The sequence below is a fragment of the Oreochromis niloticus genome, linkage group LG16, assembly GCF_001858045.2.
Source record: "Oreochromis niloticus isolate F11D_XX linkage group LG16, O_niloticus_UMD_NMBU, whole genome shotgun sequence".
Classification (NCBI taxonomy): domain Eukaryota; kingdom Metazoa; phylum Chordata; class Actinopteri; order Cichliformes; family Cichlidae; genus Oreochromis; species Oreochromis niloticus.
In genome coordinates this window covers 5,968,926-6,257,283 of record NC_031987.2, presented here as the reverse complement: position 1 = coordinate 6,257,283, position 288,358 = coordinate 5,968,926, and the positions used below count along the sequence as shown (strand labels likewise).

The window sequence follows — 288,358 nt, the reverse complement described above, 5'->3', positions numbered from 1 at the left end:
CTCTACTTGAGTAGAGAATGAATGAGTACAGTCAGGGGTTAAAGTGGGATTTGGCAGGTGGTGCAGTGTGGTGAAAAGAATGAGTAAAGTACATTAATTTGTATTTCCTCCTGTAGATTTTATGTATAGGCTGTGATCGGCTAACATGTACTGCTACTCTGTGCGGATTTATACGGCTGAATACAACAAGATACAAACAGATGTTCCATGATCCATCATGGCTGATTTCCCATCGCTAAATAATATAAAACACAAAAGTCAAATTCAGTGAGTGAATCTAGTCAACAGGAGCTTAAATTTAATTTGACTGTTTGTTAGTCTTGGTGTAACCAAACATTAACCATGAACACCGCAGGTGCTCTGCACCAGTCCAACAGTACTGTAAGCTAACCAATGTAGCCTGCACTAAACTGCCTTGTAGTTTCAACCTTTAAATTACAAGAAGTTGGAATCAGTTTGTTTTGCAAGATGTATGACAATAGGAAACCCCCCCCCCATAATTTCAGCAACAGATCATGTATAGATACTTATATTATTGTGTATTACACACATCCTGAGTAGGTACTCTTAAACTTATGTCTATTTTTATCTTCTTCTCCTGTCCTAAAAGAATCTGAATGTAAATTTACATGCTGCCAACGGAGAGATGCCAAACTGTGTTTCATTGTTCTTGTAACAGTGACAATAAAGATCTATTCTATTCATTTCAATTCGATTTGTTCAAAAAAGAAAAGAGAGAAAAATTGTTTGCTGATATTTTTTGAAATTGTTAGAAACATTTATCCTGTCAATTAAAACACATTACTCCCATTATTTTCACTCCTCCTCTGTAGAGTTAGCTAGATATTGAAGTATAGCAACCACAAAGTACTGAGCTACACAGTATCTCTTTCTAAAGTGCTGCTCCAGATTATTCTGGTGCTCTTTAACCCCATAGTGCATTTAATGATGCATACATCTTTTTGCCTCTTACCTCACTTTATGTCCAGTGGCAGACAAACAGCAGGACTGTCATTTGTGCATTATTGGTACCTTCATTTAGGTACCTAAAAATTATAATTAAGTACAGTACATAAGTTCCACTCCTGGTGCAATGTCCCAGCTGCTATGTCTCCATAAATCCACAAATTGAAAACGATTACCTGCTGCCATGTGATGAATTGCCTATCAAATAGCTTTGATTTGTGTTTTCATTACCAAAATCCAGACATTGTATATTAGACATGCCAAATGTAAAAAATAAATAAATAAAAATTAAGAAAAAAAAGCAAGCTTTTATTTATAATACAAGAAAAATCTAACAGATGAAGGCTAACATACAGCTAATTATTTCTATGGGGAGAAAACTCCATTTCACTCAACAGTAAAAGGCTTTGAGGGAAAAAAACAAAACTATCAGGCTCTAGTCGAGGCTTTTGCCATTCAAAATGTTTCTGGTCCCACTTAACGGCATACCAGAGAACATTCCACATCATCCGCATACCTAATGATAACAAATAGCCTATTATTACAGACATATAAAGACACTAATGATCTGTCAAGAAGTAGACAGACATGCAATTAAATATGCTGCCTAGCATTTTACTGCAAGCACAGCAGACGGTGTGGTCGTAGTCCTGGGCTATCCAGTCTCCACAGGGGTGCTGCCATGTTTCCTCTCACTGAACCGTGTCAGTGGTTAGCCTTTAAATGCCACCACGGCTACAAGAGTACTTTGTACCTGATGCTGGTAGCTCAATAAGTGGGTCATAATTACCAATAAAAGGAATGTTGATAAGAACTGATAATAAGCAGCACAGTGATGCAGAAAAATTGCTGGCGTTTTCAATACAGGTGTGGATTATAGATTTTTTTAATGATATATGCAGTTACAGAGTCCAGTAACTAAACAGGAAAACTTGTATAACAATTGGGCAAGGGTAAGATATATGGTTTTACAAAAAAAACAAACAAACAAAAAACTATTGGCACTTAAAAAAGGAGTGGGAATAATGCGAGAATATTGAATATTCAAATGAACAATTCCTATAATACAAAATGAAATGGTACCCAACTGTCTCTTAATGTGGCCCCATCCTTAATTGTACATAACTCCAAGACTAGAACTGAGTTAGGGTCTGTGTCCACAAGCTGTGAGTTTCAGACTGGAAGCAAGAGCGTTCTCAGTCGGCTTGTTAAGTCTGACATCATTAGCCATTTCCCGATTCAAATGCTCCTTCAGCTTCCAAAAGCGCCACTGAGAAATCTTCCAATGTGGCTTTGATCCCACAACATCAATGGATCAATGGAAATGAGGACAATTGAACAGTTTTTTCAGGCTTATGCAGTATTTGTAAAAGAGACGAGCTTCATCCAAAGTAGTAGATACTTGGGCCTGGAAACATCTCTGAACATGGTGGAGGATTGTAATAAACTGCTGTTTTTGGCACTTTTGTGAGTGGCTTCATTATTCATTTCTAAACATCTCTATTTATGATATATATTTTTTAATTTATCCAAGACTACACGTTTCTTTGGTAATCATGAACAAGTTATTTTCCTGCAATGATGCGTTGCCAGCAACCAACTAAACTTCCACTTTTGCAGTGCCGTATGTCAGAGTCAATACAGGGAAGCTTTAAACTACAATAAATACAATAAATGAGAATTTGTCAGTGTCACAGATTTGCTCAGATGCCCTAGCTTTAGGGCTGACCTACGATTTACCCCACACTGTATAACCAGTCAAGCTGTGATGTGGCCATTGTTTAATGGCCTCTTCATAACAGTACCCTACAAAAGACCGGTTGACACAGAAACCCAATAGCCACAGTACTTTTTGACAGCGCCAGCCTTTGTTGGAGTGGGAAAAGTTTAGGATCCCGGAGGATGGCGCTTCTTCGTCACATACTTGCTGCCTCTGTACGTGACAGACACACCAGGCCAAAAGGCCAGCGGAGAATGAGACTGTGGGGGAAGAAAGGCGAGAGCTGGAATGAGGTAGAGTGATGACAGACTGGGAAATGAGGGCATAGGAGAAAAAGACTGGAACTGGATTCTTTAAGTCGGAGCGATAGTGTGCGCTGAAATGAAAACCCTTCTCTTCCCTCTAAAGGATGCACACGCACGGGGCTGCTTTATTTTGTTGTTTTGTTTTTTTCCATTTTAAACTCCCATGCCATGAGACCCTGTCATGCCCTCACCGTATGAGCACCAACATCTATAATTAGCTTAACGACACACCTACTTGCCACCCACGTAACAAGAACAAATGATCCAGCATAATTGCACATTGGACATGTTCAAACAAAGTGCTCCGCACTGAAAGTTCTCCTTTTCTCATGAGGCAGAGCATTTCTGTACCCACAGGGAGGCAAAAATTACAAAAGGCAATCCGGCAGACCAAGTGGACGTAGTTGGCCTTGCAGACGCAAATGCAGGGATAACCTAAAACCTTCTTGTAGCACAAGACATAATTATAATGAGGTGAGAAGGATATAGGGTGGATTATTGAAAGAATGGCAAATTCACACATGAAAAGAAGTGACGTGTAGCGGAGAAACTAAGTGATGAGACAAAGAAAGAAATGAAACTGAAAATTGGATGGGAACAGTGTGTTTGGAAGAGATGTCACGACAGATTAAGAGATAACAAGAAAAAATAACCACACAATTTCTCCTGTTAAAGACAGTAGCCTTCATGGAAAATCCCCAGTAAAATTCCCAAAGCCATCCACACATATGCACTGTCCCATATACATATATATATATTTTTTTCTTTTGCTTTCACTTTTGTTTTTATTAATTTATTTCAGGGAAATCCATTCCAAAAGTACCAAATATTTTAGGGGATGAGATCCAAGCCCGAGCAAAACGCACATAAAAACCCCCCAGAGTAAATACACATAAGCTGTTTTAGCTGACAGTGTGGTTGTTTATTAGCTTATATTTAATTGTTTAAAAGGTCCCACAATTTATGCATCTCAAAATATATTACACAGTACTTGTAGTGGGAATGCCACTGGCTTTATTATGAAACACACACAAACACAAGCTAAGTCTGTGGTGTTGCAGTTGGCACAAATACCATCATCAGCAGCCAAGTATTGGCCAATTACATGTCAAATGATACCACATGTAGCCTGGCTCAGACGTCAAGAATGGTCGTTAGTAGTTACACCAAGCAGTCACCTATATTTCACAAATTTACACTTGCAGGGCGTATTCCAACCTAGACCACAGTCTTTGCCTAAACCTAACCAAGTAGTGTTTGTGCCTACCTAACTAAGTAAAAACAAAGCTCCCAAACAGAACAGTAACCGCAGTCTGCTGGGATTTTGACACAAGCTAAGCATATCCAGGATATTATCCTGCTTCAGCCTAACATCGGTAATCAGGCTAAGCAGTCACACGAAGGTGGTTATCAACTCTATAAGGGTTTCCCAGGTAGATCAGACTGCAATTACAATTGTGTACTTGATTAAATCAGTGTGTTGCTTAGGCAAAGTTGGTTCTAGGGCAGAGATGGGTGAGAACCAGACCTGGAAGGAGAGTAGCACCAATACACTGAACTCAGTCCTGCTCAATATAAACAAAACTCAGTAAAAGTCTTGGAAACAAGTAAAAACAAATATAGAAACTTAGTTTAAAATGGTATGTAAGCTAGTCCAAGGTGTGGCTTTTTTTTAAGATTATAGTACTGTGCAGAAGACTTGAGCAACCCTTTATTTGTTTATATTTTGCTAGATTGGATAGATGGGAATACAGCACATAAGGCAAAAACAGTGGTTGTACAATTCTAACAAGTGGCAAAGTCAAAATTTGGTGTAACCAGCTTTATTCTTCAACACAGCCTGAACTCTTTAGTAGAAACGTTCTACTAATTTCTTCTTCAGGAACAATTCTCAGAGTTTCTTAAAGGAGATTCTTTGAAAGCTCTTCTTTGGATGTTGGTGCCTTTTGTGCCGTTCTCTGTCAAGATGATCCCACACTGCTTCAGTAACACTACTCTGTCACACCAGCTCCATCGCACGTCCTCCTTCACCACATCCATAAACCTTCTCTCTGTTCTTCCTGTCTGGCAGCTTCATACTCCTACCTTTCCGTTCTCTCTGCTCCTCTTTGCCACCCAGAAGCACAGTCTCTGTTGCACCTTGGTGTTCAACAGCACAAGTGTTGTAAACCCAGGCCTCAACAAATCCAGGTATTCTCCATAATCTGCATATTTGATTTGTCAAGCATTTTACACCAGATGCCCCTCTTGACAGCCTCCTCATTACTCCAGGCTTGAGACCAGCATCAGGAGCACGCTAGCATCTGGCCCCTGCATGGGGCTAATTATATATGCAAAACTTCCTTTCAACAAGTTTTGATATAAATTTTTCACCTCCCCCTCTTGGACCCTTTGTGCCACCTCATTTAAACGCCCCTTATAACTAAGCCTTACCCTGGTTGGCTTACTTATAATTATTCCCCTTGGTCTCAGGACAGGAAGAGACTTATGTCTGTGTACTCTGTGCACTTCATGTTTCCTGTTTCACTTGCACTTAACCTGCAATAGCCTGGCACAAAAGGCATTCTTATAGTTCACTTTTTTTGTCCTTATATGTAGAAGTGTCGTATGAGTCAAGCCTGTAGCCGACAGCATTTCCAAAATGACACGTTTCAAAGCCTGTTTTCAGTAATTACAGTGTATATAATTTCCCAAGTATCAATCCATCTAATGTATAGACTTGCGATATGAAAACAACAAATGCCGGAAGGGTTGTAAAGCTGGAAAGCGATGGAAGATTTTTGGTCGTTGCCTGGATAACACCGGCTTTATTTATATTTGGGCTTTAAGCTGACAGCTGTGCAATTGCTTACACGGCTTTCATGACCACTGACAAAACGCAGCATGACAACAGAAAGCCTCACATTCACATAAAATCTTTCACCCTTCCACAGTTAAAAGCCAATGTGAAGTAAACCACTGTACACTTACAGTGTAAACAGTCTGAGAGTGAAGTGCCACAGAGAGTTAAGATAATGACATCTAAGCTGGGGTCATTATTTTCAGGAAGTTGTAACATACTACATCTGCCCCTGGTCACATCATCAGCCTCGCACTGCTCTCAGTTACTGACATCTGTTATTAATGCTGAGCAAGCATATGGGAAACTTTGAAACTGAAAGATTTGGATTCGCTAAAAATGAAACCGCCAGCATCTCTAATTGGCTTTTAAGACGGGTAAATCCCCTGACAGAAATCATGCTGACGTATCGGAAAAACCTCCCGAGTGCCACAATCGCCTGGAAGCAGATTCCAAGTTTGCATGCTTAACTTGGACGCACTTTGTATCCATTCTGCTGCAATCTGATTGTGCAACCATATTTGTCATCAGGGGTTCTTGTGCCCAGAGCCAATGATAACACCGAGCTAACGTATTGCATGCAGGGCAATTGGATGGAAAATGCTAAAAACCAGTTCTGGCAATCACACTTTACTGCTCTGATATTGGCCTTGTTGACTGTGGTCTCTAAGAGATAATCTCTCATTGTGATCAGCATTTGTCAAAAGGAGGTAGATGGAAGCTATGTGTGTGTGTGTGTGTGTGTTTGTGTAGTGTGTGTGAGAGAGTTCAAGGGTTGACTATGGTACAGAGCTAAACAACACTGAAACAGTCTTGAGACAATGAGACGGGTCAAGCCACGGCCCCGCAGTGCCCGGCCTTTTGAAATAACAGCCTCAAATGCAGTAAATATTGACTTTGCGAAGCCAGTGTTTACCTTGAGGCTTCATGGAGAAACTACAAGGCAATTCATTTTCAATTTGGGCCAATTTCATTGGTTTTTAGACAGTGTGAGATTGTAATGTTGTAAAGCTCAGAGAGTAATTTGACGTGTTTGCGTGAAGTAATTGCCTACAAAGCTTTAATTGCACTGTATCGGGGACGTTTTGGACGTGCGAAGACTGCAATCTCATGATGCTGAATGCAGGGAGGGATACTTTCCATTGTGCTTCTCACAGTAAACTCAGACTTACTCAATGTCTGATGCTTGTCCCCTCCTCCTCCTACCATTGTGTAAACCCAGTCCAGAACAGATAACGGGTGGCAGCCAAAAAGACAGCTCAGCACAATTATCCTAATGTTTGCTTCCTGTTCAGATACTGTCATGTTCCACATATGCTAAAATGACAACACTGGATCCCTTTGTTTTTTCAACTTTTAAAGGTGGAGCAGTGATTTTGTTAGAATCTCAGGGGTAAGAGATTTAGACACTCATTGAAGCCCTTTATCTTTAACATTATATAAGTACACATACACACACAATGCTCTATTTGCCTAGCATAGAGAAAATGTGCTTGATATTTAATTTAAAGGGAGGTGCCATGATAAATGAAAAGAAATCAGAGGGAATGTTGGGTTGTTATTTACCTGTCATCTTGAACAAATACATACCTGGGCATGTGATGTGGAGTTTCAAGACAAAAATATCACTCCAGAGGTCTGACTCATAGCTTGATGGCTATTTCCATCTAAACATTACGAGAGCCAGCCCTGTCATCGCTAAACAATTTCACAGATGACGTATTGCCTTGTTTGTTTCTATCTGTTTACAATCTGTTTTTTATTGATATGCTTTAACTCAGAGTGACACAGCAGAAAGGCTAAAAGCTACAATCTTTTAAATCACTTTGAACTCTCCAAGTCTCATTTCATTTTATTTTTTCGGATCACACCCTTGCCTGAAAACATTGCTAGATTCTTGGAAGAGCTCACAAACACAAAAGAATCCATATAACCAGGTTTCAAGCTAAACATGTGTAGCTGAGCCATGGTGGTTTCATCTATAGGTGTGTTTTTGTTGTGACGACAGTTGTATGACAAAGGTGTAACCTACCGAAGAGGTTAACGTCAATGCTTTTTAAGTTATATCAGAGCGTGAAATGATACTGAAGGCTTTTCCTCAGCCCGAAATGTTTTCCCAACTTTTTCCAAGCTTCAGCAAAAGTCTGATTTGCCAACTTACTTCTGTTGATTGATCCGTTTAGCTGCAGGGGGTTCAATCATTTACCTGCCAAGTACTTTTTGAAAGTTATTGCCAGTTTTCAAACTGTTACCATAGTTGACTTCCCCAGTGTTAGGGTCATAATTCAGAAAGAATATCTATCTGCCCAACTGGCCATAATTGACTGCCTAACATGGGACTTCCTAAATCGTTCTGTGTAAACGACTATAAGGTACACCAGAAGGACAAGCCATCAAGGTGTCTTTGAAAAAGGTAAATGAAGCCTTTAATGTTAATATAACCAAAACTAATTCAACTGGGGAATGTGGAGCTTTCTGAAAGCTCCACATTCCCCAGTTGAATTAGTTTTGGTTATATACTTTTTTGTGTGTTTTGTTTTTTTGCATTTTCATTTGACTTCTTTATTTTCTAATTAATTAATTTTTTATGCAGTGGACTTTTTCACAGTGTGGATTACTGTGTGATTATTGGGAGAATTGTTTGAAATGTTTAAAATGAAGAAATACACAGTGTTGTCATTATTTAATTGTTTTTTGCCATTACTTTTTTCCAGATAGTGTTCTTACAGTGTTCCTAGCTCACCCACAAGAAGCTCACTAAGTGCCAGAAGGGGGGTTCTTTGTGTACACCCCAAAGTTTAGCAAATTTTAGAGAGCACAGCACACAACGAGAAGAACCACTTCAAGCCCTTTTTGGTCCACTGTGATGAACAGTGCATTTTTTAAAGGTTTAAGCCATTTTATAGTTTGTGCCATCAAGAATACCCTTTTTTGGAGTGGGCGTGCAAGCATCACCTTACAGTACATCTATAATTCTGTAAATGTCACTATGTTTATAGATAAATATTTGAAAAGAAAAGTAGTTCATTTGACCTGGGTCCTGGAGAAAATGAGAAGGCCCAGCATGACTAGTGGTCAGAAGAAAGCAAAAAATGTATACTGGGCACAAATCGAGCCAATTCTGCTATACCTGCTGCGGGGGGGAAAACGATCAATATGCTTTTTGTGACATTTTTGTTTGGTGGTGTGCCGTGTCATTTTCTTAATGTGAAATATGTGCTGTGGCTCCAAAAAGGTTGGGAAACACTGGACTCGAGACCTGCTAGGACTCACTGCAAGCTCAACTTAAAGAGGTTGGAACCCCCATGTTAAAATTTTGGTTGGGAAATTAAGAGTTTTGTTTATTCCCAATGTTAGAAAGCGATTTAAAAAAAAAGAGGCTCTACTGCAGCTGATGGCCAAGACAAGTGGAGCCAAAGTAAGTGACTAACAGGAAAGCATAGTGAAATATTTCATAGTTGAAGAGCCACATATTTGGCGACTATATGGGGGAATCCAAAACAGATAAAATAAGCAGGAACACTAAACACACATGTGGCAGACAGAAGGCTACACTTCACAAACACCTTATTAATATTTACCATATGCTCTATTACCCTGTAGGGGTTAGCTGATGTAAAAAGACCATTCCTGTTGCATGCAAAGAGCTATTAAATACATTTATTCTTCAAACTATTTAATATTGCAAATACACAGCAAAAAGCTAGAAGTGAGAGTCACAGCCATTAACAATGTGTAGAGCGCACTGTTAATGTGTGCTCTACACTTTTCAGCTTTCATATACCAGGTGCTAAACTTTCACAAGCACTGCAGAGCAATCCATAAAGGTCTTGTCATACTTGAATAGAACATTTATGTAACATCTGTGTAATAGAGACCTTTGTTTAAATGCCAGAAAGGCACTACATTAAAAGACCTCATGAGAGGTGCTTAGATACTGTACAACTTCCTCCTTTCTCCCAATGGAAGCCCTACAGTATGTTTAGTGATAGAAATATATGGCAGCAATAAATCATATTGAAATTCCATTAATATGAAGAACTGATTTGCTTTGTCAAGGAGATTGTGTTGTGGTGTGTTGAACGATTCCAAAGACTTCATAAATACCCTGGGAGAAAGGCACTAAGGCTGGGACAAACGCCCAGGATCCACTTAAAGAATCAAAAAGATTTATTGTCCGGAAAGAGAAAGGGAAAAGCCATGGACAAACTGAGAGAGAGGACAAGAGAAAAGAAAGTGACAGATTTTTCTGGCAGTATGGTGTAAAATAAGCTACAATTGCATCATACGCTTTCTTAAACATAGCCTATTAATTGCAAAAGACATTTTAACATGTTTCATTGTTTATAAAATACAGGGCAACACTGAGCCTAATGGATTTCAGGTGTAGCACTGTGAATGACCTCAAAGGCTATATCATCACAGGTGAATGGAGGAGTGTGTTGCTGTGGGAACAGATGTGAAAAATTAAAGAGGATGTTCCATCTCTTTCAACACTGACAAAGGAAATTGCAAATTTGCTACACATTTCATGGTGCACAAATATTTACGCCTGAGCTTGGAAACAGTAATTGAATAAATGTACTAAAAAGGAAAAAAAAAGGAAAACTGTCTGATCTGGCGCAACAACTCAACAGGGTTGTCATCCTCAATACGTCAGTCACAAATGATAAGGGACTATAATTATAGTAATGATGGAAATGCAATCACCAAAAAACTTTATAGGTCAGATTCCCGGACAAGCCCCTAAATATGTTACAGTTCCTTAATCCGTGGCTCAAAAGAACCCAACATATGAGATGCCATCAAGTTGTTTGTATTCAGAGTTTTTAGATTAAAAAGTATCCAGAAAAAGGCATCAGCAATAAATTTCCACTCAACTAATAACAAAAGCTTTTTCTGATTGGCCACTTATTTGTGAGGGGTTGCTACGCTAGATGAATCTGCATATATAATTAAGCACAGATTTTTATGCCAGATTACCCTCCTGATTTCCAACTCATCTCAGTCTTAAAATGCACACCTTTTGCAGGTAAAAATGTATATTTTTGCCTCACAAATTAATTTATTGTTGGAGGTTACTGGCGGTCACGGTGAAAGTCATTGCTAAAGCCTCAGTCATATATCCCCAAAGACTGATCAGTGTCCTCATGTCAAGCACCTGCCACTAAGGAAAACATATATTCTTCAACCGTTTGCCAAAAAATACCTTGTGATTGCTTTGGTCACTAGCATATTGCTATGGTTGTAGTTTAAATGGAACTTTTCTACGCACACTGTCCACCTCATCGCTGAGCTGTCGTAAAACTGTGAAAACTGTGACATAAAATGGAGAACGTTCACCTTCATATTAAAAGTTATGTCTTAGAGCTGCATATGTTTCAAAAGGGGTAAATTTTACTTTGAGGGCAAACCTTTTCCATGTCTATATAAAGCTATACACCAAAAACCTTCTAGCTTCATCCAGTGACAACCAGAAACTTTCAAGAACCATTACCAACCAATCAGAGAGTACACGTCTTTTCATAACAACTGGTAGTTGTATCACCTTTAATATGGCAGACAACTCTTGACCAAAGTGCAGATGATGTCACATGAGCAATCTTAATATGCACGTGATCCTCTGCTCATAATCAGGATGAGTAATCAGCCATGGAGAGAGGAGGTTAATGAGGACCAAAAGAAACAACAATAAGAGCCATTTATACCTGCCGATGCATCCTATATGCACTGAACTTTTTGGATAAGAGGAAACATTAATTTAATATATAATTGTACACAAAACACACGGGGACTGAAATATGATCAGATTGGCCAACCGCATTGTGAGGTAATCTGGCTCCCACTGTAATCGCATCTCAGTGTGTGTAAATTAAATTTGTGTGCGACCACCTTCTAAAGAAGAAACATCACTCCCACAACATGAATAGACATCTAAATCTGCTTCTTCCTGCTTTCTCAAAGAAACCCCACAAAAGCTTAAGGCTGTAGGAGTAATGTTGACTCAGGAATGGAGAAAAATAAAGCCCATAAAGCAGCATTTCCCTTGATGTGGGAAGTTCTATGTTTGGATAATGAGATCAGATCAAAACGTGAGAGCAATCAAGATAACAATAAAGTATTTTAATAGCAGGTGTAAATGGCTGGGTATATATGATGTGATTTGGGGCTGTCATAGAGAAAAGATTTATGTTGATATCTTCAGTTATTGATGGTCCTACATTGTGCAGTGAGAGAGGATCAAAGTAAGCTGTTGGAATAGTCTTGCAACCAAAGACAGCTTGACAGCACTGGAAACTTACGATGATCTTACGTGACTGCTGCTACGACCTAAATCTGCAGCACTGAATTGAACTAAACGACGGATTAATTTGACACGAGGACTTGTGGAAAAAACAAAACAAAACAAACAGATGGAAGTAAAAGGTGCAAAGCAAAATGCCTGGGATTCCAACAAAGAAGAAAGTCAAGTCAAGCTTTGGCAACAGAAGCTTGTTTGCAATGATGTGTCTCCCATCTGTTATCATGACCGCGCCAAAGAAGTCATAGGATGGAAACAAGAAGTCAGGGACGTGCAGCCTTATGATTCAGGCATTTTTATCACCTAGCCTACATAGAAGAAACTTAATGTAGTACCCGACGTTTTTTGATCTATGTGGCTGGCCTTCAGTAAATTTATAAAAATGCTGAAATATCTGTCTAAAGACACCTTTAGACATTGGCACACCATTTAGCACAATGGAATGAGCAAACTTTGAACACCTAATCACATATTAACATGTATAAGTTACATGAAGCGGTTTTAACATCCAACATTATTTCACATTACAGAATAAACAGCCTTTCATTATGTCATATGTAAGCCACAAAGACAAAGTGTAATGCTCTTATGATTTTTTAAGCAACAAGAAAAAATTGAGTCCCCTTGGTTTCAGGTTTGAGAAACCAAGTCCATCTAGCAAGTGTCCACTGAACTCCTCACAAGCTGGCTATAGTGAGAACAATAACATACATTCACACTAGCTGTATTACTGGATGTCCATGGCTAGTAGAGTGTGATATGTTGTGTCGCAGAGTTCAAAACCTTCAACCTAAAATACCTCCTACACAGCTTAAAGGCTTGTGTGCATATGATGCATTTTCTGTGCCTGCTCTGTTTCCCATCCTAAATCAAATGGAAACCCCACAGCTCTTCTGCACAATAACAGGCTTCAGCACCCAGCAGTAAATTAGCCACTCCACAATGTTCAGGGAGCACGGCATCCTAATGAAGCATTCCATTTTCTCATTACTCGGTCCTCATGTTCTCCCCCCGTTGTAGAAATCAGGGCAAAATGAGGAGAGAAGTAACAAAGAGAATGGAGGAAAAAGACAGCAGTGAACTATACTAAGGGTGTAAACGGGTTTCACATTTACATTCTCAAAGTGAGTCAAAACTCATTAGACAAATCATATTAAGTGCTCGTTTTTTTCCTCTGAGGTAAAGAGTGGTAAAGTAACATTGAGGCGTCATATAGCCAAATGGATGTGTGGGTTGGAAGACTTTTCCTGGAATCCAATTCTGTGATTCAGTGTGGGAATGTTGGATACCTTTTTATTGCTCTTCTAGAAAAATAATTTAGTTGCCTAATAGCTTTTGATGCTTTTGGTGTTCTTTCCCTGGTTTTCCCCCCCCTTACTTTCCCTTCATCCACAAATCCTTTTGTAACTCTGACTTCACCTTTCCTGGAATGTCAAAGCCTCCACCCCGCTTTCCGTCACTGTTCTCTGTTTGTGCTTGATACTGAGAGGGATTCCCACACCTGACCTCAAATTGGCTTCACTCTAGGATCTTTACTATACCCATTGCATGGTCTTAGATCCCCCTTGGCACTTTGCAAATTATCTTTTTGCAAGTCTATAAAATGGTCACGAGAACTGAGATAGCTTCATCAGGAGATTAGGACATATTGTGCAACACTAAGGAAAAACTGGGCTGATATGGTGCTCACTTACACCTAATTTTAGGAGAAAAACCTTAACTTAAATCCCTATTCAAACCATCATCCAATTACATCGTCTGATTACTCTGTTCTTCTGCTATAATATAATTCCTCTAAAAGACCAGATTAGGTAGAGCACCCAGAGAAAACAAGGAAGAACTTGTGTTTGGAGTAGTATAAAAAAATCAAGGGTAAGTAAGAGTGCTCTGAATGTTTTTAAACTTTCACAGATATAGAGTTCAATGTGTTGGCAATTACTATGTTTTCACTGTGACAAAGCACGATTATTTTTTGGGGGAAACCGTTTCCAACAGTTTTTTTTCTCTCCATCTGCTGGAATCATTCCACAAACATATTGCCACCACAGATATCATGAAACAACATTTTGATTGGGCAATCAAAACATCCCCACATGTGGCTGTTTGTAAAAACAAATGTGGCATTTCTTTGTATTCGGTCTGAATTTAATTTACAAGCATGGGATTAAATCCAGTAGTTTTCCTCAGGCCCATGGGATGTGTTCGGGGTACTTCTAGGAACTGAGGCTCGATGACTGTTTAAGCAACTCCAGATCTGCCTGAGTGATCATTCTTACCATGCAGTGGGCTGTAAGTTGTTACAAGACACAGATTTTGATTGCATTTCATTAGATTGAGAGTTGAAGCTGACCCTGACCTGCTCTGTGGCCGGCAACTTAGCAAGACCAAGGCCAGTTTAGCATCTGAGTTGAGTACACGTTAAACCTATCTATATTTATCTATCTAATGTATGTGTGTGTGTGTGATTATATATATATATACACTGTAAAAACTGTGATTCGGGTTAATTAGTATCTATTAGGAAAGTAATAGTAACTATTACTTAGTAAAAATGTGTATGTGTCGTTTTAATTAAATCTAAGCAAAATTCAACGTGTTTCAGATGTTCAGTTATTTAAATTTACACACTTTCGTTTGAGGTAAATTAAGCAATGGTTTGTTGAGTAGATTTTAAAAAAATGTATGAGTACCTAGAAAAATTAAGAAATCTGATAGATTCAACTGATGAAAGCATTTTCATTTTAATCATTGTACACTTCCGCCCATAATCCTTTGTGCCACGTGCAGGACACACAGCTTCATGAGCGGACGTTCTCCATTTTGTCAGAGGTAAGACTTCTTAATTTGTTCGGATATAGGACACGGTTTAAACAATAACGTATATCGGTTATGAGTAAAGGTTTTAAACAGTATAATACGTCAAAATTAGATTAATAATGATCACTGTAATGATAGTATCATATTTTTACACAAATGACAGTTAGTGGACTGCTAGCACAAGGTCACTTTCCAAGCCTTCACGACTGTGTTACTGGACAGCTTTAACTAACCAAATGTTTTACCGTATTAAAAAGTATATCAACGATAAATTCCGATGAGTTTTAACGTCTTTCATCCACTTTTAAAAGTTGATGAAAAGTTTTGCGCTCAGTGGTAAGCGATTTAGTTAAAATCATTTGTGCCGGATTTTGTCAGCCACAGTCAGTTTTGCGAAGCTTTTGTCTCGACGCAGTTGTTTTCAGTTTTGGTTAATGAAGCTAAAGTGGCTCAGTCCAGCGACATAACTGTTTTTTTCGCGTCATGCTGTCGGAGCCCCGTGACTTTATGGCGTTATTTTTGTGCCACTATTCTGTGCACACGTAAAAGAAATTGCAGGTGCAAGTGTTGCATTTTGAGGAGAAATTTATTTTGGGCGAAGAAAAGCTAAATTTGAGTGAACAAAATTAATTGCTGCGTGCAAAAAATGTATTTCAGTGTTTGCTATTATCCACACACACACACATAGCAGACCTGTTCGCTCAGTTTTTGCATTTGCGCTTACTCGCAACGGTCCTCCTGAGGACCTGGCCTTCGCGGTCTACGTGGTCCGGGTCCTCAGGTCGGGTAGGCTGGAAGTAAATGGCTGTGAAATTGGACGGTCTAGCCTTCTGATTAGCGTCACCGCTGTATCGGTGGAGTTTAATAAATTCGGCCGTTGCTATGTAAAATATAACAGGACACTGGTATAAATTCTCGACCATCTCATATTCCTGTTTAATCAGTTTAATCAGTTTTCTGTTTGACGCTTAGTCAGCTGTGTAAAAACCAAGGAGGAAAATAAAGTTTTATTTTTATCTAATCGAATCTAATAACTTTAATCTCAGCCAACCCGATTTACTCAGGAACAAACAAAACACAGAACAAAGCCTAACAATAACATTTTAGGTTGTCCAAGTGACTTATATATTACGTTTAACCCGAGTAAACGTCCGCGGTGATCTGAAAATGATGTGCCGGGAGTTGTGCCGTTCTCGGCGGCTTCAGGGACCCTCGAGCTCTCGGCTAGCTATAGAGCTGGTGGGTAGCAGACGTCTCCGAAAACGACGAAGCACTTTTGCAAATATGCGATATCTTGATAAACTGAGCAGATTTTTGATGTTTACACAGTTACTTTCTCGCCTGAAAATATGTTAAAAGTTTATTTTGTGACCCTGAAACATTAGTAAGAGTAATTTTAAAACTTAGTAGCGGCCGCCATTGTTGGAAACTGGAGTTTGGCTGGGCCGCGCTATGAATTCTGGGATATGGTGGGCCACGAAGTACACACCCGATCCATCCTTCAAATTCGGGGAAAAGGAGGACTCATTTGTCAGCTGCATTCGGAGGAGTCCATGAATTTGGACAGCCTTCGGCGCGTCGCTGTGACGTAATCGGTCTACAAATGCGGCCTCAGGAAGATGCAGCCCATGAATTTGGACACGACCTCTTTCTGTACACCGTTATATTTGTGCCACAAAACCAGCCAATCACAGACTTGGATGCAAAAAAAATCTGATTGGATGTTTTGGTCTCCAATCAGCTCGAAATGACGAAATGCAATATCCCAGAATCAATTTCGTCAAAAACTCAAACGAGGCAGTGGCGGAGTTTAAAATATTACTCTTTCTGGGTCGCAAAATAAACTTTTAACATATTTTCAGGCGAGAAAGTAACTGTGTAAACATCAAAAATCTGCTCAGTTTATCAAGATATCGCATATTTGCAAAAGTGCTTCGTCATTTTCGGAGACGTCTGCTACCCACCAGCTCTAACTTTTAAGATATTTTATTGCAAGAATGGTGCTGTGTAAACTTTAAATATCTGCTCGATTTATCAAGACATCACATATTGCATAAGTGCTCTAACGTTTTGTGTTCGTTTAGAGGCGTTAAGCCAGTGTCAGTGACTTTGTATTTACTGTTAAGAATAAATATCTCACCAGAAAATTTGTAGAATCATTATTAGAAAATAACAGTAAATATCCTTGTGTGTTTTGAAATGTGTTAATCTATTGGAATGACTGCATATCAAGTGCTCACATTTGCAATAATAAAAAAATGGATTTAAGAATTATCTTAAACATCTTTAGTCAGAGATTTTATTACTTTACCTATCACTGTTTAACAAATCTGTGATCTAGACATCTAGACTTATGTCTTATTTCATATATATATATATATATATATATATATATATCTCTATCTATCTATCTATCTATCTATCTATATATATATATATATATATATATATATATATATATATATATATATATATGGCGGGGTTATTTCATGTTGTGATCTGTCACCAAATTGCTACAGAAACCAGGGCTTATCCCCTTTTTACTCTAATAAAGAATTTCCTTGTGTTATATATGTACCTCACCTTTAAAATTTTAGCATTAATTTAAATATGTCTTTAACAATCTGCGTGTGTTTGTGTATTTTTTATTTTATTTTGGAGACTGCTATTAATGATAATGTTGCTTTCCTTTCAGGTATTGGAAGATCCCTCAACTTAAATCCAGCTGATCGGTATGTAGACTGTGCATTATAAAGTAAGTTGTGATACCATGTTGTATTAAATTAAACTAATGGTTTTGAAATTGAAGCAGCAGAAAATTACCAAGTTGACCCCACTTAATCTAACTCATTTGTTTTTGTAAAAATAAGTAGAAAATAATTGCTTATTATTTGTAGGATTTTTTTCTTCTTCTCTATAATCTCAACGTCAAATGTGTATAGATACCCATGCTCTTACATTTGTCATGAAAAACTATTTAGATTCTTAGATATTTATTTTCCCATCACTTTAGGACCTGGCAAATGGGATGGCAGTGTAAGATATGCAAATCTTTTTCTACTACAAAGGGGAATCTACTACGTCATTACAGATTACAACACGCAACATTTGGTCGTGGACAGCACCAGCCATGTCTGTATGGCAGTTGTCCTTGCACATTTAAAACTCAAGGAGCCCTTCGCACACATTTGTCCAGATACCATGCTGCTGAAGAGAGTCCAAGGCCTGGAGTGATCACTGCATTTAAGTGTTTGGCTTGCACTGCTTTTTGCTCTACTCAGAAGGACTATTTTCAGCATATAGGAAATCACTTGAAGAGACACGAAACTGTATTTTGCGTTTTTAATGGATGTGACTTTCGCACAAATATATACAATACATTTCTAAAGCACAAAGGCAGGAGACATACATCTTGTTCCTTAACTGATTTTAAGAAAGAAGTCTTGGAAAGTCATCCTAGTCAGAACACTGACCATTCTGATGTCCCTGAACTCAACAATGATGAATGCTCTAGTGATGTTGATCCAGAAAGTGCATCTTGTACTGTTCTTCAAGGACTTGGCTTACTTCTACTCAAGTTAGAAAGCACTTATAATGTTTCAGTGAGGTGCATTGATGCTTTGGTTGAAGATCTTTTCTATATTTCTTCTTCAGCATCTGTGGAGGCGGTTAAAAATATAATTGATTCAGCACTGAAATCTAACAAATGCACAGTTGACCACACTATCATAAAGGACTTGGCTGAACAGTTGTGCAGCTCTCATCCCATTAGCAGAGCTCTTGGAGCAGGTGGGCCACTTGGTTCAGCTTTTAAGAGAAATAAGTATTTTAAGAAGCATTTCCAGTTTGTGGATCCTATTGAATATATTCTTGATGCTGAGCAAAAAAAGAGCTTTCAATATGTACCAGTTCTAAAGACCTTGCAAGTAGTACTAAAGAACAAAGATATTGCAGTGGAAGCCTTTTCGAGGTGCTCAAGTAGCACTGGGCATTTTAAGTCCATTTTTGATGGTACGTGTTTTAAGGACAATGACTTTTATGCTGTAGAAGAAACAAGACTCTCTATAATAATTTATGTTGATGAATTTGAGGTGTGTAACCCATTAGGAACCTCTCGGAAAAAACATAAAATAACTGCAGTTTATTGGGTTTTGGCCAATTTGCCATTGAGATTACAGTCTGCTTTAACATCAATACAACTAGCTTTACTTTGCAAATCTGTTGATGTGAAACAGTTTGAATACAAAGTAGTATTGGATCCACTTTTGAAAGATCTTGTCACTCTTGAACAGGAGGGGGTTTTTATTTCATGTTTAGGGAGAAATATTAAAGGCACCCTACACTGTGTTGTAGCCGATAACCTTGGTGCTCATGCAATTAGTGGACTTGTTGAAAGTTTTAATGGGCCATATGTTTGTAGATTCTGCCTTGGACATTCTTCAGAGTACCAGACATATGAAGTACGGTCTGGGGTCTTCCCACTTCGAAAAAAGGATGACTATGTTTTACACGTACAAGCTGTCAAAGAAAATCCAAATTTAGTGCCTCATTTTGGCTTAAAGCGGTCATGTCCATTAACTGATCAACTTAATCATTTTCACTTTGTGTCTGGATACCCACCAGATGTCCTTCATGACCTTTTTGAGGGAATAGTGCCAAGAGAGTTAGCATTGTGTTTTCAAGTTTTTTTGAAGAAGCACTACTTCAGTTTGACTGAACTGAATAATATAATCACATGTTTTCCATATAAGGGCTCAGACAAATTGAACAGTCCACAAACAATCCCTCCAAATTTTGCTGGTCGCAAAACTATAGGAGGAAATGCTCATGAAAACTGGGCCCTAATACGTTTGTTGCCTCTCCTTGTTGGTTTACGTGTACCTGAAGGTGATCCTGTTTGGCAACTTCTTCTGACTTTGAAGGACATTGTTGAGTTAGTGGTTGCCCCTGTTCACACAACACAAAGCATTGCCTACCTTGAATTTAAAATATCTGAACATCGTGTCAGATATTTGGAAGTTTTTCCTGATCAAAGGCTGACACCAAAACACCATTTTTTGGAGCATTACCCTGCGTTAATAGAAAAATATGGGCCATTGGTTGGAGTATGGACAATGCGCTTTGAGGCGAAACACAGATTTTTTAAGCAAGTTGTGAGACATACTAACAATTTCAAAAATGTGTTGCTGACCCTTTCTACAAGACATCAAATGATGATGGCATACCACATGCAATCAAAAGAGGTGAAACCTGCCCTGCTTGTCACAAAAATATCCAGAATGCCTGTAGATGTGCTGCATCCAGACATACAGGCAGATTTAAGAGCAAGATCACCATCTCTGACTTGTGTGCAGCTTGCCACCACTGTCACCTACAGTGGAACAAGATACACTGCTGGGATGATCCTGTCTAATGGTTCAACATGTGGACTACCAGACTTTGCTGAGATAATACAGATAGTCGTTTTGGACAATTCTGTATATTTCATTGTGAAGTTACTTGCTGCATGGTATGTAGAACATCTGAGATCTTTTCAACTGGAGGACACTGGCAAGATCAGTCTTTTGGAGCAGCAAAAACTTGGTGACATGTGGCCCTTGGCTTCATACAATGTGGGAAGAAAACGCTTGGTAACCCTGAAACGTTACATCTGCGCTGAATAATAGGTAAAAAAAACCAAAACGACAACAACAAAAACTCGATAACATGTACATCTCCCAAGTATTTGTTTTTTGCAGCATTTGGTGTGTTGAAGTGTGCTTTTTGTTTTATAGTTTTATATCTCAACTATTGTATGAATGCAAAGTAATGACTAATTTTATTTAATTGAAGGGAAATTTAACTCTGCCCATTTACATTTTATTGTAGGTTGAACGAGATGGAGGCAAAGCTTCGTGTAATTATTGATGACCAAATCGAGAAGTTGGTTCTTCCATCAGGGATCCCACCAACAGTGGAGGAGCTGCAGAGTGTTGTGAAGGATACCTTTAAGATTTCAAACGACTTCAGTCTTCAGTATTTTGACCCAGAATTTCAGGACTACTTCACTCTTCACAGAGCTGACCAGATAAAAGACAGATACACTGTGAAGGTTGTTGGCATCACCCCGGTCATCCTAAGCTTGACTCCGACTGATGACAGTTTTGGGAGCACCTCTGGTCAACTGTCAACTGACTATGACTCCTCATATTCTGAGTCAGTTGTATCCAGTGCAGACTCTGCTGCAAACACATCTTCTCAGGACACCATTATTCTCAAAAGCCAGAAGACCACAGAACGTTGTGAGCCCTGGCCGAAGCAGTTCCTCATTCCACAGTTTGCATATGAAACTGAGATGTACCTGGAAAGAGCCACTGAGGAGTATAAAAAGAATGGAAATCTTCTGCCCACATCCAAAGTAAAGACTGACATTCTCGAGAAGTTGGCTGAAACTATATTTACATTTACAGCCTATCCTTCTAGTGCACAGGTTAGTTATGTTGCTGAGGCACTTGTGAAAAAATACCCTTGTCTCAAGGAACCCGGCTCTTTCTCAGGTTATTACGGTTGGCAACAAAGCATCAAATACAAGATGGCCAATTATCGTACAAAACTTAGAGGGTTTGGTGTTCCTGAGTTGACATGCAATGCCATGAAACACAAGAGTCCAGGTGACCAGAAGTCTGCAAAGAAAGTAAAAAAGCCTCGGAAAGCAGAGGTAAATTACCTTCCTCCATATCCAGCAGGTGAAGATGAGGACAGTCAAGAAGAAGAGAGAATCCAGTTGCTTACTGAAGTCAAGAAAAGAGACAACAACAAAGTGATAAAAGAAAAAATGGCAAAAACATTTGCACATAGACGACATGAAATCGTCAACCTGTCCCCCAGCATTGAGGACATCAAAGCCAGATGGCCAGCTTTGTTTGAGGCATCTCATGTGAGTTTCAAATTAATTTTGGGTAGGCTTTTGTTTTGTTTTTTATGTAATGTTTCAAGTTTCAAATAAATTGAGGCTGTATCATGGGGTTTTTTTGTCATTCAGCTGCAGGATGAGTTCTACAGGATCACCCTGGTACACCTTGAAACCAAATTCATGTCCATGTTGGATGAATACACTCCCAAACTGTTGGCCCTTTTCCATTCCAAGGGGGGAGCCATGGGATTGAAGTTGCAGGCTATCATAGCCAAGGTATTTTCCACAGACATTTCAGTTTGGAATTTTATTTAAAGAATTTTGTTGTCAAATTTCAAGACTCATTTGCATGGTGCATAGCTCAACTAACGTTTTTGCATGCTTTTGTCAGTGCAAGAGGACGTCAGGAAATGTTGGAACATTGATATAATTAACAACACACTTATGGTTTTCATGTTTTAGCTGTATTATAAATACACGTCTGTTCTTAGTAAAAATACTCATACAAGTACTGGTATTGCTCTTTCTTACCAACAGTAACTAAATTAAATTAAAAACTAAATTAAATTAATTTACTAAAAAGATTCATTTAAAGATTTCAGACACAAAAACTTGGAGATATTAGTCATAAATTTAATTTAGTTAAAAGCTTGAAGGCAAGCACACAGTTGCAAATGAATGCAACCTGAAGAATATCAGCTCGGAATTGTCTTTACCTATATAAAGTTGACAATACCCTTGTGTTGACTGTCTGTCAGCATCCACGCATGTGCATTAACATCAGCTAATTATCCCACATAATGTTCCATATGATCATAATTTGATATTTAACAGTTTATATTAACACTGCCAATTCTCACAGTTTGTCTTAATAAATGGTCACATATATGATGGTAACTTTTGGATTTCTTGGTCATTTTCAGTCACCAAGCAATCCTAGCAATAACATAACCAGAAATCTGGTCATTCAGTGCTTGATGGTGTACCTTGGGGAGTCCATTGATCAACTGATCAAAGAGTACAGTGTAAGTGTTGAAATAGAAAAATGTTTCTGTTTTTGTTATTCATATGTGTTAGTCAAAGTGGGAAATATTTCATGTGTGCAATTACAGTCAGAAAAAAACATGTTTTTGTTGTTTCAGGATGCTGATGGGGATAGTGTGTCACAAGATCTTTCTGAACAGAGGATGAAAATCTACAAAATCAAGGCTGTTGGATCTGAGGAGAATGACATTGGCATTGTGCTGGAGGGTGTGAGAGTTATGCCTGCTCTGGGTAATTTTCCAAGAGCATGTGCAATGCTTGTTGGATTGACATATGCAGTCGATCTTGCCTATCCCAAAGAGCTAAAATACACCTTGGAAGTATTCCAGAAACTTTTCCTTGAACTGGATTGTGCTAAACTCTCACCAAAAGTGAACAGCCTCAAGAATAAGTTAATGGCTTAAACAAGGACTCTGAAAGAATGAAAGGGAAGTAAGCTCACTGAAAACCTTTGGTTTGTCTTTGTTAGATGCAGCTATCTTTTCAGACCTGCAATGTGTCAGGCTGTATTTGTGCTCTTTATTTTAATGTTTGTTTTTTATTACCTACAAGTTTCGTAGGAATGTTCTGTTTGAAAGGCAACAAATAGGAGGAATCACTAGTGAAGCTTTCCTTTGTTTATAGTGTATGTTACTATAAAACATTAGTTTAAAACAACTTTAAAATTTAACAGAATTGCAGTCCTGTAGCTGTAGAAATGTTACTTCATCTTACATGTGTCTTAGATTTTCTCAGGTTAAACATCCAAATTGGGATAAAAGGTTGATTTACATTATTGATATACCATGTACATGAGTGATAAACCTTTGTTCTACAGTTATATTGAGTGATTCAATTACAAAGTTTTTGTTAGTCAATCATAAATAAGTAACAGAGATAAAGGAAACAGAGTAAAGAATATTCAGATTTCAGGTTCATTTTGATATTACAGTCTAATCTAATGATTCATTTCTTTTTGACAAAACTGGTTTACATTCTTATAGTTTCTTTATGTTGCTGTTGCTCTGTGTACAGAGCTGTGTGATAAACTGTTTATCACACTAAAATTTACAGCAGGGGAATATATTTAGGAGATCAGAAGATTGTTGATAAGAATTCAGTGAATAGAAAAAGAAAAATGTTACATTATAAATTACCGTGTTTAATTTTCCACAATAAAACAAATTACTGCTTTGATGTTTTCTTTGTGAAATTGATTCATTTTACTCAGAAAATAAGTTAAATTCTTTTTATTTTCTCTTATTATTCAGTCATTATTTATAAGGTTTATTTGGAAAATTATTGAATCCAATTTGAGTTTTACTGAAAAAACAAAAAATCTTCATTTCTTTGTAATGGATATTTTAGGAAGTTTTTACTAAACCTTTGCCAGATAGTTAGTAAATTCAAAGTAATTTTTCTCAGAGAATTATTTCATATCAATTATTTTTTTTGTTGAAGTTGGGCAATTTTAACCTTCAGTTTGAGATTTTGTCCCTAAATCCAACGCACATTTACAGCTTAATTCTATTAATATCTACTTTTGTTTTCTGTTTGAATTTAATTAACATTTTCTCTACATTTTACATAAATCTTTCGAAATTAAAATCTACTTAATTATTTTAAGTGTCACTTTGTTGCCATAGGTTTTTTAAGTAACCTCTAGTCACAGTTTTTACAGTGTATATATATATATATATATATATATATATATATATATATATATATATATATATATATATATATATGTAAGATGAATAGAAAAGATGAATACAGCTGTTGTGACATCGCCCATTGCTTCTTAAAGCCCTGTTGAGAAGTGATCAGCCAGTGAGCATCCCCTGGATAATTATCCTTTCTGGCTCCAATAATGACCATAAATTCCAAAGTAGAATCATGCTCCTATTCAGTATGTTCACAAACTAACACTTAAACCTATGAGGTCATCAGGAAAGTGTTTACAGAGAACAGGAGTTAAAGGCCCCTTTCCTAACCTAGATGTCTATACATCTAGAAGTGTTTTTACAACCAGACATGTGGCTCCATAATCTTCATTAATGTGAATGCAAATTTAAAGCAGTCTCATGTTGGCTTCATTTAAAAAAAAACCCCCCAAACTATATTGGTGTTTGACACTATCCACGGGTGAGTCCTAATTAAAAGTTTGAGTTATTTTAGTAACCAGTGGCTCCAAAGAGTAATGTTTAAATGCGCCCTAATTTTGTCAGTTTGAGAACAAAAAAACCCTGTGGAAAAATTACTACTTGAACACTAGCATTACTATTACTACTTCAATTCAATTCAGTAAAACTTTATTGATCCTGAAGGTTGACCCCGAAGAAAATTGGGGTTCTTACTTGTACTTAATTCTTACTTATACTTATAGAAAAATAAACGATTCAAAGTAATGTTGAAGAAGAAATACTGTTGCTAAAAGCCCCCCCAAAAAGATCGGGTCTATACTGCAACGGCAACAAAACTGATATCTTTCCCCAAAACATATTCATAGCCAAAATGCAATTTATCTAACCAAACATGCAACAATCAAATCTGTCAAAACTCAGAAATAATTATCCATTTTAGCAAACACCTTACATCACACCTCAGTTTATGAGCAGACCTAATTTATTTGCTCGGGGAAAAAGCCCCATTAACATGAAGTGACGGGACCCACAGCCATCTGCCTATGATTGCAGCTTGGGAGAAACACTACAACAATGGTTGGTTTGGCATGGCAAGAAAGAAGGGAAGAGCCCAGCAATGATCCAGCACAACAATTACTGGAGACCCAAATCCCTCAAGTCAGCTGTTTGTAGAAGTGAAACAGAACAGGCAAACCAGAGGCTGTGAGGGATCCAGAATGCAACTGAGGCCAACCAACACACTCCCAATCAGATCAGCTCCATGTGTGGTAGGCCCTAACCAAAGCCATTTCTATACATATATTCAATCAAGGCCAGATTAAAGGGGAAAAAGGCTCCCAGAACAGCCAATTATCTGATTTTACAGTGCCAAGTGTTTCGAATCCAAAATCACCAATAGGTCTTCTGATGAGTCACATAAGTTTCATATTTGAACCATTCTGTGACCGCTGTACTTTATAGGGGGTTTTCATACTGTAAGAGGCTGTTCCCATCCTTATGGAAATGTTTTATTACAGGATAAAGATCACACACAAAAACGTTTTATTGATTGACATGTAGCTCCAAACCATTCAACCAAACAATGACATATCCACCCAATAAATCCTGGGATCAAACATTAATATTATTATTATTTTTAAATGTTTTACCTTGTTATTATGTTGTTGTATTTCCTAAAAAATAATCAATCCAATCGGTCAGGTGGAGCATCTTGGCAAAATTGGTGGAATACATCAAATTTACAGGGCAGGTATACTTTAAAGATTAAGCGGTAAAATATTATTGTGCATAATACTGTAGTTCAATAACCACCAGTCTTTTGGATTATTTGGCATCTAGAGCATTAGCATGCTGCTATTAAAAATTGATTACTTACCCAAATAAACTTGACATTTTTTTCCCAATATAAGCTAAACAAACACACACACACACACACACACACACACACACACATAATGGGAACCTAAGAAACATGCTCCCCACCGCTGTACTGGCGTGCCTATTGTGGGAAATCTGGTTAGGGTAAAATAAATACTTTAATTTGAAATTTAATTTGAGTTTGGTCAAATGTGACCAGAATGTAATAATGTGGTCACTGTGAAACAATAAAAAAAGTGATATGGGGAACACTGGTGACTGAGAACAGAAAGCAGATATCCCACTGTGGGATATGCTTGTTGCTGAGTGTCCTCTCTAAACTGTTTTGCCCCACAGTATGTTGTTGGAACAGTTACATGAACACAGAGGTTTAACGTGTTTACTGATAGATGTCATCCATCACCTAACAAAGTTATCAGTGACTAAACTGACAAGCAAAGTGTGCATTTCTAAATTTATTACCCTCTTTTCTTCATAGGGTCTCCTGCTGTACAGCAGGTCAGCCTTTATACAGAGTACAGTTTAAACAGAGCCTTTGAGTTTTCCAATAAGTGAAAAGCATGATTTCTTTTATTTGTTTCTTGAAAGTCAAGATCCAATAAACAGCGGCTGCAACTCTTATTTTTGTTGACCTTGACATTTAAATGTACTCACCTTGGTGGAGTGATGCTAAAGGTGAAACTCCAGGATGTGGGTGTGCACTGTGACATCACTACTGGGTGTGGTAAGGTTGAAACTGTGAAATAGAAAAGGTATTGAAACTGTTTTCAGCCTCCTCAAAGGCCTTTAAGCTTGTTACTTAGTTTCAGGGTCACTCCTAATGAACAATCAAGTAAAGCCAGAGGGAATTCCTTTTGGATTATTTTCATGTTATAAATGAGAAAGTCTGCATCACACAGCTTCTGACAGCCTCTTTGAGATAACAGAGATTTCAGTTTTATTTTTAACAGCACCATTTAATAGGAGTGCCAGAAACTGTCGAAGCCACCCTGGTAGAAGAGAGCTCGAGGCAACAAAAGGAAAAGAAAAAACACATCAGGTTTCAGAATATAATGTAATTAATCTTCATTATTCCTATCAAGATGATGATTTCACCTTTTCCAAGTTCAGTTCAGTTGTGACGCTTTAGGGCATTACAAGAATAGCTCAGTAACGTGGATGCATGTTAAAGCATCTTGCTGTGTTTGGAATGGTATATGTATGGAAATTTTGATGTTTGCAAATATGTGTATAATAATCATCAATGAACAGAAGCTGCTAACTCAGTAGCAGAACCTAAAATCACTGCTTTAAAAATGCCACTAAAACCAGTGAAAAAAACTCCCCAAAAGTGGATTGGCATAAAATAACTGATTCGAAGCAGCAGACAGGATTAAATGTCTTGATGCTTTGGTATGTCTGTAAGCAGACACACACCTCAGCACAGCCAAAAAAGGGACTTCCCCACAAATCCTGGAAGTAGAGTGTTCTCATACTTTAAATAAATGTGTATACATCATGCTGTCATGGGAAAAGACAGAAACCCTGTTACCCAAGTGTTTTACATGTATATTAACAAAAAAAACCCCAAAACAAAACGGTGAAATATATGTAAAAACAAATGAGATACAGTGTAGCTAAACCCAGGAGGAAACATAGCCTGATTGGTTTATATGTGTTAACTGCCAGCATGAAAATGGCCTCTTTATTGTAATCACTTACACGACAGGGGTTTTGCAAAATAGGTCCAGTCTGGACTTTAATGAGCACTGAAGGCGATATGACTTATGACATATTTTACCACCTGTTTCAATATGTGATTTCACCCTCAGTGGGAAAATTAAGGTATGACTGATCATCATCAGATTATAACTACAATATTTATGAGACTCCAACCAGGCCAGTAATGACATGTACATCTGTGGCTAATTGTAGATGATTTGTGGTTATATTGAAACATTAAAAATTGAGGATCACTATGAGCTTTATTGTTTCACAAATTTCACAAATGGCAACACTTCATTAGGTACAGCACTGTGGGTGTTTATGAGAGGAAAACCTGCTTGAATGAGTAAGTCGTGGTTTGGGAGTAGATATTTTGCATTAATAAATAAATGAATCACACTCCACACACTCACCTTCTTGCTGTGAGGGGCCACTGCTAACAACTGTGTCAATGTAATAATATGTCATGTATAATGAAAGTTCAATGGATGTACACATACATACAAGTTTTTCTTTATTTTCATGACTATTCACATTGTAGATTCTCACTGAAGGCATCAAAACTATGAATGAACACATATGAAATTATGTAGTAAACAAAAAAGTGTGAAATAAATCAGCCACCCTTTGGCTTGATTACTGCTTTGCACACTCTTGGCATGTGCTTCATGAGGTAGTCACCTGAAATGGTTTTACAATGGTCTTGAGGGAGTTCCCAGAGATGCTGAGCACTTGTTGGCCCTTTTGCCTTCACTCTGCAGCCCATCTCAACCCAAACCATCTCCATTTGGGTTAGGTTAGATGACTGTGGAGGCCAGGCCGTCTGACACACCCTTCCACCACACTCCTTCAAATAGCCCTTACACAGCCTGGAGGTGTGTTTGGCATCATTGTCCTGTTGAAAAGTAAATGATGGTCCAACTCAATGCAAGCCAGATAGGATGGCATGTTGCTGCAGGATGCTGCGGCAGCCATGCTGGGTTCAGTGCACCTTCAGTTTTGAATACATCTCCAACAGCGTCACCAGCAAAGCACCCCCACACCATCACACCTCCTCCTCCATGCTTCCTGGTGGGAACCATGCATGTAGGGAACATTTGTTCACCTTTTCTACCTCGCACAAAGACACGGCAGGTGGAACAAAAGATCTCAAATTTCGACTCTTCAAACCAAAGCACAGATTTCCACTGGTCTAATGTCCATTCCTTCTGTTTCTTGGCCCAAACAAATGTCTTCTGCTGGTTGCTTTTCCTTAGTAGTGGTCTTAGCAGCTATTTGACCATAAAGGCCTGATTCGTGCATTCTCCTCTGTGAAACTCCGTGACATTTATCTGGGCTCTAATCTGAGGTGCTGTTGCGATTTCTGAGGCTGGTGACTCGGATGAATTTATCCTCAGCAGCAGAGGTGACTCTTGGTTCTCCTGTCCTGGAGCGGTCCTCGCGTGAGCCAGCTTGACTGACCTTCAGTTCTTAAAGTAATGATGGACTCTTGTCTGTCTTTACTTAGCTGATTGGTTCTTGCCTTAACAATGAATTCTAACAGTTGTCAAATAGGGCTGTCAGCTGTGTACCGACCTGACTTCTGCACAACACAACTAATGGTCCCAACCCCATTAAGAAGGCAAGAAATTCCACAAATGAACCCTGACAAGGCACACTTGTGAAGTAAAAAAACATTTCAGGTGACAAAGGCCAAGGCTTTGCAGCGCTGTCAACAAAGCAAAGGGTGGCTGCTTTTAGGAATCTAAAATATTAGACACATTTAGAGTTATTTATCAATTTTTTCTTTGCTACATAATTCCATATATCTTGCTTCATATATCTGATGTCTTCAGTATGTATATACAATGTAGACAGTGGTAAAAAGAAAAAGGCAGGTAGTGTACATTAAATATTGCTGTTCACAATGCTTTTATAAAGCATAATTTTTTTTATTTTGAAGGTGTTATAGGTACATAAAAACCAAAAAAGGACAATTTTAGTCTGTTGGTAGGTGTTTGCTAGGAAAATTGATGATTTTCTATACAATATAATATCTTGTATAGTCAAGAACCTTCAGTGGCTTAAGATGGAGCAATTTGGTTGCTCATCTCCTGATAATGTAGGACATCGATGTCAAACTCATTTACATAGTGGGCACCATACAACATATTTTTTATCTTAAGTGGGCCGGACCAGTGAAACTCTCCTTTTTCCCCTTTTTTTCTAAACCAGCATTTCTATAGAAGATAGTGAAAAAAGTGGAACTTCTCTCTCATTTAATATCTGTTACTAAACTACTATGGTGTAGTGTGAATTATGAAAATACAATTTGAAGTCCAAACTCTATGGCTTCCACATTCATTTCTTTCATTTTATTTTGCAAAGATATCTTGTAATATAGGGTGAAGACATATTTTGATTTTTTCCCATTGATCTACAGCAGGGGTGTGGAACTCCAGGCCTCGAGGGCTGGTGTCCTGCAGGTTTTAGATCTCACCCTGGGTCAACACACCTGAATCAAATGATTAGTTCATTATCAGGCCTCTGGAGAACCTCAAGACATGTAGAGGAGGTCATTTAGCCATTTAAATCAGCTTTGTTGGATCAAGGACACATCGAATACCTGCAGGACACGGGCTCTCGAGGCCTGGAGTTTGACACCCCTGATCTACAGTTATAATTACAACAAGAACTGAAAACATGTTTATAGAATATTCTAGCTGTATTAAAAGTCAAACTTTAAGACTTAATTTGAGGTATTCATATTCTAATTTAAGTATTCAGTAGCAGCAGTTAGAGCTTTAAGCATTCTAAGTCTCTCCAGCCAAATTCAGAGAGGTTTTTTTTCCTGTTTTGATAATTAGCTCCCTATCCCAGCTAATGAGAAACAGTGCCACATCATGATGGCACCTCTTTCTTTTTGGGAATATCAACAACTATTAACATGCAATCTTTCAGAATCTGCCCTTTGGTGAATGGCTTTCCTGCTTTGGCAAACAATTCACTAACCACATAACATCCTTCAACGGCAGCATCAGTGTCCTTACCAGCTTTGTGGAAAAATTCTTGCTGGGATAGTAGTCCACTTTGCAGCTACTTGGCTAGTTTTTTTGATGTCATCCATTATATTCCTTCAGAGGTTTCTCTTTATATCTAAGGCAGATCACATTTCCACCAAACTCAACAAAAAAATACTGCAATGTCCATCTTTGTTTTTGTAATTTAATTATAAATTGCAAAAGAAATTGTGGAAAAAGCTAACCAAAAATGTAACTTCAAGGGCAAAATTGCATTATTTTTTGCATCAATTCATGGGCCGGAAGTAGGGGTGGTGTGGGCCAGAGGTTTGAGACACCTGACGCAGACAGACACCATTATATGCATAGGACATCATGCCAGCAGCAAGGAATATGTGGATATGATATCTTACAATCTAAAAGGACATTTCCCCCTTTTTTCCACTGCTCCCCCAAACTGATGGCTGTATATGAGGATAGTTTTACATTGTTTGACATTCTCCTAATCCTTTTGAAATGCTCCACGTCTGAGAAGCTGTGGGTACCTACCTGAGCTGTACTCTTACTGACACACACCTTGGCAGTGCAGAACAAGCGTCCATTCTCCTTCTCTGCAGACCATGAAGTAAATACATGAGTGGTGTAACAGAAACGCTTTAGATGATGAATTGCTGCAAGTTCATTGGTCAGACTCTGACTTCATGTCTGAGTGAATGACATTTCCTAAGAGCTAAGCTTTTCAGCTTGCACTGGGCTTTACAATAGCCACCCACAAATGCCACTTGAAACCCAAGCCAACAGTTTCCATCAAACAAGCTGCCCAATCCTTACCCTACTTCTTGGTTAAAATGTTCTGCTATTGATGAACAGCCTTGTTGTATTGTAGTTGTCAGTTACAGTCGTGTGAAAAAGTTTTTACCCCCCTTCCCGATTTTCTATATTTTTTGTATGTTTGTCACACCTCAAACAAATTTAAATATTAGACAAAGTTAACATAAAATGTTTACTGTGAAATAAATTGTTGTGAAATAAAAGTGTTAATTATTAACAGGGAAACAAAATCCAAACCTACATGACCCTGTGTGAAAAGTGATTTCCCTCTAAACCTAATAACTGGTTGGGCCTCCCTTAGCAACAATAACTGCAATCAAGTGTGTGATAACTGGCAAAGAGTCTTTGACAGCTGTGGAGGATTTTTGCAATCACTTTTTCACACAGGCCCTTGTAGGTTTGGATTTTCCCCCCTTAATAAAGATAAACATCTTCATTTAGAAACTGCATTTTGTGTTTACTTGTGTTATCTTTGCCTAATATATAGTTTTTTTTGATGATCTGAAACAGTTAAGAGTGACAAACATAAACAAAAATAGTAAATCAGGAAGGTGCAAACACTTTTTCACATCACTGTATAATTGTCTTTATAAAAGTAAAGCCTAACAGCTCCATTACATCATAACTGTCATATAACTAATCACAACTAATGTCAAAAATGACTGTATCTGTTTAGAAAAATATACTGCACATTGTGGCTTTTTCTCTAACTTTACAAGCTGTCAATTTGAAGAAGTCCTACACGAACAAGTAGACAGAGGCATGTGAAAAAGAAAGCTTTCACTTCAATACTGCATATAGTCCTGTGAAAACAAATTACTATTGCTTCCATGAGAATTAAGAGGGTAAGTAGCTTCTCAGTGCTGCTAATCATATAAATTTGATTAGCGGATGATCAAAGAGTGTGACCACCTCTATAAAAGTAGAGATCTTTAGAGTTTTCTGGTCTGGTGTATTTAGGTGTGTATTGCACAATGCCTACAAGGAAAAACATCAGCAGTAATCCTACAGAAGCAATTGTGTCTGCTCATCAATCAGTCAGCCTGGGAATTAGTCAGTGAATTTGGGAGGGGTTAAAAAGCCAAGCTGGGAAACTTTCAAAACGGTGTTCAATCTTCCCAGGAGAGGATCTTCCAGCAAATTCACCCAAAGGTCAGACCATCTTGTGCTCAGACATATTCCAAAAAACCCACATCTTCAAGCCTTACAGGCCTCAGTAAGTCTGTTAAATATTAAAGTTCATGACAGTAAAATTTTTTAAAAAACTGAGCAAGTATGGATTGTTTGGAAGTGTTGCTGGGACTCTTCTCCCCAAAAAGAAAAGCGGATCAGATTATGTTATTTTAAGATTAGGTTTATAAATTTGCATCTAAACAAACCACAAGTCCTCTGACCAATGTCGTTTGGACATAGGAAAGAAAAGTGGAAGTGATACACAGCCCCTCATTTGTTGAAAACCAAGCAGGACCTCATACCAACTGTCAAGCACAATGGTGGAGGGGTGATGGTTTGGGCTTGTTTCCAGTCAGTGAGTCAATCAGGATCTTCTCTGTATACTGAAGTATTTTAGAGTCAAACTTGAGGCTATGCATGAGTCTGTCCAACACATATTTATATATATTATTTGAAATTAATCCACCAGGTGTCTTAATGTCTTGATATTAACACTGCGTTTTGCAGTTTTCTTTTAGTTTTTTAACCATAGTTAACTTAACCAAATCTGATGAACCAGATTGGGCATTTTCATATATAACTTAAAAAATTATTTCCTGTAGCACTGTACCTGATGAGAAAACTGTGTTTTGTGAACAGCAATGCAGATAGACTCATAATTAGACCTGTAATTGAGTATAATGTGGCCCTTTATACTTCTATACTGTTTATTTTTTGAAACTGTTAAGTGAAAAACAACATCTTGGACATGCACTCTGTCCTCATAATTAAATAACTGAACTCATGTACATTACTTTGTTACTGGCAAATCACTTTAGTGTTCTAAAATTCTGCACAAGCCTCCCTTTTCAGGCACAAACTGCTTTTCTTTACGTCAGATTTGATGGAAGATGCTGGGGACATGCATGTATGGATAAATATACTGTTATGTTGTCTGGCTCTTGTAGCATAATGGACAAAATAAGCTGGCTCCTAAAGAGTAGAGCTATACTCGTGGTCTTGACTACAAATCTCTACAGAGTCTCACACAGAAGTTCAGTGAAACACAATCTTTACTGTAAAGCAGCCCATACTGTGTTTGTGTGTACATCTGCTTTATTTGTGCGCATGTATACATGTTCAGACAGCTTGAATCCAAAGTGCCATAGTTCATGTCAGTCAAGGTGGGTGTTTATGGCTGTAATGGAACACAGTGGCTCGTGCTTCCAGTGAAGAGAAAGGCGGGTGGATACACATCCCATGCATTTATTACTTGTATGTGTATACTATACTAATTCTCCTTTAAACGATTTACTGTCACGTTGACAATGGCTGAAAAGATAGATCATTATTTTATTTAAAGTGGTACCTGAATGGCTTTAGACATTAACGTTAGAAACCTTACCCCAGTCTACCAGTAGACAAATAATATTTCACTGTCCCTCTGAGTGCAGTCTAACACACCCTGCCAGATATTTCACCTCTTATAGACTATGACATCATTGCTGAATGAATAATGAATAAAGTAGGCAAGATGGAGACAGACACACCAGTTCAGAAAAGTGTTTGTGCTGAAGAGTCCATTTATCTGCATTATGTTTCTATATGGAATTCTACCCTTTTTTAGCCAAGTGACAGTAAAATTACAATTATAATAATTATAATACAAAGACAACCAAAAAAATACCCAAAACCAACCCTCAATTTAAGGTGCTTGCTGATAAAATGTAAATGAAACAGAAGCATTTTCACTGTTGATCTAAATAAGAGTGCTAAATAATAATAATAATAATAATAATAATAATGTGTCAACCTCATTTATATATAGCTTTTTTGTATCTTTAAGTCAGTTTCATTAATTATCATAATGACATGGATACCTAGACTTTTTAAACGTATCAACTATATGTTAATTAGATTAATTACTCCATGTTTCACTGATTTTCTAAAGTAAGCTACAAATGAACGAGACGGATAACTTAAATTTTATAGTAACAGTGGTTCATATAATAAAATGCAGTGTCAAAGGTGTTGGACACCACCAATGAATACAGTGCACAGTTTGTGACCCAGACCTTTAGCTGTAAGACTTTTGTACACAGTAGTGATTGCCAATGAGCACAACAGTAAGTTGGTGATCATAGTATGGCATGTAGCCACTAACAAGTCCGAGTGAAGCAGCTGGTGGAGACCAAAACAGAGCTAAAAATTACACAGAGCTAAAAGTGATTGTCAATTCAATTATAAAAATCTATTAATGCCTATTTTAATATCCTCAGAGGTGTATTACAATACTGCTTCTTTATGCAGATGGTAAACCAAAGCAGAGATACACTGTTAGGTATTAATTTTTATCCCTCAGCCCTGAAAGGTTGATTTGGGTATTGATGTCACCCTGCCGGGTGGGAGGGCAGCCAGCCAGGCGGTGTGGACACCCAACTTTGTGAACACGATAACTTGCAAAAAGAGGCCAAGTAGGATTTTCAAATTGATGCCATAGGTGCTTCTACTATAAATCTCAGATGAGTTTGAATCTCAGTGACCCCGAGGTCAAAGTCAGAGGTCCAGTTTTCTGAAAATCTTCTAAATGCAATGAGTCAAGAAACAAGACACCTTGGATTTGTAGCACTGACGGCCACCAGTGTTTTTTACATTGTAAAAACCACTCATAATATATACATTTTTAGTTAATACCACTAATTCATATATTGAACATTTGAGAATATTTGTTTATTTGATCATCCTGTAAAAATGTTTTTTTTAAATAATATTCCACTAAATTGTTGTGAATATGTGTGAATTGTTTAAAAATGTGCAATAAAATACAGCACATTTTTCACAAAGTGGGGTAAAAAAGTGTGTATCCAAATACAGGACAAGGATTCCAACAGAAATCCAAAAACATGAAAGGCAAAATCCCCCAATAGGCTTCACATGAAGAAGGTACACAAGAAACACAACAGATGCTATATATCGGGGAGGCAGGACTATTTATACACAGAGGGTATGATTAGGGAAGGACAAAAAGGAAGGGAATAGGACAGATGAAAGTAATCACAAATGCAAGGGTAAACTGTCAAGATAAAACAGGAAAAGAATAAACAGTTGTTACTGAATCAAGGAGACATGAAACATGAAAATAAATACTAAATCTGAGTCTGAGCTTCTTACTTAAGCCCATCTGTTCCACCCTCTCTCTTGTTTGAAATAAAGTCAAAATGACAGTAAGCAAAAACAAAGGACACTGGTTATGAAATTAAAACAAAAACATAATCATTAGTAATTAAACAAAAATCTAAAAAGTCCAACTCAAAGCTCTTGGACCATGACCACATCTTCTATGGAACATCTGCTTTCATAGTCTGACTGAAAAAGACACACAGTTAAAGTGGTGGAGCAGCTACACAATCCAAATGATTGGAGGCTCAAGTGTTTTGTTAATCATGAATCTCCATTTGCAGTTCTGGAACAAACATCTTCATCTTGCTTATTTATATAAACCTAACTAAATAGGAAAAACTCAGTTGTTGAAAAATGTATGCATGCACTAATGCATTTTTCTTCAGCACCTTCACTGGTTCAGTTCATACAAGTCTGGTTTTGTGTGGGCCTATGGGATTTTTGAAAGGAGAACCAAATAAGTGGAGGTATGTGCAAACAGAAGACACTATTGTCTGCAGCTGGTTGCAGAGTGCAGAATCTTGTTAACCTTTGGAATCTGGCTCTGTGTCAGGCTGACAGTGAAACAAGTGTTGGCACCTGCTGCTGATATACCTGGAAAGGAAGGAATGTGGGTAACCTTGTGTTGTATATGTTTAATCTATTTAAATTTATAATATTTAAATAATTATAATTATATTATAATTAAATAATAATAATTATTTATCATTATTAAATTTTTCTCATTTTATTTTTAGTTGTATTATTTTATTTGACTTTGTTCTATCCTATATCCATTGGAAAATTGCGGTACAATAAGTTAATGCAACTTGAAGCTTTCTCTGTCAAGGTTGAATTCTATATGCAAAAATAGGTATTCCAGCCAGTCAGCAAAAGCCAATCTGCGTCTATGGTTTAACCAGTCTGTACCAATATCCTGAGAGGGATCCAGTTTTCTTTTTACAAGGTAAACGGATACTGCTTATGTCACACGCATGCCACACATATCCCCAACTCAGTGACAAACAATACATCTGCTCCATGGAATCTGAGGAACTCAAAAGGCCATATATGCATACTGGTTATATACCTATGGTGATGTCTTGGTGAGTATCAGGGTCAGCTGTTCTGTCTGGAGCAATACCTGTAAAAATAAAACATGTAAGGTGAAGAGATAGTCTCTTCACTCAGAGAACCTAGGTTACAGTATAACCCACCAATATATATTTTCTAGTCTGGTAGAATTTCATGGTCTGCTGCGTTAAAAGCAGTCCGAGTGGCCCCCCACGGGGGAGGGGCAGTTTTCCAGTCACACTCAAGCGCTGAGGCACGCTCATTTTATCACTGACTGACCTGAAACAACCCTACACTGATGTAATTGCTCACCAGCCTAAAAACGAGACCAATTCTCTTACACCGTGGTTGCTCCCTTGTACTCTTAGATTTGTTGCTTTCACTTTGATACAGCGCCAGTTCCCCTTAAAAAACTTTCTTTGGCCCAGTGCCAGACACTCTCGACGTGCCCTCAAATGGCCCCTGGCACGGCACAACCGGCTCATCCCAAAGCTGCAGGTGTTCCCACTGGCTGGCCATGTCCTCACCCCCTACTGCCTATAAATGGGCAATTGCCAGAGGATTCACACGCCCAGGGGGCCTGCATGAGAATGGTTGCACTTGGGCCAGAAATTGGACTCTGGGAGGGGAGCTCTTTATCGTGAGGCCAAAGGCATAAAACTGTAGCATTGTAGTCATCTGATAACAATGACACAACAGAATCAATCGACATCAGGAGCAACTTAGACACAGCTGCAGCTACTGGCCACAATGACACAGCATGCCACTTCGGAGGGGACATTTTCCCCTCTCGAGAGAGTTTTATCCAGATGTCTCTGAATATGTTGTTGCACTTGATATTTTTTGTGACTTTAGACTTTCCAAGCTTTACAGTTAAAGGGAACAAATGAGTAATTGGAAACATTTTTTTCTTAAAAAGCAAACAAACCAAAAAAAGCCAAAACAGAAGCAATACCTGCTGGGCACGGTGGCAGAAACCCTTAAAGTGTACTAAGAGAAGTATCCACATTTAGATCATCCTAAACAGCAGTCTGTATTAATTGCAGTAATCAGTAATTTAGTCTGATTGCTGACTTTAAGTTTGATGACTCGTGTCGTTCTCTGTGAGTCTATGTATGTACATATATGTGTAATATGCATGACGATGCCAAGGCTTAAGTAAGATGCCAAATTACAGTTGGCAGAGACCTCGTTCTGTAACGGTTGATGTGCCATCTCTTTTTAAAAATGGAGACCCCACTCAACCACAAACAGCTTCAGTGATGTACTGGCTGGCAGGCGCAGCTTGGACCCCAGTGTGCCATTGATCATCATTATTTCTCTGTTTTTCTTCCAGTTTTCACTTAGCCTCCCGCATAGAGGAGCACAATACACTGATGGATCAGTGTTGTCTCAGTTTGACAGAATTACAGCCACAAATGAGGCCATGAATTTCAAAAAGAAAAATTCTGCTGTAATTGAATAGCTTTAACAGACACATGACTGATGGTACAGTACATTTAGCATGGTCAGCATTTGTCTATCTGTGTTTTATATAAGATAATTATGGAGATGAGTCAGGATAGAGTTCCCATGACTCAGAATTTCCAGACTGGCTGTATACGGTAAGAAAAAGAAAGAAAAAAAGGAAGAAAATCCCATTCCAGCTGGGGCCTCTAATGTGCTCTAAGCTGTTCAGGGATAAGTGGTTAAAATATGAGTGTAATCTGGAATCACATTAATGGGTCACACACAAGACTTTTAGCCTACAAGCTGACTGGTATTTACAAAGCATTTGCATCTTATTGACTCTCCAAAGTGCTTTTTACATCTTTACAGGGGTGTGTTTTCAGCCTTTTTTTCCCCACCATGGTTAATTTATTCCTTCAGAACAAAATACTAACTTCGGTATAGTTGATGATTAAAGTTTGGGGCTTGGCTTGTCTGATTACTAGTTTTTTTTTACTTTGTCTTACATAGCACTAATTAGCAAGCCTCTTTGTCTCAGTTTTGAATGAAAGTTGCTAAGGAAGCTAACACTAACATGCCAGTGGCCAAAACGCTAATGCTAATGCTTTAAAATACATTGTTCAGATGACTATGTGCATCATACATATATTAGACTCTTTATTCTGTTTCCAGTGCATATAAAGCATGGCTGTAGCTTATGTGTTTAAAAGCCTTAATACTTCATTCTTTAGCTTCAGGTAATACTGAACAAACCAAATCAGGGTCATTATTTGAGTCATACAGGGGTATGATCCAGCGTAGGGTTCATGGGTTAGCATGAGCAGCCTGCTTGCTTGCCTCTCAGTTTTGTGGACTCTGTTTATGTGGCTTGGTTTACTGATTGTTCTGATGTAGTAGTACTTCTTGTGTGTTGTTAACGACACGACTTATTTTGCACTTGTACTTAACTTCTGAATGTATGTGAAGACTGAACCAGAGGCTGGATTTCATATCCACAGAAATATTTGAAAACACTAGCTAACTGAACACAACTAGATTAAGAGACTGGCTCTTGGTCTTTTTGTTGTGTTCATTGTTTTATTTAATAAATTACTCCTACTTAAATTGTCACCCATTGAAAGACTAATGGAGTGGTGAGTAGGTGATGGAGGGAGGTGAGTAATTCACACTCTCAGCTCCCAAATCCAGACTGGTCAGGGACTGACGCCAATACTGATTGTTAGGGTGTGTAAAACCCTGTTTCATTTATACAGTACATGCACAGGGGCCATAACAGAGTCATTACTTTTCAGCAGTGCTAATTAAAAACCAGTTGAATCTGCGCCAATTGCTCTGATTATGTCACACGTGATGCTCGGTCAGGACTAGTTTGTATTACATGCTCGTACCCTTGCATGTCATTTCTCAACATGCAGGGTTAATGTTTGAACATATATTTGTTTGGGGGTATTTTAGTCGATAAGACAATCTTTAAGCCTCGCCAAGTGGCTTTAGTGATACTTACCGAAACTAAAAAAAAATGAACTTTTGACACCAACCAGCACTGGTTGCTGATGCATAATCTCATATATGTGTTACAGGCAGTGCCGACAGTATTGTAAACAAAGAAGTTTGGGCTGCTCCACTGGACTCTAACAGTTATTTTTCCAGTTCCAATGAACTATAAAAGAACATTTTTATTTCTGTCATATTGGGCATAAGACCAACATATATGTGAGAGACCAAATAATCTATTTGTTATTTGTGACTTTACTGCAAACAGTGCCTGATATAATCCTTAAAACTTTATCAATATCCTTACTGATGGCTAAGCTGATCCTCACTTGTTAAACTGATATATCAACCCCTGTCTGTAATATACTTACACATCTATATTATTGCTAATATATATTGTAATATATCTATATCACGGTTAAAGCACTTTCTGGATGGATGCAAACTGCATTTCGTTGCCCTGTACCTGTGCATGTGCAATGACAATAAAGTTGAATTCTATTCTATTCTATTCATTTATGTGACGGATGGATGATGGACAGAAAGATATTTTAATAAGTTTTGCGTGAAACAAAAATAGAACCACTTCTTAGTTTTGGCATTGAAAGAAAAGCTGATGAGGACCACAAGTGAAAAGGACCTTTTTTGTGCATGCTGTTTATTCACACTATGAATTTAAGTGGAGCTCTGGACAGCATCGATAGCCCACAAAATGAACCAAACTTCTCCTTAGACAGTGATGTAAACCAGACCTCTCATACTGTCAAATCACTAAGAGTTATAGCATATCGCCGACCTCCCAAGAACACAGACTTTGAGCCCTTTAGGAGAGGAATATCATACTGATGCATTTATTCATTCTTGCTTGTAGTCGTACAATTTCACGTTTCACTTTTTGTGCCACAAAAAGAAAAAAAAAAATGGACAAACAGCAGATGTGAAGAACTTTAAACCCAGCTAGAAAAACATTTCCAATGTAAAGTTTCATCTGAATTTAAATGTTTTTCTATCCTCTGTTGTTGCAATGTTTTCAGAGATGACACAGAAAGATGGCTATAGAGATTAAAAAATATATGTATATTAGTTAGAAAATATATATGAAACCAGACTTCAACATAGCCAGGCTTTCTTTGCATTAGCTGTCTTGATTTTTTTTTTAAAAAGGGCATGAAGTCATCAGTCATATGAGTCTTCTGCGCAAATTGATCTCTATTCATGCCACCTACTCAAACCAGAGCTGTTATGAGATGATGACAATAAAATGGTGATAAAAATCTATAAAGAGCATAAAAATCTAACAGTAAAATGCAATACTCTTGCAAATAAGACAAGAGATTAATGCTGCAGAAAATGGCAAAAAAAAAATTTTCAGTGTGATCCCAGTGCTACTGGTTATTTTTAACATGACAGCTGCAGATTAAAGCTTGGAAAATTTAAACTCGAGCCATTTAAACATTGAAGGTTATTTTCCCAAAGTCGAATACAGGAGATGTGGAAATCACTTCAGTTTGACAGAATGAAGTGAAATTACTTTCGCTGATTGAATAGTTATTCTTGGTGTTCTGGGTTCTAGTAGCTGCACTTCCATCAGTGTTAGAGAGACTTAGAGCAGCGACTTAGAATCAAACATAATAACATTTTCTACATCACTAAATGAATACATGCACACACCTGTGACAATGTTACATGTGCTGCTGTAACTCTAGAGCTGGGTGATGCTAGTAACAACTTTCAGGTATAAAATGTATTCACCCCTAGATGAATAGAAGTATCGAATTGAATAGCCATTTATTGTCATTGTACATGTACAATGAAATTATGGAAATGAAATAAAAGAATTGGGGAGAATGTGGTGTTTCTAACTGATTTAAAGAACCTGCACCCAACCTTTAAGTTTAATCCAGATAAGAAGAGACACAGAGAACTGTGACTTTAAGCTCAACATAGCTTACTACACCACCTGTACCTCTCTACACACCTCAAGAATTTTACAGAATATTTGTGAAGTTTAAAAGTGAAGTTTCATTCAAACATTAAAAAATCAACTGGAAATATCAACATCACAAAATGAAGAATAGTCTTGACATCAGCTGTGTATCTATGTATGTTGAGGTATAAAACTCACAACAGCAGCCAAGAGATCAAATGTACAAACAGGTAAAGAGAAAGAAAAGGAACATTTTAAAGTATATTTGTGAACTGATTACCAGGATTCAGTAACTGCATCGTGGTGTCAGTGTGTCAATACATGCTGAAGTAGTAAATTTAGGAGGGGGATGGTAGCAACTTTCATATTGAGAAAATCTTATTTTATGTACCAAGTTAAAACCTTAAAATTGTCTCACAGTTAGGTAATGTCTGTACTACTGCTTCTAGTATGCTTTTGTGTTTGAGCTCTTCTGGCCATTCGACTCAGTTTTGAATGCCTTATCTTCTAACTTGTACTTCTACATTTTTTCTATAAACAACTCCAGTAGGTCACAAGTGAGGACACTAAAATAATAGATAGGTTCTGCTTCTCAAGCGATGACACTTGCGGCTTACAGTACGCCTTGGATTGGATTCCACAGGGGAAAACTGGAGAAAAAACAAAAAGGTTTATGTTGAGAAATACTCAGCTTGGCCTCTACTGTCCTTTTTGGTAAATGTGTGAAAGAGTATCTGAATGGTAGTTTCAGGGTATTTAAAGAGAGACTCAAAGTCTACTTCAGTGGTGTCATCATTGGCAAGCACAGAAGCAGCAGTGAATAGAGAACAGAGAATAACAGGATTTCTGTGGTCTGTCTGTTCATGGCATTCTGCTAAATGTGTTGCATGCTAACACGCTGATCTGGAAAACTGATTGAGTCATTCTCCTGTATTGTTAATGTACCTTGCTGTGTAGCTGCCTAATATAGAAGGATGAGCATGAGGAATTCTGCATCTCAGTTATGGTTTCCACTGAGCACATTTAAAATTTTCCTCTCAAACAAGCAGTACAATTTTTTTTCTCTCTAAGCTAAAGCCACTGGGATATTCCAGTCACAAATGTAAGGCACTGTTTAGTCAGCATTTGTTGTGAGACAACGGTAAAAGACCCCCAGCCCCCCAAGGAAAAATGTTCTTATCAAAGAAAAAAAAATGTTCAGGATTTCACTCAGAATGTAACCGAAGCAAACAAAGCCTACATTTCACCACTGGAAAAACAAAGTGTTTGGTCTACAAGCTAGCACGTATGAGGTGTGCTGAAAACCTGATTTAGCAAGCAAGAGACACAGCATGTAAACAGTATGACAAGGTCCTGCACTCCCAAAGAAAGACTGTTGTTCCAGTGTGGACAGGTTCTTGGCTCGCTCCCTTTGAATGACTGATTGGATTCTAGTCAGGGCTCTTTTTCTGGCATGCCTTGCAGAAAAACAGAACAATATCAGGTGCTGTCAATTTGTCGGGATATTCCATTACGTTATGATAGCGTGGATCAGATGTACGGTAAATATGAGCTGAGTCACTTGACTTTACGCACGAAACTGCAATATTTGTTTGGCAAAGTCAAACCTGATGCTTCTCTGGGTTGAGCAAACACAGAGAGAAAAGGCTTGTCAGCCGCTGCCATTGTTTAGAAATATTCTTTCAACTAGGTTGCGACTATGGTACTAACTGGCAAAACTGGCAACTGCCCAAGGGCTTTGGACTCCCAGGAACTCTGTACCCTGAAGGTATAAAGGCTTTGTCACTTAAACTTTTCACACTTCATCATGTCTTGTGATCAAAGGGAACACATCCATAAAATCGGATCTAGTAATGTGAATCTCATTCATGGTTTATTTTATAGTGGAACTGTTACATGGTTCCTCATTCTCTGTAACATATTGTACATACTGGGCAATGAATGAAACTGGGACTGTTGTGGAAGGCCTTAGTAATAAGATAAACTCAAATCTACTCAAACCAGTATGAATTTTTCCTTTTATAAGCTGAGTTTGATAAGCCTGGAGGTTACAGTTAGGCAATTAAATCTAAAATAAAAAAAATCCTCAGTTGTAAACAAAATACAGACGTTTTTCAACATTTCAAAGACTTGTTAACAAATGGTACATGCTAATACAAAGAGCTATTGTTATAATAATAGTTTGATTACTATTAGTATTGTTATCTCCGCTTTTTTAGTTTTTTCATTGAGAGAGAAATGCTTTGAAGAAATGCATTAAAGTCGGTTTCTATGACTGCGGTGGAAATGAGGTTAGTCACATCAATAGCAAATGCAAGGTCTGGCTTCTATTCTCCATCTGAGAACGTTCTCAATGTCAGTGTCACAAAACTTTAGAATTTCTGCTTTCAGGTCCTTCTCTTCAGGCTCACGGTCCTCAAAAAGTGCAGTAAACTGTCTGTGATTCAATGCTGTCGCTCTGATGAAGTTAACATCAACATCACGATTAAGTTTTAGCAGTACATAGACAACACTTCCTGCTGTGTAATACAATGTAGAAATACCCACTTCAGCTCAGGTTTCATGTGATAAAGTGACTTTATCACTTTGTGGTGATAGTGATTCTGGTTTTGTTATGATGGTGGATGCTTACATTAAACATGATCAAAGTTTCAGTCAATGAGAGCAAATGTAGCCAATGTGCCAGGCTGTGAGCACAGAAGCCACACCCACCTGTCAAAACCTGTTTACAAAGGGTCACCAATCAGGTTGTTTCAAACAGTGGATTAATTAAGGATCCACAATGGAAAATATTTATTTACCATTGCAGCCAAAATTGTATAATGAAAATTTGATTTATTTAATTAGATAGTGCTAGAAAATAATTTAGAGGTAGAGGATTTATTGCATATTCTTACAGTTTGAAGCTACTCCAAAGTCTGGTGGTACAGCAGCAGATAATTCTCAGTCACTGTCTGATGACTGTAGTTTGGGTGGGTATTGTTCTTTTAATTACCTGCTGCAAATCATCCAAATACTGCATTGTGCTGTCTCTAAGCAATGTTTCATGGGGAATTAAGTGTTTTTATACTGTAAATGCTCAGTTCTCACAGACCCAGCACAGCATTAGCACTCACTCTCTTGTGTGTAAGATCAGAATGGACAACTGCTGAACCACACTGTGCACTGTAATTGATGAGTAATTATAAACACTGTAATACTGTTCTGGCCCCAAGCGCTCCCACGGTGCTGCTGTCTCTGTTCGTGTTGCAGGGGTTCCTACAGTATGTGACACTGAACGGCAGTGGTGGAAATGCAGAATGCCTTTGCACGCCTCAGCTCTTTTTTTGTTGTTTTATCATTTGGTTTTGTTTTATGTTTTACTGACTTTTAAACTGCTTTAAACATCTTGATTCATTTGAAATTAAATCAATATTTTGTTAAGTTTTGGAAATCTGGCTGTGCATCTCACTATTTTGTCAAAACTACCAGTCATAATAGTTAACAATAACTCACATTCATTATATAACAGTGCATAATGATATTAGTTGATGTTGACTGCATGGAACATCAACAGAATTAATGAACAGAGTAAAAGCTATTAAAAACAAACAAACAATATGACCAGGGGAGCAGGTGCCACACACACACGAGCTAAACACATGACATCTTTTTTAACCTAGTTTTTTTTGGTTATTATTATTGTGGCTCTTATGAGAGCAGTTAGTGTTTTTTTTTCTTTTTTCTTGATACCTTCCTGAATGCAAAACCCTATTCTTGTCATGATCCTGGGCCTTTAATTGTGTTTTGGACTTTTGGACCTTGTTTACTTATTGTAGTGATGCATGTTTCTTAGTCTTTATTTGGCATTGTTTAGTTTCCTTGTGCTTCCTAGTTTAACCATTTGTATTTCTAGTACTTAGTTACTTATTTGGTCTGTTCCCTTTGGTGTCCTGGTTGTCTTGGTCCCGTCTGTGTTCTCACCAACCCATCACATCTCCCTCGCTCTCTGTCTCTGTTGGATTTACGGTTTTATTTTGGTAGTCCGTGTCTCGCATGCACTGTGTTCAGTTTTGCTTCCACTGATTTGTGGAAGCAAAACTGGAAAAATACTGGAACAAATACTGACTGACTGATTTGTTCCTTCTATGTTCCCATCTGTTGCCCATCCCCTCATTATCCTGTATGTGTGTATTTAAGTTGTCAATCTCCCTCTGCTTGTTGTCTTGTCGTCCCTGTTTGCTGCATTATTTCCTCGTGTGCCATGTTTTGAGTTTTGTGTTTAGGCTTATAAAGCTGCCTACCTTAGTTGTGTTTGGGTCCTGCCTCTGTCTGCCACACTGTAGCACATGACAATTCTTTCATTAAGAAGAAGAAAAAAAAAACTTGTTATGTAAGAAAAGCAAATGTTTTGATAAAATTGTTTTTTAAGCTGCTTCACATTCACAATGTCTAACTTTAAAATTAACAGCCAACTGAACCTGTAGTTGACCATGTTAATGACAGTATATAGAGCACTGTTTTCTGGTGGAAGCTGAATTAAGGCTTATTTAGATCTACATTACAGTGCCAGGATTACAACAGGTTACAAAGTACTGTTATCTGTAATCATAGTACTGTTTTTGTTATGCATAATTATGTCATTGCTCGCATTACTTTTCTACAATCTGCACAGATAACTGTACACAACCATACCATGACTGTTTCTATCTGTGCGTGCTACAGTTAGCTGATTTCACTTTGAAAATGGTGGCACAGTCTATAACTTTTAAATGGTGGACATTTTTAATGCACCGAGGAACATGATTGCATTGGTGAAGTGCAAAACACAAGAGTTTTGCTGTGTTAGGAGTATATTGCTGACACAGCAGCGGCTCCTCATAAACATCTACACAGCCAGCATGCTAACGCAAAGCTAACAAAGAGCCCAGAGTGACGTTAAAGCTGAGCAGAAGCAGTAAGACCCTGAACTTCAACAGGTAACACACGCAGTAGCCTCCATTACTACCTCTACACGTCTACTCCCACAGATCGCTTGTTCGATATGTTTAAATTGCTTTTGTGCAGCTTCTCGTGTTCTCTGTGTTAACACTAAATGATAATGAGTAATAAGTGTCAAACCACATTTTACATCTTGCTGTTGACTAAACTGCAGAGTGCGTATCAGGGGAGTAGTGGAAGAGGAAGTGAGGGATATTCCACACAGCTGACAGGTGGTGCGTGTGTGCATTGGCGTATTCAAAAGTAAACATATGCAAGCAGATGATCAGAAAAACATAATTGCTAACACAGTTGTAACTCAAAGCATGAGCAGCATTTTGGGTGAAAAGTCAGGAAGTTCCTGCATATCTTCATTTATTTGTGGCCTAATTAGACATTATACCTTTTGTATTGTTCCAGTTTTTCTTTTATACTGATCAAGCATGGGACAACCTGTCCACGTCACACATATTAGATATAAGTGATGATAAATCACTTATCTTGTATAGACACACTTAGGTTGCAAATTATGCAGTTTAGATTTTAATAAATAGAGCCCACTTCCAAAAGTCAGCTCTAAACCCCCAACTTATTCCAGGATATTGGAACAATGTAACAGATGTTGCGCTGCATTGTGCAATGTGAGCCATATGTTTTTCTTCTTTTTTTTCCATGATTCTGTCTATGGGGAACTAGATACAAATGGACACTTTTATCACCATGTTTGAGATTCCATTTGTTTCCCTCAAGATATCATCTTTGAGGCAAAAAATACTCACTTCTACATCCCTGTTGACAATACGTTGCACCGTTCTCCTCTTGAAGCCACTCAATCCCCCCGTAATTAATGAACAGACATTGTTAGTTGCTCTTTGTGTTCAGTTTTTTTTCCATGTTTATACAAGAACAAAAACACGAGAAACTGTTGTTGTGAATTGAAATTGTTTTTGGATACTTTGCTTTTCTCTCAATTAAAGAATTTTTTTTTTTAAATCAGGAAGCTCATGTGTGGGGGGGGGCGTCATTTCTCACACGCTCTTCTGTGAAGTTATGTATAGAAGTTCAGGGCTTCGGTTCATTTGTGAAAACAGCTAAACATAGGTTCCTCGGTGATCCTGCTTGATAAATACAGGTCCTGCATTCTTTTAAACTCCCGTTGCCTTCTCGTTCGTGTCAAACACATCGTTCAAGTTCACCTCTAAAATTCAAACGGTCATCTTAGTGTTCTTTTGTATACACGATGTTGCTATGATATCTTTTTTGTTATGGGAAAAGGATGACTAACAATCACACAAACAGAAACCAATGTCAAAAGTGCGTTGCCCTTTGAGGCATGGTATTAACAATACCAGGTTTAGCATGCTGCGTGGAACTCAAGCTTCAGGCAGTTAGTGATGATCATCAGTATTTATTGTAAGGAAAACATCTCCACCTGCCAAGTGAACCATTAATCAAAAAGATGATTGGCATTACATAATCTGCTGTTTTTGTTGGATTGAGGTTTTTCTCTCAATCTCTCTCTACCTCCTATCACACCTTGGCTCATGTGATGACACAGATTTTTAACGGTGGGTCAACCACCACCTTCTAAGGGATAATCCTCACTAAGTTCTGAATACCCTGGGCACCTTTTGGTTTTAGAACCAAAGAAAAACCTCTTGGTGTGAGGTGAAATGTCTTCAACAAACTTAAAGAAGTACAGTCACCTTTTTTTAAGCTCCAAGTTATTGATTTGGCCTCCAAATCTTCCACAATCTTCAAAGTTGTTGTTATGCTCCTAAAAGCTACTCCTGAAACATTTCTGCTTTGTGGCAGTGCGTATTAACCTGCTGAAAGAGGCCACAGCCATGAGGGAATACCATTTCCATGAAATTATGTACTAACGTTGTTGCAGACAAAGTAACTTGGATGGCATGGATGCCAAAGTGCATCCCAAGTGACGCACACGCACCCGGCCATCCAGAAAACATGATTCATCACATCTGGCCAACTCCTTCCGTGGTCCAGTTCTGATGCTCATGTGCCCATTGTTGGCAGTTGCAGGACTGAAGGGAGGTCAGCATGGGCACCCTGACTGGTTTGGAGGTATGCAGTGTACACAAGAAACTGTGATGCACTGTGTAATCTGAAATTTTCACCAGCATTAACTTTTTTGGCAATTTAAGTTACAATAGCTCATCTGTTTTAGCCTTTATTCCCCACGTGCATCAGTGAGCTTTCACCGCTCATGACCCTTCACAGCTCTTCCTTTCGTGGACCACTTTTGATAGATACTGACCCCTGCAGACCAGAAACACTCCACAAGAGCTGCACTTTTTGAGATGCTCTGACCCAGTCCTCTAGCCATCATAATTTGGTCAAACTCGCTCAAACTCTTACCCTTGTACATTTTTCCTGCTTCCAATTTTAGGTCAAAGTGTTCACTTGCTCTCGAATATGTTGCACTCACTAAACGCTGCCATCATGAAGAGATAATCAGTTTTATTCACGTTACCTGTCAGTAGTTGTCCCATCTGCTCAGTCAGAGGTTGTTTGGTTTCCCCCCGATAAGTTACAGCAATCCTCCTGGCACTTAACAGTGTACACTATATTACTGTTTGTGACGATGAACCTGACCCTTGGGGTGTTTTGGGGTTTGAAAGCCACAAAGAGGTGGTGTTTAGAGAAAATGCATCTTTGCCCTGGTGGGTTCCAGAGTGTGGGGGTGCCTACTGGGGTCAGCGGGGGAGCTGGCCCCAGGGAGGGGCCGCTTGCCCCTCCCTTTCTTCCCTCCCCATCCTCAGCTACCTCCCTCTTCCCGCTCTACCACACCCACCCACACACGCAGGGCTTGGTGTGCAGATATGTCACCAGGGTGCAGGGGGAGGCACTCCCCCTCTGTCCCCTTCTGGCCGCCTGTGCCTCAATTTTATTCTGCAACCTAGACATCCACATTACTCACACTCTCACATAACACATACATATAGGGCCTTGGGGGTGGGCACGTTTTACAGCATCCAGAGGATGGTCGGTGTATTCCAACCCACCTCTGGCGCTGGTGCCCTACCCTCAATTTTAATGCATATAGACACTGAGGGTTTTCGGGAGGAGCCGTGCTGCTCTCTGGCAGGAAGCACCATGCCCTCCTGTGTTTTAAATGCACTTTAGAACAGCACACAGCAACACTACATATGAGCGGGCGGAGGGAGGTTTGGGGTCTTCACTCACCCTGGTTCTGTTAGCCGTCAGGGCTGGGGGGTGGGGAGGAGGTGCTGGCCGTCAGATTAGGGTCTGGGATGCGGGGCCTCCCTGCTACTGCAGATAAGTAGGCGGTCCGCTTGCCTCCACCCCAGAGAGAAGGAAGGGTTACACCTCCTGGGTCTAGGTGCGGCTTGCCCCTCTGGGGGCGGGGGTACCTGGACCTGGGATATAGAGTATGTTTGGGGAGTGTGATTGTCTGTGCAGTGTCTATTTGTGTCTGTCTACACGTTGGGTAAGTGCCGAGTATTTGGTTGTGTATATGGGGGTGGCAATGCACGTTTGAGTCTGCGTGCGCCTGTTCGTCTGTGTCTATATGTCAGGTTGGGCCTTAAACTTGACCTCTCTGGGAACATCTCAGGCACTCCAAAGTACGGAGGCCTATCTCCCCTCACCACACTCCCTGCCGGTGGCTGATGCCCTCAGACGTTGGTGTGCTGGTGGTTCTTGTCGACTGGGGCTGGGCGCTCATGTATGCAGTGTTGGGAAGGTTACTTTTAAAATGTATTCCATTACAGAATACTGAATACATGCCCCAAAATGTATTCTGTAACGTATTCCGTTACGTTACTCAATGAGGGTAACGTATTCTGAATACTTTGGATTACTTAATATATTATCGTGCTGTTTACAACTACGTGAATGTACTATTGCTGTGATTTATTACTGATACTGAAGGTCCGCGGCTCCGAACCGTAGTAAAGGGACCTCTGGCTAATACGGTGGGTTCATGTCGGGCTCGTAGCTGAAAACTAGCTTTACTTTGTTGTTGGGTCAACTTTGCTAGCTAGAGACAGAGAGAGGCGTTGAAAGGCTGCTCCAATGGAACTTATTTACACGAACACAGTGTACAGTTCAGTCTTAATAGCTTACTTACAAATGGGCTCGTCAGGCACTCTTCTTGGCTGCAGTGGTTATTATTATATTTACATGCTTCCAGCTCCCGTTTTTGCTCCGTGACAGCTCGGACTTTTCCTTTCTCTCCCTCCCTCGCTCACAGACACATAACGTGTATGGCAGTCCATTCTCGCTGCAGCACGGACTACACTGCCCATGAGGCTACATTCTTTAGGGCCATGCCTGTAGCATTCTGCCTTTTAGCTTAGCACAACAACAACAACAAAAAAGCGCTCTCTCACCCAGGAAACACGCAGAGAGAGAGAGAGCGCGTCACCCTGTAACCATGGCAACCGTAACGCTGCCGCCTGGAACAACAGAGCGTAGCTGTCAAACAAACCCAAACAGTCCTGACCCGCAACAATATGAAACAGGAAAGTACCGCCGTGTAATCCATTTATTTCAACAAAGTAACTGTATTCTGAATACCACCTTTTTAAACGGTAACTGTAACGGAATACAGTTACTCATATTTTGTATTCTAAATACGTAACGGCGGTACATGTATTCCGTTACTCCCCAACACTGCATGTATGTACCGGCTCACTCCTGGTGGCCGATTGGTGGGGCCTGGCGCCTGTGGCCCGGCTGGGCCCCTTCCGGGGGGTGGGGTGCCCTCAGGCCTCTGGGCCTGAAGCTCGGTCCTCTCTGGCGCAGCTGGCTGCCGGCAGAGCCCGCGGGCACGCCACCGCAACCCCCTCTGGCCTCTGCTCTGTGGCTGCTGGGTGACCTCTCGTTTGGGGCTCTACTCAGCTCTTCCCAGGAGGGTGGCACGGTTCCCCCCCTTTGGTGGTCCTCCTTGGGTCCTCGTACTCTGGGGCCTCTGGATGTCTGGGGCCTGGATCTCCTCCATACCTGCTTCATGCCCTGGGGGACGGGGCTATGGCTCCCCACACTCCCTAGCAGACCGTTACATGGAGAAACCTTTGGAATACAAGCATGCTTATCCACACAGGTGTACACACAGGTGTGCACACAGGTGTACACACGGGTGTTCACAGACACCAACTACACTTTTCTTGGCTGCTACCTCAAAGCACATTGTGCGCTGTCCATCTTGCGTGCTGCAGAACAACATTTAATATTTAGTATCTACTGTTATCTACTGCTAGCTAGTTTATTGTGACGGTGCTGTATGTATTATGTTGCTGTTTTTTGTTTGTTTGTTTTCTCTTCTGTTTTTTTTTCTCCATACAGGTGATCCAGGTGTTTTGTTTGTTTCCTCTTTCTTTCTTCTCCCCTTTCTCACCATCTCTTCTCCCCTCTATTTTTCTTTCTCTCCCTCTCTTTCTTTCATTCTTTCTCCCTGTCCTATCCCCCAGTCATGTCTGTCCCGACTGTAACAACCGAAAATAAAATAAATACATAATTATAATAAAGGTCAATCAAATGGACCAATATGGCAAGGCCATGATGATCCACTTGGTAAAGTAAATCCGCTTGGCATCTCTCTTGGCCTTAAGACAACAATTCTGATGGCTAAAGATCCAAACGGGACAGGGGAAAAAAAAAAGAGAGAAAATGCATCTTAGCTGTTCCGATACTGTGACACATAAGGGAACACCAAAGGTTTTTGCTGAGGCAGCAATTGTCCTTCTTCTGTTGTGGATCACCTGGAGCTTTCTTTAGGTGCCTTCCCAGCTTTGACAAATGTCCAGCTTGGATAACCACATTTACTCAGGGCCTTCTTGATAAGATATTCTTCTGCTGCCCTGGCCACTCTGTCTGTGGGGATGGCGTTCACTCTGTGTTGGAGTGTCCTGATAACACCCAGTTTGTGCTCCAGTGGATGATGAGAGTCAAACCTTAAATACTGATCAATATGTGTTGGTTTACAGTGTACAGAAACGTTTAAATATCCCCCATCACTGATGGAAATCTCAAAGTCTAAGAAGGTTAACATGGCATTTTTCATATTTTTATGTGTTTGTCCACCAAGTCTATGTGATCAGTGAATTTTGGTACGTCCTAAGACTTGATTTTCACCCAGGTGTCATCCACATACCTGAACCAAAGACTTGGTGATGTTCCAGGGTAGGATAACAAAGTTCTCTTATCCAGTTCTTCCATGTACAGGCTGGCTAAAATGGGTGAAACTGGGGAACCCATGGTGCTCAACACACTCAGCAGCAACCACGTGTCCGCTCATAGAACTGTGTCTTCTTTCCACATATTTCATACAAGGGTCAGTACTACAGGCAGAAACATGGGTGTGCCATGGGTTCCCCATGTTAGCCAGTGGTGCTAGTTTCGATCATTATGCAGATGTACTGCCTATAAGGTTGGGGAAACCTGCAGTCAGCTGAGACTGAAGAGGTGACTTGGATAAGTCACATTTCTCCGACTGGAAACGTTACCTCCAGATGAACAGAATGAACTTATTGGGAATTTGGAATAGTCTACTGTAATCAGTCCAGTCCAAAGGACCATACTTGGCTCTTCTGTGTTGCACTTCTCACTTCTTGTTTCTTATAAAAAAAAAAAAAAACAACAACAACAAAAAACCCCAAAACATCAGGATATGGTTTGAAGTGATGAAATGAAATGGATATAATTTGCAATACTGGTTAAGCAAATGCTGCGAACCTAAAACAAGGATAAACTGTTTTACTAAACTGTATTACTAAAATGAAAAAATATGCACCCGTTCATTCGTCACCTTGAAATATTTTACAGTTCGATAAGAGAAGAAAAAGGACAGAAATTTGAAGGTACCCCTATAACATCTGGCCTCTTTAAAAACATCTTACAGAAAGAAAAAGGCTCATCATACCTCCATGAACTTCACCTGCCACCTATTGTTTGTCTCCTCACCCTGACATTTACGGGTCCATCCTGAAGTTTATTGCCCATTCCCATTCACTTTGAAAGTATAGACAGACATTGAAAGCACTCATGTGGCTTTGATTTCTCTACTTCCTTGAGTTTCTTGTCCAACCATGAGATTCTAGTCCATTGTGAGAAGTGCACATACACCTATACTGTAAAGTACTTCATGTACATACATACATGCATACTGGATGGATGTAGGCAAGTCATTTGTGAGCATCACTGGTGATCTTTGCAGGAAAATGTCCACATGGCAAATACTCTTGTTCAAATAGAACTGATAAAATATTTGGCAAGTAACACCAAGAGAATTATTCAAGATACCCATTAGCTAAAACACAGACAGTGAGTGAGAGACTGAAAGAAAGGAAAATCAAGTACAGAGGAACATCCCTCTCTGGGTAAACAGAGAGGCCAAGCTATTTTTATTAGTCAGCTCAATCTCTATGGAGACTTGGGGTGGGGATGGAACCTCCTTTATCGAAACCTGGCAAGTACTGATCAGAAAACTGTGGGGATTTCTCTGTCTAAAAGACAGAGCTCCCATAATGACATCAGGCATCTCTAAGGGGTGAGGTCATCAGTACAGGGAAAACTGTCCCATTGATTTGAATCCTTCCAGATATGTTATTGGGTGGGAATCTGAGATCAGAATGACCTTCTTACGTTGCAGGGACAGAAAATATACCTCTTTATCTGTAGAAACCAAATTTAGTTTGCTATACAACCTTCAGACATGTTTGTTTGCGTTTTTTTCAACAGCTTTAAAATACAGGCGTTTGAAGAACAATAGTGCAATCGTATGGCAGAGCAAAGCCATGAGTACTTCCCATTGCTGGTGAGTCAAAAAGTCCACAACCAGGCATGACAACGTGCCTAAAAAGAGAAAAATTAACTAATTTCAGCACGGAAAAGTTGCAGCATCAGGCCGGAAAGATCACAAGTCAAACATTTACTTAAAGAATATGCAGGAATGATTGATGAGAAAGCTGTCACATGTGGGGCCCCGGGATCATGGCCCCTCTGTATCAAGCTCAGAAGCTATCTGACATTCATAGCAAGCTGTCTCTCAAACTTCCCCACACAGGAATTTTGGAGCGCATCCCTTCTTATGTTGTTAAACGTTATTCCACTGTGGACTAAAGGAAAATGTGAACTATTTATACGCCACATAAGGCTATGCACATACTGTTGGGCAGATTTGCAAACTGGGAAGACCGAGATGAATTCTTCCGCAGTGCACATTTCGTTACACGAATCTTACGTTTATGATTCTAAAAGCATCTCCTGTTATTTAGAATCAGAAGTTTTTGATTTTATTTGTCAGTTAACATCCACATTTTGGTGAAATATAATTATTCACTTTCTTGTATAGTCATCTCTGTATGCTCACAGTAAACCTCCAGCTAGCAAACAGTTAACTGAGAACATCACAAAAAATAAAAACATAATAAACAAAAGATTTAGCCCAGCTGTGATTGAAAGTGACAGAATCCTCTTTGCAGGTTTTTAAAGATAATTAATTCCCCTTCACAGGCAAGAGTGAAGGCAGAGTTATGTGTTTTTGTGCTGTTTATTTCTGGGAATCTTTTCAGTGTTGTTTGTCTTTCTGTCAACAAGATTATACTCGGCCAAACTGTATGATTCTCGGTACAAGGTGGAGCATGGGCAAAGAAAGAACCCGTTAAATTATGGTGCAAATTTGGATGACTTTTTTTTTTTATTGGTCTTGCCAGAGCACAGTATTTTCTGGGTCCTCTCTTAATTAAAGGAATGGTTTGACATTTTTTGAAATGCTTCTGGTGGGAAGTAACCTGTCTCCAAACAGTACAAACACATTCCCAACATGTTGCAATCAAGCTGAGTCAGTCAGATGAGTGCAATAGGGAATTGTATTCTGGTTATTTTCCTATATAAAACCAAAACAGCAACTGATTGAAAGTTGTCACAGAGCTGGTCCCTGTCTTTAAAGCAACCATTTCTAATTGTGATTGTGCTACGGTGGCCACCCATGGTAGTGTAACTTAGTTACAAACAGAATTAAAAATGTTTGAAAAAAGTCCCTAAAACACATGGTAACAGATAAAGTTGCCATTTTTGTGGAAGTTCTTTCCTTAACTAATTTCAAGTGGGATTCCAAGAAAATATAGTGTTGTGTATTAGGCAGACCACTGCTAGCCATTTACCGGATTTCACTGTTTGTATTGAGCTAAGCTAAGCTAACTAGGGGCTAGTTAAAGTGTTAGTGAACAAGGGAATGAATATTATTAGTCTGTGCATCATTATTCCTCATACCTCAATCCCCCCCTTTAATCCCTTGATATTTTCATCAGCCACGGTACATTGGGGCAACTCAGCGTTCAGTATTTTGCCCAAGGATACTTTGACATGCAGACTGGTGGAGCCGGAAAGCAGTGTATTAACCTTCCAACTAATGGCCTACTCACTCTACTTCCTGAGCCACAGCTTCCCCAAGTGCAGTGAATGTTACACAAGGTGCTTCTGTAAAGAACAAAAATGCTTGTATGAAGGTGTGAGTAATTGGGTGATTGAGGTTTGTAGTAAAAAGTGCTTTGAGTGTTCAGTTATAGTAGAACAGCTTTATATAAGTATCTGTCCATTTAAAACAAATACTGTAAGCCCATTTTCCAAAATATCAAACATTTCTTCAACTTCATTTCAGATCTAAGAGACCCACATTGTATCCTCTCAAAATGGATACAGAAAATGTATCGTCATGTCAATTTTATTGTCATCTGTGACTCCTAGGAAATCTGTGTTTGCCATTCTCTAGCAGCAACATGCCTGAAAATAAATGTTTCCCAGCTTTGGTTGCAGCTCTGCGGGCATTCCCTCGTGTCCCGTTACCTTCCTGTGTCACAAGAATGCTAATATGCGCGTACGACTCCATGCAGGGGATGTTATAGATGCCAGCTTGAGCATGAATAGGGTCCCCACGTGGAATGTTTTCCTAGGTGTCATTTTCTCATTCCTTCCAATGTCTTTGAGTGCAGGAGTTTAGTGAGGCTCAAGAACACTGAAATAGAATTGGGATGAGCAATACAGAGCAAACACTATGATGCCTTTGGCCTGAGTCCACTTGACCTACAGCTTTAAACTCTTCACTGACCCATTTTGTTATTGTAGGTGATGTTTTTTTTTAATGACTGCTTCAGACATGTGCCAGTACTTTGAGTTACAAGGATAAACAAAGGGATTTAAAAAAACAACAACAACCTAAATACCAAACTTGACAACTTTTGAAGTGGTACCCATTTTTTAACATTGCTGTAAAAATAGACACACTGAGTCCATCCATCTATATTCGTAACTGTTTATTCCATTTGGGATAACTGGTTTAGGCCTATGCCAATTTTTATAGAGTACGAGATGGTCACATCCTGGACAGATCACCAGTGTATGACTGGACTAGCAAAGAGAGTAAACCACATACTTCCACATCCACACCTATGCCCTATATTAGAAACACAAACTGACCTGATCTGCATAGGCACAGGCAGGATATGCTAATGGATAAATAATACTAGTTCCTACAATTGAGATTTGAATTTATAATTTTTGATAATTTTTGGTAAATTCTGGGGACTGGAAACTGTTATCCAGCTTTGTGCTTCACTATATTCAGTTCTGTTAATAGTAATAGTGATTTGCTAAAAAAGAAAAATCAAGGAGATCAGCTGCAGTTTTATTGTCAAAATAAACTTCTGGGTTCAATGTATTAAAGCAGGAACATTGAGGAAACCACAGTTGCTAGATGGATGACTGGACGATCAAAACAAATACCTGACTGTCCAGAACCTTAAAGGATTCACCACAAGATGCAAACCAGATGCAATGTATGCTGCACTTTATAAGAAACATACAAAAATAAGTCAGAGTCCTAAAAAAAGACAGAATTGATGAAAATCAACTTCTATCAAAATGATGGAAAGAAGAAAATCGTATAATCTAGAGCAGGGGGGTTCAACTCAGGGCCTCAAGGGCCCATGTCCTGCAGGTTTTAGATGTGTCCTTGATCCAACACAGCTGATTTTAATGGCTTAATGACCTCCTCAACATGTCTAGAAGTTCTCCAGAGGCCTGGTAATGAACTAATCATGTGATTCAGGTGTGTTGACCCAGGGTGAGATCTAAAACCTGCAGGACACCGGCCCTTGAGGCCTGGAGTTGACCCCCCTGCTCTAGATTATGTGATTATACGACCTTATCTGTCAAACACAGGTGCTGCTGTTCTTCCTAGGCATGTAAAGCTACCAATGGAGCTGGGATTTATTGACAATTGCATTCATGAAGGAAGCAACAGAACCATACAGGAACATTCTGTGGCTAAAGCTGCGTTCACATTGGAAGTGATTTATTTGTGATGAGTTACTTTTCGGCTCCAGGCACTGGTTGGCTTGGTAACCCTATAATGTATTTACTGCCTGGTGAAATGTCAGTCACTTCAGTCTTCACTCGCATTGGCAGTCACTTTAATCCCTTGCCAGGAAGTTGAGAAAAGTTTCTTAGGTCTCGCCCATTTCCCATCGCCAGCAACTGTTTTGCTTGTATTGCTTGAAGTCACATGTCATTCACTTTCTATGGTCTCTGGCTGCCATATCACTTCCAGTGTGCATGCTTCTTGAGATTCAGTCAAATGCATCAAATATAACTGGACTACAGTAAACATACCAGCAGGACAATCCAGAACATGTTGTCAGTGCAATCAAATTTTTCAGGGTAAAGAGGGTTAAACGTTCACAGAAATTATATCATTTCAATTCAGCTGCAACTAGGGCAGCTTAGGAAAAATTGGAAAAAAAATGTCAACACAAATGTTTTTCTTATTCCATGTGCAATTTTCTTTCAGATGATTTTAGTTTTGTAACTTCTAACAACCATGGCACACGCTTACTTGGATCTACTAAACAAAATACAAAAAAATCCATGAAACGCTCCTCCTCAGAAACTGTTCAGTATCTTAGAAGGTGTTATGTTTTTTACCAAGACTGGGAGATTCACTTCTGAATGTACAGATATGGTAAATTTCTACATTGCCTTACCACTCAAAGCACTTTAAACAATATGAACAACATGCCTCAATCACCCATTTGCACAAGCCCTTTTTAGTATTCTTTTCTAAAGTTCACATACAATCACACTTCAATGAATGCATAAGAGAGCAACTTTAGCTTCAGTATCTTGCGCCCAAGGATACTTTGGGATGTAGACTGGAGCAGCCAGGGATCAAATGACCAACATTCCAATTATTGGATGACCTGCTCCATCTCCTGAGCAACAACCACTCTAAAAACAGAGGAGATAAAGGAACAGAAGAAAACCTAAACAGGAGAGCAAGACGCTGAGGTGATGACTGTTGAGAAGATTCACAATTGGTAACTTGGAAAACACTACAAGAGATAATGAGTGACACTAGGTTGCCTGGATAATACTAACAAATGAGTGGGAGTGGATGGGAAAACTCCTTCAATACTGTTGTTAAGTGATAACCAGTAGGTAGGCATAAACAGAGAGATCCAAAGAGAGAAAGGCAGGTTAGCACCGCAGGTAAACAGGGATCATAAGACAAAGTGTCAGTAATAAAAACATATTAGCTTAATAGCCCTATATGAGTTCAATCAAATTCTGAAAATAAAACCTCTGGACTCATATTTTTTTCCATAAGTCAGCCAACTGAGGCATATCACCCTAATATCTTCATTTGGATCGCTTAAGCATAAATTACTATTACATTTTTCCAGTATTACCAAGCAATTCATATAACCCTAACCCTTTTATAGTCAAGACACAAGCAGCTGCCCTGCAGGCCAGAAAACACATCACAGACCAGATGGGGGTAAAAGTCACAGTGTGAGGTCTCAGAGGGTATGTGGTTGTATGGTTTTCAGTGTGTTTGTACATTCTGCTTAAACTATGTTTAAAGGATAACACGGGGTAGCTCAAGACACCATTCCTCCTTCCACCATGTGTAATTCATCTACTGCCAGACACAGTTTAAATCCTGGAAGTCACTTAGGCCCACTATTGTCTGAGAAAACTGTTGACCGCATTGGTCAGCGTTACTCAACATGATAGTGAACAGAGACATTGTTCTTTGTCCTGAAACAACATAATTAAGGCCCAGCAACTGGTCTTTCAGTCTATTAAAAGTAGGTCCTTTTTAGGGTAACATAAGTGTAAACAAGGCAAAGTGGATACGTGGGGATTTCCATATTTTACTTCTTTGCTGTAGTTTCGCAGCATGAAGTACTATATATGTGTGATACTGATTAACATGAAAATAAGGCCATATTATTTAGATATTAAAGAGAAGATGAAAGGCAAGAAAACAAGGGACTTCTAATGAGCTTTGGCTATAAAATTACAACATTTCTGTTTTTATAATACACACACTTCTTCAGGGTATCCAGCAATTTCAGTCTGCAGCTTTGTTACTCAAATACATGCAGAAGTGCATGCGGTAAATTTCTAAATAGATGATGTTTTGAAACCCAAACATAAGACTAAGATGGAGATTTCTAAGGTTATTAAGTCTAGCTTTTAAAAAAAGCGAGTGGAAAATTGATATTTATCTTGAAACATCCAATCTTTATAATTTTACCTCTTTATTTAGAATTAACTGGGGAATAGGGCAAACCTTTTGTTTTCTGGCCTGGCCATTTAAGTTTAAATGTTAATAACAACAACACTACAATCCAGTGAGGTGCTATGACAGAAACCTCAACATCTGGAAAGCAATCAACACAAACACATGAGCCGTGAGTGTGAATGCTTACATGCTGACTGCCAAGATTTCTTTTCCATTATACACCAATTGTCTCAAATAAATATCAAGTTTTATCATGTTTTATGGTGTTTAAATGATCATATTCAGACATCCCAAAGACCCAAAAATAGACCTAGGACTTTCTCAGTGATCCCAGCATTACTGTTCAAGCACATGTTGCTTCTATTTTAAGTGAGCGCTTGGCCCGACACAGCATCGAGCCTGGATTATATGATATTTACAAATGGGGACCACAGAGTGCAAGCTGTTACCTGAGCGCACACAAAGACTAAGCAAGTACTGGTTTGAGCAACAAACTGGAGAAAACCATGGAAATGCATGCCAAAACTGAAACAATCAGAAGAAACCAAACCATCCAGTGCAGGGACTATAAAAGCACCTCTCAAGTCCTTGTCTGACCATAGCTGAGACACCAGGTTTAAACATCTGATGAAATAGTTGGATGACCTTAAGACAACTCTCAGTGGACCCTGGAGAGCAGCTGAGGTCGCCTCAGCCCACATTTGACTTCAGCCAATCCAACCAAGACTGCATTCGTAAAACTGCTAAAAGGGGGGAAAAAAAAGTATAACGATAGTTGTAAGGTCAATTCACATTTTATTGTTGACTCCTGTTGATTATGTGATTTGTGTGTTAATGATTGTTTATCTGAAAAATCCCAAAAAAAAAAAAATCAATTACTGGCACAGCCAAAAGCTTTTAAATACCGATATTGGTGCACGCGAATGCCCATCTCACAGAGAAAACCATTCTGGAGCCACACGGTGAACTCTGCAAGACTACTGGTGATGATATCTTGATGCATCTAGCAAATCTTGACATTTTGAATTAAACGCTTTCATGTAATGTGACAGAAATGCATGCACTGTGAAATCAACTCCCAGTCTGCAGCATTGCTTTCAACCGCATCCATCACAATGATGTCATTCTCCCCCCATACAAAACCATGGGTACCTGCTGCTTGCACACAATCTCAATAAAGCTGATAATATCAGACAAAATAAACACATGAGTGGTGCAGATAGTCAAGCATGTATGGAGACAGACATAGTTCTCAGGAGTAAGCAGACCAAACCGCAGTGATTATTGTACTTTATTGTGCTTTCTGTCCCCCTCATGTGATGTAAGGCAACTTAAATAAACACAGTATTACCAGCATTACTACAAATATCACCTGGCACCATTTTGTAGTCAAAATAGGGCAACTCTACTTCTGTTAACATTCCTTCACCAATGAAACGATACCTTTGGAACCTGATTTAGGTTTTTGATTGTGTGTTACACACTTTTTGGATGAGGTATGGTTGCCACCATCTTCAGTGATAATGTACACAGATTAGGGTCTTACCCTGACTGGCGCATTGTTGACTGCTGGCGTGTGGAAAATGGTGGCTTGATTGAATTGTGCCTTAAGATTGAAACTCCAGGAAAAAAATGACTCGGAATCTGAGTCACAGAAGAAATCATTTTATCTATCCTCTGCATGTAACCTCACAGGAATGCCTTCTGAATGAATGTCCCAGTGGGTAACATAGCACGGATTTTTTAGTTGTTTTAGGGACAAAGTTTAAGAATAATAAACACTTGATTAAGGTAATAAACGCTATTGGGTCTGGAACTGATCTTTGTCTCAATAATTCTGACTCCATCGTATCGTCAGGTCTGGGTAATGATCTAGAACTAGGTCATAGATATAAGTGACCAAAATGACTTTCTTTCTATAGATTGAGCTCTGGAGGTAGAGCAGGTCATCTATTAGCTTGGAAGGCTGGTTGTTTGGCATACAGACTGTCTTTGGTATCAAACTCTCCTTTGACAAGATAATGAACCCTGATGAATTCGTTGGAGTGTGAAAGTGTATGAATGTTAGACAGAAAGCACTTAGATATAAAAACAAAAAATGCTCATATGAAAGAGCGTGTGACTGGGTTATTGGGACATGCATAGCATACTTCGAGTGCTCAAGTAGAGTAGAAAAGGGATATTTGAGAACCTGTTCATTTACCATTGGCTATGCTTGGGCTTAGAGATGGGGTGACAAGCTTAAACCTCCACAGGGAGCTCAGAGTAGATTTTCCTTTCATTTGCATTCAGGCGTGCCAATTTATGTGGTTTGGATATCTGATCAGGGTGTCTTGTGTGCCTGGCACACAGTCCAAGGAAGTGTGGTAGAACCAGAACTTGGAGAGATTATATGCCTGCCTTGAGAACACAAGGGCTTACCTCCTTGGTGATCCCAAGGGAACTTCAAGGAGGAACTGGAAAATGTTGATGGGCAAAATCCACAGTGACATGTCTATGGATAACTTAACATAAACTAAAGAATAAAGGAATAAAATGCAGATTCTCAGCGTTGATGACAACTCTTTAAGAGCTAATTTGTAATCTCACTGGCATTTCTTGGTTCAGGTTTTTGGCGGTTTTTCAAATTCAGTTGTTATCAGGGGTTAAGTAGGATTTGGCAAGTGGGAGAACCCTAAGACCGGAGTAGCATTGCCGTGTGGGGGAAAGGATTTATTTAGAAGTAACATAATAACCTTTTTAATCAATTTTAGTTGACTTTTCTTTGAGTATGGGCTCTAATCAGCTGACCTCCTGCTACTCTGATATTCACTGCTCTTTGTGGATTTACCAATTGAATTCGACAAGATATAAGCAAGTGTTATGTTCCTAAACTCAACAAAGCAGGTACAAAAGATAAAATTCAGATGTGAATAACTAAACTTTATCACAATACTTTACCACAACTTTCACCACAACTATACCTCTGCACCATGAACACTTCGCAGGAATGACAAGAAAAAGTATGTGTTGAGGCTGTAAGGAGGCTATGGGATGCTATTATTTTCTTTTTACTGAACAAGTATCTCCATGCCATCTCTGGAAGCAACAGCTGGCTGAAGCACATGAAAAATGAACTCATTCAATAGTTATAAATGCATGAACCTGTCAGATTACTCACTAACTGAGCATCCTGGAATGCCTTTCTGGCCCACTTTGAGCATCTTGAACTGGCTTATCCCAAACTGGCTCAGTGATATTGAGATCGGGGCTCTGTGGAAGCCATAATCTTTCTCTGCATTCCTGTGTATGAAGATAGGTATCATTTGAGTTGTTTCCATCCAACAGAATAAATTTTGGTTGAGGGGGAGGAAAGGTGGGGGGTAGAGGTTATGAAGGATGAGGAACTTAATGAGCTCCAACTAATCCAAAGTTGAAGCGGAGCTTGACCTGCTGTACTTTTACCATCTCTTTATATTGTTATATTACTACCTTCCTTCCACTGCAAATTTCCTTTCCACCCACCCACTCCTTTCTTCCTTCCTTCTTCTCTTCCCCTTCCAATTAGACATATTTACTTCCCAAATCCTAATCTCTAAAACATCGACAGAGGCTTTAGCCCTGGCTCCCTCGAGGCAGCTCTGCTTCTTGCAGCCACCTCTCCCCCTTTCCTCCCCTGCTTCACTCTGCCTTTTGTTCTGCATGATGAGGTCATGTTCGAACCATTTCTCTTTGGGACTTCGTGTGATACAAGCCCAAACAGAGGGAAGCCAAACCTCTGTTCACACATGAGATCAAGATAGTCAGGGGCATGTTTCCACACATTGCCTTTGGGTCTGCAACTGTATAGGTGTGTCTGTGTGTGAAGGAGCCAGAGGTTCACTCACGAGACCTGATCATTAGCTTGTTATTTTAATGATGGTAATGATAATGGATATGTAATAACTCTTTCATTAGATACTCGTTTCAGTTGTGTCATGCAAAAGGAATCCTAAACATACTGTAAAAGGACTTTAATTAAAGAAATAAGGCGCATGATTATGCGATGTTTTAATGCAAAGGATACAGAACACCACGCTCTACAAGTTAATTTGTTTCTAATGATTGTTTTGTTTTCTCACAGTGATGCTGTGAGATGTAAGAAATGCTCAACCCATGCTACAGATGTGAGGAGAGTATTTACTCTACTTTAGCTTATTCTACATTGGTTTACAGTTATTCTCATTTTCTTTGGAACAAGATGAAATGACGTTTAACTCATTTTTTGTGTTGGAAGTGTGCTACTGGTTCTCTTTGCCTTTGTGACATTGTTGCCTATGACAACAGTTATGTGCTGTCACAGGCAACTATGAAGTTATTATGCAGAATAGCTATAGATGGTCAGAATTGCATCATATTGCAAACTCAACCCAGTCATGAACTTGAACTGAACTATGTCCACATACCGTAGAAGTCTAAAAGGTTTTCTGTAATTTTCCCATGTAACAAAAGACTGTCTTGAGTAACTCCTGAGATAATTTATCCAAATTCCCAGGGCTGATTTGGTAACTTATCATCAGCTTGTAAAGAACGATCGGCTATGAACTCATAATCAACCTGATTTTTGAAGTGCAGCTAGATTATAGATAGCTGGCTAACTATAGCTTTCTTGTTACAAACTGTATCGGTGTGATTCTTAATAATAAACTTGAAAATGTCAAGTGGTATTGTTTTTGGCAGTTAGTTCATCATGTGATGGCACAAAGCAAACATTTGGTTTTTACAGTAACAGTCAACATGGGATTAGCTATGCAGCATGTACATTATATAGAAAGGCTTTACAAACATTTGTGAAAGAGCTGGTCATCATAAGATCTCACTGAATTTGAGTGTGATACTGTCAATTCATGAAATTCCCTCCTGGATAGTCTACAATCAAAAGCCAAAGTAATATCATTGCCAAGTGGAAGTGTTCAGAAACCACAGCAACTCATCCATGAAATGACAGACCACATAAAGTCACAGACCAGGGTCACTGAGTGCTGACATAAAAGTCACCAACGATCTGCAGACTTAGTGACAGCAAAGTTCTAAACCTACCTTGGCATTAACATCAGCACAAAAATAGTGTGCTGTGAGCTTCAAGGCATAGGTTTCCATATCCAAGCAGCTTCTGTAGGTCTATTGTATAGTATATGTATCTGGCATTGGTTTTTTTGGGCCATCATAGTGAATATATACGGTGCACACACTGGTCTCCCAGTTGTTAAAATACATGACAGAATTTATAGAATACTGTAACATAGTAGTGCAGGACAGTCCTCAGAAGGTACAGCTCATGGTGGGCAGGATATAAAGGCAGCATTGTAATGCTGAATTCTTTCAAAAATGCCAAAATACAAAAGTCCAAAGTAATAGCAGACTAGGAGCAAAGAATCCAAACACTAAGAATCTTTGGAAAAACATAACAATAGGACACACAAGATGAAGGATGACTAAGCGTGGACAAGGGGGAGAGTAACACGGAGACAATAGCTCAAACTTACCAACCTGACACAGAAATCAAACAAGATAAAAACAGTGATAAGACTGAAGGAACAGAATGGGATTAAAAATGGGAACTAACAAATCTTTCATCATCTAATGTGAACTAAAGGCACAGATAACAAAAAATGAATAAGTAAAAATAAATAAGACCATTAACAGGAGACCATAAACAATGCAGAGCTTGAACTTAAATCCCCTCTCAAAACCAAAAGAAATGACAAATCCACAAAAACTCACAACTCTGGGTCCAAGAGACCAGACTGACATCACTGATTTGGTCATAAACTAAACATTTCCAAGTTCTAACCCCCATTAACATACAATATGTACAAAACTCACCTGTTCTATTTTTTCTTTAACCCTGCAGAACATTCACAAGATTCAAGAAGGCCTTGAATGCCACAAAGAGCCCTCACAAGCCACTCACAGATTCTCCACCTTGCATCAAACCCCATGTGTCTGCATGTTCAAAGTCCTTCGATTTTTACATTTTTGGGGGGAAAGAAACATGCTCAAGTAGTATACAGAGCAGTCGAGACAAAAATGATGCAGCGGCAGTGATACTGACTACTCACTGAACAGCTTTGTGAACGTAACATTTGTGTGTAACAACACACAAATGATGAATCATCAACAGAGACACTCTGAAGTACCTGCGTCATTGTTATTAATTTTCTTGAGGGCCTGGAGCCTTTGTATACAATTCAGTGATGAGTTTGCCTATGGAAGGAGGAAAATATTAAGAAGCATCTATGAATGTTGATTGTCTTTTTTTTCAACAGTAAACAGTGGTGTGGGCCTAATGCTGCTAGTACACTTTTCAACACCACAAAGCGGCCAGTCTTAGTCTTGTAACACTGTAACTTGTCCGTCTATCCCGGCACACACCTAATAAAGCAGACTGCTCTCTTTTGTTGTGCCCTTGTCCTCCACCCCCACGTCCCACAAGGCCACTCACTGGGACCCATAAACACTTGGTAACACATGTAGCTCTTGAATGAAGTGCAAAGTCATTGCCTCTGAGTAATAGGTGTTCTCTCTCACCCTCTCTCTGTGGCTGCCTATAACATTTCGTCAAGTCTTTACTGTGGTTTATTTGCTGTGACTTTCTTCCCGCAGCAGAAGGAATTAGGAGAAAGGGTTTGTCATCTTTACATTTGGACAGTCTTAGGGATGACAGCATGGATCGCTGCGATTGTTTAAAATTAAGGGCGAAAATGCAGTTTCTTTGCTTTGTCGACACATTTCTAGCAAGCTGTAGCTTGTAACGCTACATAGTGTGCAGGTGCAGTAATTTATTAACTATTCAACCGTTCTCTTTTTTTAGCAGCATATCTTGATAAGAATGGCAACAGACTGACAGGGAAACGGTAAATATTTACCTATTTGTTATTTAAAGAAAAAGATTGGTGGAGTAATGTCAGCACCACCCACTTCTGATTTATACTATTTTTACACATGTAACCATGGGGATAACATTTTTGTGTATCAGCCTCTACGTGCGTTGCTGATTTTGTTTTGGTTTCTACTCTGGGCAAATGAAACACACCTCAACAGCTGAGGGCTCCTGCTGCAGAAAGAATGAAGAGGGTTGAATGACTAAAAAAAGCTTAACAGTAATGAGACACGAGAATCGCTTTAAGCTAGACTCACCTTGAGTTGAAGACTCTGATGGGTGAAAACAGTGAAGCTGTTTCTGGGCTGCGTGCACCCTGACAGAGTCTTCTATTAAGCTTGAGGCTTTCTCTTGTGGCCCCTACTTGTTCTCCTTTTTTTTTTTTTTTTTTTTTTTTTTTTTTGGAACTGGCATCTCATCCTTGGAAGCTACAAAGATTAAAAATGCATGCCTCTGCCTGTCTCTTGTAAGAGCAAATACATGTTAGCAGCACAACTTTATTTCACTTTAGGCGATCACCATTTTCATATCACTGACACTTAACGCATTAATGAGATGTTGGAAGCGTTTGGGAGCTGTGGATGACTGCATGGGTGTTAACGCCTCCCCTTAAATCCCTGATGTGGTGCTTGGCGGAGAGCTGAGACAGCGCCTGTCACGTCATTTTGGATGTGCTGGCGGGTGGTCCGCCAGTGTGTGCAGGTCAACAGAGATGTGGACTGCTGTGTGTCCTTTCACACTGACTCTCCAGCACTCCACCGGGAATTCTCTGAGTTCTGATTCAAATGCTTCAAACTTAAAATGACGCAATAACACAAATACATCTTTGCCATCCAAAACCTTGCTATTATCGAGACAGACATAGGGTCATTTTTTATTTAGCCTCTGATTCTGAGACAGACAAAATCATTTTTTATTCAGCGTCTGAATCTAGAGCAGTGGCTAGACCAATAGACCACCACACTTACAGCCTGGAAGAAGGAAGATGCAGAAAGTGACTCAAGTTACACTTCCTTCACGTGTCTTGGGTGGGTTGCATAGCTACCCAGTTTCTGGATTTCTAAAGCAAACCACCTCAGGTACAGTTATCAAAGAGCTTTAGGCGCACCAATCACGGCTGTGATCGTCCCAGCTGTCGGGATTATCAAGAGATGCTGGACTAGTTATTCTTTGGCACTGGTGACTTGACATACTGGTGATACTGAAAATGGACTAGCATTTTTATATCTTTTTTCTAGCCTCACTGATCACTCACAAGAGGTTTTAGACTTCATGCCACACATACACATTTAAATTACTGGTTAAACAATTATGTATGACTGTGGGAGAAAGCAGGATTACCTGGATGAGACACAGAGACAAGCAAATTCCACACTGACCCAGTCAGTCTTTGAGTTTACAGCGCTAATCACTGCATCACAGTGCAGTCCAATAGACCCCTATAAACGGTAACTTTTTAAAAGCGACAAAATCCATAATTGGAAACTTTGTAAGAAAGATAATAGAGTAACTCAGTATGCCAGAAGGCTGCTGTTCATGTTCAGTTTTTGATGCTTTGTGTTTGTTTCACATAGTTTTCACTTGCTGATTCGGTTTGCTTTCACCCACTGGTTATGCACTAAAGCTACTTGGTTAGGTCTAATAAAAGACTTTTTGTTTTTTGTTTTTTTACACACATTAATACATCACTAGTAGTGAATGAGAAATCTGTAGTCTTAGATGTATTATCTTAACCCTTGTATGTAAGAGCACCTTGCTCATATCTGTGACACATCAGGGACTTTGTCAAAAGGGCATATTTCTTGCCCTGGGAATGAGCACAGGCGGATCTGGATGTGACTGAAGGCAGATCTAGATGAATCAGACTACTGATTGTGTCAGCACACAGTTATACAATGTAAATGAGACAACAGCTGAATAACTGATGATTGCCTCGTATGAGCACATTCACAGCTCATATCAGCTTGATTGTTGTCATTCTCTTCACTATCAAATGTAATGTATCCAGGTGACAGTCATTTCAATTAAAAAGTGCTACAGAACAAGAGACGAGATAACAACAATCTGTCAGCCATTGATATATAATATTAAAGAGAGCAATAATAAAGATGCTTTTTGCCATGAAGTGAGCTGGGCAGTATAAGAGTGGAGAAACGAGCTTGGTATTTCAGAGTGGGGAAGGGTTTGGGTATTCGTCAAGTTGGCACTTAAGCGCAGACAGCACATATCTCCTTGTCAGCAGTGGCAGTGTTTGTTTTGGATACTGTCCATATTAAATAGATATGTCCAGCAGCCAGATTTTCTTGACAATTAGTGACATGTACGAATTTTCTTTGGCAGTACACCAACTATTTTTGTTTTTGTAACCTCAACCGAAAAAGCACACAGATTTCTTCTCAATCCTCCCCATAAAAAGATAGGCTGCTTTGATAACAGCGTGCAAAGCAGTACAAAGTTTCATCCTTTGTGAGAGCTAATCCTTATACCAGCACAGTTGCTCCGTCTCACTGCTACATCAGTCGTAACTCAACACACCCAATAAAAAAAGGCTCTGCTAATGTTTAAAGGCGCTGTCTGGAGACAATGGTAATATAATACCAGCAGTAACATGGATGCTGGCATTGCTGGAAGTGGTGCCAGAGCGGATAAACTGCCTCATAACTGCTGGGAAAAGCCATTCATCTCTAGGGCTGGCAAAAGGATGCTGCTTTTGACCATAGGGCGGAGGATGGAAACCATGCAGGAATTTCAGTCAGTAAACTGGCAAGATGGACAGTGGTATGCTCTCTAAGGGCAGTGCCCCTGAGGAATCCAAGGGTGATGGTCAAGAGAAGAATGCAGAGGTTGTGCCAAGGAGCCTTGGTGGCGGCGAGGTTTCCACACCACAAACCTCTCCAGGCATGTATACAGATATGTCTGTTGGGGGTGAGAGTGGCCTCTTATCCCTTTGTTGACCATATATTAAATGGGCATGTGAAATCAAAGACTATCATGTCCATTAAGACAGATTACGGTAACATCACTGCTGTACAGGGGTCATAATATGTATCTGAGGGTTTCATATCATTTGTCATAAACAGAAATACACACTGTGGAACTATTTCCATACGCTTTTCTTATTTTCAATATGAGGAAATCACTCCGGAGGTACTTTGATATCACACACACAGCTAAATGTCATCATCAGGGGTGAAGGAAGTTATTATTTCCTGGAAATAATATCAGTGTTTTCCTGCGAGAGTTAGGATTCTCACAATGAAGGGCATGTGGGTTGTTTTCTTTTGACAGCTATTCATAATGTAGCTGTCTTTTATTCTTATTATTGTGTGTGTGCGCGCTGTGTGCGCATATTGTTTTAGTATAACTTTTTTCCTAATTGAATTCAGTTGAATTAAGACTTATTCATAACAGGAAGAAACATTTGGAAAAAGGCTAAGGAAGGGCAGCCAACTGCCCTGGCTGGTTAAAATGAGGACAGAGTCAATCAAAGAGCAGGCCAGTAAAAAAAGGCCAGTAACCACAAATCAGAAACGTGCAGCTAGAGATACCTGCAGAAAGGCACATGCAGAGATAAGATGGAGGGGAAAAGGCTCTGTACACCGCAAGACCAAGTGAATGATATGCAATGATTGTATCAGTGCAAGGACAGGGAAAAGAGAGTTCTGGGAGGTTTCCCAGGAGCCCGTGTCTCTAGCAGCATACCTAAGAGGTGTTCAGGGTCACATCTGCAGTTACGCGTTCAACAGAAGACTACAGCTATGTCACACTTGTGATGAGTAAACCGTTACATTAAGCATTTAACGGCCGGTCGTCAGTAATTGAGTATGGAGTTGAAGTATTTTCAAATATGTCAGCAATTAATGTACTCAAATCCATGTATAAATCCTCGATTCTTTTAGTATTCTTTGAGCAAAAGATTTAATGAAAAGACTCAGGAAACCCTGAAATCTCCTCCTGATTTTTTTTTCCACAATTCAAGGCTCGTCACAAGCGAAGATGAATAAATCTATGTTAAGTATAGTCTAGATCCTAATATGAACAGACTGCCATGACATTCAACCGCCACTGTTGGGTAAAGGTCAGATGGTATCTATTTTATTTTCACTGAGTCAGCAGATCTGATTCAGATCTCAGCTGGACTTGAGTCATGAGGAACAGGATCCTGCCCTTTCCCAACCTACGTCACAGGATGGACTGAGCAAGTGCGTCCAAACACGTCTCTGTTAACACAGGACATCCCTGGGTGACCTAACAGTCTTATCGACATAAGTCACATGGTGAGATCTTCTACCACAACGACTAGCTACATTGTTTTAAAAAGCCAGAGAACATACTAAACTTATGACCCTTTGGTTTCTTTCTTTTTTTTCCTTTCTCGACATCGTAAATCGAGTAGCACGGTGGCGCAGTGGTTGGCACTGTTACCTCACAGGAGGAGAGACTCCACCCGAGTTGGACTACAGGGCCTTTCAGTTTGGAGTTTACATGTTCTCCCTGTGTCTACATGGGTACTCAACCTGTCCCTACAATATGCCTTTGGACTGTAAAGTGGTGATTCTAAATTACCCATGGGTGTGAATGTGAGTGTTAATGGTCGTCTGTAGGACAAAATCCAGCCACCTGCAACCCTGAATTAGACAATGGGAAGGAAATGGATGGATGGAACATTGTAAATCCAGATAGTAATAAAACCCAAAAATAATAGAAAAACTGAAGAACTGCAGTTTGAAATTTAAATGAAGATGATGCATCTTTGTATGACTATTCACAATTTTTATTTTTAAGCTAAAGAGGCTAAATTCAGGTGCTGATCAAAATGATACCAAGGTTTGTAGCAGGTGATCTGATGTTATTAGCGAGGGAGGTGATGTACAGACTAAATTCCTCAGAGAAACTGTCTGGGTCAAGCACTAGAATCCCAGTTTTACTGAAATTGAGATGGAGGAAATTAGAATACATCCAGAAATCCAGAACATTCACTGAAGCAGGGGAGGCTGTTCTGATTGTTGGGCTTGACAGAAAAATATAATTGTGTGTCATCTGCATAGCACTGGTCGGAGATTCTATTAAAACATTTATTAGTTGGCCTAGGGGTAACATATATGAAGAAAACAGAACTGATCGAAGGATTGAGCCCTGGGGGACTCCAAATACGGGCAGTGCAGATGACGACATACATTGATTAATATGAGTTCTGAAATATCTGTTTGATAAGTATGAAGAAAACCATTTGAGAGCAGTACCAGTGATGCCAACCCAGTTTCATAGTCTGCTAATAAGAATAGCATGATCAATAGTATCAAAGGCGGCAGAATAGACAAGCAGGACTAAAATGGAATGTTCACCTTTATCCGAACGCAAGTAATTTTCAGTAACGCTGTTTGAGTGCCATAGTCCTGTCCGTAACCGGATTGGAGTTTATCGAATATATTGTTTCCTTCAACAATCTGAAGGAGCTGATGAGCAACAACTTTCTCAAAGATCTTGGAAATAGATGGGAGTTTGCAAACTGGACCTATAATTATATAAAACAGTGGGATCTAAGGATGGTTTTTAATAGAGGAAAGACGATGGCTGTTTTAAACTTATCTGGACTACAGCCAGATGAAAGGGGACTAACTGAAACTATACAGCGGGCACTGGGCAGCGGGAAGTGGTGAAACTATATCCAAAAGATTTGTTAAAGAAATTGGTTTGAACTTGGACAGGAGAGCTGGGTAAGAGATTTGGGGTGGTTGACGAGGTACAGACTTGAGCTGTGACCTCATACTGCTGATCTTGCCAGAGAAGAAATCTAGAATTTTTTGGACACTGGAAGACATGGGAGTCATAGCAGACTGAGAAGGATTAAGAAGCAAAGCCAGGTGCTTTGTTTGTGCGGTGGCCACAGATGAAAACACAAGCTCATCCTTCTTCCTAAAGTCCCGCTTCTGTCGGCAGATATCCTCTTGTAATTGTGTATATGCCGGTAGGCAATGACCACAAACAGCCAAGATTGAGGGCAGCAAACCGGTGACAGACAGGCTCCTTCCTGAGCCTGGTTCTGACAGAGGTTTCATCCTGTTAAAGGGGAGTTTTTATTTCCCACCGTCACCAAGTGCTTTCTGATAGAGGTGTCATTTGATAGCTGTGTTTTTGGGGGCCTTTAACTTACACTATAAAGTAAAATGTAAATCTTCAGGTGACTGTTCTTGTGATTTGGTGCTATAGAAGTAAAATTAAATTGAATTAAAATAAATAATCCAGGACTTTAATTATGCTTAAAACATCCAACCTTGGTGGGTTAACTGTTGTTTAGCACATTCATAAAACTGATTTGAGCGTAGATAAATGAATATGATTGCTATTTTAACCAAATAGAGCAAAGAGGTAAAAAAACCCCCAAAAAACAACTAGTGTAAAGTGAGCAAAAGGCAATGTTAATGTCAGTCCAAACTTTAACTTGTCTGAATTCTGTATAATATTGCAATTAAGAACCACTGGAAACAGAGCTCCAGATTATATCATAAAGTTGCCATTTTGTTTTCTAGCTCCATTCAACACTGCAGGCTTACCTAGCGCTTTCAAAATGGCATATTGCATTACTAAACATCCCCAAAAGGTGTAATTACAAGATAATTACATGCATTACATCAAGACCAACCCAGTATGTAATTGAAGTCAAACCAGAGAACAAACAGCTAGACAAGCATTCCCGTCCTTATCACAACAGCAGTCCTTTAATTAGATTTACTGTGATCCAAATCTCTGAGGTATTTTCTTTTCTTCTGTTACAGTGGAGCATAGTCATTGCGTGCGTCTTACCCCTCCACCCACGCACACCTCCGCCGCTCATGTGAGACTTTTGCACCTCAATTAATTGGGTTAGAGTAACAAACTTTTACTAATGTAAACACTCCATCCACGCAATAATTTCCTGCTCCTGTCCTATGACTAAATTAACTGGAGACTTCCCTTTGTGATTTCAGCAGTTTCTCCACTGTAGGCACAGCCATGCAGCACACCTGTCAGCATCATGCGGTTTGTTTCGTTAAGAAAGCTCTTGATACGTCTGCGAGCCAAAGGCACTGTGGCTTGTTTTGTTTCTTTGATTCAAGACATCTGAAAATGTAACAACTGAATCGTGTTTTAATGAGGACTCATACTACATGAACAGCTTTTCTTGACGAGGTAGTAAATTGATTAATTGCATTTATAAAAACGCATTCTGAAACCTTGTTCTCCTTAAATGCACATGGTGCAAGGGCCAGTTTATTTTGTCAAAACAAGATGATAAATCTATTGTGCTGAAGTCAGTTAACCATGGTTACTTCTACTTGTAGTTGATATTTATTGAAAAAAAATAAAAATAAAATAAAGCATCACGTTTGCCCCACAAAGGGATGATTATGCAAGGACTGGGATCTGATTCTGAAAAGGTGACAAACTGCTTTTCCACCCCAACCTACAAAGTTTACTTTATGACTATAATCATTGTTATTATGCCACTTGTCAAGAACGCATTTTCTTTGTTATGGGAGGATCGTTTCCGACAGTGATACCTTGAGGAGAAGATGATGTGTATATGTATGTATGTTGCAATTAGGTTCAAGAAGAATGTGGTATTTAATAAGAGGATCGCACTGAAAACATTGCACCAAGTCAGTTATGGTGGAGAGGTTAGCCCTAAGGTTGTGGGAAGTACTGGGGGTGCTGTTTCTTAAGAGACCTGATAGTTGGAAAACTTGTGTGCTTTTTACGGTTTCGTAATGAATTTGTTCACCTGTGTATATGCCTGACATTTGTGTCCTGTGAAGCGTAATTACTGCTGCATCTGTGTTAAAATGTTATGTGTAAGCCAGTATATTTTTCTCAGCTGTGCAGACCAGTTCAGTTCAGTTTTGCATGCACTTCAGCACCCTCAGCTTCAACTCCCTTCCCACGCTCTGGTCAGCCTTGTTGCCTCACAGTAAGAAGATATGGAATCTACTGCCCAGCCTTTCTGTGTGGAGTCTGCCTGTTCCCCTTGTGCAGTGTGGGTTCTCTCTGTGTACTTCGGCTTCTGCACACAGTACGAATATATGCACATTAGTTTAACTAGTGATTCTAATTCCACGGTTGCCTTTTTCTATATGTATATGAGTTCTTGTATTACTGTGTGTACTCCAACATAGGGTGAAGTGCAAAGTAAAGTTCAAAAACACTGCATGAGTCTGGTAGCAAGAGATCTTGTGGGCTTATCTATTTTTTATAATGTAAGACGTAAAATGAGATTTGGAAAAAAAATCCCTCCTGCTGACACACAAGAGGATGAGTTTGGGAAAGTGACAAAAAGTCAAAAAAGGAAGAGTTTCATTTATAAGGGGAACAACAACTCAAACAGAGGAAGAAAGCGTTGGAGAGAGTGAGAGAAATGATGAGTGAATGATAGAACAAGAAAGATTTTGGATAAAGCACATGAGCTTCCCTGCGGACCCCGAGTTCGGCCGCGTTGTATGAAATGACTTCACACAAAGCACCTGAATACACAGATTTACACACAAGCCTGGCTGGAGCTTCTGAGCCGGAATATTCGACACACTGCCTGCTGACATCACTACAGCTGGTGTGAATTTAGCTGAAGGTACTCTACGGCTGCCTCAGGCAATCTGAATAAAGTTTACTCTCGTAAACTAATGCAGTATTAAATGTACAACAGTTTTTCCTATCAGGGATAATGTGTAGGGTTTTATAATTAATTTTTTGCCACCAAAGAGCGAAATCTCATTAAATATTCATTTTATGTTCAATCTTTCCATTATTTTATACAAAATCTTGCACTTATCACTACTTGGACATGTCAAATATACATATCATTCACTAAAAATATTGGCAGAGCACATGTGCCTCATTTATAAACAAACTTTATTTTCCCTCGCTCTGTCAGACGTTTTCCACTGCAGGGATGGATGGTTATAATGAGAGTTCCAGCATCCAGCTATTTTTAAGGTTGGAGACAGGCTGTTATTGCACTGGAGGTAGCGAGGCCTTTGGGGTGGTAGATTATTCCACAGACCTGCACTCCAGACTTTATGGGTCTGAAAATAACTGTCCTACCTATCCCTCCCAATGCTTCCCCCCGTGGTAATCACAAAGTGCAGCCATCCATAAACAAATGTGGTATCTGCTTAAACTGTCATCTCACCAATATTCGGTGAACTCAAGTTCAGATAGAACAGGGAAAACAAGTCAGATGTCTGGCAGCGTCATCTAAGAATCTCCAAATCTAATTTGTTATTTTCTGCCTCACTTATATGTGCCTTAATGGAAAAAAGGTGTAAAATTGATAAATGTGCACTTTGGTTTTTGACCAGATGAATGATTCATCAGAAGAACCTTTTGCATTCTTCTTCTACCAGGCTTATTGTTTGCAGTAGCCCTAACAACATTAGCAGCTTAGTGACATCCACGGTCACTGGTGACATCAACCAATATAATAAAGACTGGAATAAATCAAATAAGCAGAGGCTCTTACCAAAGTGCTATAGCATCAAGAATCTCCGAAAGACTTACTTTCCATCGTGTACAATTCATAGTTAAATCTCAAAAGTTGTGAAACAGTCTTGAGACCCAAGAGTAATATCAATTAGGCATACCATTATGGATGAAGCGAACAACACTGATTATCTTTTTATTGTGGCACCAGTTTGGCTGGGGTATATTTGGGAGCAAGTGAACAGTTTGTCAGACTTGCTCAAATCCTTACACTTGGCTATTTTTCCTGCTTTTTACTTTCAGGACAAAGAGCCAAACTGTGATGACTAGACGACCGAGTCAAAGCAAAAACTGCAGCTCTTGTTGGGTGTTCCCAGTCTGCAGTAGTCAGTATCTTTCAAAAAGCATCCAAATGGATGTTTGTATTTGTGTGTGCCTGTTTGTCTGTGTCTATATGTCAGGTCAGGTATTAGATGCCACTTCTCTAGGGACATCTCAGGCCCTCCAAGGTATGGAGGCCTATCTCCCGTCACCACTCTCCCTGCCGGTGGCTGACGCCCTCAGACATCGGTGCGTTGGTGGTTCTTGGTGTCCGGGGGAGTATTTCTTGTGCCCTTTATCACTTTTCCTCTTCCCTGCTGTTTTTCTTTCCCTCCCCCTTTTTCTTTCTCCCTTTCCTTTCCCCCAGTCATTCCTGTTCCATATGTAACAACTGAAAATAAAATAAAAGAAATAAACGAAAACAAAGGTCAGTCAAAGGGACCAATACGGCAAGGCCGGGATGGTCCACTTGGTATAGTAAATCCGTTTTATCATCTTTCTTGGCCTTCAGACAGTAATTCTGGTGGCAAAAGAACCAAATGGGACAGGCCGCAAGAGAAAAAAAAGAAGCATCCAAGGAAAGAACAGTGAAGAACCAGGAATAGGATCATGGGTGGCCAAGCCTCAGTGTGGCATGTGCAGAGTGAAGGCTGGCCTGTGTGGTCCAATCCAGCAAGCGACCAGCAATAGTTCAAATTGCCAAAAAAGTTAATGTTGGTTCTGATAGAAAGGTGTCAGGACACACACACATTGCAGTTTGTTGTCTATGGGGCTGCATAGCTACTTAATATTGGGTAACGTTCTGCTGGGAAACCTTTGGTCCTGCCATTCATGGGAATTTTTACTTTGACACCAATGGTATTCCCCGATGGCTGTGGCCTCCTTCAGCAGGATAATGCACAGTTTGAGGATCACAACAACAAGTGTGAGGGGTTGACTTTGCATCCAAATTCCCCTGATCTTAATCCAATTTAGCATCTGTGGGATGTGCAGGACAAACAAGTCTGATCCATGGATGCTCCACATCACAACATATAGGACTTAGAGGATCTGTTGCTAACATGCTGGTGCCAGAGCTAGCAGGAGGGTCCATGTCTTGACAGGTCAGACCTGTTTTTGCAGTGAAAGGGGGACCAAAAAAAACTATATATTAGACAAGTGGTTATAAAGTTATATTCTTGGTATATAGCTCTTTTCCAGCAGTGTGGGCACATTTCAGTGTGTTTTGAGAATAGAAAGTAATGTAGTGTTATTCAGAAGAAGTTAGGGTAATTTTTGATGCAAATCATCACATCAACTTATACTGACATCAGTGATTACAACTGTGTGGACTCCACTCATCTTTCTGCAAGAAGGTAATATAGCTATAGCATATTTCCTTACATCTAAGGTTAGTTTGTTAACAGGTTATTTTGTCTTAAGAGTAAGACCAGAAAGGCAAGTGATACAGGAGGGTTTACGAAGCAGAAATGAATGGAAATAACGATTGTTACAGCAATTTAAATGAAGATACATGTAACTCCTACTGTACCTGATCATTTTACCAAGATACTATTACTAATCCAATCACTCTATTTATGCTATTTGACTCATATTTGATACAGATAGAACAAATTTTTTTTATGTTAGATTAGATTAGATAAGACTTTATTAATCCCTCGGGTGGGTTCCTCCGGGAAATTCGGTCAATCGGTTATTATAGATATCAACAGTATTTTTTTTTTTATCAATTATCTTCCAAGATTGCGGCACAAAAACAAGCACCCCAAGCTTATGCTACATGTGTGGGTTATGTGCATCAACTTTTTGGCAAAAGCTTTAGAAAGCACAAGCGGAAATCTATAAAGTCCCATGTTATATTGGTATAATGAGCCTGACCATTTATTCAAACATTAAGCAAGGACAGAGACTGTAGGAGACCCCCCTCGTCTGCCTGCTGCTTGCAGAGTAACAATGGAGTAAACAAAGGAGGTAAATGACATACACCTGTGCAAGTTGACCAGTTCATGACAACACACACGTCAGAAGGCCAGTATGTTCAGGAAAGTTCCTCAACAAAGTTGGAGCCAAAAAAGAAAGAAAAAGCATTACTTAAAACTTCTTGTTGTGTAAAGACAAGGAGTGAAAAGGTTTACAGTAATGCAGAAATAATTTTTAGTATTTGCAGTGTCGCTCTTGATTGAGGTGTCAATGACATACTCTGGGTGTTGTATAACTTGCATAGATCTGAAACAGTCAAGCAGTTAGAGAGTAGCCTCAAAAGTCTCTCCAGCTGGTGTGGTCTGAGCATTCACAAAGGATGATGGGAGAACATGAAACCAGCAGGGCTCTGATACCGTCTCTTTGAAATCTTTCCAGCTGCCTTGTCGTGCTGATGGCCATCAGAGTGAAACAAAGGCCTTGCTTCTGTGTTTGCTTGCGGGAAATGGCACCTGCTGTTTCTCATTTCAGATGTAATTCACGTGCTAGATTCAGAACCAAGCCCATCCCATTACTTTGGTTTATTTTAGGAAAGCCTCAGGAGTTTGACCCCAAATCACTTGAGTTAGGTTCTGATTATATGACCCTTTTTATTTAGCAGGCTGAAAGGTAGAGTGTCTTAAACAGATGTTTGTCCATCACTTCATTAAACGAGGATACCAGTCAGATTAACCTTTGTAATGGTATGTTGCTGAAGGTCAAGGAATAAAGAGGCTTATTTTAGAGGCTTTAGCGCTACAGCTGCGAAATTCCCTTTTCCTTACCTTTGCATTCAAAATTTAACATCATTACTGACAGGTGACTGTATCCTCATTACAAGAAAACATCATGTATACAGAGATTCCTTAAGTTTGTTTGAGTCACGTTATAAACAACATAACGGCATAATTATGCATCCGGCCTGTTACCTTGAAAACTAATCAACAAGCTCCATTTTCCGCCATTCGTAGTGGGGAAGAGATTCTCTTTGTTTGTATATGGAACTGGCAATTTAAACAAACAGGTAACTGACCACTGTCTCCTTACCCTTGAAATCTGTTCAGCATTTAAAGGTACTTTCAGTAATGTCTTCCACCTGCAAACTCGGGCTTTATAGAACATGTGCCTTAACAGATCAAACCTTTATACAGTGCAGTACACGTTATACAAATTTAGGAGAGCTGTTAGAAATCTGCTCTATAAGCATTTTTAAGACATTTTATTATTTTTAAGAAATGTTTTAAAAGTGATCGCATATTAAAAACTGTATCCAAATTAAACCTAACAATTCATAAATCATTCACTGACATAACAATATACTGGTTGGCAAGTTCTGGAAAAATAAAGACAATTAAAGGTCCTTTTGTTTTTTCACCAACCTGTTTAAACTGCATTGGAGCTTAAAATTTGCATTATTTGGAGAACAGTCAGAGTGTCAAGTGGCAGTTTGCAGTTTTACAATATCTTTGTTACAAGTAAATTTAAGAACAGCTTCAATACATGGTTATTAAAAAATAAAGCTAAAGCTGAGAATAAAATGTATGACAGGCCAAAAAAAGACCACTTTTTCCTGTGTTGAACAACACAGCTGATGAGTACATGCTGTTTTAAGCATGGAAGTCAATATTCCATTTCATAGAAGAGTAAATAATGGGTGCACCTTGCTATCTACCAAGCTAGCGCCACTGATATTAACTCACAGCTCAGTCTACCAATTAGGGTCCTGTCCAGGTAAAAACATAACCCCAAAACAGACCTCAAAATGCCAAATTCCATGCTTCAAAGCATACACCTACAAACACGCAGATCTATCCTTAGTCCGTTCCATCATGTTCGTCTATTTGCCATAGTGTAGACTAGCCTTATTTTGGGTGCAGATAAAACAAGTGAGCACTGTTAGTTTAAAGTATCCCTGTCCTGACAACAAATCTCATCTATGGAGTGTACTACCTAACTGTTATTCCACTTGTGTTGCTCACTGAGCTCTGTCAACCGAGAAACCAACGGTCACCATGACCATTCTTTTTGCAGTTTAAGCAATCAATTTGAGTGACTACCAGCAAGTGGTCGGTGAATACAAAGATGCTTTTCAATGAATGTATTGTCACCGTGTGACTGAAGCCTCAGAGAAACAGATTCAAATATCTCAATCCAAGCCATTTAGGCCAGTCCATTTTCTGACCACATAGGAATTTGTTTTTTTTATGGGAAATAAATACATTTAAAGTAAACTGATGGCTTCGCCTTGGTGTGTGTAAAAAGTCAATAAGGATCTATATGAACCTGCCACCAGATGTCCATGTGCAGCCTCAAATTTTGACTGCATAGACTTTACAGATGTGCCAGTATAGGATACTGTATTCATGCAAAGCACACGTACACTATTTCCTTCCCTCTTTGTATTATTCTTCTATATTGGTATCACATGCTTTTCCATGCATCCAGCCAAAGAAAGGAAGTTGTCTTCTTGTTGCCAGGAGGTCTACATCATCTTTTCTAGTGCATAAGTGTGGATTATGCATACACACATTTAACTGAGGTTAACAACTGTAATAAAAAATGTGTGCATTCTGCAGGTATTGCAGACTTCAACAACTGTCTGTAACTAGTTTGACTGTGTTGGGCTATCCATCCATTAGCTACCTCAGCTATTAGTCAATTGCATATCTATACACTGCCGTCATCTCCTTTCCTTTCCTCCTCTTTCTGTTTCTGCAAGAGTTTTTAGTGAAGAAGCTGTAGTTTGCTTTAAAAGACCAAAAGTAAGACTCCTCCCGGCAGCCTACAGGCTACCCTAGTGATGGCTTCACTGCACTGGGCTCCAATCAAAATTTAGCAGAGTTTAAAATCCTTCACTTTATCTAATAGGCTTTACACAACTTGGCTCTACCTTTCATCTGTGAATAGCTGATCTCTGATAAGTCCACTAAGCCCCACAGCTCAGAGAATGGCCTCTTGGTTGCACTGCACTTATGTTTGAAATCAAGGTGACTGTTTTTACTGACATACAAAATCAAGTTCAGACTGAAGACATTATATTCTCATTTATTAAGCCTGAACTCTTTTACCCTCTGTTATATTTTTCTTTATTTGTATTTATTTCTATCGATCACAAAAGACTCCATGATGGCATTACTGTTTTATGTATGCTCTGTTTGTGCAATACAGAGCATACATAAAACTGTTTGTGTTGTCCAAATGATGTGTTCTATCAGTATCTATCAGCCTTTCGCTGATGTTTGCCACCTTAGTCATTGAGTAAAAATAATCTTTTTCCTAATTGTCAAATACACTTGACTTACATGTCATGCATATGTACAACAGATTTGCTCTTGCCCTAGCTGGGCAGGAAGCTGAAGAAAATGTGATGTGCATTAAAGGGGAAAGATGCTTACATCACTGGAAAATGAGCAGTGTGAAACTGTTTAACAATTTCATAATTTTATAAACAGACAAGATAATCCTTTACAGTGCAAGGCAATCAGGTCACAGAGGACCGTTGAGCAAGAGGAATTTCAGACAAACACAGGTGGTTTCCATCCCAGCTTTCCTGTTCTAGCAAAGCTTTTATTTTCAGTAAAACAGCTAAAAATACAAAAGTATCCAAGATCATGTCATGTGATTAAATTATCTAACGCGCAAGTATATGATAATTCAGAATATTACTTTTTTGGCGTGCAGTTAAACTGTCTGTTTAGTTCAAATAAAAAATACAGAAGAGGTAATAAAATAACTACTTCACAATTCATCTGGCATTTAAAGTGTTGTTTTAAAATATACTGTTCAGGGCACATAAGGACTCTCAATTTAAAATGGGAAACAAAACAATAGAGCCCTGAAACAGGAGACAGCTTTGCTTACTGGTTGCTATAGAGGCAAAGGAAGCAGGCTCCATCAAGCTGGAGACCCTGGTGGCATGAACCCACATGAAGGAGTTGCTGGCTGTTTGGGTTGATAATTGTTCAGCTAATCATAACAGACCATTAATCTAGCATTACAATATGCATTTCCTTCTTCATGTATTTTTCAGGGGATACCTGCTGTGTGAATCCTGTGAATGACTTTTGCAGAAGCTGAAATATCCTGACAACAACCTAGTTCCCTCCCGTGAAAGCATAAAATGAACAAGTCTCCAAAGAGTCACATAGCAACTGGTTTGACTTTTCTCTGGCAGGTGACTGTATTGCAATGAGAAGTGGAATGCTGGTTGATTAACCCTTAAGATACTTTCTGGGTTAAAGTTGGAATTCTGGCAGGGACGATTCCAGATTGTTCTTGTCATTTTCACTTTCAATAAAATACCATCATTGGTTAGGTTTCATGTCTCAGGTAGAACAAGACATTAAATTCTGTGATAATAGATGTTTTTCTCCAAAAACAAGTGTTGTCAAACCTGCACTTTGAACCACCATTAAAGATTGTCTATTTATTAATGTGAGATATGTTATTTATAATTCTAAATTGATCAATTTCTGTGTAGGAACTTATGAGGGAATCCATGGCATGTGTCAAATTGGCCTAAAACATATTTTCAAATTTTGTCACCTTGTGCACCTTGGAGTTCTGAGGGGACGTTTGTGCTCCAGTGATCGATATTTTGGACTTCAGTGTTGCTTATTTAAGCTTTAAAACTCTGTTACACCGCATGGCAGAAATGTACAGTCATGTGCACAATTCTATGCAGACCTTTGAATTCCATGACTCATCATTATCATTGTCCTGTTGCATGTCTGTTTTTGTCATTTTTATCGCACTACTAGCAGCAGCAATCAGACAAAATGTTGATATTTAAGGAATCAAAAATAAAAATACAGTCCCTAAGATAAGCCTTTATGCTGAAGATGTATTACTACAGAACACAAAAACATCTTTACTTAAGACAATCACAATCATAGGTACGTTCTCATTCATATAGGACTACTTCATTAACTGGAGTAAATCAACAGTCCTGGCCCTGAATGCTAAATTTGAGAACAACTCCACCACTCCATTGCAGTCACGTAGCATTAGATATTTAAGTATAATTTTTTCTATCAAACTTAGCACAATTGAATCCTATTCCTCAACTAAAATTGGTAGATGATCTCACACATTGGACTATGTTACCTATATCACTCATAGGAAGAGTCACCACAATTACAATGATGGTTAATTTTAGACAAAAAAAAAAAGTTTTGTCCATAACATTTTGAAATTATGGCAAGTATTGATCATATTTTTTGAGTTTCTTTAGCAATCCATAATCCAGAAGACATTTAATCTCAGTAAACTGAATTTAGAAATACCTACTTGGGTAACCGAGTTTTTAAATTTCAGTACCCCTTAATTGTTATCAAAAATTTATAAGTTCATTTTATATGTAATAATATGTAATAACAAATATGTAATAATTGAGGAACCTTCAAAATGACTAAAAGCCCCAACTTACAACTCCTACAATACAAAACTTTCCACAGAATCCACTATACAGGACAAAGGATTTTCTGAATGGGTCTTGAAGACTCAAACATGCGCACCTACTGCACAGGCAATTCGTTGAGAGCTGTATGCACCTTGTATACCTGTCCAAGGGTATTGGCAGGTGATATGTGAAGACCTATCCATATGGTTTAGCTTCTGTATCACATGCTCATCTAAGCTGTGCATCTTAGGTGACACAAGTGAATTAGATATGGAAACAAATACATCACCTAAAGTTCCCACTGCCCTATGCATTGCTAAGAAAATCATCTTCATGAATTGGAAATCCAAAAAAACAGTTAATATAGAAATGGAGAAAAAGTCAGACTCCTCAAAAAAACAGTTGGATGAAATTATTGCTCTCTGGTCCCCACTGATTAATTCCATTACTAAGCTGGGGGTGGTCAGCTGTAGACCCATCTCCCTGTGTGTCTTTCAGGTTACTGGGGTTTAACTGGGTCTGCAGAAGTGTAGCGACCTCCTGGGGGGTGGTGGACCGCAGCCGCCGTTTTGGGGCATCTGTGTGTTTGCCTCGGTTGATGTTGTAGGTGGGAGGCTGGGGTGCTACCTTGCAGTCTTGGGACGTGGCAGCAGGTGATGGCCCCTGGGCGTGGGTCTGGGGGCCTGGGACTTTTCTGGTTGGGTCCATTCTTGCATGGAAGTGGTCTGTGCCCCTTTGGCCCCTCCACCACGTGGGCTCTTGAGTCAGGCTGTCTCAGGCTTGTCTCAGACTCATACTAGTCTGTCTTGTTCTGTTTTGTCTTCATTGTTAGCTGAGTGAAGTGCTGGTGCTGGAGCTTTAAAAGGTCCAGCTGGGAAGATGGTTACCGGCCTTTGGGGCGGGTTTGCCCTGGGTAGTGGTCACCTCGGGTCCTGAGTCTGCTTTACCTCTCCCTGGGCAGTGTGTGTGTGAAATCGGGGTGTTTACTGAACCCCTCTCTTTCTGGGGGTAGCCTTCTTCTTCTTGTTTTTTGGGGGGCAGGAACATGAGGTGCACAGGGCACAGTTGGTTGGGCTATTCACCTGGTTTTGCTGGGTGTGCTGTGCAGTCGTCTGTTTCTCCCCTTTTAATTACACCATAGTCATTACATCTCACAACACATCACCATACACGCAGGACCTTGAGGGGCAGGCACGCTACCCAGAAGTAGGTAGGCAGGGCGGCCATGGCATCCACAAGACAATAATATGAATAACAAAATAAAGTAAATACATAAAACAAAAACATTAACAAAAGGAGCCTACAGAGAGTCCATGATGCTCTTCTGGGAAAGCAAATATATTTGGCACAACAAAGCATTCAGACCATAATTCTACTTGCTACAACTGCTGAACAGAACAGGTTTAAAAAAAAAAAATGATGGAGAACTAGACTTCCATGACCAAGGTTTTCCAGAGTTTCAACACAATACTGCAGAAATACATTCTAATAGTTAGATAAATCATTCCTCCTCCCCATACCAGTTCCGACCTAATCCCGGACTCCATCTTACTGTTCAGAAATGCATTTAACACCACTGTTTAACCTTCTATTGGAATTTATTGCTTGTCTCATGTCAAAGCCAGCTTCCTCTTGGAATAATGCGTTTCCCAAAGATTTCCACTTCCACAGAGGCAGGGAGTCTTCACTGCTGCCCTACATGCCAGCTGGCATTCTGGTCATGAAATAACTAAGTAAGGTTGGGTGCAGGGCTTTCTTAAGGTTTTGCACAGCAATGAGACTGTGCTATCTCACGTGGCTACCAAGAAAACAAAACAAAACAAAACAAAACTAGGGCACAGTTCAGAAACCGGGTCAAGGCAAAAAATAAATAAATTTGATGTCATACTAAAAGACACCCACACAGTTATTCAAACAAATGTGGAACATTGGAATTGAAAGTTCATTAAGGTCCAAAAATACGTATTCATATTTTGGGAAGTATAAATTATGTTTACAGCGAAAAGCCTTAGGGGTTGCTTCTTTGCCAGTGTGGGCTGGAGGAAGCCTTTACATGCAGAATGAGTATTATAATACTCACTTTACGGTGAGTCAAGATAGTTAGGTCCAAAAGTATTTGTACAAAGAAAAGGGTGTTGAAATTTTTATCTCTACACACCACCGTAAATTAAGATGTGATTGAAGTATAGACCTTTAGCTTAAATCAGGGGCTTTAACAAAAGTATTGTATATAGCAGGGGTGGGCAACTCCAGGCCTCGGGGGCCGATGTTCTGCAGGTTTTAGATATAACCCTGGGTCAACACACCTGAATCACATGATTAGTTCATTGCCAAGCCTCTGGAGAACTTCAGGACATGTTGAGGAGGTTATTTAGCCATTTGAATCAGCTGTGTTGGATCAAGTACACATCTAAAACCTGGAGGACACCGGCCCTCGAGGCTTGGAGTTGCCCACCCATGGTATACGTGGGGTTTTTTTGTTTTGTTTTGTTTTTTTAAAAAACAAAACAAAGTCCCCTATTTCCAGAGACCGAAAAAACACTGGACAATTGACTAAGAATTAATGTGACTGACTGCTGAGGCATGTTCCTTTGTTACTCCATGTCAAATTGGGTGTTGAATGTACATTTGTTTTGCACTTGCTTCATTGGAACTCCCAATAGGCCCAAGGAGATGTTGATGTAAGTGCATTCTTAAAAAGATGGAATCCACTGTCCAGCTTAGCCATATAAAAAGACTGAAAGGCCACACAAGACAACAAAATGAAAGAGTTATTTCTATGGTTAAGAATTTTTTTTTTTTTTTTTACAACATTGGGCCAATTCAAGAACATTCAACATAAGGAGTTAGTCAAGGTCTACAGTCAGGACACCTCTTCATGAATGCAAATAAAGAGAGTTTATAACAACTCAAGAATGCGAAGCCAAATTAGACCAGAAAACAAATGGAATCAGTGACCCAAAGCACACTGCCAAAGCTACACAAGAGTTTCTTAAACCAAAATCAGAACAGAGCTTTTCGGTTACTGAAGACAAAACTGAAGGCAGAGAGACCCACAACAAAGCAGCAGCTGCAGGAAAAGCCTAACAGAGGAAATAAGGGAGGAAACAAAGCATTTGCTGATGTCCATGGGCTCTAGACTTCAGGCAGGCACTGACTGGAAAATTGTTTAGTTTAACTACTAAAGCTATCCATATATTTAAATGTATTCTAGTTTGTTACATTTGAACATCCGAAAGCCGGGGGATATGTATAAAAAAGATATGAAAACTAGATCTAACATCCACTTTAGTGAGGTACAGAGGTAAAACTAAAAAACAAAACATGTTTCATTGTCCAAAGCCTTCTAGATGTAAATGTATATTTTAGTAATCTAATTTAGATAGATGATAAGGAAAAGCATTATAGATCCCCTTTGACCAAATTGAAAAATGGTAAACGGTGAGTGTGAATGTATACAGAGTTTGCCTAACAGATTATATATATTATATTATATATAAGTATATATTCTTGTGTCCAATTTCACTTGGATTAAAATAAGATAGCATAAATCTTTACCCCAATACCAACGAGCCTGCCTTCAATCTCTGCAAAAAAAAAAGAAAAAAAAAAGACAAATATCCGTATTTGACCCTTTCGAGGTAAACAAGCCAAATTTGGGTCTTATACCTCAGTTTGATTAAAGTTTCACAAATAAACCTAATTAGATACTTCTCTTGCCAAAATGATAAGATCTCATGTAATACTCCCCTCCAATAGATTAATGAACTATTGGAAGAGTATTGAGAGGATCACAGTACTGCAACTGGCAGTGTTTCATGTAAGTTTAGTTACACACAAACCTCTGTTCCCTCTCCAGCTTAATTAGAGGGAGTCAGAATTTTCTGATTAAAACAAAGCCAGTGCCAGGAGTGCTGGTCTTACATCATGAAAGGATTTTGCTTCATGAAAGTCCTTGCAGGGATTTGAAAGGATTTAAAGGTACAAAATCTCAACGTAGTTTCACATCACTGGCTGAAATACACAATTAGTAAAGTATGTGTTGTTTTTTTTTTTTAATTCTATGTTACTGTATAGAATCACCTTCAACCCTAACACAAATATTGGATTATATTGCAGTAGAACAGTAAATGTACTGTACTGACCTAAATGATGAATGAAAAGGGAACATCTCTATCCTATTAAGCTACTAAAATTCCATTATAAGAACTGTTCAAGTTCAACCAAGTTGTGTGCTCGTGATTCATACTACAAAATAGTTGTGGTGCTTAAAAAAAAAAAGAAAAGGTGCCGTTGACATATGTCTTTAGTCTCACACACACATTTAATTTGCATACTGTATTTGCATACTGTAGCATTGCATTAGTTAGTTTCATGCACAGCTGGTACCACATTAGCATTTCCCATCATGTTACACACAAGAGTCCTTTCAGTGACGACAGCAAGCAATACCTCAAGCTGAAGCCAGCCAAGTGAGACTAATACAGGAACACAATAGCACATCACCAACAGTAACAACTTTATAAAAGGGCGCACCATGATTGGCTGTGCTAAGAAGGAAACCTTGTTCCCCTATTTCGTCACTGGAAATCCCCCGCTGAGCACCGTACCGTTCCACCAAGGAAAGCAAAACAAATCAAAATAAAAGAGGCCAAAAAAAAAAAAAAAACCTCTTCACAATAACAGTTATGCTTTTGGATGTGTTCCCAAAAACTGTTATCAAGCTCCCGGTTTTCACACACTTAAGCCCCAGCCAGCCAGGCCCTGTCACTCGCCATCTTGTCCTGAGTGCTGAGAGGCCCGTGCTTCTGGTTTCCAAAATAAGTCATCAACAGGAGCCTCTCTGTGGGATGAGACAAAGGGAGGCTGATAGGAGCCCGGAGCTCTCACATTATGGACCCCAAACAGCTGAAGACAACCGCAACAGGCTGAAGCTCCACTGGACTATGGCATTTGAATAGGGATATTGGACTCTTAAAGCGCTTCTAACCATGAAAAAGCCTTTAAGTGCTAAGCATCAGGCCAAAGCAAGTACAGTACATTTTGTTCCCAAAATATTCCCCATTACCCCAACAACACACACAAGTACACACACACACACACACACACACACACACACACACACACACACCAACCATCCTCCTACTCATGTCTGTGGATGGTAGGAAAAATGGTACTGAAAGTACTCCTCATTTGAGATCACTCTTTTTAACTATTGATTCCTGCCTTTTTATGAAATTTCTTCCTCCAAAAACCTTTTGTTTTGTAGTGTAAATGGATATAAGGCTGAAAAAAAGTTTGTCTTTTTACACTTACACACTAACTCAGATACTGTTTTTGCATAACTCACCTCTGAAGAGGCAAGTGTATAGATTTCCTGTTATGCTAGCGGTATAGGAACACATTGACTCTGAAAGTCTTTCTTATCACTGGAGGATATCAAAATACATGAAATGGATCAATAAAATTTAATTGAATCATCTGCACCCACAACATGAGGACTGTAATTTAAACCACAAGATTATACAACAAAACAATCTAATTTCCCAATATGCCACTGCTTTCCTATCAGATACAAATCTAGCTGTAGCACATCCACCATGTTTAGGGGACTGCCATTTTATCATTTGGGAGTGAGATTTTGGAAGTCAGATTTCCTTAAAAAATCTGGCTTAAAAATTGTTCCCTAAAAGTTGGCTACAGTGTATTTTGATTTATGCAGTCATAGTCTTTTCAACCTATTCAGGGTGTCAAGCATTTCAGTGCTAGTCAAAGCCACCAGCATCATGAAGGTATGCACCAGACGCGTTTTGGCATTAGTGCCTTACAAGCAGCGAAGTGCTGAGCTGAAAAATTAGATCTGAGTGTAAGTACCAGAGGAGGACACATTGAGCACCTCTGAACATTGTAAGATTTATATGTAAAAACTTTATGGAGCCAGTATAGTTTAAGGATTACCTTGTGTTTGAAAGTGGAACAAACACCATCAGTTGAAGGTTTTAGACTTCTAGCCACTGTAGAAGAGTAAAGCAGCCCATTACACAATGAGCAAAGGAAGACACGGAACTAGGAAACTTAGCTGGACAACCAACACAAAAGGGAAATTCATGCTTTATTTAAAAGTGTTTTCAAATTGTCAAGAAAAAAAAAGACTTAAACAATGAAGACTGACTGGTTGTTCTGGCAATTGTACGTCTGGCTGACTTCCTCACCTCCATTAAAAAGCAGCACACAGCTGCTTCCCAAAGCTTTTCTATGGGAACCTGTCTCCCAAGACGAAACTGCTCAAAATTGGGCCGTTGTAACGGGTAATGAAAAGCATGTTCTAATGACCTTTTAACTGTAATTTAGAATACATGAAAAATAACCTTTTTAAGCAGGGGAATTGATTTCTTCCACTGTCAGTGCACTTAGTCTGGCAGCCAAAGGGAAAGACTCTTGGATACAAAGAAAGAGGAAGAAGCAGTCAAGAAAAGCAGGGGTGGGGGTTGGGGGTACATAATGAAGAAGGAGACGAATGGCAAGTCCTGAAGGAATCTCAGGACAACTGCTTGGAGAGAAACAACAGCACCTCTCACAGAGTGACTTTTTGCTGCGGTACAAATCACTGCTAGGACCCAGAGGGCCTGCCGGTTTCCAGATGGCTTCAGGAGCAGACTGAGCTGGTCCGTCTTCCGTTGACCCACCCAGCCATCTCATCTGTCCAACTCAAGCAACCAAGTCACCACTGGCTCCAAATATTTGGGACTGGGAATTTAATCCCAATCCTCCTATTGAGACCAGTTTGTTAGGTCTTGGCCTGTACCTGGCAAATACAATTGCCCAACAGTTACCCAAGGAGCATGTGTTTCAGTGTAACACAGCCACTCTTGGAGTAAAAGTTAAATGCTGTAAACATATCAGGATATATTAGTTATACATGTTTTTCAAATTGACTGATCTGCCAGGGATAAATGTTGATGCCCACTGCATATATATTGAGTTGCAGCAAAAAATAAATATAGATTAGGTGACTCAAATCAATGTAGAGTTGCATATAAAAGTCACCACTGACACATAAGTAGATAAGCATACTAAATAATATATATCTACAGTGTACACTCATGCCTAATTAGAAACAGCCAATATCTCTACTACTGTTGAAAAAAAGAACATGCCAGAACTGCGTATTTTGGCAAAATTTCAAATTCCTTCTAACAAGGCTCAGATAGATCAAGAGCGTGACCGATTCACTAGGCTAACGTAGTACAAATGTAGCTCAGTGATCCATATTATATAGATTTTAGTTCATAGTGTAAAAATATCAGTATAATATAGAGAAAAATGTATGAAATAAAGCTACATTTAAAAAAAGAAGCTGATTCCACTTTAAAGGGTATGACTTTACCAACACAAAGGGGACTTGCTCTGCCTTATTCACGCAAGTTGTTCCAAAACTACCCGTTTTTTCATCTTTAGGGGTACTTATGTGACCAGACTGATCTTTTGTCATATCAAATGTCAAGCACTCTCAAAGGAATCATTTGTGTATTTTGCAGTAAAAGGCATAATTACAAATTCATATCTTGTCTTGTAATGTCATTCCTTTTTTGTGGTTCAGGGTCTTGACAAAAGCAATAACTATCAGAGTGACATACTACATAGAGGAATGATTGTGTCACAAATGCTTAATTGAGACATCCCCCACTCTGCATGCAAGGACATTTGAGACTATTTATTGAGGCTAGTGGGCCTCTCAGTTTCCACCAGCTGAAAAGGAAAGATGGGAGCTGGATGGAAAACACAGCCAAGTAAGAGCCAGGTTTTGGACTCCGGGCCAAAAATTTCCCCAGCTGCTTCCACCAAGCAATATGCAGACCCAGGTGTTCAGGCAGGACCTGAAACCGAAGCCCAGCAGTTCAAATGTTGCACATCCCCCAATCCCATATCATCGCTCGGTTTAGCTCCCAGATAAAGGACTATAGTCATCCAACTGCATACGTGTTGTATGTGACACCTTACAATATATAATGTTAATTAATTTAAAATTTTCTTACATCTGTATTTTATTATAGACTTCTTTTTTTGTCAACTATAATAGAAGAAGGTGAAACTTCATGCATAGCTGAAAACTGGGACCTGTTCCAGTCTTTATGTACCGTAGGCAATCTTGTGATTAGGTGTGTCTAACAGATCACCTGTTTAAGGTGTGTTAAAAAAAAAAAAAAGAAAGAAAGAAAGAAAAAAAGCAGCATTTACAAGAAGCCCGGAGACATACTAATTTTGGGTAAGGAACAGATAATAGTTAATAATAATTTGTGAAGTTAAAGCCTCAAGCTGGTGTACGTCTACTGCTAATTTCAAGCCAGGATAAATGGAGAGGGTTACATTAGGAAAGCTATTCATTGAATGGAACATCCAAACATAGGAGGAGAGCTTATGAAGTGACCATTGTTGTGCAAACGCTGAAAGCAGACATCTCGCAGATTCTGAAGCAGCAAGTTTCATCACTCTCCAACCAAAATTCACTGAACCAGCAGCAAAAGAACGCAAAAACTACACTTTACATTTGAAAAAACATTGTAATGGATTCAGTCCTACTTTTGGCGTCTTACTTCCATCACCATAAAATTGTACATTCTACACAGCGCTTCGAGAACCGTTTTGCATCAAAAATCTTCATTTTCTACTGTTATATACAGCGTTATCAGCCACTGCCACCTCCCCTGCCAAAAAAGAAAAAAAGACCTTTGACAAGAAAGCCTAATTTCTGCCATTTAGTAGAAGAAGAAATTTCAACTTTCACAAATTATTTCAAATTCTGTCAAATTGCAAAACACTTAGCTATGTCTCTAATAAAACCTCTGTAACTTTGATGCTTCTGAAGTGAAGCAGAACAATCTTTGCACCGGTAATGTCCTTAAGTCTTCAGTTTCTGGTGCACTGCAAAAACTCAAAGTCTTACCAAGTATATTTGTCTTATTTCTAGACAAAATTATCTCATTACACTTAAAATAAAACAAAATCAGCTACAGAGCAACATTCCAGTAAGATATAGGAACATGTTTCAACACAGTGAATCTTGAAACTAGAGAATTTTCACTTGTTTTATTGGCAGATTTTTTTTTTCCACTTAATACAAGATATTTTAGCTTGAAATAAGGGGAAAAAATCTGCCAATGGAACAAGTGAAAATTCTCTAGTTTTTCTCTAGTTTCAAGCTAAAATATCTTATATACTTGGTAAGATTTTGAGTGTTTGCAGTGTGGTTATACCCTATGAAAGACCAAGCCAGGAAAAACGCCTTTATATTTTTCTGTGTTTTATCCTCAGTTACCTGGACACAATGGCATCTGCTTTGATGCTTGCAACTCTGAAATCTCACAAGAGTTAGTTTTGTTTTGATACCAGTGTAGTTTACACAGAGTTTCTAATTGCAGAGAAATAGTCACTTCACTTTGGGCATACTATTTTCAAGCAGGAACCTCAAAGAAATCTGGGACTTAACAGGTTAAGGGTGCTCACAGGGATCCTGCTGTTGCTCTAAGTATTCAATAAACATAGGTAGAAGACCTCTATAAGCAGCTATAAGCAAGAAACACAACTGAAACTCTCTGATAAACATAACCTCGCCTGATTCAGTTAAAGCCTTGTGCTATAATATTGTACCAATAGAATAATATTAGTAGATGGCAATACAACTTTATGTGATTCTTCTTAATTTAACTTTATGTTGAATTTTAAAAAAAGAAGGGTAATAAAAAATCTAGCTCTATTGTCTGTTGCTTCTAAACAGCAAAGAGAGATTAACGTGGATTCAGCAGGTGGAGGAACCCTAAAAATCAGCTGTAGTGGCTCAGTGTGGGGAACAGAATCACAGCTCACAACAATTTCTATTGAGACTTCCAGCAGATTTTCTTAGTGTAAAGGCTGTGATTAGCTGTCCTGGTCTACTGCTGCTGCTGTACTCTACACTGGCTGTTTATGCTGTCTTTACATTAGACAGTATACAGTTGGTATCAATGAATTAATCTCAGCATAATCAGCTTAACTTCAGATTAATCTCTGCTACACTTGATGTAACCTAACTGACTGTGAAACTACAACCACTGTGCACCAGTCGCACACTGTTCTTTACTTTAAATCCATCACAGCACAGCAAACTAACCTGTATATTCTGCACTAATCTGTACAGCAGAGTTTTTTTTTTATGTAGTCTTTAAATAACACTGACTACCTCTGTTTTGCAGCTGGTTTCACAATATGAAAAAAACAAAAAAAACAATGTCACATGTAAAGACCCAATATCTGATTTAAAAACACAAAGACTTACATCAAGGCTTTAAATGAGCAGTCATTGCCTTTAAATCTAACCTTTCTTCTTTCTCTTCTGTCCTGTCGTTCTTATCTTTCTCCATCTCTGAGTGAAATTAGCTCCCTTTTTTTCAGTTCTTTTGTCTCACACTGTGAGACAAACTGCAAACAAACAGTTTGTGTGTTTGCTGATGTTTGTTGAGCTCATAGAAACGCTGCATTTGAAATTACCCACCACAGTGACAAAACCTCACTTCCTTTGTGCTCGCTTGTCTTCTGTGGGGCTAGCTAGATGCAACAACCGCAATTTCTGAACTCCTGCAGTCGTTCCGATATTGTGCTAAAAGCAAATAAATAAAAACAATAGGCCACTTTCAACACATACAGAGGCACACAGTTTGTTTTGCATCTTTCATATCTTTTTAAGCCACATCTCATGGCTATTACACAAACAGGGCTCTCTTTCATGTGACGGTTTAGGATCAAATTGGTTTGATGCTTGAAGGCCCGCTGTGTTCTAAAATAATAACTCCCCTCAAACAAAATGTAATGAGCCCGTTTTGAAAATATAAGGAGTAGAAAGTACAGATTTGTTTAAAAAATCCAGGGAATAAAAGTAAAAAGTTGTCAGAAAAAAAATCTACTCAAGTACAGATACCTGAAAATTCTACTTAAGTCCAGTAACAAAGTATTTGTACGTTACTTCCCACCTCTGTCTTGGTTGGACACCACCATAGCAGCAGATTTACTTCAAGTCAGCTTGAAATAGCTCAGTTTAGAGTGAGTTCACTGATTTTATTTATTTCAGCTTAATATGAAAGTAATACTTCAGTGATTTTAATAAGTAAAAGAAAAGGTGGGGATAATGTTACAGCCTGAGCAAATGCACCTATCACTCATGGTAGCCCAATAAATATTAATTTGTCATTTAAAACATATTTAATATTGAACGTGTTGGCTCAGTGTCACACTACCATACCTTATTGTTAATTGCACCTCATGTATTATTTATCACATTCTGTGAAAGACATGTATGCTCATTATAAGTTAGCCAAAACTACATGGAAAGGCAAATTTATGTGATGCTGAAATCAGCCACCTATTATCAAGAAAAGAAAGAGTAACAAGAACAAATAAAGTACATTAAACCAGTTTTAATTGTATAAAAAAAAAAAAAAAAACTTACACTGAAGATCAAAAATCATGACACCAGTTCAGTGTACCCCATGTTAAACATTGTACGTTACTACTGAATTTTAAGGGGACAAGGACAAAGGGAATAAATATAGTAGTTTAAGTATGCTCGGAAGTAACTAAGATGTAAGAATTTCTACACTGAGACACAGGTGCTTAGAAATTAATTAAGCAGTGCACATAAATTAAGTAGTAAATGAGCAAGAATCATTAATTATAATACAAGACATTTTTTGTACGTATTACATGTGTGTTGCATAATGGAGGTAGGAAAATTTAAGTGAACAAGCATGTATATGTTAAGAGGGGAATTAGGTTAATGAGAAAAGTTCACACAAAGTCCAACCTCAGTGATTCTGTCTTTAGCTTGTAACAAAAGACAGGCAGAGTTCACATGCACTTGCAGGGAAGAAAGACGAGGTGACAGGTTCAAAAGTTCAGGCACTGCTTTAGACTTACTTTGCATGCCACTACCATTCGGCACACCCTGATACTTTGGAGATGTCGGGGGAGCAGTTCTGTATTAAGCTCTGGGTGGCGAGTTCCTCCACTGGGGAATACCAAAAATGTGATTAAGAGGAGAGGGGCCCTGTGGTGAAAAAGAGCTCTGGATCGTCCATGTCTTTCTTGAGGAATCTCTAAAACAGATTTACAATGTCTTACTGAAGACAAGTTATATCATGGCCCCTTTTCAAATTTGACAATCTCTGAATGTTTGTTTTACTAATCCATGAAATACCATGAAATCAGTTCCTTCATCTGTGACCTCCAAATTCAATCGGATAAATATCAAAACTTATTTAAATTGCAATTGAAGCAGATTGAGTATTGTAAACTCCTAATTGAGTAGTTTAAAAATGTGAATGTTTGGCTCAAATGCAAAACTTCTGAAAGGGTTCATGCAGGTTTGTATTTAGATATTAACGAAGCATTTAGAGTCTCGTGCAGGTTTAACTTGACATGCTAAACACTCAAAGTATTTCAGAGATAAACAGACCAAAAGACTTGCTACTGTAGCTATCTTAGAAACACTGGGCGTTAATTATAAACAGTGTGTACACACAAATGTGTGTGTAAATCATGCGTACAAGCATTTCATATGTCTCTAAAATAAATACTACTACTGCTACTACTAATACAATAATAGTATTCATGTATGACTATTCAGAATAATGCCTAGATTCATGACTTGCGCTTGGAAACACAGTGAGCGAGTCAGGACTCTTGGCATGATTTTAGATAGGGATTTCAGTTTTGATAATCATATTAATGTCACCGCAACTGCCTTCTACCACTTAAAATATATCAAAAGTCAGAAAATCTGATCTCAAACTGAAAAATGGTTCAGTCATTTGAAATAAGCTGGACTACTAATGTAATGTTCTATTTGCATAATAATCCAAATCCACATTATCAGTAGGGCGACTTGTTGAGAAGGCAGCAGCCTGATTCCTTGCACGTACATGGAAATTTGAACATTTTACCACAGTAATGAAGTCACTTCACTGGCTCCCAGTTCAGTACAGAATTACCCTCAAAACTGGTTCAGAAAGCAATCAATGATTTGGCTCCCAAGCACATCTCTGACTTGCTCACCCAGATCAGACCTCTCAGGTGCAGATGTTTGAACTGTTCCCAGAATTAGACGTAAGGGTGCTTTCAGTTACTGTGGTCCTGTTCTTTGGAACAAGCTGCCTGCTGACCTGAGATCAATTACAAGTCTGTCTGCATTCAAAAACGGACTCAAAACCTTTTTATTCTCACAGACCTACATTCAATAGCCATGTGAAAGTATGCTAGGATATTTTCCTGTTTTACAAAACACCATGAACAGCGAAATGCATGTAAAGAAAACAAAATACTAAATGAGAACCTATAGCATTTTAAAAGAAACACATTACGGTATACTTCACCTTTTAATGAATATACCCCAGTGTCCTGGGGGGACTTGATCCTATCTCAGCTGTCAAAGGACGAGAGGCTGGGTACACACTAGACATGTTGTCAGTCTGTCGCAGGGTTAACCCCTAATGCATAACTGTCTGGTCTCTTAATATACAACAACCACCTTTGTTTAGAATTATTTCTTTCAAGGATAGAAATCTTCACACACACACACACACACACACACACACACACACACACACACACACACACACTTCAATTCTTTTGTCTGAGGTGTTGCATTAAAGCATTAAGGTGTTACAATTGTAAACTTAAAAACCTTCCTTAATTGTAGTTTATTAAGTATCTAATCATCTTCAGAAATAATCCATCAAGTCAATAGAGGCAATGATAAGGGCAGCTGTATGATTTTTTTGTTTTTTGCAGATGTAGTATACATGAACATCTGCATCTGTCTCAGTGTGACTCTGTGCAGCTGTAGCTCAGGACTCAGGAGGTAGAGCAGGTCATCTACTAATCCGAAGGATGGTGGTTTGGTCCCCATCTGCTCCAGGTTTGGGCAAGACGCTAACTCGAAGTTGTGTTCTGATGCATCTATCAGAGTATGAATGTGTGTGAATGTTAGATAGAGAAAAAAGGATAGAAAAAAGTGCTCTATGAATGACACAAGTTGTATAAAGTGCTTTGAGTGCTCAGGTAGAGTAGAAAAGTGCTATAAGAACCAGTCAGTGCATCTTTACATGCGAGAGAATTACATGGAGCAATGGGGCGAGGATAGAGAATAGATCAGCGTGAGGTTTCCATTACTGTGCACCTCGCAGCACAGAGCGGCCTTGCCACGTCACGGAGCTGTTGCCGTGTGGCAGGTCAGGAGCCTTGGCCGGTCTCCACCCTCCTGACAGCCTGTGTGTGCCTGCAGTGGCTCCCTGCCCACCAGTTCACTTTAAATTGCGCACTCTGAAGAAGTCCAAGAGCGTACTATCAAAACCTTCTGGAGGTTTTATCCCTTAAATCTCCTCTTTGCTCGCCTTCAGTGAGTCCTACAAAGTGGTGTTCGTGACATTCTGCTCTGCATGAAGTTCAGAATTATTAAACACTTGTGCATCAAATCTTGTCTCCATTTTCCTAAAGTTCCCAACTGCGAGATTTTCTCAATTGCCTCTGGTTGGATGGACAACATGCGGCTCTTAAAGAAGAATGTTGGAGTAAAACTTGTACATGGATTTATGATGTGAAATGTGACTTGACATTTTTAGCAGAGTGCTACTGTCAGAGTGCCATGGTCATTAGGCAGCAAACTCAGTTCACTCAGTCAGGCTTGCAACACTCCCTCATATCTGCCTACTATCAAGCTACGTCAAACGGACAACTCCATCTGTTGTGTTTTATGTAAACCCGCAAGATCCAGTGCTGTAGAATCTGTAAGCGATTAGAAATGCCCCGTATCAGAGCAAACAAGATTTACTTGAAGCAAAGTGGTGCAGATTTAAATACACAGAAGTAAATCTACAATGTGTTTTTTTGCGTGTTCTGTCTTCGATCCGGGTGACAAAATGAATTCTTGGCACGTTTTTCTTTAGGATATATTTCTCTTGCTTTTAAACCAACATTTTGAAAATAAGATAAATGAATATCAGAAGTTTGGACTGTTGGTTACTCAGTCACGAGTGCTTTTCGCTCACCAACAGCAACAAAGAACGTGCATGTGGCTTTTTAGCATGTATTTGAAATCAGTTGCCTTAGCATGCAACAGGGAAAAACAATTTGAAAAGACAAAACAGGAAAAATAAGGCAAAAAAAAAAATTAACCTCCAAAGCAGAGAGCTCTTCTTTATTGTTAGCAACTGCTTTTCATTGAGAGAAAAACACATTATTAATAACTCCCCATATTGTTTTGTTGACAGCATAGAGCCCTGAGGGGGAAAAAACACCAACTATTTTAAGTGCTTTGGTATGTGGTCAGAAGGCCAGTTGGACTACATGTTTCATATGCTGAAATCAAGCAGCTGCAAAATTACAGTAGCGTGCCCTCACCGCAACCGACTGGAGCTGTGCAATTAATCAGAGGTTAACCCCATAACCCCACAAACCTGTGCATAATCTTTAATTTACGTACCATCTCTCTTTACATGCACAAACATACATACATAGACACATGCAGACTGAGACACCGAAGCCTCAAACGTATTTGCAGACTCCCAAAAGAATGTGAGTAAACATGTCCTAGACGTCATATGTTCTATAAATGGAGATCAGGGCACCATGCGAGGTAATAAAGTGTTTTGAGCTATGTCATGCAGAAAATAATAAGTTTTGTTTTCATACATGCATACCTCACATTTATGCAAGAATTCTTAAGTGTGAGGTTTCAGTCCAGCGACAGATTCACAAATAAAATGCAGAAATATCAAGAGGGACGTCCTCTATTCATTTTTGTGTATTTGACGCTCAGATTCCTTGCACAGGGATCCGACAGTTAATCATCTTTGGTTTAATAGCTTTGTTATCCGAATCTCACCTTCCTGTATACTTAAACCTCTGATTCGGAGGCAGGAAACTTCTGGGCAGTACCTCACGGCTCCACGCAAAGCATCTGAAATTATATTAACACATGTCACTAACACAACACAAGTGAGCTGTCAGGAGGGAGTTGATCCACAGGGTCTGCGTTTCTGTTTGGGTTAGTCAAAAACTGCACCAGTGCTTAAAGTGCACTTTCCCTGTTACACTATTGGGCATGTATATTAAATATTTTTAACTAGGTTTGAGATGTAGTGCAGTAAACTCAGGCGTATGCACGCTCAGGGTGAGATTGGCTCGTCAAAGATATCTTTATATTGCCAAATGCGCTAAGAAAGGCCTTCTTGATAACTTTATGTGTTGCATGTGCATGCTGTTTGATTACTATAATATAATTTTAATGTACTCCAGTAAACAAAAGCCATGGTTGCTGATGGCAGAGGTTTTCCACTTTCAGTCTGCATGATGTCCCATTTTAAACCAGTACACCTGTTAATTGGGAATAAATAGAAGAGTTTTCACTTCTTAGGATTAAAAGACCAAATCCACTGTTGTGTAAGACAACAGCCAGGTAGTGAGGGAAATATTTACCAAAGAGACATCCTGCTGTAATGTTTTTAGTCACTGTCCACTCCCATATCCTATTTGCGTCAAACATGTACAACAGGATGCAAAAAACTGCCATTTCTTATCAACATTGAGAAATTGCTTCAGTAGGTTTTTAGTTTTCTTTTGTAACCTCTGTACAGACAAAAGGATGAGGTAGTGCCCTCAAGTTTGCAGGACCTTAGCGGGCTTCTGCAAAGACTTTAAGTGGAAAATGCATTCAAACCTCTGACCTAATTTTGGATGTTTTAGGTATGAGTTAGAGTGAGTATTGGGATAAAGGATGCATTTTTTGTTGAGCTGGTAGTCATGCAAACCTTCCCTAGTAAGTCACAGAATAAAATATAGAGCTGGACATGAGCACGATACAGCGTATTCTCTTTAGTAAGATGAGAAAGATAAGATTTGAGCCATTTTAGAAGGAGATGGATGCTTCCATTTAGCAAACAGATTTAAAACACTGTTGAGTAAAACGTTTAAAAATGCTGATAGATTTTAAAAAAGCTTTCTCGTTATCAGATGTAGCCTTTTAGTTAAGCTGGACTGTTTACCAGCATGTGGCCAAAGCTTGCTCAGACATCCCTGGTTAAGTAAAACAATCAAATCTTGCTCCTTATTTAAAGATTATAAACAGATATATATGCATAAAGATTATATTGTATGTTTCAGAACTGCAGATGTGTGTTTATCGCTTGTGCCAGATTAGATCAGGACTTCTCCATAAACCTGTGCTCATGGTATTACCTCACATGGAGAATAATTTGATTAGTTGACATTGCCCCTTGGAAGGACTCACACCAGCCCATCAGCACATGAAATATTGCCACCTACGAAAGCTTATAGCAGTCAAAATGAAGAGCCTGCTTTGTGAGCAATGACCTTCCATTGTTTTGGCTTGGTGGTGTGCGGCTGTGTTTGTACGAATTGCAATCAGTCCTTCCTCGTCCTTGGAAGTAGCCTTGTTTGAGTCGAGGATTCTTTCAATTCCTTCGTCCTCTTTGGAAGAAAAAGGTAATCTCTCTTTTTGGTATAGTGATGGCCCTTTATTCTTTTTATTCTATTGCAAAGAAAGAAGAAAGGAGAGATCCTTCAACATCCTGGTCATGGATTAGGTTCTTAGTGGATGACATCAGTTTTTGGGGCTTTGCCCTGCTATCTAGCATTGTGCTGCTACTGGATGGCTGTGTGAGCGAGGGGGGGATTCTGGCAGGGATTCCCATACCATCAGTTGGGAAAATGCCACCTAACAAATTTTCCATTTTCATTTCTTTTTCCTTTCTGAAAGGACCATCAGTTTCCTGTTGTTTTTAGCATGTCTCTTCACTGTTGTTCTTCAGGCTAATTTGCCAGAAAAAATAGAATATTAGTTCACTTGAAAACCCAATTATGAGTAAAGGACTGGAATAGCATAATAATGAATTTTCAACTGTTTGACACGTTTTGTATATGCAACAAACAAACAAAAAAACAAACAAACAAACTTGGTATTATTCAAGACAATCCTGTGTTTCTTTGAGTTTCCCCTGTATAAATCAATATTTAATATAACAACTAACAGACAGAAGTCGGCTGATTTCTGGTTTCCCACTACAGGGAGTCTGGATTTCACCAGAGGAAATGCAAAATCAGACAATCTGCAATTGTAGGATTAACATTAAGCCATTTGTGAAATCCAGTTGTGCTGAGGAGCGTGTGTTTTACGGTTAGTGTAGCAAGAAGTAGCTACACACACAGAAGAGTCTGAGTCAAGAGTCTGCCTTAAGTTAGCGCCACTGACAGATTATGTTATTACTGTTTTGTATATGAATTTTTACACATGCATCGCATAGCTGCATGTGTATATAGATGCATATGTGAGCAAATGTAGTCATGGAGTGAGCTGTAGGTACTGGAAATGAATATATTGTAAGGGAAGATATTCTTTCTCATCTCCGAACAAAAGGGGAGTCGCTAGCTAAAAGTATCATAAGGACTATAAAAAAAGAGAAAAGAGTGGATATAACAGATTAGACAAAGATGTTTCAGTAAGCACAGAAAAACACAATTCTTAAATAAGGATATAAATGGATGCGTAATGTGAAAGCAATTTTGGTGTAATTTGACGCAGATCAGGCTCACCTTGAGAAACTAAAGGCTCCATAACTGTTCTTATCTGTCATGGCTGAAACACGTCTTCAGTGCTATTTCACTGGACATGTCTGCTCTGGTGATCACTCTCTTTACTCTCCATCGGAAAGCTCAAAACATCATTCTGGTCCTTAGACTTCTGCCTTAGATTAATCACTGAAGGATTTGCATGTTTCTGATTTTGTGGAGCCCATTTCATGGTGGAAGTGTTCTTTCCAAAGGAAAGTGTTGCTTTGTTGCCTGTTTTCTGTGTGATTCTCATGGGCAGTAATTCAAGGTACAGCTGAGGTCTGACAAGCTATGACTAAGCCTTCAAGTTTGGTTCTTCTTTGTACTTTGCATTGCTTCACAGGGCTAATCAGCCTGTGACCTTAACTCTGCTATATTCAGGGATCAGGTTTAAAAATTCTGCTGCAGGCTGGTGGTGGTGGTGTGGTTCAGCCAACATCCAAGACTCAAGCGCCAAGATCACATATTTTTTGATTATATGTCTTTACTTGCTGTTTATTTTGGGGTTTATTTGTTTGTACAGAGCTGATTAGTTGTCGGCTTTAAGTCCAAAAGTGAATTCGTTGCATTATTATCATTTTGTTTATAACATTAGAGTCAAAGAGGTTTTAGGAAATTAAGTTTTACTGTTTAATTTTCCCCTAATTAAAGTAGAACATTTGCATATTTAAACATACAATAGAGCAAAACGTCTTGGAGCCAAGTCCAAACATCTGCATTTGTTTGCACACGGGTGCTATTTCTAACAATTTATTTGATATACTCCAGTATATTTAGGGATTTATATTTGGTCAATTCTGGATTAATCTCTGTTGTGGAAAACACATTGTGGCTATGAACCTCTTCCAAACATGGGAGGGAACTGCGGGGATTGTAATTGCACGTATGCTGTGCCTAACCAAGCACAGAAGAGCTCACATAAATTCAAACTTGAAGTTTAACACATGGCAGATGAGGAACTTCACTTCCAAATCTAAGTTCATTAAGAAATGATCATCTTGTTTAATTCCTGGCAGGAAAAATGCTTTACATGACTTCCACACGGTTGCCACTGCAATTGCAAAATAGCATCTGAGCTGGAAAGGAGCCCTCGAGACACATATGTAAGAGGTTCAAGTTAAAACCACGTAGTGGTTGGATGGGGGCAGGGAAGACCGAGTTGTGAGGTTAAAGAGAAGTGTCCATGTGTGTGCCTGAGTCACAGACTGGGCGAAGCGAGGACTGAAAGAAGTGTGCGTCTGCATGTGTGCGCATGTTTGTGCCTGAATGCCTGTGATTGTGTGTTTGAGATAGAGATAGAGGGATCAGATGGTATTCATTGAGACACAAGAGGTCAGAGACGTGGAGAGAGAAAGTGCACATTCAGCATTTCCCAGAGAGAGGGTGGGAGGCAAATGGTTAGACAGTTGGAGAGTGAGAAGATGCAGGTGCTGAACGTGCTGGGAAGCAGCAAACTTAACAAGTCTAATCAGGTCTTATCTGGCTGTGCTACAATTTCATGGCTGTTTGAACCAAGTGGGCCATGTTCCTCAGATCTTTCAGGATTTTATCTAAGAAAAAGTTTCCATAAAGCATTTTGCAGCGACGTGGAGAACACGGGTAGTGTGTATGAAAGAGATATTATTTCTGCAAGGGTGACTCAAGGCTTTATTTTCAAAAGCCTTGCACATCAGATATGACAATGACCCAGTAATATTGTAAGACTGAAAAAAGATAAAGCACAAAAGGAACATGATGTCAAATGAGATCAAAGAGCGCTTTATTATTTTGAATATCAAAAAGAGTACATGTATGAAATTAAATGAACAATTTGCATATGTTATGTATTCTTTCAAGCCAAAGTGCAAGACTGGCCAGCATCAAGGACATAATCAGTTAATTCTGTCTTAAACATTACCAGCTTGTGGTTAAAAACATCATTGACAGGAAGTTCATGTCTATCTAACAGGCTACCAGATAAAAACGTGTGGCTGTTTGGGTTAATGTTGAACAAGGTCGGCCATCTGCATGTTACAATTTCATGACCCATATTTTAACACAGCTTCTCATTAAATATTGTTTTTTGGTGGTTCCCTCTACAGTGAATCATTTCCCTTCATCTCACCCAATCCCTAGCATCCTTTTCTGTCACACCAACCCTCTGAATGTCTTCTTTTGCTATATCCATCAATCTCCTCTGTGGTTTTCTTCTAGTCCTCCTGCCTGACAGCTCCATCAGCATCTTTGGTCCAATATGTCTACTAACCCTCCTCTGCACAGATTAGGTTAATTATCTCAGCCTTGCCTCTATAACTTTGTCTCCAAACTGCTTAACCTGAGCTGTCCCTCTGTCGTCATTTCTAATCCTGTCTATCCTGGTCACTGCCAATGAAAATTTATCATCAGTGCCACTGTCTCCAAATTATACATCAGAACAGGTCTCACTGCCATCTTGTAAACCTTCTCTTTCACTCCTGTTGCTTTCACTCTCCTTCTGTCACAAATCCCCCCTGACACTCATCTCCACCTGCTCAACCCTGCCTGCATGCTCTTCTTCATCTCTTTTGTGCACTGTCTGTTCCAACCAGGCATCTACCTTCAGTAATAACTCTCCAGCTCTGCATCTCCCTCCCTTTCATTCTCACTTACACATATGAATTATGTCTTGCTTCCACATACCTGCATATCTCAACTTTTCCAGAATTTCTTTCCACACGCCCTCTTACTCTCACTACAGATCAGTGTCATCTGCATATAATTGTGGATGCTCACAGTAAACATGGATAAAGCATCAGATTAAAAGGGCAGTCTATGCATATATAATCTACCCAATATCAAAAAGAGCTATAAGATATCCTTCATATGGTCTAAAACCCAAACTATGTGTTTGCAAGGGGTAGCCAGAGTATGACCTCACCAGTAAAAAATAAACAAGGATTATTTTTTAACTGTAAATCATTCAAAACTCAAGTATTAGCGTCCAAGACTAAAAATATGACATTCCAAATTAGAATATTAGGTCCCTCGTATTAAATATTATTCAGTTTTTCAGATTAGTTTGAATGTTCACCATTATTCACTATGCAGGTGCTTCATGTCTCTCTCCCAAATTAAGCAGTTGCATCACTGTTCAAAGGCATATTTTAATGTGATGAAGAATGAATTTTTAATTAGTTTAACATGTTTATAGTGAAGAAATAATGTGATTGTGAATCACAGCTTAAATGCTTTCAGCTTTGGGAGATGAAGTTTCATTTGTCAGTTACCAACTGAGTCAAAGACATTTGTTCAATCATGCACTGAACTTTTAGCAAACAGGTGTTTACAGTTATCAGGAGTCATATTTTCTTGCTTTGTAGCCATCTTTGGTCTCTAACAAGCAAAATGACAAGCTATTGGACTGAAACAGTAAGTCCTTCATATATAGCAGGCACATTTTTTACTCTTTTAGAGACTTTTCTTGCATGTTAGCTACATGTTTACTTACTTTGCATTGGAAATTAACATTAAGTTAGACAACACCAAAACAGATTAAGTCACATTCTGGACTTGCGCCAACCTACAGTGACCAAAAACAACATGAAGTAAAGATCTTAGAATTACACTTACAATGAAGCTCAAGGTTACAATGTTCCAAATACCTCCTCACCTAGCAAAAGCTACATCTTACAGTTTCTCCTACATGATTAACATCCATGTTACTGGTTCACAGAAATCAAAAACAGGCTATCCTCAGCCATCTCAGTCATCTTTAGTTCTGTAATGCCAGTAAAAATCCCCTTAAAAACCACATATGAAATAACAATCTAAGCTGTTTTGGCTTATTTCATCTCTTGCAACCAAAACTGCTCAATGTGTAACTCTATTATATGTTTTTCTAACTAATTTGAACCTTCAAAAAAATCCAAAAATCCATATACAGTGTGATTCTTGGTAAAGTATGGTTACTAAAGGATCGTAGAAAAGCCCAAGCAGTGCTCTGTCTTGTGTGCTCAACTGAGTATTAAAAGACCAGAACGATGTGTTCTGACTGTTTGCTTTTTTAACTTGAATAGAGGACCTTGGATTATTCTTGAGGTTTGCCTCGTCATTTTTCAAACTTAAGCTTACACATAAACTAACCCAAACTACACGAACCGGTTGACTTCAAATGTTCAAGGGCCTTTTGCTTTGTCTGACAAACTGCATTCATATTTGGAGGTCAGCTCAATAAATATTACACACATTCACATACTCCCTGAACTTTTTAACAAACCAAACAGAGAATTAATTGCCTTCTTGTGCAACACCAGCTTTGCAATAAAGTATTCTGTGTCTCTGATGAGTGCATAAGTGAGTGCATAAGTCTTGTCCTCATGTGTTTGCACTAAAAATTCATGACCTTGTTCCCTAGTGCAGTCTTCCGACAACCTTCTGACATCCTCAATAAAATGTTCACATGGAAATGCATGTATGCATACTCATATTTTCATTGCTGCCTGCTCCAAGTGGGACTCATAACCACACCCAAATCTATAAAGCTGTAAATACTCTGTTCCTGGAACCCAAATGGAATAGAGGTACAAGCAACAGGTGCTTCTCCGGAGCAGCACTGGGTTCAATCTTGGGAACATATTTGTGCAATCAAGCAATATTTCATGACATATTAAATAATGATGTGCTTAGAATGCAGCTAAGAGCTCTCACAAGGGCCATAAAAATGGCACACTGTGCTCTTGGCAGAATTCGCATTTCAAAACAAATACCCTACTTCCTGCACACGTTCTGCCAAAGAAAGGTCAGTTTTACATAACAAAAAAGATACCAAAGCCTGATGCACCTCATATTTTCAGGAAACTGGAACCACTTTTCAGATTTTACATTTCGTTGCGACTACATTTTGCTGTAGTGGTCACAGATAGAACTGCAGGTTACATGATGCCCTGCTGGCCCAAAGGCCCTTTGACTCAAAAACATTTCAGCTTGACTGTTTTTCCATTTCTCCAAGTCAAGTATGTTTGGGGAGTAACAGAGCTCAGTTATAGAAAGAGATGAATGCATTTTAGGACCACAGATGTGACAGTTTGAGGAAACCCAGAAAAAAGGTATTCTTTGTGGATGATTTAGTGAGGGGCTGTCACTGAAGTGCATTGAAATGTGTGCTCAGTAGGATTTGGTAATATGTTAAAATTTTCCGACCAGTCACAGACACTACATTTGCTAGTCATACACTGTGAGAATGTCTGTCAGTGTCTGCATTGGTTGGATTTGCAAGAAAGGAGGCAACAGAATTAGTCAAATAAATCAAAAACAACAGCAACAACAACAACTTCTTTGGTGGTTTGATGGTTTTCAATCACCCCATCCAGAGCAGGCAGAAATTAGCTGATTCCAAGCCTCATGATAACCACTAAAACATGAGGATCCTAGCTTGCACTTATGTAATACGCACAATTAATATTAAGCCAGCATATTAAGGTATAGCTATCAGTAACACAGTAATGTAATGAATTACTGTACTAAAATTAGTAATGGCATTACAGTTATTATTTAATTAATTGCATTTTCTGCACACTGTGGCCAGAAAGAAGAAAGTGTGAGCGATATTAAAGCAGAGTGTATTTTTCTACAGTCACAATGGCTTTAAAGTGTCTTTGGGCTGGTTTTCAATTGTGTTCAAAATTCTGCAACATATTGCATTAGTAATGTGTAATATGGCAATGTTGTGTAAATGTTACTCAAAAAAAAAAAAAAAAAAAAAAAAGTAACCCCAACTCTGCTCCCCCCCTCAGGCTGAATTTAAAACTAGTCTTTATAGCTTACAATACAGATTGAGCCAGGATATAGTGGCCTAGGATAGTCAGAGTTACATACTGGGTCCAGGGTTTACCCCATTTCCACACCAGTGCCTACATCTGTGTTTGTGGTTTTTCATCTTTAGTATTGCATACAGATAAGATGTTTGGGAAGCTAGCTGTAGAAGTATCTTGGATATAGCTGACTGCTGTAAACTGACCTAAAAAACAACCCAAAACACTGATAATTTCTAGCAAGGGCCACCAAAGATTAACCACTGAGTCAAATTACTTTAGTGGGATATATATCTAAATGATTGTATTAGATACACATATGTGGTTCAGTTGATGTGTAGTTGGAATAATTGCAATGAAACGTATCAGTGCTGTTATACTTCATTACTACATTTACTCATGAGACTCTGTACAATTCTGATAAGATATCAAATAATAAAGCTTTCATTTTTATCAGCCTTGGACTCCTGACTTCAATTAAGCAACAAAAATGATCTGTTATGGGAGAGTGACAATAGTAATGCACTATGTTGGAGGTCTCTTTTTAATAAATGTTTGCATATTTTTTCCCCCCTCAAACCTCCAGCAAGCAACACTGTTTATGAAGGTGACTTCATTATATAACAAGCCAAAGGAAGTAACTCATTAATGCCAGCAAAACCACATAATATTCTAAAAAGGACAGGACATGGTTTACAAGGCAGTGAAGGGAGGGCTGGAAAGCCTGTTAAAATCCAACCCGTCCAGATAAGTAATTGGTGCTCATTTTGCCAAAGAAATAACATCATAAAAACAGCATCTATTTAAAACTGACTTGGCCCACAAACACTACCTCCCTAAAATGAGAAAGTCAAATGTGGGTTTCCAGGACTTTAATACATACACCAGGTGGTCTCTAATGAATAGGATGTACTGTTTAAAAGACAGGACATGGATTCAGCAAAAACACACCGCGTGTAAATAGCAAACAACATTAACAGCTTAATTCTCATAACTGTGTTTCCACAGGTTTGAATTAATTATCAACATCATTTAATAAACTGAAAATGTAAAGCTATCTGGAAATCGCTTATGTCTCTACATGTTACACTTAGTGGAAGATAATGGTTACATTTTTTGTAAATAAGATCTAAAAGGCATATCTTTATACACTAAAACATGAAGAATTTGTTGTGATATCCCTGAATGAAACTTCTTGCATAAACTGCAGAAGGTACTAGGATTAGCAACATCTGTATACCTTTTGAGAATTATTTTTATATCACAGCACTTTGTCATTGCACATGCACAATGAAATTGTGGAGATAAGTGGAAATAATGTATAAATAAGTGTTGATCATACATACATACATACAGACAGACTGCCCATTGATTACTTTGTCTTATACAATGAAAGCAAAATGAAAGCAATAAATATATTATTGTCACGCAAATACATATGCGTTAGCCTGTCATTGTGCCTGTAAACAGGATAGCTCAAAAAGGTTTGAATGAATTCTAATAAACTTAGAATAATAAACAAACAATCCATTAAAATTTGGCTTACACGCACATAGGTCTTCAAGGTCAACTTAATGATTTATTGGTCGAAAAAGCCTTATAATTTAGAAAATCAGATGTTTTATCTTACTATGCTTTAAATGAGATGTCGAATTACTTAAATATAAACTGTGGTATATTATTGTATAATAACCTAAAATAATAGCTAGTATAATAATAAGTCCGGTTATTAACAAATCAGTACCTAATATCCATGACCTACTCCTACATAATGTTTGTGTGATCAAAGTAAGCATGTCCCTGTCTCTCTACCATCAAGAAAACTTGATGCTTGCTGGAAAAAAAAAAAATTCTTTTCAGTTGTCTGTAGGTGCATGTACTTGTGGAATCACAATGTACTGCACACAGGTTTTGCAGCATTCAGGAACTTGAGTCCACAACTAAAGAATTTATATTCTGATTATGCCAAAATGTCAACATAACTGATCTAATAGGATAAAATGAAGTGATAATAAATTACACCAAAAAAGCATCAAAAATAAACTTTTCTATGACATAATAATTTTTTGCAAAAACATTTTTTGAAAGAGACTTTTTTTTAAAAAAAGTCTCTGAATGATGATTTTCATACTTAGCATTTTAGCTTTCTTTCCACTTGGAAATATTCACTAGAATTATATAGTGGCAATTACCGTAGATAGAAAAAAGTCAGACTCAGACTGTTTGGCTGAAAAGTTTATGATACTTGGTCTCAAGGGAACATTACATAGTTTGTTTCTATTTGTATGTTTTGAAGACTGTCCTCTTTATTTAGTTTAATGTTTTGGAGTTTAGTTTAAGGAGTTTAAATTTGAACAGTGACGCCTAACAAACATCTCCACACAATTAATCTGATTTGCAGCTGGTCCCAAAGGCACTCCACTCAAGATGCTGTTCAAATGTTTCTACTGTATGTCAGAATGTTTGTAACAGCATCAAACCCCCACCAGAGACGTATCACGTTAACAGGCTGATGCATTTGGCTTTTTATTGTTGCGGTCTTAAAAGAAAAGGAATCTTTGGTTATAGAGAGACTGGGAAAGACAGCCTTTCTGTATCATTTACTTCAATTTGCTCTCATCTACTTGGGATTTTACCCTTTTCAGACCAAAAATGACTCTTCATTTTTTGAAGCCAGCAATCTGTCAGGAGCTGTCTTGATGTTCTGTCACATTCAGCAGGCCTTTTTGAAAGATCCAATGATGGATGGGAGCAACCAGCAGAAACAGACAAAATGCCTCATGCTAAAGTCTGTTTCTTGTAAAAGCTTTATGAGCGTGTCCTCTCCCTCATGGAAGTTATGTCCAGTGACTCAACAATGCAAAATCCACAGTCAATCACGTGACACCTATCTAAAGCAGGTTGACACGTTTCGAAAAATGGGAAGCATCAGAGTGGACATTGACGCTACACAGATTACATTTTAAAAGTAGTCTGGGAAATATTGCTTGTGATCTCAATCCTAAGGAGAGAGAAGAAAGAGACAGTAAAGTGAGCACATCTGTATTTTGCATCATGATGGCAGCAGTGCATTACATGAACAGCTGGAGAAAGGGGAAAAAACTAGCAACTCTGAGATAAAAATACATTTCAGTCATGACCACTATAGTAAAAGGAAGGTTGCTATGTCCATCTGCTGTAATTAATATTTGGTGATATGGCTCCACTCTAGAACTTTCATGATACAAATCCAGAGGCTAGAAGAGCAGCGGCAAGACCCCCATGCATGAATGCAGCAAGCATTAATGACAACAGACAAACCACATGGAAAAGAGGAGCTGGTGGTGGGTTGCAAAGTGGCTTGCAGATGTTCAGCAAATGTAGGCTGGCTACAGTGGCTTACTGTTAACAGAGCCAATACTTTTGAAAATTGTTAATGACTCAAATGACCGCTTCACTTGTATTTACTGACCTCGACTGATGCTATGTTTCATTTTGTATTCCAAAGACAAACATTTCAGCATGTAGAAACAATGGAGCTCTCTTATAGTGAATGGACCAATTATATAACAAAAACACATTTTGAACATTGCTGGTGTTTGTTCAAAAGTCATACACCCTTCCTTTTATATAGGGTTGTTTAATAAAGCAGAATATATGGGCTTTAGCTTTTGTTAGAGGATATTATAAACTAGTGGTGACAATTACTGATTCCAAGTTGGTGCCAGACTTTCTTGCAAGAGACCTTTTCTGCCTCTGAGTTGGCAATGTTAAAATGCTTCCCAAATGAGTGGGAAGTCTATTAACACAGACGGGTGGATCTGAAGGCCTACATAGCCATGCCCTCACCACAGCAATTCAAACTTTAAATGTAACAAAACATCATCAGTGTTTCACAGAAGTCACAAGAGCGAGTCCACTGTGTCTGAACGTGGTCCCCACTTAACAGCGGTGGATGACATGCAGAATGTTCGAATTTGTCGCTGCCCTGCTTTGCCTAAGCTTTCTTTTCTTGCACCCCTCCCTCGGTTAGAGCTCGTTAATTCTTGCAGGCTGGTTCCACATTGCCACACCACCAGTTGAACACAAAAACATCAAGGCACCCTTCAGTGTGAGGGACATTTTGGAGGTCTCTGTGGGGGCTGGGTGGTCAGCTTAGCGCAACGCTCTCTCTTTAACAACATTTGCAAATTTTATGCAACTTTGTAGAACTAGGCCTCATTGTGTTCATTAGTCCTTTGTGCTGTAGTTCCTAAAGAAAAGCAATGCCTTGACATTGCCTTAATGAGCAAACCGTAGCCATGGCATTTGCCATTTGCTTTGTCAGGCTCTATTGCCACATTGTGGTGAGCATAAATGTCAAACAATAGCCCTTTTTGAGTCACATTGCCCAAACTGTAAACCTATGAATCACTGTGGCTTTTCTTGTCCTTCAAGGCGTCATCTGGGCACAAGGAATTCAGGCTTTGGCAGCTCATTTTTTAACAAAAGCTGACACTTTAAGAGTAGCTCTGCATTAACATTTGTGCTGATCACAATGCAAGTTCTCTTATGCACACCCAAACCTTCGTCACTGCTAGATAATGGCAATCCTGTCTCCACCTGTTTATCTTTGCTCCATCTCTTGATTTGCTCTCAGTCTGGTATGCACAATGTGTCGTTGTGCACACAGTGAGCCAAGCAATCAGGAGGCTTCTTTCTTTCACAGCAGATGCCAAGTCTAATTCACACTCAAAGATGTCAGCCCTAAATCTTATTTACTGCTTGTTTTTCTAACGACACATGGCCATGCCTTTTTGGCTTCTTTTCAAGAACTTGTTTGTACGAGCAATCTGCTCTGAAATGAAGTAAAGAATTCATTATGCTTAAGCTACCTATTAGCTTATTTTTGCATATCTTGCACAGCTGAAGTTGAATACCAACAGTTGCTGGAAAGATAAAGGTAGAATCCATAGGCAAATTTGTTTTCCCTATTATAAATTGCCGGCTATCCCCTCCAAGGTTTTCTCCTCCTAGTACCGTCAGTGCTTTCAGTGATTCTGCACAAATCTGCACAGAACACAGACATCAGCTTTTGTGTTGAATTGATCAAACTTCATGTCCACAGTCATCAGTGGTGATGAGACCTGGGTGTCCAGCTACCATGTAGAGAGAAAGAGAGAGAAAATGAAACAATTTGAATGAAAGAGTGTCCAAGCCTAACCAGGAGTGCGCTCCTAATATTATTTCTTTATGATTATGATTATTATTATTTTTTTGCATTCACAGTGTTGTTGCCATTAGTTCAGAGATTTTGGACAGTATTCTTCAAAATGTTTGTGCCCACCCTCCTGAAGGCTACTTACACCCCAGTCCAGCTGAAGTCATGAGGCAGAATTCATTCATTTCTCCTCATCTTTCATTTTAGTGGTTGTTTTGTTGTCTTCCCTACACAGGAAACTGATCTGTTTATCTCCTCACTATGAGTCAGGGCACTTGATGTGTACAAATACAGGAAATTCACATGTTCATTTCATCTTTTGTTAGTAAAATCCAGGCACACCTAGAGTTGGCTCAAGCCATGTGAGCCTTGCCACACCATTTGCGAACCTCTGGTTTAGACTATCCATAAAGGCTGTAGCTCACAGTGCATTGAAAAGGCAGGCATTTTTGGCCACACAAAGATACATTTTGCTCACCATATGTATGAGTGGTCAGAACGAAGCATTTAACTACATCATCACCGTTAGCAATACCACCTGCTTTATAGGTAACTCCACAAGGAGATGACCTAGAAAGGGAGATCAGCCAGCTTTAAACCAGGTATAGTTTTTATTTCGTCTGGGAGGGGTTGCTGAGCATTGGGCTGCAGGCAGCAGACAGTATTAGTTTCACTAGAAATCACTAAACAATCACAGGGCTGAGACTGAGAGAAAGACAACAATGATTATACCTAGAGCTGGGCGAAATAAGGATAACGATATTTATTGCGAAATAACTTTTTCTCGATAGAAAAATTAAACTATTGCGATAGGCCTCATCTCTCTTGTCCTCTTTAAAAAAAAAAAAAAAAAAAAAATATAAGAACAGCCAATCCAAATTAAGTAGCGCAGAGCCGAACCAATCACAGCCGCAGCGTCACGTCACGTGACTTGTTACGTACAGCACAAGCGCCAAGGCGCACATGTGTATTTGTTTTTGCAGCCGGGCCGCCCAGGTAATGAAGGAAATGAGTTTGCCGACTAGAGAAAAATCAACCGAGAGCGTGAGCGAAGGTTACCGAAGAAAAAACAGATGATGGTTCCAATGCCGGAGAGCTTGTCGAACGGAAGGGCCACAGAAGTTCCGTAGTGTGAAGGTATTTCGGCTATTTCAAGTCTGACAAAAAAACAGAGTAGCGCGCACTGTAAATTGTGCCGAAAGCAAGTCTGGAAATACAATAAAGCGGTGCATGCTCAATCTCTGACTGAAAGCGCTAATTCGTCATTCGGCTTTTGTCAGACTAAAGTAACTGTTAAAACTGTTTGAAAAGCTAAGCTATACAACAAGGAGAGATTGAGAATTTCCTTTTAGTTCTCAGTTTATTTGATATTGACAAAAGTTAGTCAATTTTGTCTGTTCTTCTGTAAAACGACCTAAGATTTATTTTTAGAATTAATATTTTGTTTCTAAGTGGAATTGACAATTTAGTAGTCTGTTTTGTTTGTTCTAGTTTGAAACTTAAACGCTTTAGCGGCTGCCTTTTGTGTAGTTTGCAATATTTGCCTTTATTTATCTGAAACTGAAGTCTCATGTTCCTTAAGTACATCTACCCTGTTGAACTTATTATGGGAAATAAATATTTTAATTAAAACAAGCTGCTAATTATTTCACATTTTACTTGTGAGCAACGGCACATTTAAATCTTACAAATATAGTTATTTGGCTTATATCGTGATATATATCGTTATCGCCTGAAATGAAAAAACATATCGTGATATGAAAAAAATCTTATATCGCCCAGCTCTAATTATACCTATGTAGCCCGGAGATGTTTAGAGGGCCTTGGTTTTATTTCTAATGTACATGTATATATGAATAGTTCTATTTGTTCATTTTTGTATATCCATATTAGAGGAATTAAGTTTGTTGTTAAGGTGCTTTAATTTTGGAGGAAGATGCTGCAAAGAGATGAGAGAGAGGGAAGAGTGAAGCTACAAGGGACCCGAGTGAGATGGAAGAGCGTATGGTTGGATATGGCTAGCATCAATTAGGACACTTGTGAGGGATGGCGAGGATAAGCCATCCGCCATCTATGGCCAAGGAATGGAGCAAGAGAGAATGTGGGTTAGTGCAGCTTGGACTAGCTTTGTATTTCTGCCCAGAAAACCACTTAGCAGCTAGCTGGCTAGGCTAACAGAGTTAGCTCCAATGGCGGACTCCACAGATTACAGCAAGAACTGTACAGGACTTAAGACCGGCAAGGCTGAAGGCCCAGCTGGTTAGATTTGCTGCTCTGTGGGAGTAAGCTTGCAGCTCTTCTTACGGTGCGACTTGCTTGAACTTGACCAGGTACCTTAGCAGAGGAGAGGCACCATTTTGCTTTGCTTTCAGGCCCATTGGTTCCCACAACCACGTGCAGCGATCCAGGCCTGTAACGATGGGACTTGGTGATTCGGGGTTGGTGTATGAGTGGGGCCCATTAAGGTAAAGTTGTGAAGCATATCATAAAGTACTCTGGGTCTGTAGTTTACTGAATTTTGATACTGCAAGTGACTGTTTGATTTAATGATTTCATTTTTGTTTTATTGCACGTCACTCAGTAAACAATTTAAGTTGAACTTGAAGATCTTGTTGCTTCTTAATATTTCCTATTTCCAGCTAAAGGTTCACTAACTCGGCCCGTGTCCCCCTTTTAGGTTTGATAGCATTTTTAGTAGATAAAGGCGAATAGCTTAATCAAGGAATGAGCTGCGGTTTGGGGAAGGCCTCGATGGGGACTGGTGGCGGCTCCCAGGCCTGGCAGATCCCCATGTACTAATGATAAGTGAAGAAGTGAAAGAATTGGGGGGAAAAAAAAGGGGGAAGGAGGGTGGACTGGGGGGGGTCATATGTAGATAAGACCCAGAAGAGGCGTGTTTGGAGGCATGGTCCTGCTCCTGAAATTCAGATCATTTATGCCCAAAGTGTGGCAAAAGGTATGACGCTGAAGTTACCAGTAAAGTGTTAAACTACAAGGAATTTTCTGAAAACTAAGGGAACAGGAACTGATAACAAACTGGTAATATAAGGTAAAACAAACTCAGGGCGTACCTAGCCATTTCAGAGGGCTGAAGCCACCTAGGACCAAATTAGCAGTCCTCCTTAATAAAGCTAAATTTGAACGAAATTTGCTTGTGACTACATTTTGCCATACAAAAAACTCAAAACTACATTCATTGTTAACTAACACAAGGCACTACAACCCTCACCAAAACAGGGAGCACAAGGGTGAAATGTTGCCCCTTGTGGTCCGTGTTCTGGCTGAGCTACGCGAAATATGGGGACCTTCTTTTATGTGCAACATCCCTTAACATCTTCAAGCGATCACGCTGTGTCCCTCGTCAAATCCACTCACAAATGTTCATACTTATGCTTGTGCACAGCCTGCTCTGCATGAGTCAAACATGGACCTACGCAGACAAAACTATTTCAACTGCTTGCCAGTAATAGCTAAAATGGCATTGTGTGACAGGTCTTCACTTCTTTATGCCAAGATTTATTCATCTTACATGCATGTACCCTTGTTGTTTTATGAACTTTGATTGCTGCAGAGTGAACTAAAACACATCTGATAAATGCTGAAAGGGGAACGAAGGGTCTTGGCCGTATTTCTTTGTGGCAGTTTCCCTAAGGGAGGAGATGGGAGAACGCCCAACTTGACTTCAAGGAAAGACAACATGGTTTCTCGCACCGCATCGGCGGGATGCAGATGCATGGTCTCCTAAAACAATACTGAGGAGCAGTCAGCTTCATTTACCGTGATAAAGAAAAACAGCTTTTTTCCTCTGAAGCCCTGGTGGGTGAATACTCTTCAGAGAATGTTGTAGTAGATATTTCCATTACCAGTCCTAATGACTAACAGTGGTTTAAGGGTGTCAATGTTGACATTTGCTTGACTTTGACTGGGCTGTATTGTTGTGTTTCTTTGTCTCCCGATTGTCCAAGTAACCTTTTCTATTGCCTACATGCTCTTCTGGTTTTCTCTTCAGTAGCCTCCCCATCTCTTCATCTATACAGTCCTTGTGCTCACCCCATCTTTCAAAATAGACGCTCGTTATTCCCTGTGGGTAAGAGTTAAAACTGATTTCTGAGCCAAGGTCAGCCTCAGCTTCTGTTAAGAAGCACAAGTGTTAGAGTCATAAACAAGAGTCAGAACTGTTCTTTTAAATTGTGCATGCCTTTAAATCACACTACAATTGGTTAACTCCAGGGTTTTTCCTGCACTCATTTGATCCAAAGCCAAAAAATTATAACCATCTTTGGGGTGATGAAATGTTTTTATTTGATTTAAAAGCCACTCATTTGTGTCTTGCATATTACAATTTCATCATTCATTCATGCAAGCCTTTATTAGCTCTTTAATTCAAAAATGGACATCATGAATATAATCCTGTCCAGAAGCTTTTTATTAGAAGACATAATTTATAGGTATGCAAGAATACAAGGTTACTTCAGCCATCAATTTTGTGCCACTTATCTGGACACGAGTCACCAGTGAAAGATGCCTGGATCTTCCTCTCTCTCCAGCCACCCACTCCAATGTTTCCAAGGTGTTCTGAAGCTAGCTGAGAGACAAAGTGTTCAGTGCGTCCTGGGTCTGCCCTGGGGCCTCACTTCACCTAGGAGGCAACCAAGACAGATATCCGAACCACTTTAATTAGGTCCTTTCATTGTGTTGGAGTAGCAGCTCTATTCTAAGCCTCTCCTGAAGGACCAAGCTGCTCACTCTTTCACTAAGGGAGAGCCTAGACACCCTTCAGAGAATGTTTATTTCCACTGCTTGCATCAGCAGTCTTATTCTTTCAATCACACAGCTCGTGGTCATAGGTGAGGGCTGTAACATAATCGGCTGCTTTACTTTCACAGTCAGCTCTCTCTACAACAGATTATCCATTTATCTTTTTTTTTATTTTTTAAAACAGGCAAAATTATCAGACTTTGATGTAACTGGCTGAGTTTTGATGCTTAACTACCTCAGTGAAAAATGATGAGACAGAATAAAATAAAATAAAATAGAATCGAATTCAACTTTATTGTCATTGCACATGCACAGGGCAACGAAATGCAGTTTGCATCCATCCAGAAGTGCTTTAGCCATGATATAGATATATTAGAATAGAATAGAATAGCTTTTTATTGTCACTGTTACAAGAACAGTGAAAGGCAGTTTGGCATCTCTCCATGTGTGTGGAGTACACAATAGCGTAAGTATTTACACAATAACAGACAAATTTACATTTACACAAGAAAGATATGTACAAGTTATATATTAGCAATAATATAGATATGTAAGTATATTACAGAATGGCAAACAAATGATTTGCCTTCAGAGTAAGGATACCAACTACAAAAACACTTCATTTCCCCCCAGCTCTGCATGGGCTGACCTGTTAGTTCATCAGAATGAATATAGTGATTTCTACTTTTCGCCCCACATACACCATTCTGCCACTGCAAAAGCTCACTAGACCACCAAAAGTGCATTCATCTACAGCTGAAAAGACTCCCCAACAATTGCAGCAGTCTTGAGTAATGTTAGCTACTTGCCCAGGTGTTTTAGAAAATTGCAGAGCAATTATGTACATTTGTAATCATATTGAAAAGAGTAGAAACAAGTGGGTTTAGGGTGGAGTGCCATAGACAGGCTAAGGAATTTGAGAGCCAGATTAATGCATTTTGTTCTGAATTGTTTAAGCATAGTTTTGGCTTTTCTGTGGGATTCATTTACAATAACAAAAGTCTAGAATAACAGCAGTCGTATTGTTTAGGGTTAGTGGACAGAAAGGCCATGTGCTGTGATGCCCTTTTCTGTGCTGTGTCACTGGTGTGTGGTCTGACACAGCAAAATGTGTCCCTGAACACCAGAAGCTATACACTATATTTAAAAAAGAATAATTCTGGACCCCGATACTTTTACAGATTACACATTTTTTGAATCATTATTTAGAGCAATGTCTGCTCTTCAGTTTAGTATGCAACCAGTTTACCTTAAAACACAATTTGTACGAGAGACTAACTTTTTCCACTCTTGGTTTCCTGTGCCTGCTCTGGCAGCATGTGACTTATGTAAAAGCACACAAAGGAAGCCAGGTTACATGTCAGATACTAGGCCCTGCAACCTGAAGAAGCTCCCGCTATGCTGAGTCAAGAGGAACGAGTGTCCAGAGAAGCAGGAGGTGAGTCAGAAAGGTTTCTTGAACAAAGTTAGAGGTTAGCACATCTTGTTGACTGTTAGTTCACCATTTCTGGCCTTACTTTTGCTCTCTGGACAACAAATTAGACACATGTGCCGAAAACATTTTCTCAACGTGCACAACAGTGTTTCCATTAGTTTTTGATTTAACTCATGCTTCAAGGCTAGCTGCACATGCTAATGAATGACTGTTTTTATTCCAAAGAGTCAGATGCTTAGTTACTTCTGTTGCTGCAGATGCACTAATCTAGCAAACATTTTGACACCGAATATTTTTTCTGTCAACTTCTAGTCCTGGTTTAAGAATTGTTCCAAAATTAAAGCTGAACGTATGTCATGGATGTTTCACCAGGATTAGTTGTAGGTATAAAAGTGGTCCCTCGCTACAACGCGGTACACCTTTTGCAGCCTCACTGTTTCGCGGAATTTTTTTTTGTTGTTTTTTTTGTGCAATTTTGCATTCTTTTTAAAACAAAATAAAAAGAGTGCATTGTGTTCTACGTCCTGATCGGCTGTAGACCAGTCTCCTCTGTGCCGTGTCTCCTGTACAGTACAGAATGTGTTCATCTTGTCACATTTACATAAATCTTCGATCGCTAGCAGTGTGACTCTAAAGTGCTGTACTGTGTGTTTGTAAGTTTTCTCCCCAACAAACAATGTTGATGAAACATATTGCACCGTCAAAGGCACCTGCGGTAGCACTGAAAAGGCAGAGGAAAATTGTAACCATTGCACAAAATTTGGACTTCTGGACATGCTAAAGAAAGGTAGAAGTTACCATATTTTTCAGACTATAAGGCGCATTAAGCGAAACAAAACAGGTAAGTCAAACTTTACTCAACTCATTCTTCTTGCTTTCACTACTTCCGTACCATTGATTCTCTCGCAGCTGCTCCATTCCCATGTTCTGGACCTGAAAACAGGGTTTGATCTTTGGTTTCATTCTATAATACTGGACTTATTTTTCTACAAAGGTTTGAACTTTGAGAGTGTTTAAACAAGCGAGAAAAATGTGAAAATGTTCATGCCTGTCCAAGAAAAGTGTATAAAGTGTGTAGTCAGGGGTTTTACAGCCTTAAAACATCTATAATAATTGTAAAAAAAATAAAGCTGGCTACTTCGCGGATTTCACCTATCGCGTGTTATTTTTAGAACGTAACTCCCGCTTTAAACGAGGGACCACTGTACCTTCATTGTTGCCTTGCGTTAAGCTTTCTAGCAAGAAAGTCTGACCAAAGCATCTCTCACAATCTAAGAGACTGGATTATTGCACAGATTTCTTTTCTACATGGAAAAAGTGTCAACATGCATCCATTACATTATTAATTCAACAATTTACAGGGTGTTTTTTTGGTCACTCTGAGTATAATCATGTTCAGCATCTAATGTCTAAATAATTACTCATGCTTTGAAGTTTTTAAATGACAAATTGTGACAAATTATTTTGAAATTAACTGCACTGGAAAAATCCATTTCTATAAATCTGCCAATGTGTCTGAAATTTGTTAAAAACAAAGTTGTAATTGAGTGGTGGGATGTTACATCTGTCTGTATACACGATGTATCATGTTCTGTCTATTTTTGTGGCATAAATGTGACAAGAATGTGACATTTAACTCCACACAATGAAAGATTGGTTTTCAGAGACAAATTTGCCCTCAGACACAGAAACACAATCCGGGAATGTCCGACCTGGTGAAAAGAACAAGAGACAGAACGGACCATAAATCTGCTCCCGATAATAACCTTTTCTGAAAACCTGCTGCATAAGATCCTCGCTGGCTTGAGTTGCATTGTGGAATCTGCGTGTTCAAAAACATGACTTCTTATTTGGGTGTGTTTGTACATATTTTACATACTTTGCCGCACACCTCCGCCAAACATACAGAGGCAGGGAAGGCAATGAAAGCCACATATGGAAACAGGGAGTGGCGGACTGTGTTTTACATTTCCATGCTTGGTTGTGGGGCACATGAGCATTATCAGATTGAGATTACCATCCATCCCCAGCTGTTCCCTTTCACACTGGGCCCCGTATTCAACCTACTATCAACTTTACTGCCACCAACCATCTGATTCCTTTCTGTTCTTTCCTTTAACTGAAAAGCAGAGAAGCTGAAAGGGCCACTGTTGTCAGCAATGTGTTGCCTTATCATCATGGCTCAATCGCTGTCTCACTAACATGGCGAAAAGATTCTATCCACAGCGTGTTTTAGCACGTTCTTTACATTTTACTCGACCTCAGAGTAGAATGCACATCAACTATCCATCCATTCATAGAAATGGGAAAAATGAGTTGCAATTTTCCCATTTTTGCTTACCCTACAATGCCTACAGATTCAAACGGTCCACCAGTTCTATTAAGAAGAAAAACAATGTGTAATGTTATGTTTGAGAACCTTCCTGTGTGTTAGTTGGTTCATCAAGACTGAGCCGTGTGTTCAGTTTTGTGATTTTGCATCACTGTTTTTGCAGGTGATGTTTTCCTACCATTGCAAAATGCTCTCTCATAGACTTTATGGTCTTGCCTCTGATAAGCATGAAATTTGTGAGTTTAGCGTCCATCTTTCTGATGCTAAAGTCAAAACATGGAACTACTGGCGCAGAACTATGAAGCTAATTTTGTAACGCAATTTCTCACATCATTTTCCTCATTTGAGGCTCTTTGTTGAAGGGCAAAGCTGCGAAGTGAGAGCTTCACTTTGTTTGGAGTAGTTCTACTTGGAGGCATTGGGTTAGATGGTCACTGGGGGAATCTAGCCATACGGGATGAAAAAAACAAAAAAAAAAAAAACACTAGTTTAAATAAAAAGTCTGCTGATGCATAACACCCTCCAGTTTTGTTGAGAGGTCTTTAATCTCCAGATGAAACTTTGGATCTGCTCAGTTTTACTGCTTAACTCCCAGGTGTGAATGTACATTAATTACACCAAGACGAATAAAGCAAGATGTTAGAAAGCAGCCTGCACGTTTAGAAAAAAATACATCTGAGTTTTTTCCCCCTACATATTAAATTTTGGATCAGCCTTGTAAAACTTTTACTGCATATATAACATCATCCAAAAATGACCCAGCAGGAATGAAGAGTATATCCAGAAAACCATGAAGGTTACAGTCAAAAGACTGAAAGAGAAATAAAACCACACACGCACACGGGTGCACACAAACACACAGTTTATCAAAACGTGATCTTAGTCAGGGGGAAAACCAGTAAGATTACTCATGAGGCAATCTTTGCAAGTATCATTAGCACGTCATTGTAAGCCATCTCCCCTCTTGGTGCTATCATTGCAGCTAATTAGATTAACATCATTGTGCCATTACATCAGAGTACCTAGGCATTGTTTCAGTTGATGAAATACTGTTTGCAACTCCCAACACATGGAACATCTTACCATATGGACTGCCATACCAAAATATGCTTATACTTAGCAGGCATGCAACACTGGTGTTACATCATGCTTGCTTTCACACATGCAAACAAAACACGTTACAAATACACACACCCGTGTGTGTCCCACAGAGAACATATTATTTGAGAGATTTTCATTGAACAGTGTTACTCAAACTGTTGAGTTATAATATATTACAGTCCTTTTTTATTGGTCTAATAAAAAATACAATGAAACTGATGGCAACATGTAAATATAGAATAGTTATGAAGTTTCAAATCATTTGTGACAGTTCTTGCTCCATGGGCTTGAATTGTAACGCACGAAAGAGACAAAGCAAAACCAGTTGCAGGTTTTTCCATGTTGTTCCTGCCATAATTGCTGAAGAGAAAACACTACTGACATTTTTCATGCCCCTCGCGTTAGTGGATTAGAAATCTCTTCCAAAAGAATAAATAATCCACAGTAACACAACTGTTTAAGGAAAAAAGAAAAAAACTTTGTCAGACAAAGACAGAAAGAGGCAAACATGTCAGCACTTTTTGTCAGAGTTGCTCATCACTACTTGTTTTGGCTTGCCAACATCTCAGCGCCTGAGGTGCTGCGAGGGTGTCACAAGAGCAGTGCACAGTGGCTCGTGTGTGTGTGTAACTGGATCTGCATGGCACATAATCTGCAGAGCGCTGCTGCTGGGTGAAATCGCGAGTCTGGAAAAGCACGTGTGAGAAAATAACATTCGTCCAACCTGATGGGCATAATTTTGAAATAGAGTTCACGGGTTCTCCAGGGGCAACCCAAATCATGGACTTATATAACTACTCATCAGCTACCCTTCACCTATTACGAAAAACGTATCATTTCATTTATCATGATTTGATGTACTACAGAGGATTTTTCTCCATGTGTACTAGCCTGCATCCCCTATCAAATATATGCCAATATTTGCTAAAATATTATGACAGAACCAAAGATTTGTAGGCTACAGGTCTGTACTTAAGCATAGTACTTAGAAACATCTGGACCAAATGAAAATGTATTTAAAGATTACATTGAGTGCATAATCATAAATGTCATTTCTTAAGAAAATGCATGCTCACAAAAATCTTTGCTCGGGGTGGCTGAGAGAGACAGACACATTTTGCGACTTTGCACAGCAGCTGTGTATCACATGAGCCTCGGTATCTCAGAAAGCAGACAATTCTTTAGACAGTCTGTTTCTGAGGCTCAGTCCTCATCGGCTCATAAAGCTGCAAAAACACTGTATGACAATGTTCAGCAGGTGTGCATTTAAGGGGGGGGGGGGTGTCACGGGTCACCAGTAAACACATAACGTTAAATGGACCAATGAAAATGCCACTGCAACAGATAAATCATGCACGACAGGCCTGTAGCAGCAGCCTGGATATGCAGTTAAGCGCTAACTAGAATAGAAGTAACAGACACAAAACTTAAAAACTGACAGCTGCTAATCATTTTCCACCGACGGTTAAAACTTCAGACTCATGCTAATGTAAAGCCTCTCATTAGGCTGCCCTTGAACTGGGACCTGCGCTCAGGATGACAACAAACCCAATGTTATTCAAAGTCCATAATCAGTGCATATTGAGGTCTTAAAGGTTAATATGACCAAATTAGTGAGCTAATAGCTTCTTCCATTGCCTGAGGACAGTTGGTGTGTTGTAAGCAAGTGGTTTTTCCTTTTAGAAGTCAAAAAATAAAGCATTAGAGAAAGTATTAAGCATTTACCGTTTAGAAGAAAAAAACAAATCATCCACCCGGGGGGGAAAGCTGTAAAACTGTAGATCCACTAATGTCCATAGATATTAGAACAGGGGTCTCCAGCTCTAGTCCTCGAGAGCTACTGTCCTGCAGCTTTTAGATGCGTCCTTGTTCCAACACACCTGAATCAAATGAATTGCTTGTTACCAGGCCTTTGCCAAACGTCATGGCATGCTGAAGAGGTAATTCAGCCATTTGATTCAGCTGTGTTGGAGTAGGGACAGTAGCTCTCGAGAACTGGAGTTGGAGACCCCGTGTTAGAGTATTTGTTGTGGAGCTTTGGGCTAGCTGTCAATGTTTCTAGCGTGTTCTTCCAGCCACACACCCATTCATTTTCTTCTGCTCATCTAGTTCGCAGGCACTTGAACCTATCTCTCCAACATGTTCTTTATGATGGCGGAATAATGTATGTAGTAATACTTTGGAAAAGTAGGATAAAGCATTGCTTAATAAAGTTTTCCTTTCTATGTTGAGCATCATATCATCTATCACGTTAAGAATTTAAAAGTCTTGTATGTACATGTCAAATATGGATCACATTTAAACAAATCGCAATCATTTTCACAAAACTTGTCAGCTCTCCAGGAGCTAAACGTTTCTAATAAAGTAGCATCTACAGTCACAGTTGAGCCTCACTCTGCTCACAGAAACAGATGTTCTACAGGTTACCCTGCTCTGAAAGACTTCTATTGTTGGGAACTAAAACAGAACAAGTGTCCACAGCAGGTCAAGGGTCAGGATGGGCAGGAGGCACCAGGTTTCATAAGTCTTGACCTTTTAAATGAGTGCAATGTGACACAATGTGTGGGTCTGCAGTCAAATGCTGAAAGCAGGCCCACATGTTGAACACCCCATGACCCCCACACCACAAACCAGCGCTTTCTGTTACTGCATGCCGTGTGGTGACTGAGACTGCTAGGATAACAACCCCCTGAGGCTTCTGGATAATTATGGGACCTAATCAAGCAAACCTGGACCTTAGCGTTGTTGGTCATTACTGTCATTTGATTTATAAAGAAAAAACACAAAGATTTACTTCTGTCATTACCTCTGCAAGGAGATCTTTTTCTGATTGTTTATTAGCAGGATAAGTCACAAAACGTATAGTATGGATTTGCACATAACTAACTTAAATTTATAATACTGCATTGAATCCCAACAATGTTGTTTGCATTTATACTTGAGCACTAGTGCATCTGCATTGTTGTACCATCAATAGGTGTTCCTGTTAAATTTAAAACTAATACATTCTGAACAGTTACTTTTACTAAATGCAAGTGATAGACAAGACCTCGGAACTGGACCGAACACAAATCAACCTAAACTGGTAGAACAGTGTTCAGTCAGACCCATCAGTTGTTGTCTGTATTACTTTGACATGTGGTAAGGTGCGCATCAAGCTACAGCACAGGCTAGGAGCCAGGAATTTTTTGGAAGGATTCATTACCTGAGGGGGAAATCTGACAATCTGCATCACATCCCCACAAATACTATCACATTATTTAGCGTGTAGGGATTAGAACCTAAACGCAGGTTGAAGGATCAAAAGTTCAGAGTTTAACAAAGCCTCATGTGGGGAACCAGGAAAAGTTAGGAATATGCGGTGGGAATTAAACACAAATTAGAAACTGGATCTATATAAACACTACTTTCGGCAGTTCCCTTGTCACAAGGGGTCACAACAGCAGGTAAGTATACATGTTTGATTTGGCAAACACACCAGGCACCCATCCTGACACAACCCAAAGGGATTTCTGTTTTCTGCTGAAATCGAACCAGCAGGCTTTCATTTGTTAAGCAAATGTGTAACCCAGTTCACTATGGAAACTGAAGCTATAGAAAGACTGAGAATTCACAGTGATAGCTAGAATAGTAAATCAAATAAACAGACATTCACAACTCTATGAAAACTAAACAGGACCCAGAGCTTCAATAATGATGAGACTCAAAGAAAGCAATGAAATCATGAACAAAAACATGGGATCACAAAACACAAATGGAAGACTTGAAATATTATTAAAATATTAAAAGTAATCAAGTTCACTTTGAGAATAATTAAGAAATCAAAACAGAGGTCCAGTATTCACACATACTAAACCATAACTAGAACTCCAATGCCACAAGAAATATTACTAAAGGTTACTAGGACAATTACAAATCTAAACCTGTATCCAAACCTCAGCTTAACTCTATTTAAATAATAAAGCACTAGAGCATCTGTGAGACTGGACTGAAAGCTGCTGAAAAAAGCAATAACTCAAAGCAATTCAAAACCCAGACAAGACACTATCCCAGCTGTCACTGGGCAAGAGGCACAGTGCACCCTTGACAGGTCATTTTCATGTCAGTTGTTAAATTAAATAAAAATCTCTCCCATGAGAGATGAAACATCTTCAAGAAACTTACAGAAGTCCAGTCACTGTAATTCCAAGCTCCTTAGACAAGTCTGAAATAAGAAAAACTGGGACACGTAATCCAGAAATCCTTCTAGATCCGGGGTCTCAATTCCTGCCTGTTGTGGAGGGAATATTGAGCCTTGGGGGAAGGATGCAGTTTTGGAATGGTCTTGTTAAGTTGGCAATGGGAGGTGAGTATTTTACCATCCATACACATCAATTCATAAATCATTTGTGTAATTTGACAAGCAACTGAGTTACCGAGCTCTACAACACTGTCCTGCAATTAAAGAAAATTTCATAAAGGAGCTGGTCGGCTTTTTACCTGCACCTAATATCTTTCCGTTAGAGCCACCGCTTTGCCTTTCATCCCATTCATGCTTCATTGTTGAAATTACTGTATATATTTACCCCAGTTGCAATTCCTATGTCTGAGAGCACAGAAAACCTTTCTAACATGTGTTCATTAAGGTGAAATAATATTTACCACTAATTAGGGACTCCAGGATGACGTGTGACAAATGCTTTGTGACATAACGATTGTGCGGGTTTAAAGCTGAAGCAGAGCAGATGCTCTGTGGAGAGTCCAAAATAGCCCCACCACACTGGAGGTTTTTCTGACTTAATAATGTCAACACCAGAGCTCTCAAAAAACCAGATGGAGCCACTTTATTTGTTGGACTGATTGCACCTACTCGAGTTTATCTCCAGCCGTTCACATGGCGGACACAGTATATGAAGGGAGAGATGTCTGGTCCAGTCAATGCTGTAATTTATGAAGTGCTTTTAAAGGCCAGGATTGCCACAAGGTTCTGTGTAACAAAGCACATAAATGCATGATAACAACATCAGAGAACACTGTATAAATTTTAACATATGAGTCTCCCCTCCTCTCGTCTCTGAGTGGAAACATGTGAAAGAATAAATAGTAAGGTGACGAAGTTTGTTTCAACCAGGATGACGACTGGAACCATTTAAACCTACTTAGCATTTCCCCCCCTTCTTTTCTTTATTGAATTTCTTATTTTTATTTGTTTAGTTTTTCCTCACTAATAAATCCGGGAATCTCTCTATGTGTGTCTTACCATCTGTTTTTCATCTACCTCAAAAGCCTAGTTCAAACCTGGTGAGTATATTGCTAGGCCCTTAAGTGCACTCTCGAGATCATTTGGATGGGGTGGTCTCATTTTTGGGGTCTTCTCCCAGCTGCTTGGCAGTCACTGGGCAGAGCCTGTTAATGATTTTGTGACTTCAGAGATGATTTCACACGTCTATATGATGTCAATAATCTCACCAGTTCAGAAAACAGTGTTTGTTGTAGAAACAAACCTCCACTGACTGACATCCACCTTTGCATGATTAATGTAAAAATTTTCCATCCATCCATCCATCGTCTGTGATAGACTAGAGCCAGTAACCATCGTCTGCTTTAAAGATAATGTATTTAGAGTGCAAGAGGACAACACATTTGGAACAACACTACGGCAAGGTCCATCACCAAAACTCCTCTTATATTAACAACTAAACAATATTAACAACAATTAACAACTAACAACTAAAAGACTGTCATCCATCTCTAAATAACACTATCTATTGTAATATATATATATATATATGTATAATCATTTATTGTGAATTAAATTAAGGAAATTGTCTCATTCTGGGTTTGCAATTGTAAAATGGATATTGATCCAGCCCTTCTGCTGAGGGAAAATATCAGGATCCTTATTTGCAAACTGCTCCAGTATATTCATCAGGAAGTTCAAATTGTTTTGATTTACTGTTTGGCGCTTCTAAAAAAACAAATTCCAGCAGCAATCAAAAATAACTGAGAGCAGCAAAAGAGTGCCAGAATTTTAAAGTAGCATTGCAGTAAACAGTTCCTTTCACATCATCGCACAATTTCCAAGATATTATCCTTTGAGCAGTTGTTGTCCTGAGACCTACATTTGTACTTGATGTGATACAGCTGGGACACAAACATTCATTTACTGTATTGGACCAATGATGAAATAGAGTGGTAGCTTTGACTAACACTATTTATCTAGTCTGAATAGCTAAGGGGTTACTATTGCCTAAATGTTGCCCATATTGCAAAAGTCTATTTTTAAATCACAGGAGTGATCACACAAACATTCACACAAATCACATTTACCACATAGACAGACGGTTTTTAAAGCAAGGGAATAATGCCTCATGAAAAGAGTTGTTTGTTTGTTTTTTAAAGTCAACCTCACGCCAAAGTTGCAGCACAACTTTGTTGCTGTCCGACTCCAGTCTCTACGTTATTCCTTCCCAGCTTAATCTTCATGGAGCCTACCACTGGACCAGATACAAAAGGGATGAGTGAAAAGAGAATAAAATAACAGCAGAAAATTGTTAGAGAATAAATTGGTACACCTTAAATATAAGTGTGTCATGAGTATGTACTGTGCATACATGAAATTTCCTGTTCTATTTTCCTTACTGCTCATTGATAGTAAAGGAACAGTGAGGAGACGACCCTTTAAAGCAGGGGTGTCCAACTCCAGGCCTCGAGGGCTGGTGTCCTGCAGGTTTTAGATCTCACCCTGGGTCAACACACCTGAATCAAATGTTTAGTTCATTACCAGGCCTCTGGAGGACTTCAAGACATAGTGGCCGTTTATCAATGCCCAAGTACGCGAGTACGTACTCGCGTTCTCGGTGAGTACGTACTCGCCGAGAACGCACGGGAGTACGTACCCGCCGAGAACGCGAGCACGGACTCGCGATATGTACAATTGGAACACCTGCGTACGTGATGATGTCACAGGTCCGGAGTTTTTACTGCCGTCCCCTCCTAATTTAACTGTGAGTAACATGTTATGAAGCTTAACTGTAATCACAGCCAAACCGGTTTACTCAGGAACAAATAAAACACTGAAATAAACCAAACATTAACATTTAGAAGTGATCTAAGTGACTTATATATCATTTTTAACCTCAGTGAAACCTCTATTAATAAAAATAGTGTACATGTACATACGTGTACATACCTTAATAAAAACAAGCAGGTGAGATGTTAGAACGCTTTTATTTCTATTTATCTAGTGGACACTCAATACTATAGACATTCTTTAACCTGAGTAGTGAGAAGACCGCGAGCGGGGGCGGGGGGGTTGAAAACGATGTGCCGGGAGTCCGCTGTTGAGTTTTGGACGAAATTCATTCTGGGATATATAGCTGTCCCAAGTCCACACCGATGCATGCTCGATAAAACGGGCGGATCGAGAACACATCCGGGACTTTTTCGCGTTCTCGGCTTGATGCGCACTTCGAATTGGAACAGTACTTGGTCTCCGACTGATGACGTATCACGAGTACACGAGAACGCAAGTACGCACAAGTATGCATATTGAGAAACGCCCATTGAGGAGGTCATTTAGCCATTAAAATCAGCTGTGTTGGATCAAGGACACATCGAAAACATGCAGGACACTGGCCCTTGAGGCCTGGAGTTGAACACCTCTGCTTAAAGCATCATATATGACAGGTTTCTTTTAACAAAAATGTCAGATTGGAAAGGACAGCAAGAAAATTCTTGAATTACTTTTCCATCCATCCATCCATTTTAGAGTCTTCGCGGTGCTTAGCCTATGCCACTTGTCACAGAGTGAGACTTGGGTCTGGACTGGTTGGCTGTTCGTCACAGCTCCTTCCAATACCACCAGAACTTCAGGTTTTGTCTGCAGACTCTAAATCGGTTTGATATTTAGTTGATAAGAAAACCAAAGGTTTTGAAAGTCATCTGCTCAGTTGCTGGTGAATCAAAAACACCAGCCTGAAACACCAGCACGGAAAAGAATAACTCCCTGAATGTAAAACCAAAGAAATCCAGCCGCACCTATGATTAACCTTATCTACTGTCACTTGCCCTCCCCCTCCATAACAGCAAATGATTCCCCACAAGCAAAGATAATAATGATACACTGAACTGAACTGAGCAGTAGATGAATGAGTGGGAAGATCTCAAAGGTCAGGAAATATAACAACAAAACCAGAAGTCTCACACGTGACATGATGAGCTTATTTTGCTGACAGCAAAATCCAAACTGATGTGTGATATCTTGGCAGCATGATCGAAAGCCATTAAGTTCATCGTGCCTTAATTATTGCGTGAGGAAGACGATGTTCCAGTAGAGGAGGAATGCTGAACTCCTCACAGAAGTCAGTTATGCTTCGTATTAAGTTTTTAAGAAACGTAATCCATTGGATGGTTTCTGCCTAAACAAACATTCTGGCTGGATCTGCTTACATCAAATCAAAGTCAAGGCCAAACCCTTCAGAATCACATAATACATCTCCTTTTTCTGTCTCTCTCTTTCTGTCATCACCAACTTTGTGCTGTCACTTTTATGGTATGCATCTCACTGTGTCAATTTCACACCCACATTTTGATTACTAAAGCCAAGATACAACTAAGGTCATATTAATTCATGACACGTCACAGAGGCCACAAGCAAAAGACATGCAAAGCTTCATCCTGTACAAAAGAAAATAAACCACTTCCAGGTACAAGGTTCCAACATACATCGAAGATTTCCTTCTCCTTTTTTAAAAAAAAAGCATTTGGCTCTGTGCTGCCAGAGGCTTCCTTGTAAGCTGGGTTTGAAAATGAATGCCTTTATGTTTTGGTTTGGACCCACTGAATAATTTACTATGTAATTACATACTCTGCAAAAGCCTCCGAGTCCACTTGGGCCCGTTTGGGATTCTCTGTAGCGTTGCAGTCACAACCAGAGCCTTGACCAAATCAAAATTCAAACCCACTCTCTAATCAAAAAACCTGGAAAACTCACATCCAGAGGCTAAGTTTTATGTCTGCAGTTTGCTAAATACCCTTACACCAACAATTGGGATGTAATTTCTGATTTGCAGCTCAGCCAACCCTTTTTTTCCCTTTTCATTTGAGCCAGTGCAAAACAGCACAGTGCAAAACATGTCCCGTCATTACAGTTGGCTGCAGCTTACTGAGTAAAATCACAATACACTGCATGCAGCATGCGATGGGAAGCCCCGGGAAGACTCAAAAATATGATAACATGATAAACAACTGTCACACAGATGATTATTTAGGTTGAAGAAAACAAAGAATAACAGATTAAAGCTCAGGCAACGGCCACGATCTGTCAGCAGTGTTGAGAAACACACTTTTAAAGGTACTTAAAGAGAAATCTGTTTCATTACATCATTACCTACTGACAAACACACAAGCTTAGACAGGCTCATTATATATCCAATACGTGTGTAACCTCCTGTACCTCTGAGTGTCTTGACTTTACCTCAGTGAAAAGCAAGTAGCTAACGCCAAACTAGCTAGTTTTCCTCAGCTTTAGCCTAACTAAAAGCTAGCCATAAAGAGCTGTAGCATGGGCATCATACACCTCGTCAATGGGCTCCCCATCAGCATCGTATAGTTATGATTAACTCAAAGGGCTTCTTAAAAACATAAACCACAACAAGCTTGTTAATTAATTTTTGTGACTGGCTCACTTTTGAAGCCAGCCTTAAGTGGCCATTAGAATAACTGAGAGCTTTTGCCTCTTCCACATTGGCTCCATTTTAAAGCTGTGGGGTTGCTCCTTGTTTGATAGCACAATTCTTCTTAATAACAGCCTGGCTACAGTATGTGAGCATTCATTCAGTCATCCATTCATTTCCCAAACAACTTTTCCAAGGATTGAGCTTATCTGACAAGCATACACCAGGTTAAACTAACATGCATATTTTTGGACTGTGGGGGGAAACCAGAGCTTTGAACAGCAGGTTCAAATTAAAACTGCACCGATTTGATTCTGTTCCAATACCTGGGTTAATAAACAAAACAGATTTGCTAAAAAATGTCTTATCTATGGTCTGTCTTTCATATTAGCAATCAATCTGCACAGTTTACACTTTTAAACAGATATGGCTTGTCATAATCATGTAGTAGAATGATATATTTCACCAGTGGGAGATTACATCACCTCAGATAATTGTTAAGGAAGCATTTATCTTTAGCTCGTCTTTGCAGTTGATCTGTGAAGTGACTGCAGAGTGATGTGTTTTATGTCCTGCTCATACGTTTACTTGAATCTCAGAGCTCCCATGGTCCCAGTCAAAGTGTTGTTTACGTCATATAAATGACTAAAATTGGTACACTTTTTCATTTTCAGCCCAAATCTGCATACAATTAAGTATTTAGACATTGATATCATATTTGTATCATATTTGATACATACAGTTTTTTGTGAGTTTTTGAGACTTCTTTATCCTCAGAGTTACCTAGATAAACTGCACAACACATTTTAAAGCCATTTTTTTTTAAAAATGCCAGATTTAGCAAATACAATACAAGTTACACGTCATTTATAGAAATTGAAATTTATTTTTTTAAACAAATCTGTCAGGTGGTTCAATAAACTCTCCATTTTAAAAAAAAAAAGATTTTTATAGCAATTATTCCATGGTTCAGGCTTTAAAGGGTCAAATATGTGTCTAAATATGTTGCAGAATAGTAATTCAGAACAAAATAAACTTCCAGGTTCATGTGCACCACCACTTGAAATGCTAGCAAGATTTTGTAATATTCTGATTTCTTGTCGACCAGCCTGTTTGACCACATTGGAAAAATCCTAGAAATGCCACTCCTGTGTCCCCAGATGTGTAATAATTCATGGAAATACAGCCAATGTATGTGTATTTTAAATAACTTCCATACCTGTGTATTACTGCTCCAGGTTAACACATCTGGATGCATGTTTTTTTTCCCTTAATAAAACAGACTGGAGGTTTCTCTCACTGAAACACTTACCTTGTAAAACCTGGTTTTGTGATTGATTTGTCAGCAACTATATAACTATATTAACATAAGTGACCTTTTGTTTGCAGGTCAGACATTTGGAAAGGTTAGCACTTAGTTGTAATTTATCGTGAACCCTGTGTGCTTCACTGGAGTCGTGGCTGACATGGAGCGCCCAGGGCTTACCTCCTCCTCCCATGTGCAAGAGCAAAGATTAACTCAGCAGCTGCATACTGATTTTATTTTAACTCTCTGTATAAATGACTTGCCACAGTTGTGAGAACACAAACTTACAGGGATACAGGAAATTACCGTTGCATATTCACTACTTAAACTCTACTGACCCACTAATTGATCAGTTGTCACAAACTCAGCAGCTTTATTCAGAACTAAAAAGATTAAATTTATGTTTCAGTCAAGACCCAAACAATCTGTATCTGAAGTTCTTCATTCAGTATACCCGTTCAACTGTTCATTAGCTATCTAATGAGTCAATCACATGGCAGCAGTTCAGTGCATTTAGGTTAATACGACCTGCCAAAGTTCAAATTGAACATCGGAATGGGGAAGAAAAGTGATCTAAGGGACTTATAAACATTGCTGGTGCAAGATAGGCTGCTCTGTGTATTTCAGAAACTGCTGATCTGCAGGGATTTTCCCATACAACCATCTCTAGGGTTTACAGAGGATGGTCTGAAAATGAGAAGCTACCAGTGAGCAGCAGGTCTCAGGGTGAAAATGCTTTGTTGATGTCAGAGGTCAGAAGAGAATGGGCAACACTGCTTCAAGCTTAGAGGAAGCCCCGGGTAATTCAAATAACCACTTGTTACAGCCAAAGTATGCAGAAGAGCATCTCTGAATGCAGAGTATGTTGACGTTTGAAGCAGAAGACCACACTGGATGCCACTCCTGTCAGCTAAGAACAGAAAACTGAGGGTACAATTCACATGAGCTCACCAACAGTGGACAAGAAAAGATAAAAATATTGCCTGTTCTGATTATGTTTGTTTTCTTCTGTAAAATTTGGATGGCAGGATCAAGATTTAGTGTAAAAAGATGAGCATGGATCCATTCTGCCTTGTATAATAGCTCAAACTTTGGGTTCCGTAGTACTAACTCAACACAGCCTACCTGAGTTTGTTGCTGAGCGTGTCCATGCCTTTATGACCACAGTGTACTTCTGATGGCTGCTTCCAGGAGGATAATGTTACATGTCACACAGCTCAGATCATTTTGTGCTAATTTTCTGAACATGACAGTCAGGTCACCTCCTCAAATGACCTCCACAGTCACCAGGTTTCAATCCAACAGAGTACATTGAAGTAATGGGAGATTCACATCACGGATGTACAGCCGACAACTGTGTGATGCGGTCGTGTCAGAAACAAATATCTGAGTAATGTTTTCAGTATCTTGTTGAACCTGTTGTTCTGAAGGTAAAACATGGGTCCAGCCCAGCACCATCAAGCTATACCTAATAAAGTATACAGCATGCCTTTGCACTGACTGGCTTTACATTACAACATACATAGTTAAAATTTCTATTCATTGTATATAGAACTTTATTTGTCATACACACACATTGGTGGATGCTTCAGGGGTGACTTGGGGTTCAGTATCTTCCCCAAGAACCAAACTGGTAGCATTGTTACTAATCTGAATGCTGGTGGTTTGATCCACAGCTACTTCTTTGCAGCATGAAGTATCTGTGGTTAAAGCACGAGACCCCAGATCGCCTGTGATGCATCTGTCAGTGTGTTTATACGAGTATATTATATCACATCACCATTTAGCGCATTGCACGCTAATCTGCACCAAAGAGCCACGAGTATGAATGTAGGCTCTTCTTTTGCCTAAATGTTCTCAAATGTTATGCTTATGATATCTGATCTCAGGTTTGCTTATTTTTCTATCCAACTCACTATCCGGCTCAAACTCATCACAATCATAACTCATCTCGCACACACTGAGCCTGGCACAACATGCTAGTATGTTAATGTGCTTGATGTGGTCTCCAGCTGGATCCTGGCAGTGAGAACCAGCCTCTGCCAACATGTCTTCTAACATCCAAAATGCCATTCATACCCAAAGGTTGGCACATACCTGAGCTGCTCAATATCAGGTCTTTTACCCAGAGCTGTTGGCGAGGCCTGGATGAAAGTATTAGGCATTAGACTTATCCCCTGAAATGAATGACAGACACTTAGCTTGCTTGGGAAAGTTTTCTTTTTTCCCTAGACTGTTGGTTTTACATTCATTAGATTGACATTTTTTATATAAATCCAATTCACTGCTTATACACCATTTCCACCCTGACATTTGCTGTTAGCTATTCTAATAAAACACACCTCTGTTCCATAGTGCAGTGAACTGGAATGTCAGTCTGTGAGTTTGAAATCTTTATCTTTAGCTCTTCAGCTTTGCACTGCTCAAACACTGATGATGGATCTGCCTTTTTTGTTTTATTCTGTATGTAGCTGTTTGTGCTCTTGCTTGAAATGTTGCCAGTGAAGGAATTCCATTTAATTTATAGCCGAGGCATTTTTAATGTTTATCTTAGTCTGAGACATTCTTCATGAGAGCATTGGCTAAATACGGACTAACTAAAGTGTCTGAAAGTGTTTAAAGGATACTCGAGGAGTACTTGATGTAAAAAAAATTTAAATATTTGTAAGCTTGATTAGTCACTTTTGACCCGGCCTGTCGCCTTCATGCAAACACACATATTCACGTACACATATCAACAAAGACAAACATCTTTTGTGAGGTCGGTTGCATAAGATGCCCTGTCAGTTAAAAGTACGAGGAATATGATAGGGAATATGCAGGTGGCAATGAGAAATGCATTCTTAAGTAAATCATCCTAGGGGTCGAAGGGGAGGAACAGCAGGGAGGAGAAACCACAAATTCATTACCTTTTAACAAAGCCCAGATTAGCCATTTCCAGCAAATGGTTTGGCACGAGACCAGTCCTCAAAGCAGGATCGTCTCACCGTGTTCGTACACTCCTCGTCTCCGAGCCTCTCTAAATGGGTTTTGTTTTGGAAATGCTGTAGGCCAACCATACATTAATAGACTATAAAAAGAGTACCACTTGTGTAGGGTTTTACGCCGCCAGCTTATCTCGATCTGCAGAGTTTCCATCACAGCGCTCAGATAAGCCTTCGCACCGACTCATGTTACAGGATCATGCAGGTCTTCTCATGGTCACATCCAGGCGTTTCGATGTTAATGGAAACCTGCGGGGCGATCATCGTCCCAAAGTTCACCGTGCTGTTGACAATGCCACTATAGCAACACAGTCAACTATGGGGAGATGCGATCCAAGGGGGGCGCGAGCTGAATATTTCTCACTATTTGGTGAATTAAAAGCTTTGTCCACACTTCCAGTGAGCGGATGCTTTTAGAAAAATAAACCACATTGCTAAGATTTATTTGCGTGTTTCTTTCATTGAGCCAATGGATATATACACCTAAAACCACCAGCTTTTCTTTCCAGTCATCTACCAAATGGTTTTAAATGCTTCAAGGCCGATATTGATATCAGTGTTTTGGTATTGGAGCTGTCAATAGCTCATATTTTGCGCTGACATTCAATATGGTTCATTAAAATTTGACCAAAGTCAGGCACCAAAATGTCAATATTTTTTTTATTCCTGACAGAGAAGAAAAGACTGGAGCAGCATTCATGGGTAATAAGATATTAAAGTGTTCCAGACAACTGAAGCCCAGACAAATGGAATAAATAGGTTTAGTGGCTCCCTGTAGCATAAGAATCCATTGCTTTCCTAAAAAATAAACCCAACCTTCTCCATTATTCCTTAAATCAAAGTTCCTAATGAGCTCAGCAAAATGGAAAGCTCTCTTCGTCCCTGCATCCTTGTGTCTTTTTCCTTTTTTTCTACAGATTTTTGACTCAACGGCCTCCAATTTTATTCTGGAGTTTAAATGACACAGTGCAGATGGGACGTTTGAAATGCTGACAATGCTAACAGGTTAATTCCTGGAGCCACGCTGTCTGGTCTCAACAGATATACACAACAACACCTTTCTGTATGTCCTTGGAAGTGGAACTGTTTGTGTGCACTAGAGTGTTTGTGTATCGCGCGCTCCTCGCGTGTATATGTAAAGTGCCGACTTGATGAAGTGGAAGAGGAAAAATTACGAGCTGCGTTCTCTGCTGTTCGTTATTTTCCATCTAAGGGGAACGCAAAGACATAAAACACAAATACACCTGCCCACACAAAGACTCACGCACACACGCCGTCTACAGCATATCCAGAGCGACTTGAGCACATAAACATAAAATTGGAGCACATGTGCATACGCACACTATTAGACATACATAAACTCACAGAAGCAGAAGCAAGATTTGATATGTACACTGTGTGCACGTACGCTACAAGAGCTGAACGTGGCACATAGTGCTGACAATGACAGTACTTTAATTTATATATAAGCACCATGTAGATTAAGCCAATTGGCATGAAAAGCTGAATAACTTTATACCTTATGTAATGTAGATAGAAAGTCCCCAAAAAGTTTCCTTTTCTTTTACTGTCATTGTTTGAAAGTTAGTCAAAGGATTTCATGTGCAAAAACCATTAAACCATTGTACAAAGTGCCATAACTGTGCTGTGGTTACAGTACACAATTTGAAAAACTGTAACTGATACGTTGTAAACTTTGTTACAGCTCAGCTGATCCATAAATTGCGCACATCAAAACATGTTTACCGGTCTGTGGCAGACACGTCCGCATGTGTCTAACAAATTCCATAAAGCGTTTTGGAGCCCCAGAGGGAGCCGTGTGAAGCCTGAAACATGTCTTCAAATGATTTTTGCTTTGGCCAGCATCAGCTGGCGCAGAAGACAACATATGTGGAGATGAGGAAAAATCTTGAGGTATAAAACTGCTCAGACAGTGTTTCAGTGTTTTGTTGCTGTGTTGGGGAGGAGGGTAACAGGCTGCATTGAAAAAACACATTTTGATTATCCGCACAGCCTGAAATTAAAAGTTCATTTGGTGCAAATTGTCCAAGAAAGACTAAAAGGTTTGGAATCGTTGTTGCACTGACCCCTGTGGGTTTAAGTTGTCCAGTCACACCCATCATCTGTGCAGTGATGTCTTGGTTAGAAGCACAGATCTGGATTCCAACCTGCTAGTTTCTTTGCCTTTCTGTGTGGAGTTTACACCTTTTCCATTTCCCTGTGTGGGTTTCCTCCAGGTAGTCCGGCTTCCTCCCGCAATCCAAAGACATGCATGTCAGGTTAATTAGTAATTAGGAAGCTGCCATAGATATGAATGCTGTATCCTTAAGGTGCTTAGGAAAAAACTAAGAAGTTCAACTGTGGCTTTGTACTATACCATATGACAGTTATGGTTTGAATAATTCCACCACTAGATGGCAACACATGCAGGATTTTCAAGGAATTTAAGTGACTCCAAGAAAATGTATTAAACACACCAACCTTTATGAGTACATGCTTATTTAAAATATGGGGGGGGGGGGGTATAATTTTAACTCATCAATCTTAAAGCTCACTTGAGATCCAACAGAAGTGCCTCTGAAAAAAAATAATTGTGAGAGCCGAGCTTTAAGCATCTGTTGCTGAGATGTTCTGAGATGCTGCTTGATCCCTTGGACTGCAGTTGCTGTGCTGAGCAATAGAAAATGCTGGCAGTTGAGCAGTGTAGATGCACTCTGAGAAACTCTCAGATGAGTCCTCTGGCATTCAAAACACACCACCACCCAAAGAAGACATCTAGTCACGGGTTTGCACACTTTGTGCAAACTTTGTTATTGTTCCTTTAAGTCAGAATGATGCATGGAGAGGAGGAGGGTGGGACAGAGGGAGTAACAGATGGATTGATGCATGAACAGATCTTTGGGGAACCCGGATTTGCATTGAGAAAAGAATGAGAGCAAAATAAGGAAAAAAGAACAGGAACATCGTGTCCCCTCGGCAGTGATGATATGTTAACGTACATCCTTAACTGGGGCTTGTTTTGGGAGCACATTTTCTTTGTAATTTGTCATCCTCTCTTCATCCATCGTCTCATGCCCAGCTGAGCTTTAGTGGATGCATCATTAATCCACTCTGCTTTACTATCTTAATCCGGCTCATTATCGCTGCTCTGGTTTGACTAAAGGAGCTCAGATTTATGTCTTGCAGGGTTTTGCCGCTCCTGTTGGTTTTGGAGGGAACACTGACTCACCGCAGCTCTTCGCCCTGGAGCTGACTACTGAGACATTTAACCATCACAGTTCACCCTGTGCAGTTGTCTGTGGCTTCTGGAGTCATTTGTGACCACCTTTTTTTCCCCTCTTTTATTTCTTTGTGTCAAACTCTGACAGAAAAAAAAGCTCACTCCGCTTCAGATGTGTATGGTTGAAAGCAAGAGATGTGAGGGCGATAACACTGATGGAGGCATGTAAGGGAAACCAGAGAAAAAGCCATGGGGGAAAACAGTGGTTATGAAAGCTTTCAACATCTTCTGTAAACCAAGTTTGAAACAATCACGGCTTAAATGAAGCGAAGAAAACACTAAACGTGTGCAACACTAACTATGAGGTGCAAACAAATCACACGTATCACAGCGATTAGAGAGAAAACGAGGTGCCCGTGTGGATCCAGCTTCATGTAAGTGAGATTATGTAATCCAGGCACAAATTCTAAGAATTGGCAACAAATAAATATTGATGTAGCCTTTTTTTGTATTAGATTTACATGCACTAATACCATAGCACCACATACTCTGTGCCTTTGGAGCAAAGACATGATTTCAGTTATGTGCAAATAGAGATTTCAAAAGTACCAACGTTATCAGGGAGCTCCTGCGGAGTTTGTGACTGCTAACAGCGCCTTCTAGTGTTCAACACCTAAACAACAAATCACCTCAGTGGATCCTCAGCCTGCAGGAGCAGGATGAGATAAACTGATAGCCACGTTTAGGAAATGATTGTGGGCCAGTTTATCAAGCGGTGAGTGAATATGGGAAGGAAAGTCGACACGGCTTCCTGACTCTCTGCTGGTAGTGAAGAAAGAAAGAAAATCTGTCCTAAAAGCTGCAGAGATGGGAATAACAGCCCCGAGTGTGTGATCGAGAGTGCATATGTGGTAGACACGCACACACAGACACACACGCTGAAGCAATCAGGCACTGTTCTGCATACAGGCTATAAAATAATAGAAGCCGTCTACACTTCAGTTGTCAGCCTCAAACCCAGAGTTCGTGACATTTTCCCCTTCTCTACCCCTTCTCTCTCTGACTCTTCTTTCTCGCACATGACTCCGCATTCCTTCTGCGTGTGCGCGTGTGTGTGTGTGTGTGAGAGAGAGAGAGAGAGAGAGAGAGAGAGGGAGAGAGGTAGCACATTGGTGGGTTTCCCTTCTGGCTATATTTCTAACACAAATGGTGCCCAGTAGAAGCAACAGGTGCAGGCTTTAGAGTGGAGCAGGTATCCCTGTGGCACATCCCTTTGAGTGATATCTAAACGTGTGTGTGTGTGTGTGTGTGTGTGTGTGTGTGTGTGTCGGGGCGGAGGGGGGCGGGAGGGTAAACTGGATTGAAAAACGGCAAATCTTCTAAATGTTACTGTTCCAACCGTTTTATAGCCCTAAGTAATGATATCACACACCTTCTCCCGGTTTCCACCCTGAACGCAGCACTGATGATATTCCATCCAACCCCGTGGCAAACACACAGCATTATGACTCAAGTAGGGGGTTACCGATGATCTCGTTTTTATGACCGCTGGGAATCGTTATGTAACGTAAGGTAACGATATTTCCTTGAGGCTTGAAGAAAAGTTTTCGGGATAAAACGGTCACAAGTTAGAATGGATATAAAGCTCATTATTTTGTGCGTAAAAACGTATTTTCCCCTTTTTGTTTTGCGTCAAAAATCTAGTGTGAGGTTTTCCCCAGAGTTTATTTCTGAGAATCAACAGCTGGAATATCCGTCTCCCTGTTTTGTTTTTTAGTGTGAGAATTTATTACAGAATACAAGTGTGAACTACTTAAAAAAAATCTATAGGCAGTACAGAAGCCTACAGGTTTCGACGAGCTGAAATGTTTTGATGAGGGCTGCTGTTGCCTTTTGCCTCTTGCACCTCGGCATCAGCTCAGCCTTCAGGGTGAAAGAGCGATCCTCCTGCTCCTGAAAAAAAAGTTTGGCCGCGTGCCAAACTGTGGAACAAGTGCGCCTCCCCTCCCTGCTGTTTAGCGTATTCATAGTTAGGGGTTTGGGCTGTTTTTTAAAAGGCAAGGCTGCTCTCAAGTTGATCAGTCTGCTCAAGAAACTTGTGGTGGAGAAAGTACCGGAGTCCAAACAGACGGGGGAAGAGATTTTGTGCGCAGAATTACTTTGCTCCAGCAGAGGACAACATTTCGGGGGGGAAAAATAGCGCACGTACTTTTAATTGGTCCTTTAAAGTCCTTCTGCAGCGTTCACAGAAAAAAGCTTACCATTAATGTTTTTATAGATAGCAACACTCTTGGATAAAGACTCTTGGCTTTAACTGTAAAAATCGGATTATCTGACTGGGGCATTGTGTTCATTAGACCAGGCTACTTTTCCCCTCCTCTTCGCATTGAGGTTAAGCTATAGCTGAAGAGAACGCCAACAATGTTTCTGAGTTTTTGCCTCCTGGTGACATTTATCTTGGGGCTGTCCGGGTGCTTGGGCTCATACGTTCCGTGCGAGCCTTGTGACCAGAAGGCGCTGTCCATGTGTCCTCCGGTGCCGGTCGGCTGCCAGCTGGTCAAGGAGCCGGGCTGCGGCTGCTGCCTAACGTGCGCACTGTCTGAGGGACAGGCGTGCGGGGTTTACACCGGGACGTGCGGCCAGGGCCTCCGCTGCCTGCCGAGGAGCGGGGAGGAGAAACCCCTGCACGCCCTTCTCCACGGCAGGGGACTGTGCACCAACGAGAAAGGATACAAACCTGCCCACCCGCCCATAGGTAAGACGCGCACTGCTGGGTGACTGAATGCATGCTTGGGAGCGAACGTGGGTTTAAAATGTGTGAGAAATGTAACTTCTCGTCTGCATCGGGACCCCCTGGGTGTTCGCTCTCCTCTGTTTATCGATGTTTGTTGACATCTTGTCCCACGCCGGGATCCAGCGTGTGTTACTCTGAGAAGGGCTCCTGCAGCCTGAGGGACCAACCAAAAGGCAGCACAGTAGCCTGCTCTGTTTTATTAAATGCAAAAATCTCCCTCTTAAATGAAATTCAACCCCTTTTCCCAAGTTCTTCCTTCCTCACTTAGACCACCCGAAATAGTTCTCTTCCATGCAAAAGAAGCGCAGAGCCGTGGAGCGCGAGCAGCCGGAACCGGCGCGTTTGTTTGACAGATGGTTTGAGGTGGCATCTGATTAACTTTTATCCATCGCTTTGAATCAACTGACTGTAGGAGCTCATTCCGGCTCTCTGCGCAGAGCACACATGCTCCTTCTGGTGTCAGGCTGAGCATCTAGCTGTAACACAGAAGTTTTAAAGGGCTCAATCTCCGCAATAATAATACGGCGTGAACAAACACTCCGCTCGTGTCGCCCGGTGCCGGTTAATCTGCTGCGGGATCGACTCTTAGCTGTGGTGAACGCACATGGCGTGTCCCGGCTGAGCTGCGCCTGCAGTGCGGGGCAGTGGCTGTCAGACTGCGGTTTAGCGAAACCCGAAAGTGGTTGACAATGATCCAGACAGTCCCCGCTTTAAAATCTTTACAGGCTTACAGTCTTTTTGAAACAGTTTTCACGCGTCTCTTGACGCACGCACGAAAGGTGGCCGTGGACTGAATGTTGGTTTATTCTATTTAAGTAATATTCAGATGAAAATAGGGTTCATGCTTCAGCCTCCTTTAACATCCAGCTCTAACAAGTGTCTGTCAAAGCCCTCGATTTTCCATCCACACGCCAGAGCTGTTCTCTGTTTTGCGCCTTTCCCGTCCAACTGCTTAAACTGTGAAATCGATCCACGAACAAAGAAAAGGCTTCTACTGTATGAGACGAAATGAGCTGCCACTCTATAAACTTTGGATCTCTTTAAAGCAGAATTTAGGCAGATTTGGGGCTGCAGGCTACCCCTATGGGTGGTGTTTCGAGTCGGATTACCACTAAATCTGTGTGCGTGAGAGAAAAGAGAGAAAGACCGATATAGACAGACAGAAAGAAAGAGAGAGGGAGGGAGAAGGAGAGCTGGGCCAACAGTCTTGAATGATTTAAGATATTTCTGAGGGGAGCAGACAGGTCCACCTTCACTCAGAGTTTTAGCAGCTTGTCAACAACTAGATAAGTAGGTGGAAACCACAAAAGTTTTGGCTACAAGCCTCGCTCTGTAAAATAGGCTACGACTGGGCTCATTTATACTGTTGATGGAGTCATGAGGTTATGTCCACCCTGTGAGCAACCCCTCATCTCTCTTCTATGGGTCCATCTATGACTGCCGTTCCAAAACACTCAGCCAATCACAGGTTTTGTAAAGCTTCAGGCAGAATGTGAAATGATGTAGTCATTTGTGTTTGTTTTCCAAGTGTGTGTGTATTTGCTGCCACATATACTTGGGTGGGGCAGTGTGGGTCTCTGGGTGTGTATTGCATGTGATGACACCTCAGGCAGTTTTGTCTCACTTTGGTTTGCGCTGACACACACACACACGCAAAACCTGGCTTCTGTGTTGGTCCATGGAGGTAACCGGAGCATCTTTTCCTGCCCCGGGCGGTGCATTCATTGCAGGGCTCTCAGTCACAGCGCAATGATTCAGCAGAATGCCTCCGGCACGCTCTTTCCTCTGAAGAGCCTTCTGTCAAACAGCTCTGCGGACGGGAGCTCATGAGGTGAGCTTCTGGTTTCCTGTCGTGTGGGGTTGCAGCTGTCTGCGCGCTGTACCAGCTGAGCAAGGCAAACACAGAGACACAGAGAGGAGGAGCTCAAGTGTCCACTGCACTCGTGAGGCCACGAGAGCTGCGGCCCACTAAATACTGACTGGGACAGTCAAACAATGGTGGGGAGGAATCTTTGCTATCCTCTAGTCCCCCGCTCCCCCCTCCCTTTTAAAGAACAAGAATCCTGGCCATCACTCTACGTCTGGGTTCATGTCCCAGCAGTGCATTAATTCACGTTTTGCTCTTGCACTGTGATCCCAGGAGTGGCTTTGATTGTAAGGCACAGGAGGTGGTATGTGCTCCCGGGGCACTTAGACTTTGTTAGCCCCCTGTGAGTGAATAAGACCCCAGAAAGCTTGCCAACAGATATGACTTCATGGCAGCAGGCCTCCTGTCCTTCAAGCTTCTGAAAAGGCCTTATGTTTTAACAGATTGCTCTTTGCCAAGAAACAAAAGATGATTAGGGAGTCGTTCCAAAACCAGAATACTCTTCTCACACATGGACAGAAATACTATGCTCCTTATTAGCCTAGCAACAGAAAACCTGCTGCCTTTACTGACAACTTTAATACTTTTACATTTGCCCAGGTCCTTAATGTGTGTGTAGATGCAGTTTTCAGCCACTGCCAGACAGTTTCAGCCTCGGTGACACTTGTTGTCGCATAATTTTAGAATGCTATTCAATTCATGAGCATTACCATCTGCTTTTTCCACGTTCACATCGTCCCTGGCACGGCGGGTTATTCGGCTGTAGCTGAGAAAATGATGCAAACGCTGACTGTCTCCAACTGTAGACTAATGACAACCAGCCACCGTACTCTGTCTACTGTGTACGTTGCATAAAGGCATGCCACGTTAGAAATAGCTCCGGTCACGAGTGACTAAAGCTGCCTCACAGCTTCATGACGGGCTCATGCCAAAGGAAAGACTGTATGCGGCTCTCCATCCATCTCACCTTGAACATCTGAGACAGTGCAGTGAAAGCTTACCATGCTGCAGCTCATGTGCTGCAGGTGCTAGGCAGAGTTATTGGAAAGATCATTTTCCAAAGATATCACATGACCACTTGAAAAGCTCGCAATTCGTGGCAAAAGATAGCGAAGTGATTTCTTGGATGAGACACTGATACTACTGAGTTTTTTTTTCCAGGTACAGATTGAGAGTCAACACCACTGGAATTGTTGCTGGCAAGCAAATACCCTCTTTGGCACGCTTGCTTGAATTCTCCCAATAAAATTTTACAGTGGTATTTGTACAGCTTACCGGTCACTGACACCTAATCTGCCGGTGGCAACGGTTGTGAAAGAAATCAACTCTCACTGTAGTGCAGGATTTTATGATGATGTCACATGTGTTTAGGCCTGATCTGGATATTATAATCTCACTCCAACACCTGGTTACATTCTAGACCAAAAATCATATTATTGTCCTTATAGAGGACTATTTAAAGTGAGTATTACAACAACCTTCTAAAAAGTTTGGCTCCATTCTCCTTAACGACCATGTAGTGATTCCTTAAACTGTACGATGACTGATTCTCAGTTTTGATTTGAAGAAGCAGCTAGCTTCTCACCCACTGTGGACTTCTTTCCCTCCCCTCGTTCTCCTATACAGTACATCCACTCTACAGCGCTCGAAGCTCGCCAAAATAGCTTCATCTGCCACTGGGGAGTCAGAACGTCGTCACACCCAGCAATTGTGTTGTGGTAATGGTGACCCAAAAAGAGGTTGCGTCTGTCCATGTGGCTTGTTGAAAACCAAATTCAGATATGGGATGAGACCTCAGACCAAAATTAGCAATGCAGAGTAGAGCAGCCATGCGCCTTACTCTAATAATTTACTTTTCGAATTCTCTGCAACATAAAACTGAACGTTTAGCGTCACGGAAGCTGTAAACAGGTCAGGAAGTTTGCTTACCTATAGCAGCATTTCCTTCTTTGAAAGCTTTTGCATCCTCTCATAGGCCCTGTTTTGCAATTTATAATCCTTGAATTGTTCTTGCTGCTATTTATACCATGCATTCAGAAAAGCAGGAAACTTTTTGATTGCAATGAACATATTCTGCGTGCACAATACCATGGGAAGTGTTATTTCCTGCATATTCAGAAGCTGATTGAGAGCGTGCACAAGGCCGAACAACAGAAATCCCAGTGAAACAACAGGACATGCAGGTCAAAACATAATTCACTTGCACTTGTGGTAAAAAAAAAAAAAAAAAAAATCCTGGACAGAATATTTGATAAAGTCCAGATTTTCTCAATGTTCCAGCTGGTTTGGAAGTGAGCCTTTTTCAGTCATCAGTCTCTTAATCCTTCTCATGAAACCACTGCGCATCTGTCATGTCATGTGCAGAGGATGTATCTTGTTGGCCTTTTTGGATCAAAACGTCTTAATGAAAACTCAAATGGCTATTCGTGCCATTTCATTCCTTTTTGCCACTGAAATGAACTCTTCATTTTATCTGAAAACTCTTTTGCCACAAAAGAGCTCTGGCACTGGCAACTTTGCCATAATTTGGACCCATTTCCTTTTCTCATCAGATAACTTTTATGCTGCTGCACACACTCCTTAGCGACTCCCACAATCCCTCTTGGCTTGTTCACACCTCCTTTTCTGCTCTAGAAACTGCGGGGTTATTGGGCCGTGCCCTTGCTTTCAAATATTAAGTAGCGGAGGCAGTGTGACACAGAGGGATGGCTTACTAACGTTGTGCTTTATATAACAGATGCCCTTAGGTTCATTTATCCCCACAATTATCTTGTCCTACCCCCAGATGAGATTAAACAGCACCTCTATTCACCGCTCTCTTACATCTTGTAAAGATGTAATTTCAGATGCAGGGCACAGACTGACGTTATCAAAGGCAAGACGTAACAAACGTGGTGTAATGTTGGGAAATCCAATGGAAGGTGGGAGAATCCATTGTCCTGTTTTGTTTTTTTCTCTAAACGATGTTGTTACAGTCTTAAAGACCCAGTGGAGAGAAAAATCAAAAGAAGGGGTAGCTTATCTTTCATTCTTGGACTTGTGCCCATAAGAAACTTGGGATATTCATGAAGCATAATTGTGTGCAGATGTTAATTTTTAAACAGAGGAGTATCAGGTGCACCTTCTTTGGCTACTCCACTCCTCTTGCCCTAATGAAATCTTTAGCTGGAGCAGAGGGAGAAGCGATAGCAGCACGGCTTTGGGCTCGGCTGAATGGAAGAGATGCACATGACTTGGCTCACTTGGCCCCCGTCCAGCATCTTGGCCGACTTTCAGGAGTTAAACACAGACCCTCTAAGCCTCCTTTACAAGCTGGGTACCCTTAGCATGGAAAAACTGAGTTTTTGTGGCGGAGCCTAAGAGGCCACATCAGAAAAGATGAATTTTTGTGATTTTTTTATTTTTTATTTTTTGGAGCGCAAGCATGGAAGTCAGGCACCATTGTCTTTTCGAAAGCTGCATGAATTTTTTTAAAAACCTTCATCTGTCCCGCATTGTTAACTGTATTCTCTCCAGACAGGCATGTTCTCAAAGCAACCGACTTCGACCATTTATATGCCCCAATGAAATTACACATGAAACAAGAATGCACGTTTAAAAAAAAAAAAACACAGCGCTTATTTTCACCAGGATATTTTATTGCCAGATATGTGGCATTTTAATTAAGCGCCCTGAGAAAGTATTAGACTGTACAGCAGAAATAAAAAGGTTTTCCAAAGTGGTCACATGCACGGTGTACATGAGAATGCTTGTTTGACGTGTTTATTTATAGCACGCAATAGCCCCTTAGTCTGAGCGGGGAGACACAAGGACATATCTAAACACAAACTGAGGCCTGCCAAGTCATGAGTTGTGAGATTAATTTCAAAGAGACGGCAGTGCAGCGCAGAAGCCAAAGACCCAATTCTGGTAATCACCCTGCCTCCAGCCCCCACCTCCCCCTCCCCTCCCAAAGACTCCCAGACACTCATGCTGTGTCAGGCTCTTTGAACATCAGCTTCTCTGAGCTCGTATCCTTGTTACGTCTCAGCGCCTTTCTCCAGGCTGGCTCTCTATCAAGAGGCCAGTCAGAGTCATGGCAACTTGTTAAGTCACATTTCTAACATATTGTTATATTCATAAGTAACATATTCATGTATGGAAGTTGATTTGTCTTCCAGCAGCAGTTGGCGATATAGTTTGCAGCCAACATTCCTCTTTGGTTCAGTGCGCCTGGCCTCGTGCACCACGGCGGGTTTCCTTGTCAGATAAATATAACCAGGGTCATCCACTGGCACCATGGCTTCAGCCATTTGGGGCCTGGCAAAGTCCCCACAATAACTCAGTACTTATGGTACAGCTAAGCCAAGAGGGGGGAAGTGGAGGGCTTCTTTCTGTGGCCTCAAAGAACCTCTGGCTGGGGGTCCAGGCTTAAGAGGCTGAGCCCCAAAGATAGGAATAGGGGGAGGGGAGGGTTTGGGTTAAGGATAAAGGACCTCAACCTGTAAATATCCTGTCAGAGGGGACTTTCAGATCTCTGAGACTACAGTGCCCCCTGGGGGAGCTGGAATTACATCTAAGGAGTGCATACAATGTGACACAAATGTACAAGCATTTATATGAGTCCGTGGTGCAACTGGATTTTCCTGAGCTTGACATTTGAATCAGTTTAATGTGGGACACGTCGCTATAAAGTTACTACACACAGGGGCCTCAGGCCCGGTTGCAGTTAGCCCAGATAACATGTTAGCAGTTTTTTCCATGCAACACGTGATCCAGGCTTCCCAATTAGTAGAGGTCTTTATGCTCATAAATATCAGTGTGTCTGGATTCATGTGTGAAGAGCGGCATGTCTCACTTTTAAACTTATGAGACAATGTGTTGTTGGCAGACTGTTGAGCAAAAATGTTGTGCATATTTTTCTACATATTTTGTGTCTTTGTCCCTCACAGATAGCCCTGAGCTCAAACATGAATGCAGGATTTCAAACTTTTCCAGTTATAAATAGAGCAAAGGGCCTTTGATAAGTGGGGTTGGGTGAGAAAAGATGATTTAAAACTAAGCTCTTACCAGTAGGAGTTCATCAGCTGTTGGCCAGAGCTGCAGCCTTCTCTCCTCCCTACACAAATGTTAAACAACAGTTGGCACAAACTCTGGGAAAAGCACCCAGCTGTTATTGTTTGTATGTGGAAAGGACTGACAGGCAGATGTGATCATTTATGCAGATGACTATACAATAATGCAAAATAATATCCTAAACTTTGATTTTTTTTCTGTTTGTTAAACATTGCAAATACTAATCTCATATCACTGTTAATATTGTACATTAATATGTTATTAATGTCATTGATAGGGCATTATCTCCACAGAAATGTTTAAAGTTCCAGTTAAAACAACTACCATGAAATGATACGAGAAATGAATACGAGATAAAAGTGAGAAGGAACTTTGTTCGACATTTAGTTGCTTCTCCTTCTCTTACTCTCTGTGTATATAGCATATAAAAGCTAAATTAGGTATTTTAAAGATCCAAATATGAGTTTATTTTTTTGATTCTTTAACTAAAAAATCCAGTAATAACAATGCTACCAATGAGCTCCCCAAATCTTCTGACTTCTCTGAACTTTAACGTAAAAGACAAGCATATTATGCTACGTCCAAATGAACAGAATCAGCTTTTTGGGATTTCCTTACCTGGATGATTGAACATGCATCAAGACACTTTAACTTAAGAGAATTCCAGTTACACTTGCTGGATGCGCATAAAAATGTAATTTAAAAAAAAAGTAACCTCTTTCTGTTGTTGCTGTTTTTTGTGGTGCAGATCGCGAGTCCCGAGAACACGAGGACACCAGAACCACACAGAGTACCGGCGGGGTTAGACCACCACCACTCTATCCCAAAGAGATTGTGAACAGCAAAAAAGTCCTTGCAGTGCGCAAGGAGCAGAAGAGGAAGCAAGGCAAGCAGCGCACCATTGGCTCAACCATTGATTACTCTCCTCTGCCCATTGACAAGCATGAGCCTGAATTTGTAAGTATTCCATGTGCAGAGTTTCATGTGGTTTTTTGCGGAGTAAAAAAACCACATGAAAAATCAGGGCATCAGGGCATATATTTCAAAGATGTATTCTTTGAAATATATGTATATGTATATCTCAACATACAACTGGTAGTTGTTTGGTTAATAATCCTGTGCTGCATTTCTCTAAAGGGTCCATGCAGGAGAAAACTGGACGGGATCATTCAGGGAATGAAGGATACTTCTCGTGTAATGGCGCTGTCTTTGTACCTTCCCAACTGTGACAGAAAAGGATTCTTCAAACGCAAACAGGTGAGCCTTCATTCTTTAAACCTTATATAGCCTTACGCCACCCTTTGACCGAGCATTTGACCAACATTTAAAACTGCATAATTTCCAGTAAACACAGTTATTTCAGTGGAATGACAGCAATCAGTGGACTTGCTTGCTAGCTGTTAGCTTTAGCCCTTTGAGAATTCACTCAAGCTACTAGCCTATATCCCCAGGAAATGCAAATAAAACATTGTTATGATGATAGTGGTAAATTCAGGTTAGCAAGCTGCCTCCAAATACTGCATCATTCTACCAAACAGATACAGATGTCTGTTAATTAGAGCTAAATAACTAACAAATAGTTCACTTACAAAAAGCAGTGCACAGACCTCTCAAATGGGATTAACGACATCAAAAATGCTCCAAAGGACATGAACATCCTAAACCAAAGAAGTCAAATACAGTGACTCCAATTAGCAGTGCTGGAAGCTAGCAGAGAGCTAACTATCATTCACAATAACTCAAGGCAGTAACCAGCTCTAAAAATGCAGTTTATCCTTGCTAAAATGTAATTCTCCCCCATAATTCAGAGTTACTAAGAAAAATCACCACTTTGTGGTTGTCACATAGTTGGAAAATAGCTCATTTAAATGTAGGCCTGTTAACATGGGACCTTGCTGGATTAACTCACTGTTTTCTTCTCCACAGTGCAAGCCATCTCGTGGCCGCAAACGAGGCATCTGCTGGTGTGTTGACAAGTACGGTGTTCAGCTCCCCGGCACAGACTACAGCGGAGGTGATATTCAGTGTAAAGACTTGGAGAGCAGCAGCAATAACAATGAGTGAAACTGGGAGGGCCATTTTGACCTCCCCCATCCCCCAACCCTTAACCACCACGTGACCCAGGGCCCACGCCTCCTCTCTGAATCACACCTGTATGCTCCGCCCTACGTTCACTTCAAGATTTGTTTTTTCAACTTAAAAAAAGAAGAAAAAAATCCAATCGCAAAACAACAGGCTGAAAAAAGACACCTGTATTTTTTTTTCCTTTCTTTTCAGTTGACCAAGCACTCTTCTCTAAATGAGGGTCAAAGTCCCAGAAGATGTACTACGTAGATCCATTGACTATTATGATCACGGGACCGCCCTTCTATGAGCCTGGTCCCTTGGCTGCAGATCCATGAAAATATATGCAACTAATGGATATATTTTTATAGAAGCTGTGGGTTTGTGTGAGGTGAAATTAAAACAATTGTAAAGAAGAAAAAAAGAGAAACAGCATCAGGCATATTGTTTGAAAACAGATCAGTTTTAGGCCGTGGAACATGATGCCACTGTGGAGCTGACGATTGGCCAGAGTAATTTGTTTTTATCTGTTCTCCAAAAGAAAAAAACAAAGAAGAGATAGGGATATGCTGTAACAGTTGACTCTATCTGGGTTCTGTCAGAGCACTTATGAATAGAGGAACCTGCTTGGATATGTGTAAAAAATCACAAAATGATGCGTGCATGGACGCGTGCATGTGTACAGTTCGAATGTGTGGTATGTATGTTGGTATATGACGGAGTGAGCCTATTACAAAAAAGAATGTCCTTTTTTTTCCTTTTTCTTTTTGGTTTTTTTTCTGATTTTGTCACAATTATTGCTAGAGCTTGAAGTGGTCTCGGGACTGGCCTTCTCTTAATGTAAAAGAGTATCTTGGAAAAACAAAAAAAACCAAAAAAAAAACAAGTAGACCATCACAGATGAATCTATGTATGTGGCTCTTTGACAATGTAGCTAGCCTGATATGCCAACTGTGCCTATTTGAACAGACATTGCCATGCAGGGCGACACAGAGCTTAGAGAGCACCGCTGGCTCTACTGGTGAACTAAACATTTTCAGCTTAAGTCTGACTCAAGTCTGACTTCGATCTTGAGTGCATGCAATCCAGCTTCCCAGTCGGGCCGGCCGCTTCTCTGATCCATTTGTGTGAAGTGTAGTTTTGTATGGTTTTGTTTGTGCTGTTTTCTTTGCCTTCAGTGAAGTAAAGACCACCCACTTTTGAGCCATGTTTCTTTATCAAGTGGTTTCCCCTCAGTACTGCTACTACAGTGTAACCATGGTGTATTACATTACTTTTAAATATAGTTACTGAATGTTTGTTTTTCCTGTAGAAACAAAGTATGAGAACAATGTAATTGTGCTTGGGGGGAAAAAAATAGCCTGTAAAGAATTTAAAAGAATTCTTGTAGGTCGACTACAGGGAAGTCAAAAAAGCTAACAGTCTGAAATCCTTCTGCTTACGTCTCCACGCAGAGGTTATCTACCTTTATCTGAGTGGGGCATGATCCAAACAAAAAGGTTACAGGTTATAACAGGGTCTTTAATAGAGTCGCTCTCTCTGTGTGCAAGTCACAGTGCCTTCCTATATGCAAAGACATTTAAATACTGACGTGAAAGTGACATGGATATCATACGGGGCAATTTTCAGATACTTGATACGACAATAGAGGTTCTGATTAAGAGAAGAACAGTGAATGTGGTAGGTCCTTTGAAATGGTGTCGACAATATGTTGCAAATCCATTTGTAATCTCCGCCTCGGGGTAGTTCTGGACAAAAATGATTTGTGAGGAACTGCAGTCCGTTAAACCTCCTTCTTCTCTTTGACAACCATTAAGCTAAGATTCATGCTTTTTCATGTGAATGCCAATGTATATGATTGCCAGAGAGGGGAAGCCAAAGGATGTTTGGAAGTAAATCGTGTTTTAGGGCTTTTTTTAATGCTTCTGCAGATGTGTGCATCCTAAATGGCTTCCAGTTGGGAATACATTGTCAAGGCTCCTTGCCCCACTTCTAACACCAAATCCCCACTACCACTTTCGAAAATAAGCAGCTTGCACTTATTTCAGTTACTCACTATTGATATTGACACACGGCAACATCCTGAGATGTGGTATCATGAAGTTAGTTTAACAGCAAGAACAACAAAAAGTTAAAAAAGCTAAATGTTGTGTTATCTTGTGCTTACCTTTCAGAGGTGGTGCTTTGAGGTAATATTTGTTGACAGGGGCTGTGAAGCCCATGCCTGGGACCTCCAATACAGCAGCATCTTTTAGGGAAAAGTAGATCGAAAGTAACACAACTAGAGATGTTTTCATGGCCTATTGCACAGAGATGACAGCTGAGATAGAGACAGAGGAGACAGGGAAGAGGAAGAGTGAGCGCCATGGGCAGTGGTCATGATCAGGGCCTAGCCACTTCCCCGATGTGGGGTCACCAATTGCATGACGTTAGATACAGTTAGCAGGACAATAACTGGGAGTCATGGAAATCCGAGGAATGAAATACTGCAATCAGTTTAAATATCTGAGATTGGAACTTGGCAAATATCAGCGTTCCAGTTATCTCTTTCATTTCAATTGCAGGTTGGAATTCAGGATTCCTGTTTGCGAGTAGCAGCTTCCTCAGGTTTCTTATCTCCTACTTGGTTTGAACTTCTATTCACATACTTCAGTAGTACAGTAACTACAGTACAGCTTTTATTTCTGAATACATAACACTTTTCGGATGTAATGAGACGATACAATTGGTTTTCGTAATTTGGTGTTCACTGGCTTGTGAAATCGACCCATCGGTGGCAGGAGGATAGCAGGAAATAAAATGGTCAGTATTTGGAGCTACATAAGACAAATAAGAAAAAAAAGACAAAAAAGCTCAAATTATTAAAGTGAATATCACTGTGTAATATTTATTCAACTTGTAATTTATGTACTCTTTTAACCTTTGTCTTTTTTTTGTTATGACAAAGCATTTATTTAAATAAAGTTATGTATTCATTTAAGCATCCTGCGTAAAGCTTTCATTTTTAAGGGGAGTAAGTAGCTTCTAAACTGACTTGAAACATACACTTAGAGCGGGAATCGTCCTAATTGTAAGCACTGACTAATCTCTGAGGCATGAACTGTTAAACCTCTTAGACATAAGTCTGAGACACCCAGGCTACACTACAGGATCTCATCCAGCATCCAGGATGTGACTTTATAAAGCCTCGCCTGAAGCCAAGTCACCTGGTTTTCAACACCATAGTCAAAAAGATTGCACCGGAAGAAGGAAGTCATTTAACATGAGTTTGAACTTCCAGGGGGGGGGATAACATCTAGAGGGGCCGGCTCACTATTCAAATGACTGGGAAGAAGTGATCTGTAGCCTGAAGGAGACTTAATCATGTTATGGAAAACCTGCCTTTATCAGTACCTAAAGGAAGAATGCGCTCCCTGTGACACACCTGTTTACACAGACATATACATCCAGTTGCGTGCATATGGAAGATATGGAAACAATATGGTAATCTTTGAAATTATTTTCTGTGGATACTAAATGTGAAGCAGTTTCACCATCCAGGTGTTTGTCACAACCGTCTTTTGAAAAACATGATATAAATGCACTCAAAGAGCACAGATACCAGTTTTTGATTAGCTGTTGGCTTTCAATTCCCTTTGCATGTACAGACACCCAAAAGGATAAAACATTAAAGGGCTCTAAGGACATGTGCATGCATCTCTGAAGATGGGTGTCTGGTCACTTTTATTCTCTTGTGGCTTTAAGGAAGTGACAGAATAGGACTTTTCTTTTTTTAGGGGGCCACCAAAATCTTTCCCTGGGGACCTCAAGACTTTGACTGACTCCAGATGTGGATGACTGAAGCAGGGCATGAAAGGGTAGAAGGATCCAGGAGTTCCTGTGTAGCTAGCAGATCAAGGCTGCTGTAAAGGTTGTTGTGGTATGTTTCCATGAGTCTGTGTGTGTGTGTGTGTGTGTGTGTGTGTGTGTGTGTGTGTGTGCGCGCGTGCGTGCGTGTGGACCAGGGGCAGCGCATGCTTTGACTTCAGGGAGGAGGAAACATGTGTAGAAGATTTGATTTGTGAGGTAGTGTACATGACAATTACTATTTGCCTTCAAAGAAACTGACAACTGCACTTAGGACTTCAAAGCATTTATGCCCCTTTTATTAGATAATTAGGCCAACAACGTTGGACGTCTACATCTAACATCAACTCACGCACCTCACTGCATCCCAAATCCAGTCAAACTGCTGTGCTGTGCACTTTTCTGCCCATACAAGACCTAAGGTGAAATACTTTTCTGTACTGTATTTCAATTATACAATTAAACAAATGATCAGTGCTGAAAAATCCCAAGCAAAAAGCTTTGGAGATGCTTTTAGTTGCTTGTGCATTGCGTTGCCTGTGGCTCACTTCATTAAATGTGACTTTTAGAAAGGATGATGGGACATTTAAAGACATAAGCTTACAAATGGCATGCAGATGTTTACACTACGTATTTAGGATCTCTTCAAATCACTGCTTGTGCTCTTGTATAATACTATCTCTTTAAGAGGTAATAGTGGTTCTTGTCATCACTGAGATGGAGATGAAAGGAGATTTGAAAGAAAGTACGGCAGTTGGGAGTAAATCACATGACTTAGTGATAGAATCCGCCAGTGCTGGTGGCAGAAGACGGCAGACAAGTGTCTGCTAGTTTTCATCCAAGCCCTTTCATCCCAAATGGACTAAGACCTAGAATCCCAAATGGTGGGTTGTTCATCGTGGATCGGATGTGACAGTGAGACCCACAAATGTGTGTTAAGTAAACCATATTTAGAGATTAAGATTTGACGTCCTTCAAGCCAAGAAAGGAGAACATTACGGTGCAGTCTAGTAGACGTTCTCAATATTATGGGAGATTCCAGCAATATAAAAAAGTAATCTGCATCATTCTAGCGATTGGATTGAAGTTTTATATTTTAAACAATTATTTTAAAAGAAATCAAAGCAAATCTGTGAAATTTCATCTACAAAAGTTTTAAATGAGACAACGCATGAGATTGGGGGCCCTAGAGTCTAGGTATTTTTGATTTCCTCTGACAGCAGTTACTTTCAATCACCACAATAAACAGTTTCTTACACAAGCATACAGTTTCTAGTTTAACTTAACAAGCAAAATAATTTTTACCTGGAACTTGGTACCATCAAGAAAGGGCACTTTATCACAAATCCTTAACTGACCAATCAGCATGCATTACCAGAATCCATTTATGAGCAAAATCAACTTTCATGTTAAAAAAAAGTCATAGCATTATTTTATTTGAGTTTGGGTATTTATCTGATTAAATTAAAACACTTTTTTGCCTGGAAGAAAGTGTATAGAATTATTTTTGCTGTTTAGCAGCATTAATGCCAACTTACAGTATATAATGTCACAAGCACTGCTTCAGGTCACTTACAGCTGAGGGTGGTAGAATGGGATTACCATGAAGTTCAAGTCATTTCTATTATATTTTTCAGTTTATAGTACCAAATCACAAAAAGAGTTGTCTAGAGGTGATTTATATCATAAGGCAAAACTCCTACAATGTTATAGAGAGAATAAGTGCTTGGTGTTGGTGGGGAGAACAAACTCCCTTTATACAGGAAAAGACTTCCATCAGAACCAGACCTCATGGATGGGCAGAAGTCTTCTATGACTGGTTAGTGAGGGAGTGGAAACAGAAGACAGAAAGAGGAGCATGGAGAAACAATGGACAATAACCAGGAGAAAACACAGAATGCAAAAGACAAAACTTACCTATTTGTCTTTTGAAGACTGCACGGTTCACTGTAAAGGTAGTGTAGTAGCGGGGTGGGGTTTTAGCTCAGCTGCAGGGGAGGGGTGGAGCAGAGGGTTGAGGGGCAGCACCAGGAGAGGCTGGCTACATCTGTCAGCCATCATCTAATCATGATTTTCCTATTTTACACAGTAACATGCAGGGACCCGGGTGTGTGTATGTGGAGAAGCTGGAACATGGATGACCTGGGTAACATTGGATGACGTCTGAAAAGACAAACTGCTATAAGCTGAGCACACGTGTAAATAAACCTGCACTAACTAAATCGCCTAACCTGTGTGTGGCAACTTGCTACCAATAAGGTAAAAAATCTTGGTGTGTTTTTTAATCAAACACTTTTTTATTTGACGTTCAGATTACGGAGGTGATACGAGCCGGATGACTCTTCTGCCTGACATATGTTCAAGTAAAGTTTTTTTTTTTTAAAAAAAACCCTAAAGACCCATTAGTTTGTTTTACCTTCTGTTGTGTTAGGTGTTATTGTCTTTTTGTGTCTCTGATGTGTTTGTGTTTCAGTATGGTTATGATCTAGATTTTCTTACATTATGCACTTGGCAAAGCATTTTGATGGAAGACTATCTATAAATGCATTTCATTACTATTATTATTATTATTATTATTTATTACTGACATGCAACAGTGGCATGAAAATGCATGGGAAGCAAGGAAAAAAACAGAGAGGATACAAAATGCTCAACATATCATGGAAAAGTCCCCAACAATTTGGACCTACAGTAGCATAACTAAGGGATTGTTCAGGGTCACATGATCAAGCTTAACTACCATCTTTGTCAAAAAGGAAGTTTTCTAGAACAATCCTAATAAAAGTAGAGAGACTGACTGTTTGAAACTCGAGGAACCACAGCCTTCACACTGAAGGTGAACTGCTCAGTTGTGATGATATGGCACCATGAGGTGCTCAAGATATGATGGGCCTGATCATTCAGGACTTTCTGTTTCTACAAGAAAGGATTTTAGATTCATCATAACAGAATGGCAGATCAGAGCTGCTATGAGGGGTACACCCTGGTCAGGTCACCAGTCTATTACAAGGCTAACACAGTGGGAAGAAGACAACCATTTTTCTCACACATATTGCCAATTTAGACTAACTAACATAGCATGCATGTCTTTGGACTGTGAGAGGAAGCCAGAGTACTCACCAAGAGCCCATGCAGGCTCAGGGAGAATACATGAACTCAGTCCCGTATGACCCTGAATAAGCGGTAAGTGGAAACTAATTGCCAAAAGCCTTGTTTTTTGTAGTTAGCAGAAAGCTAACTTCCTCTTTTTTTGGTTCCACGGAATCCACTTCATGCAATACCAGAGTGTTCTGGAACTCTGGTATTGCATGAAGGTAGTGGATAAAGTGTAGTTCCCCTTTAAGATACAGCTTCATTATCTGTTCCTCTATTCGTGCCCCTGCATAACCACATCTGTGCAGATTCAGCACTGTTACTGTCTTCCCTGCCCTGCTGAGCTGAAACATAATAATTGGCTTTTTTGTCCATATTGAGAGTTAATGTTTCTACTTCCTGCTAACATGGGAGCACCTTATCATTTCAGCACAGATAAAACAACAATTATTTTGTTAACATTCAACAAGTACAGCTTCTGGGAGTCTTAGTAACAGACCCACCATCAACATATCAAGGGAAGTTTGTTGAATGCTAACAAAAGAAATAGTAGCCTGAAAGTAGGGCGGATCTTGGACTCTCTGTGCCAATACACACATACAGTATGTGTGCTTTTGCACATACACATGCACTCACACACTCACAAACACCAAGCAAGCAGAGATTCTCACCCCCACTCTCAATCCTTCTGCAAAACTACCCTCCTTGGTTCATTGTGCCAGATCTATTAAAGCCCAAACAAAAGACACTTGTTTTGATTCGTGTTTTTGCAAAAGACCAGCCTGGAACTACCATCAGATGTGCCGAAGGATCCGAGGATCCACGGGTGACACCAAGCCAAGCTGTCAAACATTTATGACAAACTCTCTTCCAAAACAAGGCATAAATAAAAAATAGATAAAATATGTCAGAAAAACTGAACAAAGCTGTGAGGCTGTAGCTAAAGGAGCATTTGTATTTTACACAGTGTGATTAAATACAGTCTTGGACTGGTGTTCAGTTGACTGGCACACGGGCACAAGTATAAGGTTACGTGGCCAAAGCCAGTCAGGAGTGGTCTCATATGATACACTTTTGGCCAGGACTTCAAAGAAGTCTCTTTTTACACCCAAGTCTTGAATCATTTTGATGGCAAATCACTGGTGACTGTTCTTGGGGACATTTCCCAGTGTTTGCAGTTTCTACTTGATGTCACATGTACTTCAAAAATAAAAACTTAACACATGTCCAAGGAAGCCCAATCATTCAGTGCAACTTTTATTAGCAAAATAATATTTCATTTATTGAGCAAATCATATATAGACAAATTATTTAGGCTTTTAAATCCTGTATACATTTGTTGCACATCTGCAAGCCGCTTTTCAACCCACCTGCTCTTCCTTTTCTGTTGTGTCCATTTTAACCAGCCTGATATCCATTGTCACTGCTGCTCTGTTTTGTGCCGGGCTCTTGCTGGTGCTCTCGCCGCCTCTGGCTTTCCATGTATGCACATGAAAAAGCAGGGAGGTGTGCACTGCCAGGCCTCAGAATGGAGACATGCCAACATGGATAAATTACTCCAGATGGTGTCACGAACCATGCTCAAAGGGAAAGACAAAATATGGAGAACACATATGACTTATATGAAAAGTAAAATAAGTAATTAAGTAATCAGTTGTGTCTGAATGGCTGCAGATGGCCAGGGTAAGTAAATAAAGAAGTAAATCAAAAAAATAAAGCAGCTCAAACAAAGTCAAATGATATGAAGGGAGAAAAGAGTGATTGACTGCTGAGGAACATAAAGTATGTACCTGCAGATGAGCAATCTTTTTTTGACTGTGTTGGTCCTGACCCATCCTGCTTGTTGAGTGTAAAATTACATTTAGCTGGAGCTGACATGAAGTTTAAGAGCCTGAGTGCCACAAATCAAAGGACCATCTTCTAAGTGGCAGCTGCTTGGAGGTTTTTGCCAATGCCACTTTCTGGCTAGAAACCTTCAATTTGACTAGAAGAAAGAAGTAAATGTGGCTGATGTAGACACAAATATTACATTTGGAACTAAAATATCAAAATATATCACAACAGATTGGTTTTGATCAAGCCGCTAAAAGTACCTGCTGTGAATCCTTGATAAAACTTATTCAATATTATCAAAGTAGTGTTTAAATTCTGTGGCTCCACAATCAGCTTCAGCACAGCTTTGATGCTCAAAATTTGTCCCGTGGCTTTCAAAGGGATCAACTCATATTCATTCTAATCAGGAGCAAATAAAAAACAAATTAAAAATAAACAAACAAGCCCCCTAGTTGCAAAAATAAATCCAGTGGTATAGAAATCGAAGGAAAAATGATCTTGGGTTCCCTTGAGATTCAATCCCAGTAAACACTCAATAAGTTTATTGCTCGGGAGTTTTACTTCTTATTTAATAATGACAGTGCAGTAGGTCAACATTTTACACTTTCGGTAAACCAAGACAAGGTCAGATTAAACAAAGCAAACAAAAACTTAAAGGAACACTTTTTAGTCAGAGTATAGTATCAAATTAATTAAATAGTTAGTAGCAGAGGGGGTTGGTATTCAGTTTTAACTGCTTTGGTGTTAATGAAATGAACAGCAGGTGCACTAGAAGGGCAACAATGAAACAACCCCAAAACAAGAACAGTTTGGCAGGTGGAGGGCACCGACATTTTCCAGCCCATCTTTTCTGACTGTTTTTTCACTAGCTCTGTATTTGACTGGGGTCAGTGTCACTACTTTAGAGGTTGCACAAGTAATCCAACTCCCCTAGGATGGCACATCAATACATACCTTTGTCAGGTTTGCTATGTCTCTCAGCACAGTCTCAAGAGCATAGAGGAGATGCCTTGAGACAAGCAGATACTCTTGGACAGGACTCCAGAAGCTCCTTAACCCATCAGCAGGACCAGTATCTACTCAGGAACACCAAGAGCTACAAAATTAGATCCTTCAGGCCACTCGTGTAAATATCCCTGACCAAACATTCAGAGAGAGATTTCATGAGGGTGGCTTTAGGGCCCAAACATCCTCTAGTGTGCCCTGTGCTCATGTCCACTGCACCATGGAGCCAGGTTGGATTTTGCCACCCTGTGCAGCAGTACAAAAGTGTGTGTGCATGGGTTTTTGTGTGTGTAGGTGTTTGTGTGTACGGATGGGCTGGTTTATTCATAGACACCTTTACCACTTAGTATCACATTTGTCAATGTCAGCCTAATCCCTCCTCATGTCAACACTTCATTAGTAACCCTGGCAACACACACACACACACACACACACACACACACACACACACACACACACACGTCAGTCCACGGTATCGATAGGAATGGCCACACAGCGGTTTCCAGCGTTATTATCGTAAGTGTTGAGAGGCAAACTGCTGACAAACAACAACAGCTCTCTACAGTTTATGAAACGGATGGGTGTGGATTCCAAGAAAAACATGGATGATGTCAGATTTTACAGTCAAAGTTAAATTAACACAACATTTTCACTGCAAAATCTTAAAAAAAAAAATGACAACCAAAAACAGCAAACAAGTCTGTTCCAGTCACGGGCAGAGCATTTTATTTCATTCTGCAAAGTACAAAGGCACATCAACATGAAATTTTGCAAGAGGTAATCAGAGAAAGCATTACTTGAAATAAAAACCTAATTATCTACTTGTAAAGTATCATAAAAAACAGTGTTCACCAAGTATTACTGCTAAAATATGTATGAGTATAGATAGTATACACATTATCCTCAGCAATTCAAAGATTCTCCACTCAGCTAAGGAAAAAGTGGGGGGTTGTCCCCATTTTGCCATTAGCATAACATTTAATCTGTGTCATTTATTATATTTATATAAATTAATAATAATTTATTGATTTATGCAACAGTAGCAGTGTAGATTAATAAACATAAATGTAAAGTTATCCAAAATGCCACACTGTGAGTCTAAAGGCACCAGCACACTAGGATTTCATTGCTGCTCATTGCGAGCTACAACTGTGTGATATGGACGGAGTAAATTTGAGCGGGTCATCGAGTCTGATGCTTGTAGACCAGGGGTGTCAAGATAAGGTCTTGGACTCCAATCCTTAACACTTAAGATCAAAGTGGGCTGTATGTGGCTCAATGTTTAAAATGAGGTTGATATCCCTGTTGTGGGGTGTCCACCATGACGCCGTTGTGGGAACAGCTAGTGGAAGCATCATACAGCTTTTGCTATCACAGTTCAGCTGCATTTTCTGCTCTATCAGAAGCACAAACATTTTGTTTTGCACGTTTAGTTTTTCATTTATTCTCTTTGATAGCTGGTAAGTTTATAATTTTAATGCTCCATTCCTATTGGTTGATTCTTAGACAGTAATTATAATGGCAGACTCTCATCTTCAATTTCTGAAATTGCCAGCTTTGGGCTTCGAACAGTGTAGTGTATGACTTCTGATATGGAGGCACAACCAATATAATATTTAGTCTCTTAAAAAAGACTAACTGCAGTTACTGAGATCCTACATGAGACATTTAAATGCAGATAAAATCCTTAGTAGGTTTAGGCTGAAAGTCTATATAATTAACAGGTTTATGCTGATTTCACAAGACTAGGTGTAATGTCAAAGAGCTTTCTTATAATGAAAAAAAAAACCCAGAAAATGAGCTAACTCTGCAGTTCCCCTTAGCATTGAAAACCATTTTAGCCCCTTTTAGCTTGTTATTTTGCTTCTCTTGTCTCTGAATGATCTCTTTACTTGTAGCCCTAAAATTTATATATTTGCCTTATATTCCTTAAAAAACTTTATTTTCAGACAGCTGTACATTAGCTGAAAATCACCAGAATGATCGACTGACAGAGCTGATAACAAGCTGATGAATATGGGGAACCACCTATCATTTAAAGACCTCAGCATGTTATTTTCAGAAGTTATAATGACACTGAGGATGAATATTAAAGGAAATCCAGATTTTGTCTGTGTGTATTAGATGCACACTTGTAATGATCTAACTTGGTGACGACCCTAAGCCTGACACACATCAGAATGTATTTATGTCCCCCTGCCTCGAACTGTTGTTGCTTATGCAATGACTGACATGTTTCTTGACTAGAATGAGCACTGTAGTTTGAGTGGATTATAATACATATCATACAGCTGAAAAATGTACATTTACCAGCAAAAATACTGTAGTTCACTCTGCATTCATGCTCTTTTACTGAAGCCACTTTCCTAAAAAAAGTATTATATCATACGAGTATGAGCTTTGTCATAACCCGTTGATGAATAATCCTCATAAATTTGGAATCGTGAAGAAAACCCAGCCCCATTGTGATGGTGTGCTAGCGAGATGCTTCTGCAGTGGGCATCGCTCTGTGCACCTCCTGAAACTGGATACAGTTGGGATCCCCTCTGACTTTAGGCGTCTCTGGTATCTGGACTCCTGTTAAGGGGTCAACACACCAGCATTCTCCCCGCTGGCCGTGGGTGGACATGTTGCACTGGAAGGAGAGAAGAAAAACACAAACTTGGCAAGATGGAAAACACTGGGAAAAAAGAGGCAGGAGGGGTAAGGAAACACAGTGGGAAGCAGGGGATGCGTTAATGAAGCATGGCGTAGGGTGGCTTGAGATTTGTGTTCGTGTGTGTGTGTGAGGATCTTCTGGCGGCGGGGGGTCATTGGATGAGAGTGAGGGCTGTGGTCCGGGTGGGACAACACTCACCCAATAACAGCCTGTCCTCAGGTTATGCCCCCTACACACAACCCACAACCCATCCACAGCCATACATGTGATCGCAAACACTCCCACACATACACGCACAAACGGAGGCATGCCAGCAGACTAGCTCCCCCGCAGAGCCCACCCTGCCCCCCCAACCCCCTGAAATGAGGTCGTAATTGAAGTGGACACAGTTTACGCCGCGTGCGCGGGGCGGCCGGGTAGGGGACAGCGAAAAGAATGAAGAGCTGGGGGGAAAGAAAAGACTTTCCATTTTCTTCCTTCGATGAGAAAGAACAAAAAAAGTGACAGTTACAGTAATTACCGCGCGACAAGGAGGGACAACTCCAAAAGGGAGCCGAGTGTTGAGGAGGTACAGTGTTCCTCCCTGGGAACCGTGGACTCTAGTCCAAAACAATGCTGTTGTGTGTGACCGGTGATGAAAATTGGCTGAGTGGTTGAGAGCCCTGCTTTAGGAAACGGTGGCGCCTATTCAAATCTTCTTTTCTGCTCTACTATCCTCGTAAGAAAACACTGGATATGTGACCTTGTTTGTCCTCCCCTGTCTGATTTCTATGGATGGGCATAATACAAATTCAAGCCCCCAGTCGGAAGCACAGTTCGTTCCTCGGCTTAACAAAAGTCTTCCCATGAAGTACGCCAAACAGTTTTATTGCCTTGTAACCTTGAGCTCAGAAGCTTGTTGCCTCATTCATGATGACAACATCTCCCCATGCATTTGTGCGTATGTGTGTGTGTTTAAGAGCAGAGCGCTAAGGAAGAGGCGGGTGTGAGAGTTTATTAAGAAAAAAGACAGGGGGAGGAGGCAGGTGGCAGGAGTGAGAAGGAAGTTATACTTTTGCCAGGGTGATTTTGCCAGGCTGATACAAAGGAATTGTGTGAGTGTGACTCAGACAATGAGAGAAAAGAGAGGGGAAACCCCACAAAGTAATACGTGGGTGAAAGAGGAAAAACCAAAAAGAAAGTCTGAGGAACTGAAATGAAAATGTGAAAGGCGAAGGAGGAAACATAAATGCACTCAAAACTTTAATGCGTTACACATGTATAGGCACAATAATCTCCACCGATACCGAAAGCCACAGAAGCTCTTTCCCATCATCAAAGCCAGCGGTCATTACTTACAAGAGCCACCAGCAAAGTTTAAAACCTGTTGACATCTGCAACCACTTGAGTTTGTTATGGTCTTGTGTTACAGATCACCATGAAACAGTAAGTCACCAGCAAATCCCACGGAGCATAAAACCGCCATGTATCTGCTCACTATGGGCTGAATCACCAAAACATGTCACAGCCATAGCAGGAACCTAACGAGTGATGTCACAGCAGGTGTGCTGCTTTTTGACAGCAGATGGAAAACACCTGCTGTGACAGCGCTGACTGGGGTGTGGCCGTTATTGTGAAACTCATGAGTTTCTTGATGCGTGATTCAGTGTTCGTATTATTCAGCAAAGATGACAAACGAGTTTACAGTACATGTGAGTAGATCTGAATAATGGCATTAGTCCAACAACGAGGACGTTTTTTGTTTTTTTTTCCAGTAGTTCAAATGAAGGATGAGGCGTGAAATTCAGTGGAACAATGTGAAACACTGCTTAGACACCAGTGTTTTCATTTGGTTTGGTGGGTTTGCAGTTTTCTATGATTTTCAGTTTTACTTAACAATAACTGTAAAAGATTTTATTGCCATTCTGAAACTGAAATGTGGCCACAACTGTATAATCTGTGTCTTCTGTGTCCTTTGGCTTTTTGTATAAGCAGAGTGCTGCTCTGAGCACTGTAAATGGTGCTCAGCAGTGGAAGATTTGATAAACAAAAGAGTAACTGCTCAAGAAATTATGTCTCCCAAACTGAACTTTTAGACTACCCTGGGCAAAGCCTGGAAGACGAGGCACTTGGACAACAAAGGTGACCTGTTTGGGCTTGCTACCTTCTGTTCCCACCTTCAAACTGGTTACAGATTTACAGGAGATTGTTACTCTAAAAATAGATAGATACATTTATTTGTCCCCGTGGAGCTTGCAGTGTAACTCACCTGACATTTGTATACCCACCATAAACAGAATCACATCAAAATAAGCCATAAGCACACAATACTCAGACACTTGCACTCTCCTTGCATTTTAGAGATCATTCTGGGCATACCACTATGTGTTGCACATGTTCAGAGTTTTGATGTTTTGAGGAATAAAAGAAAGCTTGGACCTGGTTTTCTGAACAATGGGGGCAGCAATTTAGATTTCACCTTGATGGATAAAAGTTTCCTCAAAAATATATTCTTTGTTGTGCCTTTCTGCTCAGGCATTCAGTTCAAGAATCCTATTCCATCCTATTCCAGGAATCCTGTACTCAAAATTAAATGAAAATGCTACCACATTAGGCTGTGTCCATGCAGGAATTAATTCAAGGTGAACAGAGATCATAAAAACTGAAAGACATATGACACCTCCAAGCTGGCAAGATAACTGCTTGGTACCCAAGATAAACTTTTTTCAACTTTTCTTAACTTCCAGTTCGGTGATTGAAGCAAATACCAATGAGTGTGTAGGGTATTGCTGATTGACACGTTACCCAGCAGTAAATACATAACAGTATAACCTTCTATCATCTCTTCTGAGTCTGATTTCCAGTGACAGGATGAACATAAATATGCAATAGATCACATTTAGGTAAGGTGACTGATGGACTCATCACACAACAACCCCCAACCAGGAGACTAAGACATGGCTTTAAGATGTGTAGATAAAGCACTGTATCATAAAACTCACATTAATAAACATCTTTGCTTCTGCTTGTGATCAAAAAGGTTCTCAACTCTAGTAACTTAACTAATATCCTTTTTGAGATTTTTGTTGCCAGTTGCTGTTGGGGCAGATCGATCTCAAAGTAGAAAGCTACTCTAGTCACAGCTTACAGCAGCTACACTGACCACATCAAGGCTGGACAATATGCGGAATAAGAAACTCACTGGAGAGGCAGTCAATTATACTGCTCAGTTATGAAGATATCAGTGGAATCCACACTGACAGTCTGACCCTGAGAGACTAAATAATAGCAGCACTCATGACCTGATGCATCATGTTCATGCTTGGATTCTCGGTCTTAGCTGAAGACAGCTGGCATGACCAGTAAATATCCTTTAAAAGAAGTAACATCAGTTTGCGCACGGGTGGCTGAGGTCCACAGACACAGACGCAGATGATAGTTCTACTGGAATTTAACTTGACGAAAAGATCATCTAAAACTATTTTTTTTTAATTTACTTGACCAAATTTGCAGATATTGTTTGTTTGCTTCTCAGGTTTTCCAGCATTGTTTGGCAGGCTTTTTGCAACAAGGGCTATTTCTTTCTTCCTTTTATATCTACCCTCTCATCAATGGGAAGTCTCATTTTTTTCTTTTCTTTTCTTTATTATTCTTCAAATGTTATCCTGTAAGAATCCAAAACATAACATAACAAAAACGTGAAAGGTCTTACCGTACATATATCATTGATGGGCCTTTTGTGAATTTATCTAACCCAAATGTTCTCTTTTGTAAAATAATGTGACGTAGGACAGGCACTCTGCCAGCAGCTCACCTGCTTGAGGTTATACAGTCCATGTTTGTCACAGTTTGGAAATTTGAGCTCATACAGGTTCTCCAGTGGGCCTCTGTTGTCCTCTGAAGTCATTTTAGCAATCTCCTCTAAGACCCTGTCCAACTCCTGCTGACAGGCACTCTGCATGATGAGGGAGAAAAACAACAGTAAGTAATCAACATGTACAAATACACCTGTAGTCACTTTTAGGCAAGGCAAAAAAGAGAGGTAGGTTAAATTTGATTTGTGCTGAAGGCCGAGCAAAATGTTCTCCAACAACAACAACAACAACAACAAAACGAACAGTGAAATAAAATACAGCTGTGTATCTTGTAAAAATGTCACAAATATACACATTTATACTTAACATTTTTACGAGCCACAGTTAGACAAGCAGCAGTTCAGCCAATATTATTGATGTGAGTCTGCTGGAGCGGAACGTAACTGACTGGGCTGCTTAACTCAACTGGTGGCCACGACCATGACCACACAGACACATACACAAACCCGTGCTTTCATGCACGCACAAAATACTCCACACACTTTTCTTGTACTCACTCTTCTTGCTCTGCATTTTACAGTGTATTCAAGTGCGCACTGTAATGCAGACACACACACCGAGTGCCAGTCTACCCGTGGGATCAAAGGGGTCTGTTCTTATGATTAGTTGGCTGAGGATGAGAGAAGGGAGCGGGAGGAGGCACAGTCTGCCACGAACCTTATCAGACATCTGAACATATGGATGAAAAGCCCTCTCCCCCTCTCTCTGTGTTAGACTCCTTTTCTTTTTCCTAATAAAGACATACATAAACAAACATGTCAAAGACAACTTTTAGTTTCAGAGCAGAGTCCCTGCTCCTACATATTGGGATGTTTGTGACCAGATTAAGATGGTCCCTGGACTGATTCTGGGCTGTATTTTGCCCATGTGTGCTCTTGAAAGACTGAGATTGATGTCTCAAGATTGGCCAGGCAGTCCATAAGTTGTAATTTAGACACCCCTTTACAGAAGTGGTTTGGTGTAATAAGCTTTATCTTTTTATTTTTATTCACTGCAGCCTGTCACCACCACTGACCTGATGGTGTGCCTTGAGTTTCCCTTCCAGTTTGGGAGTTCGGCTCCTAATGCTTCTATTACCAATTAGGACTTTAACCTCCACATCTGCTCCAGTTGTTCCTAAAGTTCCTGGCACTTCTTTATTTTCTTGTGCTCCTTCTTCCTGATGTCACTGTCCACTGAGATTGCCACATCTATTAAAATTGTGGTCTTCATTGTCAACCACCACTATGTCTGATTGGTTGGCCAGCAGCTTGTCTGTCTGGAACTCGAAGTCCCATGCACTGTTGTTCTCAACATCCTGTGGTGGTATCTCCGATTGGGAATTACGGACTTCTAATCTATATATGGTACAGATGTGCCCGTACACTATCTTAGCCACATCTTCTGTCTGTCTTTGGTACATCACATGCAGGGCCTTGGTCTTCCATAATAGTGTTCTAATCCTCTTCAATCCCCCCGTTAACCCCAAGTAGGTGGATCAGTAAATTCATGTCTCACTCACTTATGACTGACAGCTGATGGTTTCACCACTCCTGAATCTACAGTATATCTGTGTTCATTCTTTGTTATGAGCTGGTTTAGGGGGAGGCCTTACCTTGGTACATCCTGCACTTGATGGCAACTTGTGAAATTGCCTGGAATGGGTCTATAGTGTTCTCTTCCACAGCCCCAAGTACTTCCTGATGATTGATATCATTGCACTGTTAGCCTCGTACAGTGGCAAGCACTCCACAATCCATGTGTGGGACACTGAGTTGTGGGCTTTCTTGTAGTAAATCCCAGTGGGGCTCAGGTTAGCCTGCCTGGTCTTAAAGTCCTGGTATATGCTCTGTCAACCAGTAGCTGGTGCTCTGACCCTTTTAAGCTGCACTTATGTATTAAGTCATGTAGCTAGTTATCTTGATTGCTATAATGCCTGAGAGGAGCTTCAGTGTTGTGTAGAGGCAAATAATTGGCCAGTAGCTGGTGATGGTGTGATTGTTCATGAACACGATTATTCTGCCCTACATTAGTGAGTCTGGATGAGTGCCTGCTGTTAGCAGGCCATAACCAGGAGATCATGGAGTGACATTAGTTTCTTTAGCCAGTAGGTGTGGTTCATGTCAGGTCCTGGTGTTGTTCAGCTTTTCATTCTTGAGGCTTGTTGGATGTCTGCCTTTAAAATGTTTAGTGATTCTTGAGGTTGCTGTGGTCTGCTCTTAGGTCCATCAGCCACTTGGTGTTGATATTGTATTATGTCTCTTTCTCCCAAATGTTCTTTGATTATTGCTCATTTTGAGCTTTGGCTGGGTCTGTCTGCATACTTGTTCCCTTGCAGTTCAGAGCACACCCTGAATGGGCCTTTGGAGAACAGATCATCTCACTTGCAAGAACCACAATTCCAAATGTTAATTTATGGGCATACCATGAGTCAGGCGACAATCTTCAATCTCAGCTCCATAGAAGCGTCTGTCATTCTAGATGGTTAGTCATCCCAAAGTACATTTCCACTGCTCTCTTTTATCAGGGTTGGCTCATTATGTGCATACTGCTAAGTATGTTCGCAGTGCGCTGTAGCCACTGAATCACTATCTTCAGCAGTAGCTTTCTTTTACAGATGTTAGAGCACTGAGGTACCAGATGCTTCTTGCTGAGAGTGGATCTTGGTCTTGGGCTCTTCTATAATTCCCATTTGTTGCATATAAAGTCTCTCATTAGGTCAACAGTCAACAAAATAACAGCTGGATAGTCTAGTAGCAACATTGGATCAGTGGTTTGACTCCAGCTCAGCTTAGGCACCCAATGCTACTTGAGCCTATCTTGGAATATGAGTGAGCTGGCATCATGAGGTCTGCATCATGTGTTAGGGAACTAGGGTACACTGATGAGAACCTGACTATTGTACTTGTTATTGGATTATTGGATTGCAGCAATTTAATCTTTATGAATTAAGTTGGACACATTATATCTTTGCTCCTTAAATTTTGTTATTGGCTTTGGAAGTTATGGACACCGCTCTTCCCTGTGTCCCTCTCTGTACTGTGGAGCCACAGACTGGCCCTTTGGTATGTTTTTCTATAAAAATGGGCTGGTTCCCTCTTACATGTCTGCATACTGTACTCAATGAGCATGGCCATTACTGTTTTTTATTTTTGTCAAAAAGAAAATTGAGAGAGACAAAAAGAAAGAGAAATCTGGCACAACCCGAGCTCTGACAATGAAGCCTGTGTTCAGCATATAGCTCTATGATCTCCAATGACTATTCACAACAAAGTGCATATACTCAACACTAGTCATCTGAAGTCCCTCCCCTTGCCCAGCTGCACGACTCCTTTTACTGCACTGTCTCCTTTGTTGCTTCTAATGATCTTGACATTGTATTGTACCGCCCCACTTATTATTTCTTGGTGTATTTTGTTTTGTTTGGCTGCAAGCGAGGTTGTTAAATGAGGGAGAAAATGAGCAAAAGCATATCATTGTTTGTCTTATTGAGACATATATGGGTGTCCATATGCGTAGCCCCCTTCGGGCCCAAGCTCATTTGCATGAAACAGGATATGTGTGCTAGTACTCCAGCCCATTGACGACTTTCTAGGAACTGTTTTAATTTTTTGCGGTGTAGCATTTGACACTGTGAAACGATGAGTGAGTGCTAAAGAATAGAAGGGGGCGGGGTTTTAATGTAAAGACTGCATCAAACTGCCAACTGCCACTCCACTGTGGCGAGCAAAACAAGATCACTTTTATAGTGAAGGTGCTCATTATGAGCAGTTACTGAAGACCCCCGTGGCTGAATAGAGGCACTGTTGCTTCTGCAACTTTCTATTTAATTAAAAAATGCATCAGTAAATCATCAGAGTGGAAATGCGTCATTATGTTGGAAAGCATTTCAAACACAAGGCCTTCAGCTGCCAAAGCAATACAAAGAATTTCTCTACAAACAAATAGTCGTTACATTAACAATCTGATGTCACTGTAACTGTCACCTCAGCTCATATCAACTGATGTATTTTTCAACACTCACAGTTTATATTAAAGCGCATAAATGAGCGCTTGTATTAAAGCATGGTACAGGGTGGAAAATCTGGAGCCTACCAAGTAAGCTTTGAATTTAGGCTAAGAACTGAGATTGAGCTGGGCCTGTAGAATGCATAAAAATATAGAGAATGTGGAGGATTAAAAAGTGAGTGTGTGTTTATTGTGTGCACATATTAATCTGTTTGTCTGAGTGAAACAGTGCCCAGAGGAGGGCACCACTGTACCAGACATTATTGCTCACACAGCACATTTTTGACCTTGTGTCACTGCTGCTTTTGATGAGCAAATATTTCGCTGTATCCTGTAATGATTATCTTTTGCAGGCCTAGAAAGAAGATGTAACATAGGCAGGTAGCGAATAGGACCCTACATTACACACTACTGAGATTTTTTTTTTCTTTTCAGCTGTTTCTTTTTAACGACATGCTTCTGTGTTTCCATGTCAGGCAGATGAGCTGCAGGGGAGGTTACAGTATATAATTACAACAGTTTTGCTCGTACGATTTATAATAACTTGTGGATCCAATTATGTCAGACATGGAGCCAGTATACTTCAGGTTATCAGTTAGTCTACATAAACAAATCCTGGTGAAATGAACCCTGAATTGTTACCTGCAGCTAAATTATAGGAAAAAGGTTTAGCCCTGACCTGAGACACTCTTGAATTTATCTTCATCCTTGTTCTGCGGTCCTGAAGGTGTTGTTCAAGGGCAGTCTTCTGCCAAATCCACGGGTTTAGAGGCGGTCTCCCGGTGAGCGGACTTTCAGTCCCATGCACCTCTGCAGCAAATAAACACACAAAGCAAATGTAGTTAATGTGTAGCATATGTCCAGATAAACATTCAGACTTCATGGCTTTTTGGTTTCGATCCTCATGTAACATTCAATACTTGTTAGGTTCCTAGAAAACCTTATTTTGAGTCACTTGTTTGAGTATGAAAGTATTCTTGTGGTTTCTTTAGTTAACAAACAGATGTTGCACACACTAAAAATTGTGAGGCAATTTTTAGTGTGTGCAACATCTGTGCTTACTAAAATGCTCAAGACTCATCTATATTTATCTATTCAGTAATCAAAGCTATTATTAAAAGCAATTATTTATCTAATAACAGGCCCTTTGAAAAGTTGTCTTAATCCTAGAATTAAAGGACAAAGTCATTCTGTGTCCTCAAGCCATCCTGTGTCCCTCCTGCTTCATGTGACTAATTCTGTGCACCCAGCCGTTGTGTGGATCAAACTGTGCTAAGATGTTTTTTGTGAAATGGCCAAGTGCTACATCCAGCCCATTTAGGTTTAAAATGCTGAGCTCCACTGAGCAGTGGGGGTCTCTGTGAGAGCGGTTACTGCTGACTGTTATAGCAAAGTATGTTCATCATTTGGTGGCGACAGAAGAAACAAAGCACAAACAACAAAACAGTTCAGTGAGGTCATTCAGAGCAGATGCAGACAGTGAATTTAACGATGCTGATGACTGTAACTTTAAAACAGAACTACATCAGGGGGTTAAAACTGTATGGACTTTTATCAGCATAGCAGTCAAAACAGTCATGAATTATAGTCCTGAGCTAGACTGGCACTCACTGAAGGTGAGTCCAGACTCGTGAGGATGCACATCTGATGAAGGCTTTTCATGCTGAGTAAGGATTTTTTATGGCATCTAACTTTCCTGCCAGAGGCTTTGTGGGTGTGTGTGAGTGTGTATTTGTGTAAGACCGTGTGTGTCTGTAATTAGCACTGAAGCAGAAGAGGTTGTAAATCAAGCCTGAGAGGGAAGCCTTCCCCCAAATCTCGGGAGCTCCTTACACATGCCATGGCACTGTCTGAATGTGCCTGTGCTCATGTGTGCTGGTGCATGCTCTGCCAGGTGTGCAAAATGAGTAAGTCCGGCTTCTATGTTGCTAGAAACTTGTGTCATACAAACCCCTTTTCGGCAAAAAATAAATTAAAAAAAAAAAAAATAAAGTAATTTTTTTCCTCTGGAAAGAAAATTAAAGCAATTAAAGAAAAACACTAATGATTCATAACTAAAAAACAAAAGTGAATGATTTGACCAACAAACGTTTTCAACTCAATTACGCTAATTTTTATTTTATGTATCATCAGTTTACATAAACACTTGCCTTAAGACACTTTGTACTCCACCTGTATTATAAAGTAAAGATCCTACTATATTAGAGTGATAACCCCAAATCAGTTAATCCCCTATGGAGAAGCAGTTGGCCAGAAAGTGGAAGAAGAGATGCTCAGTGCATCATGGGAAGTTCCCCAGTAGCATCAGCATAACTAAGGGATGGTTCAGGGTCACCTGATCCAGACTTAAGCTTTACCAGAAAGCAAAGCTTAAAGTATAAACCCTAGCCTTAAAAGTAGAGAGGGTGTCTGTCTCTCAAACCCAGACTGGGAGCTGTTTCCATGGGAAAGGGGTCTGATACCTGAAGGCGCTACTTTTAGAGCACAGTCTACTTTTAGAAACTCAAGGAACCACAAGTGAGCCTGAAGCCTGAGAGCAAAGTGTTAGGTTGGGTTAGTATCATACCATGCAGTCTTTGTGATAGGATAGAGCCTGATTATATGAGAGTTTGGATGTAAGAAGCATTTAAAAAGGACCAACATTCAACATGTAAGAAACATGCTATCATAGAAATGTGTTCATAGTTTCCCAAATGACAGCGCTCTACCACCACTGTCTTCACTCCTACAATCACTGAACCTATAGTACTCCTTTGTATATCACACAATGATAAGTACTCATTGTGCTGTTTGGTGTCACTGTGTGAACCACAAGGGAACAGACACAACAGGACAATGGAAATAAAACAAGCTGTAATGGAATCTAATACCAACTTCCATGCAGCCTGACTTTCCAGTGAAAATCAGGTTTGTAGTATTACTAGAAATTTGAAGGTCAGTACCCATTCTCTCCAGATGTGTTCCTAGTAAAAAACTGACTCCAGGTTAATCAGGAAGATAGTTTGAGCAGTGGAAAAAGGACCAAGGAAAGGTTCAATAGGAACGTGGAAGCTAACCCCCGGGTTCATAGTACTACAGGGTCTTGTCAAATCATATGGTGCATCCTGAATGAAAGTGTCCTCCATGGAAGAAAATCCTTCTTTGGAAAGAAAACATTTTAAAGTTGATAGAAATTAGCAAAAATGTAAGATGACAAGTCACAATGCTTCTGGAAGTGTTTTTGTAAGACACATCTGCTCTTTGGTCACAGAGGAATGTATAATGAACCCCACCCCCACTATAAAACATGGAAGAGGCTCAGTTTGATGCATCTGGGACACAATGAAATGAGAACAATGAAATTAGATGATCTCCAAGACATTCTTCAGAGAAGCACTGTCCAGTGTCAAGGACCTGTTTTTTTTTCCGAAAGGAAAAGGATACCAATAATTATGGCTAGTTTTTCATTTAGTTTTGTATATCATGTCAGTTAACAGAGTACATGAAGGCAAATGGTGGACGATGGCCATAGACCCTGCCAAGGCTGCCCTTTGTCAACAATTATGTTCATAATTTCTATGGACAGAATTTCTGAGAAAAGCCAAAGTGTTCAATTTTGTGGTTTGGGATAGTGCAGTGAGGCAGAGCTCAGTTGTTCAAGAGGGGCTGGAAGTAAAGCCTCTGATACTCTATATCAAAGGGAGCCAGCTGAGGTGGTTTGGGAATCTCTCTATAGCGTGCTTCCAAAGTGAGATGTCCAACCAAGAGGAAACCCTGGGGAAGACCTTAGACCAGCAAAAACATCCCTTGGCTTGTAAACAAAAAGGAATAAGTGGATGGGTGGATGGATGGACCAAATTTCATTGTAATCCATCCAATCTTTAGTGATATATTTTTATTTGCAAGAGGACTGGACAGACTGATTGACCAGCGTTACTATCCCTCAAGCCAAAGTCGTCTTCTTATCGAGATTGGAAAGATTCACATGTGCGCTCCACATGGACAGACTGTGACCACAAATAAGTCCTTAAGTTTCAAGCGGTCAAATTAAATTCCCTACAATCTGTCAGTGTTGACTACATGTAAAAGCTTCCAACCTCCACTTCAGCATACAAACTCAGACTTTTGTTCCAAGTTTTGTTAAGATATTCATAAACTGCGAAGGAATCTTTGACTTGGGAAGGTTTTGCAGGGCACATCAAGCAAGGGCTTGCTTTTAAAAAGAAATCATATCTGCGGTCAGAAACACATAAAAGCATTTTATAGCTTCACAACATAAATGTTAGTGGAAGAAAATGGATGGATGGGTAATGTAAAGCATTATTTCCCCTTGGCAATGCAAAAGTGAACGTAGCAGGAATGCTGTGTTGTGGTTGAGTTAAATAAGGTAGATACTCAGCTTGTAAACAGTTTTCTGCGGTGTTTGAACTGCCTCTATAGACACTTATAGGAACTCATGACTGCATTTTCAAGCAGAAAAAACCCAAACTTGTCTTTAGCCAACAGCTGTCATCACAATACTGTGTTGTTGATTCTGTCTTCAGCGCCATAGAAACTACCTGTCTTGAGCTGTTTGCAGTGTTGGCTTTGGGTATTGCCTCTATGTGAAGCTTTCACAGTCCTCTCATAGCACAGAATGATTAATGTCTTTCCAGAGTTGCTTAGCATTAATGTATTTGTCCTGTTATCATACACAGCAGAGCTGGTCTCAAATACTTGACTGGGCTTTGACGTCCAAGAAAGTGGCCTCTCACTACTTTAAACCCACTGTCTGTGTAAATGGTTCCTCTTAAGCCCCAACCACTTCAAACACTTTACAGCTGGCAAATGTACAAAAAGAAACAGAATAATGAAGATCCCCTTCAGACCTTTTACAGTAAGCTCGCTCTTTCAACTCTTCTATGTGGCTGCATGTCATTTTAAGCAATGAAGCTGCCTTTGTAGTTGTTAACAGGAAAGTTTTGGTGCTTCTACGCTGATTGTCAGGCTTAAGAGGCAAAAAGGTCAAAGTCATTTATTTTTCAAAACAGGTTCTCGAGTGCTGATATATTCAGTGTAAACCTACCCCCAGAATGTTGTTTATATGTGATTGCTTCAAGAATATTTATAATTTATATAAAATTTCGTTTAAGAAATAACCTTAAAACTCATTTCAGTTGATGCCCAACTCTTCAGTTTCCCCCAGAGCTTTACTAAATATACTTGATGCCATTAATTAAGATGTATGACCTGCGGCTTCACTTTTTCACAGCTTCTCATTAACTCTGTTTAACGGTGGAAAAAAATCTGAGAAAACCCACCAGACAGCAGAGAAACAATGCAGGTGAGGAGGCGTGAGAGCATTTCGCTGCTAAAGAGACCAGTAACATGGAGGGTTTGGCAGATTTTTTTATGCAGTTGTGTTGCATGCATATGCTCGTGTGCAGGTGGTGTGATCCAATATATCTACTGGTCACTTCTGTTAAAGAGGTTTTAGCTCAGTTCTTACCAATATGTATCTTGCAAAGGCCACAGCCATGTTATAGTCTTTATGCCAGTGTGACATGTTTTTTTATCTGTGACTTTACTAAATACAACTAATATCCCAAAAGATTAAAGCTAAAGATAAGTGTGTTGAATAACTGCAGGCTTATATTCCATCCCTGAACTCTGAGCTGACAATACCAACACAACAAAATGCTTACAATTTCACCGAATGCAATGTATTCCAGAAGCAGCACTTCACTCTATCAAATGCACCATCTTATCAATCAAAATGGACCACACCAAGATGCACAGAGCAGATGAGCAAGGCAGGAAGTCAGACACAGGAATAATCACATTTCAAAATAAAAGACCCCACTATACATGAAACTTACCAAGCTCACAATGAGTAAGTTGCCTAAACTTAGTCATCTTAAGTATGCTGTACTTTTTTTTTTCCGAAGGCAACAAGTTTGCATCTTTTAAGTTCTGGGAACCAAATACATTTTACACTGAGAGTGATCTGAAGATGTGCGAATGCTCCTTATCAGAATTCTGTCTGTAATATTTTCTTGCAGTCAGTTATGCTCCCTCTAGGTGCAATCTTTGAGAAATACAATATCGCTTTTCACTGTTATGCTGATGATATACAGATCTACTTTGAACTAGTTGATGATCCTGCTCTGTCTCTGCACTGCTTTCAAGAGTGCATCTGTGAGGTTAAAGGATGGCTCTTAGGAAACTCTCTTATCTTAAATGATAAGAAAACTGAAATCGTGGTATTTGATAGTAATATTCTTCACGGACAACTTCGTGATGCCTTTGGTTCCCTTGCCAGCTCCCTCTCTGACACTGTTAGCGATTTGGGCGTGTTGCTGGATAGCTCTTTTAAATTTGATAAACAAGTGTCTGCTGTAGTTAGATCTAGTTTCTACCAACTGCGTCTCAGTTCTAAGGCTAGGCATTATTCCGCATAAGGACCTGGAAAAGCTTGTTCACGCCTTTGTGACCTCTAGGCTGGATTACTGCAACTCCCTTTATTTCAGTCTTCATTCTGCCCTTCTTCATAGACTGCAAACTACTCAGTAGTAACTCAGTAGATCTACTCAGTTACTCCTGGTGCAGCCAAGATATCGTCTGAAGTCTAGAGGTGACCGTGCATTTGCCTTGGCTGCACCAGATTTATGGAATAACCTTCCTATTGCTATCAGCGTGTCTGATTCTATCCAATCATTTAAATCACGGTTAAAAACCTATTTATTTAACCTTGCCTTTCCTGCTCATTAATGCCTGTATCTGATCCCTAGACTTACTCTATTTTATCTTTTATACATATCTTTTATGGCTTTGTGCTTTTAACATGTTTTACTTGATATGCATTTATGCTATTCCTGTGTATTAGTGACACTGACCTGTTAGCATACTTGGTACTTTGCTATGGTCCTATAATATAATATTTAATATTTAATATTTATAATATTTATGTCTTATTTTCTGTCTTTTATGTGAAGCACTTTGGTATACCACTGTATTGTATTGTATTGCAATCCAAACACACACTTCTTGACTGTGCCATATTCTGCAGCAGCAGCACTTTCCCACAGCAGAGCAATGCAGAAAGTCATGAAAAAGCACATGAAAAATACCCCAAGGCATTAACCTGGCCTCCCTGCTTCCAATCTGATGGAACAGCTACAGTATGCAGATTCATGGAGTCCCCACCCCAACCCCAACAAATAAACCATTTGTTGACAATGTTTTGGTGCAGAATACCTCCATAAACTCCAGAGGTGCGGTTCTCGATCCAATCGGTCAGAGTGGTTTTGGCAGCGTGAGAGGGACCGACAAAATATCAGGGATGAGATTTTAATTTTGTGGCTGATTTTTGTAAAACTACACTAACTCTCTACAGACTTAGGGGGAAAAAGTATCCCTCGCCTTGTTGTTCCATAGCCTGTGAGCTTAATGCAGTGTTTAAACAAGCAATTCAGTCAGTCAGTGTGGAAGCTGCACGTTACTGCTGTGGTAGGGCAAGGCGGAGAAGGTTCTCACTGATTTAACAAAAAACAGATCAAAAGAATGAACTTCGGACTTCTTTTTGCCTGGTGGTCAGAAGCAAATGTTAACATCACTCTGTGTGCCTCCACGCAAACACAGAGGCAACCTTTTGCAAACACTTTAGTTCAAAGTGCAGTATAATATATTGCTATAAAGGCAATGCTATGAGCATTAATTTGGAGGCAGAATGTTGCTGGTGAAGATGCATCTGTTGCATAGTTTAATCTAAAGACAAACAGAACATTATGTTTGACAAACTTTATATGTTTTCTCAATCTTAATCTGATAAGTAATGCAGTATGCAAGTTGCAACCTCTCAATGTGCTTTAAGATGTGAAAGAGAAGGAGAGAGGGCTATTTACACCTCAGGGGGAGTTTTCTCAGGTTTGCAGGCACCCACATGCAACTCCCACCCAAAGTGATCTGTTATAGCTTTAACTTTTCACACATTCTACTGTGTGCAGCACAAATCGACACAGAATAATTAAAGACCATAGAGTGTGAGTGAAGGAGAAGCAGCAAGTCTCAGCAGAGGAACCCCTTCAGGCCATAAAGGGTAGTCTAAGACCACCGACAGCACAAAGAAGAGAAGAGGAGAGAGAAATAAACAGAAGCACAAGGAAATGGCAAAATAGGTTTGTGCTTTGTGCAGTGGGGATTTTTCAATTGACGAGTGGCGGTCTGCGTGGTCTTATGAACGTCACTATTGGATGATTCTGTCCAACCCACCGATGTGTTGAATGATGGTTATGATAATAAAACAATGGTTAATTCATGGTTGTGATTAGGGAAAGGTTTTGGCTGCCAACCAGAGAGCTACACATAAGAACTCTGAAACTTTAAACTGGATGCCACAGCCTGATGAGGGAGACATGGAAATCAAAGATCAAAGTTAAATCAGAGTTTTGATTGAACAGGTATTCCTGCTGTGTGTTCTACACTCTACTGTGTTCTATGCGTGTCCTATCACCTGCAGTTCCAGCAGTGTAAAACTGACTCAGATTAGAATAAAGTATAACAACATTTGTATGTTTTTTTGCACCAAAATAATACAAGCACATTTCTGTACATAGCACTCTAGTAAAAAGATTCCAATCTCGTGAGTTTCTCTTCCTGGTTGAGTGCAGCTTAATCATTGCAAATTGGTGGTCATTTAAATATTTATTTTAACAAAAAGATATTGTGGACAGTATGGTGTTGGACATGTTAAATGGGACAAAAATCAAAAATGAAATGAGGAAGAGTAGAGGTGTCAAAGTGAGGAAACAATGGAGCCAGGCGTCTCCTATTGTCCTGACTGTATGCTCCCCCACCTGCTACAGTATAGTACTGCACCTTATAGACAGACCAGCAAGTAGAACACACATCACATCTATGAGCTTGATGTAATCACTTCCTGTATTTTTAAATAATATAATTTTATCCATTTTAATCATCTGTACTTTAATAATTTATTCTGAGTTTATGCATATATATATATATATACATAAATTGATAGACAGACAGACAGACTCCCTGCCAGTGATCAGGTACCCTGTAGGGATAATAAGATGGCCAAAGGAAGAAATAGAAGCCACTGACATCAAGACAAGGAAGCCACTGTCCATGCATGGAGGGTTTCACCCCAAGTCCAAGCTCTAAGTACAAGATCTATAGAGGCTGGGGTCTATCACACCAGGCAAGACCCCAGATGCAACCTGTGTAAAGATGCCCCCAAGACAATCCAGCACATAACAGCAGGGTGCAAGATGCTAGAAAGCAGGGCATACTTGGAACACCATAACCATGTGGTCGGCATAGTATACAGAAACATCTGTGCCGGGTATGGCCAGGAAATCCGGAGGTCAAAATGGGACACGCCCGCTAGGGTGGTCGAGAATGACCGAGTTAAGATCCTGTAGGACTTCCAGATACAAAAGGACCCACCACAAACACATGACCCTATACTGTGTTCTCTGCATCTGTTCCATTTTTGCACTGATCATCACCTGCATTTATGTATATATCTATCTGCTTAGCACTTTTAATTTTAATTTCTATGTTTATTTAAGTGTTTGTGTTACAGTATGTTTTGCACTAAGTACCATGGCAATTTCCCAGTGTTGTAAACCTGCTCAACATTTGGCAATAAAACCCTTTCTGACTCTGCCCCTTACCTTTTAATCCCTGGCTGTTTTATTTCTTCTTCAGTCAGGCTTCTTTTGCCTACACTGACTCACCTGCCACGTGTGACCTCAAACGTGGGAAGGATTTAGATTTTGTACTGTCTTCAGAGAACTGTCTACTGTGAAGCAGCAGGCCTTATTCTCAGAAGACATGTTTGGCCCTGCACTGCAGGCTTACAAATTAGCTCTAATTAATGGGTGAATTTCATTTAGCTGCTCATCTCTGTGGTCCTCCCATTGTGCTTGAAGGAATTGCTGGGTTTCTCTACACAGTACTGTTAGGTCATAAAGTCATATCTAAAGAGTTTTAAATTGACTCATTCTCTGGGTTTACTGGAGCACTTAACCGGTACTTTATTTACCACTGCCAAGCAGAAAATGTGATTGGTTCAGTTATTTCCTCATCTGTAAATTTACTCTGTCTATCAAAGAGATAGCAAAAAGAAAGAGCAGGTACGCTGGTAGGAAGGCTAGCAGAAATCAAAAATTAAAATTCAGTATCCACCATACACACTGCTATGTTCAACTCCACTTTCCTCCCCTAGTAACTCTAGTATGTAAATGGAAATTAAATTTGTTTAAATGCAGATCATGCATCATTTTCTGGCCGGTTTTTTAAGCTGGATTCGATGCAGCCCACTCAGGCCAAGCCCAATCACTGATTGACTGGCCACTAGAGAAACTCTCCCTTGTACAATTCCCCAAACCGTTGGCAGCAGCAGACTTAAAATAATGTTGTGGAGTGTAAGCGCAGACTTTCAGCCTTTCAAGTAAGTCAAGCGAATTTGTTTTGAGCAAACATTCTGTGCTGCTCAACAGATCGTCCCTGCATAAATACAGTGGATGCTGAAATGTTAATGGCTAATCCAAATATTGCTGCATAATGATGTATCCATGTCTCTGACAGAGCTTCCACACCTGCCATAGACTTCAGCACTTCATCAGAGGCAGTGAATTCATTTCCTTTGTCCAGAATTTAAAGGAAGGGAATATTTGGTTTCATGTCAAGACTGGAGCTCACAATCATCACCAGACTAATACTAAAATACTCGGAGAGCCATTCCAACTGGACTGTCAAAAAAGCAATTCAGGTGGAAACACTCACAATCATTATATCTCCCTGCTTTTCAGACTGGAAGAATTAAAGGGGGATTTAAAATGCCATTGCAGCTGATTATTGTAAGCTTGTGGACATAGAAGCTGGAAAAGTGCAAAAATATTTCAAGTGACAAATGCCACTTTTTAAAGTCAGGCAGGCTCTGACAAATCAAGCTTCCAGATCTCATAGAAGCAATAACATAGCCTGTGGCTGCTGCACGTCTGTAAGCTGCTTTACAACCAACCTTTACTTCTCCTTTCTGACATCATCATCATCATGCCTGATATCTGTAAGCTCTGCTGTATTCTGGACGGGAATTTAGACGGTATGAAAGATGGTCTATGAAGTTCTCTTCCGAAGCCTCTGCCACTGCCATCTCTCTTTTTTTTTTCTTTTGGGTGGTGGGAGTGGGCTTAAAACTCCTCACTGATTGGCTAATTCCTCATTCAGTCATTAATGAGCATAGTCTGGTTAGACCTTCTTTCTCGTATTTACAGCTTAAATGACCGAGCCCATAAACTCATCAGGACAGTTTGTACAGAGGTGAGGGAAGACTGTGGTTTTCTCACAGACTTCTATGGATATGAAGTCTATGAGTCTTTTTGCAGCCATAGGAGATACCCTCCTGGTGGCCATTAAAGAGACACTTTAAAGGCATGCTAAAGGCACTTCTGCACTGGCTTTAGTTTTCAAAATCCAAAGCTACATCCATATTTTGAGGTGTCTATGGCATGGGTCACCAGTTTATGAGTCAGGAGGTTATGGTTTCCATCCAGTTGTGACCTTTGTTTTCCACATTTTTTTAACTTTGTGTTTCTTAGTCATTTTTAACTCTGCATTCACTCACTGGTTGGATTTAGGAACTGAAAGCTACTTTAGTTTGATTTAAAAAGGGATTGTGGTTCTGGTTAATGGACTTCCAGGGCTTCCACAGTGTAGTACAGGATATCTTGGCTGAGACTTCCTGTTCCATGCACCGGTTACTGTCTATCCATTTAGAAAACTTAATGAAAAGACAACACTTTGGCAAGCATGCTCCCGTCTCACAGGGAGCGCCTACCTGGATGCAACCAAAGTGCTCAGTTGATTAATCAGTACTACTTGGACAACAAATTGAAACTTGGAAACTGAAAAATCTTGTCCCTAGCCGACACATTTTACATATTTATACACAGATGTTTGTCTGCTGAAAGCACCAAGTCTCAGCAAAGCTGAAGGAGGTTATGAACTTTAGACTGTTTACTCAGGCTGATGTGCTGCTCATTTCAGTGACCCAAAGGACCCATGTGAACCCAGAATCACATCAAATAACCACAATATCCTAAAAAGCAACACTCTTTTTTTTTTTTTTTGAAAGTGTTGAACTGAAAAGTGAGAGTGTAAACTTCAGGATCTTTCCTGCAGTTAACGAAATGTGGATGTTGAAGGTTACAAAGAAAGACAGTCAAGCTTAACAGAGTGCAACCTGCCCTATAAAACAATGCTCATTTGTATTTTAACTGATCTGAATGCCAAAGATGATAAATCACAGCATAGAGCCCATCCTGAGTGCACTGCGCTCAGATAAAATCGCAGGACTGGAAATGGGTTTGTTTTCATTATCCCCTCCCATTTAAGTCTGTGGCCATGAGACGTAAGATAAACAAATAAGTATATATATAAGCAGTTTATATAAACAGGTCACACCTTCTTCTTCAGAGAAACTCTTTTCCAATAACAAACTGACACTGATGCTCACAACAGACACGGAGACTGTCATGATTGAATGCTAGTCTTAAAAGTCTCAATGTGTATTAAATTTCCTCCTTAATACAATAGCCAACATCAAAATAAGGCATTCCCAATACGAGAGCTTTGAGGCTACGTGGGTTACAGACATGTTAGAGTTCATCGGCGGGATACTGCTTGTTTGCGCTCACAGATGTGGGTCTGCCACTGCCTGCCAAACACATTGCATATGTCAACATTCATTTTCAGGAATCAATACTGACCCTTTGTCCCTAATAACTGTAATGTGGGATAGCAAAGCTTAACATTTCTCTGTCCCAGCAGGATTTCTGGGTTGTTTCTTTTGGGATACTTACAAATATGTTTGATGTAAATGGTGGTTTTTCTGACATTAAAAGAGTTCTGTAGTGAAACTGTAGTTTCGAGTCTGCAAATTCTCAGTGAAGCTATTCCTTCTCTGTTATAACTTCACACTCAGGTATTAGAGAATATAGGAGACGTCTCAATTAAAGCACAGTACAGAAGATACTTGACAGGGGACCAATCTTTGGATGTACAAAACAAATCTACATAGACCATCACATATAGCACTGTGTCAGTTTAAGTTGTGGTGATGCAGATGTAGATGATACAACATCATAGAGTAGATTTCCACTCCTAGGAAATTAAGATACTGCTCTGTGTTTTGGACCTTTTGAATCTTGTTAAATTCATTTTTGATTTTGTGATCATATTATCAAGATTTTATATTGTTTTGTTTTCTTGTTTAGTTCCTGTGACTAAATGGTAAAGCTTGGTAATCCCTGGTAATTTCCCTGCTGCATTATGAGAGGTGTCTATATTATTTTCAAGTTATTTAAGGGTTATCAGTTTATGTTCCCGCTCCCTTGGTCTGGTCTCTTTGTTTTCTACCTTGGGGTCCCTCCTGTCTGCCATGTCTCTCTCTCACTTGTCCTTGTATCTGTGCTCTGTCTCCATGTTCTTCTCCTTGTGTTTCGTCCTTTGTCACCCCCAGTCTCTTTGTTTATCCCCATCTTAGTGTCAAGCCTGCGTGTCCTACTCTCAGTTTTGGTGTGCATGCTACTTCCTGTTTTATTTTGACAGTCCCTTGTCTCATGTGCATTGTGTACAGCTTCACTTCTCCTGACTCATTATGCCTGATTAGTCCCTCCTGTGTGCCTCCACTTTCCCTAATCATCCTCATGTGTATAAATTGTGTCAGTTCCCCGTTGTCCTCACTGGAATGTCAATTCACCTCCCTCCATGTGTCTTTCCGGGTTTCACAGTCTATGATCTTAGTGTTTAGCTTTGCCCAGTTTGGTTAGTAAAGTCTGAGTCTCCTTTTGTTTTGTATTCTTGTTTGGTTTTTCTCCCAGCCTAAATAAACTGCCCGCTTTTTGTTATGTCCATTCCTTTCTCCAACATGACAGACAGAAGAAAACCAGTCTGGATTCATAAGCACTTCTCAGTCAATCAAAGCTGCATGATGACTAATTGTGTTTTTGAAGGATCATCAGAGTTACACACCTAATTCTTTAAAGACACTATGTGATGACCTCCACTGTACCCTTAATCCCAGGTTTTGCCCCCTCAATATATAACAATATATCATGTACTGTATTTAAAAGATGGATATGACATCACCCTTGACTTGATCTTAGCCTTTAGTTTTGGATTCTGCATTTTGAAGTCTCAGCAACATTTTGGCTACCACTGCGTTGGCTTATTGGAGGAAGAAGTGAACATATTTGGATGACAGCGCTATCAGGCAAAGCTAGCAAATTTGGTTAATGAGCTGTGTTCATTAACTATACAGTTAAATTACACAAAGATGGAAACATTTAACAGACAAAACACTGAATGTACCTCACCAAAGCGCAAATTGCTGAGATGGTCTATCTAACAGATAATCTGTGGAACAATTTAGTTAAAATGTTCAAAAAGGCACCAACAGCAGAAAAAAGAAGTCCAGATTAGAGGCTCCCATTAGTGGAGGTGAAGCCCAGACAGTGATTGGCTGCAGCTGCCACCTACCTGTCAAAGTAGCCATGGCCCTAACTTTAAGTCTTTACACTATGAATTTACTTTCTAAAAAGTAAAACCCCTACCCTGTACAATGGTTTGGAAGCAATCCATTATCCTCCAGGTCTAAAAAGTAAGGCCAATGTAGCCTTGGGGGATTATTCTCTCTTCAATTTATTCAATTTAAACATAAAAAGTGATTCAGTGATTAAAAACAACAACTACAGATTAATGCAGCTTAAATGCTCTTTCTTTATTCTACTACTTTGCAGCAGTTTTTTCATAAAAACCTACCATACCCCGGCGGGTTCAAATGTTCCCAGACATCCAGATCTATTCTTTGTCCACATCGTCCCAAACCCTGAATGAGCTGCTGTAAAGGGAAGACGGCGTCAATACTTGGGTAGCACCTCAGACCAGTGGAGCACCTCGGCAGATAAACCCCGCAGAGCTCTCCCACCTGCCGGGCACACACCGGACAGCAACCACAACCTGGCTCCCTCACGATCTCTGTACATAGTGGATCGACTTTGCTGCATGCCATCATATCCTCTGCGGTGCAGCTTGGGCATCGGAAAGCTAAATCTCCAAGTAAGAGTCCAGGCAGCCCAATGTATGCAAAAAGCAAACTGTATAAGAAGTACATGCCCATTATAACGCTTGCTAGGTTTGTTAGTGACCACTAAAGGTAAAATGACCCTACAGCATGAACCTCTGGATCCTCTGACAGTCCTCTGTGTTTGGGTAAACACTGTGGTCCCGCTGACAGGGTCCTATCTGCTCTCATATTACCAACTGACTGAGGAGAAAAAAGTCTTTTTTTTCCCCTGAAGTATCAAAATATAAATCCTTGTTGATAAGAAGGTTCAGAAACTGAAACTGTTTCTTTCAGGTGCTATAATCTCACTCAGTACAAGATTACCAGAGAGGAAGACAGTCAACATTTTTGTTTTTCCATTTCACTCCAATTGCACCATCTACATGTCCTTACTAGCAAAGTCCAACCAGATGTTTCCTGGGAAATGTTAAAGTCAATGCGGTTTCTGTGATTTGGCTCCCTCACTTGCTGCGTGTCAGTTAGCACTGAGTTAAAGGTAAGACTAATGAGCCAAACGTGCTCTTTTTCCCCCCTCAGTAGCTCAACCATTTTACCTGCACACAGCACAGCTTGTTTTATTTTCATTGTGTGTGTGTCATCAGGGCAGAAAGCAGCCCTTCTGACATCTACTGGGGAATTACTCAAAGGATGTTACATGGCATGTCTGCACTTCTGTCATGTAGATAGCCTTTTTCCACGCACAGTCAAAAAACTACAGGTATGTAGCTAAAGTGGACACAGTCAGTGTGACACATTCCATTGGTCTACAACATCAGCTTTGAGCTGAATATGTTGAACGTTTTTGACAATGAAACCGAAGGACATCCCATGCTCATGAACTGCAAACGATACTCTCGCTTTAACCTCCTAGGACCTGGCGTCCACATATGTGGACATCACATTTTGGGACGTCTAGACCTTATACTGCCACTGTTCTATCAAAATTTGAAACGAATGTCCTCATATGTGGACCTCATTTTTCTCAAAAACAAAAATTAGGTTAAAAAAAATCTAGTAATTCTTTGTTTTTAAATTCTTGGTCCCAATCAACCCAAATTGCAAAGAAAAATTAAAAATGCAAGAGTTCGTGTCTTAGGAGGTTAAAGTGTATCCTGCTTTTTTCTTTGCATTTTAATGGGAACCATATTTTAAACAATTACCACCATGTTGGTGAGGGGAAAAAAAGGATTGTCTGAGTACAGACTTCAACTGTACTTCTTTAGGAATTTGAGGGGTCGCCCCCTGCTGACTGTAAAAACAAAAAACACAGCTTTAAGGGTCTTAAACCTGGCTTCACTTTTTAAAGCTATCTCTTATGTACACAAACCTTTGAGTCCTACTTGTGATTACTGTGTATTGGACAGCATGAGTAAGGACCACCCTTGTATTTTGTGTCTCCTCCCACAAATTCATATGAAAAGGGGCAAACCGCATGCACAGATTCATAAAAGAGCTATTCCTTCAGTCAGAAGTCAGACCCTTCAAACAGAAGGGACACAGGTTAGGGAGGAGGTAAAGTCATCTTGCTGTCTTACAGACTCCAGAACTCCACCCAAACTCCACTTGAAGTCTAGTTGAACATTTTGAACATCACCATTTCTGATTTTTAAAGTAAGACATGACGAGCAAGCAGTAGAACTGATTCACTATAATGTACCTTCACTGAGTGATCAATTGAACAAATTACAATATATATAATATGTTAATCAGTTTATCTGAATGTATAAAGGTGTCCACTCCCCCCCATTATTACTTTCGCTGGGAAGAGATGGGAAGTGAAGCAAATGTTAGGATACTGAAAAGCACCAAAATATAGTCACCTTCCTTTTTCCACCCCCAGCAGATGGTGCTGAGGGTGTAACATACAGGTGGTTTTTAGAGCTTTTTTCCACAGAAAATATCCACCCCGTGCTTGGAAATGAGGCTGTTGTGAGTAGCAAATAACAGGGCTGTAAAAACTAATGCAGTTGGCTGAAAGCCAGCGAAATACCCTGTAGGACTACAAAGAATTACAGATTCAGGTGAAAATGATGTGTTATATGATTCCTTTTCACAAAGAATACTGATTTAAGCTGCGGATTGCATAATCTAAAAACGCAGTATTAAAGTAAACTTGAGCATTTGCAGTTTAAACAGGACAAGTCCTCTCCTATTGAAAGTAAAACTATCAGTGTAATTGTAGCACCACACCAGTCAGCGCCAGGTATTCACAGACAAGACTGGGACGCCATGCCAGGTGACTTCTGGACACTGGATTCATAATCAGTCCCAGATCTTCATGCGCAGCCACTGTTTGATAAAATTAAGGTTGAACAGAGTCCTGGGTTTTGCTTCGGGCCTATTTGGTGCTCTCTGGAGTAATCAAATAATAATCTGCTCCACAGATCTGCTGCCGAGCCTGCTTCTCCAAACCCACAGAGAGCATTGCAGATTATTTCATAAACCTTCACTTGAGATGATGTAGGTGTGTGTGTGTGTTGCTTCTAGAGATTTATGTGCAGAATATTAATACAGACACATTTTGTTGGATTTTTATGCTTTCTTTTTCTCAAACTAATTCTAAATTCTGCATTCTCATGAGCCTCGTGTGTATAGTTTTCTATCAGTAGCCTCCTTTTCAATTCTCTCCTTTGAATTTATCCATGGCTAAAGGAAATAACTGACTCTGGAAAATGTGACCACCTTCTGTGATATTCCATTTGTCTCAGCTAAATGACTCTTTGAGAGATGGATCTTTCAGGAGCCCAATTAAAATATCTCTCAGCGCCGCTACATCAGGTTGTTCCGCTTAAACGTAAAATTAGACGTCCCGACATTGTTCAGCCATTGCCCATTCATTCAGAGTTGCTAAGCAGCACATACACACAGAATATCATCGTATTGAGGAGTGGTCGTAAGAAAACATTTCCATTTCAGGAACAGTTTACAGAGCAAGCAGAGTACACAGCAGGTAGACACGGTTTAGTTAACGCTGTGCATCTTTTAAAGACGGCGCACGTGCTGTTTGGATAGCGTCTCTCATGAAACGGAGTGGAAAATGTTTTCACAGATAAACCCAGGAGAAGAATGATGATGAGAGAGGTGGGAGGGTTCGGGAGACAGAAGTTGACAAAACACTTTTTCCACACATTTGTTATGTACATAACCAACAGTCTTATATTTTTTTAAGGTTCTGTGACTAACTTGTATTTGTGTTAACTTGCTTTGAAAGCTGTATGGGAGGGAATGTGATGATTTACAGACACAGACAATGAAAAGGATGTCATCACCCAAATGGTAAGTGCTGTAGGAAAAATATTGTACCATACAATGCACATTAAAGACCCGTTTAGCAGTTTGCTATACTGTTATCACTTAACATTTACTTTTAAACAAATGTGACTCTTATTTTATTGGATAAATTCAAAGATTTATAATAGTAATTGAACCCTACAAGGCACACTGTAGAGTCCCCATTTACACTTACTGACACACATATTCATCCACAATTTATTCTGTGTTGTTTTTCGCCTGTCACATGTACATCTGATGGCTCCAATGGGGGCAATATCTTCCCTACAGACACGCCAACATACACGGATCAAACCACTGACCCTCCAGTTAGGTCACTCAGTAGATGATCTGCTCCTGAGCCACAGCCACATAGTAAGTGTTGTTATAAACTCATCAATCATTGTTACATCCATTCAGTGTGTGTTAATGCAAATATCTAATGAGCCAGTCAGATGGGAGCGACTGAATAGATTTAGGCATGTAGATGTGTTTAAGACCACCTGCTGAAGTTCAAACTGAGCAATGGCAAAGAAAGGTGATTTAAGTGACTTAAAATGTGGCCAGATGGAACGGTCAGAGTATTTCAGAAACTGTTGATCTGCTGGTAATTTCAAACACAACCACATTTAACATTTTCAGAGAGCACTCTGAAAAAAGGAAAATACCATTGAGAGATATTTCTCTGGGTGAAATGACTTGTTGATGCCAGAAAAGTCATTTCACCCAGAAATCAAAAGAGATAGGAAGCATCTCGCAAAAAAACAGCAGCACTACCATCTTCTGATGGCTGCTTCCAGGATAATGCACCAAAGCTCAAACTGGTTGCTTGAACATGACAATGAGTTCACTGAACTCAAGTCATCTTCATTGTAACGAGTCCAACAGAGAACCTTTGGGATGTCGTGATGTCGTGGAAAGTGTGGATTCAAATCATGGATGTGCAGCTCTAAGATATTTACGCAGATGTGCTTTAAAATTAATTAGAAAATATCAGTACTAAAATGTACTTGGACAGAGTGGCTGGTAATTTTAAACAAAAAATATTTGATATACCAGCTGTTTAGTGAAAGCTAGTACTTTTGCCACCATGCAGCACGCACCATCGTTGAGAAAGAAATTGCAAGACCCTTGTAATGCAAGTGGGGTGTGGTTGTCCCTCTTCATATTGTAATTCAGGCCATAAAATTGGAAATGTTCTCATCAGGGTTTCAGAGTAATTCCCTGCATTGTTTGCAGTGAAGGTTCTGTTACATTACCTCAGAGGGGCTTCAAAGTAAAAGCTATTCCACACTTTGTGGCTTTAATCAAAAGCCAAACTATTTTATTACCAATCTTAGTATTAATATGAAGCTCAAATGTGTTTTACATACAAGCCGGTGATGACGTAGTGACATTGGACTTTCTGTAACCTAGACACCAAAATATTTCAGTTTGATATTTCATATCTTATCTCTCGACTTACATGATCTATTTGACAGGCCAGTAGCATTTCTTTCAACCTCTGGTCCAACAGTGAATGCTTTGTTCCAGGATAGATGGCCCTGACAGACATTACTTCATACACCCAGACCAGCTAAGTTGAAGCGTGTTACACAAGGAGCGACACTGACGTCACGGTGGAGCTGCACTGCAGGCCTGGAAGCCCTAACTAGCATCCTTGGGTCAATCAAAGAAGAGGAAATATCTTCCTCATGTCATAGGCGAGAAATTTCCCGTGCCCCGTCTCCAAGAGGTGCAACACACGCTCCACACATGACAGTGTGTTAAGCCACCATTACATCATGTGTCACTGCGCAATAGGCATTCATACACTTTTGCTCCAGTACTGACAATAAAATCCTACAATCCTCCTTTTTCAATTATTCTAGCAAAGTTAAACATGTTAACATCATTTTTAATGATCTTTTTATGTGCTGCAAATTTTCATCAGCCAAAACCCTAATGTATCGGGCCTTTTTGTGCTGCCAAAACGTCTCTGAGTTCTTCGGGTCATGGACCAGACCCAAGATCTCTGGGGGTGTCGCATGGTGTCGAGCACTGGGATGCTGGCAGTTGATCCTTTGGATTTAGTGGACTCTGTTTCGGGGCATTGTTATATTCCCCAGGCAGTCCTGGGAGAAGAAGGGAGAGACTGGGGTAAGTTGCTCCATGGGGCAAGATTAGCCATGCCTGCTAGCTGCCTCCTTCCAAGAGAAAGATGGTCACTGGCGCCACCTATGCTTTACCCTTGATCAGACTTAGAGGATTCTCTCATGAGCAACCAGAGTAGAATCCTCCAGGAGCAGGTAAAGGATTTGCCATACAGCTGAACTCTCCATAGCATCTCCATAGTAGCCTGATAACAACAGTCTACTCAGGTAGTATCTAAATGAATTCTGCCAAAAATTAGGTCATGAAAAGTTGTTATCAAAATATCAGATGATGGCCACCATTCCACCCCTTCATTCCAAAAGTATTATTGACAAAATTACTACAATTTATTCTCATTATTGACACAATACTTATATTTCACTTTAAATATGATTGTTATATATGCAATACAATTTTCTGTTTAACTTTTGTACCACATTTATTGAATCCCACTAATCATGCATTTAACAATTTTTTGATTTATGGGGGTTTCTAGAGTCTAGAGCACCATGCAGCACAGAAGACCGAGTTCTGAGAGCAAAAGCAGCACAAAATTAGCTCCCACTGTCATTGTGATATTGTTGGTTATATGATACAACCAATATCTTTGTAAATGGACTGGTATTTATGAAGCATTTTTCACCATTACTAGGCACTCAAAGCCCAAAGCAAGGTACTTCATGCTGTTAATACCTTTTTTATTGATCGCTCGCTAATGGAAGCAGTGGATGCATATTGAATTTCACAATCTTACTCAATTAACTTTTATTTGTATACAAACAACCAAAATGACAGTAGCCTCAAGACCTTTTGACACGCAGGCTGCAGGATCCAGGGATCAAAGCTAACAGCCATCCTTGTATTTGGGAGAGAAGTAGCTACGTTTAAGACAGTCTGAGGAGCTTGGAAAGAAAAGCGTCTGGACTTCTTTAAGTTGCTTGAAGATGTTTCACCTCTCATCCGAGAAGCTTATTAGGTTCTAAGGTCAGATGGTGGAGAGTCCCAGATTTGATTTTAAAACAGGCCTCCAGTAAATGCTCTATATAAGTGAAGCCAAGTTTTTGGTTGCAACTGTGAAGATGTATGTCTTGCCAGTGCAGGGTTCTCATACTTCTTTTCCATTTAATCATTGCATGGTGTGCAGCCAGTTCTGTCTTGCTGCCTTTTGAGAACCAGCTTACATTTCGACAGGTTTGAGCTCTGAACACGTTACGTAGCATTATGCTGGAAAAGTTGGGGTAATTTTATGGGAAGAAAATAAAACAGAGACAGTGCAGGGATTAAGTTTACCTACTTTGAAGATGCCAAGGAGAGGAAAGTCTGAAGAGTTTAGAACACTTAGTGATATATAAAGCAGCGTTACTGTTTTACTGAAGCGTTTAGCATTGTGGCCTTCATCAGGGTCTTCATAAAAACATAATGTAGGCAGCATTTTGAAATAGGAGAGGTAAACTATAAGTTTGGCTGGTTGCTCTACATTGCTTAGAGCTGCCTTTAGATCCCCAGAGTTAAAACTAACAGATCTCAAGCATGAAGCTTGGGGTGTGTTGGAGTTGCAAATAACAAATTTCCTCTGATTGTGAGTCTCTCTCAGTTTGTGTGTGCTGACTTTGCACTGTAGCCCACCCCTTAATTCCCACCCCACCCCGTCTTCCACTGCTGTGAAGCTGGATAAGAATATGATTTCACACAAAGCATAAACACTTACGTTAAATATGTGTCTGTGGTGCCTGTGCGCTGGCTTCTTGACTCTTAGAGTTTTGCTAAAGTCTCTCTAGAGGGGCTCTGACTGGAACACGCCTTTGGGTAGCATGGGAACAGGCAGGCTTGGTCTGGGAAAGAGAGCAGGCTGTTCATTTCTGTTGCACAATCCAATTAGCTCAGAGTTCCACCGATAAGAAACCCCACCAGATCACTACAGAAGCTTTGTGTGAGAAGTCGTGCATCTAATAGCTGGCTGGTAAACAATCAGCAGCATCTTCAACAGGTTTTGCTTTCACCAGGGATCTACGACGGCTGGATAAGAACAGAGGTACGTGACTGTAGAACTTTTTATCTGTATCAGTTTTGGGTTTCGTAAAATGATTTACAAGTGCTGGCTGGATGGATTGCTGCATAGGTTGTAAAACCAGCTGCAATATAAAAATTTGTGAATTTACATCACTGACAGTATATGTGGTTTTATAGAGGGACAAACATCGCATGTGCACATAAGAGAGGAAAATACAAAGAGAAGAAAATGCTTTTCAACATTCCATGGCAACATCTGTTTTCACTTTTTCCTCCCACGAGATAAATTCATTAGTTTGTGGGAATGTCCAGGAAGCAGATGGACATCATGTCTTTATACACATCCTTTTTCTTTCCTTTTTTTTTAAAAGTGTATGCTCGTGATTGAAGTGAAAGTTGAAACCTTAAATGTTAAATGTATGTCTACCTTTTAAATGCAGACTAACAAAATAGGAAAGGGTCTCTTTTCTTTCTCTTTATTATTGTGCATCATAACTAGAAAATACAGGAAATGTCAAATGTGGAAACCATTATGTGCATTTCAAGGAATTAACACTCCAGTGAGGGAAGGAAGCAGAGAAAACAAAACTGAATATTCAGCTGGAGAAAGTGTCATTTTGTAAAGCTCAACAAGACAAATTAACAGATTAAAAACAGAATGGAGAATTTAGGTTTGTACATAGGGAGCTGAGGAGTGATCTGACTATCCTTACTAGCAAAAACACACATGCACAGTAGGCACATTGTTACAAAATCCCCATTTGAAAACCATCTTGCATTACTAATGCAATATAGGGCTGCATGAAAAGTTATTTTAGCCTATCACTACTTTGTCAGCAGTCATTTCAACTGCATGAAGCAAATTGGTCCTAAAAAATAATCTTGTAAAAAACTTTGAAAAGGAAAACCCAGTCTGTTTGCACAGTTGCTGAATGGTGGGATTTATGGGACCGTGACCCCAAGGCCCTGACAGACAGCGGGGAGGAAAACAAAATGTGGGAGAGAGGAAATGGATCACTTATCAGAAGCAAACCACAACTAACAAGTGTAGATGACCCACCACCTAAAAAATGTCAAAACCACTGCAGTGTCAGGAACACTACCTGTCTTATGGCTGCTGTCAACAGCCCTTAAGCCAGTGTGTGATCTTCAGAAGTTGCAAGTGAGCTACAGAGGAAGCGTGTAACCAAACACCCCTCCTGAGAACAACTTGGACTTCCTCAGGGGGCTCGATATGAGCCAGAGACAGCAAGACTGTTTGTTGGTCTGTGTAAAGGTGCCTGATAACGCAAAGGAGGTAAGGCGTAGTGGTCGGAGACTTTGCTGCAAAAAAAGTGAGAGAGGTCACAGTGGTGCAGATTGCTCCGTCAAGAAAGTTAAAAAACACCTGCACTCTGTGCACACTGAGGATGTAAACCAGTGGTTGTTTGGTGTATTAATGAATTCTCATAACAATCTTTTAATAGATCATGCTGACTGCTTACCTGCTGCCAATCTTCTTCATCTGCGCAGGTAAGTGTGGCCTTCAGTGCAGTCAATCGCACAATCATTGCAGACCAAAAATGAGATCTTAAAAGGTATTTTTGGGTTAGAGGAATCTTTTTTTTTTTACGTTTTTATAGCTAAATGTATCAAGACAGACAAAACAGCAGTTATTCACCAGAGGAAAGTGGGAGCGTTACCAGGGTTTTTTAAATGGGCCGGCAAAGGAGAACCTCGGGTGGGAGAGGGGGGCTGGGTTGGGGGTGGAGATGTCTCATGGGGACAAATAAAAGCATCTGGAAGTTCATTGAGTTATAATAATGTTAATATGCTCCACAAACATGCATTAAATGTAGTTGCTTGTAGCAATGTTGGAGTCACACTGAATTGCAAAGGGAGCTAATGAAGCTAATAATATATTTCAATTTTACTGCATGGTTTATCAACACATATTTGGCTACAGTTTGCAAAGTGAAGGAGTATAGGAGGCATAATTAAACCAGCAGCTTTCACTGCATGCAATAATTTTTATCATTATATTGCTATAGCAGTTGTACCTTTTGTTTTGTGTGATTTTCAACAAATTACACAACATATCAGAAAAGACTTTCAGCTTGAATATTTCATTCATTTCATCTGCATGCATATATTTGCACGATTCAGTGAAGACAGAATTATTTGTCATATAAAAAAAGGGTGTAAATGAAGTTTCCTTTAAGGACACCACATGAACTATAAATATAATTTAAATAAATAAATATAAATATAGAGACCCTGAAAAGCTGAAGATGGAAGATTTTTACGTTTATGTTTTCAAATTGGGGAATTACAAGATATATCCAGGCCTGATACATCTTCTAATTCACAAGAACCCTTCATTACATTTAACTGAAAGCCAATATGAATCCAATTTATTACAATTATTACAATTAAGAATTAAGTCAGCAGTTCTGACTCTCGCTTATGCTGTGCAATTTCATTTTCTTCAGGAATCACTGCAGAAGCTGTTCCATGCAACGAGGACCTGTTTGACATCAATGTTGACAACTGCCTGTCGGACTTCAACAAAAGCATGGAGACAAGTGACTATCAGAACATGTGCCCGTGGCCTATGGTTAAAAGGTAAATGTTAGGCTCTTCTTTTCTTTTTCTTTTGTTTCTTTTTTAAATTTAGCTAATATAAAGTTGTTTTTTCTGCGTGTTTATATAAGAGAGACAAATGAGTTTTATTTAACTGGACAAGAGGTTCCCATGAGTTTCCAAGACTTGAATGAGTGGTGTGTGATTAACCAAACATTAATGTATGAGTCTGTGCTGAGCTCAACATGAGTGAAAATACAGGAAGGCTGGATAAAGATCCAGCCTTCCTGTATTTTCACTCATTGAACTCTACAATGAAATACAGACACTTCTTTTTACTGCCTTTTCAGTAAAGACGTATAATAACCTTTAGTCATGGGAAATTCAGATGCTTTCTCGTCTCCTCATTACATTTGATGCCGGTTGAAGTTTTAATTACTCATATTTTAATGAAAACATGTGAGACCATTGCTCTTGGGCTCATATTTCCAGAGAGCAGTTGTTTCTGGAGACTTTAGTCTTTGCCGTGCTACCTGGAGTGGATGGCAGTGGACTTTAATTATGACTGTAATAATCCATATTTTACTGTCAGCATGATTTGGGAGATGAGGTAGTGTAGAGTTTAAATGGTGTGTTAGGGTGGAGTGTCCATCGTCACAAGGAGCCTTGCTTGTTGATCAGGCTTCTAGCTGTCAGGTTCAATTGAGCCTCGGTGGATGTTTTCCACACTAAAATTTTGCAGCGACATCTGGTTGCGAGATTTATGTTTGTTTAGAGAGGCTACGGTTGCTTCTCTGCCCCGAGGACGTGACAAATTAATACTTAAACTTGAAATGTAAGCTGCTGCCTAAACATTAGCGGGTGATTTCTCCATTTATAAAAATCTTGAAGACACTCAGGCTGTTGATGTTTTTGGCTTTGTGCGTCTATAAACAAGGTGCCTATAAGTGCAATGCAACTGTGTGACATGGATCTATGATTGTGCCAGGTGAACTGAGGCAAAAAGCATGGCTTCTATTCATCTGCTGTTTTTTGTTCATGCTACATCCTCCAGTCATATGTTCCCATTTTTTGAACCAGTGCACCTGTACATTTCACTGGCATCAGGATATTTTAATAGTGCATTTGCAAGAATATATTTATATTTATATTATTTGGTATCTTATGGCTGATTTTTCCCCTAATGATAAATGAAAATGTGATGATGACCCATTTAAAATGCATTAAGGGTGGGTGCTGAAAGAGGGTTGGTCTGTCCAAACACCTCATGATGCCAAATAAATAATTCATGCTTACTTGATCTTTTAATTTATTAATAAGTCTTTATTTAGTGATCCTCATGAAATGAAGGTCTGTTTGCAGACAGTTGGTTGTGTTGTGGTCAGTAGAACACACATAACAGCTCTGTTGCCGGGCAATACTGTTAGCTAAAGGGGAAACAGGAAGCTGAAATGTTAACGCCTCAGTCACCCAGGTGGAGAGACTGATCAGTGACCCTCTGACAACCACAATGTGTATTCCTCAACCAGTAGCGAGTGTTTGCTGCCAGTCGCTAGGTGAAAATGGTTGCAAAAATGCTACTGCACCAAAAACTTCACTCACTCACTTCACTCACTAGCAGATTGTTGCCATTGTCTGCCATTTGCATGGAAGACACAGACTTGTGTGCAAATACTTACCAACTACTGAGCAGCAGTGAACCTTTTTTATTAAAAGGTGATGTGTTTTATGAAAGCTACAGGCAGCCGCAGCAATCTGCAGTTGTGGAAAATAACTTTTTCCCTAGTGACCTGTGGTTTCCAAGGATTCACAGAGCAGTCTTCGGGACCATGGGACTAAGGCCCAAATCTTAAAGCTACATGTATGAATAATGCCGAATGTGCTGACGTGGAATCTGATTCTCAGCCTACAGATTCATGCTGTACATATTTCACACACCCTAAAAATGTTACAAGTGAAATTCTTGACTGCCTGAGTAATTTTGAGTCACCTTGACTTTTGCCTCGCTCTCTTTCTCTGCAGCAACTACATCAAATTGATGACATGTGTGGAAGACTGGGCTACGAAAACTTGGTGTAGGGGTTATGGATTTTTGGTAGATGAGATTTACTTGGAGGTCCACCAGACGTACTTTTCGCTCTGTGGATACATTCGTGACCCCCCACTCTTCACTCTCATCATGTTAATAGCACCGTGTATTATTGTCACACTTTTTCTGCCTCTTCTGTGTGCTCACATCGCCCCCAGGGGCACATAAATACCCAGCAAAGGAAAATTGGAATATTTTTCAGCCAGTGTTCTGACAGTGCTCTGACAGTGCTAACTGTGCTTGCTACCTCTGATGCAGAGATTCAGGAAATCCATCCTGGAAGAAGACACTTCAAGCTAATAAACAATCATTTTACATAAATCAGAAAATACATTTTCTATTCAATGCATTAGTAAAAACACCTGACTACTTAAGTTTGGTTGGATAAGTATCTTGGGCTGTTCACAAAGAACTTCATAATCCAAAAGTCTGCAACGGAGAGGACAACTGTACAACTGAGAGTCTTGGACCTAAATGTATTTATCTATGCAGACAAATTGCAGGGGAGCTTATAAACGGGTGTCGTACATTGAGCAACAATGACTGCAAATCCCCCAAACGTCATGTTTGGTGGAACAAAGCAAAAATCTCACTTGTTTTAAATTTTCCCGTTCCCTTCAGGATCTCTGTGCACCTCTGCACTAATTCCAGCGCTCCGGCTATTTTCCGATCTCTCTCTCTGGACTCTGACCACTTGTATGTCCTCCCTTTTGTCAAAACAACAACACTTCCAGCCTTAAATTTAATATTTGGAGAAGAAGAATGTCATAGAGAACAACATCTAGTGACTAGCAGAGATGGGCAGTAACACGTTACTTGTAATGCGTTGCTGTAATCTGATTACTTTTTTCAAGTAACGAGTAATGTAAGGGATTACTATTGCAAAAACGGTAATTAGATTACCGTTACTTTCCCGTAGGAACACTGCGTTACTGCGTTACTAAAACTGTGATTTTTTGCAGAATATCTCATGACAGTGATGTAAGCGAGTGCGACGTTCATGACAACAGCTGTGTGCAGATCAACAATGGATAATATATTGAGTGCGGGAGAGAGTATGAGCGTGCAGCGTTTAAAGCGTGGAAGTACTGACCTTATTTTGAGTTTGATTCCATAAAAAGTGACAAAAACATTAGTGTCCGTTGTGCGTGGGAAGAAAACTTCTTTTTACAGCGAAAAAAACCCCCTAAACTTCTAAGCAAGCAGCGAGTGCGCTACAACGTAATGTGAAACCATTTGTGAAACTCACAGAGAAACTCGCGGATTCTTCCACTGACCGCCGCGGCACACCTGCACCAGGGTAAACCTCCACCTACCCCACTCCTGCTTTACAGGTGAAAATAGAGCAACAGGACCGCTAGTCTTTGATTTTATTTATTTTCTGCTGTGTTTTACTTTCATCTATTTGAAAGAGTGAGTGTAAACACAAAAAAATATTTTATTTTATGTGCTGGAATGTGCAGAAAATAGGTTTAAATGTTAAACAAATTTCTTTCAGTCAGAGAATGTTGCATATAATTTAATTTTTGCTTGATGCATAAAGTTAAAAGATTTAAAGTTTTAAAAAGAGACGTTTCCATTTGATTACATTTTGTATGATGGATTATGCAGAAAAAGTAGAATTGGGCTGAAAGATCTATTGCTTTATCTATTCAGGTTGTAAATTGTGTTTTTAAAAAGTAACTAAGTAACTAATTACTTTTGAAAATAAGTAATCAGTAAAGTAACGGGATTACTTTTTGGGGGAAGTAATCAGTAATTAGTAACTGATTACTTTTTTCAAGTAACTTGACCAACACTGGTGACTAGTAACTGACCTTATCTCCAGTCACCATCATAGTGTTGGTATGTGGCTTTCATAGTGTCAGCACAGAAAGCATCCACTACAGGTCGGGTCCTTTTTGACAAACGCTCTCATGAGAAACCTCAGATTTTAACAAAAGACACTCTTGACCTTATGTGCTGCCTCTGCACTTGGACAGTTTTTATTTTTTTTCACTAAAAATGTTTTTAAAATGTTTTTTCATTTTATGAATCATCATTATGACCTGTACAGAGTGAGCCAGACTTATCACAAGTACTGGAAGCCGTCCCGAGGTACACACACAGGCAGTCTTGAGGGGGACATTGACTAAATCTACAAAGCTATGTTTTTTATGTTTGAGTTCCAAAACCATAATGCACAGAAAACAACAACATTTTACAGGATTTTGTCATCCAACTGTCAAACTATGGGATATATTTTGTTATTTAAAAAATAACATTGTTTTAAACATTACCCTCCATAAACAAATATGAACACAACTGGCTGAAATCCATGAAAATGTAACCTTTTTATTGTTGTAGTGATTTTTCTCTTCAAAGGTCAAACACTGTATTTCTCTGTGACTCGTTTGGTAAATGTACAGTATATATTTATCACATTATACAGTCTGTAAAATGAAAATACACTGAGCACTTACCTAATGAATGTCCTTCACTTCCATTATTTTGTCTTATGTGTGGCAGAAGTAATCTGGTTTATACTGTAATCGTTTTATGTTGACAGAAATAAAAACAATTCCATTTGTATTTGAAACACATAATAAATATTTATTTCAGACAAAAAAATAATGCTTTACAGTTTTTTGAAAACCTCTTTATAGCCATAGCAAGACAGACCTGCTATTAAAGTATTCACATGACCTAAGTGTCAGTCTACAAATGCAAACATACCGCATTTAATTATTTTTTCATCCAATTACTACTTAAAAGGACTGCTGTGCAGAGCTCATGCAGAAAACTGTGTCAGTAAAACAATGTAAAGGTCCATTAGGTGTTTTGGGGGATTTCAATACTTGAATAATTTTATAGTTACTTGTAATCTGCAAAGGATGCTCTCTTAATCTGACTGAGGATCAGTTGCCCAGCATAAAAACAGAAAGCAAGAGCCAAAGGGGACTTTTCTCAAGAATCGGTGGGTAAACTAGAGACTGTTCAGATCCAGGAGTCCCAATTGGTGATATTATGTCTAATAAGACTCTAGCATCATTTATGCACAAGGTGTTTTTTGGTATTTGTTACCTGATGCACCCGGTTAATTAAATAAGTGCCACTTCAAACTCCTTGTTCCCCAACATGCAGGTAAAGTTAACCAAGTAGCGCCTAACTCTAATGAGAAAATGTAAGCGAAAGAGTGGAAAACAAATAAGATTTGCTACTTGGCTGAGTTTTTAATTTCATGATTGAAAAAGAACATTAGCATCATATCTTTCAGTGCTCTCTCTCTCCAACTTGCTAATGCGGGTCTCTAAAACGGGACCATTATTTGTCAGCAGGCAATCTTGCCACCAAAAACACACCTTGTGCATAACAGGGAGTCCCAATTAACTGCTGACCCGTTGATCATGAGACACGGACTTGCTAGCTGTTGTGTGTTGTAGAGCTCTTTGGTCTGGATCTTATTAAAACCTTGCTTAATGCAGCTTACACTGTGCTGGGAGAAACGTATAGTAGTTTTGTCTTTTGTGGATCAGTCACACTAGAGTAAAAACAGTCCTTACGATTCATGGAATTTTGTTGCTGTCAAAGACCAAGTGCAACTACTTGTGTTGACCGACTGTTCAGAGGTTGAGTGGGCGACGCCCTCAACCTCTGGGCAACCACTTTCAACTGGACGGCAATTGCACAGGTTGCCAAGTGGAGGCAACTTATAGCCGAATAATCATGGTGAGACAGGGACTGACTGGAATCGCTCTCAGACAGGCAAAGGTTTTCAAATAATCATTGAAAACCTTTGAAAGAGTCGGTCTGTGCAGATGAGTGCAACTCGACTGCGACAACTCTTTGCAATACAGGACTCGACTCAAGTGGTTGCCAGCTGCTTGTATCCTGATTATATTCCTCTATTAAAAACAAGGTTGCAGAGTGCTTGCGTCATTTTCCACAGGTAAAAGCACTTCCTACTGACTCTGTCTTAGTGCTCTTTTACCACTGTCTGGACTCAGTAAATTTGCTTTGAAGAGTACAACTGACTGGGAGTGGTTGCAGACCTGGTCAGAGCTGCAACACGAATGCACAAGGTCACAAAAGTTTTGTTCATTTTGTTTTCCCTAGTGTGACTTCAGCATAAACAAGTGGCATAGTCGTAAAAATCATAGGTGTTTCTTACTGAACTGAACTGAACACCTTCTATGTTCTATGAATAAAAAAAATACTATCCACAAAAAAGAACATTAAAAAACGGATAATACTGGAGATAGCATTTAATTTACAGCAGGAGATGAGGAAAATCAGATACCAAAAACCAAAGACAGAAGAAAAAAAATAATGGCATTCCTCCAGCATCCCTTATACTTCTGCTGCTCTTAGGAAAATATCAGTGTTACAGAATTTCCTTGCAGTAGTTAATCTTGTTTCACATGTGTCTGATTTATAGTTATATATGGTCAAACCGAGTACACTATTCCATATGCTAAAAATCCAAGCTTGCCAGACGTCTTTACTCAAACTGATGACAGTGGATTAGCCTTGGTTCAAAAATAACAGAGCCAAGTCTTAGAATTGGGTGGGTGGCCTGGCCTGCTACCATGGAGGTATAAGGCGACGAAATGAGGTGACGTGAGAACGTTGACATGACAGAATTTTTTTAAGGGTCAAAAAGACCAGAAAGATTTTTCTTTTCATCTCGTGTGTCCTGACATCCAACACCAGACAGGACCAAGAGGCAGCGCCACACCTTTTCTTATCTTAATAATACCCACAATTCCACTTTTTTTTTTTGTGTAAATACTGAAAGGATGTTTTGGTAAAACTGTTTGCTGGTTCTTTTTAGGCTGTGGCCTCCACAGACACAGCAGCTCGTGTCACACACACTTGTATCGGACATACACCTTGGGGCCTCTTTCACCATCACAGGTCGTATAAGCACAGCATTGTTGACAGACAACAACTTTGGCTAAAAAATGAACTATCAAAGCTTTCACTGCATATTTAGTCATTAATGACATCAACAAGGCATTTTACTTTAATCTAAAAAATAAAATCTTTACCCCCCTTTTGATTCTCATGTTCTCAGCCACTCACAGCTGGCTGTACAGCATCAACTCTTAGTCTCTCATAGTATTGCACTTAGTGTTCTGTGTACAACTAACATTAGTGTGCGCTTTTATGTATGGAAGTTAAATAATGACAAAACTATTAGACATAGAACAAATGTAAGCTTTCAACAAACTATTAAACAATGTTAGTCTGCCTGAACAGATTTATAAATGCTTTTCATTTTCATTTTTTAAATAAAACTATATACTTACTGGTCACTTCATTAGGTACACCTTGCTATTAACAGGTTAGATTTTGCCTTCAGAGCTGGCCTAATCCTTCATTGCACAGATTCAATAAGGTGGTGGAAACAATCCACTGAGATTTTGGTTCAGACTGACATGATAGCATAGCTTTGCACAGTTACTGCAGATTTGTTGGCTGCACATCTACCATCTCCCAATACACTGCATCCCAAAGGTGTTCAATTGGAGCGATAGCTGAAGTCTAGTTTAAGATCACTTGAGCTTTGTGACATGGTGTGTTAGCCTGCTGGAAGAAGCCAGCGGAAGATTGGGACATTGGGGTCATAAAGAAATGGACATAGGAAGCAACAATTCTTAGGTTGGCCGTGGTGTTTAAAAATGGTTGTTACACATTGTTTTTGCCACAATAACATCCAAATGCTGCTTGCTAAATTTCTTTTGGACTCACAGACTACAACTAGCAAGTACAGCTTTCAGGGTGACAACTACAGTGGAAGGTAGTCCAGGTTATTTCAAATGAACTGTCGTCCTTGTAAATGAAATAAATACAAACTGAAAAAATTGTCTGTAAGGCAGAAAATATGAGGGATGCTTGCTTACTCAGGGCAATCTAGAGTTTATCTTACACTTTTTAAATTTACACAATATTAGAATACTTTTGATTATTTAAATAATTCTAGATTAGAAAAAATACATAAATGTCACAAAAAATGAAGAGTTAAAAAAACCCCAAAACATCAACAACAAAAATAGTTTTTTCATTTTTTTTGCAAAATTATTTGGCAGTGCACTTTCTAACATGGTGACCACTCATAGTTGTGTCATTAGTGAACTTCCATAAATCAAGTTCCTGCCCCTAAAAACACACTCAGTCACAGGCAAACATTCAATAATGTCACGAATATGGTTGGGGTGGGTATAAAGAAGAAAATACCTCACTGTCTTTGCCCTCAGTTTGCCATTCCAGTCTCTTTAAACTACCGAAACATAAACACATGGTTGAAAAGGTCCATTAATAACGCAGCCCATTTTAAATGAAACTTGCACAGAGTGCTAATTCAAAGCACATTGTGTTACTCATTAACTCGGGGAGCTGCAGAATTAAATACAGACTGCAGCAGGTGTACGCTTCACATCAAAGAGGAACTTCAAGTGCAGGCCTACAGAGAACAATCTGGGGGGAAAGAGAGATTAATTTACCGTTAAACTTCTATGTCACTTCACTGGAGTAAACACAATTCTCTGCACTTGACCTCTTTTTCCTACATTGTACAACATAAAAGCCGGGACTGTAAGCCATAGATTTTTACATAGCAAGCGCCGGATTGCCTTGACCGCTTTATTTACACAAAGAGGCAACAAACTAAAGGCTGGGGAGCAATATTTACAGATCAAAGGTCAGTTTCCCCTGAGACTGAATCCTTGCATGGCTCATAATGTAGGGCATGGTTATGTGAAATAAGATACACATTTTTTTCATGTGCATGAATTACAGTACATTGCTGACCATTTAAAGTATGTTTATAGTGGGGTTTTGGCCTTTTTGCCAGCAATTTATAGAAACCTCTTCAGCTGCCAAGCAGTCCCTCTCTCTCCTAACTTACTATGCACTGTTTTCTTTTAAAAGGGTCATAGACTAAATGTTAGCAGTACATACTTTTTGGTAGTAACAGTGCAAAGAAACAGACTTTCATGTTGAATTAACTTTTTTGCCCAGCATCCTCCAGAGTCAGGAATTTGGGTTTGGGTTCAATCATCTTTGCTGTTCTTTTCCACTTTCACTGAATGTGATCAAAGAGTGTGCCATCAAGATATTGTAAGAAAAACAGCAGACAATTGCGTTTGTGTGACTTTCTGCAGATATCCACCCAGTTAAAATCCCCAGGACTCAGCTGACGCTTCCCGAGTGTGTCAGTGATAAAAGCAAGGGAACCACCGAATGGAAACATGGAGAAAGACCAGAACCCAATGTGCTCACTTTTTTTGTTGCATTCAACAACTCCCGTCTGTTTTAAATCAATACGGATAAACTTTATAATCCTAATGTTTGGTGAACCAGACACTGAATATCCTCAAAACATCTAAATGTGAAGCTTCTTCATTTCAATTCCTAAGCTTTTAATTGTTGACCGTAAATGGACCATTGATCCAAATATAGTAAAATCACACCAATTTTTAACACTAATCAATAAATTAGTTTAAGCTTTTTTGTTGTTTTATGTACAGCAGCTGTTATGTGTTTCTGTGTGGCAGAAAAAGGTAAGGCTTCTGAAAATGTGCATGTGTCAAAACTACACTTCATTAGGTATACCTTAGGTAGTATCATGCTGGACCCCCTTTTGAGATCTGGTGGAGGGCATTTGAGGTTTTTGACCTAGCATGCATCCTGCAGGAAAGAGCCATCAAAAGTGATGTACAGTGTGGTCTTCTGCTGCTGTAGCTTATCCAATTCAAATTTAATATGTTGTTCATTCAAAAATGCTCTTCTGCATACCTTGGTTGCAATGAGCAGTTAATTGAGTTACTGCTGCCTATCAGCTCAAAGCAGAATCTCCTCTGCCCTCTGGACCTCTGGCATCAACAATGCATTTTCAGACCATTCTGTATAAACCCTCGAGATGGTTTTGTGGGAAAATCCCAGCAAATCAGCAGTTTCTGAAATACTCAGACCAGACTGCCTATCATCGACTACCATGTCACATTTAAAGTTACTTAAAAACACCTTTCTTCCCAAATCTGATGCTTGGCCAAATTTCAAGAAGTCATCTTGACTATGTCTATATGCATACATACATTGCTGCAGTTGCTGCAGTATGATTGACTGATTAGATTTGCAATAACAAAGAGATGAACAGGTGTACCTAATGAAGCAGCAGGTGTTGGTTGCAATATAGGATAACTCTAAAAACAGATGGTAAATTACAATCCCAAGCTCACAGTCTTTCTGTGCAATGCAACCTTCATGCATCCTGCAAATGTTTAAATGCTCCCAAACATTTTCAGTACTATTGTGTCTGTGTTAGCCAAGTGTGTTATTCATGACATCTCTTAAAAAATATACCAAATCTCGCAAAAAACTGACAGATACTTTAAATAAAGACACATTTTTCTGTTTTTAACGTGTCACTCTACACAATGTTCTTTATATTTTACAGTAACTCTAACAGTAGCTTAAGCTATCCGAAATCTAAATACCACTAAGAACATGGTATAGCGTTAAGTCCAAAAGGTCACAAAATAAATAGATACAACAAAGTAGAAAAATAGGTTTAGACCATGTTAGCTATTTACTTATACATCCAAGGTCATAATAATGGGATCAGTGGAGGGCATTAATCACCTTAAAAAAGTACAGTGGCAGCCCATGAAGAGGCACAGTCTCTAGGGGATTTTGGCTTCATGGGAGACTACATTTAGAGATGAGGACTTGTGCCAGGGAGCTGGGTTGGCAGAGAAACATGACCTTTTTTTCTACAAGTCTGTACAGAAAGGAAAAGGACTGACTTAACTCCTCGTTTGCACACCATTGCAACCTATAGACAAAGGCAGTAATACAAAGGAAAAAGGCAGTTTAACAACAGAGGCAGTAAAACCCATTGAAGGCTTTACATTTAGAGAAAGTTCATTTGAAGAATTATTAAGTTTGATTGAAATCCTCTCCTCATTAAAGCAAATGTTTCCTTTCTCACAGATCAGTGCCAAAATAAGCCTGAATTAATCAAGCCTGCTGCAGTCCTAAAGGTCCCCATTATCATTGCACTTATGCCCAGAACCTGGAGACTAATTAAAGGGAGACATCAGGTAAAAAGAGTTCATGTAAGTTATGTTATGTTTCTAGATTTGTATAGTCCGCTTCAGGTATGCATTCAGTGCTATTTCTGTCAGGGTTAAGACATCGACACCACCACAAAGATCTAACATTAGATGTGCTTGAAAAAAAAAAAAACTGGATTAAATAAAGGTAAAAAGTGCTTATCCAGCTAAAGATTCTGTATATTTTACAAACACCATTGAAGAAGCTCCTCTTGCTATCCAGAGACAATGAGGTTTCCAAGATTTGCTTCCTCCGATTGGTCAGATCTGCAGGATGTAGGTGATTCTTTTAGCTGGTTCCAGCTTAAATTTATACAAGCATGTGGATCTCATTGTACTCATCTCGTCCGTCTTCATCAAAGTTGGGCGAATCTTCATCACAATCCAGCTGCAAAGGGTTGAAATACCTCATTATTTTTATTTAATGTTCATTCTGGACAAATTAAGCACAGTTTAGCAATGCATGCATTTTGACTGAGCAGTACTCTGTTAATTATACACAGCAATTAGTGCTTCTAAGATCAACGCCTGAAAAAATAGGCTGCTTTTCGCGAACTAAGGCTTTAGCACAGAGCCCAAGAGACCAGCCGGCAACCATCTGCCAGTCATGTATTCCCTGACCACTTGGCGAGTGGTTGCTGAAGGTTGATGGCATTTGCTGCCGCTAGCTACTCTGCTAGCAATGGTGAAATTACGAAAAGCGTGACACAAACTGTTTTCTGGAAACAGAAAACATTAACCTTTAAAATAAAAGCTGCATCTTTTGATAATTGTTGGCTGCAGTGGCGTGGCACAACTTTTAATCTGAAGGTTTCTTTTTTTTCCAAGGTTTACCACTGATCAGCTATTATTGACTTTTTAGCGAGTTCAAATAGCAACTGGCAGCAACTTAACCTAACTGAAACAAAGACAGAAACAGATGGAAAAAGCTAGCCTGACTGTTTAAAAGTCACCAAATCTTGAACAAGCAGACTACAGTGATGTCATCTAATTTTCTTTGTTAATCTGCATTAGCCAACTTAGCATCACAGATCCAGGCTTTCAAATTATGTTTAAGATGTAGACAAAAGTAAGAAATTTCTTAAAACATCTGCTTTTAAAAAAATATAAAATTCTTTCTCTTTATATACAGTTTAGAACCGAGTTATAGCTTGTTATTGGAAAATGTGGTAACAAGAAGAACATTAGTGAAACAATTACAATCCCCAGTTCAAAAAACACATTGGAATGCTGTAATTTTAACTACATAGAGAATGCAATGATTTGCAAATCTCATAAACCCATATTTTGTGAACTATAGAACACAGAAAAAATACAAATGTTTAAATTGAGACAATGTACCATTTCAAGGTCATACGGTCATTTTGAGTTTGATGGCAGCAACATATCTCGAGAAAGTTGGGACAGGGCCATGTTTACCACTTTGTAGCATCTCATCTTCTTTTTACATCAGTTTGTAAATGAACTCAGGAGAGCAGATGCTGGACTTTTGGGAAAGGAATGTTGTCTCATTCTTGTCTGATAGAGGATTCTAGCTGCTTAACAGTCCTGGACCTGCTTTGTTGTATTTTTCATCATGTCCCAAATGTTTCAGAAAGGTCTTGTAAAGGTATGAAGTATGCACTTTAGCATTGTCTTGCTGAAATATGCAAGGCCTTCTCAAAAAGACAATGTCTGGATGGGAGTGTAGTTGCTCTAAAAGTTGTATATACCCTATGGTGCCTTTCCAGATGTGCAAACTAAGGCACTCATACATCCCCCTAGAATCGGAAATGGAGGCTTTTGAATCGATAATAAGCCCGAGGTTCCCTCTCCACTTTAGTTCAGAGGATGCAGCGTCAATGTTGTCAAAAAAGAATTTCAAATCTTGATTTGTCTGACCGCAGAACAGTTTCCCACTTTGCCTCAGTCCATTTTAAATGAGCCTTGGCCCAGAGAAGCGCATTTCTGGATCATGTTTGCTTATGGCTTCACAATTTTACACTGAGGAATATTATTCTGAGAGCGTTCCACAATTCCCTTTTATCCAGTCATGTAATCGACCAGTTGCCAGTTAACCTAATTACTTACAAAATGTTCCTCCAGCTGTTTCTTTTTAGTGCCACTTACTTTCCCAGTCTTTTGTTGCCTTTGTCCCAACGTTTTTGAGATGTGTCAGATTCAAACTGAGCTAGTATTTTTCTTGAAGCAAGAAAATGTAGCAATACAGGAAAATGTAAACCTTTATGTTTTATATATTCTCATGTGAAGAAAATATGGATTTATTTATGAGATCTGCAGATCACTGCATCCTGTTTTCATTTACATTTTACAAACAGTTTCCACTTTTTTGGGATTGAGGTTTTATTTTATGTAATTATTGTAGAAAATCATTGATGGCATGTGTCAATCTTGACTAGCAAAGGTTCAAATTATGTACTTAGTAGGTTTTTGTAACCAAATTAATTTGAATTTTTTATTTTTTTTTAAAATTGCATTTCTCATACATGGATCATTAGAAGTTTTCCAGGAATGACTTTCCCACAGGTTCACATTATTTCATCCACTAATGTGAACATGAGACAAACCAGAGCTACAAGTCCATTTTCCCCCTTTGACTTTCTTTGGTTTACCAATTGTCTATAGTGCAGAAAAGCAAAGAAAAGAATGTGAAACAGGAACATTTATTATGGAGTTCATACAAGGGTGAAGGTTCGAGGGAGCGGAGGATTTGACGTCAAGGAGGTTCAGCTTTGGCAATTTTCAACTTTTGCCAGTCCTTTAGGTGGTTTGGGGCAATTCTGCAGCGCAGAGGGTTCATGAGAACACATCACAAACGGTGGTCATGTTAAGAATAAGCCTATTTTCTTGCTCTTAAAAAGCTGACATTTACGAAATGGAAGGTTTTAATTTGACAGTGATGACATGTATGGGTTTAGGCAGATCTGTCCAAGAAAACATGAAACCCAAAAGCAAAAAGCAATATCTGCGTATGTCTTGAAATTATTTGGATGAGAAAGCTGTCCATGATCACAGGGGGAAAAAAAAAAATCATCAGAACTGTCAGGGGTCAAGTTTGTTTCAAGCCCTGACACGTCAGTATTAGACCGATATAGAAACATGCCAACGTCCGCTGAATTTTAAAATTGCCGTATACAGTAAGTATCTCGAGGCTATGTGGGATCGGATGATTGTGGCAAACATTCTCGGAAAGCCTTTACTACCCAAACCTACCGCCTGGAGCTCACGCTCCTCGAAGATCCTGGAGAGGATGAGGCGTCGCAGTGGCACCGTCATGATGAGGACGAAGGGGAACGCCAGGGAGGCCGCAGTAGACTTCACTACCCACAGAGCCACGATGCATGCCAGCTGGATGATGGTAAACATGTTCATGCGCCATGTCTTCACCTGAAGAAACACACACGTATTGGTCAGAGGGTTAGAAACCAGGAAATTACAGCACAGACAGAGATACCCAAAGATGCACAAATCACATTTTTGGCTCCATCTAGTGGAAAATTCTGCATCTAATCATATGATTTAAACATGCATGAGGGTTTGATTTTCTGTCGCTCTTTTTTTAAGAAATTCACTCGGGAAAATTTTGAATTACAAAGCCATTAAGACTGGATTTTAAGACATGGGAATGGTTGTAATTTATTTACAGTCTCATAGGCTTTATTGTAAGTTATCACGATAAGCAGCTGCAAAGTTGCTCTTGCTGTGAATGGGAGACTTGTTAGCAGGGAGTGTTCCCTACATAACAAGATCTAAGTTCTTCTACGTGAGCAATTAGGTTGGAAACAGTGCTGTTTAAAAAAGAGAGAGAGAGAGAGAGCATCTGCGCACTTGAGGACGTACTGTTTAAGTTTCTGGTAAGACATGAAATACAATCCTACTATGTAGTCCCATTGAGAGTGTGTGTTTTCAGGCACTGGTGCTGTGTGTAAATAAAGATCCCACTACATCCCAGTTATAACTGTTTTTTTTTAACATCTAGGTAGTCTGCTGCACATGTAAACACAGCAACTTTAGAAAAAGAAGTTATGTTTTTGATATGAAGGTGTTAAGTTGGTTTGGAGTGATGGGGATGGAGAAGATTAGAGATGTAATGGGACCTTTTTAAGTCTCTGCTTCTCCTCTGTATCAAGCTGACCTGACAATATGGAGCCTCTCTCCATGTAATCTTCCAGATATATCACATGTTGATGTACGAGTTATTTTTTTATTAGACAAACCTCTGAATGTATTCTGTGACCATGGCAGAGAGATAACCCGTCTCTATAAAGATGCAGGCTACTGTCACGGTGCCTGTGCTGTTTGACCGCTTAACAAAGGTAATGAAACTCATAAAGACAGCCTGGCTGTGTGCGCCTTAATTCATTTCAAATTTCAGCAACAATATATTGGGCAAAGGATGTTGAAGATGGAGCTTCATCCAGAGGTCCATGGATGTAGTGAAGGAGGACATGCAGAGGGTTGGTGTGACAGAGGATGATGTGTCTTTTTATAGAAGACTCTCTCGCAAAATTTACAAGGTTTTAGAATACAGCACAACACGACATGACGTAATGCTAAAATCTCTTCAGATTTTTTTTGCTTTAATATTGTATTAAATGTTTTAATTTACAGATGTAAATGGTTTGACACCAGTAATACAAAGAGTAGATAAAACTATGCTATAGTCTGACAGCTGCAGGTGAAATAAGAGGAATGGATGAATTAGTAACCAGATGGCCAGAAAATGAACTGTGCTTTTCCCTCAGCTGTTGAGGTTACTCTCAGATTGGGGTAAAAACTCCAGGAAAAAACTCTTTCAAAACCAGGACTTTAAACCAGAAATCTGGTGTGCATGGTTTTCATTGGGATCTGTCATTATCCACTGTGACGTTGTATTATGTCTCTAACTCTCAGCATCTAATCCTCTGTGTTTTTCTTTTGATTTAACTCAAACACTGAGGACGGACGTCATTTTGGTCCCGCAGTTGTTGCTCTGCTGGCTTTGGTTTCTCCATGTTACCACTCATAATAGAGCAGAGGGCATGTAAACATTGCTATTGCGTGTGCTACCTTGGTGACGTAGATGTGGTCCGGGTGGTGCTTGGCAGGCGTGACCATAAGCGTTATGCGTTCGTACAGCTGGATGCCCGTCAGAGAGGTGACCCCCATGTACAGGAAGATCCCGAAGAGCACAGCCAGAGGGATGAGGCGGAGAATATCTGTCATCACTATGGACATACCTGATGGGCAAACAGGGATTTAAAGGGGGACTTTTAACATGATTTTACTGCATGCGTGCACAATAACTGGCAACTGTGGAGAAAATTATTCATTCAACAAGGGAACGGGAACGGCCCTTAAAAACAAACACGCTGTCGTGCCTTTTATTAGAAACACACTCCCTCTTCAGATGCCTTGGTTAAGATACTCTCAGGGCTAATCCAAACAGTCTTCTTCCTAATCCAAACAGCATTTCACTCAAACAAAAGCTCAACAATCATGATGACTCACCACGCCTGCATACCCAAACTGGATCAAACTAGACTTAAGATTGCTTCGGGAACCCTACCTTAATTGAAACAAGACTTTCAGTCGGCAAAACGCAATGAGTCAGTGGATGAAAAACAATGCTGCAATGTCGGGCACTGCATTTTCACTTTCACAAAATTTTCTACTTGTAGAACGACTGTCTCGGCTCATTTTGAAGACAAACAGAATGAAAAATCATTTTAAGCTGTTGTTGGGCTGAGTCATCCTTCATGAATGTCTAGACATGCAGGAGCTACAGAGCTGCCACTCTTCCAGCGCGTGTTTATTTACCTAGAAATAGCCACTGGTTCAGATTCTTGTTTTATTCCATCTTGAATATTGATCTGATGTAAATTCTGATCGTTACACTTTCCTTACATAGAATGATAAGAAGTATAATTCTGCCAGCCGATTACGTTGTCTCCCCTTTTTAATTCATTTTAGCTTTCTACGTTAATGTTGGCAAACTCTTAAAAAACAACCGGCTTTATATTTTTTTTCTGTAATTGGACAAAATAATTGCGTTTATTTTGACTTTGGAATTAATGTTGCTATACTTACTATGGCAGCAGCCACACAGTGTATGTACAATCATGTGAAAATGGACATTTTCACAGACTCTGTGCAATCCCCTGAAAGACCAAGTGCACCCCATTCAGTATCTTGTAGAGCCATCTTAACATTAAGTAACTTGAAGTAATCTTTTTCTGTCTCACTTTAGAAGAACTTTAGGGTGGATGTAGCTCATTAGGTATAGCAGGTCAACTATTTGAGGATTAATTTATGCACAGTTCTCCTTCCTTAATTTTTTCCTTTTTCAGCCACTCTCTTGTTGATTTATTGCTATAATTTGGATCATTGTTCTGTTGCAAGACCCAATTTCAGCCAGCCTTTAGTTTGGCTTTTGCCACATGTGGCACTGTGCATTATTACCAAACATTATGACTCTACTTCAGTCTCATATGTCCAAAGGACATTGTTCCAGAAGTCCTGTGGTTTGTTCAGATGCAAACTTTGCAAAGCTAAGCACACTATGATCCTTCTTTTTATAGAAAAGAGGCTTTCTCCTAGCAACCCTTTCCAAACAAGCCATACTTGTTCAGTTTTTCTAATTGTGCTGTCATGCACTTTAATATTTATCATGCTAATTGAGACCTGTAGAGTCTGATATATAGCTTTTGGGTTTTCTAACAGTTTCTCTGTGCACTGAAAAATATGAGATCTGGCTGAATATGCTGGTCCGTCCACTCCTGGCGAAAATGTGGCATTGTAGTAACACATCCGAATGCTCCAGACCAGAAAACTGACGGACTGCTGCTTTTATAGAACTGTCCAAACTTGCTAAAGATCAGTTAGTCAAGTGCATTTGATTAGCAGCATCTGGCTACTACTTATCCTCTTAACTCCTCTGAAAGAAGTAATGGTTTAATTAGTTTTTCACAGGACTGCAAAGAGTCTTTCACAAACGTTCATTTCATTTGACTCGGCCACTGGCTTCATTTTCAGACGTTGAGGCTCCATTCTTGTGTTAAAGTACCTTAAAACTGCATTCCTTTTAATGGCCTGCAGTGGGGAGAAAATAACCCAACTCCTCAGCAATTAGGACCTTTTCCTAATGAGTTTATGGACTTAATTGATTATTTGAAATCTTACATAACAGAGCATGATGGTCATTGAGAAAAATGAAATCCCAGTCAAAGTGCTGTAGACGTTCTAAACAACCATCTGTTTAGAAAGTCTGCAAATTGCAGTTTTCTTTACAATACAAAGCAAAGAAATACAAATTTTAATAGATTTCTGAGAAATGTATTCTTTAAAAATATATACAATGTATGCATATCTAAAACAACAGGCTTGATGTCAGGCCTGGCTAACTACAGTTGCTAAGCTATGATCCAAAAAGGAAGGGGGTGTGCTGCATAGTCATTTGGTACTCCCCACTCCCATCCTTGCCTCTCCTCTTACCAACAAGCACAGCCACAAGAAGTCCGGTGAGCCTCTGCTCTTTCACCTCCTGGATCATGGGCTTTTCTCCAGGAGCCGTGGCCTTGCTCATCACTGTGAGCGCGTTAACATGAGTGACAGACCGCACAGTGGCTGCCGTGAGCCATGGCAAGCCAAAAAGTGGGCAGAGGGCACCCAGGATGACAATGAGCAGGAGATCCAGATGGAAGCCAGAGCCTTTAACCAGCCGACGCTCCTTCTTACTGACTATTAATCTAAGATGTTGGAGGAACAAGACGAAAACAATACAATGTTTATTTTAGTAAACATATTTCATGCACATGTAGAGAATGCTTTGCAACTGTATATAATCATGGCGTGCGAACATACGAAGTAATTTGAGTTTCCATGAAAATAAGAATGAACACAAGCAAGGCAGGAACAACAGACGCCCCCATCATCCAAGTAGGGAAGGGCTTCTTGTCACCAAAGGGGCTGATAAACCAACCTCTCTTGTCAGGAGACGTGACAGAAAAACCTGATGGCACATTGAGTTTCTAAAAGAGAGAAAAAAAATCTGATTTTAATACTGAAAAAAATGTATTAGAGCTTTTGAAAATGTCTGCACTTGCTGTGCAGGATTTCTGTGATTAGCAGTGACGCTACCTGTGTGTAAGTGTCAGTAATGGCGTAATCCACCAGTACTGAAACTAAGATTGAGATCGGGATGCCAAAGTCACCGATAATCCTTCTGGCCTGGGGATATCAAAAAACCAAACATTAAATTAAAAGTGAAAATGCATCCCAGATCTCATAGAGAGAAACATCACTTGAGCGTTAAGTCAAAGATTATGAATAAAGAAGTCATGTAGAAGGGAACAACTTACTGTTGAGTGGAAAAATTATGATTTGAATTGCTTTTCATATGAATGAGTATAAATTATATGACTGATCTGCTCTTTTTTCATCAAAACAAACCACTTTAGCTATCAAGACTATCAAGACTACCCAGCAGCAGTTTGTCTGTAAAACAGAAGCTTAAAAACGTATTTGCATCACTGAATAATTGCACATAACCGTGCCAGTGTACAGACAAAGATATTTACGATCTGAAATCACACAGCTGAATAAAAATCCACAGCCTCCCTGCCTCCTCTCATCTTAAGCTATAGTTTACCTTCAAATATAAACTGTGAAGTCTTGATACATGCTCTGTCATCCAGGTACGGAAATGCCAAAAAGTTGATTTTGTTCATCTGGAACAAGTGAGTTATTCAGTCTTAGCTCACTGCAGGTTTTCTCAAACTTATAAATGGTACAGTTGCATAACAGTCATTATGCATTCAACTGAGAATGAAGAATACATTTGTATGACTGACAAAACATTTCTGTCCAGATGGACAGAATCAACCTTCTGACATAAACGCTGAAGTTTTCCACCACTAGGAGTGCTACAGAGCAATGTTTCATATATGGGCCTTGTTCTTTCACAGCATGTCACACATCCCTGCTGAGGTTTGGACACCTTTCCACAATATTTAGTGGTAACAGCATGCAGAAAAACCACAGAGGATGAAGTTTAAACAATACCGGTTTTAACATATACAGTAAAATATGTTTTTATTTAGAAAGTAAATGAAATTTAAATTTCAAGAAGATGTTTCACCTCTCATTCAAGAAGTGTCTTCACTTCTAAAACCAAATGGAAGAGAGTTCCAGAGAGGTATTTAAACCTTAGTGAGGGTTGCTGACCTCACCTGAGCCAAGGTGTGAAAAAAGGTGTGGGTTCTTACCATCACCAGATGTTTCGGCTGAAACCACTGTGACACCTTCCCTCACCCTATCATGAGCATTGTACTTTAGACCCAGCTGCAGCTTCAGACAAATACTGGTTTATCTCAAGGACAAAAGCTCCCAAACACAAGATAACAACACAGTGTATGCTGTGCAGAGCAGCACTGTACTGTAAACCCTCACCTAAAGGGTAAAGGTCACTCTTTCGACAATGTCAATGTTCATTTTGGACTGAGAAGAAAGAGGGCTTGACAGAAGAGTAAATGAAGCCATCTATGTGCCCTGTGTACAACCGTAATTAAACAGAGGCGGTAGGTTATGACACCAACTGTCAGTCACCTACAATGCAGTCTTGAGATCTCTTCCCAAGCGCCTCAACCCCGACTCACAACCTGTGTCAGCTGACCTTAATAGATCATATGATAGGGTGAGGGCAAGGTATCGCAGTGGTTTCACCCTCGTCTCCATGAAACTTAAAGAAGTCCATTCACTTTAGACTTAGACTAGATGTAATAAAAATGCTCTATTGAGTTCATTTATATTCTCATGAGAAGTATGATATGATTTGTTTGAAAGGGTTAAAGGAAGTTTATTACCTTGCCACCTAAAAACCGGCTGTTTCGAAACTTCCTGAGAAAGAATGCAACAAAGAAAGTACCCATCATGAGCACCAGAGATAGAAGAGCAGTGTTAGGCTGGTTGTATATGGGACCATCCAAATTTTGAGACCCACTGGCGTCAGTGGGATACACTGCCATCAGTGGATGTTCCTTAAAAACCTGAAAGAAAAAAAAAAAAAGAGTAAATCTATATAGTGTGACTGATTTTATTAGCGTTTGCAGGACTGATTACTGTTTAAATTCTTACCTTGATGAGCTTAGAGAAAGTTTCATAGATGAAGATGAGGGAGATGAGGAAAGCGAAAATCTCCTGTGTAAAAGGTGAGATGTAGCGGACAAGGAAGCTACCCTCTGCTGCCACAATCACCAGGACGATGAAGATGAGCCAGAAGCCGATCCACACTCGACCAGTCAGGTACTCAAAGTTGTAGACCTGACAGAACTGAGTGAGAGGACAGATTAATCACCTGACAAGAGAAAAAGTACATGGTATGATATGAAGAGGGAGGCTTTGTGTTGTCATTGTCTTGTTAAAAGTCACCTTATAGAAGGCCTCTTCAAACACCAGTAAGGGTCCAGAGAAGCCGGTGATGAGAAGGGGTTGTCCAGCAAACAGTGAGAATATAACTCCGATAGTTGCAGTGGAAACAATGAGTTCAGTCACTCCCATCATGCCCTCTGTTTTCTCTCCTGTATGCAGAAGTAGCCACACAGAGATAGACAAATTAGATGCAGTACATCAAAGAATATGGACTACATCTTTTAAGTAAGTTTTGATTACCCAGGAGGCCTCCAAAGGTAATAGTGGGTGACAGTGCGGCAAAATAGATGAAGATGACAGCAGCAATGCACTGCATGTCCAGGGCGTCTTTTAAGTCGCTCACATATTGCGGGTAACGCCTGCGGATGTCGTGGATCAAACCTCCAAACGGCATTCCTGAGCGCTTTAATGGATCCACTTCCTGTTCTCCCTCCTCCTCCTCCTCAGGACTCACCTCTGTGGGCATTCATACAGGCATCACAGCATGAACAAACATCCACGGACCATCCATGAATAAAAACAATAAACCACTGCAGTTCTTCAACTGGCCACTTAACGTTACCTCCAAAAAGGAGTCATTTCTTTTTGACCCTCATTTTAAAATGTCCAACTTTATAGTAGAAACAAACGTCTCCTTTATAACAGCTGTACAGGGGGTAAATTATGTGCTTTATCTTCCATCTTAAATTTTATTGCTGCTTTTTTTTTTTTTTTACAAATATTAGTAGCATTACTGCTGTGACAGACCAGTGGGTGCTAAAATACGTAGCGATTGATGCTAGCTGTTTATGAGGCGTCACCTCTGCTAGTTACTGATGTGGACCTTTTGACCATATTTATGCTGCCAGTTGCTTTTGGAGAAGGCCATCCAAGAAGTCCAGCTTTTGTAAGCAAAATTCTAGTATTTTGTTTGGTTGTTAGTTAGCTTGTATTGGTTTCTGTCTATATAGTCTATGCACATTCCTTGCTAACAAAGCTTTTTAGCATTTAGCTGATAACTTAACGATTCATTTGCTCTTCCAAATACAGGGTGGGCCATTTATATGGATACACCGTAATAAAATGGGAATGGTTGGTGATATTAAAGTCCTGTTTGTAGCACATTAGTATATGTGAGGGGGCAAACTCCTCAAGATGGGTGGTGACCATGGTGGCCATTTAGAAGTCGGCCATCTTGGATACAACTTTTGTTTTTTCAACAGGAAGAGGGCCATGTGACACATCAAACATATTGGTAATGTCACAAGAAAAACAATGGTGTGCTTGGTTTCAGCGTAACTGTATTCTTTCATCAGTTATTTACAAGTTTCTCTTTGTTCACAGCCATTGACATGTCGAAGAGGTTAACACGTGAGGAGCGGATCGAAATTGTGTTGATATCTGGTGAACGCAGTAACCAGGTCATTGCAGCAGATTTCAATGCAAGACACCCTACAAGACCACCCATCTCTCATGCTACAGTTAGCAAACTGCTTGCTAAGTTTCGTGAAACTGGTTCAGTGTTGGATTTGCCAAAATGTGGACGCAAGAAAACTGTCACTAATGAAGAAACATCAGTGGCTGTCCTAGCTTCATTCAGTAAGAGCCCACAGCGTAGCACTCGCCGCATGTCACTTGAGAGTGGCATTAGTCGAACATCCCTTCGGCGGATATTAGCTACTCACAAATGGCACCCTTACAAACTCCAGCTACTGCAGCATCTCAACGAGGATGACCCAGATCAGTGCACAGAATTTGCAGAATGGGCAAAACAAAAATTGGAACAGGACCCTCAGTTCACGCAGAAGATTTTGTTCAGTGATGAGGCAAACTTATGTGAATGGTGAAGTTAACAAACAAAACCACCGCTATTGGTCTCACACTAACCCACATTGGATGGATCCCTCCAAGACTGTTGGAACAACAGGTGGTATATGGGGTACAACGATAGTGGGTCCATTCTTCATCAATGGAAACCTCAAGGCCACTGGATATTTGAAATTGCTACATGATGATGTGTTTCCCTCTTTATGCACTGAAGCTGGCACGTTCCCTGAGTTTTTCCAGCAAGATGGTGCACCACCACATTATGGGTGCCAGGTCCGAGCATTCCTAGATGAACGGTTTCCTGGAAAGTGGATTGATCGTCGTGGGCCAGTTGAATGGCCCCCAAGGTCTCCCGATCTGACCCCCTTAGACTTTTATCTTTGGGGTCATCTGAAGGCAATTGTCTATGGTGTGAAGATACGAGATGTGCAGCACCTGAAACTACGGATACTGGATGCCTGTGCTGGCATTTCTCCTGCAGTGTTGCTATCAGTGTGTGAAGAGTGGGAGAAGAGGGTTGCATTGACAATCCAACACAATGGGCAGCACATTGAACACATTTTATAAGTGGTCAGAAACTTGTAAATAACTGATGAAAGAATAAAGTTACGTTGAAACCAAGCACACCATTGTTTTTCTTGTGACATTACCAATAAGTCTGAGGTGTCACGTGGCCCTCTTCCTATTGGAAAAACAAAAGTTGTATCCAAGATGGCCGACTTCTAAATGGCCACCATGGTCACCACCCATCTTGAGGAGTTTTCCCCCTCATATATACTAATGTGCCACAAACAGGACTTTAATATCACCAACCATTCCCATTTTATTACAGTGTATCCATATAAATGGCCCACCCTGTATAATAATTTCTTCCTCCAAAAAACAAGGTAGTGAATGAATTTTATATTTTTTCTATTTACAATAGATTCCATGAAAACACCAGAACTTCCAGAAGAGAACAGACATGAGAATAGATTAGACATGTTTCTTCTGTTGATAGTCTCTGTTGATTTGAGCCCTAATACACAAGTCTCAAGTGTCCAAGGGTCTAGTTGTTCACTGAAGTTTCCCAGCCTTTTCTGAACCAGTGCTGACTGGAACAATTCAAGTACATTATTTTTTACCTTTGATTTCTGACTCTACTCCAATTAAGGAGCTGTGCTTCTTTAGCTCTCTTTCCTTTCTCTTCCGCAGCATCTGCTTCTGGAAGTCAGCCACTGTCTTCAGGAGGTCTTTTCCCTCCACGTCTGATGGTGGAATCACGATGCTGTAGTCCAGGAATTCATTGATGCCATTCAGGAGGTCTTGTCTGTCATCAGCAAAGTAGGCAACCTCATGGAAGTTCTAATCCAGAACAGAATTGGATAGCCATGACAGAAAAGGCAGGATAATTAGAAATCTGTGTGACTTGTCCAATTTTAACCCCCACTTTCTATCACTGGAAAGATATTCTAGGATTCAAAACTATTTTGGTCTAGCAGATTATCATTATTAGTAAAAAAATGACACACCTTAGAGCCTTAGAATGAGATTTGGAGGCTACCTTGTCTGACATGAGAGTGGAGAAAGAACGTCCAATTTCATGATAGTCCATGTTGGACTGACTGGGCCCGAGAAGGACGAAAATAAATCGAACAGGGACGGGAACCTCAAGCACGGACTCCAGAAGGACTGCCTCGCTCAGCCTGACAAAGGCCATAGCCGGCTGCTCCAGAAATTCAACACAACCTTACAGAAAAGGACAAAATAAAGAAATAAAAAACCTGCTTACTGATTTGATGTACATCACAAGAAAAATATTGAGAGTGGCAGTTTGTGAGGCACAGCCAAATCAAGAAATTAACATTATTCTCCCAGTGGTTTATAAAAACAGAGAAGAAAAACTCTGTCCCCAAAGCTTACCAACTAAAACAATGACAGCCTCAGCGTCTTTGGGAATCTTGGCGAGAAGTTTTATAGATCTGGCTGTGGCTGGATGAGTCTCCGGCAGAGGGTGGAGAGATTTCTTGGAGGAAGAACAGTACAAAGATTACCCACATTACTGGCTAGCCAGGGTGATGTGATATAACAGAGAACTGCGCTAATAATGTGACATTATTCTTACATTTGTGGGTATCAACAGTCACATCTCATTTCAAACCATTTTTTATGCCTGAAAAATATTTTTTTAATAGGCTGGTTTAAATTTGCCAACATTTTAAGCTGAGGGGGAACATTAAGTTTTCACAGCTAATATATCAAGATGCTTTAACCAGAAGCACCTGTAGGCTGACTAAGAACTTAACTCAACACATGTGGCGCAGGGAGGCCTGCGTTCTCCAACTTCAAGAACTACCTACATGACCTCTGACCTTGTTAAGAAGCATCTCAAATGCCAAAGTGAGAGCCAAGGGCCTCACATCAGGAATTTTGTGTAACCATGTTCAAAATCTGTGCTCACTGTGTGCTTCTTAGAACTTAATGCAAACCGTAAACTAAAACAAGACAGCTCAGCGTCCCTTTAATCTCCGTCCACTTAGATAGCTGAGTCCAATTACCCCGGTGGGATCTTGTCAGAGCTACTTAATCACTCACTTTGGCTTTGGTAGAGCCAATTTAACGCGCTGTCTGCCTGCACTGTTTCAACGACGTCACATTGTTTCATCGCCGAGACCCCATATTTCTCAGATCTCTGTCAGGAGCCTCTTAAAAATCAAATGAGCTGTGTAAATGACGTTAACTACAGAAACACTGACAAACGTGTAACACATTAAAAAGAGAGAGAAGAGAAAACTTACAAACAGGCTAACAAAAACGTCTTGTTTGGGATCGTACACGGGTCCTTTGTGTTCGTGGTGCTCATCGTGCTCTTCGGACACCAATGGCTGGTTGGTGTCGTGGACGTGGTTGTGGTTGAAGCTGCCATGAAGACTGCCCGATGAGTGGTGGCGATGAAAACGAGTTTTGTGATCGCTTAGATGGCTGCAAAAAACAAAACAAAAAAATACAAAGTATAAAAAGTGAATTTCCAGTTACTCCTGCAGTATGAGTGCAGTGACACTTTCACTAAACTCCAAAAGATGTTAATGTGATTAAAGTTAACGTCACAATATTAAACAGCAATGAGCATCTTAACATGGAGGCTTTTGCAAATGAGCAGAACACACAAAAGCACAACCAAGGTTGTAAAGGAGATTAGGGTCACAGTTTATGAAGCAAAAGAGCAGATCCTAATGATGGTGTAAGCAACCAACACCTGTCCACTCATTTCATTTGAATCCCAAAAGTCCATCTCATGTGAGAGCCATAAAAAGGGCTAAGAGATCACCAAAGTTGTTGTCATATACATTCTTATTTTGAAATGCCAGTTGCAGTTGTTATCTCGTCCATAGATATGGCCAGCAACTGCCATCCTATACTGCCTGCAAGGAAAAGTCTCCACAGTGATAGAAAACTGGAGGCCATGGACACAGAGACATTGACATGGGGATTTCAGGTCCGATCTCCAACACTTGAACTTATGCAGACTCATACTTGTGGTGGTAGATAATAGACTACTGGTGTACACCCAACCAAGTAACTTTTTAATGCCTAAATTTAACCAGACAGTAAATGAAAACAAAAGTCAGCGAGTTAAAGTGACTGGCCAAGAAAGTTACCATCAAAAGGAGGGGGTCGAACTCGAGATGAAGGTTATGGGATTATGCTACCGACAACTCACCCAACTGTGCTTACTTTTGTTGCTGCTTTAGAACGGAAACACATTTCTGTCAACAAGGCGGCACCTCCAAAATCAAATAAAGTGTTAACTGCCCGAGCCTGCTCGTAGCTGGAGACAGCCACCGACTGGCGAAACCAAATGATAAGGGTCATTCAGGGGAATAAGAACAACGAAAATAGTCTGAACCAAATTTGGTGCCAGTCCAGTCTTGTAAATGTCAACATTTTTCACCGGCTGAAGTCCACGACATTAATAAATACCTACGTGAACTTTCACAAGACCTGAAATTCCAGTGGGTGCTTCTGTAAGCAGTTTTTCAAAGGTAAGAATCAGAAATATAATCTTAACTCAAAGCCTCCAGAAGGTGCAGCTGCTTTTACTATTATTTTATAACTACTGTTTTCAAGGCCAAAAATATCCATGCTCAATTGCCTAATGCTAAGGACAGCTTAATCATTTTTAAGTGGGCTGCAGAATTACCTGGATTTTAGAAATGCTCAAAACAGCTGTGCTTCTTATTCACCTAATCCATCTTTTGTTCATTTAATGTGTTGACCATCTTTACCTCATGCGGCTGCAGTGGAGCTCATAAATTTTACAAAAGTCATCAGCAAAATCTTTCCAAATTTAAACCGTTTTGCAGGTCGAGCTAATCAGAAAGCAGTTTCAGGAAAATCTGAGTTGACACATTAACGTGATATTTGCATTACGGTATCAATAAAAGAGCCAGAGACTGACCTTTGTAGCCCTTATTTTCTCTGCTTTCTTTGCGTGTGATGTTAAGCACATTTCACCCCACTTAAAGATGAGTTTTTAAGCATGTCAAACTGGCCAAGTTTCATTACATCACTGTTCAGTCCACTGGTGACATCACCTCACTCATTAGGCCCACATGGTCCAATAAGACTGCGCTTAAATTGGAAGAGACAGCGCCCCAAGACAAAAGAACGAAGTGTGACACTGAAGTCAATTGCACACAAAACGTTTCCAAAGGATCCTTAAAGTGGTCTGAGTAAGCGATGAGCTAAATCCTAGCAGCACCTCAGTGTGATTTTATTCCACGTCATAAATCTGATCTTTTAGCCTAGCGATGACTCTAATGACGGAGTGTTCTTTTCCCTGTGGAAGCAGCCAGTGACATGCTGGGAATTTATGTGAAAAGGCAGTGAAATATGGAACAAACACATGAAGGCCTGCTGCTAAGAACGTCCACTGGCCTGCTTCTTCTGAGTGCATCTGCTGTGGCTCTTTGTTAGCATGTGTGCAAAATATGTCCCTTGCACACGGGTGAAAAACAGTAAATGTTGCCACGGTTAAATTTATGATATTTTATTTTTCGCTATAATCCATGGGTCTAACCAAGGTCACCACACCATTATCCAGGAGAGATTGTTCTTCAAATCCAGGCTGTACCATTCTGCCTTAAAAAAACAAGGGGAACCTGGCAGGACTGAGGTTCTATGCAGTCAGGAGAAAAAGGGGACATTCTGAGCTCCTTGTAAAGTATAACAATAACAGGCGTGAGGGGAAATTTATTCCTGACAGTTCTGTCAACACTAGTTGACAAAACTGTCTCACTCCAAGTTCAAAAGTTGTTCTGGACCGAGGCAGCGCTTGTCTTCCTTATCTTATTTTCTATACTACTTCCACCTAAGTACAAAAGCATCATTTTAGGAAAGCAAAAGTCACAGGAGCTCTTGAGTTAAATGTCATAAGCTGCAGAACAGAATTTAGAGTCGTTTCTATAAATATTAATCAGAGGCTTTGTGAGTAAGATGGCAACATTGTATGTACTTCTGACAGGCAGGGCTCGTCTTTCCTCTGGTAATTTAGCCAACATTTATTCGACTTGTTTCCCGTCTCTAGTTATGTAACTGTAAAATGTAATGCGCTGTGTTATAGAGCGCTATTCGATTGGCCACGTGTATCATCTCAGTTTAGCTGTCGTGTCAATGCCAGGGCAAATCAATGAGTGGCAACTATCAGGGAGCAGTGGAGTCACAGTTACATGCTTTTATTTGTTTGACTTGGGTACAGGATGTAAGTAACTATAGCCTCACGTGTTTTGTGAATAGCTAGTTAAATGTTACTTTTTTGAATTCGGATTATGACAACTAAAAGCACGTTCTAGTGTACTATGATTACCACCACCTTCCCATATCTACTCATATACACTTCCGCTGGTTTAACAGCATCACACCCAATAATTTCCAACAACATCATCGATCCAGCAGTGGCTGGCTTAGACTTGCTAATGCAGAAAAAAAACAAAGCGCTGAAAACTCCTCGGCTCAAATAACAGCTGAGCCAGCTAGAAAGAAACAGGAAACATTTGAAATGAAAACACATATAGTTTTTTAGGAAAAGAGTAAGCCTGGATTTATAAAGTGAATTTTGGGGACACATACATTTTACACTCTCCTTTTCACTCTCAGTGCGTAGCAATCAGCACCAGTCTTAAACAAAGGCAAAGATCAAACATCCAGGAAGGACCACACAATGAAGACTCAAACGCTAAGTCTAACAGCACAGGCTTTAACACTCAGTACAGATACAGCCCAGTCTTGACATTTGCAGTTCAGTCAACCCGGGGGAAGTACACCAGTTGATGAGCCAAGTCTTGTTAAATGTCCCTTTTTGGAAATTCCCAGCTCAGTTCCCCTGAGTTGAATTTTTTTTCTCTCCTCTGTGGGATAATGATTAATGAGCAGGAAGGCTTGGATCTAATTCTTCATACGACCAAACCTACAATCCAGGGTCAGAATGTAAACAAAGCTGCATCCACAGTACCCTAAATTGACAGGTTGGTTAATACATGGGTAAAGAACCAACTAAATCTCACTGATTTTAGGGCATATCTCATGAAACAGGAGTCAAGGGATAAACAGGAAGCTTTTTTTCTCAAAGATCCAAAGATAAACATGTTAAGGAACCACATTCTCATTAAGCTACTGTAAATCCAAATGCATAAAGAACACTTAAAGAACCTTTTCTTAACATAAGTGTGTTACACGTTAATATGATCTTTACTCAGGGTCAGGCACAAAGTCAAAAAGAGCCTTAACCAGACTCCTTTCGAATATTTCAAGAAAGCTAAATGGTTTGTTCAGAACTTTCTTCTTTCTTTCTTCTGCGTCCCCTGACACAATGAGAACTTTTGGAAAAACATACACACCAAGTCACATCTTTTGTTCATCTTTTTTTTCTGCTCTCTATCTGTCAGAGCTGGTGCACACACTGGCACACACGCCTACAAACACAAAGCAGCAGCAGCGCACAGGATGACACCCTGTGTTACAAAAATCGAAGGTGGTGTTAGCACTTTAATTAGTCTTTATAATTAAACTGCTGCAAACCAATCGGGGAAAACAATCACTTTTATTTCTACGATTCACTGCTCTGCTTCCACCGCTGCCACTCCCTCCCTCACTTCATTCACTTTCTAGCTCGCTTCGCTGCCCCTGCTCACTTTCTCTGTCTCTCTTCATGCTCTCTGTATCTCCGATGGATAGTGTCTCAGGATTTCATCAGTGGTAAAGAAAAAAAGCCTCGCAGATGAATTTCTGGCTTGTATTTTTCATCTCTTTTCCATGAACTTGAAACATCTTCTCCTTGAACTGCGGTTCTTCACTGTTTACCACCACAGGAAATAATGTTATGAAATGGAGATGCATTTAATCAGGCACAGCCTAATGCTAGTGTCAGCCTGGTTACTGACCTGTGTTTAAGAAGCAGGGCCCGAAGAACGTTGGGCCTATCCTCGGCTTTGATCTGATCGGAAATGATCATCGTCTCCACGACCAGGTGGGCGATGCCGGGCAGAGAGGTCTGTTCGAGGTCCAATAGGATGGCACCTAGAGAAGAAAGGCCAACCCAAACAAGTCGCTGCTGCAACTTTATTCAGTCTCAAGAAGAAGAAACAGTTTTAAGCAACTAGCTTGAAACAAAGCAGGAAACAATTTGCGGTTTTCTGCATATCACAGTTATGTTTGTGAATTTCATTTCAGCTGCACATACGATAAACCGCATGACTGATAATCTGATGCTTGCTGGACACACGCAGGAGCTTTTTACCATGTGTGATGGTGCGGCGAAGCTCCAGCAAGCTGCGGAAGGACAGTGAGGCCACATGAGGTTTTCCCCAGCGGTCCGTCTCATCGTCCACATCCTCCTCGAACTTGATCCAGCGAGCGCGCTCCTTCCATCGCATTTCATGGTCCTTCTCCACAATCAGCTCGTTCAGCTCCACAAACAACTGGAGATAAAACAGGACAGAAACATAAGCGCTAAAGCACACACTTGACCCGTTACACGTACCTGTCTAAGATTACTTTTGGAATATGTTTGACAACTGTGTTATGAGGGTGTAACTCAGTGGGGAAAAACATGTCTATCACGTTGTTTATAATCCATGATCAAGTTCCTTGGAACACATTTAAAGCTGTGAAAATCCCCCCAACTTCTTTTCCAAGTTCCTATCTTCAATACAGTTTGTTTACCAAAACATACACGGAGAAAGAATAAAATAATGATTGAAGACAGACAGTGCACACAGCACACTCAACTGGCGAAGAGAAAGGCTGTGTGCATCATGTACTCGCTGTCTTTGGACAGAACTAAGAAGAATAAAGTGGTCTGGAGGGACAATCTGTTACATTTTTAAAAAGAATGACTTTTTCCTCAGAGCAACACAATTTTTGTTTTTGACTGTCAAACTCAAAAGAAACAAATATGCACTCTGTGCTTAAGCTACAGTAAGACTACACTTGGGACCTGTAATTAAAGCTCTACTGCTCAATACTTAAACTAATACTAACTAGGATTGTGTGTGAGAAAGGGGAAAAGCATACACAAAATTATCCCCCAACTCTGCAATTCCCCTGAGCATTGCTGATCTATTTTCGCCTTTTCAAGCTTTTAGTTTTGGTTTGTCTGCCTACAGCTTATATCTGCATGTTGGTTATTTCTCAATCCCCTCATCAAGCTATTTTCAAACACAGACTGTAAATGGATAAAGCCATCATGACACAACTTATTGCTTAGCAAAGGTTATTCTAGAAGCACCGGGTTTTTCATAGAGGAACCAGTCTGACCAAGAAACTGAAACACAAGAGACATTTAAATGATAGCAACTTGTCAACTGAAGATACCTGGATTTAATTTCTTTTTTGACTATAATGAAGACCATTATTTACAAAAAGAACATCATGTTAAAATCAGCAAGACTTGAAACCATAAGCTCGCGAGGAAGGTGTTTACTGAGGTCACAGGTCACGAGACGAGGGCTGTTTTCCCATAGACTTCTATGGAAATTAATTTCATTATGTAGCTAGAGGAGATGCCCCCTGCTGGCCATTACAAACAATGCGGGTTAAAGGCACTTACACATTAAATGATCATTTCAGACACAGACGCCACATCCATCTCTTATAATCAAGGTTTTGGAGAGCAGCACGGCATTGTTAATGGCAAAAAAGGTAAAGCCATTGTACAGTGTCTCCTTTTGTAACTTGCTAGCAGCCTTTGGATCACTTATTAGCTAAAGGACAAGACATTTCCTTAAGGACACGTATTCCCTGCACCACCTTTATTACACAGTAAAAATGTCAGTAACAATCTCAGTTGTTGGCACTGTTTATCTCTGCCACTGTGCCAACATAAAATTATTTAACACTGTTTTAAAGGATAGAATTCGTAACAAAGCAAGCTATTCAAAGGAAGCTCACTCATGAAACAAAGAAGTTTCTTTATGGTGCCATCATAATAAAATGAAAGAGTCAGTCGTAGAAACAACTATCAGGAGGCTGTGAGCCCCAGCACATGTGCAAAAGTACTCACATCTGACTGTGTCCCTGCAACAGCATATGTCTCCAGGACCACATTTTGTCATGCTGACGCACAAAAAACAAATACTCTGACACGGTGAAAAGAACACCAGCTATGCTACTGCATGTGATTAAAAAAATAAGCAAAACAAGACATGGCTGTCACTGCGCTGCAAACCTCGTGAGTTTTCTTTTCCGCAGCCCTCTTCTTCTTCTTCAGGCTGCACAGCGGCGTAGAACTGTTGCTGGTTCGGCTCATGTGACATCGGGACGACTTCTTCACCAGGTGCCGACGCACCCCGGGGTTATCCTCAAATCTGTGACCTGGTGTTGTCGAATCAGAATGTAAGAGGTCAGAATTGCTAAGTCGTGATGTCTGGATTATTAGTAAACAACCTGAATATGGACATTTAGTAAGAGGTAGGCCTAACTGCTTTTTTAAAGACTGTTAACACATCGAGTGTCCTTTTATTAAAAAAAATGTGCTCCATACTGGAACGTCCAATAACATAAGGCACAGACTACACAGTATTGTGTGGAACAGGAAATTGTTACAGAAGAGGAGGTTTTACGCACAAACATTTGTCAGTTCATAAAAACTATATTCAAATTCAATTTCCTCGACCTGCCAATCACATGTTATTGAATTTTGGATAATGAGGCAGCCTTGGCAACGACTCTCCATTCAACAGAGGGGGAAGATTGGGTGGTCCCTAAATTTGAATAAAGGGAATGGAAATCTAAAGCTAACATAGCTTTTCCACATATGTAGAAATATGTTTAGAGAGAAATGATTTCAAGTTCTGATTATCATAATCTATTTACAATTCATTACAATTCAAAACTAAAGAAACACGGGCTGGTGGATCGGGTTTGTGTATGCCACAGTAATGGTGGACTGTACTGCTGCTGACCAGCCAAAGCGGCCAGTGCATGAAAATAATTTCTTCCCGAGTAAACACTGTCTTTTTTAATTTTTCTCCCTGAGCAGCTGGAGGCCGAGCGTTTGTGTGTGCACAAACTGCTGTTAGTGTTCCATCCTGCTGCGTCATGCCTTCCTTGGGGAAACAGAGAGAATGGAAATGAAAATGAAGTTAAGCTAGATTTTATTTTGTACAGTCTCCCAGGCAAAAACCTCTGAAGGCTGGCCTTGTTTGAACTGCCTCAGCTGATCTGGATGAGCTGTTTTTTTCTCACCACAGGGCAGGGCAAAGAAAGGGCATTCCAGTGTAGGTGAAAAGGACATTCTGTCCATCTTCTTGAACTTGTTGAACCCATGTCAGACTTTCTCCTTCAAACTCGCAGAGAAACCGTGACTTAGATACCTGAACCACAGTAGGTTATAATCCAACACACTAGAGCAACAATTGTCCAGATATTTCTTGAATGTCTGATGAACTCTGAAGCATTTAGCAAAAAAAAAAAAATCTTTGGAAGTACTAAGACCTGTAACCTTACATTTGCTCATAGAGCTTAATCTAATAAATGTAAATACTTATATTCACTCAAAGCCCACTTTTAGGTGTATATATAGGTACAGAGTGGGACTCTTTTTGCCTTCACAGCCACCGTAATCCTTCCTTAATCTGCTAAATAAAAAATACAGTTACATATTTCAGCCATTTGAGTTCAGTGAACTCGTTCAAGAAACTAGTTTGAAATGATTTAAGCTTGACATGAGACTTTATCCTTCAGGAAGCGGCCACCTGAAGATGGGTACACTGTGGTCATAAAGGGATGGTGTCTAAGTGTTGATCAGTTGGTCCCAGGGAGCCTAAAGTGTGCCAAGAACATATATCCAACACCACACCATTGTTTACAACAAATTCTGACCGTACTATCTGAATGTCACAGTAGAAATCAGGACTCATCAGACCAGGCAACGCTTTACAATCTTCCCTTGTCCACTGTTGGTGTGCACATGTGAATTGTAACCTCAGTATCCTGTTCTTAGATGCTATGAGTGGTACCTGGTAAGGTCCTCTGCTTCTTTAGCCCTTCTGCCTCAAGGATTTAACTACTGTGTTCAAAGATGCTCTTCTGCACTGGTTGTAAGGAGTGGTTATATTTAGTTTCTGAAAGTAGTCTAACCTTTCTCCTCTGACTCATCTGACATCAACAAGGCATTTTTATCCATAGAACCGCTGTTTACTGGATTCTGTGTCAACCCTACACTTGGATTTATGGGAAAATTTTATTTCAATTTCTGAAATACTCAAACCACTGCCTGGCACTTGCAACTAAGCCTCATTTGGTACTTCACGCATCAACAGCAGTTGCTTCAAGGAGCTTTATATTGTAAGAATAATACAGAGAAAACTGAGAAACCCCCCAAAATCAGAGGACCTTCTATGAGCAAGCGACAGTGGGAATAAAATACCCCCCTTTAACAGGAAGAAACCTCCTTTTAACCTGCTGGGAGGCTCAAAAAAAAAAAAAGGTGAGTAAGAAGAAACAGTAATCATGGGAAACCCACAGCAGCCTAGGCTTATTGCTGCATGACAAAGAGGGGATTCAGGGTCACGTGTCACAGCCCTAACTACATAACTTTCCTCTAAAGGAAAGTTTAAAGTCTAATCTTAAAAGCAGAGTCTTTGTACAACAGAAAACGGGCCTGAAATCTGAAGGTTCTGGCTCCCACTCTAGATTTAAATACCACAGAAATCACAAGTAAAACAGCAGTCTGAGAGCAAAGTGATCTAATGGGGTGGTATGAAGTCTTTAAGATAAAAGGGGGAATGATTATTTTACAAGTTTAAATTCAATTCTAGATTTAACAGGGAGCCAATGAAGAGAAGCCAGTATGGATGAAATATACTTTGTCTTTCTTGGTCCCGTTCAGCAGTCTTCCTGCAGCATTTTGGATCAAATGAAGGCTTTTCAGGGAGTTTTTAGGACATACTGATAATAGTGAAAAACAGTAGTCCAGCCTACAATTAATGAATGCACAAACTAGTTTTTTCAGCGTCACTCTGGGACAGGATGTTTCTAATTTTAGAGATATTGTGCAAATGGAAGAAAGCTGTCCTACATACTTGTTTGATATACGCGCTGAAGGACATATCCTGGTCAAAAATGACTCCAGGATTCCTCACAGTGTTACTGGAGGCCAAGCTAATGCCATCCAGAGTACGCATCAAGTTAGACACTGTATTTCTAAGATTTTAAAGGCCGAGTACAATTTGAATTTAGAAGCAGGAAATTAGAGGTCATCTAGGTTTTTTTGCCTTCATGAATAGATAAAAGTGGACAAATGGGGGGAAAAAATTTTGTGTTTGTTTCTCTTTATTCTTATTCTTTGCGAAAGATTTATTAAAATAAAATGCTGACATGCAACATTTCAAATTACATGTTGTAAACTTGGCTTCATGTCAATTCAGCCTGTAGGGGCACCACTCCAGTTATATAAACCCCCAGGCAGTAATAATTTTGATTTTTGTGAAATGTGGTCTTTATATAAAAAACACGATGAATTTGTGTATAAAATAATAAAAATAAATAACATAGATAAAACTATTGTACGCTAGCCGTTCAATGAGGCTATACTAGAAACAACAATGTACTGAGTTGCAGTGATGGCAGCGCTAAAATATGCATCACTCCACTGATTTAACCTGTTATACAACACACAGGGTCACAGGGGGCTGAAGTCTATCCCAGGTAACATAAGGTAAAAGGCCTGAAGCTAACAGCTGAGAGTGATGTAAATGACAGTCATTCAAATTTATTTCAGGAATTGGTTTGGGATGAGGCATGATTTTCATTTTATGGGGGTAAGGAATTAGTCTGAAAAAGTGAGACATCATCAGCCCATTGAACAGCTATTTTAGTTGTAATCACAAACAGGTAATGGCAACAGGTGTCTTAATTTACCTACTAGCAGTCTAGAAGATTCATTATCATCCCCTATAAAAAGCAGAAGGCTACGCAGATTATATGAACGAAAAAAAAGTAAAAAATCAAAGGAAACCAGCCACTTAAGATGAAGTTAATCTAAAAAAACAGCTCGTGAACTCCACCTTCATGGGTGAAAGGAATCCTGATATCTATACGAGTGATATCAAAAAATAACTGAGTGAGCCAGTACAAGAAGTTACATGAAGTTACTTCTCATTTTCAGATTCCAAGCATAAAAATTATTCATCTGTTATGACACCAACACTGCTTTGTCTGACTGTTCACTTTTCACTTTCTCTCTCTGTACATTTTCATTGTTACTTAAAGTCACATGAAAATACTGGCCTTGGGTTAAAAAAAACATCATGGTTTGTGTTGAAATACACCTTATTGTCATCAACATGTCTAACCTCCTAGGACCTGTCGTCCACATATGGGCACATCACATTTTGGGTTGTCTAGACCACAACACTAAATTTTGCTCTTTCAAATGGCTTTTTAAATGAGCCATATTGCTCAAAGGGGCACAACTGTTGTTTCTCATTTTGTTTTTGTACTCAGGAAAAATTATACTGTGTTCAGACACCAAATAAAGAGTTTTGCACATCATTACTCAATTGTAATTCCAAATTGCAAAGAGAAATTAAAAATTAATGCCATGAAAGAGTTCGGGTCTTAGGAGGTTAAAGGTTTCCCCTTGTAAAGGAATCACTTTGGTTGGAATCATAATTTGACTCATCTGCTAAAACAGGTAATAAACAACTAAATGTATTTTATGACCCCAAAAAATAAACCCCAGTGGTTTCATCTGTCTTGGGAAAGGTAAAAAGAAGTCCACAAATGCACATTATAACCTAATAACCTAATTAAGGTTTTAACTTTAATCCTATACTCAGGCTGATCCCAAAATTTCTCATCCATGTGTTGGAACTTAGCATCATGACAGCACTAGTACGCCATGTTTCAAAGCCAACAGAGGGATTAAAAAAGCAGAACCACTCATGGTTTGTCAATGAAATGTCTTTCCGCTCTAGCTGTGGATGAGCCCAAAGCCAAATAGGTGCCACTGGATCAATAGAAAAGTAGGAAACAGCAGCAGTCGAGCACTGTGTCAATTCGTTCAATACCATGGACAACTCTGTTCAGTGTGTGGCCATGAATGAGCCTCTACTGCCAATAATCAAGCTAGCAGCAGGCTAAACGATCAATGGAAACAAGTGAGCTCCCTTCCATTGATTAATCATGTAAAAATAGAATAAAATGCTTGCCCATGTGAATTCCCCGATATGTTTACATCAGAGTTTCGGAAGCATGACGCAACTGTCACTCCTGTCAAATATCAATCATTTAAACAGATGAAATCCTACTCAGGAGTGGGGAACCTCCACAGAAAATACGCCCAACTTACGGATAGGCTCGAGGGGTGACCCCAGCTGGCTGTGGATTGACTCGAGCAAGTCATAATCATCAAAATCCAAAACAAACTCTTCAAAATCCTCAAATCCATCCACCATTGAAAATGAGCTGTGGTGTTCAAATTGGTGTTGCTTTGGGGTTCCAAAGCCTTTCTGGGTGCTGCAACGTCGTTCTGGTCCATGGTGCTTCTTGGTTCCTTGGTTCTCCTGTCCCTCAATGTCTGTCATCTCCACGGTCGGTACCTCCTCCTATCCACCTCCGTCCAAGGGGACACGCTGCTCATCCAACTCTTGAATGCCGTTGCTCTCCCTGGTCTACTGACCTGAAGAGTCTGGATGTAACTGCCTCTTTGTGTTGGTTGTGCAATAGCACCCAAGTCCAAGCTAACCGACTCTTGAGAGACAAAAAACAGTTGGTGGTCACAGTAGCAACTTTTGAAAAATAAGTTGCATGCATCAAAGTGGAACAAAAAAAATCTGGGTGATTGTCAATGAAAATATTCAATATTCCTTTCACTCCAAAAATATAAGTTAGTCACATGTGCAGATCCTCAGTGTCACAAAAATACACTTTTTTGCCTTAAGTCCGAACACAAAGCTGGAGCAGCACCCTTAGGCAGTAAGCTCCTGCTAGATCCACCATCAGAGAGCTAAATAAAAGATTTTGACATCCACTTTAGCTGCAACTCCAAAATCACGTATTGATAAGGGATGGTCTACTTTAACAGACCATCAGCTGTCAGCTGAATGGAGGCACCGCCCTTTTCTAACAATGTCCACACGCTATTGATCATTGGGGTTACTGGTAAAGCATGAAAGAGCGGATCAGAGATCAGGAGTTGCCTTTTGTTTCCATAGCACCGCAATCACTTTCCAACCACGTGATGTGTAGAAGGGCCAAAGGTTGGGATCTCCACCGAAACTGAATTAAACTGAAAAAGCACATATACACAGCACAAAGAGAGATGCAGAAATACATACTGAGAAACAAACAATACACCAGCTGAAATTAAACCTATCTGATGAGAAGAACAGAATACCCGCCTCTGGATTGCACGGGTCTTTTGCTAGATTGGATCTGTCTGATCAAAACTGCGAATTCTCTTTAAAAAACAAATGATGCTATGCACAATAATCGGAGTCTAGCGGGTGAACCTCACACTGTAAGATTTCCATCAAGCATACCTTGTTTTTCCATTAAAGAATCTCATAAAGTGTTGCATTTTTTCACTGTCTCACAAGACCGACAGCAGCACTTCAAGCTTTGTATGAAGTGCTGCTGCAAAAAACACTGATCTGATGAATGCCAGCAGCAACAGGCTTATCATTTGTAATGCAGCTCCACCAAAAATATTTGCAAAAATTATACTCTTCCTTTTTTTATGCCCCCTTTTTCCTCCATCTTATCTTGGAGTTTAAGTCCCAGTATTATTTAATTAATCACCATATTTAACAGTTGGCTTATAAAAGTCCCAACCTGAATATTAATGTCAAAGAGTGTCACATTGCTTTTAAACATCAGAAACACAGATTCTGATATTTTAAGCTTTAAATAATGATATTTAAAGAGGCAGACTAACATTACTGAGGTCATATTCTCATTCCGGTTAAGAAGTATCTTTTTGAATCCTGTTGAAGACGCTGTTGAAAAGCTATCAAGAAGACCTCAAGTTGATTTATTACCTTACAGCTGTCAACACAACTAGTGTTTCACCAGATTTCCTCTTGGTCTATGCTAACACAAAACTTTTGTGCTATTAAATTAATAAATTAGTTAGTTATTAAATTAATCATACAGTACTAAGGATTACAGTATGCATCTTACTGCTGTTAGTCCACCATTTAACACCAAAAAACAACCAAAAAAACTCCAACTCTAAGCTTTAACTCCACTGAGCCTAGAATGCCGGTGATAGCTGCTGCTAGGAGTGTTAATTTATTTGGAATGCCGGGGGGAGTTGTTAGCAGAATGAGCGTGTAATTGGTGTGGGTGGCTCGCTCAAAGCTGTGAGCATGGTGCCAAAGCTCTGGCTCTCTCGTAGAGTCCGCACCCTGAATTCTAAGAGTGAAGCCCCTCATAATTTTGGTCCTTAATACTTTTATTTTCAAGTAACAGTACATGGGCCATCGGTGTAACAATCAGCACAGTAGTCTAATATAGGCCATATGGTCTATTTGCAGAGTTCAGTCCATAATACAAAGAGAAAAAACCTTGGTGTACCTTTAACTTACCAATCTGCGCACACACAGCTCAGCAACATCAAACACTAACTTTTGTGTATCTTTTAAGTGACATATTGAAATGTCAAAATACAACTGAAACATGATAGAATAATTGTTGTTCCTCACAGGTTCCTGTGAGTCTGATTCTTTCCTTTGACTTTAATGAGGGTATGGCTTTCATTTTTCCCTGCATGCTGTGAGAAACTGCAGGTTTTTATTAATGCATGTGACACATCAGCAATAACTTAGTTATTAGGATGCTAGTATGCAATTCCATCCAACAGTAAATAAAGTTTTGTGTTCTTCTATATATCCCTACATCTGTTAACCAAATTTCAGGGTTATAAGGCAGACTTGTTTGTAAAAAAACAACCCTTCTCTTAATAAATCCCACACTCTACCTGAGCTATCAGATTTTCCTGTCACAACCTCCAGGAAACCGCATAGTCCTTTTTTTCCCGTCCTTTTTTTATATTAGATTACATACTCTTTTCAGAGTACCTGTTTATTTGTGCTGCTCATGTCATTGTTGAAATAAACCGACTGTATCTGTATTCAAAAAACTGTGTTTTATGAATGACCTGCTGAGGTGTTCACTCCCATCTACACGTGGTTCTATAAGTGTGACTTCTTGCAAACTTGTCCCACTTGATAAAAATCACATCACGGATTAAGACCTGTCAGTGTACTTGAAGTGTAAATTACCAAAACGTAACAGGGGAGCACACACTAATGATATACATGGCCATTCCATGTTCTAAGCATCACTCACTACAAATCCAATGCCCTGTTTTTCTGTTTCTAGATGGGCCCTAAACAGTCAATGATTGCTCCGCTCTGGGAAAGCAGGAAAAGCCAGGGGCAGGGTCGGCGTTGAAGGGGAATCGACTGCAGGCTTCTGTTAATTAAAGCCCCCTGATGCTCGGAGAGCGAGTATTTCTGTGGCCATACAAGCTTTTGCTTCCAAAAAAAAATCCTCTTTTTAGCATTTATTGTTTTATTATCACTTACAATTTCTTTCTGTTAATTCGGAGCATTTAAGCCTGGACCTTCCTAAAGTGCTGCTTTGTGCAGAATGTGGTAAAAAAAAAAATTGTGTCTCCCACAATTAATACTAATCATAACAAAATGAAGTATGGAGTGCAAAAATAAATGTAGCTCATGTCTACTTCCATAACTGTGCTACAAATTACAATATGAAGCCAACTAAGGGTGCAATATGTGTAAAGGATGGTGACATATAAGTGAATAAATACAAAGACTTTATTACAGGAACAGCCTACATGTGCAAAAATTATGAGTCGATAATGTAATTCCTCCTTCCTCCATCTTTTGTTTTGGAAGGCTTATTTTTAACAGTGCGTATGTGGGGCTGTGTGGGCTGGTTTCATGAGACAGGATGTGTGGGATGTTCATGATGGAGCCAAAACAGCAAAACCCGTCAATGTTGGGCCTCAGTGAAGAAATGGAGTCAATAAATGTTGCAAAGGCTTTCTAGGTTAAAAGAAGCACTGCTGAAACAAAATACACTTTGTAGAAGACTTTTTCCTTTTTTTTTTTTTTTCTTTTTTTTTTGCATCAAAAGCATTACTTAGCTCCAGTTATACTACAAATCTGGGACTAAAGTATTTTAAATCTGTGCAATGCTGTGCTTTTAAATGTAAGAATTTGACATTTAAAGATATTTAAATAAAAGGAACTGTTGAATGTGATTTTAATACATTAATATTATTGTTATTTCAATCAATATTAAAATATCCAAAATTCAATTATTTAAAAAAAAAGATAAAATCCAATTTTTTTTATATATATATAAAAAGGTGGAATGTTTCAATTGTGTAAGCATAGTGGACAGCTGTGCTGAAGTACTTTTCACAGCCAGCAGAGGGCGGCAAACCCAATCCACACATTACCATCATTATGTCATCAAAAATGTCCTGTTATTTCTGGATATATTTAGTCACTTAATGAGAGGGAAACAGGCTTCTATTTAATCATTTAATCTGTAGTCAAAGCAGCAGGCTTTATTATGTCTTCAACAACACTCAAGATAACATCGAGGGAAACGTATCCAGCTCTCTGTTAGGAATAATACACACTGACATTGACTTTCCTTTACTGCGAGGTGCACACAGCCAAGAGTCTGAAGTCATATCCACGTACAATCAGATCAGAGCACTGATCCGAGTAAAGGTCTTCATTTTTAACTCACTGAATTTACTTGGCATTTACATCAATAATACACTAACACACACAGTCCTTGGCTGATATATAACAATACAGGCAGCTCACAAAGACTCCCCTCCCTCCTCCACCGCCACACACATCACTGTTGTGGCGTGGGTGATAAGAAAAAATGAGTCATCTCAGAAGGTGCTTTCAGAGATGAAGACAACCATCTACCGTTGTCCTGCTCCAAAGCTTTTCCTCAACACCAGTGAGGAATTTAAAAGGCTATTTTTTTGTATTGTCCCCAATAATCACATAAAAACCCCTATTTGACTTGCATTTAGTAATAAAAACAATACCATAGCTACCTGAAAACAGACAGTTATTCAAGCATTTCAAACACACACAGGTTTCAACAGGTCTTTGCATCAGTTTGCTCTAAATCTCCTCTTACCTCCTCACTTGTTTTCTCATTGTTATGGCCATTGCCAACCCCGCCCTCCTGCTCCTGCTCCAGCAGCCTGCAGGCTGACTTACCTCAGCCAGCAGCACTCTTCCCTTACCCCTCTGCGCTATTACCAATTTCCTCTCCACCAGGTTTTATCTTCCTGCCCTAAGCCTCCCTCCAGTCCTTCTCTCTATTATTGCACTGTATGTCTCCACTCTATTAAAAGGAGTTTCTACACCTTCATCAACATGATGTGGGAGAAATGGTAATAAAATGACAATTTTATTACCATTATTAACAGTGGCACAGAGCATCGCAGTCTGTGATGCTGTCCAGTAAAAAGTACTAAACACACCTATCGATTTATTCACAGCATTATTAAATCAAGTTGAATTCTATATTTTTTTCTAAATATGTACATGAAAATGTGTGAGTAATGGCTGTTTAAACACTGCCCCGTGATTATAAATCAAGCGCTTTGAGGCAACAGTTGCTGTGATTTCGCGCTATAAAAATAAAACGGAATTTAATTATTTTCATGTTGCTTTCAATAAAATATCTCCCTCTGCTGGTATTGCATCTCACTGCAACTTACTGCAACTTCTGCATTCATGTGCTTTTCACACTTTGAAGAGGCAAAGCGTGAAATAGACACAGTGGACCGCTGTGTCTATTACATGTTTTTCTGCAATATTGGGTTGAACATAAACTGCTTTAAAAATGCAATGTAGTATTTTTCTTACTTTTCATGTCATCCAGATCAGCGCTGACCAACATTTGGGCTTCAGCCTCATCAGTGGGCACCTGCTGATAGACGGCAGTCTCCAGGGCAGTCATGCTGCCGATGCAGATCCGCTCCCGCAGGTCGTAGTTGCTTCGCTGGGTGCCCAGCAGACGGTGGTGGACAGGCTTCTTGCGGAACCAGCCATGAGGTGTGACTGAACTTGAGGGATCTGATCCTGAGGGAACACTGACAAAGAGCACAATAAGTTAAGCTCATGAAATTTTATAATTAATTCTTTGACATTAGGAAAGAACTTCAGTAGTTATTTATTTTATTATTTTCAAAAACAACATAGTCCACAAATCAACCATAAAGCATCACATTATAAAGTATTAACATACTTTATGTTAAAATCCTTTTTGTTAAATACTGTCTTGGCTCATGCACTGCCATTACTTTTCCAACAGAGGGCTTCACAACACAACAACAGGCCTGGATCTCCTCTCCAAGCCTCTGAGTCATCCTCAGCTGAGCTCACTCAAACACAGCAATGAAACGTTGCATGGCTCAGGCATGATGCTTGTTTCTGTGCTTTTATCCAGCAAGCCATTAGCAGAGACAAGGACTCGAATCGCCATGGCGCCCCTGACCTCCCAACAGCAAACTCCATGCATAATTCAAAGCATCACCAAATAATTCATATTCTGATGGTTATACTGTATGTGTTAGCAAGCCAGATATGAATGATTCAGCTGGAACCATTAATGCATCATAACTGCCCTAAGAACTGCATGTATGGGTTATAAATGTTATTGGCTTCCGATGACAAGTATCACATATCTAAAAATACAGCTTACTTAGCCTATGCTCTCGCATGCACCAGCCTGTTTTATATGTTTTGCTGCATGCAAAAGTATCCACACAGTTAAAGGTTTCAAATTCAGAAAACAACAGAAAGCACTGAATATAAAGCAAAACGTATTTAATAAATTTGAACCTGATAAAATGCTAAATTATGACTGTTGTTAGGAAAATGTAACCAGCAACATGCTCCTGTGATTGGCTTTATCACTACCAAATTCTGCCTTGTGAAACAGACAGCAGTCAGGGATAAACTGATAACAAAAGGCTGTTAAAGCTGCATAATTAAGTGGATGAAAGTTTAACAAAACACTTGTTGTAATGTGAAAGAATTTGCTCGCAATGATAATCCTAAAGCTAATCTCATCGCTGTATTTCCCCACAGTGTTTTAGCATCTTTTAGCATTGTATTTCAGTTTTATGGCCCACAGCTTTAATGCCCTCTCACTGCTTTAATCAGCTGTGTTTTCAGCTTCAGCAAGCAGCTGTTTCCAGCAATATAATCTTTAATGAACACACTGTTACCTGTCCAACATAACAGCCACACACAGACAACTTTAGCAGCTAGCTTGTGTAGATACTTGACCATTTAGCAGCTAAAAAAGGACACATTCATGAGTTGGTGGAGACCAAAATAGAGATGCACAGCTAAAAGTAGAGCAGTTTATGAGGTGACTGTAAATGTTTGTGTATGAAAGTATGCGTGTCCTCCTTTCAATGCATCCATGAACCTCTGAGGTCTCCCACTTTTCTCCTGCCTGGCAGCTCCACATTCAACATCCTTTGTCCAGCACATATCCACTACTCCTCCTCTGCACATGTGCAAACCACCTCAGCCTCTCCTCTCAGCTTTACTTTACACAGCTCAACCTGAGCTGTCCCTCTGATGTACTCATTTCAAATCCTGTCTATTCTGGCCTCTCCCAAAATCTTTGCATTTTTAGTTTTGCTTCTACTGACTTTCATTCCTCTTCTTTCCACAGCATACCAAAACACCTCTACGCTCTCTTCCACATGCTGCCTACTCTCACAAAAATGTCATCTGCAAACATCATAGTCCACGGACACTCCTGTCTGACCTCATCTGTCAGCCTGTCCATCACCACTGTAAACAAGAAGACGATCAGAGCAGATACCTGATGTAATCCCACACCCAACTTAAACCCATCTGTCCCTCCAACTGAACACCTCTCCCCTGTTCTCATACATCTCCTGCATTAGTCTCACACACTTCTCCACTACTCCTGACTTCCTCATGTAGTAACACAGGTCCTCTCTTTGCACCATCATATGCACTACAACCATTTTAGCGTCAAGTAGGGCTAATGTGGGGAACATAATTATTAGCTCTCATCCTATGCATGCAGGTCAGAGCTCATCACGGTGAGGGACGACACGAACAGTGGAAACTTTAAGGGCTGACTGATAACAAAAATCAATAGTACTGGGTGTGTGTTACTCCATATTTGTTCTTCAGCACAATTAACCTCAGTTAGCATTCTGCTAGCAGTTTACCTATGCTGCATTTCTGATACAGCTAAATTCTCAGTAAATCTGTTGTCAAGTAATATTGTTCTATTCCTGCTGTGAAACAATAAAACGCCCATGAAACACTGATATATGTGCACTGTATGACCACAGTGGAGGTTAATTAAGCTGTCCTGCACTTCTAAAATCCAGATTTTTGTAATTGTGATGCTGTCTGACAAACTCAATGTTCAAAACAAGAGCTGTGCCAAGAACTCGGCTACATTTACAAGCAAAGCTATCATTCGGAGAGAAAGTCAGAAGCCACTGAGTGACTTATTCAGGTCTGCATTGGCAGAAAGTAAACGGAAACACATGTGCTGCTCTTATTGGCTGCTTCTCTCTGTCACTCACAGACTTCTTCCTGAAAGGGGCGGGTTCAGCAGCCATACTAGTTTGATTTAAAGTTACCAATACTGAAACTCATTATTACAGAGTCAGAGTGCAAGTGTGCAAATTAACGACTGGAATTTAAAATACACTTTCTGGATGTAATATTACAGATTTGCCATCTTTGTGTTGTGCAGTGTTGCAGATTTTTTAGATGATGTGTCACTAATGCATTTTCACATTTTACAAATGTTTACTAGGACAGTGGAGAGGACTCAGATGTTGTGAAACCACACCTGTTGCATGCTGCTTCTCCTCCATCCATGTCATCGTTCTGTCCAGTAACAGTTATTCCCCCATTATGAGCCGCCTCCTTTATCAGAGTCAGAGCGGTTGTTTTCCTCGACAAAGGTTGTTCTACGTTTTCCGTGTGGACGATAGTGTGGTGAAGGGGTTCCCCCAAGTCCTCTTGGCTCCCCAAACTAAACTGAGAGAAAGAGGAGGATCAGTGAGGGGGAGGCATATGCAAATCTGGCTATATGTAGTAAAACAATAATCAAAACCACAGATAATTCTCTTTTGTTAAAGTATTAATGCCACAATCATCTTATCAGCAGCTCAGGTACATGAGTGGATTTTGCAAAAGTTACACTGTATAAGTCACATTTTACCTGTGGCTGGATTTCAGGCAGCTCTGTGGGAGTGGCAGCCACCCCTTGCCCTTCGGTCTCCGACTCTGCCTCTTCCTCGTCTACCTCGTGTATGGTGGGCGTAACATCAGAAGGCGGCAGCGAGGTCTTTTTTTTTCTCCGCTTCTTTTTGCGCCTCTTCTCCATGCTGTGTACCCTCTTCCGTAAACGCTGGGGCACGGGCAGGTGAGTGGACAAGGGGTGGTGCATATGGTGAAATGTGTGTCTGTGATCTGTGTCAAAGAGAGGCCATGACATCAGATGGTTTATTCACATCAGCTGACTGAGCAGCTCATTCCATATCACGTGAAATGCTTTTTCTTTGGTGATGTATACAGACTTCCCAGCTGCACATCCATGACATCAATCGCTCACTCCAACAGCTCAAAGGGGCTTTATTGGATTGCAAGCTGATGAATGTGGAGGCCATTTGAGTACAGTGAACTCACCGTCATGATCAAGAAACCAGACAGAAATAATTTGAGCTTTGTGATACATTATTCTTCACAAAGCAGCCATCAGAAGATGGGTACACTGTGGTCATAACTGGATGGGAATAATCAACAACAACAGGAAGGTTGTGGTGTTCAAATAATTGCCAGTTGATAATAAGGTTTTCAAGGTATTCCTAGAGAACATCCCCCACAGCATTACACCACCAAAGCAGCCTGAACTTCTAGGATGGATCCATGATCAAATTCACTCACACTACAATCCAAATGTTGTAGCAGAAATCAAGATTCATCAGGCAACATTTTTCCAGTCATCTGTTGCCCAATTTTAGCAAACCCATGTGAATAGTAGCCTCAGCTACCAGGAGCGGCATCCAGTGCGGTCTTCTGCTGCTTTAGCCCATCTTCTTCAAGGTGCAATATGTTGTGCATTTATGATGATATTCTGCATACTGCGGTGGTGACAAGTGGTTATCTGAGTTACTTTTGCCTTCCTATAAGCAGCAGTCTGACCAATTCTCCTCTGACAATTTCCAGTGTAAATTAATTCTGCACATGTTAAAGTCATTGGTCCTCCACAGAATGACAGCGGTACCATGAGGGGAGGTTTTTATTCTTAGCTACCTCACACATTTCAGCCTGTCTGAAAAACTCCTATACTTATTATCAACTTCTCCCCAAACAATTTCCAACTGGGAGTCAGCTCAGCAGAATGCAGAACAGTTTAAAGAATACTGGGATGGGACTTCTTGTAGTTTGTATTTGGCTAAAAGGGTGTATACAGTATATGAATATTTTTTTACCTTTTCTAGCCATTTACAGTGATAGATATCACAGAAAGTCATAAAAATAAAATGCAGACATTATTCTTTTTCTGAAAAATTATCGTCGCCAAACGTGTTGCAAAAACTTTCACTAAAATCACTAATTAGCATTATATTTGCATTTTTCCTCGTTTCAGGATGTGTGAGCCCTTTATATTCGTTGTTTCTCTCCTACTCTCTGTGCCCACACAGGCTGCAGCCTATATTTTAATACAGCCAACAGACATATTGTTCCGTTTCTTTTCAGACAATGAAAAGTTGCCGACTGAAACTGCACTTCTAATCAGCAATGGCTTCCAAGTAATTTCCAAGCGGCAGCGGTGTGCTGATGTGAGCTGTGAGCTTCTGTTGTTAAAGAAGTTGGAAACTTTGAGGACTCAGAACAAGCTGGGTGAGGGTTGCACACAGTTAAAGAGGAAGAGTGATGACAGGGGTCTGTGGCCTTAGAGAAGAGATGGAAACGCTGGCAAGCTATAAGGAATAATGGGTTATGTAAAAACTCCTTTGAAAATATATGGATATACTTAAAAAAAGCTGATATACCAGCCAGCCTTAGGACTACTTATTGTTTGCTTAGGCCAAGACTTTGAATTCCTTTGAATATCAAACACGCAGTGTAAAAACAGTGCAATTTTCAGTTGAAAGACTCTTCCTCTAATTCCTAAGACACTAGAAAGACATAATGAAAACACTCTTTAACAAACACCAAAGGAAAGCAGCTCCATCTTTACCAATATTAACTCCTGTCAGGTGGTGGCCATCAGCTAATCTCTTGAAAGCTAATCCAGCCTTTTACTCAACATACCCAATATATGGTGCCCTGCTTTCATCTAATCTCTTACCACAACGGACAGGGTCAGGATCAGCTGGGATACCTATGTATTTACAGTACAGGATATTTCAGCACTGATGATTGTGATGATGCCCAGCTAGCGACGATAAAAGATTTTTTTAAAGCACTGTAGAAAAATCAACATCATGTGCATTGTCACATAATGTGGCATTGTCTCATTTTGTATAGTTGTATACATGTATATTTTTTCATTTTTATTTTTACTGTTTGCACCTTTGATCCTGGAGGATGATATTTCGTCCCACTGTATACTTGAGTGCATATTGTTGGGTTGACAATAAAACTCGACTTGACTTGACATTGTTTCATTTCAGTGTGTCTTAAATTGTAGTCTTCAGTGTACAGAGTGTATAGGTACCAACAGCAGTGGCTGCAGTGACTCCAGCCATGCTCCCAAAAGTATAGGACAAATGTGTCTATCATATGGACACATGCCGTACGTCCAGAGGGGGACACATTAAGCACTTTTAAGTTTTGTTTGTAAAATTTCATATTTAGTCATGTATTTTAAGATTTACAATAAGCTTCTATGTCCATTACTTAAAAAAATACAGCCTTTTGAAATTCTTACGGATACATCCTGTAATTTGTTTGGACAGAGTCTCAACTTTTCCTCTGTAAAATACTTTGTGATCGTTTCCCTGTCTTGAAAAGCTCTATATAAATACATTTTACTCGCTTGCTTACTTTGTTCACAAAATCTAGTAAATAGTTCAAATAAGTGTGCAGTGCTCAATTCTAAGATAACTGTACATGGTAGAAATTCATACATAGTGTACAGAATGCACTGCAGAAAAAGTTGATGGATACCACATGACAGGAGTACTGCAACATGGCTGCTGGTGCCAGACGGTCTAGTCTCAGTATTTCAGTAACTGCTGATCTGCTGGGATTTTCCCACACAACCATCTCTGGGGTTTACAGCATCAGCTCTCTGGGTGAAAGGGCCTTGTTGATTATTGCTGATAGGAAGACAACAGTAACTAAAAAAAAACCCCACTTGTTATAACCAAAGGATGCAGAAGAGCATCTCTGAATGAACAACACATTGCAGATGGGCTACAGCAGCAGAAGACAACACCAGGTGTCAGTCCTGTGAGCTGAGAAGAGTGAACTAAGGCTACAGTTTGCAAAGGCTCACCGTAAATGAACAGCAGAAGATTGAAAAAATGTTGCCTGATCTGATGAGTAGCCCTAAAACAAAATAAAATAAATACAGAAATGCCAATGAAAATGAGTTTTGGCCAGTAATATAAGAACAAATCCAAAATATCAAATGTCAAATTCGACATTTGACTGCATTCTTCTCCCAGTGGCTTCTTTTGTTTGTGCAAGTGAAGCTATACTATCATGTGTACACGTGTGCACGGCAGCTTTGCTTACACTCAAAGTCTTTCTCAGTGTAGTGTCGCCCCATCCTGTCTCCACTGGTAGAAGCAGAGTCACTGATGATGTCTGCAAAGCGCTCCACAGACAGAGCTTTCTCCCAGTTCTCTTCCTCCTCTTCTTCCTCCTGGTCCTCCACGCATCCATCCTCATCTTCCTCTTCCACCCTTACCTGGACGACAGTACAAATACTTTCAGTAAAGACAAAAAAAGATGATTGACTGCATGGCAATAACCGTAACATATATCCAAAGGCCACTCTTGCCCCCTGACAGTGAACCTCGGCTTTAACAAGAAGTCTTTCCAGTTTGCTATAAAATCTATAGGTGATACATGAAATGTGTTACCCTGATTACTGTATTGTATATGCTAGCAAAGTGGGAAATCTAACCGGACAGTTCTTTAGCACGGCACACCTTGACTCATCAGAAACAGCAGCCACATGAGGGGAACATTCATGCTACATGAAAGTGTAATGCTAATTTGGGATGAATGTAGAACAAATAATTATTTTTGCTACTATTTTATATGGAAATTAGCTCTGCTGCTTTCTATTTCCAGACATGATTTGCACTCAAGCCAAAGATTTTTTTTTTGCTGTTAAAAAACAAAACAAAACATGTGATTGTATTTTAAAATAATTCTGCATCATCACAATAGGAACACAGCGACTGTATATTCTCCGTTACATGCACAGAGGACATCAAATCAATACAACAAAGTGCTAAGCAGCAAAGAACTAATGCACTAGAGAGCCCCTGGAGACAGTGAAGACTGATGGGAGTGTCCTGCCTCAGCTATTTGGTGCTTGTGATAGGTCAGCATCACTGGCACATGCTGTTTCCTCTGCTTCAGATTGGTGCTGGCACAGTGCGTACTTTGGCTACCGTTCAGTGGTCTCAGATTGCTCTGTGCCAGGGCTCCATTACTTCCTAATTACCAGCAGGATGAAGGGACAGGATGCATTTAATGATCCAAGCTACCTAGCTACACAAGGCCGAGGCAGATGTAGCTAGGCAGAATAAAAGAAAGGTTTTTTTTTTTTTAAAGTGAGTGAGCAGTGAACGCCTTGTTTTTACTGCATGTCCAGCTCAATTTTGTTCATGGTTTAATGTGCTCTGTGTTCCAATGAGTCAATTTCCCCATTCGCTTCCTCATTTCCTTCACCTGATCTAGTGAGGGCTATTCGTCAGTGTAAGACCCCGAATTTAATAGTCCCGACATATTGCAACAGGGAACAATATTCTAGGGAGAGTTTACTACAGACAAGGGGCCTAACTCTTTCATGTTAGCTTTGAAGTGAGACGAGGTGGAAGGACACAGGAGGTGGGCAACCCCAGCACAGGTGGTGACGGCGTGATACGTACAGGAATAGAATCACACACAATGGCTTACAGTGATTTGAAATATTGTATACTTTAAGTACCGTATGCCCAAATGAAAATCAGACTCTATTACACTAAAAAACGAAAAAATCAGTAATGTATATTCGTCCTGTTTGCTAATAGTGCCATCACTGTGGGTTACAATCTACTGTCTGTAGATGTAATATTTCATGAAAATTCAAAATCTCTGTGGCTGGTTTGGCCACTTTGAACCAATTAAAATTTAAAGATGCTTAAATTAAAAAAGTCCAATCAACACAGATGATAGCCTCTCTAACCTTTACTCTATAAACCGCCCGACATCTACTACAATATTAATATTTCATAATTTGTGGTATGGTGAGCCAGAGATGCATTTAAATATTTAATCAGCTACTGACTACTGTTCAGGAGCTTTGTGTGAGAGGATTAAGTGTACTCAGGTTAGTGATCAGGAAACACTAAGTGAAAGCCATCGGGGTTCTGTATGTGCATTTCAGTTATGAAGTTACAAGGTGAATTGGGATTACTGTGAGGTCAGTTATAAATGATAAGCTACTGTAAAGTAATTTGGATTATGTTACATGTGTCTGTGGTTCTCAATCATCCAGGTCATCGTAGTCTAAGGAGCTTGGAAAGGAAAGCATCTGGACTTCTTTAAGTTGCTTGAAGATGTTTCACCTCTCATCTTCAGTTTTAAGAGCAATTAGTGGAGAGTCCCAGATTTTAAGACCTATGGGAGTGTCCCCAAGAGGGTCGTGGACCCCCTATTGATCCTCTGCCTAATTACACGAGCCAAGGCGTGAAAATAGGTGTGGGCCACAATCACCCAAGGTTTTGGGTGAACCCATTGTAAAGCCTAGCCCCATTGAGGTCACATGGCCCAGGATGTGAGTGGGCATTAAGGCGTCTGGGAAGGGATCTCAAAACCGGATTTTAGATGGCACACAGTTGGTGTCATAAGCCACCGCCTCTGTTCAAAGATGGTCACTCATGGTGGACATAGATGGCTTCTTTCACTCCTCTAAAGGACAAAGGTCACTCTTTCCAGGATGCCAATGTTCACATTTTGGACAGAGAAGACAGATGGTTTGAAAGAGGAGTGAAGGAAGCTATCTTAGAGATCTTAAAACAAAAATATAAAATCTCATCCATCCATCCATCCATACATCCATCATGGACATGCTTAAAGCAGCACGCCTATTACATGTCCATTAGAAACCTGATATGATGCCAGAACTATCTTAACTGTCCCCTTTTAACAGCTGTACTCAGAGCCCTTGTTGAATGACCAAACTCTTCACCCAAAGTACATAAGTACTTCTGTCTTTGAGGTGATGTACTGCAATAGTTCATTCAAGTAACTTATATAAGTTTTTAAATGCAAACAGAGATCGCAGCATGCACTGTTTGACTGTCACAACTATACAAGGAAAAACAGCATGCATGATGGGAACTTTCTGTGTCTTTAATGCACGTTAAATTGGATCTTCCTTGTTTCTTCTCACAGTAATGAAAACTAAGTTAACCATGATGAAGCTTCATATTAAATTAGCGTCCTACCATTGTACATGTATTATCTAATGAAGTCATAGAGAGTAGCAGGTTCACAGGCTGTATTTCTAACATTTTTTTTTAAATAAAATAAAAAAGGAGGTCCCATTAGTTGTATCAAAATATGTTTACGTGAAAGAAAATAAAGATGAGTTGAATAAATTAGCAAATGTGAGACGAATGAGTACACATCAGCTACCAAAGCAACCATCAAAGAAACAAAGGCTTTGAATAAACTCTGGTTTTGGCTTATAAAAGTTGTAGCCAGGCCTTGCTTATACAACATTTAGGATACTGGAAAACACCATTGGACACTAAATTTAAAATCTAAAATGAACCTTTTACTAATTAAAACATAGGCGGATAAAAATATTTAGATCTTTAAAATTCTTCTCTTTGTGTTTCCTCGCAGAGTGCTCCTCTTTCTGTTGCTTCCTCCTCCTTTTATTTGGCGTGCCGTGTTTAAAGCGGTTTCCCTCTCGCTTAAAGCCGGGCCTCTTTGATTTAAGGAGCTGGCACGCTTCCCAGAAAAACAAATCACAACTAGCATAAATATCAGTATCAGTGTTTTGCTTTTCTTTTCACTGCACAGCTGATGTTTATGAGCAATTATTTCAAACTGAACCGTTTGCATAAATATGATGTTCTGAAATAAAATGAGGGATGGTGAGCTCTCCTCAAATATGGTTCAATTATTGCATGCACCCATAAGCCTTATGAGCCTAATTACTTCTGTTAACTTCTATAGAGTCCCTGTAGAAAACATTAGCGCTTTGTCTTCAGTAAATTAGCCCATTTATACCTGCAACATGCTATCAAATCGAAATATTCAACATACGTTGCGTTATCTTATACATATGCCCACGTTGCAGTATAGAATTGAAGTTTTTGAACAATACGATACCACACAGTATCAGTTTTAAGTTGAAGGTATACTTGGAACGCTTTTGGTGAAACCTTCAATTAAAGTTTACTACAGAGAGGACAAACTGACAGCACTGCAACCAAGTCAGTGATCCTTTTACGTAATAAGCACTTAAAATAAGAACTTCAAATAACTGAAGACCAAGCAAATAAAGAGATACCACTGATTTGTCAATTTAACATTTAAATGCAATACATCTGATTACCAAAGCTGGATACCTGTTTTCCTGGGGCTGTCAAAGAGTACCATGAAAACATAAGGACAAAAAGAAAATGTCTGCAACAAGTCATCATGTTTTTTTAATGTAGAAGTTTAAAAAATGTGGCAAATAAAAATTATAGAATTTAACCAGGTTTTTCCATGTGCCACATATGAAACATCACCGTTAGCACTGAGAAAAAACACTTAGGTACATAAGCAAAAGGTGCAATGCAAATATATGAAACACAATAAATTACAGGAGTGCAGCATCCCACATTACCAGCATATGATGATCAGTGCTGTTAGCAGTTATGTGCATTGCCCCATCAACATGCAGTCCAGAGGTGATCGGGCCTTTGCAACCGTAGCAACTAGACTCTGGAATAACCTCCCTGCTCATATTCGTACCTCCGAGTCTATCCAGTCTTTTAAGTTGTGTCTTAAAACTTATTTTTTTACTTTGGCTTTTAATTCAAAACTAGTTGGCTATTATCTGGCTTGTTGTGTTGTCACTTATATTGTTTCTTGCCCTGTTCCTTCTTAACAGTTTTGTTCTCATTGTCTCATGCTATTGCTCTGTCTGACTCTGACGCACTTTGGTCAACTCCGTTGTTATTAATATGTGCTATAGAAATAAATTTTGATTGATTTGATTGATGTGCCTTAAATTGCAAGAAACAAAAATGCTTGATTAATAGTAGTTGTGGACCACTGACAACCACTTTACTTTATAAACCAGGACCTATACTGTGTTGTTTCAGCCAGTTCACACCTCCAATGAACATGTCAAAGTGTCTTCCAGTAACCCTAAACCACACCTGCTTCAATTGGAGAGTGAGTGTGTATGTGGTGGTTAGAAAGTGTTTAAAGGTATAGAATAAAATACTGTAAAAATGTATGTGTGAATGGGTGAATGTGGCTTACAGTAAAAAGCGCCTTGAGTGCTCACTAAGTGTAGAAAAGCCTGGTATAAATACCAGTCCATTTACCATTCACGTTAAAGAGCAACACCAGTGGTCTCTGTGGCAACGGAGACCATTGGGCTTTGCTTTCATATGATTCATACACACATGCCCTCACACTAAACCACAAAAACAAAGTCTCGACTAGCAGAATTAATCAGACTATAGGAGACTAAAACCTGTGCAGAGAAGCCGCTCCGTCTCACTGCAGAGGCTCCGTCTGTGTATTTGAATACAGAGCTGACAAGTGATTGAAGGTAGAAAAGAGTCTACTCTTTGCAGCCAATCATTTAGCCTGTTATTTCCATCAAACTAAAATATGTTACATGCACTTTGGAGGACACGATTCCCGCTGTGCATAATGACACATCACCTACTTAGATGATAGAACTGTTTTTCCCTGAGATCACCGGCTATTCTGTTTCGCTTGAAGCAAAGCTACAAAGCATTGTGGAAAGCAGGACATGAGCATTTTCCACAGACCCAAGGGTGACTCATCACTGCTTGGAGAAATTGGAAGTAACAATTTAGTCTTCAAGACATTTCAGTGCTCTTTTCACTCCAGATAATCGTCTTGCTATTGTGTAAGGAAATGCTATCGCTCAAAATATGAGCAAGGATGTACACCAAGCCACACCAGAGTCTAAACAGCAGGATTTTATGACCAAAGTCAACTCATTAATTGAATCTCTGCAATTTGCTCAACTTCAATGAACTCTGATATGCAAATATGGTCTGATCATTATCCATTCCTGACCTTGGATTGAAGAGTTTTGAGAATTTAAACAGAGAAGGCAACTGAGCTTATTATCAGTTTTGCACGATCCACTTAATTTCCTCTGCCAAACTATAAACTGCTCCACCAAAAGTAATTGTAGACCACTATAAGAGCAGATGGTGCAAATATGTCTCCTGAGTACAATGGGTCTTGTGCTGGCATGTTTCTGGCTGGCTAGTACGAACGATAGCAGTTAGTTTACCAATGGACTGTCAGCTAGTCCTGTAACATTGGTGCATGCGGCCGAGCTTATGTTAATTTAAAATGTTATTGCTTGTTGCCATATGGCGAAAATATAAACAATGCCTTTGGAAATATTGGAAACAAGCCCTTTGTTTTCGGTACACATGGTGCTTCAAAGGGCAGCATTAGCCTGAGGATGACAGAACAGTAATGGCCAAATGCTTCCGACTGAAGTAACAGATCCAAGTAGAAAATATTCAAAACAACAACAAATATTATGTTTTATTGCCTACTGTACACCATTATGGATATGGGAATATCTGCAGGCATTGCTCTCTGGTCGAAACAAGTGTTCTGGCAGCTAACTGCTGTGAAAGTGTGAACTGAGTGCTGGAGATGTTGCAGCTAAGAACTGACTTAACACTGACTCAAACAAATCATTTCATGGCTATCTGTCAAACAATCATGTGAAGGCTTGTTTTCTCACTTAGCTTTCCGATCTCAAGCCACTCTCGCTAACAGCACCGAAGTCTCTGGAGACCTCCTGTAGCTTTAAATGAGCACGACTCCATTGTACAAGCTGCTATAATAACATCTGCTACACAACACTTTTCTTATTCTGCATATCAAACTCTATTTCATTAAGACCAATTTGCTTCACTGGAATGTATTTCCTTTATTCTCCAATGTAAACTAACATTCCAGGTTTAAAAGAGCCAATTATACCAATCAGGCATCACATTGTGACCATTGATATCTGAAGTGAATGACACTGATTATCTCTGCATCATGGCAGATGTTACTGGGTGGGATATTTTAGGCCAAGGTAATGCCATCCAGAGTAATAGAGTAAGTAGCTGGTTAGACACCATGTTTCTTCAAGGATTGACCTCAATTCTATCTGAATTTAGAAGCAGGAAAGGTCATGCAGGCCTTTATGTATTTAAGACATTTATGCAGTTTAATTGATGTGTGTCATCTGACCTTGTGGATAGATGAAGCTGGTTATCAGATGCATAGCAATGAAAATGTACACTATGTCTTGTAATAATACTGCCTAAGTATAAGGACAAAAGACGATTATTTCTAACCTTCACTTTCTGTATTGTAATGAATTCTGTATCCTGACTAAAACTCTTCAATTAAACCATTCCTCGGGAGATGCTCAGTTAGCGGTTTTACAACTACTCTTTCAATAATATTTAAAATAAAAGCAAAGTTGGAGATTTATCTATAAATAGCTAAGACAGCTAGGTCAAGGTATGTCTATTTTTGAGTAATGGTTAAATTACCATCATTTTAAAGACCTATTCTACTAACCCACTAATAAATGTTGGGACTTCTTTGAGCAATATTCTAGGAAAGGGGTGGCTGTAGCTCAGGAGGTGGAGCAGGTCATCTACTAAACGGAAGGTTGGTGGTTGGATCCCGGGCAGTTCCAGTCTCCATTTGGCAAGATATTAACCCCAAGTTGCTCTCCAATGCATGCGTCAGAATATGAATGTTAGATAGAAAGCACCAAAGCGTATGAATGGGTTAATGTGGTTGTATAAAGTGCTTCGGGGCTCCAGGACAGTAGAAAAGTGCAATATAGGAATCAGTCCATTTAATAGACACGTTGAGGGTTTGTAGAACGTATGTATTGACGTTAACACCAAAACTCAAGCACTTCTGATTTAAGGCTTTTTTTTTTTCAGTGGCGCTAAAGTATCCAAGGTCATACGCAGTGAGGATGTAAGACTGTTAACAAGATAACAGACCTCTGTGGGAGTAGAGTTCAGGTAGCTGCTCTGCACTGTGTTGGCACATGGCATTGAAAAAGATCAAAGTAAATAAATGGCATCCTTGAAGTTTCAGAAAGACATCTACTGTAATGAAATTCATTAACCACTCCTGTGCAATCCATTATAATATTATTAAGCTAACTATCGTTATGTTTATTTTTATAAGAACAGGTTCAGTTTAAGAAAACAATAACTCTTACCTGCTGTAGGTTTATTAACACATCTATGTCAGGGGCATGACCTCCTGTAGCCATGGGGCCCGCCAAGCAGCCAGAGGGTAGAGCAGACCTCTAAAACGAGCAGGGTCCCGCAGGGAAGTTGACTAGTGTGGTTGGAATGAGGGGAGACTGGCTATGGAATTGCTGTGGGGAAGATGATGCGGTGGATGTGACTGGTCCAAGAGGTGGGTGACAAAGGTCAAAGTGTTTGGGGGTTGGGGTCAGGTAGGGTTTGTATCTTTGGGAGAGGGGAATAAGCAGGAGAGAGAAGGAGGGAAAGAAGGGCTGCACGGCAGGAACCTGGAGGAGGACGGGATCAGCCCTTCTCTTTCACTGCTGGGGATCCAGGAAGCCTTTGGGGTGGCATAACCTGCTGGAGAATGAACAGGGTAGGAAAGGTTAGCATTCAGATATGATGTATAGTTTCTCCAGTGACCAAGCACATGTAAGGTTATGCAAATATTGTACCTAATCACCATATGCTGATGGATATACACCCCAAAAAACAGTTATATATAACCACAAATTACACACAGTAAACTAAAAGTCCACAGACAAATCTGAAAACAAAATGTGAATCAGAAAATCTAATTTTACATTTTTTCCTTTTTTTTAAATTTTGAGGGGTTTTTCAGCTATAGGTAGCTTAGCATAATTACAGGAAGCCGTCCAAATTAAACAATGTTCTGTAAAAACATAACAAAATCCACCTATAAGCAAGTCTAAAATTTGCTATTACTGACTATAAAGCGCTTTGAGTGCTAAGAGCAGAAAAGCTTTATATAAGAATGAGTACAACAAAAAGATGTTGGAGGTGTTTGCTTGCAGATTGTACTACCTTGTACAAAGGCAGGGTAGCTGCTTTGATCAAGCTGGTTGGCTTGTACATTATTATTTATGTAAAAGTATATTCAGGTGGTGGTAATGTAATTGACATTGACGTAGCTTTTGCTTTTGCTGGAAAAATAAAGCTATATGAATTTTACTTGAATGTCACTAGATGGCGATAGCTGTGGTTAGAAAAAAATACTTAAGCCTGTGCTGTTCTGGTGGGTTTATGACTTCACTTTTTTTCTTTTTTTGTAAATCATGATCACTAGCCAATGAGCAAGCGGTTATGCTGCCTATGTGACAAAAAATTGTTAAACTGAAAGAAAGTCTGAGGGTTTGGTCACTGACTGCTTGGCTTTTTATGTCATAATTGAAAATATGGCCAATAAAAGTATATATCTGAGTGACGGTAATAACATTTAATACGTAAAATGGCATTACAGTAGAAGCCATTATTTGTCTTTGGTGTAGTGTGACCTAGATAAGTTAGTACAGCTATTTATTACAGTAAGTCAGGTAAAGTAATTATATATTGGAAACAGCTATTTCCCTCCTTCTCACCTAGCTGACATTGGCAGGGAAGCAGGGAAATCTAGAGCTCTGTACAAGAAAATACCAAACTGATGCAAAAACCAGCTCACTGTGAGTCTCCGTGGGACGGTTACCATTATGTTAAAATTAAATTTCCAGATAGAAATTAGCATCTCTGTGTGATGTTAGAGACTGGCTACTGCACAACTCCCTCACTCTTAATGAAAACAAAACAGAAATTATCATCTTTGACAGTCACATGCCTTTGAATCAGCTATCGGAGACCTTAGGATCCTATGCCAGTCATCTATCGTCTACTGTCAGAAACCTTGGAGTAGTGCTGGATAGTTCCCTTAAATTAGATAAGCAAGTGGCTGCAGTGGTGAAAACCAGCTTCTACCAACTGCGCCAAATTTCTAAGGCAATGCCCTACCTACGACACAATGACCTTGAAAAGCTCATTCATGCTTTCATAACTTCAAGACTGGACTACTGTAACTCTCTTTATTTAGGTCTCCATCTTTCCCTTATCCAACGCCTGCAGTTAGTCCAGAACGCCGCAGCACGCCTTCTAAGCGGCACCAGAAGACATGACCATATCACACCCATCCTTGCCAACCTTCATTGGCTCCCTGTCAAATACCGTATCGTTTTTAAAATTCTTTTATACACTTTTAAAATTTTAAATAACCTGGCACCCAGTTATTTGATCGACCTCCTTAATCTATACGTCCCCACGAGAGCACTCAGATCCTCTAACCAGGGGCTCTTAATGCAACCAATGTCTCGACTGAAGACTAAGGGGGATCGTGCTTTTGCTTTTGCCGCACCAAAACTCTGGAACAGCTTGCCGTTTGATGTCCGTGCGTCGGAATCTATCCAATCCTTCAAATCACGGTTAAAAACCCATCTGTTTAAGCTTGCCTTCCAAACAACTTAGTTTTAACCTCTCCCTGGTTCATGCTTGCTGTCACGTCACCATTCTATAACTGTATTTCTTTGCTGTCAATTGTATTTTCTGCTCTTTTATTGCTGTAACCCGCAAATGCGGCTCATCTGTGAAGCACTTTGTTGTACTCGTGACTTTTAAATGTGCTATAGAAATAAAATTGAAATTGAAATTGAAATTGAAATCTTACTAGCTCAGTGACTGTTAAGATATCTTCACAGGTCATTACTGCTGGTGCTCCACGAATTAAATGATTAAAAGTCTTTAGATCAGTTTCATAATTTGAAAACCCCAGTAGCACACATACACAAAGAGCAGACAGCTGAATCATCCTGAAAATGTCAAAAATAAATGCTAGTGATTGGACTGGTCTTAACATGATGGAAAACAGGTGCTTCTCTTCCATGTAAACATGCCAGTTGTTGGTCTGTAATTATATTATTCTGGGCAGTGCAGGAGGGGACGGGGCAGCAGAAAGAGCTGCCATTTAAAATCCACCAACTCCTCCAAAGACTGAGTCTGTGCTGTCTATAATTTTGGTGTGCCTACATTGCTTTGCCAGACCAGACAGAGAAGGAAATACCAGAATACGCTAATCCGAAAATCCTTCTGTCATGCGCAGGCTTTACTTTGAATAACTCATATTTTTGAATTATTGAGCTAATAATATCCCTTGGTTTTTATAAGGCTTAGCTGCAGTATAAACAAGAAGGACGCAAAACAGAAAACATTAGACTAAATTAAGCAAATAATAAGTAAGAATGTACTGCCAACATAAAATAGTCATGGGAATTAATGAAACCCAATTAAATCAACCCTGAGTGACCAGTTGTGTTTGGTGTTGCCATTTTCCCACGGTCACAATATGAGGCTCCACATCTGTCTCAGTTTTATTCAGCTGACTCACTTGCTCCCTTTGAGACATTTACATTTGGCTCACAGCTCACATTATACACAAGGCACTGCACAAATAGAAGTACTGTAGGCTGCTGAGATCTACAGCAGTTTGAGGTTATGTCTTTAACAGTGAGGTACTATGCACATGCACTCCATAGTACTGCATTAACAGTTCAGTTAACAGCAGATGCATGTACCTCCCCTGCATAACCACAGGCTAACCCATTGTGAGTAACTCTCAGTGTTTTAAAGCACAGCTTTATGGATATGCAATGAAAATATACATCAAGCAACGTGAATATTGAGTGGTAATGGGGTGAACATGGAGTAGGTAGTCACACCGCAAAGCTGACCCATATCTTGCCCTGCCTACCACCACTCAGACCAGTGCCCAGTGATATCAAATGTCTCACCCCCTTGACACAGCCATGTAATCAGAGAGCTCTGAATGGTTCTGCCTTTGAATGTGTGAAAGGATTGATATATTAGTGATTGTGTTACAGACACTGGCGGCGGAAGCAGCTGAGGAACGTCAACATAAAAAAGGAAAACAAAAGGCCTGGTAAACATCCAGTCTGTAATACAAAGAATCAGGGTGACTGGTCAGGGTGTGATCCTACCAAGAAAAGTAAAGATGAGATAACGGTAAAATATACTGATCTGTTAAACATCAGCAACTGAGCAAGAAAGAAAAAACATATTTATATGACGATGCAATGATTGCATAACGAATGTGAGAAAGAAATCCTTGTCATATCACAAGTACATAGCAGGTTGGTAGATATGCCAAAAAATGTGTTTACAGACATGCATTTCATTTGCTCAGATTTCTATGTAAAGTGGATGCTTAACCTTGCAATTGACTTTATAAATACCGCCATTCTGGGACCCCTCTACTTGACAGCCACCTTGTTTAAACTGTTACCTGTTTCAAGAGATCAGCATAAAATATCAACTGCCAAAAGTAATTTCGATCACAAGGTCTAGAAGTTAGAAACAAGCTGTAAAAAAGTACCAGAAGAATTCTCAAGACTAGGAGTTTTAAGGATTAGTCACTGAGTTAATGGAATTAAATAACCATACCAATTCTGAATGTACACTAATACTGATGTCAATAGTTGGGCCTATTGGTGGTTAGTACTATACATTACAACACATATACTATTGTAGATTTACAAGACATCTGATGACTTTATCAGAAGTTCTGAGTAAACATGGTATTTACTAACATTTGATAGACCAATTAATACATGATTTATTAATAAAGAAATGTAATAACATATTAAATGATAAAGAAAATAACTGCAACCCCACTTAATTTAAATTTGCCTATGTGTTTTTTTATTACCTCTATAAAGTAGAAAGTCAAGCCCAGCCCTACTCTCATATGATGCATAGAATTTAAGCTGTTTTCCAGTTTACAGTCCCTACACCTGTGCAAGCTGCTTTGCAACCCAGCTCCATTACATCTCCTTCTGCCCATGCTGTTTTAGAAAAACTTTGTGTTCAAAAACTGGTTTCAATCGTTTTTTTTAACCTATTAGAACAAAAGGACATTTAAAAAAAAAATCTTATGCCGACACATAAATAGCATAAAAGTGATGTTTGTAATTTAAAAGAAAAATCACAGGCTCCAGGCGTACTAGCCTATGTGCATGGAATGGCTGTTATGCAGCCATCTGTTCATAACCATTTCATAAACACATTAGTTGTTGTATTAAACGGCAAAGACATATATTTAATTTATTGACTGCATTAATGTGATTAATAATTCTTGCCTTGTGAGCATCTGCGGTGCACTTTTGACCAAGGAGGGTTACGGTCACTCTTTCTACCATGTTTGCTGGGTATAACCGCATTTTGAGAATTTAAAGTAACATACCACTAGTTCCAAACTTTGCAAAGAAAAACCACCGTATATGTCTCAGTTAATCCAAGTGATAGAGTATTTTCAGGGGTATTCAGTTTGATTTATATAAGAAGAAGAAGCTAATTTGTTTTTGTGTCTGACTGCAAACTTTTTGTTTATCATGCATAAATTAGCAGAGTGTAATGTGCACAGAGGCAGAAAGCCACAGATGCTTGTAGAGTTACTGTTCAACAGCTTGGTGTTTGTGACACATCATTTAATCAAGGTAATCGCAGCGGATCAATACATCTAATGGAGCTATCTTTTGGTGCAGCCATTCGCAAATTAGGTGTTGTAGCCCCCAGATGGCTGCAGGGACTCAACTAACAGCACTTTAAAAAGACTTTTAATCTAATGTGGCATAACAGCACCACATGGCACATATTCAAGTTAAATAACGTTGAACAAAAATAAAGGTATGTAGTATTTTAAAGAATCTTAAAACCGATACTGATATTTGATGATTTTAAAAATCTGATATTCCAGTATATTGGCCAATATAGTTTTTTGTTTCCGACACATATAGCATCAACAGATTTTCTTCATATTTTTTAAGCTATTTATTTACTCGTTTACACTTTGCCCGACTCAGGATCAGCCTGTTGTTGTATTTCGGTGTTGTCAACAGGGAAGTTGAAAAATGCCCTCTGGTGGCCAAACTATGCAACACCAACACTCACAACATGGCCTAAGGGTGTTTCTGACTTGTCCTCTTTACTTTTTTAAATGTTCATTTATCAAACAAGTGCCGATACTTGTAGATCCACAAATAGCTAATATAGGCTTTATTGTATTACTTGCTTTTGCCTTGTAGCCTTTTACATATTATGGGATGTGAGACAGTATATTTTAGAGCCTTAACCACAAAGAAAAACACAATTTCAGAAGTATTAATTTAGTCAGTTAATTGTGGTGTGACATTGTTAAACTGGTAAGCATCGCCCACGTTAGTGTTCTGTACTGGCAGCTACTGCAGCTCTTTATAGGATGTCAAGAAACTGTCATTAAAAATTTATTTTTTGTATGTAAGAGACAAGATTCAAGACTTGTTAGAAGCTTGTATAACTAAATTGTAGATTAAGTCTTTTTATGCTACTCAGAAAAAATGCTAATGACATAAGTAAAAAAGGGTGGAATAAATAAGCCTGTGGCTGGAATGTGGCATCTTATTAACTTTAATTTTTGACTGATAAAAAAATGTTAATGCAAACAGCTTCCCCTCAGGTAACAGAAAAGTCCATTTAGTTTCTAAATCAAGTGTAGTAAGCATGAAGCCCATGACTGAATTTTAAATTTAAGGTAAACCTTGAAATGTTTACCTGGTGTCCCTGAGATTTTGCTGCTCCATCATACTAAGCAGTTGTAATGAAAGACAAAGAAACCAAAGAAAGAGAGAGTGGTCGAGTTTGACAAAGAATTAGTCTTGGCATCAGTGTAGAGACATCTTGCAGACTTTCACAGTGCACACTGACAAACATGGACAGGACCTCACATACAGTGCAGAGGGAGAGTGTAAGATCGTGACTTGCTGTTAACCACATTTAACCTGTTAAATCACATGTATCAGCCTGAATACTGCTAAAAACCTCATGTGAATATAATCTGTGCAGACCACTGCTGCACACCAACTCATCTACTGGTCTCAAAGACTGCAGTAACAACCACTTCTCCAACTCCAGGCCAGATCGGGGCACTTCAGACACAGCATTGAGCTATTTCTTCATGTATAGATCTAAATTTAGAGATAAGTGGGCAGCAAACTCAGAGACATGATGGCTCATAATTCTACAAAGCCTCAAACTTGAACACAATGATGCTACAGACTTAGAGTGCAATATTTTGAGCTTGACGACCAAAAAGTATAAACCTCTTTTCATAACGACAGTCATCAGTTTTGTGCATTCATATTGTGAGACTGGAATGACAATGATAAATTATTTATTCAATCTGATTTAATTCAGACACTGAATTTATCATTAATCCATTTCTAATTATTATCTCAGACGCCATAAACAATTTATATCACAAAATCAATGTTAATAAAACCAAATGGAGAAAAGATTAATGTGTTTATGTAAAGCTCTTTTTTGAATTCAAACAAGTGATAATAAATTAAATTTCATTGGTGCTGTTAACAGCAGTTATACATAACATTTTAAATAATTCAACAACAGAAACAAGGTCACTGTGACTCTAAACTATCTACAAAGTTTTTATTGCAACCATAAGCAGACAAAATGAAAAGAGCTACTAGGTTATTCTCCCAAACTAAAACTAGGTTTGATTAACCATTTTCATTTTCATCTGAAAAAATTACCTGACTAACTAAAATGACTGAATACACAGAGAAAGTGTATTTAGTTTTATTCTTTGTCAGTACAATTGGACAACACACATCTATTGAGATCTCTAAATGACTGAGAATAAGGGGTATTAAAAACATTTTGTCTTTGTACTATAACAACATTGTTGATTTTCCTAAATCTAGTCTCGGACAAACACCATCCACAATCCATATTATAGTCATTTAAAAAAATAAAACTACCAATGTCTTTTTTCAGGGGAAAAAACTAAACTAAAATAAAAATAAAGTTTCAAAACAATATAAAAATGAAAAAGTAATTCGTAAATACAAAATTATAATAACTGAAGCAGATTTCTGTCTCGTCTTCACCCTCACCCCCAACCAGTCACCAGATGGCCACCTGAGCCTGGTTCTGCTGGAGGTTTCTGCCTGTTGAAAGAGAGTTTTTCCTTCTCACTGTCACCAAAGCACTTGGTCATAGGGGGTCATATGTTGGGGTTTCCACTGTTTTCCTTGTATTATTCTTTTGTATACAATATAAACCACTGTGAGGCAACTGTTGTTGTGATTTGGTGATACATAAATAAAACTGAATTGAATTAAAAAGATTTGGCACAGAAATGGTCAAATCTTCTTTTCAAGAAGATAGACACCTGCTGTTCAACTTTTAGCAATAATGTAAGTATGATGGGCGAATCAACAACTTTCAACCAGAGTGAAGTGTCTCAGCAAACTACTCAAAGAATTCTTACAGTACAGACTTCTGATTCTCAGTACTGTGAATCTAAATATCCACCTGTTGCTATCATCAGATCAAAATGACGTTGGTTTACTACCAAGCTAGTTGCCTATTTTATGCTTGTTTCTACTTGGCTTTTGTTATAATAACTTGTTTTGGCAGTGACACCTGGTAAGTTGTTCCAGTAATAAAAGTAAAATGTTCCAGTAAAATGTAAGGTATTACAAGTCAGATTTTCAGTTTTTCCCATTAAGTCCATTATGTTTTTGCATGTTTTTCACTTAATTTTACTGACGTACCTGTTTTTCAATTACTAATCAATCTTTCTAACTACACCAGCTTTAACCAAACTAAACCAACAAACTAGCTCATTAGTGCGAACAGTCTAATAAAATTACTTCCTCACCAAAACAGAGGAACAAACTTCTTGACAGGTCAGTTTCCCGACTGGTCAGTTTCAGTTTTCTCTAATATTCCTTTTTCAATCCTTAACATTTTAGCAGCTTTTTGGCTGCTACAACATTTGGCTTTAAGCCCCAAAAGTGACCATATTGGGAAGAGAGGATAAGGGTTAAGTCAACAGCTATGGCTACAAGCTGAAAGCGTCCACTGAATGAGTGCAAAACACAGATACATAAAGCAGCTAATTAGTATAAAGTAACAGACTAATGAAATACTCAGATGTGCTACACCACACAGCAGCCCATATTATATGTCAGATAATGTCATTAACTTCTCCAACAGCACAAACATAGTCAAGAGGTCCAATTCAGTGACTTGAACTGGTGAATGTGAGGCTTACCAGACACCAGCTAGCTACAGCTACCAATGCTGGCACATCTGCCAGTTAAGCAGTCGTAACCTTAACTTAAAGCCTCGAACAAATCCAAACTGGTGCACTTTTGTTTACTGTGCTGTTCGTTTCAGCTGAACTGTCACAAGGGAGTCTATTAAAACTGACCGGCCTTTACATCAATTGTTCAAATGACCAAATAAGCCGACCTCAAGTTGTCACTAGAGGAATTTTATGGCACTTTTTCAATGGCTTCACATTTCAGCCCTGGAGGTTGCAGCTTGGCTTTGCCATCAGCTGTTAACTGCCCCATACGGACATCTGAAATATTGTCACATCTGGTTCAAATGACGGAAATGACCAAAACTACAGTCTGCAAACCAGTAGGTAAAGAAATGGTAGCTATGTTCGTTTTTATATAAGCTACCAGAGGTGTCAAACTCAATGTCACTACAGGTTACACTGCCAATTTTCAGGCATATCAAGAACCACGCATGCTTTAATAAATTCCAAAATGGTCTTAGATTGTATTGTTGCATGTCCTGTATATTATTCAAAATTTCAACCAAAAATTCAATAAGGTGCCTAGTCATCATACATTTTTTTCACATATTCAGTTTGTGAACAAATCAGTGGGGAGATTTCAATCAAACTGAAAAATAACACCAAACTAACTGCAGTTTTCCAGATCTTAAACTGTTTGGCAAGCAGGAATAAAAATTTGCAAAGTGCCTGATGTGGTGCACGAGCATATTAACAATACTAATACTATCAAAATCAGTGCCTTGCACTTGGATGGAGGCAGAAATAAGAGCAAGATAACTTAAACACGAGGCAATTCTTCACTCTACTACAGACAGAGAGGAAATGATTCTCACAGGGTAACCTGAGCCTCTACACATTATGGCAAATCGTTCATGCTTTATTATAAAATGTGAGTGTTTATGTAATGTAAACTGAATTATGCTGCCATAAAATGCAAACAGGGAGTGAGATGAAACCTCCGAAAGGCTTCTTGTTTATTTATGATAGCTGAACAGCCCTTCTGGAGGACATATTGTCAGCTGAAATCCCACTCAGCTCCTTCTGGCTCAGACATAAGTGGCTCGATGATCAATACTCGCACTCAATTCTGAAATTCCTTATTTATAAAAACAGAGAAGCACAAAGGTGCCAGGTTACCTCCACTCCGCTGGTTTCCACGGGAACAAACAGGCAGCTTCTTTAAACCTTCAGTTCCTGGAAATCCTCCAAAAACAGCCCGAGTTTACTCTCCTCAGCAGACGACGGTTGCTGAGTCATTACTATGTGACCTTACCGCCACCTCCAGCTACTGTTTGAACTTGAACGTCGGACTATTTCACACAATCCAGAGCCACCGATCTTCTGCGAGCGACAACTAGAGCTACTTTCTGCGATAAAACAACAATATCGACTATCAGCGTACTACAATGAGCACAACGCCACCGCCTCCGACTCGGAGGAGCACTGCTCCACCTGCACAATGAGTAATGAAGACGTGTCTGCCTCTCCAGCAGCCCCTGCACCCACAGACAGCGCTGCACCTGCGAGGACTCACTCTGCAGCCTTCCTTTGCAAGCTGGCGTGTCTCAGTTTGAGCGAAAGCATTAAATCCGCAGCATTAGGCAGCCATTTACTTTGCCAAAGCACATGCATGTCTTTGTTGCACGGCAAGTATCCACGCAGCATCACGCTGATGCCACGGTGCGTAGTTGCCCACTCAAAACTTAAGGCTGTAACGCTTGCATGGATCATTTCGCGGACTTACCTGCGTTTTCACAGAGCAGTTTGCACAGAGGAGAAGAAGCTACAAGCGGGAGATGAGGCGACTATAGGAAGCAGCAGCGGGGCTCGTTCACTCAGTAACCTTTACTGGAGACACGCGAGGCAGCCTGCTGGATCTGCCAAAGGATGCTCAGGCTGACCACGTGACTGGGGAGGACAACCTGCCTATCTCAAGTTACCGATGGACACAAAATCTAGAGCTTAATCTAAGAAGAGTCAGAGGAGCAGACAAAAGCAACAAAAAACACACAAAAATGTCTTCAGTAAACAATTCTTACAAAACAGATGACCAGCTTTTTAAAATATATATATATATAAGTGGAAGTATAACAATATGCCTCAACACATGTGGATTAATCATGCTGGCATAACTACACCGGGAATAGAATTCTCAGAAAAACTGGAGGAGTAGTTCATAGTTTTACACTATGCCAAGTCATCCCCGAACCTTATGTGTGGCACCCGTGACCTGAACAGTTTGTGTTTTTCAGGTCTGTACTTATGAACTTTGCATCATCAATATTATTTTTGTTTATTATTGTTGTTGTTGTTATTTCCAAAAATAAAAATAAAATCAATACAGAAAAGAAGGAAAAAGGGCAAAAGAATTATAACTTCTGAAACCAAACCATATCAAGAAAAATAAGGGGGAATTTCAGATAGATTGGACACTCTCTCTCTCTCTCGCTCTCTCTCTCTCTCTCTCTCTCTATATATATATATATTATGTATAATTCAGTTTCTCTGTGCATGTATAAACATAACACCTGTGTCATCCTTTTACGTTTATAAAACTAGAATTTTTTAAAAAGTGATTTTACTAAGGTGTTTGTAATTTCACGCACATCCTTCATCATCCTCATTTTGTGCATCAGTTTTCTACAAATTGTACTTGTGGGGTTTTTTCTAATTATTTTTCTAATGAAATCTGTTTTTTTTTTCCTTCTCCACCCTTTTGTTATTTTTAATTATGGTGTTATTTTCAAAAATCCTGATCTTAACTCTACTCTTCAGGTCTTAACTGTGGTCTTAAGAATTCCAAAAAGTTGATTCTGTTCATCTGGACGTAGCGTTTTCAGTTCAACGTTTCGTCACTCATCCAAGTGACTTCTTCAGTCTCAGCTGACTGCAGGTTTCCCCAACCTTATAAACAGTACATTTGCACAATAACTGAAACCAGCCCACCAAATGAACAATGGGCTGTGAGGTCAGTTCCTTGATCATTAATATACAAATTGTCAAGACCATTGATCAAAGGCCATGAGTACCATTCACAGAGAGTTGGGGAACGGTTGCAGTCACAGCATTGTGAGATGTGGTCTTAAGAACTTATAGTCTTGATTGTGGACTCTGGATCTGCTAGCCCTAAACTAAAACCACCATTACTGCCTCTACAAGTATGGCATGGCCTACTTAATGAACATAACCTTAAATTCTGTAGCTGCTTTTACATATAACCTTAGACATAAGAATAGCCAAGTACATACACACCTAACAGAAAAAGTCCCAGCCTTTTGATCTATGACAGATGATTTGTGTTAAATTATTAACAATGACTAATGCAGAATATGAAAAATTAATAGAAGAAAATAGAAACAGTAGAATAAAAGACCACAATCAGATTAAGTGTAAAAGAGCACATCACTTCATCATTAACAAGATTACAGCTTTGTCGCTAAGTATTGAATTGACTGAAGTCCACTTACTGTAATAAGTGTTAGGACCCCCACAGGCCCCAAGAGTCACTAATTCATTGTGATTCACTTGGTCTGTGCTACTTCCAATAAGCATTATTGTTGCTGCATACTGCCCTCTGGCTTGTTTAGGGGCCCAGGTTTTTAAAGTCTGCTGCTGAGATATTGGTATGAGCTCTTTCTAATCTGCAATGGCTGGTAATACCCCTTACATTTATGTGCCCACCACAGACATAAACAAAACAAAATCCTATGCTTTCATACTAATGCTCAGTTTCTTCTAATTTTGGACAACTTGACAAGAAGTAAATAATTGAAGGTTCTTTGGCTGCTTGGATTCCACCATTTAAGCCATTATCCAAGTCATTATTATAGCTCAGTTTCTCTCTCTGTGCTGCTTGTGTTTCCAACGTGACCTCGCGTGGTTTGGCTGAGTTACATTTTGCTACCATTCAAGATAATGCTACTTTTTACAGGTTTATCAAGTCTGATTTAAGAACTGTTACTTTCCTGCCTTTTTTAAGAAAAATATGAGGTATAGTTTGGTGCATGATTTTATTAAATATTTCTCTTATTTTAAATCATACCAATATATTTTAACAGCTATTTCTAGGATTAAACACTCTGAATCTATAGCAGAATATGTTTATTCCAAAGACCAAAACCTGTTCCTGAATCTGCCTCATACACTCGTTCAAAAGTCAGATTTTCTGCAAGCTATGCACCAAATGGGTTCTGCCAGTCATGACAGTCCACACTGCCAATGCTCACAAGCTCTGAGCTCTGTCCAGTGTAGGATAAATCCAGTTATAAAAATGTTTGCTGTAGTGTGTGGTCTACATTAGAGTAGTTTGGATTTTCTTCTTCATTGTGCTTGTAGTTTTATTTTTTCAATACTTTCAGAGAAAAACACAGGCATGATGTTTTATTAGAGCCTTTATGTCCTTTCTTATTTCCTTTCATATAATATATTAACTGTCACAATAATGGATGCTCATAACAACAAAATTTCAAATAATGAGTGTATGCACAAGTAACCCCTGTGAACCAAAAGCTCAGGCTTCAGTGCTCGTAAAAAGATCAGCTAAAATTATTTATTTTTATTACACCAAAGTTCAGTACAAGATTAAAAATGAAGATTATTTTGAACTGTGAGCCCAACTACAAAAAATGGATCTGGAAATTAGCATAAAAAGCCCCTTTAAAAATATTTGCTATAAATTCTGTGAAGATTAACAGCACGTGTTTCCCTCTACTGGTCTACAGGGTGCATAGCACTTGTGATGACCTGACCTAAAAAAATGCCCAAACACACGTTCAAAAATATAAAATAAATAAATAGATAAATCAAAGTGTAGCTATAAGGACTTATAAGGCAAAAGGGTATATTTTACTCCAGTCTAGAAATGAATAGCAACAAAAACTGACACAGAAACACAGCTAACTTTATACCTGTAACATCACGTTTTAGAGTAACCAGTCTAAGATGGTATACTGTATATATTTTGCATGTTTGTGCGATTTGTTAGATATGAAAAAATAGCAGCTGGCTAGAAAAGCTGCGTATAGTCAGTTGTCCACATGTCGAAATGCATGGATCAGCAGCTGGTTTAAACACAGATGCAGTCTGACTGAAGGAGAGAGGAAGCAGTGTTTATAGCGACGGCCTCAGCATCTCTAGATGGCATCCACTGTTGTCAGTTGCAGTTATACAGTGAAGCAATAAAACAGCTGGACACTTAAATTCAACAGTACAGCTACATGGACGCATTTATGTGTAATATGCAGTGGTGCAGTTCAGCATGAGGACACTGGAGTATCTCTAGTAGCAATCAAGATTTTCTCAGTTGCAGTAAAATAAAAGCTGGAGATGCTTTTTCAGCTTCTTGGGTGGAAGAGGAAAAGTAATGACATATTACAGTTCATAAACTATTAAATCTCAAATTTCACCTCCCATAACAACGAGTGTCATACAAAATAATCACGACAAATAAAATAAAAAAAAAAATGAACGAGCGAGCTTTGTGAGGCTGCTATATGGGATCAGTCCACTAGAGGGGGGCCTAACTTTAATTATACAAACAGTTGTACTTGAGCATGATGTGCTTTAACCCCAATGCAGTTACTAAGAGTTCCTTAAAGCTTATGAGCCATACAAATAAATAAAGAAGGAAACAATTATTATTAAGATGAATTTGTGGCAATTGGTTATCAAGGCATTGGTTACCCTGTCGAGATGGGAAGTTGGATGAAAGGCTCTTTTATGAGTGTCAGGACACTCTGTTAATGTTTGAAGTTCAAAGATGTTTAAGTCTGTAAGACAGACGCTTCACAGCTGGCTCATCGAGTGGAAAAGAAGAAAAAAGGTGCCTTTTTCCATTGCAACATGGATGTGCCGGACTTCCCGTTGTGAATTCCTTTAGTTTGATGAGGAAAATGATTTTACACATTAAGAAAAGAGAACATCTAAGAATTGTTAGATGTTATACATTAAAGCAGAGTTAAAAGTTCAGATTAGCTCCTGCTTTTGGATCAGTAGAAAGAGACCCTTCACGCAGCAGATGTGGGGAACATACAGGGGATGTAATCACTCGCTTTGAGGCCATTTTCCTAATGTTGCCTCAAACTGACTTCCTCAGGCGCTCTTGAAGGATGTTTCATTGTCTCGTCAGTACCCGAGGCTTGGATCTCTCGGCTGTTTGTCGAGTGATTACACGCCTTCCAAAGGGAAATGACACTTCAAGGCCACCAGTCATTTATCTGACTCTGTTCAAACACCATCCTTTTTTTGACACACAGTAACAGCTGTACCCCACCACTGCAAACCAAAGCCTGCTCTGCCTTATCTGCACCCCCCCCTATTTGTTTAAAGCTACCTTCATTTCATTTAATGTTAAATGACCATCAAATGTGTATGATAATCCTAACTACCTCTATGACAAAAAACAACACAGACTAATTTAACAACTAGCTGGTGGAGGACTGAGTTGTTAGCCATAAATTTACCTCAGGGACTGGTGGAAGCCCAAACAGGGCTGAAATATGTTGGACACGTTTGTCAAGTGGCCAGCAACATGACTCTAAATCAGGGGTGGGCAATTGAATAGCTAGAAAGAGAGAGCATATTTCTCCAGTATTGGCTTCTCTTCATTGGCTCCCTGGTAAATCCTGAATTGAATTCAAAATCCTGCCCCTCACATACAAGGTCTTAAATAATCAGTGCCCATCTTATGTGTATAGAATATGTATACATTTTGGTGCATACATATTGGATAAAATTGAGCTAATGTTTTGTTGTGCATTCTTAAGCTTAAGTAAGTAGTAACACTCTCTCTTCTAATGTAATGAAGCATGAATGCCCTCATGTGTGCTGAAGTGTCCATAATCTCTTAAAAAGTCACTTTGTTACTCACTCTCATGCTTCCCTGCTTTATTTGGAGTTTAATTGAGGCTATTAATCTCATTTGCATACAGATTTCCTGCCTGATAACCAAGTCACAGCTCGCTTCTCTGCTTTTCTCAGAGCCAGCTGCCAAATTGCATCTTTATACTCTACGCAGCTAGTCTGTCAGAAAAGCCAAGGGCTGAACTGTTAGAGCTTTAGAGACGCCATTCTTCACTCTACCTTTGCTCCCTCGCTCTAAAGATTCAGGTCGCCTAATGTAATCGTCCTGCATATGCATCAGATATTCATGAGACACGCTGAATGTTCCCTTCAACAGCAAAGCATTCTCCAATTTACATAAGCTGTAAATTATCATTAGTGAAGTCAGGACATGCCTATGCTGTAAGTGACATCCAGGAAAGCCAAAGCAGACATTTTGAAAGGAAGCTGGCAGGACTGGAAGTACAAATATGATAAAAAGCATGGCCCTCGGGAGCCTGGTTCACCAGAGATGAACTTCTTAAAGGAACAGCCCAACATTACAGATGAATTGTGATATATGCGAGTCAAAATTATTATTTATATACCGTGAGTTATACAGTGATCTTAAGTTGGAAAGAATATACCATTAAATCATACCAGCCCACTTGAAAAACTAATGTAAGCAAAGTGGAAACTCTGTAACACATCCCACAACAGACAGAGGACGACCCCCCTTGAGATTTAAGAGAATGCTGTGGTGATTCACACAGTGCAGGGAGTAGAACAGCAGAAGAGCTTTAATAGAACTTACCACTAGGCAAACAACATCTGTGGTGTTTCTCTCCCATAAAGACACCAACAACAAAACAACTGACTGGTCTGTTAAATTATCTTCCTTCATTAGTGAAGCCAGTCTAAGGACTTATGTAACTCCCACATTTCCAAGAAATCACAAAACAATACCAAAATCAGCTTTTACATCATATTAGAATTTATGAGTAACAAAATTTTTGAACTTGTCCAGCAACAAGTGTAAGGTTTACGTCACAGCTGCCCTGTATTGTTAAAATAGCTCAGTATGTCTCTGTAATGGTTGATCTACCAGTATGCACAATCTCTTTATTCAAAATATTTTTCATGCTGAAATATTGAAACACAGTCCTGATCAAAAGTTTAAGACCACTTGAAAAATGGCAAAAAATCATATTTTGCATGATTGAATCTTAACAAGGTTCCAAGTAGAGCTTCAACATGCAAAAGGAGAAGTGAGAATGAGATGAAAAAATATTTTTGAGCATGCAATTTATTGATAACAACACTTAAACTTAAACAAGCTGTTTTACAGCTGATCAAAAGTTTAGGACCACACCTCCAAAAAACCCATAAACCACCCCAAAACAGAAATCAGTAGCTTCACTGTTATTGTTGATCACTTCAAAAATTCGTTGTGGCATGTTTGATGCAAGCGTTTCCATGAGGTGAGTGGGAACATTTCTCCAAGTGGGGAAGATGGCCACATGAAGGGAACTGTTGTCCATTTTTGTAAACTTCCCTTGCCATCCATCCCCAAAATACGATTTTTTGCCATTTTTCAAGTGGTCTTAAACTTTCCATTGTGACTGCATTGTTGTTGTCCATGGATTTTCTTTCTTTTTCTTTCTTTCTTATTCTAACCAGAGCTAACGTTCAGCAGACCCATCGGATTGGAGCTGCCTTTTCTCAGCTATGGAGCTGTGACAAACTGGAATAAACCCCAAATATGCTCTTTTAAATTGCAAATTGTATTGTTAAAATATCTAGTAAGGCCAGTCCAGGCTTAACATGTATCCTGTTTTGACCTCAGTGTATTTTATAAGTGAAGCAAAATTATAGGGAGGGACTGATGTTAAATGCCGTACTTGAACTTTTCCCCTTTATGTGAGCCATACATCAGAAGTGTCAGCTGGATTTTTACATGTTTTATTGGAATCTCAGCATAAAGGACCAGCTCCTGTATAAACACAAACCCACACATCTATGTAGATGAAAGCACAGCCTGCTGTTTCAGAGGAACTGCACCAACATTGTCAAACTACTGCCTTCCCCCAAATAATGCTGAGCATAGTGTGGCACAGAGGCGTTGAATTACTTCCTGATAGGCAGCTTCAAAACTATGGAAAGTGTAAACTCTCAGAGGAATCATAAGAAAGTGCTAATGGTGAGAATAAAGAAACAGAGCCAGTCAGACACTGGACAGGAACAGATTGACAGTGGGCTAGTGGAAAAAAGGATGAAAGGCATATGATGGTGGACATAGGTCAGATGTTGGAAGTAAGCTACACACTGTCCTTAACACGTGCAGCACATGTTGTAGAAGTACCCAGGTTTTAAAATCACCTACCGAGGGCAATGTGACTCAGCAGTTCATCTCCGCTTTATGGGGGGGAAAGTGATTCAGCCTTCACCAGATGGGGAAAGTTCCAGGAAATAAGGGTGATTGGCTGAGCCTTCCCAGTCTAATGTGGCAAACAGAGATGAGCACTGAGGTTACTGTTCAGTGTTCTTCTTGAAATGATCACTTCCTTCAGCTTCTTGTGGAAACTCAAATTACCTTCCATGCAAAATTGACTGCTTCACAGCCTTTGAACTTAGAGACTCTAAAGAACCCAGTTTGAACAAGGTGTACAGGCATTACAGCCATTTGTAAGGTTAAAAGTGGACTCACTGAGTTACACTGTTTTACATATTTCCTTTTTTCCAAACCTGCTCTGCTAAAAGTTGTTTAGAAAATGCAAGCTCACTTGAAAAAGTTACCAGAGACCAACGTGGGAACCATATCAAGTGATTGTGCTGTGAGTGTGCTCCCATTGGCTGCTCTGTGCTGTAACTCACAGAGCTTCTTGAATGGGGCACGGGCAGCACCAAAGGCACGTAAATGATCTGTGTGGTCTGTTGAGGTGAAATTTAAAACACACAGCCTTACATAAATAATGTGGGACCTTTCAGTCTTATCTGCAGTCACACTTTGTAGGCACAACAACAGAAAGACTCCTGAGGGCATTTTTAAACAGTAGCAGCACCATCATGTATACATGTTATATGCTAAAAGGCTTTCCGAGTACACAGATTAAACCGATATGGTGCCAAGCGTGGCGAGTAAAAAGTGCATGAAAACAAAAACAAAATAAAATGCACCGCATCAGCTTAGGGTTAAATTTCTGTTTTTGCTGGCAGACTATGTGTAGACTGTAGTATAACACAGCCCAGCTCCTGTTTTGAAAGGAGAAACCACAGAAAAAACACATGTTTAGGTGTTTGAAGATGGAAGTCTTGTTCACTCTGACTCTGAGAGGATAAAATGAAACACGGAAATGGGACACATCACGGGAAAACAATCCCAGCATACCCAAAAAAGGCAGATGCTCTCATATTACTCTCTAATTGGATTAAGAGAGGAGTGGACACGTGAAAGGGAAGCTTTAAGATATGATGAAATGCTCATATTGAACTCTGAAGAGGCAAATAAAGATTTTTCCAGTGTAAGAGCCAGCAGTAAACCACTAACAATCTGTTAATTCCTGAGTTGTGATTTTAATATGAATGCTACATCATGTGAGCCACAGTGACCCAATCTCAGTATTTACTATTATATCAGCTACAAAACAGAGAGTATTTGACTTTATTTATCCAACTTATCCAAATTTGAAAGTTATAGCCTGTAATTTTTTATTTTGAGAGGTTTTGTTCTGTCTGTCAATTCTGTATAAATTGACTCTAAGGATCTCTGTGAATATATTTTCCACTATGTAAATATAGTGGAAAACGACATACAGACTGTAAATCCAGTCTGCATGTCGCTTACGCATATTTTCCCAAATTTCAGCTTGGAAACTTTGGGGAATAATAAAGTTCTGTGGGTCTGAACAATTGCTGGCTGCACATGACTTGCTTGCTCCCAGCACAGTGCGGATTAAACAGGACGGGGTAAATTTACATTTTTACATGTATTTTGAGTTTTAGTGAATAGCTTGTACCACATGTATGTGGTATAAATGTAAATCTGCAGATAGACTTAAGTGTGGACCCGAGGAAATACTGTAAGCTCTTTTATTATTATCAATATGGTAAATGGCCTGTATTTATATAGCGCTTTTCTAGTCCCTAAGGACACCAAAGCGCTTTACATATCCAGTCATTCACCCATTCACACACTGGTGATGGCAAGCTACGCTGTAGCCACAGCCACCCTGGGGCGCACTGACAGAGGCGAAGCTGCCGGACACTGGCGCCACCGGGCCCTCTGACCACCACCAGTAGGCAACGGGTGAAGTGTCTTGCCCAAGGACACAACGACCGAGACTGTCCGAGCCGGGGCTCGAACCGGTAACCTTCCGATTACAAGGCGAACTCCCAACTCTTGAGCCACGATCGCCCCATATTTAATGGTTAACAGGACCAGAGTGATCATGGTGGGTAGATGAATGAGTGATCTATGGGGTTATATAGTGAGTTGATTAATAATACATAATCATAATAAACTTTATTTATGTAGCACCTTTAAAACACATGTTACAAAGTACTCCCCAAGACAAGAAGGGAAACAAACAGCAAAACATTTAAGAACAGATAAAAGTGAAACGACATTAAATGTGGGAACACAGAAAACACAAAGAGATTAAAAATAATGAAAAGGAAAATAAAAGATGGGAACAAGGTCATTTAAAAGCAAATGGAAAATAATTTTAAAAATGATTATTAGTGAAAGATGATAAAACAAGACAACATAGAAATCACATAAAAATAACTGTGGAGGCACCGAAAATTTCCACTTCCCACTTTTAGAGGGAATTAAATGATGATAGCCAATCTGATCTCCTCAGGGAGATTGTTCCAAGGAATCGGAGCCCTGACATAAAAGGCTCGATCACGCTTGGTTCTCAGCCAGCAAAGCCTTGGCTGACGATTTTGGATTACGACCAGGCAATTACAGTGTCAGAAAATCTAAACTGTATTTTGGTGTGATTTCAGAGTGGGCTTTAAAAGTCAACAATGAAATCATAAGTCAATTCTAAAGTTAATAGGTACCCAATGGGATGAAGATAAAATAAGAATGACATGTTCTCTATTTTGGACCAGCTGTAGCTTTCGCAACCTTTGTTGGTTGAACCAAATGCGTAAAGAGTTGAAATAATCTAACTTGGAGGAGATTAAAAAAAATCATGACTATTTTTAGATTAACTTAGAAACACTGTAGAACAAGATTGGACAACTGGAGTCACATGCCCGTTCAGGTTAGATTGTCAAAAATGATGCTGAGGTTTTTACAGCTCTGGCAAAACTTTACAAACACTGAGCTCAGGTGTGTTGTGTTACATGCATCAAGGCCATTCTATCTTATCCATATTTAGCTGCAGGAAGTTCTGTGCTAAATAGCAAAACAGTCATTCACTGCATTTAATTTAGAATTAGAGGGGTTGAAAGAGATGAATAAAGAAAACTGGGGAGGTCCACGGACAGACCTTTGAGGTACCCCACAGTGACTTGCCAATGACAACACTGAAAAAGCTCCTATAAGTAAGAATAACACATCTTAAAACATAAACCAGAGATGCCAAGCAAGTGTTGGAAATAGTTCAAGAAAATACAGTGATCCATGGTATCAAATGCAGCGCTCATGTCTAATAAAACTAAAACAGAGGATTTAGCACCAGAGGCTCATTCATCACTCTGAGGAGTGCTGTCTTTGTGCTATGATTTGCTCTAAGACCCGGCTGGAATGTTTCAAAGAGTTCATTTCTGTTTAAGAAAGCAATCAATTGTTCAGTGACAATCTTTTCTAAAATCTTGGCGAGAAAGAGAAGTTTGGAAATACGTTTAAACTTATTCAGGAAATTAGGTTCCACGGGGAAAGAATCAGTGAAAAGTGAAGAATTAATTATAGATCAAATATGAAAGATTCGGAAACTTCCCTTAGGAATCTGACAGACAGGATATCTGGGACGCATGACGACAGTTTAATTTTATTAATTATCTCAGTCTCTATAGAAAGGACTCAAAGTGAATAGAGGTTCTGGGAGATTCTATTGTAGCATGAGAAAAAAATGGATATTATACTGTGTTAGTTTAAGTGTGTTGATTTACTGGATATTTTGTTAAACAGAACCATCTGGTAAGTCATGGTTGAAAAGCATGGAAAGGGCAAACACCTAAAAAGTATGTGTTACCACAAGTAATGGTTCACTCACACCAGAGTAAAAATGTCCTTGCAAATAGGAAAGGTTGGTGGATGCCAGGTGATTGACTGATTTTTTTATGTCACTGACAGCAAGCAGTTGCAGTGACTAAAAGGTTATTCAGAGGTTGAGCATGCAACACCATCAGTTTGTAGGTGGCCACTTTCCATCACCAGGTGACTGCAACTATTCTCCTAACATAGTCTGTCTTTGGGGCTGATTGGCAAAGGGTTGCAAATAACTGCCATCTAACAAAAAGAGCATGTTAATATTTTTTAATCTGTCTGACTTAAATGTCCAACATGTGCAACTTGTCTGCAATGCATCTCTTAGCAGTAAGGAACAACTGAACTGGTTCCCAGCTGTTTGTATTCTGGTTAAAATCTCTATATTAAAGCAAGATTGTTAAATTAATTCCTGTATAGACGGCAACAGATTTTCAATTTTCACCTATTTGTCATAGTTAATCTCTATATTGTCTCAAACAGACTGCATTTAATTGTCTGCTTGACCCCATTCAATTATAAACAGATAGACTGATTCCGCTCTTTTGCTGTTTTAGTTACTCGCAGTCAGTGGTCGCAGACCTGTTCTCCATCATTTTAAGCTGACGAGAACACAAGTTCATTGCACACAGCTGCAAGAATTTTGATCATGCAATCAGTGTTTCCCTAGTATGATGTTGCATAACCAATCAACAGGGCAGAGACATTTGGTAAATCAGTCAATTGTGGAAGCAGTAGGAAGACAAACAAAAACATCTTTTCCATTGTGGCCATGCATGCATAGACTTAAGCCTGGCAAGATGTACTCTTCTATGATGCACATGTACCATGAGAATAGCTAACAAAGCAGATTACCACATACTGCACGATGTCTTACATTCAAGTTACTGTTACGCAACTATCTGTAAATGTAGTCATGCAAAATTAAAAGGGGATTTGCAGGCATGGTGGCGAAATCTCAGCAATCAGAAGAACATGCTTCGCTTCAGTTCATTCAAGGAGAACTCTCAAATGTGATCATTCTTATGCTCAAGACAAAATGACACTGAAAGTGTTTTTGGTAAAAAAGATTCATGCATTCAAACATTTCTCAGTAACGTAATATAAATACATTTAATCTTCTAAAGCTCACTGATCGGCATATGAAATAAAACAAACCAGGCTTCTCTCGCTCTCTCTTTAGAAGTTTCACAAGTCAGTACAAGATGAGGAAGCTGTACTCCATGAATTATTGGCAAGAAAACTAACACATCACCAGTGCCTTGCAGTTAAAAAAGAAGAAAAGATGACAACAGACACACACAGATGACTCCAGGCAGGGCTGAGCAGCACTGTGAAACAACCCTACGAACTGCAGTCCGACATGGCTGAATAAATAAGTTTTTTTGAAGAGCTGTCATTACTCACCTATCAGCTATCTGTAACATTACCTGCCTCAGGTAAGGTTTCCTTCACTTAGCTCTGCAGAGGAGGCAATTCATTCTGCTCTGAGGCTTCTGTATACATTATTGGGAGTCTGCATAGGCATGCAGCAGGCGTGTCGCAAAGAATACTTGTAGGCAAACAGATACTGTTGTCACTGGAGTCAAGGGAGGTTGAGGTGATAACCTCTGTGCTATCTTTTATAGCTATCTCTGTTTTTTGCATCCATTGTTTACTAGCAGAGCGTACCTTGGAAGTACGTTTAAGTCTCTATTTTACTTGCTACTGTTCATAGCAAGTCACAGTGCTGTTTCTGTGCTGCTGGAAATTTCTGTTGCACAAAAGTAGTGTTGTAACTTTTCATTTCACATACACTTCCTAAAGCATGGGCCCCTTTTTTTCTGAGGGAATTATACATCTTTTTCCTCTTGACTCACGGATCTCAGAGTGATAAATTGCTCTGGTACATTCCAGTTTGGGCTGGAGGAGACCCCCACTCACCAGACAAGGGTGGTTTACCCATCTGTGGAAGCAACTGGAATATGAGGGCCATGATTTTTTTCCCTCCCCCTCGGCTGTGGAAAGAAAAGGCTCACATCCTAATAAAAGTGTGACATCACCACAGTGCATTCATTTGCTTTATACCCAGTGATTATCTCTCTGGTGTGGACTGTGATTTTCATGTAAGAAAATAAATCGTTTGTTTCCTTTGACTGCAGCTAGGAATGCCATCATTACATAGGTTAATAGACTGTATGTTAAAACTTAACAATACATTTTCAGAGAAACTCCCATATTCATATTCCCAGGGATTATGGAGTTCATTTGACCTCATCACTGGTGCATGGTAAGGGGAGATGGCTTTATTACTCAAGCTCCACGAGGCCTGGACATTTTCTGCCTCCGTATGCAGAATCGTTCCCCAGCCTGTGGTCATATTGGTTTGGATGAATTCTACTTTTGCTATTATACCAAATACTCCTAATTGGCCCAGCGTTCTCTACATAGTATGGTTTAAAATAGAAGTCTCAGACTGAAGAACAAATGAAGATTCAGACAGCTAAGAGTAAATTAAATGTTTGATTATGTACAGCCAATCCTCTTTGTTTAATGTCATGGTTTAATGACTTAAACTCTGTGATCCTACAGTGAGCAGTGAACAGTGAACTGTAGGAGGCACATTTTTCTATAGCTTTCCTGCTAGAGCTTACAGTTATGCATTACTAATTGTGTGGCCTCTTTGAGTGAAAGGTAGGTGCCGTTTAGTCCTGTTTAGCATTTGGTTGAACTAAAAGACATTCTAAGGATTTGTTTTCTCAGTAAATGCATTTAGTGGTTAGCCAACATATACCTTGTCATATCATCTCATATAAATATATTTGTATAGCGTTTTACTAGTCCCTAAGGACCCCAAAGCGCTTTACACATCCAGTCATCCACCCATTCACACACTGGTGATGGCAAGCTACGTTGTAGCCACAGCCACCCTGGGTCGCACTGACGGAGGCGAGGCTGCCGGACACTGGCGCCACCGGGCCCTCTGGCTACCACCAGTAGGCAACGGGTGAAGTGTCTTGCCCAAGGACACAACAACCACGTCTGTCCAAGCCGGGGCTCGAACCGGCAATCTTCCGATTACAAGGCGAGCTCCTAACTCTTGAGCCACGATCGCCCCCATATATTACTATGATTTAAGATAGAGAGGCTGCACCTTTCTGTCCAAACAGGCTAGATAGACTATCTGATCATTTCCCATCTCTAATTTTTCCATATATGTCCAATTTCAAAAATCCAAAAATGGCAAAAGCCAAAACACAAAACACGAAGCTTTAACAAATGATTTCATTTAATGGTCTACGTATTCTGAGTAATGATTTATGTGTGTTGAACATGATTTCTATCCATCCATCCGTCCATCCATTGATCTATCAGTATATCAGCACCTTTTTCCAGTTATTTCTGGGGATCCTGAGACATTTCTGTCCACATATCCACATTAATTATGTAGTCTGTCTGGTGAGCTCCGGATCTAACCAAGGTATTCTTTAGAGTTGGGCAAGGCAAGGAGGCATGCAAAGTAAAAAACAAATAAAATCCTATCTCAGATTGTCCAAGTTCCTCACCCCTTTTCTAAGGTTGAGCCCAGCCAACTTTTGGAGAAAACTCATGCATTAAGTTACTTATTGACGAGAGGCAATAGGCAATATGCTATAACTTGTAAATATGAGTGCAACAAACAGACCAGAGATTTCTGACAAAACTTCCCCATTTTTAAGGTGCACAGAGAAGAGAATAATGTTGAAGACGTTAAAGCTCCAGCAACACCTAATTCCTTTACCAACACATTTTGGCGCGTGGGCTTCATCAGAGTCTCGGAAAAGTAACGGGGTTCTGCCACAGCTATGTAGAGATGAGGTAAGCAAAGTAACCAGAGGTGAGCATAATACATCAATGGTCATGTAAGGCGTGGAGCCACTCTGGATTTGAAAGGCGACCTACAACATACTGAACACATTAAAAACCTTGACGAGCAGGTATCTGTCTTGTGTGAGTCTACAAATGCCTCTTAAATGGAGAATAGGGATATGAAGAAGTTCTTTGTTGCAAAGTGAAGTCACGGACTTTCCCTGATTGACTTGCATGTTCACATGTTGTTGTTTAAACTGGCTAATCCCCCCCATGCCTCTGGATATAATGTCGGATTAGGCTGAAAAAGTATGAAGTCAAGTATTTCTTCATCTTTTCAAGTCAAGTCTGGACCCCCATCTAACATCACAAGATTCAAACAGTCTGCCAGTTTCTAAATAGACTGACATCGATGCTGCAAATCCTGAGGCCATGCAAAGTGCTTCAAGCCTGCATAGCACTCCATAACACAAACATACACGTCCAGTCCTGTGCCCCAAGAAAGACTTTTATTTAAGAAAAGCTAATGATTTTCTTCTGATTTAATTTTCTTAGATGGATTTGAAATATTTAGAATGTGAATATGAGCATGATGTCATAAAACATAATAATTAACTCGGAATCACAATTATCCATTTCAAATTTCATGAAAAACCAGACAGTAGTTTCAAAGATAACTTATCATGGTAGAAAGTTCAACCAAAGCCATGAGCTTTGTTATGAATAACTAATGATGATCAACTGGTTTATGCCCGGAGCAAGTGCTGAACCGGCTAATTAAAGGTTATGTGTCATCCATCCCAGTGATATGTATTTGATTCCTCTTAGTTAGTGTGCAACCTTATTATTGCATGGTCACCTAGAGATCAGAGTCTTGCTAGAGGCTTTGTAGAGAACTGCTTTCAGCTAGATGTGGATATTAACAAGCTAAAATACTTAGAGTGACAATATTAATGCAGCTAATAGTCTTATATTTTAAAATTTCACAGGTTAGTGTGGTAGATTGAGAACATGTTCTATTTACCAGTAAATATAACATATAGTAAGACTGATAGAAGTGGTATTAATTATATAGGTATTTGGTGATAAACCAAAACATAACAAAATATTTTGCTCTGTTACAACTGCTGTTGTAATGTGTGTCCTATGCAAATCTAAGTGTGCAGGTGCCCTTCTGTCATTGGTGGATCCAGGGGATGGTTGATGGATGTGGATTGGCTAACAACCCGGAGACGATGTAAATGATGACACCGCCATGGGATTCATCCTCGGCTCATCTCAACCGGCAGACTTCATGTTACCTGCCCAGTGCTGTTTGCTTTACACAGGAGCATGTACTTTTATGTAAACCAAAATTCTTCCTCAGCCCAGAATGTTAACCCAACCTCATGTGAAAAAGAAATACAGAAAATGAAAAAATACTAATTAAAGTACAAACACAATGCACTCTCCTGTTAAAGAGGCTCTAGATTTACTTCACAACAATCCCAACTCCCCTTCTTCTCATTTAATGTATCTCAGACAAAAAGGTTTAAACTAAAGTAGCAATATCACTGTGAAGGAGAACAGAACTGTTCAATCAAGTATCTACACCATAGTAACAGGACAGGAGCACAAAGTTAGTTTACAGGGAGTGCAGAATTATTAGGCAAATGAGTATTTTGTCCACATCATCCTCTTCATGCATGTTGTCTTACTCCAAGCTGTACAGGCTCGAAAGCCTACTACCAATTAAGCATATTAGGTGATGTGCATCTCTGTAATGAGAAGGGGTGTGGTCTAATGACATCAACACCCTATATCAGGTGTGCATAATTATTAGGCAACTTCCTTTCCTTTGGCAAAATGGGTCAAAAGAAGGACTTGACAGGCTCAAAAAAGTCAAAAATAGTGAGATATCTTGCAGAGGGATGCAGCAGTCTTAAAATTGCAAAGCTTCTGAAGCGTGATCATCGAACAATCAAGCGTTTCATTCAGAATAGTCAACAGGGTCGCAAGAAGCGTGTGGAAAAACCAATGTGCAAAATAACTGCCCATGAACTGAGAAAAGTCAAGCGTGCAGCTGCCAAGATGCCACTTGCCACCAGTTTGGCCATATTTCAGAGCTGCAACATCACTGGAGTGCCCAAAAGCACAAGGTGTGCAATACTCAGAGACATGGCCAAGGTAAGAAAGGCTGAAAGACGACCACTGAACAAGACATACAAGCTGAAACGTCAAGACTGGGCCAAGAAATATCTCAAGACTGATTTTTCTAAGGTTTTATGGACTGATGAAATGAGAGTGAGTCTTGATGGGCCAGATGGATGGGCCCGTGGCTGGATTGGTAAAGGGCAGAGAGCTCCAGTCCGACTCAGACGCCAGCAAGGTGGAGGTGGAGTACTGGTTTGGGCTGGTATCATCAAAGATGAGCTTGTGGGGCCTTTTCGGGTTGAGGATGGAGTCAAGCTCAACTCCCAGTCCTACTGCCAGTTTCTGGAAGACACCTTCTTCAAGCAGTGGTACAGGAAGAAGTCTGCATCCTTCAAGAAAAACATGATTTTCATGCAGGACAATGCTCCATCACACGCGTCCAAGTACTCCACAGCGTGGCTGGCAAGAAAGGGTATAAAAGAAGAAAAACTAATGACATGGCCTCCTTGTTCACCTGATCTGAACCCCATTGAGAACCTGTGGTCCATCATCAAATGTGAGATTTACAAGGAGGGAAAACAGTACACCTCTCTGAACAGTGTCTGGGAGGCTGTGGTTGCTGCTGCACGCAATGTTGATGGTGAACAGATCAAAACACTGACAGAATCCATGGATGGCAGGCTTTTGAGTGTCCTTGCAAAGAAAGGTGGCTATATTGGTCGCTGATTTGTTTTGTTTTGTTTTTGAATGTCAGAAATGTATATTTGTGAATGTGGAGATGTTATATTGGTTTCACTGGTAAAAATAAATAATTGAAATGGGTATATATTTGTTTTTTGTTAAGTTGCCTAATAATTATGCACAGTAATAGTCACCTGCACACACAGATATCCCCCTAAAATAGCTAAAACTAAAAACTACTTCCAAAAACATTCAGCTTTGATATTAATGAGTTTTTTGGGTTCATTGAGAACATGGTTGTTGTTCAATAATAAAATTATTCCTCAAAAATACAACTTGCCTAATAATTCTGCACTCCCTGTAATTATGTTGTCAGAGTCGGAGCAAAGAGGTTGAGGTGGATGCATGGGTAAACATAACATCACAGAAACGTCTTTTTCATTTCTTATTTCAAACAAACATAAGGTCAAAGTCAAGCAGCGTACTATTTCCAACAGTCTGTACACAGTTACAAATTCTGTTGTTAAAGGGAAGTCATTCTTGGGCTCAGCCTAGATAGTGGCAACATAACATGATGTCTTTCCAACTCATTAAAATTAACACAAATTTACAGGTAGAATAATTATTATGGCTAAGGCCTCAGTCAAGCAGGTCTAGATACTGGATGGTGACCATCCAGCAACCACAGGTTACTAAGGAAAAATGTGTAATCCCCAATTGGTTGATGAGTGGTTGCTGACAAGTGTCCTTGACACAAACCATAAACTGAGAATGTTTGAAGTAAAATGTATGCCGTACTATGGCAACCAACATATTTACTTCAAAGGCCAATGGTCTCTGTTTCCATTTTCATTGTACTTTTCACAATTTTGCTGCTACTTGGCAAGTAGTTGGTGAGTCTTTGCAGACAAGTCGGTTTCTTCCATGCAAACAACAGGTGACCATGGCAATTGCAAGGTTTTTCAATGGACCACCCCCTTTGCAACTAATTATACTTAGTAATTGCAGCAACTATTTGCCAATGGGCCAGGGAATAGACATTTTTCTCTACTGCCTGCCAGAAGGTCCTAAACTGGTCTCTAGACCCATATGACTGAGATTTAATGACTGACAATGCAAATTCAGCATTTGGTCGGATGCTAGGTCATATGTCACATCTCAGCTCAAAAGAGTATGACAAATAAGGGAGAGAAAAAAAAGAGATTCTTAGCAAACCTGTCTTGACGAACAGTTTTTCACACATCAATAAAGTAATTCTGATTATGATCAGTGTCTTTTTAAGCATGTATTGAACTTCCTTAATTTTCCCATTTCTTCAGAGTCTCTGTAGAATTTTTGATGACTCTGGTTTGAATCACCTAGAGTTATTTTTGAAGCTGTGCCCCATGCAAACATGGATAACCTTTAGTTAATGTGACCAATTCAGTCAGTCAGCTTACAGCAGTCCTCAAAGTCCTCACTAAAGCAGTCATAATTTCCCAGTCTCTAGGAAGATTGCCTGACTAATCGTGATGTCATGGTTGTGTTTGCTCATAAAGTCAAAGAATAAGGCCTTTTGAGCTGTTCTAAATAATACCTTTGAGAAATAAATGTTAACTATGGCAGGTTTGGGTTATATTATCCATCTAGAAAACTTGACTTAAGTGCAAAGCTGTCATAAGCCAAATAAAGCATATTTATGTTAGCTCATTTTCATGCATTGAACTTTTTGCTTCTATCGGTGTTTTAAGTTATGCTTCTTCCCACCATCTTCCCCTTCGTGTGCCTCTCAACTCCTCTGTCTGAAAAGTAAACAAAAGTCTGAGTCCGGCACTCAAAGGCAGGACTTCCATCCCCCTCAAAGATAGCTGGCCAATGACTCATGCTCAGTGGCCTCAGTCCTCCTCACATTTTCCACAAGGTGCAAATCATTTCTCCACAACCATGTAAAACCAAATGTACATGTGGTTAGGCATTAGGCCACACTGAAAAGCTTCATGCCATTTATTGATCTGGTTGTTCCAGTTCTCTGGAATAAGAGCTGAAGCTGCTAACCACTAGTGCAAACTTCCTTAACATTTGAAACTACAGCTTCAGTAAAAAAAGAAAAGAAAGTATTTCAGCCCAATCACATCCACAGAAAGGCAGTTTTACTTTTTATTTCTCACTGTAGCCTCATAAATATGTGGTAATATACAGCCAGATGCTGAAACACACTTGGGATTGGGATTTCTTTTTACATAATGCTCTCCAATGAAGTAAATTTAGTTTTCTCCATAAATTAGATCTTCTGCTTATACTCTCCATTATAGTCCTCCCACATTACTGAGGAAATCCCTTCCCCAGATCGCCTGTCGTCTGCCAGGAGGTGCTCATCTCTGACAGATGACTGTTGTGTTATGGCTTTGTTTCATCATTTGTAACCTGACATTCCCATTGGTTGTTTCATTTGAGAGGTATTTTGAGACTTGTCCTGTTAGCAGTTCTGACATCTATCATCATTACTATCACTGCTATTGTCAGGAGAAATGAGAAAGAGGCAGTGAAAATGCTGATTAATTTAACAATTGGCTTATTTGATCACTGAGAAAGGGAGCAGTTGCCTAAAAATACATTTGTAACTTGTCTGTCAATCTAGAATGAGCTATTGTTTTGGCTTCTTTTAGTAGCTATAGAAAATAAATTGGGTTCCATTTGAACTGATTTGCACAAGTTCCTGCATGCACATTG

General features: G+C 39.7%; 4 protein-coding genes and 2 long non-coding RNA genes across 19 annotated transcripts; 3 read left to right on the top strand and 3 right to left on the bottom strand.

The window, feature by feature from the left end:
• Positions 1-14,612: 14,612 nt before the first annotated feature.
• Positions 14,613-23,549, top strand: LOC109194557 (uncharacterized). 7 transcript variants are annotated; one of them, XM_019353473.2, is made up of 7 exons: positions 14,613-14,960; positions 17,644-17,680; positions 17,962-17,984; positions 20,817-21,864; positions 21,970-22,116; positions 22,764-22,865; positions 22,983-23,549. In XM_019353473.2, exons 3-7 carry the CDS (start codon positions 17,977-17,979, stop codon positions 23,286-23,288), a joined length of 1,611 nt encoding a protein of 536 aa, XP_019209018.1. In that variant the 5' UTR covers positions 14,613-14,960; positions 17,644-17,680; positions 17,962-17,976; the 3' UTR covers positions 23,289-23,549. The 7 variants fall into 7 exon arrangements, with proteins under 7 accessions (XP_019209018.1, XP_019209020.1, XP_019209021.1 ...); XM_019353475.2 differs by having other exon boundaries at positions 17,962-20,614; XM_019353476.2 differs by lacking the exon at positions 17,962-17,984.
• Positions 23,550-122,366: 98,817 nt separating this feature from the next.
• On the bottom strand, positions 122,367-125,833 carry LOC109197381 (uncharacterized). Its single transcript, XR_003216636.1, has 2 exons — positions 125,693-125,833; positions 122,367-124,653 (listed from the first exon to the last, which is right to left on the bottom strand). It is a non-coding gene; the product is annotated as an uncharacterized LOC109197381 (long non-coding RNA).
• Positions 125,834-143,554: 17,721 nt separating this feature from the next.
• On the top strand, positions 143,555-155,893 carry igfbp5b (insulin-like growth factor binding protein 5b). The gene is made up of 4 exons (XM_003443250.4): positions 143,555-143,888; positions 151,598-151,806; positions 151,987-152,106; positions 152,776-155,893. The coding sequence occupies exons 1-4, from the start codon at positions 143,555-143,557 to the stop codon at positions 152,911-152,913; spliced, it is 801 nt and encodes a 266-aa protein (XP_003443298.1). The 3' UTR covers positions 152,914-155,893.
• A 7,947-nt stretch (positions 155,894-163,840) lies between these two features.
• LOC100709771 (insulin-like growth factor-binding protein 2-B) lies at positions 163,841-188,642 on the bottom strand. Its single transcript, XM_005450484.3, has 4 exons — positions 187,999-188,642; positions 173,870-174,000; positions 169,143-169,283; positions 163,841-165,325 (listed from the first exon to the last, which is right to left on the bottom strand). Exons 1-4 carry the CDS (start codon positions 188,354-188,356, stop codon positions 165,167-165,169), a joined length of 789 nt encoding a protein of 262 aa, XP_005450541.1. The 5' UTR covers positions 188,357-188,642; the 3' UTR covers positions 163,841-165,166.
• Positions 188,643-188,676: 34 nt separating this feature from the next.
• On the top strand, positions 188,677-201,265 carry LOC112844168 (uncharacterized). 4 transcript variants are annotated; one of them, XR_003216809.1, is made up of 9 exons: positions 188,677-188,798; positions 188,905-189,020; positions 191,514-191,578; positions 191,864-191,947; positions 193,106-193,307; positions 193,506-195,737; positions 197,182-197,227; positions 198,187-198,319; positions 200,300-201,265. It is a non-coding gene; the product is annotated as an uncharacterized LOC112844168 (long non-coding RNA). The 4 variants fall into 4 exon arrangements; XR_003216810.1 differs by adding an exon at positions 190,687-190,762 and having other exon boundaries at positions 193,106-195,737; XR_003216808.1 differs by adding an exon at positions 190,687-190,766 and having other exon boundaries at positions 193,106-195,737.
• Positions 201,266-202,348: 1,083 nt separating this feature from the next.
• Positions 202,349-268,342, bottom strand: slc4a3 (solute carrier family 4 member 3). 5 transcript variants are annotated; one of them, XM_013270257.3, is made up of 23 exons: positions 267,106-268,342; positions 256,952-257,342; positions 248,998-249,172; positions 245,468-245,718; positions 245,093-245,283; positions 242,098-242,324; positions 231,381-231,526; positions 229,452-229,632; positions 229,096-229,231; positions 224,455-224,638; positions 223,580-223,682; positions 223,221-223,405; positions 222,802-223,021; positions 220,112-220,327; positions 219,872-220,020; positions 219,578-219,772; positions 219,307-219,489; positions 217,583-217,672; positions 217,307-217,473; positions 216,938-217,191; positions 214,514-214,683; positions 212,678-212,851; positions 202,349-209,852 (listed from the first exon to the last, which is right to left on the bottom strand). In XM_013270257.3, exons 2-23 carry the CDS (start codon positions 257,003-257,005, stop codon positions 209,775-209,777), a joined length of 3,729 nt encoding a protein of 1,242 aa, XP_013125711.1. In that variant the 5' UTR covers positions 257,006-257,342; positions 267,106-268,342; the 3' UTR covers positions 202,349-209,774. The 5 variants fall into 5 exon arrangements, with proteins under 5 accessions (XP_013125711.1, XP_013125712.1, XP_003443372.1 ...); XM_013270258.3 differs by having other exon boundaries at positions 256,952-257,339; XM_003443324.4 differs by having other exon boundaries at positions 267,713-268,342.
• Between the last annotated feature and the right edge of the window lie 20,016 nt (positions 268,343-288,358).

Coding starts and splice junctions, on each gene's coding strand:
- LOC109194557 (XM_019353472.1), top strand. CDS start 17,972: ATGGGATGGCAGTGTAAGATATGCAAATCTTTTTCTACTACAAAGGGG.
- igfbp5b (XM_003443250.4), top strand. CDS start 143,555: ATGTTTCTGAGTTTTTGCCTCCTGGTGACATTTATCTTGGGGCTGTCC. Junction 143,889..151,597: donor ACCTGCCCACCCGCCCATAG/GTAAGACGCGCA, acceptor TTTGTGGTGCAG/ATCGCGAGTCCCGAGAACAC. Junction 152,107..152,775: donor GATTCTTCAAACGCAAACAG/GTGAGCCTTCAT, acceptor TCTTCTCCACAG/TGCAAGCCATCTCGTGGCCG.
- LOC100709771 (XM_005450484.3), bottom strand. CDS start 188,356: ATGGGCATGTACTTCTTATACAGTTTGCTTTTTGCATACATTGGGCTG. Junction 174,001..187,998: donor TTTGAACCCGCCGGGGTATG/GTAGGTTTTTAT, acceptor TATTTGCTGCAG/AGGTGCATGGGACTGAAAGT. Junction 169,284..173,869: donor TAAATTCAAGAGTGTCTCAG/GTCAGGGCTAAA, acceptor CTCATCATGCAG/AGTGCCTGTCAGCAGGAGTT.
- slc4a3 (XM_013270257.3), bottom strand. CDS start 257,005: ATGGCTACAGGAGGTCATGCCCCTGACATAGATGTGTTAATAAACCTA. Junction 245,719..248,997: donor CACTGAGAAAGACTTTGAGT/GTAAGCAAAGCT, acceptor TCTTTGACACAG/ATCACAGACACACATTTCAC. Junction 217,192..217,306: donor ATGGAAACTCAAATTACTTC/GTATGTTCGCAC, acceptor CCAACATCTTAG/ATTAATAGTCAGTAAGAAGG.